This window comes from Martes martes, assembly GCF_963455335.1.
Source record: "Martes martes genome assembly, chromosome: X".
Taxonomy (NCBI): Eukaryota; Metazoa; Chordata; class Mammalia; order Carnivora; family Mustelidae; genus Martes; species Martes martes.
In genome coordinates, this window is record NC_137897.1 from 55,125,894 (window position 1) to 55,401,857 (window position 275,964).

Sequence of the window (275,964 nt, forward strand, 5' to 3'; positions counted from 1 at the left end):
ATACTGTCAGAGTCCATTACATATTGCTTGGCTTACTTCTGATTTAAAAACTGGTTTTCCCAGGGCACCTGGGTGGCTCAGTGGGTTAAAGCCTCTGCCTTCAGCTCAGGTCATGATCCCAGAGTCCTGGGATCGAGCCCCACATGGGGCTCTCTGCTCCGTGGGGAGCCTGCTTCCCTTCCTCTCTCTCTGCGTGCCTCTCTGCCTACTTGTGATCTCTCTCTGTCAAACAAATGAATAAAATCTTTGAAAAAAACTGGTTTTCCCATAGTAGGCTTTTGTAACACATTAAAGTACTTTCTGAAAGAACTCAAGTACAAAAACAGGATTAACAGTATATGATTTTTATCATATTTATTATGGACTTAAGCAACTTTTCAAAACCAATGACCTAATTAATCTTAAACAATTTAAATATTTCTTTTTTTAATAATTTTTTGATTATGTTATGTCACCATACAATATGTCATTAGTTTTTGATGTAGTGTTCCATGATTCAGTGTTTGCATATAACACCCAGTGCCCCATGCAATACATGCCCTCCTTAATACCCATCACCAGGCTCACCCATCCCCTCACCCTTCTCCCCTCTAAAACCCTCAGTTTGATTCCTGGAATCCACAGTCTCTCATGGTTCATCTCCCCTTCCAATTACCCCCCACCTTCATTTTTCCCTTCCTTCTCCTAATGTCCTCCATGCTATTCCTTATATTCCACAAATAAGTGAAACCATATGATAATTGTCTTTTTCTGTTTGACTTATTTCACTGAGCATAATCTCCTCCCATTCCATCCATGTTGATGAAAATGTTGGGTATTCATCCTTTCTGATAGCTGAGTAATATTCCATTCTATACATTCTATACACGAAAAAATGTTCATCATCATTAGTCATCAGGGAAATTCAAATCAAAACCACAGTGAGATACCTCCTTACACCAGTTAGAATGGCAAAAATTGACAAGACAAGAAACAACAAATGTTGGAGAGGATGTGGAGAAAGGGGAACCCTCTTACACTGTTGGTGGGAATGCAAGCTGGTCCAGCCACTTTGGAAAACAATGTGGAAGTTCCTCAAAAAGTTAAAAATAGAGCTACCCTATGACCCAGCAATTACACTACTGGGTATTTACCCCAAAGATACAAATGTAGTGAAAAGAAAGGCCATATGGACCCCAATGTTCATAGCAGCAATGTCCACAATAGCCAAACTGTGAAAAGAGCCAAGACGCTCTTCAACAGATGAATGGGTAAAGAAGATGTGGTCTATATATATAATTTAAATCTTTCAACTGCCTTGTACCCATTATGGAGAGTCTCTTGTAGCCTAACATCATCACTTCTCCTTCACATGGAAAGCTTTATAATGTCTGCATTTGACAATGCTTGCTACATAGTAAATCAATATTAGTAATTGTCAACTGTGTTTGAATATTCATCCAATAGACTTCTTGAGGACAGGGTAGGTGTCTGACTTATGTTCCCCCTGTCTAGCACATAATGGGTGATCAATAAATATTGTTGAATGAAGTGTATAAGTTAGTAAATATCTGAGGTGTCCAAGAAAACCTATCAGGGCTCTAATTTATCCAAGAAGATCCAGCCCCAGAGTAGGCAGGGATCAGCTTTCCAGAGAAGAAGATAGCAGAAAAACAGAAAGAGTCAACAACTGATTCAAAAGCAGTTTTGTTACTAGGACGTCTGGGTGTCTCAGTCGGTTGGCCATCTAACTCTTGATTTAGGCTTGGGTCCTGATGTTGGAGTTGTGATATGGGGGTCATGAGCTTGAGCCAAGCCTGTTCAGGCTTGGTTCTTGCTCAGCTTGAAGTCTGCTTCCCTCTCTCCCTCTGCCCCTCTCCCCTGTTCTCTCTCTCTCTCTCTCTCAAATAAATAAATTAAATCTTTTAAAAAGACAAAAGCAGTTTGTTACTGATTCTTCACATATTGGTAATTTTGGTAAACCAGAGATGGTTTCTACAACCTTCTATGAATCTTTAAACATTTTTGTCTTCAAATTTTGGGTTTTTTTTTTCATTTTTAATTTGTGAAGATATTGTCAAACCAGCAGAGCTGGCATAACTGTCTAAAAATGAATTAGAAATAAAACTCAAAAAGGTAGGAGGAAAAACCCCACATCTGAAAAATTCTGAATTACTTTTATCATTAAAGTTTTAAAAACTATTTTTTTTGTTCTTAGTTTTAAGTTTTTGTTTAAATTCCAGTTGCTTAACATATGGTGTAATAATTGTTTCAGGAGTAGAATTTAGGGATTCATCACTTATGAATTGTATGATTCATCATCATACAATTCATCAATTACATACAGGTTACAATGTTTATTTGAGATCTTTCTTGTTTCTTGAGGTAGGCCTATAGCATTATAAACTTCTGTCTTAGAACTGCTTTTGTGAGGCACCTTGGTGGCTCAGTTGGTTAAGCATCTGACTCTTGATTTCAGCTCACGTCATGATCTCAGTGTCTTGGGACCAAGCCCTGTGTCAAGCTCCATGCCTGCTTAAGATTCTTTCTCTCTCCCTCTGCCTCTCTCCAACCTTAAACTTGTGCTCTCTCTCTTTCTCTAATTTTCTTTTTTTCAAAAAGGAATTGCTTTTGCTGCATCCCCCAAATTTTATACCATTTTGTTTCCATTCTCATTTATCTCCAGGAAGTTTTAAATTTCCTCTGATTTCTTCATTGACCCATTGGTTGCGTAATTGCATGTTGTTTAGCCTCCATATGTTTGTGTTTTCTCAAGTTTTTTTCTTGTGGTTGATTTCTAATTTCATACCATTGTGTTTGGAAAGATGCCTGATATGATTTCAATCTCTTAAATTTTTAAATATTGTTTTGTGGCCTAATATGTGATCTATCCTGGATGATGTTCCACATGAGCTTGAAAAGAATGTATTTAACTAACTAGAATTTAAATTAAAATTTTTTAAAATTAAATTAAATTAAAATAAATTTTAAAAATTAAGAAAGAAAAGAGAATGTATATTCTGCTTTTTTTTTAAGATTTTATTTATTTAACAGAGAGAGAGAGAGATCACAAGTAGGCAGAGAGGCAGGCAGAGAGAGAGGGGGAAGCAGGCTCCCTGCTGAGTGGAGAGCCCGATGCGGGGCTTGATCCCAGGACCCTGAGATCATGACCTGAGCCGAAGGCAGAGGCTTAACCCACTGAGCCACCCAGGTGCCCCTCTGCTTTTTTTTTTTTAATGTAATATTCTGCATATATCTGTTAAGTCCATCTAGTTTACTTTGTCATTCAGAGCCACTGTTTCCTTATTGGTTTTCTTTCTGGATGATCTATCCATTGATGTAAGTGAAGTGTTATAGTCCCCTATTATTATATTATTGTTAATCTCTCCCTTTATGTCTGTTAATATTTACTTTATATATTTAGGTACTCCTATGTCGGATGCATAGGTATTTACAATTATTATATCCTCTTGTTGGACTTATCCTTTTATCTTTGTGTAATGCCCCTCTTTGTCTCTCATTACAATCTTTGTTTTAAAGTCTATTTTGTCTGATTTAAGTATTGCTATCCGAGTTTGTTTGTTCATTTGTTTTTTCATTTCCATTTGCATGGTATTTTCTTTCTATTCTTTCACTTTCAGTTTATATGTGTCTTTAGGTCTGAAGTGATTCTCTTGTAGGCAACATATAGTTGAGTCTTTTTTTTTTCATCCATTCAGTCTCCCTATGTCTATTGATTGAAGCATTTAGACCATTTACATCTAGTAATTATTGATAGGTATGCATTTTTTGCCTTTTGTTCATAGGTTTCTGGTTGTTTTGTAGTTCTCTGTTCCTTTCTTCTCTTGCTCTCTTACCTTCTGATTGATGTCTTTCTTTACTATTGTGCTTGGATTCCTTTCCCTTTGTTTTTTGCATATCTATTTTAATTTTAGTTTGTGATTACCATGAAGTTCATATATATCATTTTAAGTATATAACTTTTTATGTTAAATTGATGGTCACTTAGGTTTGAACACAGTCTCAAAGCACTATGTTTGTACTCTCCTCTTCCATGTTTTATGTATATGTTATCATAATTCCCATCTTTTTATTTTGTGAGTCCCTTAACTAATTTTTTATATAACTGATTTTACTACTCTTGTCTTTTAACCTTCATACTAGCTTCATAAGTGATCAGTTTACTACCTTTATTATAAGATTGCTTTTGCTTGTGAAATGTTTTCCTTTTATAAATTTCTTATTTCTAGTTATGACCTTTTTTTCTGCTTAAAGAGGTCCCTTTAACACTTCTTTTAAGGCTGGTTTAGTGGTGATGAACTCCTTTAATTTTTTTTGTCTGGGAAACTCTTTATCTCTCTTCTAATTCTGAATGATAACCTTGCCAGGTAGAGTATTCTTGGTTGTAGGTTTTTTTCTTTCAGCACTTTGAATGTATCATGCCACTTCTTTCTGACCTTCAAGGTTTCTGATGAAAAATAATCTGATAGCATTATGCAAGTTCCCTTGTATGTAACTAGCTGCTTTTCTTTTACTGCTTTAAGATTCTCTCAATTTTTTTAAAGATTTTTTTTATTGTCAGAGAAAGAGAGAGAGCAGAAGCAGGGGGAGCAGCAGGCAGAGGGAGAGGGAGAAGCAGGTTCCCCACTGACTGAGGAGCCCAACGCAGAACTCAATCCCAGAATCCTGTTATCATAACCTGAGCTGAGGGCAGATGCTTAACTGACTGAGCCACCCAGGCATCCCTATCTCTCCTTATTTTTAATCTTTGATATTTTAATTATTATATGCCTCAGTGTTGATGAACCTGATTGGGTTCATCTTGTTTGGGATTCTCTTTGTTTCCTGGACATGGATGTGTTTCTTTCTCCAGGTTAGCAGGCACAAGCTGGGAGTTCTGGGGCACTCTGCACTGGTACTATCCTTGTAGAACAGCTGGAGATGAAGTGGACACAGGTGGGAGGGGGTTTCCAGGATGCTCCATGTAGGGGCTGCCTTGGCAAGTTGGCTGCAGCTGAAGTGGGCAAAAGGCTGGAATGTCCTAGAGAGCTTTGTACCCATGCCACCTAGGTGAGATGGCTGGGGTTGTAGTGGACACATTCCAGGGGTGTCCGGGTATACACCACACTGAGGCAACCTTGGTGGGAAAACTGGAGCTCAGGCAGTCAAGAGTAGGGGAGGCCACCTTGGGAGAATGATTGGAGCTGGTGTGGACTAGGGTCCCTGGTCTCATCACGGCAGCAGCCCAGTTAAAATGCCCAGACACTATTCTACTCTGCAGCATCAAGGTGGAGGGGGGAAATAAACAATGGTGCTCACCAGCATCTCCAACCCTGGAGAGAGTTCCAGCAGTTCTCCTACTGTTTAGGGAATGTTCTAGCATTAGTTCACTTATAGTCTAGCTACCCTTTAAACTGAGGCTTTTTTTCTGTGCCTGAGGGCAGGCAAATCTATGCACAGTTTCCTCAGTGTTATCCTTCTCCACTGCAGTTTGCAGCATTGCTGTATCCCAATCTCTCCTGCCATTTTCTGTGTGGTCCCTCTATCCTTTGCTGTGCTGAAGTTGTTCAGTCAGCCCCCAGTTCTTCTTCAGGAAGAATTGCTCTATATGTAAGTGTAGATTTCCATGGGAGGAAGTGAGTTCAGGGTCTGCCTATGTCACTAGGTTGGACCCTCCCTTCTAATCCAACCCCTTAAAAACTTAATAATATGTATTACTGTCCCAGAATATGTGTTTTGGGAAACTGCAGGAGAGAAATGAATAAAGACAGAAACTCGTAAAAATCAAACTAGTTTATATTTTCAAAGAACCAGAGCAATGGCTACCTTCTGAAAGAAATCCAGCAAGATCAGAGTGTGTAAAGAGAAACATTTTATTCACATTGGAGATAGTTATTGGTGTAGTAAAGGGGATGAGGCTTACAATGAGCAGTAAGTTAAATATCAGTAAGAAGTAAATAAATTGAACAGGTGCCAGAATTATAATGCTCTGAGATGGCATTAGTTGATTTATCTCTTTAGTTTTTCCAACTACATCTGCTTTCTTCTTCCCATCAGTAGTTCCAAAAGCATGACTAGAGCCTTGAACTGTGGTACAAAATGTACAGTAATAGCCAGCTATCCCCAAAAAGGATTTTACCTTCTTATTTGTCTCAAAGAGTTCTCACATTTTAATAATTTACCCTTTGACTTAAGGAAAAATAATTTGTCTCCTTCCCACTTTGTGACCAAAATACATAAACTCTGGCAATCAAACATACACCAAGGCGCCCTCATAGACAGACTCACTCTTTGGTTGTACTCGAGTATTTTCATACTCCCTTTTGGTGACAAACCACAGCTCAGCTCATACAAGAAATATAATGTCTGTAGGTTATGGCAAGTAACTCATTCAGTGGGTGATTCTGAAATCGTTGGAAAGAGGTAAAGTCGTGTAGGAACTAAAAGGGAAGGAGGAGTGTAAATACAGGTAAACAGATCTTGATTACAAAAACTATTTGAGATTGGCCTCTTTAGTTAATGTCATTAGCTAATAGCTTTTGTATGTAAGCTGGCAAGGAATCAAGTATTTTTTAATTATCTTTCTGAGAGATGATCTTTCATGAATTCTCTTACACATTCACTGTTGCTTACTTCCTTGTTTTTCTTTTCTTTCCTTTCAAAGATTTTTTAAAAATAACTTTTATAAGGCCCTGTCTTTGAAACTCTCTTCTCCCTTGAGGCTATGCCAAATTTTCAATATCTTCCCTCCCAGTTCATCACTGTGGTCATCTCTCAATAATCAGTTTTTAGCCTTCTGCTGCTCACTCTCAAGGGTTCAGGGTTTGTTGTGATCTTAACTATCACTTCCAAGCAGCACCAAAACCAAATCTAGAATTCTGGTTCCTCATCCAACTACACTAAAGTTGAGAGCTATTGAAAAGGGGTTCCCACTCACAGGAATTGTAAATGATGTTTCTTCATCTATTACTCCATTGACACTTCACGACAACCCTGCTAAATGAGTATCACTATCCCAAGTTTGCCAACGAGGAAACTGAATCTCAGAGAGATTAACTTGTCTGAGATCATGCAACTAATGAGCAGCAGATTGAAGAAGCCAAGTCTGTCTAAATTTGCTTGTTCTCTCTACTACTTCTCATCACCTTCTTCACCAAAATGCTGGCTTTCATCACATCAGTGAAAGAGAGTAAAGTCCTAGGTGCACCCTGGGTGAAGCATTTGGCCTAACTGGGGATTATGGGATGAAGTAGTAGGATACATGAGGAAAGTGAAATCTCAAATGTGTCATCTTCTCCTCCTCTCCACATCCACATTGGCTTTAGGGTAGGCCAGCTAGTGAGTAACCAATGTAGTGGGATATGAGAGATGCTGAACAGGCCCACTTTCCTTCACAATGTCTTTTCAATGCCCTCCCTATCTCCACTGTTCCTAAAGTGCCCTTAGATCTTTAGGTTTCTTGGGGTTCCTGTGGCCTCTTAACATGGAACTATGCCCAGGAACAGAAACACTAAGTTGAATTATTGACATGTAATCATTCAGCAAATGTTTATTAGCATCATTTATTAAGCAAATGGGATGATAGAACAACAACTGTTTATATTTGGCTAACTCTCTAGATTTGCAAAGCCTTACCACAATTTGAAATACTTAAAGCTGGGATTATGATCTTCATTTTACGGGTGATGAAATTATAACACAAAGACTCACCCAAGTAACACACCTAAGCCCCTCTTTCATAATCAGGGCTCAACCTGGCTCGTCTGATTTTAATCCTATCCTCTTTTCTCCTATCACAGTAGCTCAAGGAGTTTACAGTAGGGAACTCAAAGCAAACATACATAAAGAGTTAAATAGCAATAATAATATAATTTCAAAAGACAATAAAAGTGCCGGGTGACTGATATAGACAATAATTACTGTAGGAGTGACCAGGAAGGTCACTGTGGGTAAGAGTCACCATACAAGGCCTCAACAAGGAAGTAAGGCTTAAGCCTGCCCTTGGAAACTAGGTAGGAAAAAGACAGTGGGAGAAGAAAGGGAAGGGATCTAGTGTGGGGAGAAGGAAGAATAAGGGTGCAGAGCTGAGAAAGTGCAAGTCTTATTTGAAGAAAGAATGAGAAGCTCAAATTAGCTGGAGAAGAAAGGCTTGTACTGGGGAGGAATGGAAAATAAGGCTGAAAATTCTCTCTTTCATTTCTGACTTAAGGATTTCAACTTGTCTTGTAGACAATGTGGAGCCATGAGAGAGTTTTAAGTAAGAGAGTGAAACTGTGAGAGCAGTGTTAGGGCTGACTAACCTGGTAGTATGCATTATATAGGATGCATTTGTGTGAGGAGAGACTGGATGCAAGAAAGACCCATTAGGAGGCTGTAACAGTCAGTCACGGATACGGTGACAATAGTCAGTATTAGAATTGTAGCATTGGGATCATAAAGGAAAGATGATTATAATCGACATGCTAACTAAAGAAAGGTCAGAATCTCCTGAAATAGAAGAATTGAAGTTACCTGAGTGTTTTGGGGAAAGAAGATGGCATGAAAAAAAAATGATCAAAACAGGTAGGGAAACTGGTTTAGTAAGTTTTGACATCTTGGGTTGGAAGTAACAATGAAAGATCCAAGTGAAACTGTCCAGTGGGCAACTGAAGATATAGAGGTGGAACTTGGGAGAAAGGCCAGGCTAGAACTGAGTGGGCATGGCGTAATGGAAGGAGGTCTTGGAGTCAGGGGACCTGGGGTCTAAGCCTAGTTCTTCCTTTCCTGTGAACTTACTAAGTAATGGGCAAGTCCTATCTCTTGGCCATTTTACTGCTCTGTGAAGTGAGGGAGTTTCTAGGCTCTGGGAGATTTCTGAGGTACTCTCAAGGACTCTAAGTCAACTGAATTGTATTTGTGTGCACATATGTTCTCTCCAGGAGAAAATCAGGGGTCAGATGGGGGGGGGAGTTGGGGAGTAGATTAAATAATCCCCAAATGCTATGACTATGACAGATCTTGGATCTCTGTTTTCTTAGGTAGTAAAAAAGGAGAAGCCAGCAGAGAGAAAGGAAATAATAAGATAAGTAAAAGCAGGAGGAGAGAAAGGAGGAGAGAAATTTAAAGCCAGAGGATAAAATTAAAGGAACCAAAGGAATGAAAATTAAAAGCAAAATTTATAATAAATGGAATAAATATGTATATCAAATACGACAAAGGGTTAACATGTATGTTAAACAAAGAATACATTTAGATATATAAGATCACCTATATATATAAGACTACTAATGCCAACTGGTAAAGAATATGACCAATTCACACAAGAGGAAATACAAACGGTAAACATACGGAAAAGTCTACTATCACATGAATAATCAAGGAAGTGAAGTTAAGGGGTGCCTGGGTGGCTCAGTGGGTTAAAGCCTCTGCCTTCGGCTCAGGTCATAATCCCAGGGTCCTGGGATCGGCTCAGGTCATAATCCCAGGGTCCTGGGATCGAGCCTGCTCAGCAGGGAACCTGCTTCCTCTTCTGTCTTTCTGCCTGCCTCTCTGCCTACTTGTGATCTCTGTCTGTCGAATAAATAAAATCTTAAAAAAAAAAGTGAAGTTAACAAATTAATGTGGTTTTTTTTTTGTTTTGGGTTTTTTAAAGATTTTATTTATTTATTTGACAGATAGAGAGAGAGAGCATGAGCACAAGCAGGGGGAGTAGCAGGCAGAGGGAGAAACAGACAGGAGAGGGAGAAGCAGGCTTTTCAATGAGCAAGGAGCCCGATATAAGGCTCCATCCCAGCACCCTGGGATCATGACCTGAGCTGAAGGCAGATGCTTAACCAACTGAGCCACCCAGGTGCTCCCACAAATTAATGTTTTAAGTCATCTAAACAGATTCCTTATAAAGTCCAATGCTAGAGCTGCAAAGAAGATGGAACACTTGCATGCCATTGTGGCCTTGAAAATTTGTACAGTCTTTTTGGAAATCAAGATCCATAAAAAATGTTTACATATTTTGACCTGGTAATCCCACTCCTGGGAACTTGTCCTAGGAACAGAATTGTAAAGAAGAAAAAAGTCATATGCATTAAGATGTTCAAAGCCCAGAAAAATTGGGAGTTGACTAAATGTCCAATAATAGAGGAATGGTCAAATAAAATATAATCTACTAATGGATATAATTTTATATGGCTATTGAAATGATAAATATGAAAAACTGTAGCACAAGGACAGTATTTACAATAAAAGTTTCTTAAAGCAAAATTCTAAAATATATGTACACTGTGATTGCACTTCCATAAAATATAAGTATTATGCAATATGAAAAATCATGGAACATAGATAAATGAAAACAATTGTCTGGGGTTTGGAAGTGCAGTTGAACATATTCTTTCAAAATCTCCTTTAATGTTGTCATAGTGGAATTTTTAAATTTTTTTTTCATTTAAAAAAATTTAAACAAGGTATGCAACAGGGTAACTTGATCTAGAGATAGTCAAAGAGGATGAGTATAGAGAAAATATCACTAAAATCTTGCTTTTGAAGTAATTTGTGTTCGTCCAGGTACAGAAGGAAACCAGGTTCAGAGAGTTAAGAGGTGACTTTACAGTGACAAAATGGGGTTATGGGGTTATGGTACTTTTTCTGGAAGTTTGACAGTGAAATGAATAAGATGACTAGAATGTTAGCTACAAGAGACAGCAGGGTCATGGTATCGGTGATACTGTCTTATTTTTGTTTGGTTGGGTTTTGTTGTGTGTGTTTTTAAAAAGATGGTATGAAATCAGTTATGGAAAGACTGAAAATAATGAAAAGGGATAAACAAATGAATAAGTAAGAAGGCCATCTCTTATTTTGGGTCTACAGGGAAGAAAGACAAGATGGATATAACAGTAGAGTGATCATGAATGAAGCAGAAAGAGGTTGAGGTATTAGATCTCAGTTTTACAGGAGGCAAGGTAACTCTTAGAAGGTCATAGGGTAGCTTGGAGTTGGAGTCTTGATAAGGTGGAAAAGACAGAAAACACTTGCTCTGGAATGTCCACTAGGAGCTGAGCAAGCTAATAAAAATTGAGGCTTAGATGAAGTTACAAGACAGGAAGTTTCAGTGGGTCAAAACAGCCTTGTGCTCTGGTTTCATCTACAATCCCCTTCGGTCTAAGAGAAAGGGAAAGATTGGCTAAAGGTGAGACTCAAGGTGTTTAGCCAAAGTTAGAGTGTGAGGGAAGACAGCCTTAAAGTAGCAGACCACAAAGTCTGGGCAGTGAGTCTTGATAATGGGTGAAATGAGTCTTGATATGGGTGAAATGAGTCTTGATATGGGTTAAATGGACTTGTGAAATAGAAGAGGCTGGGTCAGTTGTGATGGAGAAAGCAGCTTTACTTGGTGGGGCTGGTGGATAGGAGAGGTAGGTGATGGGCAAGGAGGCTGTGGTCATAGAAATTAAAGGGAGAGAGTACAGAGGAAAAACAGGATATGTAACAGTCTAGGAAGTGGCTATGGCACTGGGAAACTAGTAAAGAAAAGGCCTGTACATTTACTGCTAATGGAAGGAGTCCTAGGTAGCAAGCAGGGAGAGGGAGCACATGGAAGGATGCAAAGGGGGACATGGGAGCATCAGAGTCATTTTTTCCTGAAGACTAACCTCAGCCTTACTCTCCAGAGAGACCCCTTAGATGACAGTAGACAAGGAAGAGATCAGAGACAGGTCAGCAAGAGTGGGACAAAAGAAAAGGAAGGCTGGAGACTCAGGAGACCAGTGGCTAGAAGACAATTTCAGAGGGGGCTGCCTGAAAGGGTAAGCCCACCCTTCTGATGAACACCTGCCTAGACACTCTTACTTTCTAGGCTTGGGAGTTAGCTGCCCAAGTTCCATACCTATTCCTGACTCCTGTAAGCCCAGAAGTAGTAGGACGGTGCTGGGGAGGAGTGATTGGATGCAAGAATGTCGGGGGACCTGTCTTCGTCCCCATGCTCTGTCTGCCCTGGCGTTAAAGCCCTAAAGCGTGATCTGAAAGAGTTGGTGACAGATTTATTATTCACGTAGGTCAGGAGCCAGAGAAAGGGGAGAGACCGGGGAAGAGCCAGCTCTGGGCGTCAGTCCCTGTTACCACCCCAAACTCTGTACAAACCTGCTCTACCCTCCTCAGTGCTGGAACTTACGGCCACAAACATGAGAGCTCCCCCCTCTCTTTTTTTCCAAGCCTTCAGCTGTTCTTCTCATTTAGTACAGGAGAACTGTCAACTATGTTCCCAGCAAACATTATAAAGGAGGTCCTGTTCCAAAGGCCAACATGAGCTTGGACCCCGCCCCTGGAGGCAGGTTATCCGCCCCATAGTAAGATGCAGGGCTGTACACCAGTTCAACAGCGCCATGCGTCCGGCTGCTCGCGGGCACCCTGGCCTGCAGGCTGTCTGGGATTGAGCCATATTTAACACTTCAGTGCGCAAGACCATCCTGTCTGAGAGGAACCCAGGAAGGGGGTGTGGGCACTACGTATGTCCCAACCTTGGCATCTGTGCTATGCCGGTGCTCCCACTTCCCGATGCTGGCTATCGCCGTCAGATAAATCAGACCAATCCCGAGATCACCCCCCAGCTTCTCCACCTCTTCAGTCTATTGCGCGGGTCTGGCTGAAGGAATACAGGCTATACAAAGGTGCGTGGGGGAAAGAGGACTGCATGAGGATTTTAGGAAACTTTGTAGGATCAAGGGAGACAGGACTGATGGCCCCAGGAAGGAGACAGAGGCAAAGAGAAAGAAGAGTGGCTGTTACTGCCTTTGGCCAAAAAGGAGAGGGCAGCTGAAGGGGTTATGAGAGATGGGGTCACACATGATTTCCCTGGTTCCTCTTAATCCTCAGGGTGTGGGCCTTTCTCTGGAGTCTGGGAAAGAGGAAGGAGCAGCCATATTGGATGTAAATATCAAATTCCCTCACCTCTGCCCTGCACGCACCCTTTTTCCTCTTACTTCCTGGCTCCCAGGGCTACTATCTATCTGCCCCAGGGGCAGGGAAGCCACGGTCCCTCTGGGTGGATGTCCACCTGCAGCTGCTTTCCTCAGCCAGGGACACCAGTGCCAGGGTGGAGGCTGTGGTGGGGGGCTGAGGCTCCCCACACCTGCACAGCTGCCAGAGCTGACGACGATACTTGTCCCCCGTGAGCAGGTAGAGCACGGGATCCAGGCAGCTGTTGGCACTGGCCAGAGGCCGAGTCACTTTGTAGACCACATTGACAATGTTCAGCACCCGGCAGTCGGCTTCCAGCAGCCTTGACATGTAATAAATGGTGCGGGTGACATGGAAGGGCACGAAGCAGACAGCGAAGACAGTCAGCACTACAGCAATGGTGCGGAGAGAACGCAGACGCGAGGATGACTGGGCGGCCCCTGGCAAGGGCCGATACAGGCGCCGGGCCATGAGCCCATAGCAGACGAGAGTGACCAGGCAGGGCACACCAAACAGCAGCCCCATGATGGCTGAGCTGAAGTGCACGTAGTGGTCAAACTCCTCGGGCCGAGTGGTGTCGTGGCACAGGATGGTGTCCTTCTTGGGGCTTGTGGTGACGAAGAACAGGTTGGGCACGAGGCAGCCGGCCACGACCAACCAAACGGCCAGGCAGAGAAGGCCTGCGAAGCGTGGCCGGCCCCAGCGCAGGGCCCGAAGCGGGTGGCAGATCCCCAGGTAGCGGTGCACGCTGATGCAGGTGAGGAAGAGGACGCTGCAGTAGAGGTTCCAGTAGAAGAGGAAGCGGATGAACTTGCAGAGCCCTGTGCCAAAGGGCCAGTGGTTGCGGGCCGCATAATAGTAGATGAGGGTGGGCAGTGACAGCACATACAAAGTGTCTGACAAGGCCAAGTGGAACATGTAGGTGGCCGTGGCATCCCAGGGTCGGAGGCGAAAGAGGAAGAGCCAGAGGGTCAGGGTGTTGAGGCCCAGGCCCAACAGGAAAACGACTGTGTAGCTCACAGGCAGCAGGATGAACTTGAACTCTTCATTGAAACTGCAGTCCAGCTCTCCCTGGCTGTTGCCAGGATCTGGGCTGGGACCTAGGGTTGTAAGCAGAGAGGACTCTGCACCGGCCATGGTCCCCCTAGAGGTGGAAAGGGAAGAAGTGAGGACAGCTGGGTTTTCCTGGCTTCCCAACCCTGACCTGAAGCCAAACAGCCGAGAACGGGGAGGGCCGTGATCGAGGCACGAGGAGTAGCTGACAGGAGTATGTCCAGGAGCAACCCGGGCCAGGCTGGCCCCTGCCGGAGCCCTCTTGATCCAGCCTGTGGCAGTGGTAGTGCCCAGCAGGGCAGGCTGGGAGTTTGGGCTGTTCTCATCCTGCCACTGACTCTGTCCTTCAGATCTTGGCTAGCCGAAAAGGCGGGACCATCCAACAGGCGAAGATGGCCGGACCCAAATTGTCTCCTAGCCCATGACATTTCTCCACATGGTGACTTTACCTATCCCCTCACCCAGGTCCCAGTGTCTCCACACTACAGTTCCTTTTTTGATGCCTTCCCCCAGCCTGGTCCAGCCCAGGAGCCCCATCACCACCCTCACCAAAGAAACCTGGCATGTCTCCTACCTGGTCCCTTTGAAGCTGAGCCCAGCTGACTCTGTCACCTTTCCCTTTGGCAGCCAGAGGGCATATCCAAGAGGGCGGGTTTGGGGGTGGGGCCTATTCCCTCCTCCTGGCCTGGGAAATCATCAGAGCTAGAAAGGTCCATCGAGATTATCTAGTCCAACCCACTCACTCTATAGATTGAGAAACTGGGGCCCGGCGAGATTACTATTTAACAATTTCTAAATGACTGTAGGACGGAGTACACAAGGAAACATCCAAGTTTACAGATGGAGAACCAGGCCTCAGGAGACTAAAGCTACAGGGAGATCATACAAATTTGTGTAAGCGAGCAGAAACACGGGAAGTGAATGAGTGCTAACATGGCCAGAAATGCCAGATAACACACAGAAAGATTTTAGGAAAGCCATAGTACTGATATAAATCTTCAGTCTGTGTGCATGTAATTATAAAAATGCTTATGTATCACGTACTATGTGCAAGGCACTCTTCTAAGTGCTTTACACTTATTTACACTTTAAAAGCACAATTAATCTCCCTACTTTGCCGATGAGAAAACTAAGGCACAGAGAACTTATTCTGCTATTTAGTGGTAGAGTCAAGATTTGAATCAAGGCAGGCCTGCCTTTGATCCAGGCTCTAACATCCATGTTCTTATTTTTTTTTAAGATTTTATTTACTTATTTGACAAAGAGAAAGACAGCAAGAGAGGGAACACAAGCAGGGGGAGACGCAGAGGAGAAGCAGGCTCCCCCACCCCCACTGAGCAGGGAGCCCAACACGGGGCTCCATACCAGGACCTCGGGATCATAACCCAAGCCAAAGGCAGATGCTTAACCACTGACCCACCCAGGCGTCTCTCATCTGTGTACTTAATTGCTATGTGTAGTTGCCCCTCTGAAGCCACTGGCCATAATCCAGGAAAAAGATAAGCAAATGTTTACTGAGAGCCCGCTGTGTGCTTGGTCCTGTTCTAGGTACTGGTAGTTCACTAGGAATGAAGAAAAGAGAAAAACTCTCATTCTAATGGAGCTCACATACTAGTGGGAGGGAAAAGAAAAGAAAATTAACAAGTGAAATATATAGATTGTAATCACTGCTATGGAGAAAAAGGTGGAAAGGGGAATAGAGAAGAAGAGTCATGGGACTAGAGAGGGTTGCTTCTTTAAATATTAGGGTGGCTTCGGGTAAAGAGCAGGTGGTTGGGAGGAAGGGGAATTGTAGAGAGGGGGTCAGAGAGTTTGGCATGGACCAGATCACGAAGGTCCTTGGAAACCATCGTGAAGATTGCTTAGCTTTTACTTTCAAAGAATGGGAAGCCATTGAGGGCTTAGAAGGGACAAGTGTCAGGGTCTAATTTATATATTTTTAAAAGATTTTATTTATTTATTTTAGAGAGAGATGGAGAGAGAGAGTGGGAGCGCGGGTGGGGTGTGGCAGACACAGAGGGAAAGAGAAACTCGGATTCCCCGCTGAGCGCACAGCCGGTCCCAGGACTCGTTCCCATGACCCCCAAGATCACAACCCAAGTGGAAACCAAGAGTCCGACACGCCCAACCGACTGCGCTCCCCCCGCCAGGTGCCCCCTGATTTGTACTTTTAAAGGGTTACCGGCTAGCTCTATGTTGAGAATAGACTACAAGACTGGGGGAACAAGAGGAAGAAAAACTCAGGAGCTATTGCCAATGAATGATGGTGACTTGGACCAGGGTGGCAAAGGTGATGGGAAGTGGTCCGATTCTGGCTAGATTTTGAAACTAAAGGCAACACAATTTACTGACATGGGCTGTGCAAGAAAGAGAGGAGTCCGGAACGACTCCAAGATTTGTAGCCTGAGCAACTGGAGGAATTGGGTTACTGTTCACAGAGATGGGAAAAGCTGTGAGAGAAGCAGGTTTGAGGGAAAACTGGGGGTTTGTTTTTCAGTCTGTCAATTTCAAGAGGTCTGTTGCACTTGTGAGAGGAGGAGGAGAGGAGACAGTTCCCTCCTCCCCAAGGTTGCTAGCCGACAGACCTTCCTGAAAGGCTCCACCCCATCCTACACACCACCCCTCATCTCTCTCTACCACTCCAGGAGACTCCAGTCTGAATATAGCAGAGAAAGTACAGAAACCAAACCTAGATGTTTGAGAGCTAAGTGCCAGACAATGCCAACTTGTTGGGAGCTCTGGATCTGGGGCTCCTGGGGCTAACTAAGGTGCCAGGATTGTGGGACTCTTCGGCAGAGGGGGCAAACTTTGGGCCTGGAGGACTCTGGGGGTGAGGCAACTGGTGCTCTTGGGGAGGGAGGGGCAATCTGGGCCGAATCCACGCTTCAGGGAACTGGAAGCAATGGGGACTCTGAACCTGATCTTCAGGTTACCCAGCTGGATTCTGGGAGTGAGAGGAGGCGGCAGGTCTGCGAGGGAGGCTCTAGAATCTGGGATCTAGATCTTCTGGAGGCCCAGAAACCTGGATAGGGGAAACTTGGAGATACTTGCCGCATGGCAGGGTGGGGGTAGCTAAAACGGAGGCATGGAGGAAGCGGTCTGAGCCTGAGCCCTGAACAGCAGGCTGCTGGGATATTGGATAAGAGGCCCAGATGTTGGAGCCAGACAGACACGAATTCAAATCCTTGTTTTTCCAGGCATTAGTTGTGTGATGCTGGACACCTCTTTGTAACTGTGTTTTCTCCCCGGTGAAATGGACATAATAACACCAACCCTTCAGGGTTTCCTGAATATTGAATTGGTCAATAGGTGTGAACACACATCGTAAATCACAAGGTGTTTTGCGTTATTCCTTTGCACTTAGGGATGAAGCTGATCTCTTTGGAGGAGAACACGTGTGATTCGAGGTTTGGCATAAACCCAAGAGTTCACGCCAGCATCCTCCACACTAGAGAAGCTCCTACTTCCAGCTGGTTTAGCTTTGCTAGGTTTCTGCTAGTCCCTGCACGAAGCTCCAGCTGTCACTGCTGCCACCGCCGCCCAGTGGCTACTTCAGGAAAGGACCTCGCCCAGCACCACCTGGGCCAAAAGGATTTGTGCCTTAGGCAATGCTGCAGGCCAGACCTGCTGGCTTCTGTGACACTCTTCCTCACTTTTGTTTCTGTGATTTTGCATTACTGTGGTTCTCCTAGTCCTCTAGACGCCCCTTCTGACCTCTTCACCTGGCTCCTTTTTGTCCTCCTTCCTCCGAAGGTGACTTTCCCCAAGGCTTATCCCTAGAGCTTTTTCTCTTCTGTCCTCTCTTCCCCTCTTCCTCCTCCCCATCCTCTTCCTCACTTTATCATTTCTCTTTCCTGATCTCTCTCTTTCTCTCTCTCATGCTTAAAAAAAAGATTTCATTTATTTGACAGAGAGGAATATAGCAAGACAGGGAACACAAACAAGGGGAGTGGGAGAAGGAGAAGCAGGCTCCCCACTGAGCAGGGAGCCCGATGCTGGACTCATCCCAGGACCCTGGGATCATGACCTGAGCCAAAGGCAGCCATTTAACCCACCGACCCACCCAGGTGTCCCTACAAGTCTGTTCCTTACCTCCAGCAAGGCTGTTAAAAGCTTTAGAGTAGAGACTAGTACCGCTGTGTCCAGCACCTAGGACAGCACAGGAAGTCTCTTTTTCTACCATTTGATTCCTTGGTCTCCTTTCTATCCTTCCCCACTGAGCCAATGCCATTGTCCAGCTCCCACTTAAATCCACTGGTATGCTTTCAATTGTAATAATGGAAAATTCCAAGTCGGCTGACTTTAAAATGTGGAAATTTATTACCTTGCATCTAAGCCCAGGAGTGGGCCGCTTTGGAGTTGGCTAATTCAACAACTCAGCAATGTCACAAAAAATCCTGACTCCATCGTTCTGATCTGCAGCCCTCGGCATGTTGGTTTAGTAACTCTCATGGTCACAAGATGGCTGATGCCCTTCAGCCATCTTCCAACATTGCTTCCAAACATGACAACATTCAATGGTCGGAGAAGAAGGCCTCTCTTCCTGTAGGTTTACTATTATTACTCAGGAAACCTTTCCCAGAATCTCCCTAGCACACTTCCTTTCACATCTCAGTGGCTGGAATTTCATCATGCTTATACAACTGAACCAGTCATTGGCAAGAGGGATGAAACGGCCATGACCAGCTTAGGAAATGGAGATTCTGCCCATAAGAATGAAGGGGGAGGTGGCTGGTGAGTTGACAAACAATTCTGTCTGCTACAACCCTTTATTGAATAACCCATTCTTTCCTCACTTTGAGATCTGATCATCTCTTCCCATTGGGAAGGCCCAGGAAAAATCACTGAGATGTGCAAGTGAGGTGGGTAAAGACCTGAAAATACATCTCCCTTCAATATATCACAGAGGCCAGAAGCTCCATAATTAGAGATGCATTCCTTTGCCTCCTTACTCTTGATTTCTCAGAAAATGCAAACACCTTTTTTTCCCCAGTTTCTATCTAAATTCCTGTTAGTTAACACATAGTATAATATTAGTTTCAGGTATACAATTTAGTGATTCAACATTTCCATATAACACAGGGCACTCATCACTCTAAGTGCCCTCCTTAATCCCCATCATCTATTTAACCCATCCCCCCACCCACCTCCCCTCAGGTAACCATCAGTTTGTTCTCTACAGTTAAGAGTCTGTTTCTTGGCATGCCTCTCTTTTTCCTTCCTGTATTTGTTTGTTTTGTTTCTCAAATTCCACATATGAATGAAATCATATGGTATTTGTCTTTCTCTGGCTGACATATTCCACTTAGTGTAATACTCTCTAGCTCTATCCACATTGTTGCAAATAGCAGAATTTCATTCTTTTCTACGGCTGAGAAATATTCATTCATTTATATATATATATATATATATAATCTCACCACTTCTTTATCCAGTTATCAATTGATGGACATTTGTGTTCTTTCCATAATTTGGCTATTGTTGATAATGCTGCTTATAAATATGGGGGTGCATGTATCCCTTCAAATCAGTATTTTTGTATCCTTTGGGTAAATACCTAGCAGTTCAATTGCTGGATCATAGAGTAGTTCTATTTTTCACTTTCTTAGGAACTTCCATACTGTTATCCAGAGTGGCTGCATCAGTTTGCATTCCCACCAACAGTATAATTTTAGCCATTCTGACTGGTGTGAGGTAATAGCTCATGGTAGTTTTGATTTCCCTGATGAGTGAAGTTGAACATCTTTTCACGTGTCTGTTGGCCATGTGGATGTCTTCTTTGGAAAAACAGCTATTCATGTCTTCTGCCCATTTTTAAAATGGGTTTTAAAATTTGGTTTTGAGGTATTGAGTTTGATAAGTTCTTCATAGATTTTGGATACTACCCCTTATCAGATATGTCATTTACAAATATATTCTCCCATTCCTTAGGTTACCTTTTATTGCCTATTGTTTCCTTTGCTATGTAGAAGCTTTTTATTTTGATGAAGTCTTCATAGTTTATTTTTCCTTTTGTTCCCCTTGCCTCAGGAGACATATCTAGTAAGATGTTGCTACGACCGGTGTCAAAGAGGTTGCTGCTCTAGGATTTTCATGGTTTCAGGTCTCACATTTAGGTCATTCATCTATTTTGAACTTATTTTTGTGTATGGTATAAGAAAGTGATCCAGTTACATTATTTTACATGTTGCTGTTTGGTTTCCCCAACATCATTTGTTGAAGAGACTGTCTTTTGTCCATTGGACATTCTTTCCTGCTTTGTCGAGGATTAGCTGACCATTTAATTGTGGGTTCATTTCTGGGTTTTCTATTCTGCTGCATTGATCTATGTGTCCATTTTCATGCCAGTACCATACTGTCTTGATCACTGCAGCTTTGTAATATATCTTGAAGTCCAGAATTGTGATGCCTCCAGCTTTGTTTTTCTTTTTCGAGATTGCTTTGGCTCTTTGGGGTCTTTTGTGGTTCCATACAAATTTCAGGATTGTTCTAGTTCTATGAAAAGTGCTGGTGGTATTTTGATAAGGATTACTTTATATGTATAGATTTCCTTGAGCAATATGGATTTTTCACAATATTTGTTCTTCCGATCCATGAGCATGGAATGTTTTGCCATTTCTTTGTGTCATCTTCAACTTCTTTTATCAGGGTTTTATAGCTTTCAGAGTACAGGTCTTTTACTTCTTTAGTTAGGTTTATTCCTAGATACCCCATTGTTTTGGTTGCAACTGTATATTTGGGATTACTTCCTTCCCTTCTCTTTCTGTTGCTTCATCATTGGTATATAGAAATGCAACAGATTTCTGTATATTAATTTTATATCCTACAACTTTATTGAATTTGTGTATCAGTTCTAGCAATTTTTTGGTAGAGTGTCTTGGGTTTTCTATATAGAGTATCATGTCATCTGCAAATAGTGAAAGTTTGACATCTTCCTTGCCGATTTCGATGCCTTTTATTTTTTTTTGTTGTTGTTGTCTGATTGCTGTGGCTATGACTTCCAGTACTATATTAAATAACAGTGGTGAGAATGAATATCTCTGTCTTGTCCCTGACCATAGAGGAAAAGCTCTGTTTTTCCCCATTGAGGATGATCATTAGCTGGGGATTTTTCATATTTGGCCTTTATTATGTTGAGACACGTTCCTTCTAACCCTACTGTATTGAGGGTTTTTATCATGAATGGGTGTTGTGCTTTGTCAAATGTTTTCTTTGCATCTATTGAAAGAATCCTATGGTTCTTACCCTTTCTTTTATCGGTGTGGTGTATCACATTGATTCATTTGCAAATATTGAACCACTTTTGTAGTCCAGGAATAAATCACTAGAAAATGCAAATACTCTTGCTCAAAATTAAACTATGGTGATAATTCTCTTTGGGAACTACAAACTGGAAAGGGGTATGAGGGAATTGGGGGGAAAGATGGAAATGTTTTATATCTTGATCTAGGTAGTGGTTACATATGTGCACACACAGGGGTATTAGTTTCCTCTTCCTGCTGTAAAACAGTTACCACAGACTTGGTGACTTAAAACAGCAGACTTACTCTCTTACTGTTCTGGAGGTCAGAAGTCCAAAATCAGTTTCACTAAAATTAACGTGTCTGCCAGGCTGCACCTGAACTGCAACAGCCACCTTGTGATCATAAGAGACTATGGGTGGGTGGGAGGGGGAGGAATCCATGCACTTGTCCTTTCCAGCATCCAGAGCAGCATTCCTTGACTGTGGCCCCTTCCTTCATCTTCAATGCCAGTGACATAGCATCTTGCTTCAGTTCTCATATTGCTTTGCTTCTGTAGTCAAATCTCCTTCTATCCCCCTCTTTTTCCTCTTATTTATAAAGAGACTAGTGGTTATTTAGGGCCCATCCAGATGATTCAGAACAATCTCCCCATCTCAAGATCCTTAATTTAACCATTTCGGCAAAGTTTCTTTTGCCATATAAAGTAACATTCATAGGTTAGGGATTAGGACCCTATATGTTTGGAGTCCATTATTCAGTCTACTACATTAGATAAAAATTCATCAAGCTGTGCAATTAAAGGTTTGTGCATTTTGTTGTTGGTAAATTATACCTAAGCCAAGAAAGGCACATACTCCTGGGAGAGAGATAATGATTTAAGTTCAGTCATAGTAATGAATTAAAGACCTACCAGATCTATTTTCTTCCTGCCAAGAGGACCACAGATCTCAGCTGAAAGAGAGGATACACTTTAAGTGTGGGTCTGAAGACAAAAATGGGCTGAAGCCTAGTCCAAAAGTACATTGGTTCTGAAGTCTCACCTTCCCCACAGACACCAATCTTGGCAAGTGCAGAACTCTTTCCTGTATGTCTAGCATTAGTTTTAGTCCCACAATGGTCCCTGCAGAGTCCGGGCTTCCAGCTCTATCTGAAAATCCCTGAGAAGGGCAGAGTAATAGCAACTAAAAGACAAGCTCCTGCGGTGTGTATTGGCAAGGAATGGCAAAGGCTTACACAGTTAGCCGTACAAAAAGAATACAGGACAGCCGCCCAGCAGCCACAGTAGAGAGCAGGAGGTAGGGAACGCCCAGCCCTCTGAGCCATAGTCATGGCCATGCTCTGAAGAATGGACTTCCTGTTGTGGCAGGTGGAGGGTGGGCATCTATGTATAGATACTAAAGACCAGCCAGCTCTATGAGGGGTTGAAGGCAGGGTAGGGTCCTGTAGCCCCAGAGATTGGAGGTTCTGTCTCTACGTTCTCTATGTCCACAAAGCCTGGACCTGCACCCTGTGAGGACAGCCAAGAAAGGAAGATTATTTTTGTTGCTGCCATTGTGGGGGTCCTGGCAGCTGTAGGACAGAAATATCTCTAATTCCATGAGTGGTCATATGAGGCAAGGGAAGCTGCTTAGAGCCTCTAGCATGGACTTAGTTTCAGGGATTGGGGAGAGTCAAAAACTGGGTGGGAAGGTTTGCTCTAGGTGGGAGTGATACAGATGTCAATTGCCTATTCCCTCCACATGCAACGTCCTTCCAGGAGAACCGTCCCTGGGCCAAGAATCCTTTTGTTACCTTCCTCTCCATCAAGAAACATTCGGAGCTCACAGACATGTGCACACACAGCGCAACACAATCAGCCTCCCCTCCCCAGTCACCACTCCCACTTACAGTAGATTGACTCCTGCTGTGCACATAAGCTGGGATAATCAGGGTTTCTAAACAGTAGGCTTCAAGAGTCCCAAGTCCCACATGGTGGGGGACTGAGGAAGGGGTACTCTTTCCCATACTCTTAGCTTTTGTGTGGCCTGTAATACCTGATCAAGAGGCATAGAAACACTAGAGTGTGACACAAGGCTCTCCTTTCAGAATCACAAAGACCCATACTTTGAGCCCTCCTATTTCTATCCCTCACCACACTTTTCCTTTAATGTCCCTGACTCCCCTTTGATCCTAGTCCTCAGGTTCAAGGCCTCATGAGGCCAAAACCCTGTAGTTCCCTTTCTCAAGCTCCCCAGACTTTAACACCATCAGATTCAACCCTCTACCCCCACCCTGTCCCAGCAGCAAGAACCTGCTAATCCTTAGCCACTAATCTTTTAGCCTTTAATCTGCTTTCCAAACTCTTGGCACCTGAGCTATTTATAAAGCAGTGTTTTATGCCCCCCCCCAACTCCATTCTCCTTCCCTGACCCCCACCAGTCTAAACATTCAAAGGACCTTAACTATAAGAGGCTGGGGAGGCGAGCAAAGCAAACAGACCTGGAGACGGATGTGAGCTTCATCTCTCTCCCCAGGTAATAGTCCAAATTCCTCTATTTCTAGCCCATACTAGGTCCCATATCCTTTACCTTTAGCAACCCCATGAATATTTCAAGGAGCACTTGAGGGCACCTTTCTTGACACAATCAGCAGGCGCTTGGGCCAAGAGACCCTATGAGAGGCCTCTGGAAATTCCCCAAATCTTACCCCTCAGGCCAGACCTGATATGCATCAAAGAGAAACACTAGACAGACATCCCCCTCTTTCTAAGGGTCCCTACTCCAAGGCCTAGTACCTGGGGACATGGATGGGGTTAAGAATGGGAAAATTGGGGGAAGGTGAAGAGAGCGATGAGCAGATGCGAGGAAGGCTTTCGACCTCAATAGAGGTTTCTGCCACCAACAACCAAGAGCGTGAGGGCATAAAACCTTTCTCTTCCATGTTTTTCTTCCCTCTTAGCTGAGAGTTAAAGGCACTGTGAGGTGAACTCGGGCTCAGAATCCAAAGGAGGAGCAAAAGCAGGCAGAATCCATTTTTTCTTCATTCATTTATTCGTGTATCTAACAAACACATCTTGACACATACTACCGTGTGCCAGGTGATGTCCAGCCTCATCCAGTCCAATTTTCCTCCAATTGTCTGGATGGAGGCATCCCTCCAGCCCTGTTCCAGACAAGTTCCTGCTCTGTAAAGGTGCTCAAGAATGCCCCAGCTACTCCAGGAAGCCATGCCCTTCCTGGAGAATAGACAGTATGGTTACTTGACAATTTGTAAAAATAGTTTTTCCCCCCATGTCTGGGATGGGTGAGAGTATGACTGAATAAGAAATCTTGGCAAGAGGGATAATACAAAGTGCTTGATGGTGGCGAGGTGTCTATTTAAGGAGGAAAGATTACACCACACTGGGTGTGTCTGGATGGTATCCCAGAATGGGGCAAAGAGAATAGGAACCAAATGACTGAACGTTCCTCCTTCTTTCCCTCTTCTCAGAAAAGGCACAACGTCAACTCCATGGCCAACATCTCAAAGTAAGTAAGAACTCCTTCTAATTCTCTGAATCTGTGATTTGTCCCTTACCTGAACCCAAGTACTTGCCTTTGGGGTAGAGGAGTTTCCAACCTCTCCTCAACTTATAATTTGAACTCTAGTCCATTTCATGCTTCTTGGGCCTCTTCTCCTAATCCTAGGAATATTTCCTTTTCTCCCTCACTTCCCTTCCTTTCCCCTCCCTTATTTTCCTCTTCCCTTCTCTCCCAATGACCCTCCCTATTTACTTCCCGATTTTCTCTTTATAGGGTATATAAGAAGACCTGCTCCAATGGGAAGGTAAGAGAACCTGGCCTAGCCAGGCAAATGAGAGGGCAAAAGGGGTAGGTGGGTACCACCTTAAAGGTCTCAGAGAGTTTTTGTTGGGAGCTTCAGGGGAATCCGTTCAAAGATGATTATGAGAGTAACATGCCAGGTTCTTCCACAACAGCTTACTCTCTACCTGGGGAAACGGGACTTCGTGGACCATGTGGACATGGTGGATCCCATTGGTCAGTGAGTCCAAAAAGGGAAAGAGCCTGGGGAGAAGGGAATGGGAGCCAGGAACTAAGAGAAAACCAAGAAAGGAACATACAGAAGAGGAGGCTAATTAAAGGGGAAAATGGGAGGAACTATTTCAGGGATCCAATTCTGTTTCATAGTGTAAGGCTTTTTCCTGACTGCGGTGCCCTCTATCTCTCTCTACACAGATGGTGTGGTCCTGGTTGACCCTGATTACTTAAAAGATCGAAAGAGTAAGTAAAAATTCTCTTGGACTTTGTATGTGCCAGGGACCCCAAACTGAAATGTCACATATGCCGCAAGTAACCTGAATGAGTAGAGTGGATGAGTGGACCTGAGAGGTATAAGAAAACCCAAAAGCAGTGGGAATTGTGAATGCCTTGTCTGGTGGGGGCAAGCAACTGGGAATTTTAGCCCAGTGAGGCCAAATTTTCTGATTGTTGGAAAGGAACTGGAAATGAAGCGCAGAATAAGACCGTCAGAGGCCCAAATTCTTAAAAGATTATGGTGCCTCTTTCCCAAATAATATTCAACATAGATATATTTCTAAAACATAAATGAAATTTTATTTTTCAAAAGTACACAACATTTCCATGTGTGCTAGAATTAAAATAGTTTCCTTCTAAAATTTCTGGTTTTCCTTATTATTTTTGGTGGTCCCCTTGCTTTGTTGCTAAACTGAACATGGGCTTATTAGACTGGCTATAGAAAGATCCAGTATTCCAGAAATCCATATTTTCATGCAAATTTCCTGATCTTCAAATGTTGGCAGCTAACTAAAAGACTTTTCAAGGCCTGGATAGATTAAAAAATTTTTATTTTTACTTAGGCTGGATGTGACCTTCAGACTGCCATTTTGGGACCTCTGGGATATATCTTTCCACCTCTCCTTCTGTGTAGGGAAAAACCCCTATCTTTTTGGGGGGGGAGGGGAGCCCAAGTAAAGAAACAAAGAAAACAATAGCTCCAGCAAGTAACAACAAGAGATATTACTCTGGCCACAGTACCATAGATCAACATTACACTGAAATACTTTTGCAATGCTTCTTATTTATTTTTTTTAAGATTTTATTTATTTATTTGACAGACAGAGATCACAAGTAGTCAGAGAGGCAGGCAGGGAGAGAGAGGAGGAAGCAGGCTCTCTGCGGAGCAGAGAGCCCGACGTGGGGCTTGATCCCAGGACCCCGGGATTATGACCCAAGCTGAAGGCAGAGGCTTTAACCCACTGAGCCACCCAGGCGCCCCTTTGCACTTCTTTTAAAAAAAAATTTTTTTTTTTATTCTGTGATTCAGTAAGCCTGAAAATTTGGTTTGGCTTGAAAAAGGTTGAGAACAAATTGATGAATACTAGTTCAAATATAACCTTTAGATACTGTGAGATAAAATAACCTTAGTCTTTCTGATTAAACAGTGTGGATAAGCAGTCCAGCCAGTTCTAAATATCAGAAGAATTCTGGGGAATAACTGGTAAATTAACCAGCTTAAGACTCTCAATTACTCTGTATTCCATAAATAAATAAATAAAATAAAAAAATAAAAAACACCCTAAATCATTTTTCCACATTCCTACAAAATCTTCAGAATAACCTTCAGAATAACCTATAGAAAGAAATACTTAGTTTAGAAAATGCATGTTGATCCAGAAGGAGGATGTCTTTTCCATTTTGAGTCTTTCTTTATGTCCCTTAGTAGAATTTTTTATGACTATTCATTTAAGTTGGGTCTGTTTCTTCAGTTCATTCCTTGGCTCTTTTATATGTCTTATTCCTTTTATGAAGATGTTTTTATTTGTGAATTTTCTGATTTTTTTCCTCTCAAGTTTCATTTGTTGATGTAAAACAGGCTTATGCTATATTACTGAGTGATAAAGGCCAGTTGTAAGGCAGTATAGATGTATTGTTTAACAAAAATCTATCTGGGATCTCTCTGTATTATTTCTTACAACTGCATGTGAGTCTACAATGCTCTTAAAATAAACAATTCGCTTTCAAAAGGCAATGGCACAAATACCTACGGTAGTCTCGTGTTTAAATAGAGACATGAAGCAGGGAAGCAGGTGCAAGAGATGTTAACAGCAGTTATCTCTGCAGTACGTTGTATGACAGCAGAGCTCGGGTTTATTCTTTTTGTTTGTATTTTCTGGTTTTCACACAATTAAGAGGTACTGTTTGTCTAACAGACACAACCATAAGTTGATAACTTTAGAAGAGATGTTTGAATTTTTAAAAATGAAAACGATCTATTTTCTTTTTTTTTTTAAGATTTTTATTTATGGGACACCTGGGTGGCTCAGTCGTTAGGCATCTGCCTTCGGCTCAGGTCATGGTTTCAGGGTCCTGGGATCAAGTCCCACATCGGGCTCCCTGCTCAGTGGAGGGCCCGCTTCTCCCTCTCCCACTCCTCTTGCTTGTGTTCCCTCTCTTGCTGTCTCGCTCTCTGTCAAATAAATAAAATCTTTTTAAAAAATATTTATTTATTTATTCATGAGAGACAGAGGCAGAGGGAGAAGCAGGCTCCCTGCTGAACAGGGAGCCCAATGCAGGACTCGATCCCAGGACCCCGGGATCATGACCCCCAGCTGAAGGCAGCAACTTAACTGACTAAGCCACCCAGGCATCCCGAATTCACACATTTTTAAAAGTTTCTATTGCCAGACTGTCCTCCAAAATGATTGTACCAATTGACTCTCCCTCCTGCAGTATATAAGGCCACCCATTGCCCCAGTCCTTATAAATGCTACCATTATTATTACTTTCAGTCTTCATTGTATCTTTTGAATATAGATTCACTTTCTTTGTTCTTAATTTGAAAAGCAGATATCCTGGCTGTTCGATATTTTGATCTCATAAAAATACGAAATAAGTTGCTTTCTTCTAGTGTGTGGTTGTCGGTACTTTTTTTTTTCTTGTGGGTCAGAGCTCTTGCACCCCATCCCACATTCCGCTAGTTCACTGACACAGCTTTCTATTTGCCCCTCATCTTAGGTACCAGCTGCATAAGTATGAATTCAATTATAACTATCCAATTTCTGCCAGTATTCCTATAACTGTCGTCATCATTCACATCTATAATTACAGTTTCCAAAAGGATTTCTTATACATCAACTCCTCACAGGAACTCCTATGACCTGGGTTGGGCATAAGTGACCCGGGGCGGTCACTTAACAGATCTGAACTCATTCTCTCTACCTGTGAAATGGAGATAATGCTTCAGAAGAGGGGCACCTAGCTGGCTCAGTCCGTAGATCATGTGACTCTTGACCTCGGGGTCATGATTTCAAGCCTCACATTGGATGTAAAAGTTACTTAAGAAAATGAAATACTTAAAAAACAGTAATGATACTTCAGTGAAGTCTAAATAACATATGCAGAGCTCCTGTTATTGACAGGTGAATTAACTGAGACTCACAGAACTCGAGGGATTCGTACAAGTCATACTCAAGCCGAGGTAGTCTGACCCTAGAAAATTCCGTAATAAATACCTTGTACCCACCACCTGGCTTCCAAAAGAACTACAGAAACAAACTTGTCTCCCATGTGTCCTTCCCTAATCCCATTCCCCCTCCTCCTTTCCTCCTTCCCTCCTGGCCTCCATCCCAGAGAACTACTATCCCGCATTTGGTGTTTATTATTCCTATGATGTTACTATACTTCTACTCCATAGTTATGTATCTGTGAGCAACTCTGGTACTTCATATACACGGTATTGGATCATGGGCATCATTCTGAAGCTAGCTTTCTTTTGACTCAATAGTTTTTTTTGAGTTTTAACCATGTTGATACATGGAGCTCTAGTTCATTTAAACTCAGTTTAGCATTCTATTATATGAATATACCATAACTGTATTACCCATTCTTTCACTGATATTGAAATTATTTCTAATTTTATGCTACGACAAATATAATATTGATGCAATGGACATTCTCATATGTATCTCCACATAAACATGAGCAAGAGTTCCTCTAAATTCTTCTTACATCATAATATATAAGCAGATTCAGTTTTACTCACTTTGGAGTTTCTCCAGAGTGTTTGTCCTAATTTACCCTCCCACCAGCAGTGTGCAATGAACTCCTACTCTTCCACTCCTTCGCCAACACTTAGTATCGTCAGACTTTTAAATTTTTTGACAATCTGATGCATGTGACATGTTACCTCATCATTGTGGTTTTAATCTGTGCTTATCTGATAACTAATGAGACTGGACATCTTTTCATATCTTTTTTTAAGATTTATCATTTATTTATTTTAGAGAGTGCATGCAGCGGGGAGGGGCAGAGGGAAAGCCAAAGAGAATCTCGAGCAGACTCCACACCGAGTGCAGAACCCAATGCCAGGCTAGATCTGATGACCCTGAGTTCATGACCTGAGCCAAAACCCAGAGTCAGACGCTTAACCGACTGTGCCACCCAGGCACCCTGACATGTTTTCACATCTCACTGGCCTTTCTATGTCGTGCCTCTCCATACTCTTTGCACACTTTTATATTGGGATCTTTAAATGATTGATTTTCAGGAGTTCTTTATATCTCACAAATGTGAAGCTTTTTTATCGAAGTAGAGTTGACACACAACATTCGTTAGTTTCAGGTTAGGACTGCTAAACTTTGGTTTGCTATGCATGGTACAAATGTTTTCTCCTGGGCTTTTGCTTGTTTTGCTGTTCATAAAGACTCCTAATGTAAAGAGGATTTAAATTTTACTGTAGTCTAATGTATTAATCCTTTTCATCGTGGCCACATGGTTTCAGTCATATTCCCTTGTCTCTCCGTGTCTTCCTCTGGGCCATTTAAGAACTTCCTTTCTCCCTCGGGCATGACAAGTCACTCTCTTCCTCCTTTGCCTGCAGTGTTTGTCATGTTGACATGTGCCTTCCGCTATGGCCACGATGACTTGGATGTGATTGGTCTGACGTTCCGCAAAGATTTGTATGTGCAGGTGCAGCAGGTGTTCCCACCTGAGCCCACCAGCCCCCAAGGGCCCCTCACAGTCCTACAGGAGCGACTCCTGCAAAAGCTGGGGGACAATGCCTACCCCTTTACCCTGCAGGTACTAACCACGCCCCCCCACCCAGTCCTGGGCAAGGTTTCCAGGGGGAGATTAAGAGGGGAAGCTAAAGAGGGAAAACAGAGGAAGGGGTGCCCTATTTCTCCTGTTTGCTGACCTCTTTCTGATCCCCCAGATGGCTGTTAACCTTCCCTGTTCAGTGACGCTGCAGCCAGGGCCTGAAGATGCTGGAAAGGTGAGGTCCGGGTTCCGAGAAAGGGAGAGAAATAGTCAATACCAGGAAGAGGGACAGGTGGACAGGGGGACAAGACTGCAGAAACAGACCCCTAAGGGATGGGGTCAGGCATTTCCTTAGAGACCCAAGAGGAAAGGGTAGTCGGAAATAAGTTCTCTTTGCCCCTGCCCCCTTGCAGGCCTGTGGGATTGACTTTGAAGTGAAGAGTTTCTGTGCTGAAAACCTGGAGGAGAAAATCTCCAAGAGGTAGTCTTTAGTCCTCTCCAAAACCCCTGCCTCCAGACTGGGCTAAGAAACAGATCCTGATATCAGGACCGAAAGAGCCCTACTTGTAACCTCCATAGTACCATCACGGCCGACTCAGAGGTCCAGTTCTGATTCCCCTCTGGCTTCTCTTCCTTGCTCCAGGGCAGTCGGCCAGCTTCCCCTGAAAGGGCCAAAAACTAAATAATTCGGCTTTGCCAGCCCTATAGTTTCGGTTGCAACTACTCAACTCTGCCATTGTAGTGCGAAAGCAGGCAGAGACAGTATGTAAATGAATGAGCCGGGCTGTCTTCCAATACGACTTTATTTATAGACACTAAAATTAGAATTTTATATAATTTCCACATGTCATGAAATATTATCATTCTTTGAATTTTTTCAACCATTTAAAAATGCAACAACCATTCTCAGCTTGTGGGCCATCCAAAAACAGGCAGCAGGCCACATTTGGCCAGTGAGCCATTGTTCACCGACCCATGGTATGGATGCCTCCACTGAGGGTCTAGAGGAATTCTCTGGGGGAGGCTGTACGCCACCTCCACCCACCCACCCCCACTCCAAGCAAGGACGGGGCCATGCGGTTGGCATGGAAAAAAGTCTGTGAGCCCCCAGGGAGATGTGCTGGCTAACCTCTTGGCCTCTACTCAGAGACTCCGTGCGGCTGGTGGTTCGGAAAATACAGTTTGCACCCCCGGAACCAGGCCCTGGACCCTGTGCCCAGACAACCCGCCACTTCCTTCTGTCGGCTCAGCCCCTACAGCTGCAGGCCTCGATGGACAGGGAGGTTTGTGAACCCCACTTCCTGACCCCTTACCCTGAAACCCCTCCAAAACCCTGATCCTTCACCGATTTCCTTCTTGGGTAGCCAGAGACGGAAGCCAGGGTGGCAACACTGTTAAGGAAGCAGGAATTCTGGGTCTCAATCTAAGGGTTCTCCCTCCAGCCTCATGATAAACCTCTCCCCCTGCTTCAGGTTCACTACCACGGCAAACCCATCTCTGTCAATGTTTCTATCAACAACTGCACCAACAAGGTCATCAAAAAAATCAAGATTTCAGGTGAACTTCTATTCCTATTCCCCCTGCACCTGGTTCCTAATCCATGGGTCTTTTTCCAAAATGCTGCCTCACTTACCCAGTCTGCTTTCATCTAGACTTTCTCTCTAACGCAGGCTTACCAAAATGCCTATTTTTGTTTGCCCACAAGTGCATCTCAGTGCAACATGCATAGTGTACCCGTGTGTCGGGTCACATCTGAGGGCAGTGAGTTGGGGTTTTGAGGAAGACTGAATGACTATAGTCACGTGCTTTTCCCCTGGCTGTTCAGTTGACCAGATCACAGACGTTGTCCTGTATTCCTTAGACAAGTACACCAAGACCGTGTTCATCCAGGAGTTCACGTGAGCTGGCACCGGGGCCGGGGTCAAGAGAGCCAAGGGGTGGGTTGGTGGGAAAAGTGTCAAGGACTAGAGGCAAAGGAGGGGGTTGGGGAAAGAAGGAAGAGGGTAAGAACCCAGGACTGAGGAAAGTCAAGATGAGTGCTGATGGAGAGAATAGGAGGGATTCCCAGGAGAACTAGAGGGTGGATACCCACAAGAGGACCATCAAAACTCGGGGAGATCAGGGGCATAAGGATTTCCCACCAGAGCAAAGTGTTCCCACTCTCTGCAGTTGGACACGCCCACTCTCTTGGCTACTCCAGTAGGTTTGTGGAATTGTGCAAGATGGCCTTGGGACTGAAAGTATGCATAACTGGCAAAGCTTAGCCTAAGTTCTTCTCTTCTTTTAAAGGGAAACTATAGCTGCTAACTCCAGTTTCTCTAAGAGCTTCGAAGTAACTCCACTCCTGGCTCCCAACTGCCAGAAACAGGGCCTGGCGCTGGATGGCAAACTCAAGCACAGCGATACCAATCTAGCCTCCAGCACAATGTAAGCTCACACGTGGGGCTCAACCTCCATGTCCCATCCCCTTACCCATTCTTCATGCTGTGCATACAGTTCTGAGCTGTTACGTGTTAAGGAAGTCTACCCATTTTTTAAAAATGTCCCTAGGCCAGTGTTCAGAGACCGCTGCAGGCCTGAAGGCCATCAGGAAGCTAAATAATGCCCATGGGACCAATGCCCAGGCTTAGGTCACAGGGAGCAAGAAAGGAAGAAGCAGTGAGGAAAATTCCCTGTGTTGTATAATATTCCGCAGCTCACAAAGCTCATGCATGTCTAGGAGTGAAAGACTAGGAGATGAGAAATGGAGGAGGAGGATGACCAAAAAAAGGAGAACGACATAATAGGAATTGATAGAATTCTACCCAATCATTCATTTTGGTCCTATGTCTTTGGAGGCCCTAGTGCTAGATATGTCTCCTACCAAAAGCCATCTGCCACCATCTGATGAATGTTATTTGTCCCTTACCTTTCTCCATACCTTATCAATCTTGAGGCTACAGATTGTCACTGCTAGAAAGACCCTCAGAAATCATCCAAACAGTATGATTTTATAGATTAAAGGATCAGTATTCCAGAGTCATGAAGAGACTTTCCCAATATCCTACAGTTTTCTGTGTCTTATTTTCCAATCAGTGAGTTTTCAGGGAGCACCTGTTACATGCTCATTCCTATGCTAAGCAATGTGGGAGGATACAAAGACATTTTAGACAGCCTCTGCCTTCAGTCAATTTATGGCCTAGGTGGGGAACAAAGAGGAACACAAATGCAATCTAAAGGTTAAATGTTTGTACACGTGGTTCAGATTAGAAATTCAATAGAAGTTAAAAGAAGCCGGCAGAGCTGGAGAGAGCTTCCTGGAGGAGACTGAATGAGTTACATCTTTTTTTTTTTTTTAAGATTTTATTTATTTTACAGAGAGTGAGAGAGTGCATGAGAGGGGAGAGGGTCAGAGGGAGAAGCAGACTCCCCGCTGAGCTGGGAGTCTGCTGCAGGACTCCATCCTGGGACTCAATTCTGGGACTCCAGGATCATGACATGAGCCATAGGCAGTCACTCAACCAACTGAGCCACACAGGCACCCCTGAATGAGCTGGATCTTGAGGCACATGTAGGATCTGGATAGCAACAGAAACAGAGGAAGGAAAGGACATTCTAGATTGGGAGCACAGCATGGGCAAAGGCCGGAAGGTGGGAAACTGCATGACGTGTTCTGAGCATGGAGAGAGGATGGGTCCACTTAGGTTGTATCCCTGGTATTAGGGAATCAGGGCAGAAGAGGTTAGAGAGGCCAGGTGAGGCCCATTTGCTAAGGGTCATGAAAGCCACACCAAGTGGCTCTTCAGCAGAGGGTGACATAGTAAAACTGGACTTTAGGAACAGAAATGGGATTTCAGTGAGTAGTAGAGATGAGAGCATGGAAGGCCTGTGAGAAAAAGTGCACAGGAAGGGACTGAGGGAAAGAATGCTTTACTGCCCTCCCCCCAACAAACACACAACAATTAATACTACCACCTCCAGTCTTCAACCTGGAATGGACAAGGAGCTCCTGGGGATCCTGGTGTCCTACAAAGTGAGAGTCAACCTGATGGTGTCCGGTGGAGGGTGAGTCATGGTTCAGGGTCTGTCTGGGCAGGGGCCAGGGAGCCACACTTGTTTTCCCTCCCATTGGACTGACCCAGTCAAGCTGTTCCCCATCCCTTCTCCCAGACCAGTTTCCCAAACCTGTGTGCTCAGTGAGCAAGCCACTTTCCCTTCCAGAAACCTCTCCTGTGGCTGAGTTGGCCTTATGATCCCTTATCCCCCTGGAAAACTAGGTTGCTAATTTTACCATGTCATTCTACCCTCAGCATCCTCGGTGACCTCATAGCCAGGTAGGAGACTCTATGAGGAAGCTGTGTGTGGGGAGGGGGGGACGGAGCAAGAAGGGAAAGGTGAGGACATAAGGAGACCAAAAGAGGGCCAAAGGAGAGCCCAAGGACATCCCAGGACCAGAAAACCGAGGGGGAGAGGTTCCGGGAGTGGCCTCAAAGGGAGATCTGTGACTCTTCTTTGGAATCCTCGCAGCGATGTCGGTGTGGAGCTGCCCTTGATCTTGATGCATCCAAAGCCATCACATGGTGAGGGACCAGGTGGGACTGACAGGAACGGTGGGCCTGATTTGCGGGGACGAAGCCGTTCTAATCTCGGGAGTCCCGGACTGGCTGTGTGGGTAGAGAATGTAGAGCAGTGGGCAGGTCGGGTTCCTAGGTTTTCAGGGGGTGGGTGGGTGGGTGAGCGCGCGCGCGCGCGCTCGCACCTTGGGGAAGGGGAGGGAGGAGAGGGTTAAAAAGGGAGGGGGGAGCGAAACAAGACATTTCTCGGTGGAACTGAAGAGTCCCGTGTCAGCTTCTCCGTTTGTCCCTCCCTCTCCATGCTTTGCTACAGAGGCTGCCAGGTAAGAAACTGGCCCGGAAGCCCCATCCCCCTTTCCCCATTGCCACCCTCCCTTTTATGACGATGGCAATGTTAAAAAGCTTTCCTGGAGTGTTGTTTTCAATACTGTATGGTGGAAACCTATGGTTTAGCCTCGTGTCATAGTTCAGTGCTTTTCATACGCGCTCCACCCCCTGCTCTTCTCAGAATCCTCCTTCCCCCTCATCCCTTCCTTACCCACCGCGCCCCAACCCTCACCACCCCCACCCCCGCCTTCCGTCTTTCATTCTACCGATCCCTTCCCTCCTCCCCACCCTCCATTCTTATTTCCCCTCCAGCACTCTGGGTGGGTGGTGGCGGGGTTGGGGGGGGACTTTTGTTTTGGGGGAGGGAGCGAAGGGAGACAAGCTAGAGTGGTCGATCCATGGGTTGGGGGGGTGGGGGTCGCTACCCAGAGAGGGGTTCAGATCTGAGTCGGAAGCGGAGAAGAGGTCACTGTTCTGGAATCACAGGAAGGGAAGGAACGTGGACGATGCCCGGAGAGTTGTTCCTAACCCTGCGCTCCCCTCTGCTGCTTTGCAAGCTCTGAGGACATAGTCATCGAGGAGTTCACTCAGCAGGAGAACCGCGGGGAGGAGAGCCAGGAGGCTGTGGCGGTGGAGGGGGATGAGGGAAGCTGAACACCTCGCTCTGGTGCGTCTGGGCAGGAGCACCACTGTAACGCTCTAATAAATCAACTTGTCCAAGACGCGCCTGGCAATCTCTTTGGTATTTCCTTCTCCGGGAGGGTGATGGCACTACAGAGAACAGCACCCTCTGCCCCTGGCAGTGATGACTCCGAAGCATGTCCTTTTCCCCTAAGCAAGCCCGACTTCCTTCTGGCTAGGCCACCTGCCCTCTGTGGGTCCTTCAACTTACCCTCTGGACCCTGGCTATCCCCACCGCCACCCTACCTCCGCAGCCCCCCCCCCTTCCCCCTTCTTTTTTTTTTTTTTTTTAATTTTTTATTTATTTTCAGCGTAACAGTATTCATTGTTTTTTCACCACACCCAGTGCTCCATGCAATCTGTGCCCTCCCTAATACCCACCACCTGGTTCCCCCACCCTCCCACCCCGCCCCTTCAAAACCCTCAGGTTGTTTTTCAGAGTCCATAGTCTCTCATGGTTCACCTCCCCTTCCAATTGCCCTCAACTCCCTTCTCCTCTCCATCTACCCTTGTCCTCTATATTATTTGTCATGCTCCACCAATAAGTGAAACCATATGATACTTGACTTTCTCTGCTTGACTTATTTCACTCAACATAATCTCTTCCAGTCCTGTCCATGTTGCTACAAAAGTTGGGTATTCGTCCTTTCTGATGGAGGCATAATACTCCATAGTGTATATGGACCACATCTTCCTTATCCATTCATCCGTTGAAGGGCATCTTGGTTCTTTCCACAGTTTGGCGACCGTGGCCATTGCTGCTATAAACATTGGGGTACAGATGGCCCTTCTTTTCACTACATCTGTATCTTTGGGGTAAATACCCAGCAGTGCAATTGCAGGGTCATAGGGAAGATCTATTTTTAATTTCCTGAGGAATCTCCACACTGTTCTCCAAAGTGGCTGCACCAGTTTGCATTCCCACCAACAGTGTAAGAGGGTTCCCCTTTCTCCACATCCTCTCCAACACACGTTGTTTCCTGTCTTGCTAATTTTGGCCATTCTAACTGGTGTCAGGTGGTATCTCAATGTGGTTTTGATTTGAATCTCCTTGATGGCTAGTGATGATGAACATTTTTTCATGTGTCTGGTAGCCATTTGTATGTCTTCATTGGAGAAGTGTCTGTTCATATCTTCTGCCCATTTTTTGATATGATTATCTGCTTTGTGTGTGTTGAGTTTGAGGAGTTCTTTATAGATCCTGGATATCAACCTTTTATCTGTACTGTCATTTGCAAATATCTTCTCCCATTCCGTGGGTTGCCTCTTTGTTTTGATGACTGTTTCTTTTGCTGTGCAGAAGCTTTTTATCTTGATGAAGTCCCAGAAGTTCATCTTTGCCTTTATTTCCTTCGCCTTTGGAGACATATCTTGAAAGAAGTTGCTATGGCTGATATCAAAGAGGTTACTCCCTATGTTCTCCTCGAGGATTCTGATGGATTCCTGTCTCACGTTGAGGTCTTTTATCCATTTCGAGTTTATCTTTGTGTACGGTGTAAGAGAATGGTCAAGTTTCATTCTTCTACATATAGCTGTCCAGTTTTCCCAGCACCATTTATTGAAGAGACTGTCTTTTTTCCACTGGATATTTTTTCCTGTTTTGTCAAAGATTATTTGACCATAGAGTTGAGGGTCCATATCTGGGCTCTCTACTCTGTTCCACTGGTCCATGTGTCTGTTTTTATGCCAGTACCATGCTGTCTTGGTGATCACAGCTTTGTAGTAAAGCTTGAAATCAGGTAACGTGATGCCACCAGTTTTATTTTTGTTTTTCAACATTTCCTTAGCAATTCGGGGTCTCTTCTGATTCCATACAAATTTTAGTATTATTTGCCACACTAATCCAAAAGAAAAGAGAGAAAGCCCAAATTAATAAAATTATGAATGAAAAGGGAGAGATCACAACTAACACCAAGGAAGTAGAAACAATCATCAGAAGCTATTATCAACAGTTATATGCCAATAAGCTAAGCAACCTAGATGAAATGGATGCATTCCTGGAAAACTATAAACTCCCAAAATTGAACCAGGAAGAAATTGACAACCTGAATAGACCGATATCTAGTAACGAGATTGAAGCAGTGATCAAAAACCTCCCCTTCCCCCTTCATGTCACTGCCGAGATCTCCTGCGGATTACCCGCAGCTCCAGGCAGGGCCTGAGGGGGCATGGCCGTGCCCCCAACCCTAAGTCCGTGTGCAAGGTGATGAGCAGATGGACAGAGAGCACACCACCCACCTGCTGCCATGTACAGCCTCACACGCAGGGCCCATGGCAAACCAGAGGCTTCTGGAAACCACTGAGCCGACCCCTGCACAAGCCCAAACTCATGTGCCTGGGGGAGCAGAGCAAGGAGAAGGGGGGTATCTGGGTGGGGCTTTGGAGATAGGGAGGTGTGACTGGGATGGAAGAGTGTCAGGGGCGGGATCAATTTCCTCCTCCTCACTCGGGGTGATGGTTGGCCCACTTACCCACCTCACAGTGGGGAAGATACCGCTCCTCACCAGCTTCCTGTACTACACCTTCAACTGCGCCTGCCAGGTGAGCCCACCAGCAAGACATCACACAGGACATTTTGCCCCCTCCTCAGCCAACCCCCCCCCCAGGGATTTGTCTCAAAGTTATCTATTGTAAGCATTGAGAAGTTGAGCCAGGACAACTTTCTCAAGGGCCATTCCCCACTTCTGGTTCTAAGACTGCCTGGTATTGGAAGGAGAGGAGGGGTGAGGAGTACCCGACCCCGGTTTGCAGGCAGTCATTGGACTGGACTTCCTAAGATCATGTGCTTGGGAGGACCAGATGTTGAGTGTTCACTCTCATATCAGTAACTCTATACCTTGGCCACTTAGGCCTATTCATTAATGGTTATGATTATCTGTGGATAATCTTAGGCCTATTCATTAATGGTTATGATTATCTGTGGATAAAGCAGGGGGAAAAATATGGAACCTCCCCAAATGACCAAACCCTGCTTTGTTTCTCGTTTTCTCTGCCTCCGTCTGGTCTCCCCCTGTAACACAGAGTCCAACAGGCTTTGAATCCTTAAGTTGGCTGCTCCATGGGGTCTTCCTTAATCAAGACAGTATACTGTGATTGGATCTGTCCTAGGAAGGTAGGCCACTTGGTTTGTGGCCGTAGCAGCCACTTTTCAAGGACACAGTTTCCTTGATTCTTTTTGGTTCGCCTTTTAAGTTTTAACCTTAAGAAGGCACGTTTCTTTCCCTTCTGAGCATTTTTTTTAAAGTTTTTATTTACTTGTCAGAGCACAAGCAAGGGGAGCAGCAGACAGAGGGAGAAGCAGGCTCCCTGCCGAGCAAGGAGCCCAATGCGGGTCTCGATTCCATGACCCTGGGATCAAGACCTGAGTCGAACGCAGCCGCTTAACCAACCAAGCCACCTACGCATCCCTCTAAACATTTGCTTATGCAGGTTCAGCTGCAGCTATGGGACACAGCTGGCCAGGAGAGCTTTTGCAGCCTAAATTTCTAGCTACACACGATTCAACTACTGTAGTGGCTGGTCTAGGACACCACAAGTGTGTGTTACGCCATGTTTTATTTGAAAAAGGGACTGAGGAAAACAATAGGGAAGTTGGTAAGACTAGCAGAGAAGAAGGACAGGTACATTATTCTCTCTAAACCTCTACTAAGTGTTTCAACTCTCCGCAACACATTCTCTCACAGACATCGTTTTCAAGGAGTCACATAAGTGGGTAGATGTAGGAGCAGAAAGAGGTGATGATATCATCATCGTGTAAGTGGGTAACAACACTGATCTGAACAACAAAAGGTAAGGAAGAACTACGACTTCTGGCACACCTAGAGTTCAATTCCTATGGCGAGGGTCTACTGTGCTGTGTTTACATGGGAGAAGTTTACCAGTTTCGGGAACAGAAAGGTGATGGGTTCAAGGCTTCTATGGTTCATATCCTGGGGAGGCATCATTAGACTTCAGAAGGATCCGTCCCTATTCACTTTGAGTTACCATTTACCACTATCTGGTGCCTTGTATCATTTCTCATTTGTCCAAACAAGTCTCTGCAGATGACAGGGAAGAAATACCCAGAGACCTCAGTGTGATGTTTGAAACCAGTGCCCAAACTGGTTAGAATGTGAAATATGTAATGCCCATTTCCCTTTGTACTTCTGTTGTACTCTTGTCTCTAACTACCTCTCACTGCTTACTCTTTTGGATAACCTTGGCTTTTCCTATCTTGGGGTGGGTACAAGGTTCATTTCCCCATCATGCAGCACAAAGGCCCAGAATCTCTGAACCTGGCCTTTTGCACAAGTGCACGCACGCGTGCGCACACACAATTATTCCAGCACATGGCTTCCACTCTGCCATCCAGAATTCATTCCCACTGAAGAGGGTTATCTTTTCTCCCAGCTTTGCTGGGCTAGGGAGTGTAATGCAGAGAAGGCAGACTTCCTTTTGCTGATTTGATGGCCAGGGCTGACTGCTATTTTAGGGAAAATGGGACTAACCTCAGCCAACAACAGCTCCCTGGTCTTCCTTCAGGCAAAAGAGATAAGATCAGAATTCTTCAGTTTCCTAGAAGCTGCCCCCCTGGTAGCTGAGATTTAACCCCAGCTACATCCCTCTTACCTTAATACACACTACAGTGGTGGAAATTCAACTGGAGCCTTCCGTAGAGTCAGGCATCAAAAGACATTGTTCCTGTTGATAACTTAGTCTCTGTATAATCTGATGACTTTATTGCATTTGGGCTTCCCAGTAATCCATCTCCCCCACCCTCAGATTTAAGATTTAAATACTTGGCTACTGGGGCGCCTGGGTGGCTCAGTCGGTGAAGTGTCACAGCCTTCCACTCGGGTCATGGTCCTGGGGTCCTGGGATCGAGCCCTACATCAGGGTCTCTGCTCAGTGTGTGTGGGGGGGTGGGGTTCCTGCCTTTCCCTTGGCCTCTACTCCTCCTCCCTGCTTGTGTTCTCTCACTTTCAAATAAATAAATAATATTTAAAAATAAATACATACATACTTGGGTACTTACCAAGCTTTCATACAATTCCTGAGCTTAGGAGTTAAAATAGAACCCCCGAGGGGCACCCGGCTGGCTCAGTCAGTGGACCACGTGGCTCTTAACATCAGGGTCACTGAGTTCCAGCCCCACGATGGGTGTGGAGCATACTTAAAATAAAAATTTTTAGGGGCACCTGGGTAGCTCGGTTAAGTGTCTGCCTTCAGTTCAGGTCATGATCCCAGGGTCCTGGGATCAAGCCCTACATTGGGTTCCCTGCTCAGCGGGAAGCCTTCTTCTCCCTCTCCCACTCCCCCTGATTGTGTTCCCTCTCTCGCTGCGTCTGTCAAATGGATTAAAACTTTAAAAAAATTTTTTTTAAAACATAACCCCTGAAAATGCTATTGTTCTTTCTCAACTGCATCTCACAGCTGTGGGGGGTGGAAAGTTCTTGCAGGGCCCAGGAATCCCACCTTACCTTCTCTTGACTGTTTAAAAGCCATCTCTAGGGGATGCAGTCCTATGGCAGCTGGGATACCTCAAAGGCAGTTAGAGTTCATTACCCGTGGTTTCTTATCTACACCCGATAAACCACTGGTCCTTGGGCCTCAGCCTGTTATCGTTCGTCTTCTCCATGCTATGCCTGGACCGTTACAATGCAATTGCATCCTGCCCATTCCAGGTACCTCCAAGGGAGAACAAATTTAGCGCAGGAGGCTTTTTGCCTCTCAGGCCCATGGCACCTAGCTGGGACTTTTTACCATGTCTACCACAGTTCTTAGAAGAGTTGTTTTTAAACCTGTTAAGGCAGGCAGAGTACTTGACCTCGACATTCTGCCCACTCAGCCAACAGGCCTTTGGGCAAGTCTCAGCCTCCAGTTTTTCAGATGGCCACTAGGGGGCAGCACAGCAAGCAGGAGGAGGAGCCTAATTTCCCAAGGAATCGGAGACTGCCTCCAACTCCACTCCCAAGGACATTGCTACCTGCCAGTAGCGCGTAGTAAAGCTGAGATGGGATTTATAGACAGCCAGAACTGTTTAGCCATATACTGTTTAGAACGGCTTCCCACATTTGAAGACCTTTTTAAAAATTCAGATTGCCAGGTTCCACCCCAGAACAACAGAATCACTCTCCAGGGCCAGGGCGTGGAAATACACATTTAAGCTTCCTAGGATTCTTTCACGGCAAAGTGGGGACTTTCATCATGGGGGGACTTCACCCCATACCTTATTAGAAACCTTTCTGTTCTGAATGGGTATTTTAAAGATGCCAATGGAAATGGCATAAAGTGTGGCCTGGAATCGCTAACAATGAACTGGTAACGAAGACGGTGGCAGGTTATGTGGGTGTTGGAGTGGAGAAAAGGAGGGAAGTCAAAAGTACCACTCAGCCTACAAGCTGGAAATTGGGAACCAATTTCCTACTGCTGTCCCTGAAAGGAATGCCTCTAAGCCTCTCCCTTCGTTTGTGTTCCAGATCAAAGATCCTGGGGAAGAAGACAACTACCTTAATACCACGTCCCTGCAAAGAAAACCCCAAAGTTCATGAGGGAAGGGGCACTGTTTCTTCCAGTACTCACCTCACCCTATACCATTCCTCAGTTACACTGAAGGGAAGGTTCCTGCACCTTCCTGATGGACTGGCCAGATACAGTTGTGCTGGTACTTCCCACTGGCTCCTCTCCTTGGAAGAGCTTTTATTTTTGCCTCAATAGCATTTAAAACCCAGTCAGTATCATCCAAAAGTCACACCAACATTTCCTCAGCATTGCCTTTTACTTTGGAGGGCGGGAGGGCAGGGGAGAGAAGAGGATAGGAGGAGGGAGATGGGGAAAAACAATCCCAGGGAGTCTCTGGAGGGTCTGAGACAGGTAGTACAACAATGGGATGAGAAGGCAGGCCCCCAGGATTCTTTTTGCTACTGATTTCTAGACTCTGATGAAAATGAGAGGGCAAATGTGTAGTTGGTTAGCACGCAGTAGTCAATAAACATCAGTTGCCTCAAGATTCTTTCTTCTATTGATTTCTACACTCCAGTGAACACGGTATGACATGTGCAGTTGTCTAGCACGTGGTCCCCAATAAATGTCAGTTGCCTTTTCTAGCCGGGCTCTCCACAGGCTATATCTAGAGATCTCCATTCTTCCAGTTTCAGGGAATGAAGCCCACCTACAGAATGAGGGAACAAGAAGTACAGAAGAGTCTGGGTAATGCAGTTGGCTAGATGGCTTGGTGGCGGGGCCTCACCGTGTCCCCAGCCTCCCCACTCCGCTCTGCCAGGGTGGGGCTGAGAGTAGAGTTTCCCAAGAGGCTTCCCTGAGGCCTAACCAGCTTGTCCTAGAAGATTCCATGTGGAGGGCTATGGGCTGCAACTCTCTAGTGTACAGTCCTCTCTTTCTGACGATGATAATCTGGGGAAAAGGAGAAAAGAAAAGGAAGACAAGAACGGGTTACTTTCAGGCCTGCGCTCCCAGTTCCCTATCCCCAGCTTGGTGGCAGCAGGGGCTTTAGTAATCTGTATTTAAAGAGTTCCTACCCAGGGCCCTCCCAGGTAAACGAAAAAGCGAGTGGCACTTACTGTAGGGAAAGAAGCGGACACGCATGCTGATCTCACGGGCTGTCTTCAGGATCTCAACAGCCTGGAAGGAACACAGCAGCTTGTACAAACGAAGATACGATCCAGGACAGTACCATAACAAGAGGAAAATCATTTGCTACTCCAACCTTCCGGGTCACTACTAGCTGCTTCTTCCTAATGGACTTCCTCATTGGAGACTCCTTCTTATCAAGTTAGAGACTAGGCTAATCCTGTCCAACCTTTCCTACCAGGGATGACTTCTCACTTCACCAAAGCCCAGATGCTGTGCTCACCTTGCTGTGTTCAATGTCTTGGAAATCCACATCATTCACAGCTAGGACTTGGTCCCCTTCCTGAAGTCCTGCCCGATGTGCATCCGAGTCGGGAATAACCTGTTGGCAAGGAGAGAATACATGAGATTGAGGTGAGAGAATTTCATAAGGCTGTAAGTGAAATTAAGTGCTATTCAAACGTAAGGTGCTAGCGTGCATGTGTGTGAGACAATGTAAGGAAACAGATGGTTTGCCAGGTGAGAAGTTTTACATGGGAAAGGGTGTCCCCATGATGCCCCTTCTGTAGGTCTACTGTATCATTTTCTTCCAAGGCCTTTGACACTAGGGTTCTGCAATCTGGTAATTTAACAAAGGGAATGAGCAATCCATATTGCCTACCAGGCCCACATACCTTGGAGATAAAGATTCCTAGCTGGGAGGCCTTTCCTCCTCGGATATTAAATCCCAACTGTAAGACAAGAGCTCAGATCAATATAGGCCATGCACATAAGAACATCTAATAGCATCACTGTATGCCAGCCTGGCTTACGTGTTCCTCAGAGAGGAGTCAGAAATTATGGAAGTGGTATCTCAGATTTTCTGCCCATTAAAGTTTCCTTACCTTCCTACCTGCTTTCCCATCCATCCCCTCAACCACTGTCAACTTCTGGGCCTGGTACAGACAAAGCTAGCCTGGAATAAGACACAATTGTTCCAGGGCACCTGGGTGACTCAGTCGGTTAAGCATCTGCCTTTGGCTCAGGTCATGATCTCAGGGTCCTCAGCAGGGAGTCTGTTTCTCCCTCTCCCTCTGCACTCCCCCGACCTGTGCATGTGCTCTCTCTCTCTCTCTCAAATAAATAAATAAAATCTAAAAAAAAAAAAAAAAGACACAATTGTTCCATAGGCTCACCTGAGCTCCAGGGGGCTTCTTCAGTGTGACGATTCGGGGCAGAAACTGGGTCAACTCATTGTTGTAGTCTGGGTGATACACCCTCTGCAAGACACAGCAACCCCAGAAATCTGACTACCAGCCTTAGATTTTATACACACCTTCATCTGGACTAAAAATGTATCACCATGAAGTCAGGAAAAGGTGCGGCCATGAACTTAGTTATAAGCAGAACAGCTAACACTACCCAAATGGGGAGGTGGATAGCAGTGGGAAATGTAAGCAGCCCAGTAGCTCCCCCACCTCTTTATCTTGAGAGAATAGAAACTAGGGCTCTGAATTTCCAGAATTCTCTGTTGTGAATGGACTCTGGCAAGAGGATACCATCAGAAGCTCCCAATGGGCCCAGTTGTTCAGAATCCAACTTCTGGGTCCCCTGGCTACAACAAAGGCTAGAATTCACCCTCTACTGAGATTTCTAACCCTGCCATTCTACCTTTCATATACCATCTCATGCCCACAGGGATGAATCCCCTCCTCAAGCATTCCCACCTCATGAGGCGGAATCCATGCTGGGGGATTCTCATAGGCAGGCAGAAAAACCACGGGGTAGTCATCATAAGGAATTCGGCTGTCCATCTCCAGCAAGGCCCTGGAATGGAAGCAAGGGTGAATCAAAGCTGACAAAAAAACGGTTCAAAAGGGTCTGCAGTCCAGCAAGTTTCAAAAAACAACTCCACTCCACCCCAAGGGTGTCAGTCTATGGGCTCAGCCCACTTCCTGGTGACAGAGACTGAGAGAGAGAAAGAAGAAAAAAGACGGAAGAAAACAATTAACTTTGCTGAACATCTGGATGCCAAGCAACCTGTTAGTTACTCCATAGAGATGACCTCCTTTCTCACAACAATCCTGAAAAATAGATGTTACCGTATTCATTCCAGAGAAGGGGAAATCAGGAGCGTCTAATTTTCGAAGTCCAAAGGAGGGCTGCCTCCAACTATCCATAGGGACTCGGCACCGCCCCACATCCCGTAGTCGTAATCAGTAATGGTGGGGGTCCCCAAAACGACCCCTCCTCCACCGCCAGCCATCCTCCAGGTCCCCGCCCCGCATTCCGCTGGAGTCCCGCGCATAAGCCGCGGTACACGCCAGACCACCTCACCTACCCGCAAGCCTCAAGAACCCCAGGAGCCGCTCACCGCAGATCCAGTGTGGAAACCGGAAGCGGATGCTCCGGTGGGTCGGAAGGGGCGGGTTCAGGGTGCGGCGCGCAGGTCCTCCCCTTCCCAACGCGTCTTCCTGCGCGCGCCGACGTGCGTGCTCGTCCCGCAATCTGTCTGCGCTCCGATTGGCTGGCGCCTCAGAGACTGATTTGAAACTTGGCGGTTAAAGCTCCGGTCGGGACAGGGCGGCGGGAGACCAGGAAAGGGACGTTTAGTTTGGTGAGTTAAGGGGGCACACCTTAGCTCAGGATCTGCCTTTCCCGGTACGCTGGGGCTTAGGTTCTTTGTCGACATCTCCGCTGGGGGCTTTCCTTTTCATTTCAGACTTCACTTCTCTCTCTCCAGAGCGTGGGGCTGACGGGCTGTCCGGTCGTGGCCAAGTCTGAGGGTCAGTGACTCTCCGCAGGCAGCGATCCCGCTGGGGATGGGGAGGCTGCCACCGCTACTGCCGAGTTCCGTAACCCATCCCACCCTTCAAGGCGGGCGGGAACTCCCACCCCTCCCGACCCATCAAGATTCATCAGCAAGTATCTTTTCTTTTCCCCCCTGTGCAGAGACGGTGCTGCGGTAGGATCATGAAGGAAGAGGTGAAGGGAATTCCTGTAAGAGTGGCACTGCGATGTCGCCCTCTGGTCCCCAAAGAGATTAGTGAGGGCTGCCAGATGTGCCTTTCCTTCGTACCCGGGGAACCTCAGGTGCGTAGGAAGAGTCCTGGGCCTGCCTCTGAACAGCTGGGGCCAAATGGCAGTGAGGGGCGTGGTCTCGCCTTGCATTTTTCTTACTCCTTGTCCCTTGCCTTCTTTAGGTGGTGGTTGGTACTGACAAATCCTTTACCTACGATTTTGTGTTTGACCCGTCTACGGAACAGGAAGAAGTCTTCAATACAGCGGTAGCACCACTCATAAAAGGCATATTTAAAGGTGAGGCTATTTGATTCTTCCACCGGTTCTCGAGCATATTTTTGTGTCAGCCATGGTACATGAGTGCTGCAAATAGAGGAATGGATGAAACGTGAGTCCTGCCTTCAAAAAGCCCACAGCCTAGTAACCAACTCAGTATCATTTGTGAAAGTCTGTACCCTTGGTGCTAGTTTTCTACTGTATTTGCTTTCTGTGGTTCTGCCCATCTTTGACTTGTATATATATTTTTGTTTGTCCTGGAACTTCATTAGATTCTAAGCTCTTTCATGGGTGCTGAAGATGATCATTTGCCGACCTACTTAAGGCCCAGGTACTCTGAAGCCTGTTGAGGATTCAAAGAAAAATTATATAGCTTTCAGGCCCTGGAAGAGTTCAAAGTCCAAGAGTGGGAGTGGAAGTAGATGACTACATACGTAATTTTAAATACATAAAACATTTTAACCTTTTTGCACTTATCTTTAAGAAAAAATATTTTAAGAATTAAAAATACACAATAAAATCAGTGCTGCTGTAGAAGTAGCACTGCTTTCAAAGTGTTATGAAAACCAAAAGGATGGCACTAACTCTGTGTGGGAGATTAGGGGTGAATTTAACAGCACAGGGAATCTTTGAGAGAGATCTTGCATGATGAATGGAATTCTTTTAGGTGAAGAAGGCTGTTTCCTAAAGTGCCTGAGTCCTCTGACCAGTTAATAATCTTTATTGAAGAAACTAAGACTTTAGTGTTGTTGAAGACCACAGCATGAAAGCAGGGTTCTAAAGAAGGGAGCAGTGCCTGAGGGGTGTTTAATTACTATTATTCCAGTACAGAGGTTATTCAGGATTCAAAGCAGAGGTCTATGTAAAAGAAGTAAAACCACTTCACACCAGTCCCTTAAAGATGAAAGGCACATTTGTACATCATGTAGTCTTACTTTGTATCCAAAGAAAAATGCTTTCCAGAAATTTCTCTAAGTGAACTTCTAGTGTCCATTTAAATTTTATTTCTGATACAGAACTCACTGACTCACAAGGTGGTCCCATTGTTTGGATTTTGGACAACTCCAATTGCACTAGATTATATTGAGATGAAATTTGCTTCCCTATAATTTCGGCCCATGATGTTAGCTCATCCCTCTAGGCAAATTTACATATTTTTTCCACTTCTTTAAATGATGATGTGGCTCAGAGGACACTGAACACTTCGCTTCACATTTTTAAAATATTAAAGCAATAATGTCAAACTTAGAGAAATGTTGCAAGAACAGCATAAAGAACTTTTTTTTTCCTGAATCATTTGAGATGAAGTGTTGACCTGATGCCCCCTAAATACTTCAGTGTATATTTGCTACAATCAAGGGCTTCCTCCTACATAACTACAATGTAAGCATCAAAATGATGAAATTAGCATTGCTGCATTACTACCATCTAGTCCTCAGACTTCATTCAGGTTTCAGGTTTCACCAGTTGTCCCAATAATGTCCTTTAGAGTAAAAGGATCTCGTTCAAAAGCACTTGTATTTAGTTGTACTGTCTCTATCTAGTCTCTTTCATTCTAAAGTTTTTTCAGTCTCTCTCTCTTTATTTTTTTTCTAATTTTGTGGTCCTGATTCTTGAAGATCACAGGCCAGTTGTTTTGTAAACTGTTTACCATTTTTGGTCTGTCTGATGTTTATTAATGACTGAATTCAGGTTGTATGTCTCTAGCAGGAATATCACAGAAGTGGTGCTGTGTTCTTCCCATTGAATCCTGTCTGGTAGCACATGATGATTTGTTTCATTACTGCTGATGTTCATTTTTTTTTATGATGTTCATTTTGATTATTCGATTATGGTGTTATCTGCCAGGCTTCTCCATTATAAAGTTAATCTTTTTCCTATTTACACATTTAGAAGACAATTATGTGAAATAAGTCAATCGGAGAAAGACAGCTATCATATGATCTCCCTGATAGGAGGAAGTGGAGATGCAACGTGGGGGATTTTGGGGGTAGGAAAAGAATAAATGAAACAAGATTGGACTGGGAGGGAGACAAACCATAAGAGACTCTTAATCTCACAAATAAACTGAGGGTTGCCGGGGGAAGGGGGTAGGGAGAGGGTGGTGGGGTTATGGACATTGGGGAGGGTATGTGCTATGGTGAGTGCTGTGAAGTGTGTAAACGTGGAGATTCACAGACCTGTACCCCTGGGGCTAATAATACATTATATGTTTATTTAAAAAATAAAAAAAATTTTAAAAAGAAGACAATTATGTGATTCTGCTCAAGTTTCTTATAATAAACCACAGCTCTTTCCTTTAGCTGTTCTGGAAACAGTATGGTTTCCACACCCTTCATTATCTGGTCATCTTCCTCAGAATCTTGCTTCATAGCTCAATAAGAGCACTATAGTTCTATAATTTTATCTTAACTTGGGAATCTGTGAGAATTAAATTATAGTCTTTAGAGGCAATATAAAATAGATAGTGATGCCAATATATATGTTTGGTTAACATTGCTCTCAGTTGCAAATACGAAGCCAATATTTTTCAGTCAGCTCAACTTCATCATCCTGTACTCTGAATTCCCAATACCAGAGAGCCCTGAATATTTTGGGAAAAGTACTACAACTTGGTTTCCCCAGTTATTACTATATATACATATCTGTGGTATTGTAGAACATTGTAGAATGTTATTCTTTTGTCCCATGGTCATGCCAGGTGATACTAGCTATTTATTACAGTGAAAATCTTAATGGAACATCTTATGATCTTTCAGAATATCAAGGAAGGTCTTCATTTAGACAAACAAGTTCTTTTAAAAAGGAAAAAAAAAAGGCCAAGGAGCCTGATATATATGGTCCAGATGCAGTCTGAGAGTTTAGATAAGGAGTGGATGCTTTCATTGATTATAAAAATCAACTTTGGTGACTTTTAAGATGAAGACTGGTCATCAAAAACACATACATTGGAATCCCTTATATTTATGAACCTTCTAAGACTTTCATTTAGTTCCCATAATTTAACATGGCTAAAAGTAGAATTGGAAAGCTCTGAATGGCTTCTTGGCAGTGAGTCGGCCACCTTCATTATCTCAGTCATACCTTTCGACTTCTTAGCTTTTAAGGGCAATGAAGAGGGGCACACATTCTGGGGCTGGTATTTTTCTCCTTTGCTGGCTTGGAGTAATGCAAAATCCTGGCACGCATATAAGTTTTCTCTGTGTCTGCTATTCCGAAGAGACCCCTGTCTCAAGGGAGCAGTCTCAATTTTGTTGCAAGTAATTGCTGAAGGAAAGGGTATTTGTTGATTGGATGAAAATATTTGAGCATTACTATGCTTATGACTTCTATTTTGCCAGGATACAATGCAACCGTCCTGGCCTACGGGCAGACTGGCTCTGGAAAAACCTATTCAATGGGAGGTGCATATACTGCAGAGCAAGAGAATGAACCAACAGTTGGGGTCATCCCAAGGGTAATACAATTGCTCTTCAAAGAAATTGATAAAAGGAGTGACATCGAATTTACTCTGAAAGTGTCGTACTTGGAGGTAAATGATTTATCTTTAATTATACTCAATTCAAATATATCTTCGGGTAGAAAAAAATCCAAATCAAGTTTTTTCCTGGCATGACTAAAATTAGTAAATTGCATTTTTAGTAAAGTACATTTTAATAAATTGATAGAGAAAATTTACTGGCTCAGTTGGAGCTGGCTCCCGCCCAGTTCTTTTTTTGTCAGAATAGTCTGTTTAATCTGATTGTTAGAGGAATTGGCATTGCCGCATAAAAAGATGATAGGAGTTCTTTAATTCCAATTTGGCCTCTGCTGCTGATTCCCTATAGAGTCTGCAGAAAAAGATTTGATTTCCCTTTACTGTTTTGAGGCCTAAGTGATAATGCTTCTACTTCATGAAGAATGTTAGAGAAAATGGGTGAAGTATTGAGCTGTGTGATAGAATGTGTTTGTTCAACAGATGTTACTGAATACCTACTGTGTTACAGGGCCTGTTCTAGGTACTTGGGATGTATCTGTGAACAAAACATAAAAATCCCTACCCTTGTGGGGTTTTCATTCTAGTGAATATCACTATACAACTGGATTGGCCAGTTACATCTAACTTCGTGACCTCAGACACATGTTCAGGAAATTTATGGTTTTGGGGAAACTAGCTAGTTGGTTCCATAGCAGTGATATCTTTGACAAGCAATGATTAAACTTACATAATATAAGCATGAAATTATATATTGTATGTGAATACTTCATCCTGGAGTTGAATCTTAATACATTAATGGGTATTGGAGATGTAGAGTTGGAAGACTGGGAGTTAAACATCATTTAGATTTAGCCTTCTTGAATCTCTTGATTAACCCAGTTGTGGTCAGGTAATCAAATGTAAAAATTACTGAAGAACCTCGTATGTTAAATTGCAGCAACAACAATAATAGCAAACAAATGTGGTGCTTGCTATGTACTAAACACTGTTGTAAATGCTGAAAGTTCTGGTTGTTGAAATATTGGCCGCCACTTCTCCTGTGTGCTTCCCATTTCACCTTCCACTAAGGACCTGTTACTTAAACGTTGTAGCAAAATCAGGGAAGGTGATGATGTTATGGTACTGTCAAAGAACTGAATTTGGGCATTTGTGTAATTTTTCACTGTGTCTGCTGTTCCCAAGAAACTGTCTTGAGAGAGCAGTCTCAGTTTTGTTACGATGAATATGTGTATTCATTCTTGTATCAAAAAGTTACATGTGAGATTAAAGGCCTTTTCTTAACTATGAAAATAATATGTTGTAAAAATTTTTTAATACAGAAAGTCACAAAGAATTTTAAAAATCACCTATGATCCCACCACCCTCAGATTACCACTGTTAACATCTTGTTTTTACCACTTTATTTTTAACAATACCAGATTTACAACGAAGAAATCTTGGATCTTCTCTGCCCGTCTCGTGAGAAAGCCTCTCAAATAAATATACGAGAGGATCCCAAAGAAGGCATAAAGGTGTGTTTGTCCCTCATTTGTTGTTACTGAAAAATTTTGGCTACTGCTGAAGTTCACATCCCTTTTATTTGCCACTGTGGTTTTAAACAGCTGCTGACATCTCAGTCTTTGAGATTTTGTGTGATCCTGATTTCCTTTGTTAGTCTAGAATTCCTAGATGGGAGCTTTTGTGGGGAAGGAAGTTTTGTCATCTTCCTGTTACCAACTAAATATTAATTAATTATTTACACAGTTCCAAGCCTGGGCTATTCATTATAATAATCACTAGCCACAAATGGCTATTTTTTTTTTTTTTTTTTTTTTTTTTTTTTTTTTTTTTTTTAGATTTTATTTATTTATTTGTCAGAGAGAGTACACACAAGTAGGCAGAGAGGCAGGCAGAGGCAGCGAGAGAAGCAGGCTCCCCGCTGAGCAAGGAGCCCGATGTGGGACTCGATCCCAGGACCCTGGGATCATGACCCGAGCCGAAGGCAGCGGCTTAACCAACTGAGCCACCCAGGCGTCCCCACAAATGGCTATTTAAACTTAAGTGAACTAAGATATGATGAAATTTAAAATTCAGTCACTTTTTCACACCAGCCCAATATTGTCAAGTGCCCAATAGCTACACATGGCTACTATAGGACAGCACAAATACGGACCATCTCCATGGTCACAGAAAATTCTGTTGGGCCAGCACTATAACAGACATTATGCTAGGCTTTGGGATGATATTTAAAAGGAAGAAATTAAATAATATAAAACATTTTAAATCCATAAGTACCACAGGAAGAAGAGATCACTTACATGAGAGGCTTCTGTCATATGGTTTAGATGCAGGATGAGGAGCTATAGCTGAACAGAAAATTTGAGGGAAGTTTTGGAGTTTTGTATATGGGAGTGGACCAAATCCAGAAACCAGTAATGAAAACAGGCAGAGTTTGGGTCTAGCTCCAGCTCGAGTATTCAGGAAGAGAATCCAAAGCTGGAAGTGGATGGGAGTAGTTTATATAGTTGGGAAAACTTGGTCAAATAGTGTCTTATCTTATTCCCCTTCTGCCCTTCACTGCACAGAAAGATGAAGGTTTAGGGTACAGGTGCATGAGGAGCAGATGTGCTTCTGATTGGTTTTTTTTTTTCCTTCTGGGTTATTAAGACATTAGCCAGGTATTAAAAGCAAGACTTGAAGGATCAGACCTATTTTGAAAGCCTGATAGGGGCACCTGGGTGGCTCAGTTGGTTAGGTATCTGCCTTTGGCTCAGGTCTTGATCCCAGGGTCCTGGGTTCGAGCCCCATGTTGGGCTCTTTGCTCAGTGGTGAGTCTGCTTCTCCCTCCCTCTCTCTCAAGTATAAATAAAATCTTTTTTAAAAAAGCCTGATACACTTGGAATACAGGAAGATGATTTGGATAGTGGGGATAAGAAACCTGGACAAAGTGCATGCTATCACCTGAAAGAATGTTGGTACTGAGCCAGGTCTTGACCCAGTTCCAAGATCTTTTTTTTTTTAAGATTTTATTTATCTATTTGACAGAGAGAGATCACAAGTAGGCAGAGAGGCAGGCAGAGAGAGAGGGAGAAGCAGGCTCCCCGCCAAGCAGAGACCCCGATGCGGGGCTCGATCCCAAGACCCTGAGATCATGACCTGAGCCAAAGGCAGAGGCTTAACCCACTGAGCCACCCAGGCGCCCCCAAGATCTTTTATTATATGTCCCATGCCAAAACAGGAATTAAATCCCAAGCATTCTTTGGGGTACAATTTTCAGTACAAAGTGTGTGCTTTTGATTTAAATTGGGGTGGGTAAGGACAAGTTTGTCAACCACTCTTCAGGTGGGATAGATGGAATATAAGTAGAGAGAAAAGAAGTAAGGGTATTCTTGTAGTAAGGAGTAGCTTAAGCAGAAAAGCAGAAAATACACTCCTTAGGGTGGTAAGACTAGCCCAGTCTGTCTGGATTCGAGGCCCTGGGTTGAGAAGTAACAGGTGTGTTAGGACCAGATTATGTAGCCAGGCTAAAGCTTCATGTGTTTTCTGTAGACAGTATATAACTGAGACAGCTCTGGCTACTTTTACAAGTTTTTACCTTATGCGTATATCTCTCCAACTGTGTTAGCTCCTGGAGGTTAGGAGAGTCTTAAAATCTCCTCAGGTCCTCATTATCTAGCACAGAACTTAGTGATTTGGTGACATTTTCAGTGGCAGGATTTTAGGGAGACTAAACCGAAGTGGCTTGAAAAGAAGACAGACTAGGGTGAGGAAGGCCAGTTGGAGAAACTTTGCCTTATTCTTCAGGCATGAAATAAAAAGTAAGGCTTGAAGGACGAGGCAGGTAGATGTGCAAAGGAAAAGGAAGCAACGGACTCAAAAGAAAAATAGCTAAGAGTGGGAGATAGAGGAGGTCCGGAGAAATGGGAGGAGAGGAAGGTGTATCTGAGGTTTTGAGCATAGAGTAATAGAAGTGGAGAGAGTCGGTGCTGGTGGAAGGAAGATGAGTTTGGTTTATAATTCACTATTTTCCAAGTGTGAGTGGCAGGCAATTAGAAATGAATGACCAGAAATCAGGGCCACAGATGTAGATCTGGGAGCTAGGGAGTAATAAAACAATAGCATATTTGGGCTAGCAGGGGCTTTATTATCATCTAGTTCAATCTCCAGAGGCTCCAAGAGATTTTAACGTGTACAAATTCTCTCAGGTAGATACAGTACCAAGCCTAGGACCCTGTTTTCCCACTGTTTCCCCTAGTGAAAATGTCTAAAACCAGTCAGAGGTATAGGGAGGGGCATAGGGTCACGTGGATAAAGTAGCAAAGAGAAATACCGTATTTGCATTGCCTTTGCTGTTCTTGAGGCCAAAGCTTACCTTCACTTGGGGGTTCCCCAGAAGGCACCTATCCGTTGCTCTATCCTAAAATGTAGAGATCTCTTCTAGCTCCAGTGTTGTCTGGTACCCTTGTTTTGGAAATCCCGAGGGGAGATGAGAGACCATGGTTTACAGTCATCCCAGAGCTGCTGGTTAAAACAGTCCTCATCACCACAACTGTTCTGTTTGCTGAGGTTCTGTTGGAACATCAAAGCATTATTTTTTAATCTGCTGGTCCTTCTATCTCTGGTGAAGTATGTAAAGCAGAATCATAAGGGCATTTTTTTCTTTCTTTGAATTAGATTGTGGGACTCACTGAAAAGACTGTTGTAGTCGCTCTGGATACTGTTTCCTGTTTGGAACAGGGCAACAACTGTAGGACCGTGGCCTCCACAGCGATGAACTCCCAGTCATCCCGATCTCATGCCATCTTCACGATCTCCATAGAGCAAAGAAAGAAGAGTGACAAGTAAGTTGCTGTTCACGGTTTAAAGAGTCAAGACTGTTAACGGTAGTTCTACCAAGTTTGAATAGTAAGTTGTTTCTTAAGTGCATTTGACGAATCATCAGACATCAGTACCCTGAGCACTGGTAACCAGTGGAGCCATTTTGACTGGTTTGAAAGAAAACCAGAGCCAGCAGGTCAGCTTTGACCCTAACCATTCTCATTGGTGTCTTCTTGTCATCACAGGAGTAGCAGCTTTCGCTCCAAGCTGCATCTCGTAGACCTTGCTGGATCAGAAAGACAGAAGAAAACCAAGGCTGAAGGGGACCGTCTGAAAGAGGGTGAGAAAAATTAAGGCCACAGTTGTAGATGAAAACTTCCAGTACTCTTACTGTGTTGTTGGTGTCTTGACTGAAATATTTCGGGTTATTTTCTAACAGTAGCTACAATTCAAGTTCAAGGCTAATATCAGAAATAGTGAAAACCTCTTTCTTTCCCTTGCGCTCATTTTCTAATTTAGGTCTGAGATTTGGATCTGGCCCTTGGTTTGATTTCATCTGGTCCAGGCAAGTTTTAGTTTTTGTTTGGTTTGGTTTGGTTTTATCCCCAACTACTTATGGTTAAAATTGGTCTCCTGATTCTGTCATCTCAAGTATTCACTGTCCTTTTCAGATATTGTCACTTACAAACTTCATCAGCATGGTCTCCATATCTTCATTTAAGCTATTGGATATACATGATGAAGCTCCTAAGGCTAGAAGAACCCCACGGTGTATGCTGTTAGAGAACTTAGTCTAGCATATTGGGGCCTGGTGATCTGCATGCTTTGGGAATGATCTTTCAAGTGATTATTAATCTATCTAACAAAAATTAACAACCAGCCCCTATTTCTCGATTTTTTAAGGATCTTGTCAGAGATTTTGCCAAATGCCTTGCTAAAGTTCAGATATACAAAGTCTGCCATATTTCTCTTAGCTACCAGTTTAGAGACATGACAAAAAAGAAATAAGGATTAGACTAAATTGACTTCTTCTTAGTGACTTCAAGCTGGCTTCTAGTGCTTATTCTTCCATTTCTAGGTTCTTGCAAGCCATCCCTGTAATCATCCATCCCCTAATAGTCTAGAAGACTTATAGCAAACTTACCAGTCTGTAATTTATAGAATTAACTTCTACTTCTTCTTTCTTTTTTTTTGAAAATTGAAATTATATCTGCCTAGTCTTCTGGAACATCTTTCTCTGTGATTCCTCAAAGATCATTGACATAGCTTCAGCATTCTCATTTGAAAGTACACTCCACTTCCTTGGCTATAATTTGTCTGCTCTAAGATATTTGAACTCCTGTTAAAGGAGTCAAGTTCTCAGTTACTACCTTTTTACTCATATTGGGCTGCAGTTCCCTCTGGGGAACTGAGAATGCAGGAGCAAAAATAGTAATTGAGGAATTTTACCTCTGTCACATATCATTATTATACTGTTGGCACAGGGCAGAGACCTATTTCTTGCTCATTCAGCTTTTTGTTCTGAATGTATTTGAAAGTGCCCTTTTTGTTCTATGTTTGCACTGTGAGATTTAGCTTTCTTAATACTATTTTTAAAGGTTCTTGTGCCTCTGTCTTTTTTTAGGTTTACAGTTCTGAGTTTTTTTTAACATCTTTACTGAGATATAATTCACATACCATAAAATTCACCCATTTAAACTGTACACTTCCATGGATATATTCAGAGTTGTGCAACTGGCACCACAACCTAACTTTTGAACATGTTTATCACCCTCAAAAAGAAACTCACCCTCCATGCCATTTAGCAATCACTCCACATTGCCAGCTCCTAGGCAACCGTGACCTGTATTTCATGTAAGTATGATCGTACAATATGCAGTCTTTTGTGACTGGTTTGTTTCACTTAGTGTAAGGTTTTCAGGGATCATCCATGTTGTAGTGTGTAGCAACACTTCATTCCCTTTGACTGCTGAATCATATTCCATTGTGTGGACATATGTTTTGTTTGTCCATTCATCAGTTGTATCCAATTTGGCTCTTTCAAATATTGCTCTGTGAGCATCTGTGTATAAGTTTTTGTGTAGACAAATGTTCTAATTTCCCTTTAGGTGTACAGCTAACTGTATAATCACTGGCTGGGTCATATGCTAACTTTTAAGTGCCTTTTTTTAAAAATTAAAATATAACTAATATACATAAAATTCACGCTTTTAAAAAAAACTGTGTAATTCGGTAATTTTTAGTATATCCACAAAGTTGTGTAACCATCACCATGGTAAATTTTAGAACATATTCGTCACCCAAAAAGAAAACCCACACGCATTAGCAGTCATTCCCTATTTTTGCCCAACCTCCTCTCTGCCGCACCCCCAGCCCCACCTATCTATGACTAATGCTCTTTCTGTCTCTACAGATTTGCCTGTTCTAGACACTTACAACACATCTAGTCACACAATATATGGTCTTTTGTGACTGGCTTCTTTCACTCTAACAGTGTTTTCAAGGCTCATCCATGTTGTATAGCATGTGTCAGCGTTCATGCCTTTTTATCGCCAAACAATATTCTACTACATGAAAATATTAATATATTATTATTACACATTCATCAATATTTATTAATGTATATTTATTTATCCACTGATGGACATTTGGGTTGTTTCCACTTTGGGTTATTAGGAATACTGCTGCCATGAGCATTGACATACAAGTTTTCTGGTAGATGTCAGTTTTCATTTCTCTCAGGTACATACCTAGGAGTGGAATTGCTGGATCATATGGTAACTCTGTGTTTAACTTTGTGAGGAACTACCAGATTGTTTTTCACAGCAACTGCACCACTTTAACATTCTCAGGATCGCTTTCTTAGAATTCTAATTCTAAAATTAGTTTTCTAATTTTTCCATATTCTTACTTTCATTATGTCTTTATTTGGAGCCATCCTAGTGGGTGTGGAGTGATACCTCATTGTGGTTTTGGTTTGCGTTTCCCCAGTGGCTAATGATGTTGAGCATTGTTTTATGTGCTTATCAGCAATTTGTATATCTTTTTAGAAAAATGGTCATTCAGATTCTTTGCCCATTTTTTAATTGAGTTATTTATCTTTTTATGGTTGAGTTATGTATGTTCTTCATACATACTGGATACTAACCCCTTATCAGGTATATGCTTTGCAAATGTTTTCTCCCATTGTTTGAGCTGTGTTTTCACTTAGCGATGGTATCCTTTGAAGCACCCAATTGAAAAAATTTGGATGAAGTCCATTCATCCATTTTTTTCTCTTGTTGCTTATGGGTTTGGTGTCATGTCTATGGAAAATGCCCAGTCCAAGGTCAGAAAGATTTATGCTTCTGTTTTCTTCTAAGAGCTTTATGGTTTTAGATGCTGTATTTAAGTCTTTGCTCCATTTTGAGTTAATTTTTGTATATGGTGTGAACCGGCAGTCCAAAGTTCAGTCTTTCACATGTAGATAATCAGTTATCCCCACATTATTTGTTGAAAAGACTATTTTCTCCCCTGCTGAATTGTCTTGGCATCTTTGTTAAGAAGTAGTTGAACTCTCAGTTCTATTCCATTGATCTGTATGTCTATCCTTACACCAGTACTACACTCTCTTGATTACTGTAGCTTTGTAGTAAGTTGTGAAATCAGATTGTGTGAGTGCTCTGACTTTGTTCTTTTTCAAGATTGTTTTGGCTATTCTGGGTCCCTTGCATTTCCATATGAATGTTAGGATCAGCTTGTCATTTTCTGCAAAGAAGCCAGCTGGGATTTTCACAGGGGTTGTGTTGAATCTATAGATTCATTTAGGAATATTGCCATCTTGATATTAAGTCTTTCAATTCACAAAAATCAAATGTCTTTCCATTTATTTAGATCCTCTTGAATGTATTTGAATAATTTTTTAAATTTTCAGTGTCTAAGTTTTACACTTCTTTTGTTAGATTTATTCCTAAATATTTTATTCTTCTCAATGCTATTGTAAAAGGAGTTGTTTTCTTAATTTCATTTTCAAATTGTTTATTGAGCTTTGTATAGTGATCTTGTGTCTGCAACCTTGCTGAACCTGTTTGTCAGTTCTAATAGGTTTTTTAATGGATGTCATCTGTAACAGAGAAATTTTTCCTTCTTCCTTGCTGGTCTGGATGCCTTTATTTCCTTTTCTTGCCAAATTGTCCTGGCTAGAACCTCCAGGACAATGTTGAATAGACATGGTGAGAATGGATATTGTTGTCTTATTCCTGAGTTTAGGGGAAAAGCATTCAGTCTTTTACCATTAAGTATGACATTAGCTGTGGAGTTTTCGTAGATGCCCCTACCAGGATGAGGAATTTCTGTCTATACCTAGTTTGTTGAGTGTGTTTATCATGAGTTTTTCAAATGATTTTTCACCATCTATTGACATGATCGCATTATTTTTGTTCATTTTTCTGTTGGTATGGTTTATTGCATTAATTGATTTTTAGATGTTAAACCAATCTCATATTCCTAGAATAAACCTAACTTGTTTTTGTATGCTTAGTGACTTTCTCAAACTAATTCTATAATTCCCTGTAGTGTGCAGTCTCAGAAGTGTATGCTTAGCTACTTTCGTGGTTAACTACTGATTTGTCTCAGACTTCTTTAAATGCCTTGAACTGTAACTCTTCTACATTTGCCTAGGGCTCTGTGTTATGTGTGGGGGCTTATCTCTAACACTCAGGCTCTCTACAACTCTATCCTAATCTTCACTTCTTGAACAGGGCCACAGTGTCAGCCAGGGGTGCAAGATAAGGGCTTTTTAGGTCTTTCTTGAGCATGCACATGGCTTTCTAGATCTCCAGGAATATATCAGAGCTTTTTAAAGCCTCCTGTGGACTCTTCATTCCCCACGTCTTCCTTTTAAGTTTCCAAGCAGGTTCTTGTTTAACTGTGGCTATTAAGTTTGGTGTGCATCATTACTAGATATTTTTCTATACATAAATGTGCGTGTACATGTAGTAATATATTTGTCATATGCCTTTAAAATTTGATATTGTTAAATTAATTTACTCCCTTTGAATGACACAAGTAATACATGAATAAATTGCTAATATAAAACACAAGCAATGCAGATGAAGATAAACCATGCCTCCCACCCCCACTCCCTACCCCCGCCTTGATTTCCCTCCTAATCCTAATCTAGGGGTAACCACTTTCACCTGCCTGGTTTTTTTTGACCTGGTGTTTCCCTATTGTTTTTAAAGACAAATGCCATCATCTGCATACTATTTTTTAAACTTCTTTTGTCTCTTAATAATGTATCTTTGAGGGGTACCTGGGTGGCTCAGTTGGTTAAAGCATCTGCCTTTGGCTCAGGTCATGATGCCAGGGTCCTGGGTTTGAGCCCCGCATCGGGCTCTCTGCTCAGCGGGGAGCCTGCTTCTCCCTCTGCCTGCAGCTCTGCCTACTTGTACTTTCTCTCTCTGTGTCAAATAAATAAAATCTTTAACAAAATGTTTAAAAATAATATCTTCAAAATTTTTGTACCTCTATATAAATCTGCATCATTTTTATGACTGCTATATAGGATTCCACAGTGTACAAGTCTACCTTGTTTGTTTATTCCTGTTTTGAAAGACATTTAGATTGTCCAGTTTCTACCTATTGCAAAATGATGCCTCTGTCAATAGCCTTGTATGTGATATATACTTGAAAGTATTCTCTAGATTATATACTGGGAAGAGGAATTGTTAGGGTGAAGGGCATACACATTTGAGATTTTAAATATTGCTAAATATTGTTCTCTAAAATGTCTGTCCCAGTATACATGCCACCTACACTATATGAGAATATTTTCGTGTACGGTTGATAATATTAGATAATATTAGATATTATTGACCTTTCTTATTTCTATCTTAAGCATTGCGTGTTATTTTTAAAAATTTGTATTTCCCCCAATTACTTGTGAAACTGAGCATTTTTTCGTGTTATTGGCCATTTCTTTTTCCGTTTCTATGATCTGTCTGTTCATACCCTTTGCTTATTTTTTTCTTTCAGGTAGTATTTTTGGTTGACTTTAGAGGTTGTCTATATATCTTAAATATTAATACCTTGTTATGTATGTTACATATATTTTTCTCAGTCCCATTTTTTAACTTTGTAATCTTTTCATTTATATTTATGGGTGTGTTTTCCTATTTTTTCCTTGAGGTAAATTATATATGCGATAAAACTCACATATTTTAAATGTTCAGTTTGTTGAGTTTTGATAGTTGTATATGTACTTATCATCCAGTTTGGGTGTAACTATCACCTAAAACATGATATGAAGGAAACATTTCCATCTACTCCACAAAGTTCCCTTGTACCCCTTTCCAATCAATCCACCCTACTCATATTCCACCTTAAGCAACCACTTTCTTTCTGACTTCTGTCACTATAGATTAATTTTGCATGTTCTTAGACTTCTATTAATGGAATCATATAATTTTTATGTTCCTAGCTTCTTTTGTTTAGCATAATGTAGTTAGGGTTTTTTTTTTTTAGATTTGTCCATGTTCTTGCTTTGATTAATAATGTGTTCTTCTGTGTTGCTGAGTAGTATTCCATTATATGATTATACCACTGCTTGTTTTTCCATTCTCCTGTAGGTGGAAGTTTGGGTTGTTTCCAGAGTTTTGGCTATTAGGAATAAGGCTGCCTTGAACATTCACATACAGATCTTTTTGTTAATATGTTTTCATTTCTCTTGGGTAAATACATCAGAGTGGAGGAGGTAGATACATATTTTTAACTTTTTAAGAAAGTGCCTAATAGTTCTCTAATGTAGTTTATACCATTTCATATCCTAGCAATGTATGGGAGTTCCAGTTTATCATATCTTCGAAGATGTTGTCGGGATACCTGGGTGGTTCAGTCGGTTAAGCATCTGCCTTCGGCTCAGGTCATGATTTCTGAGTCCCAGGATCGAGTCCCATGCTGGGCTTCCTGCTAAGGGGAGAGTCTGCTTCTCCCTCTCCTTCTACCCCTCCATTTATTCTCTCTCTCTCTCAAATGAATAAATAAAATCTTTAAAAAGAAAAGTTGTCTTATGGGGCGCCTGGATGGCTTAGTTGTTAAGCGCCTGCCTTTGTCTCAGGTCATGATCCCAGAGTCCTGGAATCGAGCCCCGCATTGGGCTCCCTGCTCAGCAGGAAGCCTTTTTCTCTCTCTCCCACTCCACCTGCTTGTGTTCCCTCTCTTGCTCTCTCTCTCTCTCTCCTTCTGTCAAATAAATAAATAAAATCTTTTTTAAAAATTTAGAAACATAAAAAAGGATGTCTTAGAAACACTAGAGTGGGTGTCAAATGGCATCTCATCATGGTTTTCATTTGTATTTCAAAGATGACACTGTTGAGCCTCTTTTCATGTACTTACTATCTATTCATGCATCTTTTTTTTAAGATTTTATTTATTTATTTATTTGTCAGAGAGAGAGAGAGAGAGCGCGCGCGCGCACACAAGCAGGCAGAGGGGGAGAGAGAAGCAGGCTCCCTGCCGAGCAAGGAGCCCAATGTGGGACTTCATCCCAGGACCTGGGATCGTGACCTGAGCCGAAGGCAGTAGCTTAACTGACTGAGCCACCCAGGCATCCCTATTCCTATATCTTCTTTTTTGAAGTGTCCATTCAAGTCTTTTGCCCATTTTAACAAATTGAAGTATTTGTCTTTTTATTGATGATTTGTGGGAATTCTTTATATATTCTGGATTCAAGTGTCAGAGAATGTATGTTATAAATTTTTTTTACAGCCTATGGCTTGTCTGTCTTTTTAATGACGTCTTTTGATGAGCAGAAATTTTAATTTTTATGAAATCCAGTTTACCATTTCTTTTCATTAACGCTTGGAGCGCTTGGAGTCTTGTCCATGAAATCTTTGCTTACCTAAAGTCATAAAGATAATCTCTTATAAGTTTTCTGCTTGAAGCTTTATACCTGTAGCTTTTACATAGTTCTGTAACCTATCTTGAATTAGTTTTTGGTTATAAAGTGAGATAGGGGTTAAAGATCATTTCCCCGACTTCACATGCATATGCAGTTGTTCTAGCAACATTTACTAAAAAGAAGTTCCTTTGCCACTGACTTGAATTAGTATTGTGGTGTTTTGAGTTGATGATATGTGTGGATCTATTTCTAGACTCTAGTCTGCCCTATTAGTGTATCTGTTTATTCTTAAACCCTTTAGTAGATGTAGTTTATCGTATATTTTCATCTCTGGAAGAACAAGTTTCTCCTCACTTTTGTTTTATTGGAACCGTTTAGATTATTTTGTCTTCCAGATAAGTTTTAGAATCAGGTTGTCCAGTTCTATGAAAAATTCACAAATTGCATAAGTTCTGAATTCAATGTATAGATTAACTAGAGAATTGTGCCTACCCATCCAGGAACATGATCTCTCCACATTTACTCAAGTCTTTTATGTCTTTCAGTAAGCTTTTGCAGGTTTCTTGGTATAATTCTTTTTTTTTTAAGATTTTATTTATTTATTTGACAGACAGAGATTACAAGTAGGCAGAGAAGCAGGCAGAGAGAGAGGAGGAAGCAGGCCCCCCGTTGAGCAGAGAGCCCGATACGGGGCTCGATCCCAGGACCCTGGGATCATGACCTGAGCCGAAGGCAGAGGCTTTAACCCACTGAGCCACCCAGGAGCCCCCTTGGTATAATTCTTATACCACTTGTCTTGGTAGGCATATTCTAGAATATTATAGTTGGTGTTGCTATTTTGAATATCTTTTTCTATTTTATTTTCTTTTTTAAAAAATTTATTTATTTTCTTTTTTTTAAGAGAGATTGAGCTTGAGTGTGAGTAAGGGTGAGAGGAGAAGAAGGAGAGGGAGAGAGAGAATCTCAGGCAAGGTCCATGCCCAGCACAGAGCCTGATGCAGGGCTCAATATCACGACCCTGAAATCATGACCTGAGCCGAAACCAAGAGTCAGACACTCAACAGACTGAGCCACCAGGCACTGTGCTTTCTTAGTTTCTCATCATTTCTCAGTTGTGTTTCTTAGATTTTCTAGGTGGATAATCATATTATTTTCAAGTAGACACTTTGGCCTCTTCTAAACATTTATTATACCTTATTTCTTTTTTCAGTACAAGATTGAATAGTACCAGTGAGAGTAGCCATTCTCACTTTTTTCTGTTTTCACTCTAGCCAGAATGTTGCTAGTGTTTCACCTTTAATTATCACTACAGTTCTGGCAGATATCTTTTATCAAGTTAGGGAAGTGACCTTTTATTCCTAGTTTGCTAAGAAGTACATATTTTTAGGTTTTTTTTATTTTTAAAAAGATTTTGAAGAGAGAGAGAGCACGCATGAACATGCTTGAGCACAAGCAGGGGCAGAGGCAGGGGGAGAGGCAGACTCTCCACTGAGCAGGGAGTCTGATGCAGGGCTCAATCCAAGGACCCTGGGATCATGACTTGAGCCGAAGGCAGACACTTAACCAACTGAGCCACCCAGGTGCCCCAGAAGTACATATTTTTAAAATAAGAAATGAGTGTTGAGTTTTATCATTGATTGGGAATTAATGATCATGTAGTTTTTCTTCGTTTAACCTATTGTTAAAGTGAATTATAAAAATAACTTTTCTATCACTGAATCATCCCCTGTTGACCATGATCAATTATTCTTTCTGTACATTGCTGAGTTTCATGTACTAGTTTTCAATTTAGGACATTTACGTATATGTTCCTATGAGAGAGTCGCCTATAACTTTTTTTCTGTGTGTGCTCCCCTTGTCCAGTTTTGGTTTGAAGTTTTTGCCAACCGTATAAAATGAGTTGGGAAGCTTTTGATTTTTTTTCTATGCCCTAATACAGTTTATATAACATGGGAATTATCTTTGAAGTTTTCTTGGATATTAGATTTTCTATATCTGGAAACAATTTTGATAATTTATGTTTTCTTAAAGAATTATTCACTTTGCCTGGATTGCCAAATTTATTGGCACAATTTTGCGTATAGATTTATACTATATCTTTAATCTCCATATCTGTAATTATGTCTCTACTTTTAGTTCATTGATTATTATATATCTGCTCTATTTTTTCTACCACATTTGACAGATTTATTGATTAACTCTCCTTTTTCTATATTTTTTTTACTCTCTATTAATGACTTCCTCCTAAGTTGTTTTGTTATATTCATTGTATTGCTTCCTGAGTTGATAGCTTAGTTCTTCTTTTTTTTTTAAGCTTTCAAGAAGTCAGGATGGTCTAATGAACCTCCCATATACCTGTCATATAGTTTCAACAATGACAAATTTATGAGCAGTCTTGTTTCATCTGTATGCTAACCACTTTCTCCCTCCGATATTATTTTGAAGCAAATCCCAGATATATTTTATATATTTCAGTTTGTATTTGAAAAAAGTAAGAACTCTTGGAAGAATATAATCACCTAAAATTATTAATAATTCCTTAGCATCATAAAATATCTAGTCACTGTTCACCTTTCCAATAGTCTCATTGATTTTACTTATTTGGATCAGGATGTAAACAAAGTCCACACATTGCTATTACTTGATAGGTTCTTTTAAGTCACTTTTAATCTGTAGATAACTCCTCCATCTCTCCTTACCCCTCAACTTTCTTAATTTATTTATTGAAAAAACTGGGTTGTCTTATGGAATTTCTCATAGTCTGAATTTTGCTAATTGCATATCCCCATGTATTTTTTTTTAAAGATTTTATTTATTTATTTGACAGAGAGAGAGAGATCATAAGTAAGCAGAGAGGCAGGCAGAGGGAGGGGGGAAAGCAGGCTCCCTGCTGAGCAGAGAGCCTGATGCGGGCCTCGATCCCAGGATGCTGGGATCGTGCTCCCTTCAGCAGCACATATACCAGGACCCTGGGATCATGACCTGAGCTGAAGGCAGAAGCTTAACCCACTGAACAACCCAGGCACCCATCCCCATGTAGTTTTAACATGTTTCTTGTTCCTCTGTATTTCCTACAAATTGCTAACTGGATCTAGAGGCTAGGTTACATTCAGGATTGATTTTTGCTTTTATTTGAGTATGCCATTTGATTATTTTTCTTTTGATAGCATAGCTCATTTGTTTTTAATTGTTCTTCTCTAAAAAGATGCATTTAAAACTATTCATTTTCCTCTAAGTACCACTGGATATAATCTTATAATTTTGAGAACTAGTCCTCTATTAATTTCTAAATTAGATAATTCCTTTTTCATTTTTCTTTAACCTGAGTTATATAGAAGGTGTTTTTATGTATCCCATTGTTGTTTATTTCTGATTTGTTGCTTTATGATCGATGAATGTGTGATTTCTTCTTTTTGAAATTTGTCCTGATTCTTGTTTGGTCTTTGTTAATATTCCATGTATATTTGAAAAAAGTGTATTTTCTGTTGGGTATGTAGTTCTATATCTGCCTATTAGATAAACTCTTTAATTATATTATTTGGCTCTTTCATGTTCTTTCTTGTTATTTACTTAGTATGTTATTTTGTGACAATATGACCAAGGATTTGTCAATTTCTCCTTATATTTCTTCATTTATGCATTATATATATATATGCATATTTATGCATTATACATACACACTTTTTTTGCAGCTATTGTGTTTTTATTATTGAAGTATAGTTGGCATACAATGTTAGGTTCAGGTGTACCACACAGTGATTCAGCACTCCTGCACATTCCTCAGTGCTCACCATGATGAGTTTAGTCACCATCTGTCACTATACGATGTCATTACAGTCATATGTCTTGAAGCTATGTTGCTAGCTGCATGAAGTATCATGGCATATATCTTCTCAGAGGATTATATCTATTTTATCTGATTAATATTTTTTTAAAGACTTTATTTATTTGACAGACAGATCACAAGTAGGCAGAGAGGCAGGCAGAGAGAGAAGGGAGGAAGCAGGCTCCCCGCTGAGCAGAGAGCCCGATGCGGGGCTCAATCCCAGGACGCCGGGATCATGACCTGAGCCGAAGGCAGTGGCTTTAACCCACTGAGCCACCCAGGCGCCCCTCTGATTAATATTTTTTTACTTACTTTCTCTTTGTTAGCCACTGCCTGGTATGTCTTTTTACATCCCTTATTGAAGTCATATAGCTTTATTTCATTCATTCATTCATTCATTCATACCTAATCTGAAGTTCTCTTTTAACAAAGGGTTTTCTTCTACATATTTTCATGTTTGTGTTTGGACTTATTCCTGCCATGTCATTGGCTACCAAGCCAGTGGCCCACTCCTATTGTGGTACCACAACCAATTACCATAGACTCCTATCCCAAGGCTCCCTCCTGTTTGCTGAATCTGAATTCACTACCTTTAAGTCTGCACTACCCCTAGGGTTGGTACCACCTTTCACAGAAGTTCTCTCCTGTATGTTTTTTCCTTCTGTCAGTCTTATACATCTGCTTTCAATGTCTCAAGAATTTTGCAGTTTCCAGTCCACCAGTGATGGATTCACAGGTGGTTGGTGGCTTGTCACTTGGCACCATCTTCAAAGACTTTCAGGGGCTCTCAAAGGATTTTTCACTCATTTGCATTAAGAGTTTTGCATCCACATTCTGAGTTGCCCACTTTAGCTTTAAAACTTCAATTTCTTCATTTGTAAAATAGGACTTGAATATATACCCCCACAGAAATGTGAGGATTAGGTGAACTCATATATGTAAAATAAGCATTGTAATTCCCGGTATATAGTAGCCTTTTAATAAGTATCGATTCCATCTTCTGTGTTTTACTTGCTCTAGATGGTATTTAATAAGGAGGATAGGGGCCCTACTGATATTTATAGACAAGCCCAACTGAACTAAGAACCCTGGGAGCTGGCCAGGGTGCTTGTCAACATTTGAGGTAGATTTTGAGGGTGAAAGGGACTTACGGGTATGACTTGTCCCAGCAGGATTAAGTTTTCTTTAGTCAACATAATACCATTCCCAAAGTCAAGCTCCCCACTGTTAGAGGGAATCATTTTCTAACTACCGAGGGCTGAGAAATTTGCTAGCCCCTTTTGGATATTTTCAGAGGACAGATATGGCCCATCAGAATTTTGTTGCTTGTTGCCTTATTGGGGGTGGAGGAAGGTGGTGTACTCAAGTAGATTTGATTTGTGAGGCAGAAAACTTTGTGACAAAATCTTGGCCTTCGATCAAGTGGGAGATGCCATTGGCTGAAGGAAATTAGCAAGAAAGCAAGGCATCGATATATAGGGTGCGGACTGTAGAAAGTAAGTTTGATTTTGGACATGTCAGATCTGAAATGCATATTGGAAAAGTCTGAGAGAAATTGGGAAATTCAAAACTAGAGCTTAGAAGCAACATCTGGGGGATGCCTGCTGGCTCAGTCAGAAGAACATCTGACTCTTGATCTTGATGTCATGAGTTTAAACCCCACATTGGGCAGAGATTACATGAAAAAATAAAACCTTTTTAAAAAAGATTTTAATATTTATTTAAGAGAGAGAGAAAGGGAGAGCACAGAGGGAGTGGGCGACGCAGACTCCCTGCTGAGCAGAGAGCCTGATGTGGGGCTCGGTCCCAGGACGCTGAGATTATAACCTGAGCTGAAGGCAGACGCTTAACCCACTGAGCCATCCAGGTGCCCCAATAAATAAACCTTTTTTTTTTTTTTTAAAGGAGCAGCATCTGGACTGGAGATAAATGTTTGGAATGTATGGGTGAAGTTGCCCAGGGAGAGTTGTGTAGAGAAAGACTAGATAAGAAGATAGCCAACGCTAAATATTAGTCAGGAGTAAATGAGCCAATTAAAGAGGTTGAAGAAGCACAGGAGAATAGTAGTAGTTTAAAAACCAAGGTAAGAGTTTCTAGAAAAGAGGGACTGTCACCTTTGTCAGATGCCTCAGAGTGGTTACATAATATGAGGACTAAGAAGAGACAGATGAATTTGGCCATTGGTGTTTTCGGTAATCTTTGCCAGAGCCATGTCAGTCAAGTGGTAAGGTTGCATCAGACAGGTGGGGGAGTGACATTAACTACCATTCTGAATGTGGTGTTTATCTTATCCATTCATTTCCTTATTCTTGTATCCCTTAGCAATATGCAGTGGCTTTTTACTTATTTCTAAACTTTTCATAAGTTGTTTCATAATGTATGTGTTCTTTTGTCACTGATGTTTTATTTGTTTTTCATTTGTGGGGTTCATTCATCTTGATACATATAGCTCTGTTCTAAGTTTTTTTTTTAACTAGAGTGCTGTGTTTTCTTAGTATAAAATCATACTAGTAAGAAGAAAATTACCTCTTTGCCAGTATTTCTTCCTGTTATTAATTATCTTAGTTTTTGTTCATTAGCAAGGAGAAGGATGTTGAAGGATATGCTCTGGGCTTGTAAAGTTGCTTTCTTTAGGAGGATCTAGTTTCAGATTTTCATTGGAATGGTTTTAGTGTTTTAATATTCAGAATGATAATTGCTACTGGTTTTGGTAAATAGTATTTCATTCTTTTAGTTCCAAAAAGTCTTTTTGATGCTCTCCTTTAATCTCTGAGGGAGATCTTTTTCTTTTTAAAGATTTTATTTATTTATTTGACAGAGAGGCCGGTGGGGGGGAGATCACAAGTAGTCAGAGAGGCAGGCAGAGAGAGAGAGGGAAGCAGGCTCCCGGCTGAGCAGAGAGCCCTATGCGGGTTTCAATCCAAGGACCCTGGGATCATGACCTGAGCCGAAGAGGAAGGCTTAACCCACTGAGCCACCCAGGCGCCCCAGGGGGAGATCTTTTTTAAACTTGAATTGTCTGTTTCTTTCGGCAACTCTGTTTCATTTAAGTCCTATTCTAAGTGTTCCACTTGGCTTCTCTTTGGCTTCAGGGTCCCCTTTTGTGGATTGTATTTTCCTTTGTGTGTTCATTGGGGCTCAGGTGCCTTAAGTCCTAGCAGCTGTGTGAGTGGAAAAGGCCCAGTGGTTTCTGCCCATGAGCCAGCACTGCCACCGCAATCGTGTTGTCAGCAAGCTGTTCACACCCTTGGGAGGTGTCAAGAGAAAGCCTCTCTGTATCTTGTTCCTTGGTGCTGTCCTCATCTCAAGATGAAGAGGACCCAACCCAACTCTTCAGTCTCTTCTCAGCATTTTCAGATCCAGAGAAACCTGGCATACTCACACAGACTATATCAACTGTCCCCTAGGAATGCATAGAGTTCTGCAGGCCAAGCCTTCACCAGAAGGCTGTTCCCATCTTTGTACCTTGGCTCTAGTACTTCAGACCCAACGCCCTTGGCTCAGAGTTCTGGTTTCTTCCAGAGGTGAAAAACTCTGCATCACCCCTTACTATCCGGTCCCAGATCCATCCTGTGACTTCATTCTCTTGGCTGATTACAGCACACCTGCTTGGCTCAAGAACAGAGTGGACGGCTCAGATTTGGGACTAGAAGGGATTCTGGGATATCTTTAACCTACCATCTTTCCAAACTCCTTCTGAATTTTTAAAATATACTACCAAATTCCCATGAAGCCATGAGATTATTCATTTTTCTCAAGTTTTCTAACTTCTCTAAGTATTCTTATCAATTTGATAAGTGAAAAATGGCATCTCATTTTCCTTTCTATAGTTATTAGTGAAGTTGAACATACTTGTATATTTATAGACCATTTATATTCTGGATTAAATCACCCATTCAAAGTATTCTCTTCCTTTAGTCAGTGTGGGTGCTGAACATTTCTTAAGATTATCTCTATTTTTTGTTGTGACTTTGAATATAAAACATATTCAGATCATTGCCAGATAGATTATAAATAAGTTACAGATGGATGACATAGATTATTCAATTGAAGTATAATATACATGCAGGAAAATGCCCAAATCATAATTATACAGTTTGATGGATAAGTGGTGATCAAGAAACAATATTACAAGCATCCCAGAAGTACCATTTACGTATGCTTCCAGTCTCTAGCTTCCCCAAAGGGTAACCTTTGTGTCTGACTTCTTTCATTCAATGTAAGGTCACCAGAGAAAATATAAGATGGCCAGTTAAATTTGAATTTCAGCTAAACGATGAATCATTTTTTAATATAAGTATGTTCCATGCAAAATGATTCATCATTTATCTAAAATTCAAATTTAACTGGATGTCCTGTTTTTTTTTCTTTTGCTTAATCTAGTAACCCTGACTCAACATTATGCTTCTGAGATTAATCCATATTATTGCATGTAGTTGTAGTTCATTCATTTTCATCACTATGCATATTCTATTGGTGACTATACCACAATTTATTTATCCTTCCTACTGTGGATGAGCATTTGGGTATTTTCCAGTTTGGCGCTGTTATTAATAGTGCTGCTATGAATATTCTTGTATATGTATTTTGGTGAACATATGCACCCAAATTCCTTCATTCCTGAATCCTCCTGTAACTGCTACCCTGTCTCCCTCCCTTTAGAGCCAAGTCCTCAGAAAAGTTAACACTGCTTAGCAACACATGTGATTCACTCTTAGTTACATTTTTTGATGAGATAGAGCATACATACAGAAAATTGTATAGATCACGCATACAGTTTAATGAATAATGATAAAGTGCACAGTCATGTAAGTACCACGTAAGTTGAAGAACAAAAGGTTTCCAGCACCTCTGTATACCCCTCTCAGGTCATGACCTCCTCCCTTCCCTCTAGAGGTAACCACTCCAACTTTCATGAGGGAAATCCCCTGGCTTTCCTTGATGGTAATGCCACCTTTCTATAAATATCAAAGTAGCATAGTTTTGTTCTATTTTTAAACTTTATAGGGGCGCCTGGGTGGCTTAGTGGGTTAAGGCCTCTGCCTTCGGCTCAGGTCATGATCCCAGGGTCCTGGGATCGAGCCCCGCATCGGGCTCTCTGCTCACCCGCTTCCTGCTCTCTGCTCAGCCTGCTTCCCTCTCTCTCTCTGCCTGCTTGTGATCTCTGTCTGTCAAATAAATAAATAAATAATCTTTAAAAAAAGAGAGAGATAAATGGAATCATGCTGTATGTAATCACCTGTGTCTTACATCTTCCATTCAACACTTTGTGTGAGAGATTCATCTATGTTGCATATAGCTGTGGTTCCTTTTTTTCCATTTCAGTATACTATTCCATTATATGTCTATACCACTATTCTCTCTACTGCTGTTGGAGAGTTCATTTGTTTCCAGTTTGGCAGTATTATTAACAGTGTCCTTATGAACATATTAACAGTGTTCCTTATGAACATTTTATACCTTGATGCCTATGTGTAAGAACTTTCTGGGGTAAGAAAAAAAACTGATGAACATAGGGGAAGAAAAGGAAAAATAAAATAAGATAGAAACAGAGAAGGAGGGGTGCCTGGGAGGCTCAGTCTGTTAGGCATCTGCCTTTGGCTCAAGTCATGATCACAGGGTCCTGGAATTGAATCCTGTGTCGGGCTCCCTGCTCAGTGGGGAGCCTGCTTCTCCCTCTCTCTCTGCCTCCTGCTCCCCCTGCTTATGCTGTCTCTTTCTATGTCAAGTAAATAAATAAAATCTTTTAAAATAAATAAACAAACTGGGGCACCTGGGTCTCTCAGTGGGTTAAAACCTCTGCCTTCAGCTCAGGTCATGATCCCAGGGTCCTGGGATCGAGCCCCACATCGGGCTCTCTGCTCAACAGGGAGCCTGCTTCCCCCTCTCTCTCTGCCTGCTGCTCTGCCTACTTGCAATCTCTGTCAAATAAATAAATAAAATCTTTTTTTTAAGTAAAATAAAATAAATAAAGAGGGAGGCAAATCATGAGAGATTCTTAACGACAGGGAATAGACTGAGAGTTGCTGGAGGGAAGGTCGAGGGGTAGGGAGATGGGATAATTGGGTGATGGACATTAAGGAGGGCACTGGGTGTTAAAAGCAACTGAAGAATCACTAAATTCTACCCCTGAAATTAGTAATCCACTATATATTAACTAACTTGAATTTAAATAAAATCTTTTAAAAGAGGATTTTCTGGGGTATATACTGAGTAATAAAACTACTACATCATAGGGTACATACCCAACTGTCTTACAAAGTACCCCAAGGTATGAAAGTCCTTGTAGCTCCACATTCCCCAACACTGGTCAGAATTTAAAATTTTTGCCAATCTAGTGAGTGTGGAGTGATAAACCTCACAGTGGTTTTAATGTTCATTACTTCAGTGACTAAAAGGATTGATCGCCTTTTTCTGTGCTTTTTTGGCCATACATTTTCTTTCTTTCTTTTTTTTTTTTTTGTAGAGATTTTATTTATTTGAGAGAGAGGAGAGAGAGAGAGATCGATCAATCATGACTGGGGGAGGAACAGAAGGAGATGGAGAAACAGACTCCTTGAAGGGCAGGGAGCCCGATGCAGGGCTTGATCCCAAGACCCTGGGATCATGACCTGAGCCAAAGGCAGACACTTAACCAACGAAGCCATCCAGGCGCCCCGGCCACATACATTTTCTTTTCTGTAAAATACCTGTCCTAGTTTTGCCCATTTTTCTCTTGTGTCTTTTTGTTACTGATTTTAAAAAGCAGTTTTTCACATACTATAGATTCTAGTCACTGTTCAGTCATATTTATTACAAACTTCCCCATTCCCACATGTTTTGCAAATATCTTCTCCCTCATCTCTGGCTTGTCTTTTCACTCTTTTCTCATTTATGATTCCTTTATTTTGTGTCCTATTTAAGAAATACTTCAGTACTGCAAGGTCTTGAAGATATTCTTCTAGATTATATAATAGAAGCTTCACAGTTTTGCCTTTCACATTTAACTCTTTAATTCACCTAGAACTGTTTTCTGTACATTGTATGAAGTAGGGGTCCAATTTCACTTTTCCACATAAATACCCACTTGTCCCAGCCCTATTTAATAAAAAGTCTGTCCTTCCCCCACCGCCGAGCGGTGTCACTTCTATCGTATATTAAGGCCCAAATTTGCCTTGGTCTGTTTCTGGGCACTCTATTTCATTAAGTCAAATTAAGTCTTCCAAACCTATGTCCATAATATATCTCCCCATTTATTTAGGACTTCTTTAATATTTCTCAGTAATTTCCCCTGTAGAAGTCTTATACATCTTTTGTTCTATTCGTAGGTAATTTGTATTTTGACAGTATTAGAAGTGATATATTTTTAAATTTCTATTTTAATTCCAGTTAACATACAGTGATATACTATTACTTTCAGGTGTACAATATAGTGATTCAACAATTCCATACATCACCTGCTGCTTATCAAGACAAATACACTCCTTAATCCCCATCACCTATTTAACCCATCCTCCCTCCCACCCCTGGTAACCGTCAGTGTGTTCTCTATGATTAAGAGTGTGTTTCTTCGTTTGTCTCTCTCACTCTGTTTTTTTTTTCCCCCTTTGGCTCACTTGTTTTGTTTCTTAAATTCCTCCTATGAGTGAAATCATATGGTATTTGTCTTTCTCCGACTGACTTATTTTGCTTAGCATTATACTCTCTAGCTCTGTCCACATCCTTGCAAATGGCAAGAATTCATTTTTTATGGCTGAATAAAAATTCCATTTTATACACACACACACACACACACACACACACACACACATATATATATACACACCCCACTTCTTCTTTATCCATTCTTCAATTAATGGACCCTTAGGCTGCTTCCACAATTTGGCTAGTATAGATAATGCTGCTATAAACTTAGGGGTGCATGTATCTGTTCGAATTAGTGTTTTTGTATTCTTTAGGTAAATCCCCAGTACTATAACTGCTGGATCATAGGGTCTTTCTATTTCTAACTTCTTGAGAAACCTCTATACTGTTTTCCAGAGTGGCTGCACCAGTTCGCATTCCCACCAGCAGTGTAGGAGGGTTCCCTTTCTCCACATCCTTGCCAACATCTGTTGTTTCTTACACTGTTGATTTTAGCCATTTTGGCACGTATGAGGTGGTATCTCATTGTAGTTTTGGTTTGCATTCCCCTGATGATGAGTAATGTTGAGCATCTTTTCACGTGTCTGTTAGCCATCTGGATGTCCTCTTTGGAGAAATGTCTATTCATGTCTTCTGCCCATTTTTAATTGGATTATTTCTTTTGGGGGTGTTGAGTTTTATAAATTCTTTTTATATTTTGGATACTAAATTTATTGGATATGTCATTTGCAAATATCTTTTCCTTTTAGTTTTGTTGATTGTTTCTTTGGCTGTGCAGAAGCTTTTTATTTTGATGAAGTCCCACTAGTTTACTTTTGCTTTTGTTTCCCTTGCCTCTGGAGACATATCTAGAAAGAAGTTGCTAAGGCCAATGTCAAAGAGATTCCTGCCTGTGTTCTCTCACATTTTAAGTTTCAGATCTCACATTTAGGTTTTTAATCCATTTTGAATTTATTTTTGAGTATGGTATAAGAAAGTTGTCCAGTTTCATTCTCTGCATTTTGCTGGCCAGTCGTCCCAACACCATTTTTTGAAGAGACTGTCGTTTTCCCATTGGACATTCTTTCCTGCTACTTGAAGATTAATTGACCATATAGTTAATGGGTTTAGAAGTGATGTTTTAAAAACTTTTTTACTGAAGTGTAATTAAAACCAGGAAATTGGGGCATGTGAGTAGCTCAGTCGGTTAAGTGTCCAACTCTTGATTTCAGCTCAGATCATGATCTCAGGGTCGTGAGACTGGGGCCCGTGTTGGGCTCCACACTCAGCATGGAGTCTGCTTGTCCCTTTCCCTCTGCTCCTCCCACTGCTTGCCCCCAATAAATAAATAAATAAATAAATAAATAAAATCAATCTTTAAAACCAGGAAATTACATATAAGCAAATAGCTTGTTGAATTTTCACAAATTGAACAAACCCATGTAACTAGCCTAAGAAGAATATTTAAAAATTTTATGTTCTTTGGTTTTGGTATATGGAAATAAAATTTATTTTTTGATATTGAGTTTTGTCTACCTAGGAACCTGATTGACTCTCTTGGTAGTCTATCTTTATCCACCTTGCTAAAACCACTATGTAAAAGATTATCAGTGATATCTTAATTACCAAAACGAACTGGTTCTTTCCAGTGCCCATCTTACCTTACCTCTTGGTGGCATTGACATTAGAACATACCCTTCTTAAACCTTCTGCTTCATAAATTATCATTCTCTCAGTTCTCTCTCTAACTCAAACTATTCCTTTTCCTTCTCTTTGGATTTTTCTTCTTCCTAATCACTTATGCCAGTTATTGCACCCAGCATGATCTCCTCAATTAGGAATGAGTACCCACTACCTGCTGTTTGTTCTTCCTTAGCAATATTAAAGAGATGCACCCACTTCCAGTCTGTTCCTGCTCCCTCTGCAACGTCCCTGCCTTCGCCCCGCATACCTGGTGAAGAGCTCCTCATACTTCAGCTCCTAGGAGGCCTTCCATTCTAAATACCATACCTACATTAGCCTCCTTAAAATCCCACTCTGTACATGGTGCTTTCCCCGATTAGAAGCGAAGTGGCACATCACCACTTACAGGATGAAATCTGAAATCCATCGCCAGGCCTTCCAGACCCTTTGTACCCCAGTCCCAGCCTACCTCCTCAGCTGTCTTTCACAGCTCCCTCTGCCCACTCTCCACCCCAGCCATGCAGCCTTCGCAGCATGCCCTGCTAATTCTGGCTTCTGTGCACTTCCAGCACAACCATCTCTTCTCTCCCGGAATGCAGCCGTCCTCTCCTCCCCCATCAAACTGTCTGCAGTAGACCCATCTTCCCAGGTCCAACCAGAAGTCTTAGATTTTTGATGTGGTCCTGGTAACCATTTTGTCTTCTAATGTATTTTTTTTTCTCCTTGAGATTATATGGTATCAGGGGATTTCGTTGTCAGTTTCTGGCCCCTCTAGATTTCCAGCTTGATCTCCCACCACTTGCCTACAGACTACAAGGTTCCAACCACAGCAGTCTACTCATCATTTCCAAATAGCACTCTTATTTCAGATCTCTGTGCCGTTGTACTTGTATGTTCTCCGCTGGGTATTCCCCCTCTCCACTCACTGCCTTGCAAATGTGGTTCCATCAAGTGCCCCATTCCTCCTGTGCTTTTAAACCTCTCCTTGTCTACTGGCTTTCCCTCGCACCCCAGCGTAGAAGCGTTCTAATGTGTTTTTCCCATTTTAAGACAGAACAAAATCCTTCATCCTCCTCATACTACTGTTCTTTGCCTTTTACCTTTTACCTCTTACCCTGCCTTTTTGCCAGCCCTCCATCCTCATCCCATTGAAACTGTCCCTGCTGAGGTTACCTAGTGACCTGAAAAACTGGCGCAATTAGGCTCTTTTTCGTCCTCTTACGTGGTCTTTCTAAGTAAGTGGCCCCACAATGTCCAACACCCTGCCCTTTCATCTGGACAGTCTCCTTCCTCCCTTGGATCTGTGACACTGCTGTCTGCCGGGTGTGTTCTTTTCTGAGGACTCTCTCCTCTTCTTCCATCCAGCTATACCTGCAACAGCTCAGGTTCTGTTCTGTGATTTTTTTTCTTTCTCTTCCCACTGTTCAAGCCTATCACATGCCACCTTTGCACCACCTAAGGTGGTCTCACCCACTTAGATGCTTATAACTCCTGCCTACATGCTGCCCAGCCCAAACCTCTTATCTCCATCCCAAATCTCACATCTCCCTTTCAGCCTATAAATGTAGTTGCCTGTGGGACATTGCATGGATGTCCCACAGACAACTCCCATTCTATATACCTAAAACTAAACTCATCTCTCCCTGCCTCTGTTAAACCTGCCCTTCCATTCCCTTCAGTATATAACACCAACATCCCCTCAGTCACCCATGTCAGAAACCAGAGCATCAAGCCGTGCTCTTCCTTCACTCTGGCTCCTTCTCCCAATCCCATCAGTCGCCAAGCTCTTTCAGTCTTAACTTTCTCATCTTTCAAATCACTTTCTTTTCTCTGACCCTGCTACCACTACCTTAGCTCAGGCCTTCAGCATTTCTTAGCTTAGAGCAAGCTTTCCAACTGGTTTCCCTATCTTTTTCAGTCAGGCACCCTTCCACGCCATCTACCGATCAGCAGCCAAGATGTTTTCCTAAACTGGATATCCCTGCTTAAAGCTCTTTTCACAGCTCCTCACTTTGTATTACACTTGTTCTCTAGCCCTCCCTACCTGACTAGCTTCCCCTCTCCCCACCCCTTCCATGCAATCTGCTTAGCCGTTAGAAGTGTGCCAAGTTGTCTCTCCTCTATGCCTCTTTGTACATTCTGCTCCCTCTGCCGGAAATGCTTTCCTTCTGCCCTTACATGGCTAGTTTTGTTTTGCCCTTCAGTACTCAGCTCCAGTTTCATCTCCTTGAAACTCTCTTTGACCACCTTCAATCCCCCACCCCCATCCAGTGCTTACCTCTTTCCTGTGCTAACACTAATCCAACTCTGAAATCCCGTCATCTCCTAAAATGGCTGACTTGACAGCAAGCCAGGCAAAAAGGTGTTTTATTCATCTTCGAATCCTTAGGGCCCGGCACAGTGCCTGACTCGTAGTTGGTCCTGACTGAATGCCTGAATTCTTGCTCCCTTTTAGTCTGACAATTCTTACTAATATTTCAATTCATAATTCAGATGTTGTCCAACAATGAAACCTCTAATATGGGTCAGTCCATCAGCTGGTGTTCCATAGTGTTTTTTCCTAACATTTTATTAGGAAAATTTTTCAAAGATACAGCAAAGTGAGAAGATTTTACAGGAACAGCCCTATACTTAGCATCTGGATTCCACCGTTAACATTTACTATATTTTCTTTGTTACATATCTATCTATCCACTCATTAAACCATATTCTTTTTTTTTAGATGCATTTTAAAGCAAATTGCACACATTAGTATACTTCCTCCTAAATACTCAAGCTTACATGTTATTAACTGGGGTTTAACATTTGTTTATATTTTTTAATGTGGAATTTGTAATGAAAAGCACATATTTTAAGCATATGTTAGCTGGATTTTGACAAAGGTGTTTACCCAAAAGCCTACAAACTAAAACCTTATCACAATACAGAAGATTATTTCCCTTCCCAGTCAGTTGCCACCCTGCCAAATCTCACTACATCCTCCTTTTTCCTTGTAATTACTTGGTTTTTTTATTCCCATTAGACTTTGAGTTCCTTGAACACAAAGACCAGTTCTTATTTTCCTGCCGCCTGTGCCAAGCACTGTGCCTGGCACACAGTTGGTGCTCAGTAACTGTTGGCTGGCCAGATGAACATGTATCTGCCTTATTCCCAGAATGTGAGCACATCTTGTATTCATTCTTTCTCATCTCCCACTTTTTGAAAAGATTGCTTGGTCGTGTCATCTTTAGGTCTTAAATACCTTTGACTCCTTTCCCCTTATTCCTTTTCCCTTGTTCCAGTCCTTAGAGATCTCTCACTTCAACTATTAAAATAACCTGCTAAATGGTTTCTTAAACACCAGTTTGTGACTCCCAAATCTACCTTCCAACTGACGACCAAAGTGGTATTTATAAAATCCAAATTCCATCACGTATACCCTCTCTTTAAAACCTTTCAATTGTGGGGTGGCCTGGATGGCTCTCGGTTAAGCGTCCAGCTTTTGATTTCAGCTCAGGCCATGATCTTGGGGTTATGAGATGGAACCCTAGGTTGGGCTTTGCCCTGGGCATGGAACCTGCTTAACATTTTCTCTCTTCCTCTGCCCCTCTTCTCCCTCCCCCCAAAAAACACTTTCATTTGTTTCCACCATTTACAGCAGATGTTTTTATCTGCTTTCCCTTTAAAGCAAAAGACCTCTTTTTTAAATGAAATCTTACAACAAATTCTAACGGTTGAAATAAATCAGAGAACAGGTTTTATATTCACGTAAATTTATTTTGTAAGTTCAGATTTATAATGTTGTGTAAGTCCATCTTCAAACAATAAGAATATTATAGCTAGTTTATGATCACAATTTCTTTCTTTATAATAACTTGTATGTCATAAAATTTTCCATGTTAAAAAATGCAATACAACAAAGGACTTGTATCTAGAATATACGAAGAACTCTGAAAAATCAATAGTAAAAACAGTCCAACTACAAAGTGGGCAAAAGGCGCAAACAGATATTTCATCAAAGAGGACATACAGATGGCAAATAACCACATGAAAAGATGTTCGGTATCCTTAATCATTAAGGAATACAAATGAAAACCACAATGAGATATCGCTGCATACCTCTCATAATAGCTAAAAGAAAAAATAGTAACAATATCAAATGCTGGTATTGTGACAATACCAAAAGAATGTGGAGAAATTAGATCTCTCATACATTGCTGGCGGGAATGTAAGAAAGGTACAGTCACTCTGGAAAACAGTTTCTTCTAAAACTAAATATGTTCTTATCAAACAATATAACAATTGCACTATTGGACATTTATCCCGGAGAAAGTATATAATTCACACAAAAATCTGTACATGAATGTTCATAGCTGCTCTATTTGTAATGACTAAAAATGAAATGATCAAAATGTCCATTACCAGGCAAATGGTTAAAGAAAATACGGTGCATCCATGCCATGTAATTCTCCTCAGCAGTAGAAAGGAATTGATGCAGACAACAACTTGGATGGATTATTGTTAGGCTGAGTTGGAAAGAAAAGGGGGCCAGTCTCAAACGTATGTATACCATTTAAACATTCTTGAAATGGCAACGCCTGGGTGGCTCAGTCAGTTAGGCATCTGCCTTTGGCTCAGGTCATGATCCCAAGGTTCCTGGGACCAAGCCCTGCGTTGGGCTCCCTGCTCAGCAGGGAGCCTGCTTCTGCCTGTACCTCTGCTGCTCCCCCCAACTCGTGCTCTCTCTCGCTCATTCACTCTTGCTCTCTTTATCTCAAATAAATAAAATCTTTAAAAAAAAAAACAAACATTCTCGAAATAGCCAAATTATAGGGGAGAACAGATTAATGGTTGATAGGGATTGGGAATTGGGGGGTAAAAGAGCAGGTGTGCCTATGAAGGGTAGCATTAGAGAGCCATGTGGTGATAAGACTGTTCTGTATCTTGATTTTTGGTGATAGCTATATGAAGTTATACGTTTGATAAAATTGCACAGAATCACACATGTACGCACGCACACACACACGTAGAGTACATGCAAAAACTGCTGAAATCTGAATAAGCTCGGGATTGTGCCACTGTTAACTTTCCAATGTTAACTATAGCTATGCAATACACTACCATTGGAGAGGCTGGGTGAATGGGGCACAAGACCTTCCTATACATTTCTTTGCAACTTCCTGTGAATCTGAATAATTATTTTGAAATAAAAGCTTTTTATAAATGCAGTATAATGAAAAGTAATTTTTTTCTCTCGTCCCAAATCCCTAATCCACATTTCTTTTTTTTTAAGATTTTATTTATTTATTTGACAGAGAGTTTGGGAAAGAGCACAAGTAGGCAGAGAGGCAGGCCAAGTGAGAGGGAGAAGCAGCCTCTCTGCTGAGCAGGGAGCCGGATGTGGAGGACTCAATCCCAGGACCCCAGAATCATGACCTGAGCCAAAGGCAAACACTTAACCGACTGAGCTACCCAGGCGCCCCCTACTCCACATTTCTAGATATTTTCTCGTTCTGTACAGATGGAGGCATACAAGGTTGTCTATTCTAGTCTACCCTTTATTTTTTTCACTGAATGATATATGTTGGAGTTTGTTCCATGTTAACTTATACATTTCTACCACATTCTTTTTCATGTCTATATATTGTATAGATATACCATTGTATTTATTATACCATTCCCCTACTGATGAACATTTAGTTTGGCTCTAGACTTTTGCTATTATAAACTAAGCTCTAGCAAACATTCTTAATTCTTAGTGTATGACATGATGGGGATTCTGGATGACAGAATCTCAATTAAGATTTTGCTCTAATTTTTCCTATAATTTGTTCTGGTGACACATTATCAAGAACATCCTGATTTATACTGATACGTAGTTGTGAATTAGAAATACTTTTTAACAACCCATTTTACAACCTCAGGATTCTCTTCAATTATTAAACTGATCCAGGAGTTTCAAATGATAAGACATTTAAGTCCAAAGTTGTGTCACTAGCAATATCTTTCCTAGTTTATGTTATGTAATAACTATAAATGCCTAACAGGATACTTGGAAAGTTTACAAGAAGCACTGAAAGTTTTTTTTTGAGTGCCATTGGCTAAGTTCTTCATATGTACTATCTCATTTAATCTTTTCTTCCAGCTTTATTGAGATATTATTGACATATAACATATATAAGTTTAAGGTATACGATGTGATGATTTGATACATGTATATATTGTGAAATAATTACCACAATAAGTTTAGTTAATACCGCTATTCCTTCACATAATTACTGTGTGTGTGTGTGTGTGTGGTGATAACATTTAAGATATACTCTCTTGGGGCACCTGGGTGGCTCAGTGGATTAAAGCCGCTGCCTTCAGCTCAGGTCATGATCCCGGGGTCCTGGGATCGAGCCCCACATCGGGCTCTCTGCTCAGCGGGGAGCCTGCTTCCTCCTCTCTCTCTCTGCCTGTGTCTCTGCCTACTTGTGATCTCTGTCAAATAAATAAAATCTTAAAAAAAAGATTTACTCTCTTGACAACTATCAAGTATAGAATATAGTACTGTTAATTGTAGTCATCATGCTTTACATGAGAGCCCCAGAACTGATTCATCTAATAGCTGGAAGTTTATATTCTTTGACCAACATCTCCGCATTCTCCCACCCCTCAGCTGCTGGCAGCCACCATTCTACTCTCTTTCTATGTGTTCAGTTTTTTTAGATTCTATTTATAAGTGAGGACCTACAGCATTTGTCTTTCTCCATCTGACTTATTTCACTTAGCATAATGTTCTCAAAGTTCATCCATGTCACAAAAGGCAGGATTTCCTTCTTTTTCGTGGCTCTATAATATTCCATTGTGTGTGTACAACGAATTCTGTGCACTCATTCATCCACCAGTGGGCATGTGGATTGCGAACAGCCATTTGGTACCACGCAACTGACTATGACACAGTGAGGAGTGCGTGAATGGAGGAGCTGCCTCTGTCTGGTGTCTCAGGACAAACTCGTGTACAGTGGTATGATAACTTGCACAATTTTCCATGTGCGAGCATGTGGCCAGGAAAAGAGTCTGTGCAAAGCCACAACCTGAAAATACACGTTTGCAAAAAAGTCAAACATATGCACAAATGATACAGGTGCTTTCACAGACTGCAGAAAACTTCACTAACCTTGCCACACAAGGTGGTATGTTGGTAGACTCCAGTATCTTGAGATTTGAAATATAGCACATTGGAGTGAGCTGCTTAAAGGCAGTTTTTAAAATAGTTAAAATATTTGTAAATAGTGGTAATGGTTACACAACGGTGTGAATGTACTGAGTGCCACTGAACTGTATGTACACTTAAAAATGGTTAAAATGGTAACTTTCATATTATGCATATTTTACCTCAATTAAAAAGCTTAAAAAACAAAACCCAAATTACAGTTGCTGAAACTCGGAAGCATCTCTGCGGTTCCCTACAGAATCCCTAAGGTTCTAAGGAACACCATTTGAAAACCACTGACCTACGGGATAAATACACATACCTGAGACTGACTGATCTGTCGTGCACTTATGATCTCTCCCTAGCTGTCCTCTGACCTTTTTTGTCACTCTCCATCTCATTACCGTGCATTGTATTGGTAATGAACTACCCGTAGTTCCTCACAAATATGTGCTTTGACATAAGCTGCTTCCTCTGCTGGAATGCCCTCACGTTCTTCTTTATTATCCTTCTCTCTTCCACTGGCACTGTTATAGTCATCCTTCACATTTCAACTCAAATTTTTAAATCTTTTCCAAAGCCTTCGTTTACCTTCCTGGGTAAAGTTTACAGCTCCCTCTTAGGAGAACCCATTTTCACTATACATGTCTCTTCCTTTAATACTACCTGTTTGCAGTTATTTTTGTTTGTGTCCATCTCCCCCTTTAGATTATGAACTTCTTGAGAGCGGGGATTGTGACTTCGTCATCTTTGTATCTCTAATAACTAGCACAGTGCCTAGAACATTGTACCTATTCACTAAGCATTTGATGAAAAGGACTCAGGTGTGTGGGGTGAGATGAGGAAGAGTCCCAGGTTTGCCATTTGTTGCATGACTGGTTAGACGGTGAGAAAAATGAAAACGACAGTGCTGGAAGTGAAAAGGTTTGGTGCTGAAAGATGAATTCTGTTTTGTTTTGTATTTCTTGCAATGCCTTGTGGGCACAGCCCACTGGAGGTTATTTGGTACCCGGCCAAAATATAGCTTTGGGCCACAGGAGAGAGGTCTTGTTTGGAGATGCAGATTTGCAACTCATTCATTATAGTTTTTATTGGAACTCTAGGCTATATAAATTAACCTAAAGAGAGTTTGTATAGGGAGAAAAGACCTCAAGACAGTTTCAAGAGAAGATCTACATTTAATGGGTGGGTATTAGAAAAACAGTCCCATTAAGTAGACTGGAAATGATTGAGAATGCGGAGCACAGTAGTTGCATGGCTCTGGGGCAGAGACTGGAGAAAGTTCCAGAGTTCCTTATACACATTTTCTTTTTTTTTTTAAGATTTTATTTATTTATTTGACAGACAGAGATCTCAAGTAGGCAGAGAAGCAGGCAGAGAGAGGAGAAAGCAGGCTCCCCGCTGAGCAGAGAGCCCGATGCGGGGCTCGATCCCAGGACCCCGGGATCATGACCTGAGCTGAAGGCAGAGGCTTTAACCCACTGAGCCACCCAGGTGCCCCCTTATACACATTTTCTACCCATCCCCTCTTTTCAGACCCAAGTCTGTCCTCTTTCTGTCCTCTTTCTGATGTACCTGGTGCTGCCGCTAAGTGACCAAATCAGCTCATTTCCGTAGAGATTAGGACCATGGGCTTTGGAGCCAGACTGTGTATATTTGAATCCTGACCCTGCCGCTTATTAGCTGTGTGACCTTGGGCAACTTCCCTAACCTCTTTGTGCCTCGACTCTCATATATGTCAATATAATGACAATCATACTTTATAGGACTGTTGTGAGGATGAGTTCGTATGTATAAAGTACCTAGAATAGTGTCTGGCTTATGTCAACACTATATAAACTTAGCTGTTATTATCACTGTCACCATTATCGTCCCCCTGCAGACTCTTTAGATTGAGGCTTCTTCTATCTTGCTAAGTTAGTTACTACTTCTCTACCTATACTCTAAAAATATATTGAAACCTCCTGGTACTGATATTTCTTTCCTATGTTCTGTGATCTGGTGGGTGAGTACTTTTAAAATTCCGTTTACTGGTGTTTTAGGAGAGGGAGAGTAGAGAAGTGCTGGTGGTCAGTTTCCTGTGTCTGAACAGAACTTCCTATAATGTTCTGTGTTCTTTTTGTATATGAGTTTCTTTGCCATGTTGATTTCTATGAAGCTATGTCTATTTTTTTATTGGAATAATTTATGACTAGATAATTACAGTTTTGTGTTAGAAAGCCTTCTGTCCTTTTTTCCCTTTTAGACGTCCTGTTCCCAGAAAGTTAGCTGTCTTTTTTCCTGAATTTTGGAGATCTGTTTTCTTAACAGCTAGCATACTGGTGTATAACCATACCCCTTGGTCCCCAACCAACAGATTCCCATCATTTTACTTATATAATCAGTTCTTCCATGTGTGTCAGCTTGAAGCCCAAAACAGCCATTTTCTTATTCACTCACAGTATCTTCTGAGTGAGGAAATTGTCATCAGAGTATATTAGGAATTGATCAGATGCTCTGCTTTCAGCCTCACATATCTGAGTAGATATCCAAATCATCCAAGTTTGTCTACCCTATTCATAAAAACTTATGTGTAGGTAGGACTTTGTAGATCACATTTGATTTTTTATCATAGTCCCATGAGGTAAGATATGATGTACACCTATTATACAAATAAAGGAAAGTTTCAGTGGCTTGTCCAAGATCACACATATTGGTAGGTGGCAGAGGCAGAGTTTGAACTAAGATTCTGTCTCCTAATCAAATTCCCTGTAACTCTATCCCTTCTCAGGATTTACTCCTGAGTTTTGTGAGCCATTGCAATAACAGTTCTTTCCCTTTCTAACTAGGTAGACTGTATCAATACTTTAATACTCTTTCTGTTTTCCACCCTGTCTTACTCAGCTACCTGCCTTAAGTTCGCAGATGCTTTCTTCACCTATAGAGCAGAGTTTCTCAGCTGTGGCAAGATTGATATTTTAGATCAGATCATTTGAGAGGCTGTCCGGTGCCTTGGAGGATGTTTAGTGGCATCCTTGTCCTCTACCCACTAGATGCCAGTAGCAGTCACTGCCACCCACAAATTGTGACAACCGAAATGGCTCTAGATATTGCCAAGCATCCCTTCGAAAGCAAAATTAATCCCCATTTGAGAGCTGCTTCATATGGAGCTACTTCATTTCTCTCCTACCTGGCTCTCCTCCCTTGTTACTTCTATTCTAGCACTGAAACCTGTTGTAACATGCCTCCACGATACAAGTCATAGTTCCCTTTTAAGTTAAAATCTCTTTTCCTGATTTGTTGCCATAGTAAATAAATACCAAAAAATGTCGAGTAGTGTTCTTGATCCTCTCCTTGTTTGATCTGTTCTCAGTCTCAGAGAGAAAAAGTCCTGATTTTATAATGCTATCTGGCCATTTTTCTCCATAACCATCCTCGATCAGAAATTTAAATCTCTGCAAATGTGTGCTTCCCAATCTTTATGAAGTATACTCCATCCATGTCAAGTATTTGTCATTTTAAAATCTCTTAACAATAGGAAATCAAATCCTCTTTTGTGATGGTTTATTTCTAGAGATTCATTTCCCTTGCTCCTTTCTACTCCAAAACCCTGATTCTCATTTGAAGAAGAAAACAACGAGCCTCTTTATACCCAAGCATATGATTCTTGGTTAGATCCTAGTTGCCATAGATTCTCCTCAGGGTTCATCTAGATTTTTTTATTGTTGTTCTTGCATGAAACTATTGATGGAAGTTTTGCTCAGCAGGTTTGAAAAACCTCCCCATCTCTCCTTTACATCCCAGATGGAATATAAGCCAATAAGATGGCACAGTGTTCTGTTTGCCTCAAAGGGGATAGAAAAGAAAGGGGTAAACTAATACAAGAATTAGTACAGGTTTTGGCAAGCAGCTTTGGTAAATCTTGCTAGACTCTCCTTCACATCCTGGATAGGCTAAATGGCCCTGAAAAATGGTATCCCTTGCAGTTAGCAATAAAGGGAAAAGAAAGGAAAGGTTGCTTGAGGGGACTGTTTTTGTTTGAGATTGGAGTGATTTGAGCATGTATATAGACTGAAAAGGAATTCATGAAGGGAAAAAAGTTGAAGATCTGAGAGAGAGGGAGAAGATCAAAGGGTCCAGGGTTCCAGCGAAAATGGAGGGAACAGAAACAAACCAGCAGAGCTGAAGGGGAAATAAAGGTAGTTATTTACTCCTCTGAAACAAGGAGAGGGATGAAGGAATCAGTAACAGCAAAGAAAAGACTATGAGATGAGGAGAGGGAAAACCTTCCCTTGTAGAAAACTTTGATCTCCACAGTGTATTTGTTGAAGTCATCCACTAACAGAGTGAAGGGAGATTTACAGTTTTGAAAATGATGAATGGTTAGAATAGCTGCTGTGGTGAAGTAGGGATGAGGAAGAAAAGATTGTCAATTGACCAAAGGTTCAGCTAAAGTCAGATACCAATGTTTTATAATGAATGGATCGAGTCCATTTGGTTATGTGATTTTCTTCAGCATTGCAGCCTACAGAAACTTATACATATACACAGACACACACAGTCGATTTAACTTGTGACTGGGAATTAACTTGATGGAAGGCAGAAGGTCATGGGTCTAGTGAGTATTTGGGAAAGCCTAACTGAAATGATCAATCACAGGGTCCAGTTTAAGGCCCAGGAGAGAATGATCTACTGGGAGTATTAGAAAGTGGCAGGGTGGGGCACCTGGGTGGCTCAGTGGGTTAAGCCTCTGCCTTTGGCTCAGGTCATGATCTCAGGGTCCTGGGATCGAGCGCCACATCGGGCTCTCTGCTCAGCAGGGAGCCTGCTTCCCCCTGTCTCTCTGCCTGCCTCTCTGCCTACTTGTGGTCTCTCTCTCTGTCAAATAAATAAATAAAATCTAGAAAGAAAGAAAGAAAGAAAGAGAGGGAAAAAAGAGGCAGGGTGCACCTGGGTGGCTCAGTTGGTTAAGCATCTACCTTCGACTCAGGTCGTGATACCCGGGTCCTGGGATCAAGTCCCCCCTCAGGCTCCCTGCTCAGTGAGGGGTCTGCTTCTCCCTCTCCCTTTGCTTCTCCCCCCACTTGTGCTCTCTCTCATGCACTCTCTCTCTCAAATAAATAAATCTTAAAAAAAAATAAAGTGTCAGTAGGGGCTCCTGGGTGGCTAAGTCGGTTAAGTGTCCGACTCTTCATTTCATCAGATCTCAGGGTCATGAGATCAAGCCGCACATTAGGCTCTGCACTCAGAGGGGAGTGTGCTTGAGATTTCTCTCCTTCTCCCTCTCCTTTTACCCCTCCCCCAACTGGCACTTGCATGCGTGCCCACATGCTCTCTCTCTCTCTCAAATAAAATCTTTTTTAAAAAGTGTCCAAAAAAAATGTCAGGGGTACCTGGGTGACTCAGTCCATTGGGCATCTGCCTTCAACTCAGGTCATGATCCCAAGGTCCTGGGATCGAGCCCTGCGTCAGGCTCCCTGCTCAGTGGGGGGACCTGCTTCTCCCTGTCCCCCTGCCTACCTTTCCCCTTGCTTGTGCCTGTGTGCTCTCTCTGTCAAATAAATAAAATCTTTTTTTAAAAAAAGGTGTCAGTAAATTGATGGTCTCAATAAGGGTGAAGAACAGGATTCATGAAAGGATTGTAGGACACAGTCAGGAATTCTGGAGCTCAGGATCTTGTAGATCTGATTGTTTCTGGTTATAGGGGAGTCTAAAGTATGACCAAGTAAGTAAGAGATAGAGTAGCCTTAACAAAAATGATCCCATTTCTTTAGCATTTAACTCTGTACAAGTATCTTATTTCATTCCCCACTACAATCCAATGAGGTAGATAGATTTGCCTCATTTTAGAGCAGAACTTCACCCAAATCGTATAGGTAGTCAGTGGTAGAGCCAGGATTAGAACCTAGCTCTATGTGAAGCCAAAAGCCCATGCACTTAACCACTATACTATATAGACTTTACACAACAAATGTAATCATGAGAAAATCAGGGGCTTTGGAAGGACCTCAGAGATTATTACAAGATTTAAAAAGCGAACCTTGGAATTAAAGAAGTGGAAAAGAATCTTTGCCCTTTTTAAAAGCAACAAGAGAACATTTATTCCTGTATGGTGTCATAGAAAGAGCATAGGACTTAAGTGAGATCCTGAAATGGAATGTTAGGCCTACAACTCACCAGCTGTTTGACCTTAGACAAGTCAGGGAACCTCTGTGCTGGTTTCCTTATCTGTAAGGTGAGAATGATAGTAAAAATAGTTTAGCAAGATGACAATAAAAAATAGCTGTTCATCTAATTTCTCCATGTTAATTTAAGGATTAGATGTGATAATGGATGTAAAAAGTAAATATACAAATGCTGTTGTCATGGTGATAGTTATCTGTGTGTCTACTTTGTTTCCATGGGAAAGGGCAAGAAGTGCCAGCAAATTCAGTGTGCATATCCAACATTTAGACCTTTGTCCTCAGAAAAGTGAATAGGATCAAGAAGTTTCCTTAAGATTGATGATGTAAGATTTCTGTAGGGTTTTCATTTTAAGCAGGTATATATTTTATGCAAGTATATGTTCGATACTTGACCAAGCAATGTAAATTTCCTTTCCTGCTATTAGGTATTAATATTAACCGAGGCCTCCTGTGCTTGGGAAATGTAATCAGTGCTCTTGGAGATGACAAAAAGGGTGGCTTTGTGCCCTATAGAGATTCCAAGTTGACTCGACTGCTTCAAGGTAAGCCCAAAGTGTTTCTCAAAATAAGAGAGTGACTCAGAATAATAGTGCTGAGAAGGTGAAGACAGGACAGGTAAACAGATTTTTGGACTATCACATACAGAGCTGTCTAACTGATAAAGAGCTTTGAAATAGACCCAGGCTTCTATGATAATGGAAAGATGTCTTCATCTATGGCTTTGAGAGCCAAGAAATCTATAGAATGACAACTGTGCTTAGTCCTCTGTCCCTGAAAATGAATCTGATTACTGTTTATTAGTGCCTGTTAAGCAGAATTAAAACCTACCTAGAGGGGGCATCCTAAGAATGTTTAATTCTAATAGTGGCTCCTAACTTACTCGGGTCAGGCCCCAGTTATTTTAAATTGATTAAGTGCTGACATCACAATCTTAACAAGGGGGACACATGGAATAGGATTCTAAACTATATCATTTACACATCAAAAATTTTAGTATTTTTCTATCGACACAAATAGGAAATTTGCAGATTCTTAAGAATTTTTTTCTTAGAATTTAAGAACTCTGAGTTTGAAGCCACCAACCCAAATGGTCAGCTTTGCTTACATCCTACTTCTTGGATTTTATTTCCTCCTGTTCTTTTTCAGATTCTCTGGGAGGTAATAGCCATACTCTTATGATTGCCTGTGTGAGTCCTGCTGACTCCAATCTAGAAGAAACATTAAATACCCTTCGCTATGCTGACAGAGCAAGAAAAATCAAGAACAAACCTGTTGTTAATATTGATCCCCAGACAGCTGAACTTAATCATCTGAAGCAACAGGTACAAGAGCCTTAAAATTTGTTGGGAAAAATTATAAGTATGTGAGTGGAATGATGGATCTTCTGTTTCTCAGCTTCTCTACCAGAGGTTTAGAGATGATAGCTAAGCATTCTGTTAGTTTGGGAAGATCTTAAAGTAATTCCTATTGACATGTTTATTGTCATATGTAAGGTTTGAGGGTAGCATTAGAGATTTCGCTGACAAAGAAGTGAGAGATGAGGCAAGAGACGTGGGCAAGAATCAGATCCTGAAAGTCCTTATATGACCTCATAGAGGATTTGGAATTTAACCCGAAAGCTGTAGGGAGCCACTGGAAGATTTTAAGTAAGTGGGTGACGTGGTGAAATGTGTGTTTTAGGGAGATCACTCTAGCAAGCACAAAAAAAGTGGATTAGAAGTGGGTATGACTAGAAGTAAGAAAATAAATTACACCAGTACCCACCCCCTTATCCATGGTTTCACTTTCCACAGTTCCCGTTACCCATGTTTAACCATGGTCTGGATGCAGATGATTCTCCCTTCTCATAGATTGTCAGAAAGTTAATAGTAGCCTAATGCTACATCACAATGCCTGTGTCATTCACCCCACTTAGACACTCAACACATAGATATTTTATCATCTCATATCACAAAAAGTGTAAGGACAGTATCTCGATAAGACATTTGTGGGGGGGGTGTACCTGGGTGGCTCAGTGGGTTAAAGCCTCTGCCTTTGGCTCAGGTCATGATCCCAGGGTTCTGGGATCGAATCCCGCATTGGGCTCTCTGCTCAGCGGGGAGCCTGCTTCTCCCTCTCTCTCTCTCTCTGCCTGCCTCTCTGCCTACTTGTGATCTCTATCTGTCAAATAAATAAATAAAATTTAAAAAAAAAAGACGTTTGTGGGGGACCACAGACATAACTATTACTATAGTATATCATTATAATTGGTCTATTTTATTGTTATTATTGTCAATCTCTTACTTGCCTCATTTTGAAATTAAACTTTATCATAGGTATATAGGTATAGGAAAAAGCACTGTACATGTAGAGTTCGGTACTAGCCACCATTTCAGGCATCCACTCGGGGTCTGGGAACATATCCCCCACAGATCTGCTGTAGGCTATTATAATAACCCAGGTGAGAACTATGGCTTGAACTAAAGACAGTAGCCATAGAAATAAAGAGAAGGGTGCAAATTAGAAAGAAAAATTATTAGAGCTTGCTTAGTAACATTTGATATGGAAGGGAGAATCAAGGCTTTTCTCGGGTTTCTTGCTTGGACAACTGTTTAAACGGTAGTACCCATCATTGAGTCAGGGCATACAGGAGGAAAAACAAAGTCAGGTGGGAAAATGGGAACAATGAGATTCAGTTTGGGGCATTTTGAATTTGAAGAGCTTAGGGGACATCTGAGTACAGTTGTCCAAACATAGCTGGCCATTTGGGTTTAACGTTGAGAGGTCTGAGCAGATTTGAGAGTCATTAGCATTTAGATGGAATCTGAAATTATAGAGTGGACGAGATCGAAGAGTACATGGTGCATTCAGGGTACTCAGTAAATATTTGCTGAATGGGTGAATGGCCAAGAAGAGAAGAAGGCCAAAGACAAAACTCTGGGGAAACAACAGTATTTAAGGAATGGGGAAAAGAGGGAAGACAAAAAGAGAGTGAGAAGGAGCCAACAGGTTGGAAGAAAAGCAGTGATATCATGGGAGACAAAGGAAGAAAGTTTTGAGGACCATCAAAAGTACAAATTTATAAAATGTAAAGATAAGGACTGGAAAGTATTTGGTTGGTTGGTTGGTTGGTTGTTTAAGCAACAGGTGACCTCAGTGAGAAGAGGGTCAGGGGAATGATAGGAGGAGATTATTGTGGGCTAGTCAGTGAATGCTGGATAGGGAAGTGGAAGAAGCTGGTAGGCTCTTCTTTTGAGAAGGCAAGATGAAAGAAGACAGTAGCTAGGTAGTCAAGGGCCAAAGGTTATAGGTCTGTTTGTTTTTAAAAATATGCAAGAGACTTGAACAAGTGAAAGAACCAGTTGGAAGAGAGTGAAACTGAGAATAGGCACTAGTTGCTAAGGGATCATCTGTAAGTAGTTGAGATCCTGAGCACAAATGAAGAGGGATTGGCTTTAGACCAGCAACAGGATACCTGCCACCAAGACTAGAAGGAAAGGGGCGCCTGGGTGGCTCAGTGGGTTAAGCCACTGCCTTCAGCTCGGATCATGATCTCAGGGTCCTGGGATCGAGCCCCGCATCGGGCTCTCTGCTCAGCAAGGAGCCTGCTTCCTCCCTTCTCTCTCTGCCTGCCTCTATGCCTACTTGTGATCTGTCTGTCAAATAAATAAATAAAATCTTTAAAAAAAAAAAAAAAAAGACTAGAAGGAAAGAGGTTAGGATAGGAAGAATACAGTGATGGTAATTTAGAGGGAGAAAAGGGGAAGTTGAGGGGTTTTCAGCCTGACAACATTTACCTTCTCAGTGTCGGAGGCAAGGTCATCTTCTAAGAGAGAGCAACCAGATAGGGTAGAGGGATTGAAGAGGCCACAGAGGCTTGAAATCGTGGAAATGGAAGAGGTAGCAGACAAGGCATATGCATCTGTGGTGGTATCCATACAAATGGTTGTGTAACAGCTCAGTGGCTCTGGTAGAGGAGATGAAAAGGGAGGTAGTTAGTTGGACTGATCCAGGCTTGGGAGAGGGGTCAAGTTTTCTTGCCTTCCAGGGTATAGTACTCTTCCCACACTGTGCACTGCTTCCCAACTGTGTAGTGCTTACTCCGTCTCTGGCCTTCCTCCTTGGTGATAAGAACTACTATTTAGTTCGTCTAAAGCTTCCCCTTCCCTTCTCTTCCTCTAACTCCCTCCCTCCTAGGGGTCACTGTAGAAAACACAAGTAATTTACCTGTTAACAGTATCATCTCAATTATGAAATACCATACTCAGTTCTGTCCCTCCATTTTCTTTCATGTGTATTCTTATTGCCAAGAACACTCTTCTTCCTAGTCATTTATTTGTTCATTCGTTCCAACAATAAATCTATATTGAATGCTACTATGTGCCAGATACTGTGCTGGGATACGTGGCTGAACAAAGCAAACATGGTTTCTGCCTTCATGGAACTTAAGGCCTAAGTGGGAGAAGCAAATGCTAAACACATAAGCATACCAACATATCATTTTCTAAAATGAGATTGTGTGCTATTATTAGGGTAGTATGACATTATAGAACAGGGTCTTCTGTTATATATCAAAGCTGAGAAGTCTTCCCTGAGGTAGCAATGTTGGAGTTGAGATCTGAGGGACTGACTAGGACTTATCTATGCAGAAAAGAAGGAAGAGGCTTCCAGAGAAAAGAAAAAGCATTTGTGGCTAAGTGTAGTGGTTAAGAGCATTGCACGGCAGTCAGACTGCCCACATTCAGATGCTGGCTTTATAACTCACTGGCTATGTACCCTGGCCAAGTTCTCTGTGCCTCAGTTACCCTAACTATGAAATGGAAATAATTATGGCGCCTGGGTGGCTTTGTTTGTTAAGCGTCTGCCTTCGGCTCAGGTCAGACCCCAGGGTCCTGGGATCCAGCCCCACATCAGGCTCCCTGCTTCTCCTCCTCCCTCTGCCACTTCCCCCTGCTTGTGCTCTCTGTCTTTCTCTCTCTCTTTGTCTCTCTGTCAAATCAATAAATAAAATACTTGAAAAAAAATAAAATAGAAATAATTGTAGCTGCCTCGTAGGGTTTTTGTGAGGGTTAGATGAATTAATACACAGAAAACACTTAGAACAGTGCCAGGCATATACCAAGTCTGACAAGGTCCTGATTTAGGAAGGCATACAGTGCCTTTGAAGAACTGAAGGAATGCCGGTGTGGCTAGAGCAGAGGGAGCCAGGAAAGTGTATTCCAGTACGAGACTGGAGAAGAAGCAGAGACCTGATCGAGGCCTGGATGATGTTAAAAATGATGTTAAGCCGGGTGGTAACAGTGACAATTTCCATTTTGAAATGATGTTCTGGCTACTGTGTAGAAATGAATTATAGTGGAGCAAGAGTAGACTCATCGAGAAGATGTTAAGAAGTTACTCAGTGGTCCACGTGAGAGATAAATGGTGGCTTGGACTTAGGGTGGTGGTGGTGGTGATGGAAAGAATTGGCCAGTGGCTTAGATAAGAGGATGAGGATTTGGCACCCAGATTTCTGCATGTGAAACTGCACGTTCCCTGACCCGGAGTGCACTAGAAAAGGACCAGGTTTCAGGATAGCAGACAGCTAAGTGAGAATATGAAGTAGATGAACATAAAGCTCTAAATTCAGAAAGATTTGTGTTTGAGATAAATTTGGGAGTCACCACTTTATAGATGGTAACTGAAACCATTAGACAGACTTCAAGGAGAGAGTATAATATAAAGCAAGAAGATTGATACTGAACTTTGAGGATTTATCATCTAAAGGACAATTGGCACAAAGATTAACCAAGAAAGAGCCTTAGAAGATCAGCTGGAAGAGTAGAAGGAAAGGCAGGAAAGTATTGTGTCCGGTAAGCCACATGCTAGCAAACAGTGAAGTAAAATGAAGACCGAAAAATGCCCATAGGTTATAATGACATGCAGATCATTAGTGACCTTAGCAAGAGTTGTTTCAGTGGAATGCTATGGGCAGAAATCAGATTAGAGGATTCTGAGGAGCAAGTGCAAGGGGTGAACAAAAGGAAATGGCGGCAGTGAGACTATTCTCTCAAACTTTGTGAAGGGGAGAAGTAGGGCAAAAGAGGAAGTGGGATTGAGAAGGGTGCTTTTGCTTTAAGATGGGAGAGACTTGAACACTTTTAATCTCTTTTGTTTAGATTTTATTTATTTATTAGAGAGAGAGCATGTGTGCATGCATGAGCAGGGGGGAAGGACAGAGGGATAGGGAGAAGCAGACTCCCCCCACTGGGTAGGGAACCCGACACGGGGCTTGATCCCAGGACCCCAAGATCATGACCTGAGCCGAAGGCAGACGCTTAACCAACTGAGCCACCCAGGCGCCCCGAACATGTTTTAATCTTAATAGAAATGATCCTGTAGGGGCGCCTGGATGGCTCAGTGGGTTAAAGCCTCTGCCTTCGGTTCAGGTCGTGATCCCAGGGTCCTGGGATCGAGCCCCGCATCGGGCTCTCTGCTTGGCAGGGAGCCTGCTTCCCTCTCTCTCTCTGCCTGCCTCTCTGCCTACTTGTAATCTCTCTCTCTCTGTCAAATAAATAAAAATAAAAAAAATAGAAATGATCCTGTAGAAATGGAGAAGTCAAAGATATAGAAGAGAGAAGGGATAACAAAGTATGATTGATCAGAAGCCAAGAAGAGTTGGGATCCAAAGCATAAGCAGTGAAATTGGTCACAGGAGGCAGAACAGCTCCTCTATTCGTTATAGGAGGGAATGGGAGAGGATCATTGTTCGCACACTCTGGTTTAACATCCAACCCCAGGAAGCTTCTTTTTGACACTTGTGGAATTTCATTATCTTGCTTCTTCTCAGAACCCTAAAGTACTTAGCTATACCTCATGAACTGGCATCTTCTCTCCTGTATTGTTTCTTACCATTTCAAGCCGTAGGCTTATCATTGTAAACTTGAGAATAAAACATGAGAGTTTATTCTCACATCCCCCTCATGTTACCTAGGCTGGTGCTGAGTTTGGTTTTTTAAAAATAGATGCTCAATAAAAAGTCATTAAGATGCTCAGATAAAAGGGACAGCTCATCTTGTAAGTACTAGTCATTCATATAATGCTATTTGGACTTTTGTCACTGAATCATCAACCCTGATGCTTCCCATAATGCCTAAAATATGCCTTAGATTTCATAGGTATCAAGTAAAATTACACTACGGCTAATTGTAGTAATTTAGCAGATAAGGGATAAGTAGCTTTTGATCGGTGATTAGCTGACTATTTTTCTTTGCTTTTCCCAGGTACAACAGCTACAGGTTTTGTTGCTACAAGCCCATGGAGGCACCCTGCCTGGATCTATAAAGTAAGAGTCATAGATTAATTTTAAATGTACATTTTAGCAGAGGCCATTTCTCTTGATTGTTGTTTTCCCCTGATATACTCAAGTTTCTGGCAGCACTTAGTATCAAGGTAGGGATCTTGTCAAACTTGCTAGTTAGCTTTGAGGCCGCCTGATGTGATAGAAAGAACATGGGTTCTGGCCTCAGAAATTTATTAATTGAAATTCTACTGTGAAGAAGAGCTATTTCTTCTTATTTATTTATGTATTTATTTCCATATAGACACATGTGACACATTTTATTCTATGGGTTAACACCCAGTACTACCATTATTTGTCTTATTGCTCAAATTGTTCGTGCTTTGTCCAGTAGGAGCTCCTTCAGGGTGGTTCGTATTTCTTTAATATACCCTCTAGTAGTTTTTTGGTGTGTGTTTTTTTTAAGATTTGTTCATCCTTTCTAGAGAGAAAGAGTGTGTGCATGGTCGGGGACAGGGGCAGGTGGAGAGGGAGAGAGAATCCTCAAGCAGACTCCCTGCCAAACACGGAGGCCCATGTGGAGCTCTATTCCAGGACCCTGAGAACAAACCCAAACCGAAATCCAGAGTCTACAACTCAACCAACTGAGCCACCTAGGCTCCCCAACCCTCTAGTTTTTAAGCATTTCCAGGAGATGTCTACACCCATCTTGTATTTTCCTTGCCCCAGTTCTAGAATCAGCCATATCTCAAGAGAGCCCTGATTTTTTTTATTGGAAAATATTGTTTAGAAACCCACTCTGGGTGCTAGGTATGTTCATTGTTACTGGGTGTCACTGAGTCCCTCTCAGCGGGTAGAACTAGGAAATATCTGTATGCCTAGTAATGCACACATATGCTCACATGTATATTTTTATATCCTTCTGTATATACATTAAAAGCCATGATTTTATACCAATACCTGTGATAGCAGTCCAACACTACAGAGTTCATTTTAGCCTTCCTCCTCCCCTTATTTATAACTCCTTTTTGCACCAGTGAGAAACCAGCTGCAATCTCTTTACTTACTTATTCGGTTCTAGTATACACATAAAGTAGTTTCAGAATTGCTAGCCCATACCCCTGTGAGAAACACTTTTATGAACTAGATTACATTTATGTACAGTTCTTTTGTCTTTAGGCTTAATGTATCCAGGCAAGATACTGGTTCCCACAGTTACTGTTTGTATTCCATTTTAGGGTTCCCCCTACATCTTCATTGCTTTTAACTGTTTGTTTATATTCTGAGTATGTGAAGGATATATGAAATATTATGATGCTCTAAGAGTCAGAGTTATACAACAAGAAATACTCAACAGTGAAATGTGAATCAAAACCACAATGAAATATCACCATACACCCATGAGGATCACTAATATTAAAAAAACCTGAGGGGCACCTGGGTGGCTGAGTTGCTAAAATGTCTGACTTCAGATCAGGGTCCTGAGATTGAACCCCATGTCTGGCTCCCTGCTAAGTGGAGAGTCTGCTTCTCCCTCTGCCCCTCCCCCTGCTCATGCGCTCCCTCTCTCAAATAAAATAAAATCTTTTTAAAAAACAATAACAAATATTGGCAAAGATGTGGAAAAATAAGAAGCTTTGTACACTGCTGGAAGGATTGTAAAATGATATAACTGCTATGGAAAACAGTATGGAGGTTCCTCAGAAAGTTAAAAATAGAACTACCACATGATCCAGCAATCCCACTTCTGGTTATATATCCAAAATAATTGAAAGCAAGGTTTTAAAGAAATAGCTGTACACCCATGTTCATAGCAACAATATTCGCACTATTCTCAATAGGCAGGAAGTGGAAGCAACACAAATGTCTACCAGTGGATGAATGGATAAAGCAAATATGCAAATGTGTGGGGCGGGTGTGTGTGTAGTGGAATATTATTCAACCTTAAAAGAAGGAAATCCTAGTACATGTTATAGCATGAGTGAAACTTGAGGACATTATGCTAAGTGAAATAAATCAGTCACAAAAAAATACTGTTTCCATTCATATGAGATACTTAGAGAAATCAAATTCATAGAAACAGAAAGTAGACTGGTGATGATCCAGGGTGGGGGGAGAAGGGCAAAAAGGGAGTTGTTTAATGGGTATAGGGTTTCAGTTTCACAAGATAAAAGTTCTGGAGATCTGTTTTACGACAATGTAAATGTACTTTACTCAACTGTTCACTTAACAATGGATAAGACAGTAAGTTTTATATGTTGTTTTTAAAGATTCATTTATTGGGGCGCCTGGGTGGCTCAGTGGGTTAAAGCCTCTGCCTTCGGCTCAGGTCATGATCCCAGGGTCCTGGGATCGAGCCCCGCATCAGGCTCTCTGCTCAGCGGGGAGCCTGCTTCCCTTCCTCTCTCTCTGCCTGCCTCTCTGCTTACTTGTGATCTCTCTCTGTCAAATAAATAAATAAAATCTTTAAAATAAATAAATAAATAATATATATATATAAAGATTCATTTATTTATTTTAGAGAGAGACAGAGAGCATCCACCAGTTGGGGGAAGGGACAGAGGGAGAAGGAAGGAATCTCAAGCAGGCTCCCCGCTGAGCATGGAGCCTGAAGCAGAGCTAGATCTCACGACCCTAAGCTCATGACCAGAGCTGAAACAAGAGTCAGACGCTTAACCATTTGAGCCACCCAGGTGCCCCAGTTTTATATGTTTTCACACAATTTTAAAAAGAACCCACAAAAGAACTAGAGGAAAGCATAGGGCAAAGGCCTATGTTCATATAGGTGAACATAAAGAACAGTGTAGAAATAAAAGCAATGGCAGGGAGCACCTGGGTAGTTAGTCAGTTAAGTGTCTGCCTTTGGCTAGGGTTGTGACCCCAGGGCCCTGGGATCAAGCCCCATGTCAGGCTCTCTACTCAGTGGGGAAGAAGCCTGCTTCTCCTCCTCCCTCTGCCATTCCCCAGCTTGTGTTCTCTGAGACTATCAAATAAATAAATAATAAAATATTTTAAGAAAATACATAAAAGCAATGGCAGAAAACTGAAAGAATAGACTTGGGGACACTGGGAACAGGGAGTTGTGGAATGGATATAAGTTTCAGTTTTGCAAGATGAAAAATTTCTGGAGATCCAGTGTACAATAATGTGAATATACTTAAGACTACTGAACTGTATGTACGCTTAAGAAACGGTGAAGATGGTAAATTTTGTTACGTGTTTTTTTATTTATCCCAATTTCTTTTTAAATACTCAGGGAAATGTCATTTCCTCTTCATCCCTGCTATCCTATTCCCATCGCACCCTATTTCTACCACTTTTCTCCTTCCTTTGTATTTAACCAATCTCTTTAGTTTCTGGCATAACCTTCCTGTATTTCTCCTGTACAAATGAGCATATACTTATATATGTTTTTTCATATCCTCTCCTTATATGAATGGTAGTATACCACAGATAGTCTTTGTGGCTTTCCACTTCTCAGCATTTCCTGGAAATCACTTTTACCAGTTTGTAGACATCTTCCTCACTTTTTCACGGCTGCATGGTATTCTTCTTAGTGTACACATGCCAAACATATTAATTCAATGACTTTCCTATGTATGGATATTTAGGTTGTTTCCAGTATTTTGTAATTACAAACATTCTGCAGTGAATAACATTGTGTTATTCAGTTTTCATGTTATTAGTGGTTTATCTTCAGGGTAGATTTCTAGAAATGGGATTGCTGAGGCAAAACATAAGGGCATGTGTGATTTTGTTAGATATTGCCTTATTGCCATATCCCCTTCCAGAAGGGGTGCACCAGTTTGCATTCCCAACAACAGCATATGAGAGCACTTGTTTCCCAAGGCCTCACCAGAGGATTGTGCTGTCATGCTTTTTCTCTGCCAATCTCATAGGTGAGGCATACTATCTCAGTATCTTGTTTTTTCATTTCTTTAATTATGAGTGGATTTGAGCATTTTTTCATATGTTTCAGGGCCACTTTTATCTCTTTCCGATGAACTATCTGTTCACATGTCCCATTTTTTCTATCAGGGTTTTTGATCCTTTGGACCTTATTGAAAAAATTGTGATGAAATATGCATAAAATTAAATTCACCATTTTAACCATTTTCAAATATACATTTCAGTGGCACTAAGTATATTCACAATATTGTACAGCCATCACCACCATCTATCTATCATCTAAAACTTTTCATCCTGCAAAATTGAAAGTCTATACCTGTTAAATAATAACACCCCACTTCCCCCTCTCCCTTCAGTCCTGGCAATCACCATACTACTTTCATTTAATTATTTTAAGCACCTCATATGAATAAAATCATATAATATTTGTCCTTTCATGACTGTCTTGTTTCACTTAGCATAATATCCTCAAGTTTCATCCATGTCGTAGCATATGTCAGAATGCCCTTTCTTTTTTTTTTTAAGATTTTATTTATTTATTCGACAGACAGAGATCACAAGTAGGCAGAGAGGCAGGCAGAGAGAGAGAGGAGGAAGCAGGCTCCCTGCTGAGCAGAGAGCCCGATGCGGGGCTCGATCCCAGGACCTGGGATCATGACCCGAGCCGAAGGCAGAGGCTTTAACCCACTGAGCCACCCAGGCGCCCAGAATGCCCTTTCTTTTAAAGGCTGGATACTATTCCGTTGTACATATATACCACATGTTGTGTATCCATTCATCTGTCAGGGGACACGTTACTTCCACCTTTTCGCTACAGTGAATAATGCTGCCACGAATGATTTAAGACCCTGCTTTCAATTCTTTGGGTATAGACCCAAAGGTGGAATAGCTGGATCATATAGTAATTCTATTTTTAATTTTTTAATAAGATTGCCATACTATTTTACATAGTGGCTATTCCATTTTGCATTCCTACGAGCAGTGCCCAAGAGTTACAGTCTCTTCAAATCCTTACCAAACACTTGCTATTTTCTGTTTTTATTATTATTTTTTAAAGATTTTATTTATTTATCATTTGAGAGAGAGAAAGACAAAGATAGTGAGAGAGAGAGCACGAGTGGGGAGGAGAGAGCGTGAAGCAGGCTCCCTGCTGAGCAAGGAGCCTGATGCAGGGCTCAATCCCAGGACCCTGGGATCATGACCTGGGCTGAAGGCAGCAGCTTAACTGACTGAGCCACCCAGGTGCCCCTCCGCTTTTTAAAAAAAAAAATAATAGCCACCCTAATTCTGGCCCTTATTTTTAACAGTTCTTTATATATATATTTTAGCAGTTCTTTATATATTCGTGATGTTAGTCCTTTGGCTATAGTGTGTGTTGCAAATATTTTCTCCTAATTTGTTCTCTTTTTCTTTGTTTATGGTGCTTTTGTTACACAAAAATTTTTAATTTTTACGTAGTAGTCAATTTTTTTATTGCTTTCTGTTTTTTTTAGCAGCTTTATTGATCATGTAATTTACATACCATAAAAGTCACTTACTATAAGTGTATATATAATTCAGTGGTTTTCAATAAATTTACAGAGTGGTACAATTATCACCACAAAATCCAATTTTTCCCTTTTTTTTCTTTTTTTATTATATTCAGTTACCAATTTTAGAATATTTTTGTTACCCAGAAAAGATCCTTCATGCCCATTTGCTATTACTTCTATTCCCACTCCCAGCCCCAGGCAACCAATAATCTGCTTTCTATTTCCGTGGATTTGCCCATTATGGATATTTTATACATATGGAGTCATGCAGTATGTGGACTTTTTTGTCGGCTTCTTATACCTGTAATGTTTTTTTTTTTTCCTTCAGACTTTGTTTTTTAACTGAAGTACAGTTGATATACAATGTTATATTAGTTTCAAGTTTACAACATAGTAACTCAACAATTCTATAGATTACACACACGGTGCTCACCAGCATAAGTGTAGTCACCATCTGCCACCATACAAAGTTATTACAATATTATTGACTATATACCCTATTTCATCCCCATGACATTTATTTTGTAACTGGAAATTTGTGCCTCTTAATTTCCTTCACCTATTTCACTCATCCTCTCACCACCCCCCCTCCACTCTGGCAACCACCAGTTTGTTCTATGTATTTCTGGCTCTGTTTCTGCTTTCTGTTTGTTTTGTTGTTTTTTAGATTCCACATATAAGTGAAAGCAATGGTATTTGTCTTTGATTTATTTTACTTACCATTATGCCCTCTAGCTCCATCCACATCATTGCAAATGGCAAGATTTCATTCTTTTTTATGGCTGAGTAGTAATTCCATTGTATATATAGACTACATCTCTTATTTTTTTGAGGATAGCTGACACACAATATTATATTACTTTCAGGTACACAACATAATGATTTAACTTCTCTAAACATATGATACACTCATCTCTCACCTATAACATTTTTGAAATTCATCTATGTTTTAGCACGTATAATTAACTTCATATGATTTTTATTGCTGAGTAGTATTCCACTGTCTGGATTACCCATGTTTTGTCTATCCGTTGACTGGCTGATGGACTTCTGAGTTGTTTCAGCTTTTTGGCTATTATGAATTTTGCTGTTATGAACATTTACTTGTAAGTTTTTCTATGGTCATATCTTTTTTATTGGGCAGATATCTAGAAGTAGAATTGTTGGGTTGCATCTTAAATTTTTCAAGAAGTTGCCAAACTGTTTTCCAAAGTGGCTCTGGTGTTTACATCCTCCTCATGCTTCTGGATTTTGAATCATAATTGGACTATTTTTCCCTACACCAAGGCTAAAGAGGGATTTGCCCATGTTTCTTTCTAGAACTTATGTTGGTTTTATTTTTTACCTTTCATGTTTTCATCTGGAGTTTATTCTTAAGTATGTGTGAGCCTATTTTATTTTAATATACTCATTTTCAATAACAATCATTTTTTTCTCATTTTAAAGGGGTACATTGCTTCTTGTAGAACATTTAGAAAAGTATAAAGAATAAATCTTAAAATTGCCATAATTTTATCACCCAGATATGACCACTCTTCTCTTTGTAATTTTCCTTCTTTGGGTAATTTAATCTTGGTTTCCTGGTAATATTTTAAGAATGTTGGGTAAAGAAATTGAGGAAAGCTGGGGTCTCTTAAAGACCTAATCTAGTTTAAACAGTTCATTTTCTTAAGATTTTATTTACATATTGAGAGAGAGAGAGAGAACACGCGCGCACGTGCACACACACACAAGCAGAGGGTGGGCCAGAGGGAGAGAGAAAGAAGAATCTCCAGCCAACACCCCGCTGCGCGCAGAGCCCAATACGGGGCTCAATTTCACAACCCTGAGATCATGACCTGAGCTGAAATTAAGAGTCGGACACTTAAATGACTGAGCCACCCAGGTGCCCCTAGTTTAACCAGTTTAGAAGCAATTGACCCATCTTCCTTTCCTTTCAGTTTAGTACAGACCTGTTTTATGTAAGACAAGATAAATGAACACAAGACAAATGAAAACTATTCCAGACTTCCAACCACCAAGAATATACTACAGGATATAGTTTTCAGCTACAAAAGGAATAGATTCTAAGAAACAGTTGATGAATTGAACAGTGAACTCAGCTGTTTAGCGTTTTACAGAGAAATAAAGATGCTACTTCTTTTCTCAAAAATGTATAATTTAAGAGACATTTCAGGGCGACTGGGTGGCTCAGTCGGTTAAGCGTCTGCCTTTGTCTCAGGTCATGATCCCAGGGTCCTGAGATCAAGTCCCACATCGGGCTCCCTGCTCAGGGGGAGTCTGCTTCTCCTTCTCCCTCTGCCCCTCCCCACTGCTTGTGCTCTTTCTCTCTCTCAAATAAAAAAAAGAAACCTCTCATAAAGGCCTTTTACAAAATGTACAGTTCATATAAGTGGATTTTTTTCACTTTTTGTCCTAGGATTATATTCTTTTCTTTTTGAATGTGAGTCATGGAAGCTTTTGCATTGATTTTCTGTGAACATTTATCAATTTGCACATGCTCAGCTAACTTGAATTCCAAGCATTGACCATTAAATAGCCTGCAAAAGAGGAAACACTGGCTTTCCATTGTATTTCCCCCATTTAGAGAAACCTTGGAAGTTTTTAGAAGGAAAAAACTATTGAGTTTAAAGTATCATTACTTTGGAGCTTGTCAACTTTCATAAATGATGCATGGAAGTTTTCAGCTTAATAAGAAAATATCAAAGCAATCTAAAATAACACTAAATTTGCCAATAGTTTATCTTTATAATCCACATTTTAACTGAACATTCTTTCATAAGAGTCTTAAATTCTCAGGGCGCCTGGGTGGCTCAGTCAGTTGAGTGTTCAACTCTTGATTTTGGCTCAGGTCATGATCTTGGGGCAGTGGGACCAGCCCCGTGTATGCTCTGCACTTAGCCCCCTGCTTGTGCACTCATATGCATGCTCCCTCTCTCTCTCTAACATAAACAAAAATCTTTTAAAAAATTTTTTAATTAAAAATAATTTTTAAAAAGTCTTAGTAAATTCTCAGTAGTATAACATTAGACCTTATGGTATGGCCTTGCTATTAACTTTGTGATAAAGAGCATGTTAAGATTTTCTGTTAAAAATTCCTGGAGGTCTTAAGCTGGGTGAGAGGGCATCTATTCCTGAAATCCTTTTCCAGCCTTTATTGAGATTGGGAACAGCTGTTCCCTGTCCTTTTTTTCCTCTTTATTATAGCCTTGGCAACTATTCATTTTTCCCTTCAGTCTCCTTCAGATTCAAATTTTCATATTTCTTCTGATCTTTTTTCACCAGTCCTATTTTCCAGTCTTTTGAACAACGAATCCCGGTGGATTGCAAAAAAAAAAAAAAGCAAACTTGTTGGTCTTTTCCATTAGTCTGGAACTGATACCAAGTAATCTGCATAAGTTCCAAAGGTTCTTATCTATATGTATTCCTTCAAGCTATTTCTGTCCCTCCCTTCCACTCCTACTTGATACCAACACCATTGTTGCCACCACCCACACTAAGCAATTTAAAATTGATAGACAAATGAACAAGAGGTTTCAAGCAAGGCAGACATTTAGAAGGGAACATTTATGGAGAGTTGTGAAATGTGCTCTCGGTGGCCACTGGTCATTAAATCAACTTTCTGACTTCTTAAATGCTATTTCCCTAAACTTCAGTAAATAGGTAGCTGACATATTGATAAGGTTAAATTCCAGCCCGGAGCAGTGTCACTTCTACCTCCTCCTTACCTCTTCCTTCCTTGCTTCCTTAATCTTTAATGAGAGATTGAGAGGGAGTTTTAGCTACAGAAGGAGTGGGAAGAGGAGGGAGACAACAGGCATCTTAGCGACAGTTAGTCTTCACTTCTTTTGTTTTTATTTAAATTCAATTAACATATAGTGTATCATCCAGTGACCCCCCTTCCCCCCCAGCAACCCTCAGTTTGTTACCTATGATTAAGAGTCTCTTACAGTTTGTCTCCCTCTCGATTTTGTCTTGTTTTATTTTTTCCCTACCTTCCCCTGTGTTCATCTGTTCTGTTTCTTAAATTCCACATATGAATGAGATCATATGATAATTATCTTTCTCTGATTGACTTATTTTGCTTAGCCTTCACTTCTTTTTTTTTTTAGATTTTATTTATTTATTTGACAGACAGAGATCACAAGTAAGCAGAGAGGCAGGCAGAGAGAGAGGAGGGAGGAAGCAGGCTCCCTGCCGAGCAGAGAGCCCAATGCGGAGCTCGATCCCAGGACCCTGGGATCATGACCCGAGCCGAAGGCAGAGGCTTTAACCCACTGAGCCACCCAGGCACCCCAAGCCTTCACTTCTTAACCACATCGCACAAATAGATCTTAAACCAAGAGCCAAGGGTAGAGGTTAGTCATTTCTGTTGCAACCATGGCTGGCTCTGAATTATTACCTTCCCGCAAAGCATTAATTCAAAGTATTTCAGGCATATATTTCTTATTCATTCAATATATGACCTGACTGGAAGGATAGATTGGAATGGACCCACTTTTTCCCAGACTTTTGGGGGTTAATTTTAAACCAACCCCCCACACCTAAAAGGTCTGTGGATATAGGTGTTATTAACAGATCTGTTTCTAATACATTTCCTTCTTTGTTTTAGTGTGGAACCATCAGAAAGTCTACAGTCCCTGATGGAGAAGAATCAGTCCCTCGTAGAGGAGAATGAAAAATTAAGTCGTGGTCTGAGTGAAGCAGCTGGTCAGACAGCCCAGATGTTGGAGAGGATCATTTTGGTGAGGCCCCACAACTAAGCCACTAGCAATCTGGACGTTTACTAGCTTTGGTTTTGGAAATATTTAACAAGCTTCTCATTATGAGAGACGAGTTATGTGGAAAGAAATGGATTCATATTACCGTATCCTCCATGGAGCCCCTCTAGGGTAGACACATGGGCTTATAATCAAACATACAGAAAAGTTGAAAGAATCATATATATCCTATATATCCACCACAGAGAATCCACATGAATCTGATTTTAAAGTAGATTTGTTCTAAAATACCAGAGAGGAAAGAACCAGATCCTTCTTTTTTTTTTTTTTTAAAGATTTTATATATTTATTTGACAGAGATCACAAGTAGGCAGAGAGAGAGAGAGAGAGAGAGAGAGAGAGAGAAAGGGAAGCAGGCTCCCTGCTGAGCAGAGAGCCCGATGCGGGGCTCGATCCCAGGACCCTGGGATCATGACCTGAGCCGAAGGCAGAGGCTTTAACCCACTGAGCCACCCAGGCACCCCAGAACCAGATCCTTCTGTCACCTAAAGGCCTGCCTAATTGTTATCTGTAATAGCAAGTAAATGTCTCCTCAGTAAGATTTTAGGTCTTCTCTACCTCCCTTCCCCTAATGTCACATTTCGTACTCTGTCCTAACAGCTGCCATGGTGAGCTAGAACAGCTGGGAAATTAATGTTAATTCCTTTCACATACAGTTAATTTCCAAAGAGTGGATCCCTACATAACTGATTACTCCAGTTCCGTATCCTACTACCTGTCTGATAGTAACCTGAATCGGTGCGTGCTGGCTCTACCACTAACATTTTTCTACTATCCTGAATACAACTCAATTTTTAATAGCACAACTGTTGCCAAAAGCAAAAATGAGTTTCCACCAAAATGTGATTGAACATCTGTAATTTATACACTTTCATGCATCTGTGTGCTCTCTAGTCAGGGAGGCCTAAGCTGCTTAAAGATTCTTGAAAGAGGGCCAAATCCCATATCCATTGTCCATTGCTCCTGGAACGGTGAAAATGGGAACTGGAGGATTTTTATATACAGTTTTCTATCTCTAGTGCTGCATTCTATGCCTTTGAAGTAACTCCAGAAGCTGCGTCTCACACATGTGTGCGTATGGCCAATGTTAACAGACAGCACCTGTTACTCTAGCCACATACCCCTCTGAACTTGGCTATTGCTTGATGTCCTGTTAGAATGTCAATGACCACAACACTGTTGTCCTCTATAAACTGTCTTTCCCTAATCTGTTGCAGCATCTCGCATGTTACAGATACTGTGATTGAGATAAAATGGAAAATATCAATCACCCTTCCCAAAATGTATCTCCCTCTGCCATGTCTTCTCTGCCATATTCTTATGCCTCACCCTTTTTCTTGTTTTTTCATACTAAAACCAGCCTACCATATCAGATAGTGTAACTTGAAAAGAAAAAAGCTCAACTCATATGAGGCCCTTTTATGTTTTCAGTGCCCTTATGCTAGGGCTAGGGAACAGTAGAGCGTAGGAGGCAGTTTAAAGTAAGTGGGTTTTTTTGCAAACAGCAGGGAGTAGCGTGCCAGGAAGTATTGCTTTTCCCCCAGTTGCAAAGATCTGTATGGAATTAAGGCTTCACACTCTACACCATAGTCTGAGCTTCATGGCAAGCATAAGACCCAGCTGCTTGGATGCTATTTTCAGTAGCTCATGTTGACTGAAGGGCTAATTTCCATGACTGTTTAAAAAAAATGTCATTTCTCACTAAATCACCAAAGCCCACTGAATCCTCAATTACAGCAAAGGAGGCAACTTCTCTACCTAGGTTTTAATGCATAGGAGTAGGAGAGAGGGCACAATTAGGTGAGGCTGTCCAGCATCGCCACTGATGATCTCCTGGGTCTCTGTTGCAGACAGAACAAGCGAATGAAAAGATGAACGCCAAGCTGGAGGAACTCAAGCAGCATGCAGCGTAAGTTTCATACCAAATGTCTGTGAGTGACCTATAACCTTAGTATATAATCATCGATCCTCTGGTCTTTGCAGTATGATTAACCTTCGGGTTCCTCTGTTTAAATTGTCAGCCTCAAAGTGGATCTTCAGAAGTTAGTGGAAACTTTGGAAGACCAGGAATTAAAAGAAAATGTAGAGATAATTCGTAACCTACAGCACGTGATTACCCAGCTATCGGTAAGCCAAGGCAGGGCAGTGTAAATAGACATATTGCTTTTGTTTGTTTCACTTGTGGCCTATACACGTGTCCAACTCTGTGCCTATTGCCGAAAACAACTAGATTGTGAGCTGTTTGAGGACAGAGATCATGGATCACTGGATACGATCAGAATATTAAATTCGTTCAATCAAAACACTCATAGCTTACATATGCAATGGCACATTCAGATTTCAGTACTCTACTTGAACACTGGACACAGCAACAGAGCAGTTGCAAAATTGCCCTGTAGCATGGCGGCAGTCATTGACTTGTGTAGTGTAGGCTAACTTAACAAGAGGCCTTGTGCCACACCTCAATTCTAAACATGATGGGTTCTGACAGATAACTTAGAGCAACCAGGGAATACCATAGCTCTCCTTTCTAACCAGTAATAAGTTTAATGATTGTTCTGTAAATTCCCATTTTTATTTATTTTTAGAACTACAATGGTAGTGAGGGAGGGGGTAGGCAGCGGGTATTTCTTGTTTTTCCCAGAAGAAAAATTCCTACAATCCAACCATGCTAAAGACCTTTTATCTTGGGGCGCCTGGGTGGCTCAGTGGGTTAAAGCCTCTGCCTTCGGCTCAGGTCATGATCCCAGGGTCCTGGGATCGAGCCCTGCATCGGGCTCTCTGCTCAGTAGGGAGCCTACTTCCCTTCCTCTCTCTGCCTGCCTCTCTGTCTACTTGTAATCTCTGTCAAATAAATAAATAAAATCTTTAAAAAAAAAGACCTTTTATCTTTGGTGTTCCTTCTCTAGCTTAGCCCTTAGGCATATATACTTTTTTTTTTTTAAGTTGAAATCATATTATGTTAAGGGACCATGGTTGGTTAAGGGGTTATGGTTGGTTTTGTTCCATCTATAGCCTCTTATCATTCTGAACCCCTGACATGTTCATAAATGACTGGTGGTAATTTCTAGCTCTTGGGCAGAGGCTTTAACTCTACTAGAACAGTGATTTCTCCATTTCAGCTCTTGCCCAGTGTTTTCTAGACTTGTCAGAACGGTATCACAGAATCAGCTACACCTGTATTTTACTCTGAAAGAGTCAATTTTAAAAATACCATACATTCTTGTTGAAGGAAGGGTTAGGATGAGTTCCAATAAACTAAATGAGTAAAGTCCCCAAAAGAAAACAAGGCAGTGTTTTGGAACAAGTAGAACTGTACAGAGCTGTCCCGAGCACTCTGAGATGACAGCTCAGTTGTCCAACACACAGACCACAGCAGTTGAGAACCTGGGCTCCAGAGCCACAGAGACCCTGGTTAGAACCCAATTCTGCCACTCACTAGCTGTGTGACCTTGCTAACTACTGTATTAATATCAAGAGAAAATAGTTTAAGTGACTCCAAAAGAGGCTAAAGGCATCATTCAGCTGAGGTACTCAGGGAGCTCCTGAACTCCAGGTAACTCCCTGAGTCAAAGCAGGATTAGAGTTTTGTAAGGTGAGAAGCGAGGGGGTGGGGTGTCGTTGTGGTTTGGCTCAGGTAGCAGTTCTGTGGTTAATTGCCGCAAAACTTCTGGTTGGAGCCTGTTCCAGTTTTTGTGCCTCTTGCTTAAATTAAGAACAATGGTGCATCCCCATCCTGCTAACTGTCCAATTATTTTCAGGGTCATTCTTGCAAGCCTTGTAGTTTGTTCTTTGGTTAAGGTTCACAGGTGGGAGAGGTGGCAAAGAAGGGGGAAAGGAGGCAAGGAAAACTAAGAACCCTCTCTTTCTCTTTTAATCCTCTTACATCAGCAATATGAGCAAAGGGTAATTAACTGCCTGGAAAATTCAGGAAGTCAGTACAGGAGAAACTGGGCTCTAAAAAATGAATAGAAGTTTGTCACACAAAGAGGAAAAGACAGCCTATATAAAAAGGTATAATGCCAAAGCAAAAAGGGATGAAAGTTTAGAACATAATAAGGACTTCATTGTGGCTAAATTATAAAGTGTATGCCAGAGAATGGCTATCACAAGGTGAAATTTCACCATCGATAATTCCACTTAAATATAGCGGAAACATCTGATGTCTGAACACCTTGTGCAAGCTGCCTCAAAATTAAGATCATCTAGGTTGTGGGACCATACTGGAGCTGAAGCTTAAATGATCACAAAAGAGTGACCCAGGACACCATCATTCATGGCCACCACACCGATCTTAGAGGATTTCCCACCACCTCATTTCTGGGGCTTCGAGTCACATGGGGAGGATGAAGGAAACCCATGGAAACCAGTCGTTAACAGAAGAGAAGGCATTTCCGCAGTGAGGATCTGGTGATATGAATGGTGCCTGGCGTGCCTCTAGAGGGAAGTCGCTAGTGGTGGCTGACTCACAGGGACTCTGTAGAATTGCTGAATCTGCCACGAAAATTCACTTGGCGCCTGAAACAAGAAGGTACTAAAGATTGCCATAAGATGATAAAGCCCTTCCCTGGCTTCCCTCCACTATCATAGTTAGGCAGAGTAAACCCCTTTGCCCAGGGCTCCTACTGGACTCTTGAATCAGAGTTCTCCATGTCTATTGTTTGGGGACCCTCCCAGCTACATATTTTTTGGAAATACACAACAACGTATCCTGTGGCTTTTATTAAGACTCACTACAGTGAAAGCAAAATGTTTCAAATGTAAGTGCTTGTGCCCTTCGTTCTGGATTAAAACTATTTTTATTTTAAGTGACGGGTGAACACCCCCTTTTTAGTAAGGAAGGCAACCATTGTTCCCAAATCTTCCCCCTGGGGCTTTAAGCACTAAACTGTACCATTTCTTCCTTTAAAACACAATTCAAACAAACCTCCTTGCTGTAGTCACCTGTGAGGAAATTCATGCAGTCCTTTCACTTCCCACAAAATCGAATTTTATTGTTGCTGTTTTTACCCCCTCCTCTAAGACCGTTTCCATAAAAAGCATCTTGCATGCCCAGTAATGGTATGGCCTACTGCCTCCAAGTGTGAACTTCATATGGGAGGGTATTGCTGGTTAATATAATATAGCTCAGTGTACCCTAGCTTGTTTCCCTGACCATCGCCTTCAGCAAATCATGTATTTTTACCTTACAAGAGGTTCTCCATTGCAGCCTTAGAATGAGAGAAAGCCTGTTAGGTTGAAATAAATCCTATTGTCATGTATTTGTATTTAGGATTATGAAGGCAGAATCGTACCATGTTCATGTAGAACATGTCACCAAAGCTTAAACTTTCACATTACAAAATTTTATTGGGCCACAGACCAAAAGGTAAACCCACAGTAACATGTCTTCTTCAAAGATTAACCCATCTACTTTGATCCTGACCCTCTGGAAGGTACTAGAAAAAAGTCTCCAAAAGCCAATGTTACAGGCTTTGCTAATCTAGGATAGGTCTATAAGTAGGCCATTTACTGAAACTGAAAATCGGAGAGAAAAGAAGGGGTAACTGTTATTCTATAGTATATTGAAGTGCTATTGTTCCAGAAGAGTCTCATGTCTGGCCCTTTGAGGATCATGAGTATTGTGATGATGAGAAGGGATATGGGAACAGTGGAGATTCCTCTGAATTTTCTTTGAGTCTCATTGATTGGGAATTTCTGGGCAGGGAAGTGCTTTACAAATAGCACTTAACTAAGGGCCTCTTTGCTCCTCGCCTTGAAGGTACTGAGATTCAAGTTTCAAAAACTATGTAATGTTTCACTGGACTGATGCAGACATTCTGTGTGCTAACCCTGAATTCTTTCTTTGCTGTTGAGCCAATATCTTCTTCACCTATGACCTTTTTAATCATGTGACTTCCTGAAAAGAATCCTTTCTTCCCAGGGCTTGCAGAATCACTTAAACAGAAGTGGTAATCCATACGGCCCAATGCCAAATAAAGCCTAACTAAATTCCAGTGGGGGAAAACAGAGCTCACTCGTATGACAGTCTATGAACAAATTGGTCCTAATACATGGTTTTAGGTTCCCCTTTTAGATGGTGGTTGTTCCAGTGCCCAAAAGAGGAATAGCCCTTCTCTGGAAGGGAATCAGTGCTTACCCTTTCCCTTCAAGTAACCACTACCTGGAATAGCTGTTGTATGATTGATTGGTTCTTATGTATATGAGGGAGAAAAGCTGCAGGATCTTTGTCTGACTTCATGAGCACATCTTTCTGGGGTGTCTACCTGTGGAATGTATCTCCTAGTGTAGGCTCTTGCTACCTCGACTGACTATAAAAACAAACAAACAAACAAAAAAAAACACAAAATAACCTTTCATTCTATTCACTTTTCTACTGCATTACCTTTATTTCATATGTCTGTTTTTAGGGTGGTATGTCCATGAGAACTGGCTAGACCCATATATCATAGAGGTAGACTTGGTGGTAAAAACATAAAGAAAGAGTAGAGTCTATAAAATGGGTTAAACTTTGGCCTGTGAGAACGGCTAATGTTTCACTCTGGACCGTTGATCTCTGACAGAGCAGGAGAGGTGCAATAAATATGCCAATTGCCACATGACCTCCCCCCCCTTTTTTTTACAACAAGTACACAATTGACCTTATAACAAGGATAGACTTAAGAGGTGGGAACTGGAAATCTGTGGTTTGGGTGTATATATACCACAAAATGGGTCCAGCGCCTTAAACAGTCTCTACATACACTTGAAAAAAAAACTGAATAAGCAATATAAAATCCACTAGTAAGCTTCACTTCAGAGTCTCTTCCTAAACTGAAACATCATTTGTCATTGTAGGATGAAACTGTTGCTTGCATGGCTGCAGCCATTGATACTACAGTGGAACCAGAAGCTGTAAGTAATCGGCTTTGTGTAGAACTAGGAGCTTTAACTGTGCCATTTCCTGTAATGTATCACTCAGCTGAGGAAGAGCATCCCTGATTGCTACCATCGTCCATAGAATACCTTGGAAATCCAGAAATCTTTAGTGTAAATGTCAGCTTTGGAAAACCCCTAAATTGGATAGGCTCCATCTCTAATAGTATAAATTAGTGTAACCGGTGATGGATGGCAGGGCATCTCAAGGATGTCATTTTCCTTATTTGCAATCTGGCTTACAGATTCCTTGTTAGATGCTAGTATCCTGCATCTGCTGTCTAGCAAGTTAGAATGAGGAAAGGAACAAATCAGGAAATTTTGGCAGAGTCGAAAATGCATCAGAGAAGACGTGGAAGAGATTTTTTTTCTCATCATACTTTTTCTGTGGATGGGATGGTTAGGAGCTAAAAGAACCAAGGAGAATATCTGGAGTGTTCGAGTTGCAAGAATAGATAAAATGTACTAGATGTTGGCTAAAAGTTATAGAGTAAAGTCAGAATGGAAGACCAGACAATGGTTTGCTTGAGACATCTTTTCCCCCCTAAAATAAACATGTATCAGTATTTTTCATATTCTGAAAGAAGAAAGATAGATAAATCAGGTGCCAGAGGTGAGCTCTGTGAGAATAAATGAAGCCTCTTCTCCATTGCCACCATTCCTAAAGTGCCATTTCCAGAACTCTTTCTCCTGTAAAGACCCCTTAGAATGAGACAAAAGCTAAGAAATGTTAGCCTGATCAATAAAGGAAAGAGCAAGAAACTTAGTGTGCTCTAGAAGGGTCAGTTAAAGGATATAAGAAATAAGGTGCCGTGAGCACAGGGAAATAGCCTAGGCTCAATTCATCTTATATGTTTAATGCAAATCTACAAGAAGCCATATTTTTAAAAGAACGGTGGTACTAGTAATGGAGAGGTGGCTGTGAGACCTGATGAAGCAGGACCTAAGGAACTCCAATGGCTTCTTTCTCTTACAAATCATTATCCTGATCTTTTCTAGCAAGTGGAAACCAGTCCAGAGACCAGTAGATCTTCTGATGCTTTCACTACTCAGCATGCTCTACGTCAAGCTCAGATGTCTAAGGAGCTTGTTGAGTTGAATAAAGCCCTTGCACTGAAAGAGGCCCTCGCCAGAAAGATGACTCAGAATGACAGCCAACTACAGCCCATTCATTTCCAGTACCAGGTAAGATATTTACTAGAGCAGCATTTGTTCATGTCTACCATCTCTCTTTAATTGTTTGGAAAGAGAACAGGCACACTGTTGGTGCTATTTGTGATGATGATGAGACAACATAATGAGTGTTGTTTTTTTTTGTTTTGTTTTTTCAAAAAATGATACATTCAGGATAGGGAACCTGCCATTTTGTTTCATTTAATCTAATACCTTGCCTTATGCAATGGGTATTTAATAAATAGTTTGATAACATAATAATAAATGTAGTCCCTACTTGTAGAGAAATTTTGTTCTAGTAACTATGCTGAGAGTCTAAGAAAGATAGATCTCTTAGTAGATGGCCTTGGTTATAATGTGAATTAGGAGGAGACTTATAATGGGTATCATTTGGTTGGACAAATGGCTAGACTGTTTTTCCTAGTGGTAGTTCTAACTGGCCCCTGCTTATTAATAATCAGGTCTTTACTGAAAGACAAGTCTTTGGCTTTCAGGTTATTCCACAGAGTTACCCTTGCTCCAGACCTTGCTCCAGACCTGCTCCACTGTATCTCAGTGTTTCCCTTCCACCAAGTGATGTTACCAGTGCTGGTAAAGGAAAGGGTGGATTGTTTCCCTATCTAGTTATATCCTACCACCCTCAGGTCCTGTATGCTGGTATCAAGAAATCATTATCGTGTTCATGTGTTTCTACCACCAGCTCCCCTAAATTTCCAGAGTAAAAACAAGAAAAGTGTTTCTCCTAAATAATTTTCAACGCTTTTTTCCCTTGGGGTAGAGAATTCCCTTCGGGTATTCCAAAATAGTAACTGAGTTGCCATTAGAGGTTTTATTTCCTTTTTGTTATTACAGTCTTGTTTAACATTTTTTTAAACTTAATTTTTTGTTAATGTCAGATGCATATATATCATTTGTAAAAGCCAAACAGGGTGCCTGGGTGGCTCAGTGGGTTAAGCCTCTGCCTTCAGCTCAGGTCATGATCTCAGGGTCCTGGGATTGAGTCCTGCATCGGGCTCTCTGCTCGGCAGGGAGCCTGCTTCCTCCTCTCTCTCTCTCTCTCTCTCTCTCTCTCTCTGTGCCTCTCTGCCTACTTGTGATCTCTCTCTGTCAAATAAATAAAATCTTTAAAAAATAAAAAAAATACCCAGTAGTGCAATTGCAGGGTCATAGGGAAGCTCTATTTTTAATTTCTTGAGGAATCTCCACACTGTTCTCCAAAGTGGCTGCACCAACTTGCATTCCCACCAACAGTGTAAGAGGGTTCCCCTTTCTCCACATCCTCTCCAACACACGTTATTTCCTGTCTTGCTAATTTTGGCCATTCTAACTGGTGTAACATGGTGTGGTGTAACTGGTGTAACTCAATGTGGTTTTAATTTTAATCTCCCTGATGGCTAGTGATGATGAACATTTTTTCATGTGTCTGATAGCCATTTGTATGTCTTCATTGGAGAAGTGTCTGTTCATATCTTCTGCCCATTTTTTAATATGATTGTCTGTTTTGTGTGTGTTGAGTTTGAGAAGTTCTTTATAGATCCTGGATATCAATCTTTTGTCTGTACTGTCATTTGAAAATATCTTCTCCCATTTCGTGGGTTGCCTCTTTGTTTTGTTGACTGTTTCCTTTGCTGTGCAGAAGCTTTTGATCTTGATGAAGTCCCAAAAGTTCATTTTTGCTTTTGTTTCCTTCGCCTTTGGAGACATATCTTGAAAGAAGTTGCAGTGGCTGATATCAAAGAGGTTACTGCCTATGTTCTCCTCTAGGATTCTGATGGATTCCTGCCTCACGTTGAGGTCTTTCATCCATTGCGAGTTTATCTTTGTGAATGGTGTAAGAGAATGGTCGAGTTTCATTCATGGACGGGACTGGAAGAGATTATGCTAAGTGAAATAAGTCAAGCAGAGAGAGTCAAGTATCATATGGTTTCACTTATTTGTGGAGCATAACAAATAATATGGAGGACAAGGGTAGATGGAGAGGAGAAGGGAGTTGAGGGAAATTGGAAGGGGAGGTGAACCATGAGAGACTATGGACTCTGAAAAACAACCTGAGGGTTTTGAAGGGGCGGGGGGTGGGAGGTCGGAGGAACCAGGTGGTGGGTATTAGGGAGGGCACGGATTGCATGGAGCACTGGATGTGGTGAAAAAACAATGAATACTGTTACGCTGAAAAGAAATAAAAAATTAAAAAAATAAATAAATAAAAATAAAAATAAAAAAAATAAAAGCCAAACAGTACAATAATCAGAAAAATGAAATCAATCCGTGCCTTACTACTTTCTCCCCTATTCCCTAGGCTTATACTTTAAATTCTTTAAGCTGTTCCTTCTGACACTTACCTTATTTTTGTAGATGAGAGTTGGTAGTATAATACGTTAATTTAAAAATCTTAGATGTTATTGCAAATCAAAACCACAATGAGATATCACATCATACCTGTCAGAATGACTAAAGTCAAAAACACAAGAAACAACAAGTGTTGGTGAGGATGTGGAGAAAAAGGAAACCTCATGCACTGTTGATGGGAATGCAAACTGGTACAGCCACTGGGGGAAAAACGTATAAAATTGCTCAAAAGATTAAAAATAGAATTACTTTAGGGTCACCTTTGTGGCATAGTCGGTTAAGTACTGACTCTTGGTTTCGGCTCAGGTTGTGATCCCAGGGTCCTAGGATGGAGCCCCACACTGGGCTCCCTGCTCAGAGGGGAGCCTGCTTCTCCCTTTCCCTCTGCCTACCATTCCCCCTGCTTGTAGTGTCTCTCTCTCTTTCTCTGTAAAGTAAATAAATTTAAATCTTTTTTTTTAAAAAAAAAAAAGAGGAAACGGGCGCTTGGATGGCTCAGTGGGTTAAAGCCTCTGCCTTCAGCTCAGGTCATGGTCCCAGGGTCCTGGGATCAAACCCTGCATCGGGCTCTCTGCTCAGCAGGGAGCCTGCTTCCTCCTCTCTCTCTGCCTGCCTCTCTGCCTGCTTGTGATCTCTGTCAAATAAATAAATAAAATCTTTTAAAAATAATAAAATAAAATAAGAGGAAACAAATTCTTATTGTAAACAGTACCTTTTCATCACGTGTAAATCACTCTCTGAGAAATAAATGTAGTTTCTTGTTCTAAGTATTTTTTAAAAGATTTTATTTATTTATTTGAAAGAGAGAGAGACACAGCGAGAGAGGGAACACAAGCAGGGGGAGTGGAAGAGGGAGAAGCAGGCTCCCCACTGAGCAGAGCCCGATGCGGGGCCTGATCCCAGAACCCTGGGATCATTACCTGAGCTGAATGCAGACACTTAACGACTAAGCCATCCAGGTGCCCCCTAAGTATTTTTCTTTTTATCACTGAAGAATTGCTATAGAAAAACTTGAGGAGGTATAGGTTCTGATTAATGAAGATTGTCATGAGTTCTAGTAACCCAGGACTCAACTCCCTTTGTGGAGTCAGACAGTTTTGACTAAATGTGGCATATATTTAATGAAAAGATACTATTCCTCACCCATCCAATTGGTAAAAAATTTTGAAGTCTTGTAATATGAAATGTTGGTAAGGGTGTAGGGACACAAGTACTCCCCTACTTAGCTAGCAAGAGTATAAATTGGAATAGCCACTTTAGAGGAAAATTTAGCAGCAGTATCTATGAAAATTAAAGTGTATACCCCCGTGACTCTAATTCCACATGTTCTTACCCTAGAAAAACCTTGCACATGTGCACAGAAGGCATACACAAGAATATTTCATTATGGCAAAAACATGAGTTAGATCTATATGCAATGATAAAAATAAATCTCTAAGACTGGAAAAAAGCAAGTTACAGAATAATATATACATACAGTGTAATTCTACTTTGCACATTTCAATAGGTACGCACTCACAAATATGCACATGTATGCGTGTGTATGTATATATTATTTTTCTATCTACATAAATACTCTAGACATTTGCTACAATGTACTTATGTATTTATTAGCTATATATATATATATTAACATCTTTACGTGTATGTGTGAATATCTAGAAAAAATGTCTGAAAGATCTGGACTAGGCTGATAACCATGGTTAGTTCTGGATAGGGGACTGGAATTTTGGAAGAGTAGGGCAGCGGAGGGAACATGCCCTTTATATGTATTATTTGGATTATTTTTTTTACCACAGTGTTTTCATGTGTTACTTCCCTAAGTATACACACACAATATTGCCAGTTGAAATATGCAAGGTAACTATAAAGCAATGAGATTGATTTTCATTGGGTACTAGTGTGGCTCAGGAGATTTTGTGGAAAACAGCTCTTGCCTATTTAGAAAGCTTCTCTGATACAGCCTCACCCAACCTGCCTCTTTGTGTCATTTCAATACTGATCTAAGATCCGCACATAATCTTCTTGGCTAACAACCACTCATTCAGACAGTCTCCTCAAAGTTTTTGGTTATGAGAACAGGAAGGGATCTATTGGATTTTCCTAATCTTAGAAATGACTAAAATTCAGTTTCTGAAATTCATTTCCTAAATGCATGCAGAACTGCAGTTGGTATTAAATATATATGTTTAAAAGTTCTGAATATAAGGATGTTTGTGCAGCCCTTTTCTATTTACAAAATGTCATAACTTTTTTTATCTTACTTTATCTCCCCAACAACCCTGGAGGTAAGTAGTGTTGTTAATTGTTTACATAGATAGGGAAACTCTCTCGGGTCCCCAAGACCACCCCCAGGTTTGACAATTTGCCAGGATGACTCAAAGGACTTGGCCTATAGTCATACAGCTATGAGATATTACAGTGGAAGGATAAAAAACAGAATCAGCAAAGGGAATAGGCACATGGGGCAAAGTCTGAAAGAAACCAGATGCAAGCTTCTAAGAGTCTTCTCCCAGTGGAGTAACACAATATTTATTATATTATATATATAATATATATATAATATATATATATAAATATATATATATTATATTTATTATATTATATTATATTATTTAATTCCTCTAGCAATGGGTTGTGACAACATGTGTGAAATGTTGTCTATCAGGGAAGCTCCCTGGAGTCTAGGAGTCCAGGGATTTTTTTTAAGGTTTTGTTTTCATTCCAGTGAGTTAACATACAGTGTAATATTAGTTTCAGGTATACAATATGGTGATTCAAAAATTCCATACAACACCCAGTGCTCATCACAAGTGCCCTCCTTAATCCCCATCACCCATTTCACCCACCTCTCCTCTGGTAGCCATCAGTTTGTTCTCTATGGTTAAGGGTCTCTTGCTTGGCATAATGAGTCACTCTTATCAAAAAGGATGGAAACCCTATCAAAACCCAAGTTTGCACACCTGAGCCGAAGACCAACCTTGCAAGCAGCGCTTTTTTAAGAACAGCAATATCAGGCCTGCTATATTAACTCTTTTCTGCATAGAAACTAAGGCTAAAAGGAGATGAAATGACTTCCCTTAAGATATTTAGATATTAAATGCTAGACTCAAGGTTCAAACCCAGGCTTTTGGATTCCAAGTTTATACTTTTCCTACTATGTAACTTTAATCTCCTTAAATCAAGTACAGGTGTTTTTAGTGTGCGATTAAAGTGGTAAAATTGAATACATAATTCCTCAAGAGATGGAATGTTGAAGTGATTTTCTTTATTTTAAGTGAGTCTCTTCCCATGCTTTCTAATGCTTTCTCTCTGACCTATAACATTTCTAGGATAACATAAAAAATCTAGAAGTAGAAGTCATCAATCTGCAAAAGGAAAAAGAAGAATTGGTTCTTGAACTTCAGACAACAAAGAAGGATGTCAACCAAGCCAAGTAAGAATACATCCAATAAGTATTATGTCAAGTCCTTACTATGTGTGAGGAGTTATAAAGGAAATAGAGAAGAGAAGAGCCATTTTCTGCCCCCACAGGGTTTACACCTAGTTGTGGAGAGGAGATCTCAACAGAAGAAAAGTTAATTGAGATTTATAACAGTACCTCATGATGTCAGTAAAAGAATGCCATAGCAGCATGTGCTTAGTAGCTAGATAAATTTCCTAGGCAGTAATTGCTTCAAGAGTTCAGAGTCAGGAGATACCAGTTTAGCTCAGCATGATCAAGAAAGGCTTTATGAGAAGTTAGCATTTGAGCTGGATTCTGAAAGATTATCAGACCTACCTGACAGCTACAGTTTCTTTGTCCCTCCACTGATGGCCAATTAGCTTGTCAATAGAATTAATGTCCAGGCTAGTAAATGAAAGAACAATCTAGCCATCCTTTAGACAGTTAAGAATAAAATCAAGGGGCACCTGGGTGGCTCAGTTGGTTAAGTGACTGCCTTCGTCTCAGGTCATGATCCCAGGGTCCTGGGATTGAGCCCCACCTCTGGCTCCTTGTTCAGCGGGGAGCCTGCTTCTACCTGCTACTCCGCCTGCTCTTGCTCTCTCTCTTTCTCTGTATCAAATAAATAAATAAAAATTCTTTAAAAGGTGGGGAGATAAAATCAAGACAGAGGTGCCCAGGGTGGCTCAGTCGGTTAAATGTCAGACTCTTGATCTCAGCTTAAGTCTCGATCTCGAGGTCATGAGTTCAAGCCCCACTTTGGGCCCCACGCTGGGCATGGAAGCTACTTAAAAAAATAATAATAAAGAATAAAACCAGGACAGATAACCAGAATATCCTCCTCTTCCTCAGACCTCTTCCTCATTGGCTATTCTACCTTCTTTTTACTCAGTGACTCAATTATATCTCTGTTAAGTCTAATGTTCATGTTCTTAAATGTTATGCTGAATGTTTGCTTTCTATCTCAGACTAGTGTAATAATCATTAGAATTATTCCTTTACAGCTAAACTAAAGTGAAATATCCTCAAAGAACCATCCTTTTAGCATAGTCGGGGGAGTGATGTATTGAGTCAATTGCATTGTTATACACTCAAAAAATTTGTTGTTTTACTCTTTGTATTGAGCTTCCATTACTGAGACCGTTTGGGTGGTTATTCTTTATTTAAAGATGACTATGTGACCAGTCATCTCTTTTATATATATCAGGATTGTGAACCTGGGAGTCGAATACTATGTATTTTGAAGTCAGGCTTTGCTGCTCCTAGTCTTCATTCCCATGGCATCTGTTTTTAGGTTGAGTGAGCGCCGCCGTAAACGTCTCCAGGAGCTAGAGAGTCAAATGGCTGATCTGAAGAAGAAACTGAATGAACAGTCCAAACTCCTGAAGCTGAAAGAATCCACAGAGCATACCGTTTCCAAACTGAACCAGGAGATACGGGTAATAAACTCTCATCCTTGTGTTTATTTCGTTAAAACGTACAAACATAGGTGTTCCATTTAGAATCATACTACAGAGGTGTTGTCAGGTGAGAAAGTAGCAGGCAGGGCCATCATTTCAAATGTGTGACCCTCCACAAATGTCCCTTTTACAGGACATTGTCCTGGTAGTCACGGAGAATCTGAATGACAAAACCCTGCTTGAGCATTCAGGCGCTTAATGTGAGCATCTGGGAAACCAAAGGAGAAAGATACCTCGATATTTTGTGGTGATATCCTAACCACCTTCCATGATTATGTACAATTATTTTGTAAAGTAGTTGCAAAGTGAGGACACCTGGAAAATATTTTCAGCCATTGAATGTCCGACTTCTGACATCTGCGAGTTGGAGTCATAGGCTGCTTATACTGAAACCTTTAGAATCCACTGGTTGCTAGGTGGATTTGTCCTTGAGGCTTAGGAGATATTTCCTTGAAAATTCATTTATATACAAAGAATTTCGGGCTGGATTTAGCTGTTGGTACATTTTTTTTTTAATTTCTTCAGCATGTTCGTTCATGTAGTCTATACTTGGAAACCCCTTGCAAGCATAGCAAGGGGGTACTGCAAGCCTAATCAGAAAATCTGTTGGCAGCCTTCTCAGCTTAGCTCTGGGTTTTCTCTCTTCTTAATAGTTAGTCTATCCATCTGCACATCAGCCTAGAATAAGTGCAGATGACTAATACTTGTACTGGGTTTTGTTTTTACAGGTGATGAAAAGCCAGCGGGTACAGTTAATGCGTCAGATGAAAGAGGATGCTGAGAAGTTTAGACAGTGGAAACAACAAAAAGACAAAGAAGTAATCCAGTTAAAAGAACGAGTAAGTAACTACAACTTTTCAAAGGCCCACCTCATAAACCCTTCTCTGCGCTGATTAACATTAAAGCTTTTCTTCAAACAACTGGTTATCTCCAAAAAAATGTGACACATTCATAAAGTTAACAGGTATTTCTTAAACATCTACCATGTGCAAGGTACTACCCACTAGATACCATGGAAAATAGAAAAATGAGTAGTATATGAGCTCTGCCCTTGAAGAATGTCTTAATCTAAATGGGAAGGTGAGACATAGCATGGTTTTCTCTAACTGAAGGAATTAAGAGATCTGTGCTTTACGAAAGGCCTAAAACACCAAGGCAATTAAGAAAGGAAAGCATATTTCCAGTTAGAGTGAAAACATGACAGCTGAACAGGCCTTGAATAATAGGGAGGATTTTGATAGAGACAGGTACAGGCATTCCAGATAGATGGAACAGCAGGAGCAAAGACACAGAGATGACAGCTTTATAAGTATATTCAAGGAATGATGAATGGTCCTGGTGGGATGAAGGATAGTAGAAGAGTCCATCAGAAAGACAAAATGAAGCTGGATTGTTAAAGATCTAAGAAGTTTGAACTTTATATTGTTAGCAGCGTAAAGATTTTTAAGGTTTTTGAGAAACAAAGTTATATCAGCCAAGTACGGCTTTAGAAAGATACATCTGAGAGTAACATGTTTAACAAACTGAAGTATTGAGAAACTGGAGGCCAGAACACAAGTTAAGAACATATCACATCATCCAGAAAGATAGTAAGGGCCTGAATTAGAGTAGTAACAGTATTTTTGGAAAGGACATTGATATGGGCACATTTTTAGAATTGGCCAGAATGTGATACATTGGGTCAAGAAATAAGGAAAAGTTCTTTTTGAATGGTGGCAAGAGTAGCTTTGTGAACACTCTTCTCGGCAAAAAAGCATAACTAATGAAATGTATTTTTTTTTAAAAAGCCATTAGAAGTCTCTATATGTCCTGAAGGGCATATAGCAAAGAAAATGTCTTCAAGGAAATCTAGCAAACCTCAGTAAGAAGCAAGAGTCTGTGGCCCTTGAACCACAATCAGCTCACTCCCCTCACTCCTCAACTTCCAGTCTATGGCTATGGTTTCCTCTGTTTCATCCTCCCTACCCCCAGCTTCATGTTGCTGAGGTTCTATTTCAGGCAAGAGCAACCAAGATGGTCTGGGGATCCTTTCTCATACCAGCCCATGTGTGTAGGGCAGAAGCTCTACTCTTGCTACAGAAGGCCAGGAGTACTAGGGCCTGATTACCCCAACCCATATAATCATAGGATGGTAGGTTCCATGTCAGGAGAGGCAAGCCAAGAAAAACAGTGTATGGCCCCTGCCCAGCACCCCCTCATAGAACAGAGAAATCACTCAGGGAAGTGGACTACTATCCCCCACTCCCCAGTCCTGAGCAGTGGTACAGAGGTTCTGTCAAGGGGGAGGGCAGGCCACTGGAATAGCCATAGGAATGCAGCCCTCCCTGAGGGGCTCTCTTTATTTGGGGACAGAGTTTAGGGAAGTTAAAACCTAAAGGAGCTGTCAAAAATCATGGAAATTTTGGTGGTGACCAATTAAGAGTGGTAGCTCTGCAAGAACAATAAGTGAAACAACAGTAAAAATATTCGAAGATATAATGGCTAAAATTTTTCTAAATTTGCTGCAAAAAAAAAATCTACACATCCAGGAAGCTCAATGAACTCCAGAATAAATGCAAAGGTATCTACACCAAGGCACATTATGTCAAAATGCTGAAAGGCAAAGACAGAAAAAAATTGACAACAGCAAAAATTGACTCATCACATACAAGCAACCCCCAATAAAATTAACAGCCGAATTCTCATTAAAAACAGTGAAGGCCAGAAGACAGTGGGGCAACATATTCAAAGTGTTGAAGTCAAATACTACCAACCAAGGATTTTATAGACAACGAAGTTTTCTTCTAAAAATGAAGAGAAGGGGCACCTGGGTGGCTCATTCAGTTAAGCGTTTGCCTTCAACTCAGGTCGTGATCCCAGGGTTCTGGGATTGAGCCCAGCATCAGGCTCCCCGCCAAGCAGGGAGCTCCCCTACTTGGCGGGGTGCCTGCTTCTCCCTTTCCCTCTATCCCTCTGCCTGCTTATGCCCTCTCTCTCTTGCTCTCAAATGAATAAAACCCAACAGACGAATGGATAGAAAAGATATGGTCCATATATACAATGAAATATTATGCCTCCATCGAAAGGATATACCCAACTTTTGTATCAACATGGATGGGACTGGAGGAGATTGTGCTAAGTCAAGCAGAGAAAGTCAATTATCATATAGTTTCACTTACTTGTGGAGCATAAGGAATAACATGGAGGACATTAGGAGAAGGAGAAAAAAAGTGAATTGGGGGAAATCAGAAAGGAAGATGAACCATGAGAGACTGTGGACTCTGAGAAACAAACTGAGGGTTTTGGAGGGGAGGGGGATGGGAGGTTGGGTGAGCCTGGTGGTGGGTATTAAGGAGGGCACGTATTGCATGGGGCACTGGGTGTGATGCATAACCAATGAATCTTAGAACACTGAAAAAATTAAATTAAAAGAAAAGAAATAAAGACATTTCCAGATAAACAAAAGCTAAGTGATCTTATTTTGGCAGACCTACCTTACAAGAAATACTAAAAGAACTTTGGACTGAAAGCAAGTGATACTAGACAGTAATTTGAATCAACACATACACACACACACACACAGACACAGAAAACACAAAGAGTACCAGTAAAGGTATTATTGTGGGTAATTCTAAAAGTATAGTTGTGTATTTCTTCTCCCTTCTCTTAACTGATTTAAAAAGCAATTATATAAAATAGTGTTTATGTAATTGTATTGTTGGGCCTATAACATATAGAAATATATTTGACAAAGTAGGTGACTGGGAGCAAAGTTGTATTTGAGTAAAGAAATGACATTAGGTGGTAACATGAATCTAGAGTTAGTAACAAGGAGAGCCAGAAATGGTAAATAAGAACAAATTCTATAAATATATATTTGTTCTTCTTTCATCTCAGCTTATTCAAAGGATAAATTATATAAAGCAATATTAATAATAATGAATTATGTGGTTATATAGAGTTATACTTTACATAACAATCATAGCATAAAAAGGGAAGAGAACAGAGTATATAGGAACTACGTTTCTATATCTCGCTGAAATTAAGTTAATATAAATCTGAAGTAGATTCTTATAGAAAGTTTATTATAAGTACTAGGGCAATCATTAAGATAATAACTCAAGGAGCACCTGGGTTGCTCAGTTAAGCATCTGCCTTCAGCTTAGGTCGTGATCCCAGGGTCCTGGGATTGAGCCCTGCAATGGGCTCCCCACTCAGTGGGAGGCCTGCTTCTCCCTCTCCCTCTGCCTGCTGCTCCCCCTGCTTGTGTGTGCTCTCTCTGTCAAATAAATAAATAAAATCTTCAAAAAAAGAAAATAACTCAAAAATAGAGTGAAATAATCATTAAAGGAATCAATACGCTACCCTAAAAAATATTCACTTAATGTAAAAGAAAATAGTAAAGGAAGAATGGAAGAACAAAAAAGATATATTTTTAAAAAAGTAAACTTGAAAAGATGATTCCAAACATATCAATAATAACATAAGGTGAATAGATTAAACCGTCTACTCAAAAGGTAGAAATTGTCAGTCTGGATTTAAAAAATCCAAGATTTGGGGCACCTGGGTGGCTGAGTGGGTTAAAACCTCTGCCTTCGGCTTGGGTCGTGATCTCAGGGTCCTGGGATCGAGCCCCGCATCGGGCTATCTGCTTGGCAGGGAGCCTGCTTCCCTTTCTCTCTCTGCCTGCCTCTCTGCCTACTTGTGATCTGTCTGTCAAATAAATAAATAAAATCTTTTAAAAAAATAAATAAAAATAAAATAATAAAAATTCCAAGATTTATAACAAGATATGCTGTCTACAGAAGACACATAATGGATTCAAAGATACAAAGAAGCTGAAAGTAAAAGTTGGAAAAAGATCTACCATTGAAACACCAACTATAAAAAAGCTGATGTCAAAATACACTTTAAAACACAAAATATTACTGGAAATAGAAAGGAACATTTTATAATGATACAAGAGTCAGTCCATCGGGAGGATATAACAATTATAAAAAAAAAATATGCACCTAACAACAAAGCCTCAAAATATGTGAAGCAAACACCAACAGAAATGAAGGGAGAAAAAGACAAATCAATAATAATATTTGGATATTTCAGTACCTCACTTTCAAAATGGATAGAACAACTAGGCACAAGAACAGCAAAGATATCAAAGATTTAACAATACTATAAACTAACTAGACCTAATAGACATCTGTAGACTACTCCAACAATAGCAGGGTATACAGTCTTCTCAAGAACACATAGGATAGTCTGTATGTTAGGCCATAAAACATGCCTCGGTAAGTTTAAAAGGAAAGAAAAAAAAGCTTAAAAGGAATAAAATAATATAAAGTATACTTTCCAACCACAGTGGGATGAAATAAATAACAGAAGGGAATTTGGGAAATTTACCAACATGAGGAAATTAAACAACATAGTCCTAATTAAATAAAAGGTCAAAGAAGAAGTCACATGAAAATTTTTTGATGAATAAAAACAAAGACATAATATACCAAAATTTATGGGTTGCAGCTAGACCAGTGTTTAGGGAGAAATTTGTAGCTGTTAATGTCTATATTAAAAATGAATAAGCATCTCAAATCAATAACCTAGACTTCCACTTTAAGACACTGAAAAAAGAAAAATGAGCAAACTAAACCCAAAGCTAGCAGATGGACAGAAATGTTAAAGGTTAGAGTGGAAATTAATAAAATAGAGAATGGAAAAAAATAATAGAGAAAATCAGTGAAACCAAAAATTGGACCTTGGAAATGATCAACAAATACGGACAAATCTTTAGGTAGCCTTAAGAAAAAGAGAGAAATTTATTACTAAAATTAGGAATAAAGAGAGGACATCACTACTGGTTTTCAGAATGAAAGGATCGTAAGGGAATACTATGAACAACTGTATGCCAACAAATTAAATAGCCTAAATGAAATGGGAAAAATTTTTGAAAGATACAAATTACTGAAACTGACTCAAGAAGAAATAGAAAATCTTTACAGGCCCATAACAAGAGATTAGTTTATTAATTTAAGATTTCCCAGAGGGCGCCTGGGTGGCTCAGTGGATTAAGCCTCTGCCTTCAGCTCAGGTCATGGTCTCAGGGTCCTGGGATTGAGGCCCACATCGGGCTCTCTGCTCAGCGGGGAGCCTTCTTCCTCCTCTCTTTCTCCTTGCCTCTCTGCCTACTTGTGATCTCTCACTCTCTTTCAAATAAATAAGTAAAATCTTCAAAAAAAAAAAAAAAAAAACTTCCCAGAAAGGGGGCGCCTGGGTGGCTTAGTCGGTTAAGCTTCTGATTCCTGATTTTGGCTCAGGTCGTGATTTCAGTGTCCTGGGATCAAGCCCCGATTTGGATTCTGTGCTCAGCAGAGAGTCTGCATGAGGATTCTCTCTTCCTCTGCTCCTCCTTCTACCCCTCCCCCTGCACTCGTGTGTGCATTCACTCTCTTGAATGAATGAATGAATGAATGAATGAATGAATGACTTACCAGAAAGAAAAGCCCTGGCCTGGATGGCTTCACTGGTGAGTTCTATCAGACATTTAAAGAACAAATGATAACAAATTTTCAGAAACGATTCCAAAAAAACAGAAGCAGGGGAAATATTTCCCAGCTCATTCTATGAGGCCAAGTACTTCTTGATACCAAAACCAAAGATATCTCAAGAAAACTATAGACAAATATCTCTTATAAATATAGATGTGAAAGTCTTCAACATCATACTAACAAATTGAATCTAGCAACATACAAAAAGAATGATACACCATGACCAAGTAGGGTTCATATGAAAAAAAAAAAAGATGTAAGCCTTCCTTAACATCTGAAAATCAGTTGATATATTACACCATATCAGTAGAATAAAGGACAAGAACCACATGATTATCTCAGCAGACAAAAAACACATTTGACAAAATCTATCACCCTTTCATAATAAAAACACTCAGGAAACTAGGGAACTTCCTCAACCTGTTAAAGGGCATTTATGAAAAACCTTCAGCTGACATCATAATAGGGAAAAAAAGAATACTTTCCCCCTAAGATCAGGAAGAAGACAAGAATATCCTTTCTTGTCACTTTTATTCCACATTGTCCTGAAGGTTCTAGCCAGGGCACTTAGGCAAGAAAAATTTATAAAAGACATCCAGATTGGAAAGGAAGAAGCAAAACTCTGTTAGCAGGTAACATGATTGTGTATGTATAAAATGCTAGAGAATCTACTAAAAAACTAGGAAAACTAATATATGAATTCATCAAGGTTGGAGGATATAAGCTCAATGTACAAAAGTCAGTTGTGTTTCTATACACTAGAAATGAATTTGAAAACGAAGAAAACAATTCCATTTACAATAGCATCAGTAAGAATAAAATGGTTAGGAATAAACTTAACAAATATAAAACTTATACACTAAATTCTATAAAACATCATTGAAATAAATAAATAAGTGGAAGGATGGCCCATGTTCATGGCTGGGAAGACTTAATATTCTTAAGATGGAATATCTATCCCCACCCCCACCCCCAAAAAAAACCATGGAATACTCTCCAGATTGAGCTACAGATTTAGTACAATCTCAATCAAAATTCTTACTGGCTTATTTGCAGAAATTCACATGCTGGTCCTAAAATTCATATGGAAAGGAAAGTGATCCAGAATAGTCATAACAATCCTGAAAGAGAAGAGTAAGTTTGGAGATGTCACATTTCCTGTTGGTAATACATCCATCACCTCACATAGTTACTTGGTTTTTTTTTTTTTTCAGTGTGGAGAGAACACTTAAGTTCTACTCCTTAGCAGATTTCAAGCATACAATCCAGTATTACTAACTATAGTCACTATTATATATAGATCCCCAGAACTTACTCATTTTATCACTGAAAGTTTGTACCCTTTGACCAACTTTTCCCTGTTTTCCCCACCCCCAGTTTCTGGTAACCACTAATACTCTCTGGTTCTATGAGTTTGACTTTTTTAGATTACACATATAAGTGAGATCATACAGTATTTGTCTTTCGTAGTTTGGTTTATGTCAGTTAACCATTATGACCTTTGGGTTCATCCATGTTGTTGCAAATGGCAGGATTTCCTTTTTGTTTGTGGCTGAATAATATTCCGCCATATACATATACCTCATTTTCTTTATCCATTCATCTGTCGACACTTATGTTGTTTCCATATCTTGGTTACTATGCATAATGCTGCAATGAATATGAGAATGCAGATACCTCTTCAAGGTACTGATTTCATATTTCATTTCCTTTGAATATATACCTAGTAGTTGGATTGCTAGATTATATGGTAGTTCTATTGTTATTTTTTGAGGAACCTCCATAATGTTTTCCATAATGACTATTACATTGAAAGGCTCTTTAGTTATGTTATAAGGTTTTATGTTAGCTAGCTTAATTGCAATTAAAAGCCTGACTTTTTTCTTCTCAGGACCGTAAGAGGCAATATGAACTGCTCAAACTTGAAAGAAACTTCCAGAAACAGTCTAATGTGCTCAGACGTAAAACTGAGGAGGTAAGAAAAACCAATCTACTAAGTCAAAAAACTTCCAGAAAAATCTAATGTACTCAGACATAAAACCAAGGAGGTAAGAAAATCCAGTCTACTAGGTCACTTTCAGGCTTAGGTGCTGATAAAGTAGTATCCCTTGAACGAGCCAGTGTCCTGAGAAACCAGTGATACCAATCTTGGCCAGCAATTCCTAAGTGTTAATCCCTGTTTATATGTCATGAACTGTGAGCAGAAAAAATCTGAAGAAAATGGTACTATTCGAATAAGGATTTTTTTTTTCCAATTGGGCTTACTTCCTTCCAAAAAAAAAAAATGCAGGGTAATATTGAGAAGTGACATTGCCAGACACTTTCAGTCCACAGTACTTCTTTGAAATGTGTACCTCTCCTAGGCTCTCAAGCAGTAGCTGTTCACCAGTATTATGTACACGGAGACTTAAAAGTTGATTCCTATAGGAATTCAGACCCATAGAATTTTTTCGTTTTTCTTTACTAAGAAAGAAAAATGGAAATTAAAATTTTTTTCACTCTTCAATTCGACATTACCATGAGCCATTTTTATTTAGGCAGCAGCTGCCAACAAGCGTCTCAAGGATGCTCTCCAAAAACAGCGGGAGGTCGCAGATAAGCGGAAGGAGACTCAGAGCCGTGGAATGGAAGGCACAGCAGCTCGAGTGAAGGTATGGACAGCTTACGCTGCCATTTTTCTTACCTACATCGGGGATAGGGAAAACAAGGAAAATCGCTTTATTTTGGTTTAGAATTAAACACTTCAAAATCTGAAGTCATACCCAAAAGCCTGATTTCCTAATGATACCTTTGAATATCTTTGAACAGATGTTAAAGACCAAGAGTAGAGAACCCTTTCCATCCCTGCCTCTACTGAGGTTCAGTTAATTTTTTAACAGTTTTACTGAGGTACAATTGACCTACAATAAACTGTACATATTTAAAGTGTACAATTTAATAGACTTTGACACAGATGCACCCATGAAATCAGTACCACAATCAGGACAATGTCTATGTCCCTCATGACCAAAACTTACTATGTTACAACTTTGTAATCCCTTTCTCCCCTCCCCAGTCCGTCCCTCTCCTTCCCCATTTCCAGGCAACAATTAATCTGCTTTCTGTCACTATAGATTAGTTTTTATTTTCTAGAATTGTGTAAAAATTGAATCATACCTATTTTCTTTTTCTGACTTTCATTCAACATTATTATATCAAGATTCATCGCTGTGGTTGTATGTCTCAATACTTCTTTCCTTTTTGTTGCTGAATGGCAGCCTGCTGATGGCTGTCCCACAATTTATTTATCTATTCACCTGCTGATGGACATTTCGTGGTGTTTCCAATTTTTTTTAAGATTTTATTTATTCAAAAATAAAAAAAAAGGAGGTCAGAACTTGAAGGGACACCTGGGAATATGTTAATTTAATGGCTGTATTACTCTGCTTGGAAAATAGCTTTATTAATGTTTTCTAAATATAAATGTGTACTCAGTGCAAAATAATCTGGAAATGCAAGAAAAGCTTTAAATAATAAAATTAGAAAGTGCTGATAAAAAAAAGGATTTTATTTATTCATTTGACAGACAGAGATCACAAGAAGGCAGAGAGGCAGGCAGGTAGAGGGGGAAGCAGGCTCCCTGCTGAGCAGAGAGCCCGATGCAGGGCCCAGTCCCAGGACCCTGGGATCATGACCTGAGCCGAAGGCAGAGGCTTTAACCCACTGAGCCACCCAGGCACCCCTGTGTTTCCAGTTTTTATTACAAATATTGTACTGAACCTTTATATACAAATCTTTGTATGGATATAGGTTTTTATTGGGGGTAGATAACCTAGGAGTGGACTGGCTGGCTCTTGCATATGGTAGGTGTATGTTTTAACTTTTAAGTGACTGCCAAAATTGTTTTCCAAGGTGGTTCTACCTTCTTACTAGCAATTTATGAGTGTTCTTGTGGCTGTAAATTCTTATGGATACTGAGTATGGTCAGTCTTTTAAATCTTAGGTATGCTAGTGAATGGGTAGTGGTACCTAATTGTGATTTTCGTTTTCACTTCCCTTATTATGACTAATGATGTTGAACATCTTTTCCTGTGCTTATTTGCCATAGTGATGCTTAGTGAAATATCTGTTCAAATCTTCCCCATTCTTTGAAAAGATTTTATTATTATAAGAGAGAGAGAACAAGCGGAGGAGAGAGGCAGAGTGAGAGGGAGAAGCAGGCTCCCTGCTGAACAGGAAGCCCAACATGTGGCACCCCAAAATTACCACCTGAGCCAAAGACAGGTGCTTAACTGATTGAGCCACCCAGGCACCCCATCTTCCCCATTTTTTAATTGGGTTGTCTTTTTTTTTTATTACTTTCAGTTACAATTCTTTATATATTCTAGATATATCTAACAAAGGACTTTTATGTTTTGTAAATTTCTCCTGGGCTATAGCTTGCCTTTCCCCTTTTTAACAGTGTCTTTTGAAGAGCAAGCCTTTTTAATTTTGATGCCATCCTTTTCATTGACATTTTTTTCTTTTATGCTTAATGGGTTTTATGACCTGTTTAAAAAATTATTGCCAAACCCAAGGTCACTAAGGTTTCCCCCTTAATTTTCTTCTAAAATTTTTTAAAATTTGAATTTAATTCAATTTTATTTATTTTATTTTTATTTTTTCATTATGTTCGATTAGCCAACATATAGTACATCATTAGTTTTTGATTTAGTGTTCAACAATTCATTAGTTTTGTGTAATACCCAGTGCTCATCACCACACATGCCCTCCTTAATTCCCATCACCCCGTTACCCCATCCCCCCACCCATCTCTCTTTTGTAAACCTCAGTTTGGTTCCTGGTGTCCAGAGTCTATCATAGTTTGCCTCTCTCTCTGATTTCTTCCCATTCAGTTTTCCTTCCCTTCCCCTCTGCGGTCCTCGGTGCTATTCCTTGTGCTCCACATATGAGTGAAATCATATAATTGTCTTTCTCTGCTTGACTTATTTCACTTAGCATAATCCCCTCTAGTTCCATCCACGTCGATGCAAATGGTGGGTATTCATCCTTTCTGATGGCTGAGTAATATTCCATTGCATATATGAACCACATCTTCCTTATCCCATTCATCTGTTGAAGGGCATCTTGGCTCCTTCCACAATTTGGCTATTATGGACATTGCTGCTATGAACATTGGGGTGCATGTGCCCCTTCTTTTCACTATGTCTGTATCTTTGGAGTAAATACCTAGAAGTGTAATTGCTGGGTTGTAAGGTAGCTCTATTTTTAACGTCTTGAGGAACCTCCATACTGTTTTCCAGAGTGGCTGTACCAGCTTGCATTCCCACCAACAGCATAAGAGGGTTCCCCTTTCTTCACATCCCCGCCAACACTTGTTGTTTCCTGTATTATTAATTTTGGCTATTCTTTTTTTTTTCTAAAGATTTTTATTTATTTATTTGACAGACAGAGATCACAAGTAGGCAAAGAGGCAGGCAGAGAGAGAGATTGGAGGAAGCAGGCTCCCTGCTGAGCAGAGAGCCCGACACGGGGCTCGATCCCAGAACCCTGGGATCATGACCTGAGCCGAAGGCAGAGGCTTTAGCCCACTGAGCCACCCAGGCCCCAATTTTGGCTATTCTAACTGGTGTAAGATGGTATCTCATTGTGGTTTTGATTTGTATTTCCCTGATGGCTAGTGATGTTGAACATTTTTTCATGTGTCTGTTAGCCATTTGTATGTCCTTTGTAGCCATTTGGCTACAAATGTAGCCATTTGTTCATGTCTTCTGCCCATTTATTGACTGGATTATTTGTTTTTTGGGTGTTGAGTTTGAGAAGTTCTTTATAGATCTTGGATACCAGTCCTTTATCCGTAAGGTCATTTGCATATATCTTCTCCCATTCCGCGTGTTGCCTCTTAGTTTTGTTGACTGTTTCCTTTGCGGTGCAAAAGCTTTTTATCTTATACAGTTTTAAGCTTTACATTTAAGTTTATGATTCATTTTGACTTGACACCTTTGTCAAAATCAATTGTCCATAAGTCAATTTCTAGATTCTATCCCATTGATCTATATGTCTGTCTTTATGCTAATAACAACATGTTTAATCACACTAGCTTTATAATAAGTGCTGAAATCAGGTAGTATAAGCCTCCAAAGTTGTTATGCTCTTTCAAAGTTATCTTGGGAAAACTAGGTGCTGTGTGTTTTCATATAAATTTTAGAATCAGCTTGTTGATTTCCATAAAAACTCTACTGGGAGTTTAATTAGGATTACATAGAATCTGTAGGAGAATTTATATCTTAACAATATTGAGTCTTTTGATTCATGAACACAATACACCTCTCCATTTATTTAAATCTTTAATTTCAGTAGTGTCTTAGTTTTCAGTATACTGGTGTTACACATCTTTTGTCAAATATATTCTTAAATATTTCATATTTTTATGATAGTGGAAATTTTTTTAAGTTTTTTTTAATTTATTTGACAGACAGAGATCACAAGTAGGCAGAGAGGCAGGCACAGAGAGAGAGAGAAGGAAGCAGGCTCCCTGCTGAGCAGAGAGCCCAATGCGGGGCTCGATCCCAGGACCTGGGATCATGACCTGAGCCGAAGGCAGAGGCTTTAACCCACTGAGCCACCCAGGCGCCCTGATAGCAGAAATTTTTTTATTTCAATTTCCAATTGTCTGGACATATTCATTGGTTCTTATAGCTTTTTTATTTTTTTATAAAGATTTTATTTATTTGACAGAGAGAGACACAGCAAGAGAGGGAACACAAGCAGGGGGAGTGGGAGTGGGAGAAGCAGGTTTCCCACCAAGCAGGGAGCCTGATGTGGGGCTTAAACTAGGACCCTGGGATCATGACCTGAGCTGAAGGCAGATGCCCAATGGCTGAGCCAGCCAGGCACCCCTTCTTTTTATTTTTTTAAAGATCTTATTTATTTATTTGACAGAGAGAGAGCACAAGGAGGGGGCACGGCAGACAGAGGGAGAGGGAGTGGGAGAAACAAGCTCCCCACTGAGCAAGGAACCCAATAGGGGACCCAGTCCCAGGACCCTGGGATCATGACCTGAGCCGAAGGCAGATAATTAACCAACTGAGCCACCCAGGCTTTATAGCTTTTTTTTTAAAGATATTATTTATTTATTTGAAAGAGGATGAGAGGGGGAGGGTCAGAGGGAGAAGTAGACTCCCCACTGAGCAGGGAGCCTGATGTGGGACTCAATCGGGGGACTCCAGGATCGTGACCTGAGCCGAAGGCAGTCACTTAACCAACTGAGCCACCCAGGCACCGTGTTTTATAGCTCTTTTATAGAGGCTACCTAGATAATCATATCATCTTCAAATAGAGACCATTTTATTTACTTATCAGCTTTGTATGCCTCTTTTTTTAGCTTGATCTTGTCTTATTGCACTTGCTAGAACCACCAGTAAAATATTTAATTGAGTAGGTGAAAAGATACATCCTTGCTTTGTTTCCAATCTTAAGGAGAAAGCATTCAATCCTTCACCATTAAGTATGATACTTGATACAGGTTTTAGTGTATGTCCTTTATCAGTTTGAAGAAGTTCCTGTCTCTCCCTAGTTTGCTGTAAGTTGTTTTTTTTTTTTTTAAGATTTTATTTATTTATTTATTTGACAGAGAGAGAGATCACAAGTAAGCAGAGAGGCAGGTAGAGAGAGAGAGAGAGGAGGAAGCAGGCTCCCCACTGAGCAGAGAACCCGATGTGGGGCTCGATCCCAGGACCCTGAGATCATGACCTGAGCCGAAGGCAGAGGCTTTAACCCACTGAGCCACCCAGGCGCCCCTGCAAGTTTTTATCATGAACGGATGCTGGGGTTTTTTCCAAAGTTTTTTCTGAATCCTATTGAGATGATCTTATGGTTTGTTTTTACTCTGTTAGTATGGCAAATGACAGTGATTTTTTTCAACTTTATTAAGGCATATCTGACATACTGTAAGATTTACCTCTTGTAGTGTACAATTCTGAGAGTTTTGACAACATATACAGTTGTATAACCAGCATCACAAGCAAGGTGTAGGATAGTTTTATTGTCGTCACTAATTCCTCTCTACCTATGGTTAACTCCTCCCACAACCCTAGCCGTTAGCAAACACTCATTTGTATTCTGTCATGATTGTTTTCCCTTTGCATCAGTGTCATATAAATAGAAACATATAAAAAAAAATACAGCATGACTTCTTTCACTTAGCATAATGCTTCAGAGACTCATTTATGTTGTTGCATGGATCAGTAGTTTCTGCCTTTTTTTTTCTGAGTTGTATTCCATTGTATGGATGTCCCAAAGTTTATTCACCAATTAAAGGATATCTTGGAGGTTTTTTCCCAGTTTTTGGTGATTGTGAATAAAGCTGCTATAAAAGATTTCTGTGTAAACATAGGTAGACATTTCACTTGGGTAAATGCCTAGGAGTAGAATTCCTAGGTCATATGGTAAGTTTATGTTTAACTTTATAAAAAACTGCCAATTTGTTTATCCAGTTGTTCATTGCTGGTTTATAGAAATACAATTGATTTTTGTATATTAATTTCTATCTTTTGACTTTATTAGTCTAGCAACTGTTTTGTAGGTTCTTTGGGATTTTCTATAGACAGTCATGCCATCTGTAAATACAAATATATTTCTTCCTTTCTAATCTGTATGTCTTTTATTTCTCTTACTTGTCTATTACATCAGCCTTGGACCGTCAAGATAATGTTGAATAGGAGTGGTGACAGTAGACATCATTCTGTTTTTCGTGATCTTGGGCAAAGGATTCAGTCTTTCACCATGAAGTATGATATTAACTGTAGGGTTTTCATAGATATCCATTATCAGATTGAGGAAGTCCTTTTTTTTAAAGATCTTATTTGAGAGAGCACAATTCAGGGGATGGGGGAGGAGCAGAGTTGCTGAGCAACACAGAGCCCATTGCAGGGCTTGATCCCAGGACCCCAAGACCCAAGCCAAAATCAAGAGTCAGATCTTGACTACTATCAACTATCTGAGCCACCCAGGTGTCCCACAGATTGAGGAAGGTCTTATGTATTCTTAGTTTGTTGTAAGGTTTTATTCTGAGTGTTGTGATACTCAATTATGAAACCAGCCTTACATTCCTTGGATAAACTCCACTTGGTTGTAATATATCATCCTTTTTATGTATTGTCGAATGCAGCAGTATATAAAACTAAAATTTTTCTAAAATAAAAATTTCGTGTAAAATTTTTTCATCTCTGTTCATTTCTGTTGTTTTTTTTATAATGTCTTCATCCGTTTTTGGTATCAAAGTAATGTTGGCCTCTTTGAATGAGTTGGGAAATACTCCTTCTTTTTCAATTGTCTGGAAGAGTTTGTATAGAATTAATATTGTTTCTTCTTTAAAAGTTGGGTAAAATTTTCCAAGTTAAGTCATCTGGGCCTGAAGGGTTTTTTTTTTTTTGTTAGATTTGCTTTGGGGAGTAGGTGGAAATTAACTAAAATTCAGGGATTTTTTTTTTTAATAACTATAGGATTGTTCGGGTTATGTACTTCTTAAGTAAGCTTTGGTAATCTGTGTGTTTCAGTGAGCTTGTCTGCTTCATCTAAGTTGTCAAATAAAGTTATTCATACTATTCCCTTATTATCCTTCTAAAGTCTGTAAAAGCTATGGTAACATCATCTATCTCATTCCTGTTATTGGGTGTTTTGTGCCTTTTTCCTCTTTCATGATCAATTTGGCTAGAGATTTATCAGAGAACCAGCTCATTCTTACTAATGGTTAAAATGGTAAATTTTATGTCATGTATATTTTACCAAAATTTTTAAAATGTTCCCAAAACCCCAACTCATTAGTTTCTAGTATGATCTTTATTATTTCCTTACTTCTGGTTTGGATTTAATTGGCTTATATTTTTTAGTTTCTTAAAGTAGAAGCTGAGGTCATTTATTTCAATGGGTTTTTTGGGGGGTGGGGGGCAGAGGGAGTAGGAGGAAGAGAATCCCAAGCAGGCTCCATGCCCAGCACAGAGCCTGACAAGGGACTCAGTCTCACAACCCTGAGATCATGACCTGAGCTGAAATCAAGAGTTGGATGATTAACCAACTGAGCCACTCAGGTGCCCCTTCTTCTTTCCTACTATAGGCATTCAGTGCTATAAATTTCCCCTTAAGTAATCCTTCAATGACATCCCACAAATTTTGATACTTATGTTTTCATTTTCATTCAATTCAAAATGTATTCTAATTTCCCTGTTGATTTCTTCTTTGACCCATGGGTTATTTACAAGTGGGTTATTTAGTTTCCAAATATTGGAGTATTTTTCTAGATATCTTTGTGTTATGATTTCTAACTTAATTTCATTGTGGTTAGAGAACATTGTGTGACTTGAATCCTTTCAAATTTAATGAGGCTTATTATGGCTTAGAATATGGTCAGTCTTGGCAAATATTCTATGTGTACTTGAGAAGAATATGTATTCTGCTCTTGTTGGAGAAAGTGTTCTATAAATGTCAGTCTTTTCTATTTGATTGTGCTGTTCATTTCTACTGTATCCTTGCTGATTCTCTGCCTACTTATTCTGTCATTTATTGAGAGATGGGTATTCAAATCTCCAACTGGAATTATGGATTTGTCTTTTTCTCCTTGTGGTTCTATTTTTGCTTCATGTATTTTGAAGCTCTGTTATTAGTGATATAAATAATTAGGATTAATTGATCTTTTCATTATCACGAAATGAACTTTTTTATTCCTGGTAGTATTCTTTGTCCTGAAATCTACTTTTTCTGCTAATAATATAGTCCCTCCAGCTTTTTTTTTAACTAATGCTAGAATATATATATATATATATATATATATATATATATATATATATACACACACACACACATATATATATATATATACATACATACCTCTCCTGCTCCCCCTGCTTGTGAGAGAGAGGGAGAAGCAGAATCCCCACTGAGCAGAGAACCCAAGGCGTGGCTCAATCCCAGGACCCTGAGTTCATGACCTGAGCCGAAAGCAGACACAACCCAACTGACCCACCCAGGTGCCCAAAAAGATTATTTATCTATTTGAGAGATAGGGAGTCTGCACATGAGAGAGAGGGAGAGAGAGTGCATGCTTATGAGGGGAGGGGCAGAGGAGAGGGAGAAGCAGAATCCCCACTGAGCAGGGTGTCCAATCTTGGGCTTCATCCCAGTACCCTGGGATCATGACCTGAGCTGAAGGCAGACACTTAACCAACTGAGCCACGCAGGAGCCCCTAGAATGGTATGTATTTCTTAATCCCTTTGGTTTTAAGCTATTTGTGCCTTTGTTTTTAAAGTGTATTTCCGGGGTATCTGCTGGCTCAGTCAACAGAACATGCAACTTTTTTTTTTTCTTTTTAAAGATTCTCGTTTATCTATTTATTTGAGAGAGAGCACAAGTGGGAAGGAGGGGGAGAGGGAGAAAGAGATTCCCCACTGAGCAGAGAGCCCTATCCAGGGCTCAGTTCCAGGACCCCGAGATCATGACCCCTGAGCCAAAGGCAGATACTCAGCCGACTGAGCCACCCAGGTGCCCTGAAGAGCATGCAACTCTTAATCTCAGGGTCATGAGTTTGAGCCCCACATTGAGTGTAGAGATTATTTAATTTACATAAATGAACTTTAAAAAAATAAAGTTTGTTTCTTGTAGGCAGTATATAGTTGGGTCTAAATTTTATAATCTAATCTGATAATCTGCATTTTAATTGGAGTGTTTAGATCATTTGCTTTTAATATAATTATTGATATGGGTAGGCTTGTCTCTATTATCTTGCTATTTTCTATTTGTCCCATCTGTTCATCATTCCCTTTATTTTGTTTGTTTTCTGGCTTCTTTTGGATCAACTGAGTATTTTTATGATTTCATATTATCTCCTTTGTTGGCTCATGTATGGTTTTGATGCTTAAATTAGAAATATAAACATTAAGGATTAAGTTCCTTTGAATACTTGACTCCTTTACCGTTATGAAATAATCTTTTTTATCCTCAGTAATATTCTTTGATTTGAATTTTACATTATCTGACATTAATATATCCACTCACTCCACCCTTCTTTTGATTACTTTTAAGCATGGTATGCCTCCATCAAAAGTGAAAATGTTCTCAGAGATGGTTACTTTTATAAACTAAATTTAGTTAGTTTTGTTTGCTTAAAAAATTTCATTCGTCGACTTTAAAGATTAAGAATGCATATCTAATTATGTCTCCTAAGGCAAGAGAAACAAAAGCATAAACTGGTAGGTAGTACATCAAAATAAAAAGCTTTAGCACAGTGAAGGAAACCATCAACAAAGCAAGAAGGCAACCTACTGAATGGGAGAAGATATTTGCAAATTATATATCCAGTGAAGGGTTACTATCCAAGATATATAAAGAACTTGCACAACTCAACAACAGAAAAGCAATCAAATTTAAAAATGGGCAGAGGACCTAAACAGACATTTTCCCAAAGAAGACATACAAATGGCCAACAGACACATGAAAAAATGCTTAACATCACTACTCACCAGGGAAATGCAGATCAAACCACAATGAGATATCACCTTATACCTGTCAAAATGGCTAAAATCAGAAAGACAAAAATAACAAGTGTGGGCAAGGATGTGAAGAAAAAGGAACCCTCATGTCTTGTTGGTAGGAATGTAAATTGGTATACCCACTGTGGAAAACAGTATGGGGGCTCCTCAAAAAAATAAAACTAGAAATACCATATGATCCAGTAATTCTGCTACTGGGTATTTATCCAAAGAAAACAAAAACACTAATTTGAAGATATTTGCACCCCATGTGTATTGCAGCATTATTTACAGTAGCCAAGATAAGGAAGCAACCTAAGTGTCCATGGATAGATGAATGATAAAGATGTGATACACACACACACACACACACACCCCACAGTGGAATGTTACACAACCATAAAAAAAGGATGAGATCTTGCCATCTGTGACAACATGGATGGACCTAATACCTCTAGGGTATTATGCTAAGTGAAATAAATCAGTCTGAGAATGCCAAATAGTATATGATTTCACTCATACGTGGAATCTAAAAAACAAATGAATGAACAAACAAAAAGCAGTCAGACCTATAAATACAGAGAACAAACCAATGGTTGCCAGAGGGAAAGGAGGAGTAGAGGCATAGGCAAAATGGGTGGAGGGGAGTGGGAGGTATAGGCTTCCAGCTATGGAATGAAGTCAGAGGAATAAAAAGAATAGCATCAATATAGTCAATGATACTGTAATAGTGTTGTATGGTGACGGATGGTAGCTACACTTGTGAACAAAGCATAACATACAGAGATGTTGAATCACTATGTTGTACCCAGGACACTTGTGTAACATTATGTGTCAACTATACTCAAGCAAAAAAATTTTAAAAAGAATGGGTATCTGTGTAGTAAATAGAACAGATAATCAAAATGTATTTCAGGGGCACCTAGGTGGCTCAGTGGGTTGAGCCTCCGCCTTCGGCTCGGGTCGTGATCTCAGGGTCCTGGGATCAAGCCCCACATTGGGCTCTGCTCAGCAGGGAGCCTGCTTCCCCTCTCTCTGCCTGTATCTCTGCCTGCTTGTGATCTCTCTCTCTGTCAAATAAATAAATAAAATCTTAAAAAAATATTAAAAAATGTATTTCAATTCCTTATCATGACTAGTTAAGGACAAGTAAAGGAGAAAATGAAGAAGGCAAAGATGGTCTTTAGAAATGCTAGGATATGTAGAGAAAGATTTTCTGCAGAAAGCCTCTTTCTTATGACCTTTTGGGATATTGCTGTTAAAAGCTCTTGGAGAGGGGCTCCTGGGTGGCGCTCAGTGGGTTAAAGCTGCTGCCTTCGGCTCAGGTCATGATCCCAGCATCCTGGGATCGAGCCCCGCATCGGGCTCTCTGCTCACCAGGGAGCCTGCTTCCTCCCTTCTCTCTCTGCCCGCCTCTCTGCCTACTTGTGATCTGTTTGTCAAAATAAATAAATAAAATCTTTAAAAAAAAAAAAAAAAGCTCTTGGAGAGCTATTACAATTTTGGGTGAGTGTAGGCATGAATGGAAATCTCACTTCTACTTATGTGGGCTCTGTTCTGAGTGAAATTAAGTCTGGAGCTGAATCTAGCCCATGGGCCAGAGATCCCTTATCCCTAGCCCAACATCACCAATCTCTCTTCTAGAACTGGCTTGCAAATGAAATTGAGGTTATGGTCAGTACTGAGGAAGCCAAACGCCATCTGAATGACCTTCTTGAAGATAGAAAGATCCTGGCTCAGGATGTGGCTCAACTCAAAGAAAAAAAGGAATCTGGGGAGAATCCACCTCCTAAACTCCGGGTGAGTGCCCTTCTGTAAGGAGACACATTACCAATAACCAGACTCGGCCCTCCCCAGGAACCCTCGCAACTTTGGAAGATTACTTTCCTTTTAGCACCTCACCCTCATTCCCACTATTCTTTACAGAGGCGCACATTCTCACTTGCTGAACTACGTGGTCAAGTTTCTGAGTCAGGGGATTCCATTACAAAGCAGATAGAAAGCCTGGAAACTGAAATGGAGCTCAGGTAATGTGACTATCTCTAAAGCATTGTAATTTGTAAAAATTTAGGCCTGGAATCAAAATAGAACCTATCAATCCAGTGATTCAAATGCTTGTTTTTCAAAGGCTTTGTGATGATAGGGAAGTGAGAAAACATAGCAATTTTTTTGAACCATACAGTTCTCTAGACATGTTATATACATTTTCTAATTCAACTCCTCCCTGTGAAGTATTATTATACCTTATAAGGTAAGTATCATTCTTTTTTTTAAGATTTTATTTCTTTATTTGAGAGAGGGAGTGAGAGTGAGAGAGCACATGAGTTGGGGGTGGAGGGGAGAGGGAAAAACAGGCTCCCCACTTAATGGAGACTGGTGCGGGACTCGATCCCAGGACCCAGAGATCATGACCTGAGCCGAAGGCAGATGCTCAACTGACTGAGCCACCCAGGCATCCCCTAAGTATCATTCTTCTGACTTCAAAGTTCTAAACAGAAGTTCAGAAATCTTTTTTTTTTTCTAAATTTTTCTTAATTTTTATTTTTTGAGAGAGAAAGCATGCAGGGGAGTGGGGCAGTGGGAGACGGAGAGAGAGAATCCCAAGCAGACTCCCTGCTGAGCATAGCTCAATGCAGGGCTCAATCCCACAACCCCGAGATCATGACCTGAGCCAAAATCAAGGATTCCCAACTGACTGAGCCACCCAGGCACCCTAGAAGTTCAGAAATCTTAAGAAACGTGCTCAAGGTTATACAGAGCTGGGATTCAAAACCTGGTCTTTCTAATTCCAAAACCCATGCTTTTTGTGTTGCACCACATGTTAGTATCTCTGAAATGTAGAACTGGCTAAAAACAAAACTTTAGAGAAAATCAAGAACTGATGCCAGAAGAGCACCAGTCAGAAGGAAGCGAACTTTAGGGTTCATCAGCAAAGCAGATATAATAAGTGGAAGTAACGGTGTCCATGAGCATTAGATTAGTAAGGAAAGCACATAACCTAGTACTTGACATATCAAAAGTGCTCAGTGAACATTCTCCCTTTCTCTTTTTCTGGCTCTAAGACCAGAAATTATGGTGCTCTCATCACTATTACTGTCTTTTAAGTATCTAGGACATCTAGAAGGAATCGAACTTTCACAGAGGTTTTCTAGTGTTTAAGGATAATAGAACTGTATCACCCAGGAGACCTTAAAGATCATTTCAATTCATTTCTAGCAACACGTACTAGCTGTTTATCTTTGGCTACGTCTGTAAAGTTTCTGCTTTGTGCTGCACTGGATGCGTGCAGTTGGGATACAGAGAAAGTAGATGGCATCACCCCGGCTCTCAAGCGGAAATGATATAATGACACAGTGGCGTGTTGGAATCATTTGTTAAAATTGCAGGAATGTTGTAAACCCTTGAGAGCTTAGCACATTGATACCAGAGAAACTAGCAAAAGCTAAAAATCGGGTCTGGTTTTTTTAACTGCTGGTTGTGAAACTTTCACCTGCACACCACTGGGCGTAATTAAATGATTAAATGTTAGGCAGGTGCCAAGTAGAGAGCAATTAAACAGAGGTGAGTTTAGTCAAGGCTGATGAGACATAAACTAAATTTTAAAAAAATACCTAAGGGACATGAATTATCAGAGGAGACAGGAAAGGCCATGACAGACGACAGTCCTGAAGTATGCTAGCCCACCTCTTCCAAGAAGCCTTCCCTGACACTTCATCCCCCACTAATCCTCCTCTCTAAACCACTTCAGAACTTAACAGTAGCCAATCATATGTGTGGTACAGTGGGTGTATGTTCTCTTTATATTTATTAATTTTTTACATTTATTAGTCTTGTCAATATAAGCTTATTGAAGGAAAGGACTATATATTAGACCAGAGTTCTCGAGGCATGGTTTGCAACCCTTGGGGGTCTCTGAGCAATCAAAACAATTTTCATAATAATATTAAGATGTCATTTGCCATTTTTACTCCATTGACACTTACCACAATGGTGCAAAGCAACAGTGCTCATACCGTAGCTTGAATGAAGGCAGTGGGCATCAGTCTGAACTAGGGGTCACTGTATACTTCACCACCACACGCTCTGAGTTGGTTTTTTAAAATCAGTTTTACTTAAGAATGGCTTTGATAGGGGCGCTCGGCTGGCTCAGTTGGTAGAACATGCAAGTCTTGATTTCAGGGTCTTGAGTTCAAGCCCCACACTGGGCATAGCACCTACTTTAAAAAAATAAAAAAAAGAATAGCTTTGATAAAGCAGTACAAATTGTTAATTTTATTAAATTTCAAACCTTGAGTTCAAATCTATTTAGTATTCTGTGTGATGGAAAAGGAAGAACACGCAGACCACTTGTGCTGTTTTGCACAAGTCTCAGACTTGTGTAGAGGAAAAGCACTTGTGCGATTGTTGGAGGTGTGAGCTCAATAGGCCTCTTTTCCCCATGGAACATCCGTTGTATTCGAAAGAAGCACTGATGAACTATGGGTATTCAGGCTTGAGTACTTGGCAGGCATTTTCTCAAAAGTGAACAGAGTGAGCTTGTCACTTCAAGAAAAACAACTGGCAGTGTTTGTCACCGAAGATAGAATTGAGCTTTCAAGCAAAACTTAGAATTCTGGAGTTAAGTTAAAATAAGATAAAAGTTAACTTTTATCTGCCCCCAAGAGCTTGACAGTTTTTCTTAACTTTCCCAAGGAGACCAGTGGTGATTACTAAGAGTTGTTTATTATTTTTTTTACATTATATAATGAAACGTGTTAACATCTGGACACTTTGCAACATTCAGCATTGTCCAGATGATATGTTACAGAATCATGTGTGGGTAAATCCATTCAGATTGCAAGATAGACCAATGGATTTTAATATAAGAAAGTAAGATGGGGTGCTGGGGTGGCTCAGTGGGTTAAGCCTCTGCCTTCGGCTCAGGTCATGATCTCAGGGTCCTGGGATCGAGCCCCACATCAGGCTCTCTGCTCGGCAGGGAGCCTGCTTCCCCAACCCCCTCTGCCTGCCTCTCTGCCTACTTGTGATCTGTCAAATAGATAAATAAATCTTTAAAAAAAAAAGAAAGTAAGAAAAGTTTACTTAGCAGTGGTTTCAGAGTCCACACTTCAGCTAACTTTTTTTAAAGATTTTACTTATTTACTTGACAGACAGAGATCACAAGTAGACAGAGAGGCAGGCAGAGAGAGAGGAGGGGAAGCAGGCTCCCCGAGGAGCAGAGAGCCTGACGCAGGGCTCGATCCCAGGACCCTAGGATTATGACCTGAGCCGAAGGCAGAGGCTTTAACCCACTGAGCCACCCAGGTGCCCCACATTTCAGCTAATTTTTAAGGAACTACCACTCGTTGGGTTTTAGTGTGGTCTCAAAGAAGAATATCCACAGTTATCTGAATAGGCTATTAAAATGCTCCTCCTTCAAAAATTAAATTAAATTAAATTAAAAAATGCTCCTCCTTGCTCCAAGTACATATCCATATCACAAAAGACTGATTGCAGAGGGAGGTGTGAGAATCCAGTTGTCTTCAACTAAATCAGATACTACAGAGATTTGTACAAATGTAAGAGTCCCACTCTTCTCGCTAAATGATTTTGTTGTTTTAGAAAAGGTATTTTTCATAAACTACATTGTAATGGATTATTGTTATTTTAAGGGAATTAGTGAATGTTTCATTTTTTCTCAGTTTTACTTTTAGTATTGTAAATATCTTTAGGTACAATGTATATGAACACAGTTTCTCAGAGGTCCTCAATAATTTTTAAGAGTGTAGAGGGGACCTAAGACTCTAAGATTTGAGAACTGCTGTCTTAGATTATTTTGGTCCCCTTCTTCTTTTTTTTTAAAGATTTTATTTTATGTATTTGACAGATAGAGATCAGAAGCGGGCAGAGAGGGAGGAGGGGAAGCATGCTCCTTGCTGAGCAGAGAGCCCTGTGTGGGGCTCAATCCCAGGACCCTGAGACCATGACCTGGGCTGAAGGCAGAAGCTTTAACCCACTGAGCCACCCAGGCACCCCAATCTTCTTTTATAGTACTTTATGTAGCAGTCCATTTCTCATGTGCTGCTATACTACCTCTCACTGCACACATTGCAAATTTGCGAAGGAAGCTGTTAATGAAACTGAAACACCGTGTAAACCCTGGTCTCAGGTCAGACTTGATCAGAAAGCATGTGTAAGCTATAAGCAGGGTCAGGGTATCTCATCTTCTTAGAAACGTCTCTGTCCTGTGGCAGGCAATTCAAGATAACCTCTCACAGCCCGAGCCATCGGTCCCAATTTGGTATTTGGTTCCAGCAAAGAACATCTACCTGTTTGTCCTTTCTTAATTTTTTTTTTAAGATTTCAGTTTATTCATTTGAGAGAGAGAGAGAGAGAAAAAGCACAAGCAGCAGGGAGGGACAGAGGGAGAGGCAGATTCCCCACAGAGCAGGGAGCCCAACACGGGGCTCAATCCCAAGACCCCGAGATCATGACCTGAGCTGAAGGCAGCCGCTTAACTGACTGAGCCACCCAGGCACCCTACTGCTTGTACATTTGAGAAGTTTTTTTCCTTCAGGTCTCCAACCTGACTCTTCTCCTTGCACAATTAAACCACTATATCATACTCTGAACTTACATGGCCTCAAGACAAAGTCACATTGCAGTCAGCACACTGCAACAGAAACCCTACTAAAACAAATCTTTCCAAGTCCCACTATATGACCCATTTATTTTAACCAGTACTTAATAAAATAAAACCACTTGGATAGTCTCTCAGATTCCTTTTGCATCAGGATTTGAGATACTGTATAAAACCCTAACCAGATGACTCAGCCGTTATTTAAATGCTGTTTCACCAATACCTCCATCCATAAACCTATTGGAAGAGCCCCACAGAGCTCTCCTCCTTGGTGCTGAGGATGCTAGCAACAAGTCTCACTGTGACTTTCCTTGAAGGAGTGCTCAGATTGCTGACCTACAGCAGAAGCTGCTGGATGCAGAAAGTGAAGACAGGCCAAAACACCGCTGGGAGAATATTGCTACCATCCTGGAAGCCAAGTGTGCCCTGAAGTATTTAATTGGAGAGGTAAGCATCACTTTTCCTACCAGCAATTAGGGGTCTGGCTGGGTAGGTTGCAATGTTAGCCAGGAATATCATCGTAATGTCATTGCCACTTTCATGGTAGAAGCTGCAGTGACATTAGTATTAGAGAAATAGTCTTATGGGTAAAGGCTGGTGTGAGCAAGTACAGGCCAGTCACAAAGAAAAATATATGACTTGCAAGTTGATACTTGTTATGCCTAACATACAGCAAGTGCTCGCTAAATGTCTGCTATTAGTACTGGGAAAATAATCAGGAAGCCAGAGTAGGCCACTGGTTAAACGTAAACTATTATACTGTACTACTTTTAAAACACCTATGAAACATGTATTTGAAATTTTAAGGCACAATCTAGAAAAGAGGAAACCTAATCGTCTTTTGACCTACACTCATCTTTAAGGAAAGTGCATCCTCACTGAGTTTAAAATAATAAATCATCTTACATGGTCACAAGAGGAACTGAAGTTGATGGCCTCTGGTGACTGAGGCATTGTCCCTTCAAGACAAGCATACAAACTCTCAACTCTGAAGTTTTGAGCGGTGTTATCCTTTATACATTTTTGGATCGGGTTAGCAGATTCGTCCTACCGAATAGGAAATCCTGATTAGTCTCGTGAACACTGGTATTCATGTTCCGCATGCAGGCTAGTAGAGACTATAAAACCAGGCCAGCAGAGGATATCAATCTAGCCCGAAGAGCCAGATCTATAGCCCCAGCTAACGTGTCTGCTAGTTCCAACACGCGAACACAGATGTTCTGACATGGGGCATAATTGGTCATAAGGGTGTGTCCTATGGATTCCTCTTCAGAAGTCTTAAAATACCAGAATTTGGACTTGTCAGCTACTGTTTGTGTCCGGTTCAGTCCTGCCTGTAGACAGAGCAAGAGATCGAATGGCCTCAGTCATGGCTCCTAGCTCGAAGAGATCGATCTCAACAGAAATATGGACTCTTCTTGGCCTGGGTGGTGTTGTTCCTATTCACTGGTAGAATCCATAGAAAATTTCCATCCATAGAAAAAGAAGAATGGACTCTGGACCTGGAAGAACTTTTATCAGTCCGTTTCAGGAAAGCTGACATTTTCCTGCCTAATGAATGGGGAAAGGTGGCCATTCTCCAACTAAACTGATCTTCTTTTAAACATTATTTTTTTAAGATTTTATTTATTTATTTGACAGACAGAGATCACAAGTAGGCAGACAGGCAGGCAGAGAGAGAGAGGGGGAAGCAGGCTCCCCGCTGAGCAGAGAGCCTGATGCAGGGCTCAATCCCAGGACCCTGGGATCATGACCTGAGCCGAAGGCAGAGGCTTTAACTCACTGAGCCACCCGGGCACCCCTAAACTGATCTTCTTTTATCCCTTCCAGCTGGTCTCCTCCAAAATACAGGTCAGCAAGCTTGAAAGTAGCCTGAAACAGAACAAGGCCAGCTGTGCTGACATGCAGAAGATGCTGTTTGAGGAAAGAAATCATTTTTCTGAAATCGAGACAGAGTTACAGGCAGAGCTGGTCAAGGTAGAACAGCAACACCAAGAGAAGGTAAGCTCTGGCAAGCCCAGAAGCTATACTGAGAAACAAAGGGTCATGGCTTTTTGTTGTTAGTTTTGAAAAGAGAGGGAGGGTGGATATGAAGTTTCCTTCAGCAGCCCATGTGTCGTCTTCTCCAAAATTTGCAAGTGAGGAACCCGAAAGAGAGAAATGACTTATTGAAATTGACACACACGGTGGCTCTTAGCCTCCAACTTTGAAATCAAGATGAACCTCGTGGCTGTGCTTACGACTTTAAGCCATGAGAAGGAACAATGATAGTTACCTCTAAGCCAGAGGACTCATCTGGGTAAATGCTTGGACTAAGCCAAAATTCCTTTGTCCTCTCATTCCTTTGGTTCCATTGGGTCATGTCTTTCTTTCTCTAGGTGCTGTACCTTCTCAGCCAGCTGCAGCAAAGCCAAATGGCCGAGAAGCAGCTGGAGGAGTCAGTGAGTGAAAAGGAGCAACAGCTGCTGAGCACACTGAAGTGTCAGGTATAATAATGGGGTGAGGGTCTCCAGAGGTGGGATCCACAGGCTTGACTGCAAAGCCCATCTAATTTACACCATTGTACTTGCAGTGGAGAGTACAATGTACTGAAAAACACATTTATAATAGTAACCGCTGTGACCTTTGGGCCCTATCTGATCGATGTAGAGGTATTTAGAATGTACCATACATAGAATAACCTCCTTTTTGGTACGGAAATGTCATTATGTACTCCATGCCAGACTTTGAGGCCTCTTGGTTCCTTGCCTCAGCCTTGAGCTCCAAAAGGTTGAGAAAGTTCAGTTATCCCATAGAATCCTAGGGGCATTCAGCTTTCTCTTTCTGGGCCTGTTCTGAGCTGAGACCTGACATGTTTTTAAAGTGCCTGGGGTCTGAATATCTCCCAGAGCCTGGGAACACCACACCCCTTAGCAGCGTGTTGGAACACTATTTTGTCCAACTTAGAATCCTTTTTTTCTGAAGCACCAGTCTCTAGGGTTTCCTTGGCACCTCCCATCAAAGACCTAACCAAACTAGTTAAAGTTGTATGCACAAATTGTGAATCTGGTTGTCTTAAGTGCCAGGAAGTTTAATCGGGGTTATTAGAGTAGCAAATAAACTGCCTAGTCTGTGTTTAGAAAAGTAAACAAAAGCATCTGTAGACACGAAAGAAACAAAGCTAACTGTCCACGTGGGTCTCTTAATCAGCATCCTGATGTAAATGAATAAGGGACGTAAGTCTCAAGAATAGAAGAGAATAAGGAGAGCATTTAGGGCAGAGCACATGGTTCCTGGGAGCACGGTCAGGACTGCTTGGGAGCGTTGGAATAGAAGTGGCATTCAGGACACCGAGGCACTGGTGGGAATGAGGCATTTTTCTGGGTGCCCAGTCCTGCTGCTGTGCAAAAACCATCTGCTGCCAGCAACTTGGCAGCAGTGTGTTTTCATCGATGTGAGTTGTTTGGTAACCCACATGAAGTGCCGAAAATAACCCCACCTATCACTACACTATCTGGAAATAGGATGAAGAGCTTGAGAAGATGCGAGAAGTGTGTGAGCAAAATCAGCAGCTTCTCCGAGAGAATGAAGTCATCAAGCAGGTAATACTGCCTCCCACCCACTTTTAATAAGCCCTGGGAGTCCTGTTGCAATTGAGGTCAGCTCTTGGGAGCAGCCCCGAGTGTGATGAGCTGGCTCCATTTTGGAGGTCCCTATCGGCTTTCGGGATGATAGGGTCACGTGCGTTTCAAAACGGTAGAAACACACGTTTTTTAATCTGCTCTTCTCGGAATCTAATCCTGATCTCCTAAAGTGAGAGTCCTTCAACCTGCCTTACTTTACTACAGTTTCAATTTGGCTAGCTTAGGAATCTTTATGTTTCAGCCATTAACACTCCCAGAAGCCACTGTGCTCTATACACTGTATTTTCTTTCCAAACAGAAACTGACCCTCCTCCAAGTAGCCAGCAGACAGAAACCTCATCTTCCTAAGGATCCCCTTCTATCTCCAGACTCTTCTTTTGAATATATCCCACCTAAGGTAAACTGCTCGGTGCTGCTAATACCTTCATGTGGCCATGATTGGGGGTGAGTGTGCTAAATGCATCTTTTAGAAGAGGTTGAGGGTTAAAAATCCCAAATCCCGGGGCACCTGGCTGGCTCAGTCGATAGAGGATGCGACTCTTGATCTCAGGGTTGTGAGTTCGAGCCCCACATTGAGTGTAGAGCTTGCTTAAAAATAATTTTTTAAAAAATTCCCTAATTCCAGCATCTCCATTTGCCTTAGAGTCCCAAATAAGACTGCAGTGCCGTCTTGAGTAAAATAGGCATTCTCCCTCCCCAGAAGGCTGACTTTTGGCCATGTAGAGGCATTATGTAACAACTGAGGAGGAGCAGGAGAAAAGAGCAGTGTTTAGCTGTCCATCCAAAGATACTTATCAGATCATGAGTCCCTTTCCTCCCTCAGATTGCTCAGCCTCTACCCTTTCAGTTGCCATCCCTTCAAAGACTCTGCAAGGCCAGAGGCTACAGCCAAATTAATTCTGGCTTGGAAAGCCAAGAGGCTATATTTGAGAGAATCTGTAAACTCGACTCTGAGAATATAGCTGGCAACAGCTACTGGGAAGATTTGATCTATGTGTGTTTTTACAATTTTATTAATTATTCCAAACCTTTTTTCTTAGCCGAAACCTTCCCGTTTTAAAGAGAAGTTCCTGGAGCACAGCATGGACATCGAGGATCTAAAATATTCAGAGCATTCTGTGAATGAGCCTGAGGACAGTGCTGGTGATGACGATGATGATGGGGATGATGAGGAATGGAAGCCAACAAAATTGGTTAAGGTGTCCAAGAAGAACATCCAAGGGGTAGGAGGCAGCTGTCATCTCTGTCAGGGGTTCTAGTCCTTGGTCTTCACTGCTAGTGGGAAATTTGCCAGCCCCGTGCCCTGCACCTGAGCCCCTGGGTCCTGTTCAAAGGCATTGACTCCACTGAGGAGTCCTTGTTGGGCCAGCTCTATATGGAACCTGGAGCTAGCGGAGAAGCCTGCTTGAGTACACAAGATGGCTCTCTTCGTGTTTTTAGGTTCTTACTAGGTCCAAACGGGTCGTAGTATTCTGTACCAATTCATTGAGGCTGGTTCCAAAGTGTTCGTAATAATCCTTCATGTTTTTATAGCACTTTACAGTTTATCAACCATTCTTGTATAGGTTATCTCCCTTTTTTATCACAAAAAAAAATCCAGTGAGGTATTTATTGTTTGCATTTTACAAATGGATTTGAGACCCAAATGGAGGGAGGGGGGAATGACCTCGCTCAAGGTCATAAAACCAAGGACAGTCAGGACTCGAAACCAAATATTCTGACTCTAAGTCCAGTTTGTTTCTACCATATCATGGTCATATCAGTAAAAATTGTGGACCAGAAGCTAAGTGGGAACTTTATCTTCCTTGCCTCATAGAGTAATTTTGCTCCCTAGGCTAAGGGGCAATAGGAATTACAGAAAGGGCTAATAATAAGATCAAACACACCACATTAAGGTTAGTTAGGAACAATTTGACTTTGAGGCATGCTTTCTTTACTTCCACAATGATAGTCCTACATAATTACCAAACCTAAATGTTTTCTGGTGAAACATTAACTTCCCAGGCACTATAGTTCACTACTACCCCAACCGTGCCCTGTGGCCACATTCCACTGAAGGAGGACAGTTCACAAGGGACCCTAGCCAGCTTCCTCAAAGGTTAACTTGATTTCATTAGCTGCTTGAGCACCACATCAGGGACTGAGAAGGCCTCAACACCCAAGTGAAACAAGCCATGAGGAATAGCTAGTAGTAGTGGCATTAAGTCATTTGGAAAGAGTCATCGGGAATGCACATATCCCATGCTCTTAGTGGGACTAAGAGCTCATCCTCAGCCGCAGAGAGTTTATAATCTAGTGGGAAAATAAGGCAAAGAAATAGAAGCATACCAAAGAACCTCAGCATATTCATCTCAGGGAGATGGGCTCAGGGATTTTTAAGAGTGACTGTAAAGCCAAACCAAGTAGATACAGTTTAGGAAGATACTATAAAAGAGATGACTATTACTGCATCCTAAGACGGAAGGGGAAATTCAGTCTCGGAAGCAAGTGGGAGACAATGTCGGAAGCAAGTTGGCACAATGAATGACATACTGCAAAGACTTAGTTGTAGAGGGACAGGGGGCTGGGACACTTAAAGAAAATGGGGCAGAACATGTCTGACGTTCATTCACTTATTCAACAAACGTTTACAGACTCTACTCTGACCCAAGTGGAGAGTATGAGCTGAATGTAGATACAAGGGTCAGCTAAGTGATAGAAAGCAAGAGTTGAGAAGTACACACAGAAACAAATGGTAGAAGACCTAAAACCACTGGGAAGATGTATCCAAATGTGAAGCAAATATGTGTTGACTTGTGCTTGAAGCAAGCTTACTGTATGTATCATAGCAAAGTTTTTCCACGTGTAAAAGGGAAATAGAGAAATCTAGTAAAAATTGCAAGCAAGTATTCGCATCAGTGATAAAATCTCTTGTCTAAAACCCTGAGAGGTTATTCTTTTCTGGGCTTTTCCCCTGACTTAATAACTTGAGAAGAGACTATAACTGGGCATTAAGGGGAACAAAAGTGGCAAACCATCTAGTTTCTCCCTTTTAGCAAACTTGAAGTACATGGATGCTACGTATTATGCAGAGCAGAGAGCTATCTGCTGTCTGATCAGACTGCTCGTAGACACATTAGCTGTAGACCTTAATGCTTTGTATGAAGGCCATCCTATCTGTTGTTCCAACCCAGCTGAAATGGGGGGGGGCATTATCACTAGATTACTTAAAAGGAGGCTGCAGTAGTCACCAGACTAATGACTCGGCTAGAGCTAATGCTGAAAAAGTAGGCTTCCTCACTCAACCATGTTTCCTATACGTACTAAGGAGATGCTGAGGGACAAGCCATGTGCCGTAGTAAAAGCAATAGCTTCCATGCCAGGTAGGCATGGGTTCTAGTCTTGATTTGCCACTGACTAGTCAGATGACCTGATACAGGTCACTTAACCTCCCTAGGCTCCTAATTCCTTATCTGTGCAATGAAGGGATTAGATTAGAATCAATGATGTGTAAGGTCCCTTCCAGCACTAGTATCTTGAGTCAAAGTAACAGTCAAAGTTGTATAAATATGTTTCTTTTTAATTAAGGAGTTTTAATAATACTATTTTTCTACGGTGTTTTATGGTGGTCTGAGTAGTTAAAAGAAGGAATATATGCAAAAGCACTTTGTGAAGAATAAGATATCATGCAGGGATTGTCACTAAAGCACTGTAAGCATTTTACAAATATTCTCATTTGTCCCCTTTGGCAGAAAAGAGGAAGCAGGAATTCTTATCTCTTCGTTAGTGATGAAAGAGTGGAGATGAATTTGAATGAAGTGACTTGTCCAAAGTCATACCAAGTATTAAATATAGGACCAGAGCCTGAGTCTCCTGTCATAGCCTGGTTTTTTTGTTGGTTTTTTTTTCTTTTATTGGTGCAAAAAGGTGATTTTATTAAAGCATGGGGACAGGACCTGTGGGCAGAAAGAGCTGCACTAGGGTCATGAGGAGTGGCCCATTACATACTTTCAAGTTAGGAGGGGGTTAGGGATAGCATAAGTCTCTAAGGAATTTTGGGATCAAGGTTTCCAGGATTTTGAGGGGGCTAGCTACTGTGGGGAAAAAGGTCATTTATTACTGTCTAATAACACCTCAGTCATGAGACCCTTCAGATGTATATGGGTGGACCATGTGCTTGGGGGATGATTGCCAATATGTATCTTGGGGGGTTTAAAGATAAAGGAAATTTCTAAAGGAATTTTTATAAATTAAAGTAGACTTACAGGATCGGAGGGTGGGGGTCAGGCTAGGATTGCCTTTTGCCCTTAGCAAAATGTCAACATCAAGGTAGTTTAGTCCCTAGAGGAATGTCACTCTGCCTGTTTTGAGTACTTGTCAGTGAGCTGTAGGTGGTAAGGAAATTTAATAATTTTTCTTTTGCCTTTGTTTCCCACATTATCTCCCCCCCAAACAGTTTTGATCCTTAAATCTTTAAGGTTGTTGAGGGTGGAAGGTCTCATCTTCTGTAACTTCTTCCTGCTGAATAGGGGTGTAGAGATGCCCCTACCTATGGGTCAACATTGGTCAGTTGGGGCTTATATAGATCTAGGAGTTATGAAAGGTAGAGGCAGCTGAATCCAAGGGAGGCTGCATATGTGGATCTTCTGAAGTCTTAGTCTAGTATTCTTTTTTTTAAGATTTTTTAAAATTTATTTATTTGACAGAGATCACAAGTGGGCAGAGAGACAGGCAGAGAAAGAGGGGGAAGCAGGCTCTCCGCCAAGCAGAGAGCCCGATGTGGGGCTCGATCCCAGGACCCCGAGATCACGACCCGAGCTGAAGGCAGAGGCTTAACCCACAGAGCCACTCAGGCACAACTTAGTCTAATATTCTTTATGTTAAAGTTTTTACCAGATCTTATTCTGAGACACAGTGTAATTCTGAAATCAGTGCTAGAAGAATTATAGACTCAAAAGCAATAGTTCTCAACCCCGACTGCATATTAGAACCTCTAAGGGAGCTTTTCAACATAGGGAGCCTGGGACCCCACCCCCAGATATTCTGATTTAATTGGTCTGAGGTGGGATCTGGCCTTTTCGAAAAGCTCCCCAGAGATTTCTTATGTGTAGCCAGGGTTGAAAACCACTGGCTTAAAGGAACCCCAGAGATCTTTCAGCTCTACTTCCCACTCTATATAAAGAATCCCTCTATTATAGTGGTTCTCAGCTGTGGTGTTGGGCCATGCTGGTGGGTTGCCAGCTGTTGTGACACACATACATGTACACACATACATACACACACACATACCATGCACCACATAAATATATATTTGAGGTCATGCCTGTGGCAAGGTCATGGGTCTGGGGTCTTCTGATCTGGGTCCTGGGGGTGTGAAAGAGAACAAGATGAAGTTATAGCTAGTGAAATGGCATTCATGTGATGAATACGTCTGTCGTGTGTGTCATGACTGTTCCATAATACCACTACCATGTGTTTATCTCGCCTCTGCCTGCTTGAAAACTTCTAGTACTGGTAAGTTCCCAGTCTCATAGGGCAGTCCATTGTAGTCCACTAACTGTTAGGAGGTTGTCCCTTGTTGAGCTAAAATATACTATCCTATAAATCATCCCAACGGAGGATGACTATGGAGAAGTCTAATTGTTCTTCCTTATGACAGCCCTTCAGATACCACTCTCATTCTATTATCCCTTTAGATAAAATAGAGACACATTGACAGGATAGAATGTTGTGGAGGCATCTAGATGAATCTGTGAATGTCAGAAGACCATACCCAGGCTATAGCAGTCCATGGATCAATGTCATCTTGGTAAGGTGTCCTGGGACATGTCATAGAACTCTGTCTTTTGTCCTGTATTATTCAAAGAAGCAAGATTTCTTTATTATAATGCCCAGTATTGGCAAGGGTGACTAATGTGGACATTCCTGTCTATTACTATTAGGTATGTGAATTGGTGTACTTCTAGAGGGCAACTTGAAAATATGTATCAAAAATTTGGGGTGCCTGTCTAGCTCATTCGGTAAATTGTGTGACTCTTGATCTCATGGTTGTAAGTTCAAGCCCCACGTTGGGTGTAGAGATTACTTAAAAATAAAAATCTTTTTTTTTTAAAAGATGTATCAAAAGTCTTAAAAATGTTCCTGTCCTTTGGCTCAATAAGTATACACATAGGAATTTATACTAAGGAAATAGTCAGTAGTGCATAAAAAGATGTACTCATTCAACAGACCTTTTGTGAGCACCAAGCTGTATACCAAGCACTGTTTCTAGTTGCTGAGGATACAACAAACATGACAGGTAAGATCCTTGGCCTTATGAAACCAAACACATTCTTGTGGAGAGATACAACACAATGACCAGAAAAACAAACTAAATAACTTTATTTTTTAAGATTTTATTTATTTATTTGACAAAGAGAGCAAGAGAGGACAAACAGGGGGAGCAGCAGAGAAAGAGGGAGAACCAGGCTTCTAGCTGGGCGGGGAACCCAACGCTGGGCTCAATCCCAGGACACTGGGATCATAACCTGAACTGAAAACAGACGCCTAACTGACTGAGCCACCCAGGTGCCCCCAAATTAAAATAATGTTTAGATGATGGTAAGAGATAAACAGAAAATATAGTGACATCATAGAGAATTCTGGGGTAGGAAAAGAGTTCTTTAAAAGAGTGCTTAGGGGGCACCTGGGGGGCTCAGTGGGTTAAAGCCTCTGCCTTCCTCTCAGGTCATGATCCCAGGGTTCTGGGATCGAGCCCCGCATCGAGCTCTCTGCTCAGCAGGAAACCTGCTCCCTCCTCTCTCTCTCTCTGCCTGCCTCTTTGCGTACTTGTGATCTCTGTCAAAAAAAAAAAAAAAGAGTGCTTAGGATGAGGCCTCTCCGATGACAAGATACTTAGGCAGAGATCTCAGCAAAGTAAAGGAGCAAGTCAGGGAAAGAACTAGAGGGGAAACATTTCAGGAAAAGGAAACAGCAAATGCAAAGACCTGAGGCAAGAGTGGGTTTGGTTTATCAAGGAACAGCTGAAAAGGCCAAGGTAGCTGGAGAGTATTGAAAAATGGGAGAGAGTAGCCAAGGTCAAGCCAGAGGGATAGTTAATGGCCAGATCTTGGAGAGCCTTGTTGATGGCGGGAACATTTGGATTCTGTTTACGTAGCAAGAATCTATGGTAATATGATTGGTAATAGGAAGCAGTTTCTTTGAAAACATTCTTAATATCTAACATTAGGGGGCTGGTTAAATAAATTGCCATTTCTACATGATGAAACACTATATACAGCTATTAAACATTAAAAATCATGATTTCGATTTTCAGATTTTTAAAGCGATATGTATTAATCTCAGAATCAGGAAAAAAATACTATAATGGTTTCTTTTACCTTCACAACTAATAGAACAATGACAGTTGTTCTATGAGAGAGACATAAGGGTTTGTATTTAACTGTAAACTCAGTATGGATTCACAAAGATATGACAAAGGATAAAAAGCTATTGTGATTTTTAGGCCTCATGAACACTGGGTCCCTAATAGGGGCGTTGTGTTGTGTCAGCCTACCTCACAATGGCCAGCCACACCAACATTAGAAAGTGGAGCTTATTTTTGGATGTCACAATCAAGGATAAACTTGGACAAATTGGTGTATGGCCAAGGTGATGAGGATTCTTAGAAACCATGTCATATGGTAGATCGTTGAGGAAGGTAGGTATATTTAGCTTTGAGAGGTTCTGGACAGAGGGGGACTGAGTAGTGGAAATTATACTCCGGGTTTGAACAAGAATGCTGTGTAAGTGTGGTTAAACTAATTCCTTACCATTCCAGACAGCAGAACTGAGTCCTGTGGTCAGAAGTTTTACAGAAAATGGGGCGCCTGGGTGGCTCAGTGGGTTAAGCCTCTGCCTTCGGCTCGGGTCATGATCCCGGGGTCCTGGGATCGAGCCCCGCGTCGGGCTGTCTGCTCAGCAGGGGAGCCTGCTTCCTCCTCTCTCTCTGCCTGCCTCTCTGACTACTTGTGATCTCTCTCTGTCAAATAAGTAAATTAAAAAAAATTTAAAAAAAAAGAAGTTTTACAGAAACTATCCTCATCTCAGGATAAATAGAGCCTCAGATAATTAGGCTGGGGACATTAGAGAGGGGTTTCATACATCAAATCAGGCTCCAGACAGTCACTGAGGTCTCTTCTGACTCTAATCCATCATTCCGTGAACTCTGCCACTTATGTTTGTTCCAAGCCAAACTAACCCCCCTTCTTCCACCATTTCTCATGTAACATCACTTCCTATAACACTGGTCAGCTGCCTCTTTTTTTGTTTAATGGCCTCTTTATTAAACACATACACACCCTAAACTCCCAAATGTATGCACCAGGAAACATACTTACTGATTAAGTGGGTTTAATACATGGAAAGCACTTATAACAGTGCCATAGTAAGATACCACTTATATAAAGTTTCAGAACATGTAAGATCATTCCTTCTATTTTTAAACAAACTCATATGTGGTGAATGAATGAATGAATATAATTTTTTAAGAGACCTGCATGGGAATAATAAACACCTAATTCAAGAGACTTTGCCCCTGGGAGAGAGGGAGGTGAATGGGATCCGGAAAAGGTAGGTAGGAGGCTTCAGTTATATCTGTATTTTAGTTATTAAGGGAAGAGTGAGAACATGAGTGGGTTTTGTTGCTGTGGTCTGTGCTTTTATATACCCGAACAAAAGTATGATACTCTAAAATAGGGCATGTTCTATCAAGTGGGGTCAGACTGACCCAGAGTCTAGTCAAGCAGTTGCTCCCCATGATTTCCAAACAAGGGAATTGCATTGTGTCAGTATACCTCACAATGGCCACACCAGCATTAGAAAGTGATGCTCATTTCTGGATGTCACAATTATGGATGAACTGGGACAATTTCTGCCTGACTGATTTGCTTGTTGACAGCCATTTCACACTGCTGACTCATGGAACTTGCTAACACCTCATATCCTTAGGCCCTTTTTGCACCAACTACTTTTACGCCAGCTCACCCCCCATATTATATTTATACGGTTGATGCGGGGAGAACCCAGATGCCAGACTTCTGTTTATCCTCCTTATAACTTCTCCTTCAACAGGCAGCCCAGAATTTCAGCCTGTCAAAATATTTTTGAATTGTGATTCTGTTATCTTACTTATGAATCATCTTTCCCGTTTTGTGCCATTGTTACAGTTGATAAACAGAACTACCTTATAGACCATGAGAATCAAATGAGATTTGGCATTTTTATATATGAAAGGACTCTGAAAACTGTAAAGTGCTATACAAATGTAAATGATTTTATTTCATATCCTCCATGATTTATTAAAATGTTGAATGATTAAACGAAACTGCTGAGGACGTAGCCCAGGCTGACGCTGAACAAAATGCAGAAATGAAAGTTGGGTGAAGGTACCACTGGGTAGAGCTAAAGATACCAAGCCAGTATACTCAGCTCTTAAACACACCTATCCCTACCACCTCCAACTTGCAATTCGTCGCTTTGACTGCGAGATCATTGTGAGAGACTTTGCCAATTACCCTGCATTATTCTGGCATCCCTCCAATCAGTCTTTCAAGTGTACAATCCAAACCAGAAAACGGATTTGTCTTGCATGTGTGGTTAGCCAACCTCTCGTTGTTCTGGGGATCACTGTTTCCCTAAAGAAGAGGGACGGAGGAGAAAGAAGTTTGGTCAAGTTTCCGTTTCCATTTTCCACTTTCCATGTCTTCTAAAAAGGCTTACAAATGAAGGGGAGGCACGTTACGTTGGTCTTCTAGGCCTTGCAGTGACGTGTGTTTCTCCAAACCTGGTTTTGCAGTGTTCCTGCAAGGGCTGGTGTGGGAATAAGCAGTGCGGGTGCAGGAGGCAGAAGTCAGACTGTGGCGTGGACTGCAGCTGTGTCCCCACAAAGTGTAGGAACCGCCAGCAAGACAAGGTAGGACCAGCTCTGTTGGCCCTCGCCATCCCTTTGGGCCTCCCACCGGTTCCCACCACCCTAAAGCCTGGCTGTCTCCTACACAGCTCTCCCTACCCTTCTCATGCCTTCTGCGATCGGAGACATTTTCCTTCTCAGTCCTTCTTCCTCTCTGCTAGCATTGTCAACATAGCCCCTTCAGAAACCACAGCCCTTCATAGGAGACTGCCAGATATGCGGCTCCCCATGCCCAACGTGGCTGTGAAGTTTGGGTACAATTTCTGAGGCCAGAACAAGGAACAGGAAAGCAGGCAACTACAGGCACATAGACACGCAGGACCAAACTAGTCCAGAGGCTTAGCTGGAACTCTAAGGGCCACGTGGCAGCTTCCAGGGAGGAACTTAATCCCTCTGACATCTTGAGACATTAGTTGTTTAGACCTTGTCCATAGGAACCAACTACACCATGCCTCTAGGAAAAGACCCACAGGAGCTTGGTCTTTCAAATAGTCACTGTTGTGGCCCAAGTTAATTGTAGCTGCCCTCCTTACATTGCTCCCGGAAAGAGCAAACTCGGGGAAAAAAAGATTACCTTACACCTACCTGTGCCCATGGCAGAAGCTTGTTCCCCCAGCTCTCTAGGTGATCTACAATAACTCCAGCAAGCTTAGTATAATGATACTTCATCATGCATTTCTTGAACATCTGCATGTGAACCGTTCTGCCCTAGGGCTATTAAAATGACTTCCGCAGCAGACGGTCATTAGAGGACTAATGTGACAAGTTGGGTCAGCCTGAGAATCGTAGAAGTAGTAGGAGCCGTAAAGATTCTCTGTCCCCATGGTTCTTCCAGTTTGGGGTCTGGAGTCCTATGGTGGCCCCATGGACATGCTTCCTGAACAGAAGACCGTGGCCTGTCTCAGTTCGACCCCATGTTGATCAGAGAAACTTGCTCTTTACTTGTTTTTTCTATACTGGGCTTCCTCTGAAGATGTCAGTTGTCAAAGCGCTGATCTAGTCCCACACTCCCATTATATGGGGAAGGAAAGTGAGACCCAGAGATAAGCTTAAGTGACTCACCTAATATTACCCAGCTGGTCTTGACAGCTAAGATTAGACCTCGGGCTTCCTGACTCTCAATCCCGTTCTGTTGCCATGACAACAGGCTATAATTCTAATCCAAGCTCTACCTAAGAGTCACCCTGTTATCCAAGTAACTTTTCGCTCTTGGCCTTCGTTCCTTTCTCTGAAAGGAAGACTAATACAGAGAACACCTTGTGGACATGCTAAAAAGGGTAGTGCAGATTACAGAGGATAGAAGATGAATCAAGAAATGACCAAAGCTTGGCTTTGTTTTAAACACTGCTCATGATGTCCACTCTCCTACTCCCCTACCTTGTCCTTTGCTTTCAGAAGCTGCCTTTAAGCTTTATAACAGTGAGAAACCGCAAGCAGGGTCTCCCTAAGAGCTGTTTCAACTGGGACGCCTGGGTGGCTTAGTCGTTAAGCAGCTGCCTTTGGCTTGGGTCATGATCCCAGGGGCCTGGGATCAAGCCCCGCATGGGGCTCCCTGCTCAGCGGGAAGCCTGCTTCTCCCTCTCCCACTCCCCCTGCTTGCATTCCCTCTCTTGCTGTCTCTCTCTCTGGAAAATAAATAAATAAAATCTTAAAAAAAAAAAGGCTTGCCTCGACTGACCGATGAGGCCCTCAGAGCTGGTACCTCACTGGTTAGAGGGGAGCAGACTGATTTTGGAACTCTGGTAGCCAAACTTCTAATATGCCTATCTGGTTCTCAGGATGGCCTGGGCACTGTTGAGCGGACCCAGGATTCCGAAGGCTCTTTCAAATTGGAGGATCCCACAGAGGTTACCCCAGGATTGAGCTTCTTTAACCCTGTCTGTGCCACTCCCAACAGCAAGGTAGGTGGGCCAAAGGCCGGCATTTCCAGCTGTCTTAGGTCATCTCTGCATTGGCTGTGACAGTGCAGTGGGAGGAAAAAGGGGAGAGGTATAATCAGCTTGCTGGGAGGTGGGAAACGGGCATAGGCCAGAGTCTTTTTTTTTTTTTTTTTCAAGAGACCAATCTTGGGGGACACCGCCTACTACAGCGTGCTGAGCATTTGTAGCAGTGCGGCTGGGCAGAGCTTCTGCCCCGACCCAAGATCTTTTCAGACCTGTCTCTGCCCTTCCTAGATCCTGAAAGAGATGTGTGACGTGGAGCAGGTGCTGTTGAAGAAGACAGCCCCAGCTGCCTCCAACTCTGGCCTCCCAGAACTGAAACACGTAGCAATAGAATCCCAAGAAAATAAAGCTCCAGGGAAGAAAAAGAAGCGAGCGCTGGCCAGCAATACCAGCTTCTTCTCTGGCTGCTCCCCTATCGAAGAAGAAGCTCACTGAAGTCGGACTTGTCCTCTCGCGGCCCCTATCTGTCTTGGGAGATGCTTTCAGGTTGCAGCCAGAGGAGTTTCTTTAATGACTCCTCTGGATTTCAGGGTTCTTGCTGTTGAAAAAAAAAAGGTGGGGGGACAGCATGTTACCACATGGGAGGAAATCTTTGTTGGTTGCTGGCCCTTACTCTCCAGCCCCCTAGCCCCAGACTACTACTCTGTCTTCTCCAGAAAGGTGCCGAGCCACCTGCTGAAGAAAGAACCAACTGACCTTCTTGATGACTCATCAGGAGCCAATCCTCAGTATAATCTAGCTCTTTCTTTGTTGTGAGCAGGTAAGGCTGCGCCCCCACCTCCCCGATGGGGACAAGGCCGAGGCTGTCTTACCTCTAGGTTGTCTCAGCTTCATGGCAGAGCCTGGCCAAGGTTGGAGGCCTGGCCCCAATCCTTCATCCCCCATCAGGAATGGGGGTGATTGTGGGATATTTCCTGCCCTGAGCGTCTCTGGATTGGGTTTTAAACAGTGCCCTCAGTTGTCTTCCATATTGCTGAGGTCAGTGAAATCTTTTAAAGTGTTAATATTAAGTAAATAAATAAATCTTAGTCTAGCTACTGTTTGGAAAGACCCTCTGTGCCAGACGCAGAAAGAATCGCCTATGTTCCTCAGCCTCTGGGAAGGCCCTCGAGGAGAATGAGGGCAAGCACCCAACCCAGGTCTCGCTCACAGTGAAGCTTCTTGTGTGACTCTGGGGTGGTATTGGGAGCTGTTCTGAATGCACTGCAGCCCAGTTTCTTGGCACAGCCTGGCCGTGGGACCACACTGTTGCCCAGTCCCAGAACAGCACAGTCCTGGCTGCCTGCTGTCTCCTTTGAAAGGGGAGGGGGGGCGTTGTTTACTCCTTACTATGCATCAGGGTCCCCCAGCTCTGCTTAAAGCTAAAATGAGGCCAGCCCTGGCCTGCCAAACCAACTACTGACTGGCCTCAAAGCCTTCGGAGGAGTTCATGAGCCCTGGGCTCCCTGCGTTCTGATCCCAGTCCCCCCACCCAACCGAAGGCTCCCAGAGCACACCCCCCCCCCAGCCCAGCACTGGGCCCACGGAATCCAGGACTCCTCTAGAATCCACCAGACCCCAAGAGAAGGAAACTGAAGGACAACCTATCTAAAATGGAGTCCGCAGGAGGCCTAGGTGGCCAGGCCGCCCTCTCTGGCCTCCAGCCAGCAAGCTGCCCTGCTTCTCTTTGCATTTTAATGACAAGGGAGCAAGGGAGCCTCTTGCCATTGCCAACTAGAGCCCCTGGATACAATGGGAAGGCAGAGGGAGGGGGGCCCCCCTGCTCTTGGCAGAAGAGAGCCAGTCTTCCTTCTCACTGTTCCAAATTCAGTACGTGTCGGGGGAGGGGAAAGCGAGTTTTTTCCCAAAGAAGATGTTTTTTCCCACCAACGCTGTGCAAGCCTCCCAGGCTTTGAGCCACTGCATCAGCCAAAGAGTAGAGAGGGAAGGTCAGTCAAGCCAGCAACCATCCCCCAGCCCTCATCCCACCCAGAGAGAGCCCTGTGCTTAAGCACTGAGCTGACTGTAGCATACTAGCCAGCCTTCTCCTGCCAATGGTATGTATAGTAACAGCATCTTTTGCACGTGTTCATCTTCCAAAAAGCTTGTGACCCTAACACTACACTCTTCAGATGATTCCTAGAAAGAGACTCTAAATACCTTGGGGACAAGACAGCAGGAATGACACAAGGCTTGCTACATCCTGAATGATCCTCTCCTGTCTGGGGTGATGGGAAGGGGAGGGCTGCTAGTGTCACCTAGGGTTCACAAGGTCCATGGGGACCCCAGGTCCAGAAACAGGGCAACTTGCTGCCCAGAGTTCAGGAAGTAGCTTGCAACCCTGTATAGGTTTTTCCATGCATCTTACAGAAGTGGAAGTAGGATCCCAGGAGGGAAAGAAGGCTAATGAATCAAGGCCATCCTCCCAGGGAGCTTGAGGGAAATGCTAGACTCCCTCTCTCCCTTTCTCTCTCTCTCTCTCTCTCTCACACACACACACCCCTTCTTCCCAGGGGGTTGGCTGGGCCCCTTCTCCTCACTGCCAAGTCGCAGAGTTGTGTGGTCACCTCCCCCCAGCTTCCCGCCCACCAGTGCCCTCAGCCCTCGCCTCCCTGAGCCCCGGGACAAAGCCCCGGCAGTGACTGAGAGGGGAACAGGAGGAGGGACAAGAGGGATGGGGAGGGCTGCACAAAGGAAAAGGAATTCCTCACGCCAAGCCCCCCCCCCCCACCAGCAGGCCGCGAGTAAAGAAGCAGATCTGCTCTCCCCCCTCCCCAACACTGGCCATAGAGCAGCTCTCAAGCCCTTCGGACATAAGCCACGCAGCCTCCTGTAGGTGGCAACAGTGCCACCTGTTTGACCGGTGGGGCTGAGCCAAGGACTAGAAGAGGGAGGAGGCAGACAAACTCGGAGAGGAGCTGGGAAGCAGTGCAGAGCAGAGCAGAGCAGAGCGCAGAGCTGAGCAGAGCTGCCGCTGAGACAAGGTGTGAGGGCTGGGGAAGGCTGGGGGTGACAGGCGGGAATGGTGGGGTGGAGACTGGTTCCCACCAGCCGGTGGTGGGGCTGGGGTCCAGGGATGGAGCAGCACCCCTGCTCAGCTTCCCTGATTGGGGTTTTCAGGCTACTCAGATCCTGACCCCAGCCTACAGACAGCTCCTGGAGGGAGGTGGGACTCTGGAAGACCGTGCCTAGGGTACAAGGGCAGGACCTGAAGGGAGGCAGAAGTGTAGATGGAGCCCCAGGCAGGCTACTGGAAACCAGTCCCAGGATGGGAAGAAGCAGGGGACTCCCTTTAGGCTGTTTTTTTTTTCCCCCTGGGAAGGGTCTCAGAGAGGGGAGAGTTTTCCTTCCCCTAGCTACAGCCCCCTTACCCCTCCACTCTGTACCCTAATCCTCCTTGCCCAAGGCCCCGGTGGGGTAAGGAGGGCAGTTTCAAGAGCAGCCACACCCTCCTCCTTTCGGGGACCAGCCACTGTGTCCCCCTCTAAGACTCCACAGCTTTCGGGGGCCCAGATGACAAGGGCTTGTGTCCCTCAGATCACACACACTGGGTGTATCCAGGGGTTCCTCTACACACTCAAAGCCGTCTAGAAACCCATTAGTACCGACAGCCACTAGTGCGTTCACACATACCAAGGCTGACACAAATCGCACACCCTCTCAGGTAGAAGGACACACACCCAGCCTAGTTCGGGGATCAGTAAGCCAGCTAGGTCTCAGTGTGACCTGAAAGCACAAGGTCTAACAATCCCGGGGCCCCAACACAACCACGCCCCCCACCACCCTCAGGGGCGCGCGTGCATACACACACACACAAACACACACACACACACACACACACACACACACACACACACACCTTTGACCAGTATTTGTTGTACTTTCACCCAAGTGAGCTCAGAGGGTGGGGCCCCGAAAAGGGAGAAGGTGGAGACTGGGTTCCTGGCTGGGGTTGGGGGGGTGACCGGGCAGGATGACTGGGCAGGAAGGGACACGACTGGGGTGAAAGAGCTTGGATTTTCCAGGTGTGTGCGGACAGGAAAATGTTTCCTTTGGAAGGCTGGGAGGAGACCCAGGCAACCTGTGGCCCTCCAGTCTTCCTCTCACTGACAGTGCCCCTTGCCCCCTGGGAGGTGGAGACTGAGGATCTTTTCAGTCAGGGCTTTGTGGTGTATGCAATCTCTGTATCCATAGCAACTGGCCAACTAGCGGGGCCTTCCTTAGCCCCAGGTCAGAACTAGAACCTCCGCTTCTGGTTACTCTTGGTTCCTGGGGTGGAAGGCTCCCCACCATGGGGCTGCCTGAAGCTTGGCCAGATCAGCCTCAACTTGCCCGAAATGAATTTGCCCCACCCCAGGCAGTTTCTCCCAAGCCCCCACCCTTGGGCAAGCACGCAATCCCCAGAGCTGGATGGATGCTGTTAACCAGGGAGGAGTTAGGGCGGGTGGGTACGCATCCCTCCTGCAAAGAGGCTGGACCTCCTGGGTCTCCCACTGACTTTTCAGGTCTCCAGATTCAAGGGAAAGAGAGACCCCAGAGATTATCCCCCACCCTTGGCTCACGTCCTTGTCCAATCTGGCATTTAGGGCAGCCCCTGACCTCCCGTTGCTGAGCAGCGGCCCAGGCCTCTGCTCCTCCCCACCCCCAGCTCCTCAGATATGCTGGGAGGGAGGCTGGGCTCCGCCTTCTGCCAGGGTCCCTGATGGCTGAGTGTCCCTTCTCCCAGGCCCTCACCATGGCCGAGTCCCCCGGCTGCTGCTCCGTCTGGGCCCGCTGCCTCCACTGCCTGTATAGCTGCCACTGGAGGAAATGCCCCAAAGAGAGGATGCAAACCAGCAAGGTGGAGTAGGGATGGGGGGGGACCGGAAGTCCGAGGCAGAGGCCGCCTGGAGGGGATAAGGAAGCCCAGTGTGCCCAGAGGCAGCTGGGGGGAAGGGGCTTTCTCTCCCCAGGAAGAAAATCTCTCTCTGCCCGCAGAGCAGAGCAGAGCAGCCCAACGCCTGGCAGGAAGCCCCCTTGAGCTGCCATCCGTTGGGGACTCTGAGCTGGAAGTGGGGATCGGCTGTGAGCTTCTCTCCTGCCCCTTTACAGTGCGACTGTATCTGGTTTGGCCTGCTCTTCCTCACCTTTCTCCTCTCCCTGGGCTGGCTGTACATCGGGCTCATCCTTCTCAATGACCTGCACAACTTCAATGAGTGTGTCATGGACCCCCTCCTTCCTCAGCCTCCATGTTAATCTCTGCCCCACCCTGGGACCCCTGGGTGCTCAGTCCTCCCCAGCCCTGCCCAGCTGCCCTGCTGCCCCCCCCGTCAAGTCCTTGGGGCCCCTGGCCCCATGAAGGGCTTCCCCTCACTCCCTTCTGGTCATCCTTCTGGGCCCATCCACCTCAACTCCCCTTAGGCCACTATTAACACCCCTCCCCCCCACTCAGGCACTTTCCTCTCCCTTCCCACAGATTCCTGTTCCACCACTGGGGACACTGGATGGACTGGTCCCTGGCATTTCTGCTGGTCATCTCTCTACTTGTCACATATGCATCCCTGCTATTGGTGGGTCGGGGAGCGGCCCATCTAACCCCCCCCAACTCAGTCTTCCCTTCCTACTCAGCTTCTCCCCCTGGCCATGCAGGGGAGGGCATGGGGGAGGCATCAGCCTGGGAAGCCCATCTCAGGGACCCCTCTGGGTGCCTCATTACTCCCAACACCCTCTGCCTCCAGCTCCTGGCCCTGCTCCTGCGGCTCTGTGGCCAGCCTCTGCATCTGCACAGTGTCCACAAGGTAGAGTGGGGGATGGGAGTAAGCCGGAAGAGGGGGGCCCTGGGCCCGGCACTCGGCCAGTTCTTTGCCAAGCACCCCAGTATTCTACCCGTGGACTCAAGCTTAGGACCTGAAGCCCAGTAAATATGTGTTGAGTGAAAGAAGGAACGTGGATTAGTCAAGGGGAAAGAAATGGTCCTATTGTCATAGAGTGTGGGTGGGGGGCGGAGGAAGGGGTGCAACCTGGGAGCCATGAGCCCAGGTTGACAAAGAAGGACCCATTTACCCCCGGTCCCCCAGATGTTGCTGCTGCTCATTATGCTTCTTGTGGCCGCTGGCCTTGTGGGACTGGATATCCAATGGCAGCAGGAATGGCGTAGCTTACGTCTGTCACTGCAGGTGAGTGACTGATCCCCATTGCCTAGGTGGGGGCCTTGGCCTGCGTCCAACCCCCTGGTCCCCAGGGCTGCGAGTAGCTCTAGACTCAGGACCTGGGAGGGGCACTAGAGAGAAGAACTCTTGTCCACAGGCCACAGCCCCATTCCTTCATATCGGAGCAGTTGCTGGCATCACCCTCCTGGCCTGGCCTGTGGCTGACACCTTCTACCGTATCCATCGAAGAGGTGCCAACTCCACTCCCTGACATACCCCCACTGGCCATTGATGCTTCTGCCTCCTGCTGCCTGTTTTACTGCACCTGCACTCTGCTCTCTGCCCTGCACTCTGCTCTCTGCCCGCCCCCCACCCCACCTCAGCTCACCCACCACCCTCTCTCCATAGCCTATCCCCCACTCCCCACAGGTCCCAAGACTCTGCTCCTGTTCCTATTTTTTGGAGTTTCCCTGGCCGTCTACCTGGCCCCACTATGCATCTCCTCACCCTGTATCATGGAGCCCAGAGACTTACCCCCCAAGCCTGGTCTGGTGGGACACCGAGGCGCCCCCATGGTGAGCGCTGAGGGGGATGCTGGCAGGGTGGGGAGGGTCTGCTCCTCCAGGCTGCAGCATCAGGCCTGTGAGCTCCCAGGCTCCCACCCCTCTCTGCTACCTCCCTGTCAATTCCCTTGCCCAGCTGGCCCCCGAGAACACCCTGATGTCCCTGCGGAAGACTGCTGAATGTGGAGCCGCTGTGTTTGAGACCGATGTGATGGTCAGGTGAGAGAAGCTGGGGGGCAGAGGGATGCAGGAGGGGAGCTCGGGAATTGATGAGCAGTCTCAGAGCTCCGCCCTCTGACCACCCCCCTTGTGCCCTCAGCTCTGACGGGATTCCCTTTCTAATGCATGATGAGCACCTGAGCCGGACCACGGATGTGGCCTCTGTGTTCCCAGCCCGAACCTCCTCCCACAGCAGTGACTTCTCCTGTGCTGAACTGAAGAAGCTCAATGCCGGGACCTGGTTCCTAGAGGTGAAGACAGCCTCACAGAAGAGGCAATCACCTGTAGGGCCACTTGGGGGAAAGTTCATTCATCAATAATTATTTTCTGAGCCCTGTGCTGAGCCACAGGTATCCAGTCTCTGCCTGCAAGTCACTCCCTCCAGGAACAGGACAGAGCTGAGCCAACAGGCTATCAGAATAGGAAAGCTAGAGTGATCACAAGACCTTTACGAAATAGGGAGGAGAGAGGGGCACCTGGGTGGCTCTGACGGTTAAGTGTCTGCCTTGGGCTTAGGTCATGATCCCAGGGTCCTGGGATCGAGCCCCACATTGGACTCCCTGCTCAGCAGGGAGCCTGCTACTCCCTCTCCCCCTGGCCCTCCCCCTGCTTGTGCTCTCTCTCTCTCAAATGAATAAATAAAAGGTGAAAATAAATAAATAAGTAGGTAAGTAAATAGGAGAGAGAGCAAAGCTGCTGTTTGGCTCAGTGGGCATAGGAGAGGATCAGGAGTGGTTTCCCAAGAAAGAAGTCCTGAACAGCACATGAAATGACAATAGTTTTTAAGGTGGGGAAAGCAGGGACTACAACTCTAGTCAGAATGAAGAGCATATGCAAAGCGCAGAGGTATGAAGAAGTGTTTCCAGCAGACAAAATTGGCTCAGTGCAACCAAGAGATAAAATTCATGGGAGCAGTAGGAGGTGGGACTGGCAAGGGGAACAGGGGTTTGGTCTCAGAGGCCTCTGAATGCCAGCCCCAGTTCAGGCTCGGTCCTGTAGGTGAGAGAAAATATTCATTAAGGGTACTTTATTTCTTCAGTTTCTCTTTTCCTGATTATCAAAGTAATACACATTCCTCATAAAAAATTAAGCATCAGAAAAATAACCTAAATGATGAAAAGCCTCCCATAATCCAACTCCTGAGATACTCATTGCTACCAGTTGGGCACATGATTCCATGTGTCCATATACATGTATGTACACACACGTACTTTTCATTTTGCATGAGTAGGATCACTTCATATATTCTTTTGCAACTTGTCTGGTTTTTCATTTGAACTTTATGTAAGATGACGTGTCAGAGGGATCAAGATCGGGGCTGTCTGGGTTTGACTCCTGGCTTCACCACCTGCTAGCTAGTGTGAGCCTGGGCTCCATTCCTTAGTCTCTCTGGGCTTCATTTTCCTCATCTGTAACACAGGCATCATAACAGTACCTTGGGACGATCAAAGAAATTAATATACATAAAGTACTTCTAACACCACCTGGCACATAGTCAATGCTTAATAGGTATAAGATAGCTTTGCTTTGTCCGTGTCGGTGATTAGGAGGTAAGTTATTTGTTGATTACAAGGGGACGAGAGGAGAGTGGCAGAGGTTTGGAACAGCCACTAGGGATGGAAGAAGAAGCAAAACAAGAACAAGTAAAGATGGTTAAGTGGGGCACCTGGCTGGCTCTGTCATCAGAACATTCGACTTTCAAGATCATGAATGCGAGTCCTGCATAGAGCTTACTTAAAAAAAAAAAGGATGATGAAGTGGCACTAAGGGTGAAAAAGGACTAAAGTGACAGTCCACACAATGTGCTCTGCCCCCCAATTCTAGGTCTGGAGGAGGCAGACAATTATAGAGTTGAATCAGAGTTTGGGATTTTGGTGGGGAGGGGGCAGGCAGGGCAGGAACAGAGTGGAGGGTGCTGTGGAAAAGTCACTCAAGCTGTGGATGAACCAAGGGTAGGAGAGGATGTAGGTGTGGCAGAAAGGGGTTGATGGACCGGGAGGAAACCAAAGGGTCAAGACCCCAGAGGTCTATATGAGACCAAAGAGAAAATGTAGCAGGAAAGAGGAAATAAGGAAACTGGGAGGGTGGGAGGTTGGGAGGTGGGTGTCACAGAGTAAGGTGTTAGATGGTCTGGAAAGGGCCACAGTTGAGAGAAAGAAAGACCGTAGCTCAGAGGTGCACAGAAGTTGGGCGCCAAGTGGGGAAAATGAGTGAAAATGGAAATGGCCTAAAGGTTCCTTCTGGTCTTGAAATAATTTTCCTGTTCTTACAGAGGCAACCCTTCTGGGGGGCCAAACGGCTGTCAGGCCCTGATCGGAAGGAGGCTGAGAACCAGACAGTACCAACGTTGGAAGAGCTGCTGAAGGAAGCCGCAGTCCTTAACCTTTCCATCATGTTTGACTTGCGTCGCCCCCCACGAAATCACACATACCATGACACATTTGTGAACCAGACCTTGGAGACCGTGCTGAGCGCAAGGGTGCCCCAAGCCATGGTGATATTGCCAGGACCCCAAGTTGCTCCCTTTTGCCCCTCTCCCCAGCCACTGCCTTCCCGAGGCCCACCCCAACTCATATACCCCCTTCTGTGGTCAGACCTCTCTTCCCCCGCCCCCTGGTTCTGGAACCCCCAAACTCTCCCCAGTTTCACGCCCATCTTCCCTGAACCACAGGTCCTTTGGCTACCGGATGAAGATCGGGCCAACGTCCAACAGCGGGCCCCCAGGATGCGCCAGATATATGGACAGCAGCGAAGCAACAGAACTGAGAGGCCCCAGTTTCTCAACCTCCCCTACCAAGACCTGCCACTGTTGGATATCAAGTGAGTGCCAGGGGAAAGGAGCCGAGGGGACCCCAGGAAGCTCCATGGCAGGGTAGAGATGCCTCAGGGAGGACAGAAGCCATTCATTTATTCACGCATACAACAAATATTTATCAATATATCTAACACTCAATCTGTGTCAGGCACTCCCTGTGCAGGTTTTGGGCATACATACCAGTGAAAGAGACAGATCATAAACCAAACGAAGTACACACAGAGTGGATAGTGATAGGTGATAGGAAGATAGTGAGATGAGGAGATGAAGGAGAGCCCTCAGGTTTGGGAGTGAGGGCTCAAGAGGGGCCACACTGGGAAAAGTCCGTTAAAGACGTGCTGTCTGGGCTCAGACCTGATCAGTCACATGGAGATCCTGAATGATGACAAGAGCTGCAAGAGCAAGGACAGCAGCCAAAGGAAGGGGAAGCTGAGGCTGGGGAGGTAGGCAGGAGTCAAACTGGGTAGGCCCTTGGAGGCCACAAGAATGGTTTTAGCTTTCCTTCTTCACCAAAGAGGTAAGTGCAAGAGAGGATAGGTCCAGGCGAGAGATGAGAGAGTGCCAGATGTGAGCTGGGCCCCAGAAGCGGACTGAGCCAGTAAACAGGATAGACTGCAAATCATGCAGTTGCCAAGGTCTCTTCTAAGGTCCCTGCGGTCGGGGAGGGGGAAAAAAAACCCGTGGCCTGAATGATAGCCCAGTAATTGCAAGTATTTCAAGGACCTCTCCCAGAGCTGTCACTGTGGAGGGAGACATGACATTGGCTTTGGCCCTCCCTTAGTCTTGCCCTAGCCAACCTCAACTGTGGATCATGTTTCCAAAAGACATGAATTGGTAATGAATACACTGGTGATGAAATTGGGGCCCTGAAAGGCCTACGCGCTCTAAGACCGTGGACCAAATGTACCGAGAGGAAAACACAACAGGGATAGATGCAGAGACCCCAATCTGCAGTCCAACGGAAGTTTGGTTGCAACAAAGACAAGAGAGATCCTGGCATTCAGCAGGAACATGTGCGAGAGAGACCGGGGCTTTGATTGAATAGTGTGCATATTGAGTCATCGGTGGCATGTGACATTGCCAAAACCAACCCGACCCCAGGCTGCCTGAGCGCAGGCATCGTGCCCAGAAGCCAGGAGGGGTTTTGCTGTACTCAAAGCTAGGCCAGGCCCACTTGGGATATCACATTCAGAGGCAAGCCCCCACACTTGGAAAAGAACACTGAGAAACTGAAGCAAGGGCAGCTTAGGTGAGGTTTGGATGGCCAAGGGAAGGAGCAGGCAGGTCCCCCAGCCCTCGGGTTGAAGGAACTAGGGCTGCTGGGCCTGGGGACATGGTCACCTGTTCCTCAGACCTCCAAAGGACTGTCGTGGGACAAAGAGGAGACACACATTCGTGGGGCCCCAGATGGCAAAGCTAGGATCCGGAGGTGGGCCCCACCAGGAGGCAAAGTGCAGTCATGCAAAGAAAATCACCATTGGTCAGGGGCTGCTGTGTAAAGATCGAACTGATAGTTCCTTGGCAGCAAGGCTGTAGACTCAAGCGTAGATGGGGGCTGCCTTCTGTGCCTCGTGCCCCGTGACCCTTGATGTGCCCATTTCCCACCTCCACAGGGCACTACACCAGGATAATGTCTCGGTGAACCTGTTTGTGGTGAACAAGCCCTGGCTCTTTTCCCTGCTCTGGTGCGCAGGGGTGGATTCGGTCACCACCAACGACTGCCAGCTGCTCCAGCAGATGCGTTACCCTGTCTGGATTATCGTAAGGGCTCTGGGACTGTCCCCCCACTCCTTCCTCCCCTGTCCCCGCTTCTCCTTAACCCAGGCCCTCTCTTCCTTACGTAGTCTATGCCCTCCCCCCACATAATACCTTTGGCGCTCCGGCCACCAACAGGTGCCTCTTCCTCTTCCCATAGCCCCCTCAAACCTACCTAATGATGTGGGTCATCACCAACTGTGTGTCCACCCTGTTGCTTCTGTGGACCTTCCTCCTCCAAGGGTGAGTGCTTCACGCCTCGGCTTCCTGGGTCTTCACTCTCCCCACAGGGTCCCGGGGATGGGGGTGATTCAGACCCACATATGCTGCCGGGAGCACAGGGTTGGGGCTATGTGGTTCCTTTGAGGTTCTGAGACCCTTCCTTCTATGCCAAATTGGCTGGAACCCAGGAAAGGCAGTTTGGGGGAACCTGGGATCCAAAGGTCGTGCATGAAGCTGGCTGAACTTGTAATAGGAAGCTTTTCTCCCTTTAGGAGATGTAAGAAGGAGAGAGAGAAAACTGGTAAGGACGTTCTCCCCTCACCTCATTTTCCTCCTCCTCTAACCTGCCGTTTGGTCACTCCCTATATGTCCTCCCCTCTCCCCACCCCCTGCTCTAGGCTTAGAAACAGCAGTGCTGCTGACCAGGATCAACAATTTCATAATGGAGTGAACGCCCAACCCTGGACCCCCACCAACCAGAGCCTGAGGCGTGTCTGGACTAACAACAAGGAAGGGAGAGTGGCTGAGTGGGGATGGGGTGGGGTAAACTTGGCCAATGGAAGGTTTTGAACCGTGAGGGCCCTCTGCACAGATGGTGGGCATGCAGCAAGCTTCCATGGAGTCTGACTCCCCTCAGGGTTTTGACCTGAGGTCGTTGGGAAGACAGTCATGGGAGGTTTCTCCCCAAATGAAACTAGAACAGAGGAAGTGGGACGATAATGTTTCAGATCTGCCTGTACCTATTCTTGTGTAGAAGGCACAGGGTGTGTCATGGACAGACCAGCTTGGACCAGTGACTGGAGGAGATGACAGAATGGCCTTTCCTGAGAACTAAGACGATGGAAACACTAAACCCACTCCATTCACTGTCCCTCCTGACCTCTGCAATTTAACTGCTTTCCTGCTTAGATGCTGGGGGCTTAAGAGCCCATGTAGCTGTTTAATTCTGCACTTATAGGTGGCTTTTTGCTGTTCACAGACTTTTCTTCAAGACTGGTTGGCTCCTCCTACGTTGTTAAGCTGATACTTAATGAATTTAACTCCAGTTTGGTCGCGGTCTGATCTTTTCAGCGCGGGGGCTTGGGAGGGGGTGCACCTTCCATCCCGGCCTCATGTGACACGACACTAAGGGGTCATCACGGGGAGGTTCTTGGGCTGGAGGCGGGAGGACCACCCCCCACAACGAAGGGCTGCAAGAGAGGTAGCAGGAGAGCAACCCCCGCGGGGGACACTCTGGGGGGCCCGAGGCACGCTGTGCAGTGTTGCGTTGTAGCTCCACCTTGTGGTCACCTGCCGCAAGAAGAACGCCGCGTCAGCCGTCACCGTGACGTATGAATGCCACCTGTTTTCCGTGCGGGTTGGGGACCTGTGTCCTTGACTCTAGACCCTAAGGGTATAAGCCGATTTCCACAAATTTTCGCCTCTCTGAGCTGCTGCGCGCAGGGTCTGGTTCCCAGGCCCTCCTTCCCCTCGAGAACAAGTTCCCCAGTGTGTTTGCTGTTTGTGAGGTCCTGGGCTAAAACCAGTGAGGCGCTGACCTAGCGTGAGGAGTCCGGTAGAAGGGGGAGAGTGGGGGCCAAGGCAAAACCGGGGACCGGAGCAGGCTCTGTGGCCAACTCTTCAGTCCCTCGCCGCACCAACATTCACCCCCGTTCGCGTCTCCACACAAAAGGAAATTGAATTAAGACGCTGGCGAGGTCAGGAGTTTCGGTTCTCAATTCCTCTCCTCTCGCCAGACTGGGACCTGGGGGCGGCACTAGCCCCTCCGGACAAGACCCTACTCGATTCCAAGGCAGCCCCCTCTCACCCCAGCCCGGGGAACTACGATTCCCAAGATACCCCTGACCGCTTCCGGTCTCGGGATGGACGGAAGCGTGTTTGAATTTGTATTCCCGCCCCCTCCTCCGTCCGGGTCCCGCCCCTTCCCTTCTCACCGCCCCGCCCCCGCCATGGATACACATGCGCACACGTACATAGGCAGCGCTCCAAGCCAACATACCTGACCTGCAGCTGGCGCTGTGGGAGGGGGCGGCAGCGCTAAAGGGACCGGGAGGAGGTAGGCGCCTCAGGAGCCAACGCCACGGCTGCTGTCTGGTCCCAGTCTCCTCGGGTGTCCACGCCGCCTTGCAACGGCCAGGTCTCCCTCACACACTTTTCAAGCTGCATTTCCTTAGTTTTTCCCTGTTCCCGATCCGTCCCTCCATCTGACCGACCGCCGGCCTCACCTCCGGGGCGCGCAGCCCATCAGGTACTGCCAGGCTCTCACCTCTCAGCGCGCACCTCCGCCCCACCTCCGCCCCGCAGCCCTACTTTTCTGCCCCTTTCCAGGCGTCCAGCCTCGCAGCCCAGCAGCCTCTAACTCCCCTCCCCTTCCGACCCAATCCTGACAATCTCCAGGCTGTCCAGCCCCCGGGGCCTCAACTTCTCAGCTCCCAGGCTTTCCGCAGCAGTCGTGTAACCGCCAGAATGCCGGGACCTAGTCCCAGACCCTAAAGCCCCTAGCCCCTGAGTCATCGGCCCTGAGCCTGCCACCGCCTATCCTTACCGTCTTCCCGGGAGGACTGGGCGGCTATGGTTCACTTAACTTCTATGAGGCCTTCGGCTGGAGACTGGGACTGACAAAAACTTAAGGGTGGAGGGCCTCAGGGAGCTGTTCGTTGGGGTTGGGGTGCAGTTGCTCTCCGTTATTTTTAGCTGCTGACTCACAGCTCCTGGCATCCGGGTTTGGGGCTAGCAGGCTGGGCTAGGGGGCTATTAATAGAGCCGAGGCACAGCCCCGACCCAGTTCAGTTTGGAAGCACAGGGAGGAAGGAGCCTCCCTCTGTCACCATGCCCTGTTGGAGACGTTGTGGACTGAGGCAGTGGCTGAACCAGTACCTCTCTAGCTACCAGTACCTCAAGCCTGATATCTCTACCTTGAAACTCCGAAGAGAAGGCACACAAGACTCCTGGGCACAGCTCTCCCCTCAGTTTGCCATGGCTTGGGGTTCTGCCACAATGAACCTCTTGTTGTACTAGCTGCGAGTGAAGACACAAGCCCCAAGTAGAACAGTTATTGTGGCTACAGATTTGGCTTGCCTGGACCTACTCTTGGGCTCGAATACTGGGTTACCAGGAAGAAAAGCTGTGGCTTTCTGGTCCCCAAAAGCCCTTATAAGGATGGGGTACTTCAGCATGGTCCTAAAAGAGGGGGCAACAGAGCCGAGAATTTGCTAGCCCCATACTAGACACAACACTAAGAAACTGCTGAATTCTGTATTTACCACCTGCCTAGTCTTTTGCTTTCCCTCTTGTTGGGCTCCCTACTCACAGGGGTCAACAGACCTCAGGATGTCTCCCAACTCCATAGGGAAACCTAATTCAGGAAAGCCACTGAGAAACTTGGCTCCACCAAGATATAAATGATCCTTTATGTATCGTCGTTTCTATGGAGACTTTTTTTATTTCAATGGGCTAATGTAGGAATTCCTGGGGTTCCTGTGTGGCTCAGTCCATTAAGCGTCTGCCTTTGGCTCAGGTCCTGATCTCAGGGTCCAGCTCCTGGGATGGAGCCCTGCGTCTGGCTCTCTGCTCAGCAGGGAGTCTGCTTCTCCCTCTCCCTCTGCATGTCCCTCCTGCCCCCCTCATGCTCGCTGTCTCTCAAATAAATAAATAAATAAAATCTTCTTTAAAAAAATAAATTAGGAATTCCCTGATCCATACATTGGGAATGGTGGGGAAATCTTGATACTTTACTGGACTACTCACCAAAATTATTCCCACCCACACCCAATTTGCTAGAATTCCCATTCACCAAGGACGCACACCCACAGCAATGGCCCCTTCCTTGTAAACCAGAAACTTCTGCCTTCAAGCGACCCAGATCTCCAGCTCCCAGGGGAAACCAGAGGGCTCTGGGACAAGGCTGCTTGTTTCTCCGCATACAAAATCTGTCTACTTTGTATACAGGTCCACCTTCAAGAATGAGCCTAGATTATCATACAGCAGCAGGCCGCCCTATCCCAACCGGGTCATTTTGCTGAGGGCTCCAGAGACGGTGGATGGAATGAGAAATGGTCTCTCTCCTCCTCCAGGACCCCCTCGCCTACTACTCTCTGGTGGCATCAGTCTCTGCGCAGGCCCCTCGGTTGCCTAGCAACCACAGCCGCCTGCAGGGGCGCGGGGCCGCTTTGGACCTGTAGGGGGCGCCTGCCTCCCTGGGGCCTCAGGCTGAAGCTCTAGCAGTTGAGAGAGTGTGCCAAGTGTCAAAGCGTCTCAGGGTTGACCGCGTGCTCCCAGCCGAGCCAACCCAGTCCAGTCTGAGTCTCTCCGGAGTGAGTGGGGAGAAGTTCACTATAGTTCTAGAGGGATTTTACTCATATTCATTAAAAATGAAAAGATGAAAGAGAGAGGGAGGGAGGGAGAGAGCGCAAGCGGGCGGGAACCACTCAGTAGGGATGGGACGTGGGGAAGGCATGTTTGATCGCCTCCGTTCTCTCCAGGCCTACCAATGCTTATTCCTCAATCGGAGCCGTTCAGAGGATCCAGGCTACAGGGGGCTTTCTTCCCGAGCCACTTTTTGGATGTGGAAAAATGAGTCTAGCCCTCTTTTTGTCAATATTGTCAAACTGCTGAGCACATAAAAGACTTCAAGCTCCTGGGTTATCAGCCCAGCCTAGACTTCGTCAGAAAAAAAAAAAAAGATATTAATTCATTTGTTCAGTCAACAATAATAACTAGCCTTAACGTGTTGTGTACCAGGGAATGTGTGAAGTGTTTTACATTTAATCCTCACAAAAACCTTATGATTATTTCCATTTCACAAGCAAAGAGACTAAAGCTCAGAGCATTTTCAAGGTCACACGACTAGTGACGTGTTGGGTCTGTGAGCAACCGTTGTGTGCCAGGGTCTAAAATATAGAAAATAAGACACCACTCTCTTTTCACTACCTAATGAACACCTAATCACCCTTCAGGACCAAACTAAAAATGTGACCTCCTTGGTAAAACAATTCTGAAGTCCTCCCCCCACAAGGGGAGTTGGTAACTTGCTTTTCTATACAACCCTCTGAAACAGCACTTCTCATGGGAACTATAATGATCTGCACCTACATTTCCATTTCTCTAACTTGGAGCACCTCAGTGACAGGGCTGTTTACAGTGTTTACTGTTCATCTCTCCCTCTGGGTGTCTGATAGATATCTCAAACTCAACATGTCCCAATCCACACATCTGATCTCTCCCCTCGCACCGCCCACCCCGGCCCCAGAATGGCTACTCCTAAGGCTGTCCTCATCTCAGTCAATGGCAGTTTCACCTTTCCCGTGGCTCTGGCCAAAAAGCCTTGGAACCACACCTCATATCCATTCTGTCAGCAAATCCTAGTGACTTTCTCTTCAAAATGCGGGTTCCTCTGAAACCTTTCATAAGCTGAAATGGCAAAAAAGCAATTACCATTAATGTGCATGGAAAAATTTTTGAGCATTCCCAGACCCCAAAAATAACCTCTCTTAGGCTTTTCTGATACCTCAGGGCACATCTTGCTAACGAATGCACAAAATAAATGGAGATAAAGCACAGATGCTCACAGATACAGTTCAAAGCCGTTGTGACTGGATGCTGAGCTGCTGGGCGCAGTTCCCCAGGAAAGAGCTTGGCCAGGCTGCTCTATCTGCTTGCTCTTGGTATTTGCCGCCTCTATCACTGCTCGCTGCAAAGCAAATGCCGAATGCTATTTTCACTTTTTTACTCCTTTTTAAAAAATAAAAGCAAAAATCCTCTTTGGGTTCCTTTCAGTTGGTGAAAACAGCTAGTGATGCGGGTCTTTCTTTGGAGCAAAGTGGTGTAAGGCAAACTTTTGAAACATGGGGGATACTGCACATCCAGAATCTAGCCACTTCTCTCTCTTCCAGCGCAAACACTGTAGTCCAAATCACCATCATCTTTCACCTGAATCCCTGCAGAAGCATCCCAACCGGTCTCACTGCTTCCATCCTTGTCTGTGGCCTCTTCTCCACACAGAAGCTTTGCTGAACCCAAGTCAGATCGTGTTAGTTCTCTGCACAAAACCCTCCAATGGCTCCCCATGTCTCTCAGGGTAAGGCCCAAATTCTTATAATGGCCTACAGGCTCTATACAATCTTATTCCCTTCTCAATCTTTGATCTCATCTCCTGGTATTCTCCCCCTCCCTCATTCTGCTCTGGCCACTTGGTCCTCTTTGCTGTTCCTTGAACAAGCCAGGGGTACTCCTTCCCCAGGACCTTTGCACTGGCTGTTCCCTAACTAGGTATACCCTTCTGTATGGCTCACCTCCTCGCCTCCCTCAAGTCTTTGCTCAAATGTCACCTTCTCACTGAGGTCTACCCTGACCAACTATTTAAAATGGCCTCTATTCCAATTTCCAATTTCCAGTAAAAATAGCATATAAAGGAATGAAATAAATGACACCGTGAGGGGAAAAAAAGACAAATCCAGAAGGTAGGAGAGTCTGCAAAACAACTGACTTGTACGCCTCAGAACATCAATGTCATTAACTAAAAAAAAAAAAGTAACAGACTTCTAGTTCTGAACCCAGTGTGAGTAGATAAACTTCTCCCTATTCCTCCTGCTAACTACAGCTAAAATCCTGGACATTATATATAAAACAAATGTAAGAAGACTGAAAGAAGGAGGAAAGAGCTGACTTATTAGGTACCCCAGTGACCTGAACTCAAGGTATTGAGTTCCCTAGGTTTTCTCGTTGCTTCATATATCCCAGGCTGGTGCTGGAGAAGCCAGCCGCCTGGACCTGCCAATGGACACAGACCAAGGAAAGCCTCAATAAATCCCTGCTCTCTCTAGCCAGAAGACCAGGCAAAGAGAGAGGGGGAAGCAGGCTTCCCACCCAGCAGAGAGCCTGACACAGGGCTCGATCCCAGGACCCTGAGATCAGGACCATGAGCTGAAGACAGAGGCTTAACCCACTGAGCCACCCAGGTGCCCCCAGGTGGAAAACTCTTAAACAAGAACCACTCTACTGTAACCAAACATCACAGAAAAGAACCATAGCCCCACCCATACCAGTAGAGGCCAAGTAGAAATTCAGACCTCTACTCTTACTGGACTCCCCCAACACTCTCTGCGGTGGTGTCAGAAAAGGCTAAATAGGGAGCCTGGACTTCCATCCCCACAGGGTAACATGGCTTCCTCTCCCTGCCGAATGATATCAGAATGTCAGAGGAGACCTAGTGGAGACTCAGGACTTCTGCTGCTGCTCTCCCTCTCCTCCCCTCCCAGTCTACTGTTCTACCATCTTTGCCCCTACCTGTACCACCCACCCATAGTCAATGGAGGCCCCCTGGGGACCGGGAAAGAGACACTTCAACCCTTCCCAGCCAGAGAGGTGTCAGTGGAGGTCTAGTGGGGAGCTGGAACTCCCACCCCTGCCCAGCAGCAGGGAGGAGCCTCTACCTCAGGTATTGGCTGACACCACTGGGGGAACTTGAACTTCTGTCCCTACCTGACAGTAACCAGGCAGTGGCTCCTTCCACTGATGGCAACAGTGTCAGAAGAAGCCTACCAGAGATAAGATTTAAATAAGATCCAGAGTCTCATAACATAATATTCAAAAAGGTGTAGGATGTACTAAAAAAAAAAAAAATCATTCATCATACCAGGAACCAGGACACCCTCAACTTGAATGAGAAATAATCCACAGGTGCCAACACCAACATGACAGAGAGCTTTCAATGATCTGACAAGGATTCTAAAGCGGCCAACATAAAAAATGATTCAGGGCACCTGGGTGGCTCAGTTGTTCAGCGTCTGCCTTCAGCTCAGGTCATGATCCCAGGGTCCTGGGATCAAGCCCCGAATTGGGCTCTCTGCTCAGCGGGAAGCCTGCTTCTCCCTCTCCCACTCCCCCTGCTTGTGTTCCCTCTCTCGGTGTATCTCTGTTAAATAAATAAAAAAAAAATTTTTTTAATGCTTCAGTGAGCAATTATAAACAAGGTTGACACAAATTTTTTTAAAAAGTCTTGGCAAAGATGGGGCCCCTGGGTGGCTCCGTGGGTTAAAGCCTCTGCCTTCGGCTCAGGTCATGCTATCTGCTCAGCAGGGAGACTGCTTCCCTTCCTCTCTCTCTGCCTGCCTCTCTGCCTACTTGTGATCTCTGTCTGTCAAATAAATAAATAAAATCTTTTTTAAAAAAAAGTCTTGGCAAAGAAGTAGGAGATACAATCAAGTATCTAAAGAAATTTTAGAATCAAAGAATATAATAACCAAACTAAAAAAATCAGTGGATGGGCTTATCAACAGGATGGAGAGGACAGAGGAAAGAATCAGTGAGCTTGAAAATAGAACCTTAAAAATTACCCAATCTGGGGGTGGCTGGGTGGCTCAGTCAGTTAAGAGTCTGATTCTCGATTTCAACTCAAGTCATAATCTTGAGGTCAAGAGATTATGTCCCACGGTGGGCTCTGTGCTCAGTGGGGAGTCTGCTTGAGATTCTCTCTCTCTTCTTCTGACCCTCCCCCCAAGTTCTCATTTTCTTGCTCTCTCTCTCTATCTATCTCAGATAAATAAATAAAACTTTTTTAAAAAAATTACCCAATCTGGGGGCACCTGGGTGGCTCAGTGGGTTAAACCTTTGCCTTCGGCTCAGGTCATGATCCCAGCGTCCTGGGGATCAAGCCCCGCATCAGGCTCTCTGCTCAGCAGGGAGCCTGCTTCTCTCTCTCTCTCTCTGCCTACTTGTCATCTCTCTCTGTGTGTGTCAAATAAACAAGTAAAATCTTAAAAATTACCCAATGTGAACAACAAGAGGAGAACGGAATTTTTTAAAAAAAATGTACAGTGCCTCAGAGACATGTGGTGACTATCGCCTAAGACTTAACATTTGCATCATCAGAGTCCCAGAATGAGAAAAGAAAGGTGAGGCTGAAAAAGCCCTCAAGAAATAATGGCTGAAAATATCCCAAATTTGGCAAAAGATAAAACCTACTAATTCAAGAAGATGAACAAAACTCAAAGAAACCCATGCCAAGATACATCATAACCAAACTTTTGGAAGCAAGACAAAGAAAATCTTGAAAAAAGCAAGAAAGAAACAACAACTTACTTACAGAGGAAAAACAATTCAAATGTAGGTATATTTCTCATCAGAAACTATGAAGGCCAGAAGAAAGTGGCACGTCACATTTCAAGTGTTGAAAGAACTGCCAACCCCAAATGCTTTACCTAGTAAGAACACCTTTTGGAAATGAGGGGGAAGTCAAGACACTCTCAGAAAAAGGGAAGCTAAGAGACTACATCACCAGCAGACCCACCCTAAAATAATGGTTAAAGGCAGTTCCCAAAAACAGAATGAAAATGATAAAAGAAGAAATCTTGGGACATCAGGAAAGAAGAAAGAATTGAATAAGTAAAAATGAAAGTACGTATAATAGACTTTCCTTCTCTTAAGGTGTCTGAATTATGTTTGATACTTGAAGCAATAAATATAACATTGTCTGATGTGGCCTCAATATATATGGAGGAAATATTTAAGACAACCATACAATACTATACTGTAAATGGGACACGGTAAAGGTATTTAAAGGGAGGTGAGCCTTCTATACTTCCCTCAACCTGATAAAATGTTGAACAGGTAGAGCTCTGTGGTGACCAAATAATTCTGTATCTTTGTTGCAGCGGTTGTTACAGGAATCTCCACTTATGGTAAAATGGCACAGAATTATACCCACATCATGGGGTGCCTGGGTGGCTCAGTGGGTTAAGCCTCTGCATTCTGCTTGGGTCATGATCTCAGGGTACTGGGATCAAGCCCCACATCGGGCTCTCTGCTCAGCAGGGAGCCTGATTCCCCCCCTCTCTCTCTGCCTGCCTCTCTGCCTACTTGTGATCTCTGTCAAATAAATAAATAAATAAATCTTTTTAAAATTTATTTAAAAAAAAAAGAATTATACCCACATCGTACCGATGTCAGTTTCCTAGTTTTTATATTGTACTATAATTATGGAAGATGTAATCATTGAGGGAAACTTTGTGAGGGGTACATGGGCCCTCTCTGTACTGTGCAACTTCCTTGTAAATCTGTACTTATTTCAAAATGAAAAGTTGTTTTGTTTTGTTTTGTTTTGTTTTTTAAGATCGGGGCTATTCTAGATTAAAAGTGGTTAAAGACACAAAGGCAATGGGGAAGCCTTGATTAGATTCTGATGTTAAAACCATAAAAGGCAAATTTGGAGAAATTTGAATATGGATGAGACATTTGATGCTCTTGGATGATATGAAATTATTGTTAATTTTCTTAGATGTCAAAATAATATCATGGTCGTGTAGAAGAATACAAGACGTATGCTGAAGTATTAGGGGAGAAGTGTGATGAAATCTGTCACTTACACTTGAATGGTTCAGAAAACAATGAAGCTCCATAATAGATCAATAGAGCAAATATAACAAGACAATACCAGTTGCTGAGTCTATGAGAAAGATATATAAATGCTTATTGTACTAGTCTGTCAACATTTCTGTATGTTTGTGAATTTTCATTTTTAAGAAAAGCTGGAGAGAACACGTGGAGGAGAGATACAGGATAAAAGCAAGTGTAGCAAAATGTTAATGACCATCCAGGTGGCATTTGTTCCCTGTAACTTTTTTTCAATTATCCGTACACTTGAAAATTTTCGTATTAGAATGTAGAGGTAAAAAACTTGAAGAGAGATGATTGCAACGCGGTGTCCTCCCCCGGCGTTCCCAACACCCTCTTCTCTGATAGACTTTTCTTTCATTCCCCACAATGCCGTACAATACTATACTACAAATGGAAACCTGTGCAGATATTTAAAGGGAGGTGAGGTTTCTATACTTCCCTCAACCTGATATAACGTTGTTCTGTGTGTTGCTAGATCCCCAAATCCTAGAACAGTGTCTGCACATAGCAAGATGAATGTTTGTTGAGTTAGGAATGAATTTCTGTATCCCTAGGACCTAGGTCGAGATCTCACCTAGAGTAGGTGTGCAACGAATGTTTGTTGAATTGAACTGAGATCTACGTTCTACAGGAGAACTTGGAATAGACCTGTTGTACCAGGATGGTTTAGAGCATGGATGTTTGAATCAAATAGTCAGAGTCTGTGTCCTAATTTGGTCACTTCCAGCTGTATTAATATCTCTGAGCCTCAATTTCCTGATGGTAAAATTAAGATAAGCATAGTAGCATCTTGGTAGGGGTTTTGTTGGCAAGTAAAGCACTTAGGACTTTGTAAAGGCTCGATAATTGGTAGCTAAGGACAAAACAAGAACAGCAAAAAAGATAGTCTTCCTGCATGTCATCCTGCCTCCGGCCCCCAACAGGCTGAGAGGGGGAGGTTAAGGAGATGTCCTTGGACAAGTATTCCCAAGTTCTTCTCCAGGTCCCCTGGAATGCTTTCTGTCACTTCCGATCTCTTCTTACCTTTCCTTCCGCCCTGGACTCTCTTTCCTCTTGGCACCCTGAAACTCTTTCTCCCATCATAACCGTGAAGGAGTAGGGCGAAGGAGACAGGAGACTGTGGGCCAGGGATGAGAGCTTAGAGCTCTCCTTTCCTCCTGTTCTAGGGTTGAGTCCCTCACTAGTGATGGAAGCAGGTCAAGTGTGAGATTGCGGTCATTTCAGGCCTAGAGGTTGAGAGAACAATAGTCCCGAGGAGGAGGCACTGACAGGAGAGTAGCCACAAATGCCGCCCTCTTCCTCGGTCCCCTGTTAAGAAAGATCACCTTCCCCGCCCTGCTCCAACGTCCCTTCGGTCCGTTCTGCTGTTTCAAGTCTTTACTTCTGCTAGCCCCAGCTCAGAGCAAACCCAGGGACCCATTGAGCATCTCCCTGCAACTCCCTCTTGGAAGTGGGGTGGGGTGGAGTGGGCAGAGGACGGGCTGAAATCGGAAATGTGGAGGGCACTAAATCGGGGGCTGAGCTCACCCATAGCCCAAATCCCCCATCCCCGCTTTAGGGTCGGCGGTATCCCAGATATCTGGGGAGCTGAGGCTGAGCCTGGGGGCGCCACTGGCTCTGTTCCTTTAAGGAGCCGCTGTTTAGCATTCCTGCCGCTGCCGCTGCCGCTGCCTGACTCTGCACGCTGATTGGCTGGAATCGACTGAGAAGGGAGCTAGGGAGAGATGCTCTTGACTCCACTCAGATCCATCCTGGGGACCAGTGCAGGAGCGGTCCTCTCAGCTCCCAGCCTCTGCCCAGGCTCCCGCTTCTTCTTTGCCGCTGGGCCTCGGCCCAGGAGCCACGACGGGCGACACGGAGCCGCCAGTGCTGGAGGGGGAGCCGTGGGTGCGGGGCAGCGTGGGGGCAGAAGCCCCGGGACGCCCGCCCGGCCCCAGGCCCCGTTCCGCCCGAGCACCCCCACGGGTGCCCCCTCCTTCCTGGTCCGAGCAGTGTGAGTGTGCCCGGGAGCCCGGCGGCGGCGGCGGTGTGGAAACCGGCGTGGGCTGGGGGGTCCGGGCGGCGGGGGGCAGTGCCATGCACAAGCACCAGCACTGCTGTAAGTGCCCCGAGTGCTATGAGGTGACCCGCCTGGCTGCCCTGCGGCGCCTGGAGCCTCCTGGCTATGGGGATTGGCAGGTGCCCGACCCCTATGGGCCAGGTGGGGGCAACGGAGCCAGCGCGGGCTATGGGGGCTACAGCTCGCAGACCCTGCCCTCCCAGGCTGGGGCTACCCCCACCCCCCGCACTAAGGCCAAGCTCATCCCCACCGGCCGGGATGTGGGGCCAGTGCCCCCTAAGCCAGTCCCGGGCAAGAACACCCCCAAACTCAACGGCAGTGGCCCCAGCTGGTGGCCCGAGTGCACCTGTACCAACCGGGACTGGTATGAGCAGGTATGGACCAGCAGTGGTGGGTGGGTGGGGGGGGTTGTGGAGGGGCGGGGGGGGGAGATGGTGGGGCAACCCAGGGGGGCTGAAGAGTGGGGGCCTAGAGGCCTGGGGGGTGCAGCAGGGGTTCCTGGAGGCTTCAAGCTGGGGGAAACTGAGCCCTAGGGTTTCACCTGGACCAGGAGAGGCGGTTGGAAATGTATGCTTCTCTGTATGTGTCTGTTTGGGGGTCTCCATTTGGGGGGGATTGGGAGGAGCTGTGTGTGTCAGGAAGTGAAGGTATGGCGGAGGGGCACATTTTCCTGTGGAGGGGACTGGGTTTGTCTCCGTGTGGGGGTTTAGCAGCGTCTCTGTGTCTGGCAGGGGGCGGGAGGTTCTGCGGGGGCTGTGTGTGGTGTATGTCTCCACAGGAGGGGAGGAGGGGGCACGGTGCTTTGCGTAGGGGGGACATATGTGTGTATGTGTGTATGTATGTTAAGGTGTGTGGAGGGAGGCACTGGAGCTCCTGTGAATCTATGTCAAGGGGGCCCATGTGCCCGGCTGCCTGAGCTTCATCCCTCCATGCCATGAGTGCCTTTCCGTCCCAGGCCCTTTGTGTGCACATGGACATGTGGGAATGTCTCTCTGAACGTGGAGGTGTCTCTGTAGGCGAGGCTGCGGGGATAGCTGTGTTTGCCTGTGTGTGGGGCTGCGTGTATCTGTGTGAGAGCGTGTGGCTCAAGTGTGTGCATGTGTGTGCCTGTGCGTGTGCGTGCGTGTGTGTGTGTGTGTGTGTGGTGTCCCTGGTGAGAGGCGCTTGACAGGCAAGGGAGGGGAGGGGGAGGAGGCAAGAGACACGTCCCAAGCAAGGCTGAGAGGCTGCTGAGAAGGACGGACTCTTTTGTCCCAGCAGCTCTGAAGTGTGTGTGTGCTGGGGTTGGGGGGGGTGGGGGCAAATGTAAAGGGTGGGGGGACTGAAGCAAGCCTCTTTGCTCTAGAGCAGGCATGGTGCCTGGAGGCAAGCAAGGAAGGGGCAGGTGCCCTGGTGCAGGACTGGCCCCAGCGGGGCATGGCCCCCTTGAGTACCTACAGATGTGAGAGAACTTGGCCCCCGAGCCCTGACTTGGCACAGCTCAGGAACCCCTGGGTGCTGGGCACAACTCCGGCTTCCACTCCCAGTCTAAGCTGCCAGCTTAGAAAATGGAAGGAGCATCTGTGGGAGAAGCAGCAAAATGGAGGCTGGGCCGGCAGAGCCAGATCCTTGGCATGCAGAGCGGAGGGCCTGTCTGCTTATTTGGCTCTGCAGCCCCCAGGTTAGGGAGAGAGGAGAAAGAGGTTTCGCTGTCGAGGGCAGGTGCTGCCTGCCCCAAGCTGGTGACCGTTCTGGCCGCCTCTGTCCTCCTCTGGGGATAGAATGTGCTCTCACTCAGAAGCACAGGTGGGGACCTCCTAAGGGAGAGGAGTCCTCAGTTCTGGCCTCCTGTCTGTCCGCGCTCACTGCTTCTTGTGGCCCTTTCCTTGGCTCCTTGCCCTCTCCAGTGAGTCCCCCTCTTTCCTTTTCCCCTGTATCCTGGGGCCCTACCCTTGCAAACACTCACGCACGTTTATCCTGCTCAACTGGCAGACAGGTGCCAGTCCCAAGACTGGGCCAGTTGGCCAAGGTTTCTTTGCCAGGGCTGAGCCCCAGATGGCCCCCGGCCCTGGGAGCGGGGTCCCCAAGCAGGGCAGTGGGAGGCTGGAGCCTCTGATGCTCTCCAAAACTGGAGCTGGCCTTGAAGCATGGCTTATCACATGTGGGCACACATGGTACACCAGAGGCATATGAGCACTGCATGGGTGTCCTTTTGCCTGCATGTCTGTTGCATGTTACTTCAGGCAGCTGTTTTAGTTTTGGGGCTCTGAAAAGCTATCGGTTCTTCCCCCATGGGATCAGGGACCAGAGTGGGGCTGCAGCTGGGGTCCTCCCCAAAACTCCCAGGGCTTCGGGGCATAAAGCCCTGCAGTCAGGCCCTGAAAAGGTGGAGGCATGACTCGCAAGCCTGCCCACCCCCCACCCATGCCCCCCCAGCCACCTCCCCTCTCTGTTCTCCAAGGCAAAGCTACAATGGAAGGGGAAGCATGTGAAGGAGTCCCCATCTTAGGTTTGCAGCTCCCTTCAGAGGAGAACACCAGGGGTCGGGAAAGGGGCAATGCAGCCAGAGACAGATGGAGGAGGAGGTACTGGGATACCTGGGGAGAGAGGCAAGGGAGTCCCTCCATTCTCAGGGATGAGAGTGGGAGCCAGGGAGCAGGTACTATTCGTCTGCCCACAGTCACATTTTCACTTGACAATAGCCACAAGTATGTCTTGTCTGGGAGGCCAGTTCTGGGGGTTGGTCAGAACAAAGCTTGCTTCCATCCCCTTCCCTTGCCTCCCATCCCATGGCTGCTGTATACTGAAGGCCAGGGGCTCCACTGCTGGTCCCTCTGTGGGTTATCAGCTTCTCCCTCCTCTGGGGAACCTTGTCCACTCTGCTCCCATCCCACCCCCGGCTTTGCCTATGACTCCCACCCAGCTCCTACCCTGGCTTTTTCTGCCAGGAAGCACAAAGGGTTAGGTATCAAAGGCCCTTGGTGGAAAATGGATTCAGACTTTGACTCCTTCCGCCCATTTGAAGAATCAGGTTCCTGGGGACACAGAGGAGATATAGAATGAGGGTTCCTGGGGGTATTCAGAAGGGTGCTCCTTTCCTTTTCTCATGAGTCCTGCTGGGGAAGGGCGTGAGTGGCCAAAACATCAGTGGCCTTGGCTGCTTTATTTAATCAAAAGAGCACCTGGAGATCCAGGTTCTGACCCCGGCTCTGCCACTAAATGCCAGTGTGCTCTGAGGTACAACCTATGTCCTCTCTGGGCCCCGGTGTCACACCGTCTGTCACATGAGGGAGGTTGGACAAGATGGTGTCTGCTGCCCTACCGGTCCTGACATGGTGGGAGTCTGTGATCCCTGAGTCAGGAAGAGCTATGGATCAGAAGGGGAAGAGGTCCCCATCGAGGCCACTGGGTGTGCCCCCATGGATGCTAGGTGTGGCATGGTTTGCCCACCATGTTCCATTTTCACCAACCCCCTTAGGCCTGCGCTGCACCCCTCCTAAGTGAACTCCAAGGCCCTGGGGCCCAGCCTCTCAGTGAGTGCAACATTAGCTGGCTGGTCCCAGACAATTGATCTGGGCTAAATGGGTTCAGGCCGGATATGGCTGGAAGCGAGGGAGGGGTGTGGCCTCCTCAGGGTCAGCCTGTCCCCATCTGTGGCCAAGAGGCATCCTGGGGTCAATTCGGGATCCTACTCTTTGGGTGGTGGGGGAAGAGCAGATTGATCAGGAAGGCAGATGGGTGTGGGGGGGTGGTCGGGAAGCGCTCAGGGAACTGCCCGTGTCTCCCCCTAGGTGAACGGCAGCGATGGCATGTTCAAGTATGAGGAAATAGTACTTGAGCGGGTAAGTCTGCCAGCGGGTCAGGATGAAAGGGGAGGGGAGGGTTCAGATCAGGAAAGGGAAGCGCCCTGTGTGTACCTCAGTCTCAAGACTTGTTGGAGGGGGGCACCTGCATTGAGAGGACAGGAGGTGGGGGGAGGGAGGAAACAGTGGCCCTGGGAGGCCACATACTGCATCAATCAATCAACCAGCTCACAAATATTAATTGACCTTGCTCACTGAGGCCTGGGGAGTTGGGGAGGGGGTGGCTTGGCTGGGGCCTCTGGGCCAGAATGGTTGCCACAGGCTGGGAAGCTGTATGTTGGCCTGCCGGGGGTTGGGGGGGGGGCTTCTGAGGCCTGGAGAACCTGCTTCTGGGGGGTGAGGGGAAGCAGGGGAGATCCAGAACCATCCCTCTTGCCCTCTGGGTGAGCAGACCATGCCCCTCCATCCCCTTCTTCAGGGCAATTCCGGTCTGGGCTTCAGCATTGCAGGGGGCATTGACAACCCGCATGTCCCTGATGACCCCGGCATCTTTATCACCAAGATCATCCCTGGTGGAGCTGCAGCCATGGACGGGAGGCTGGGGTGAGGTGGCTCGAAAGCAGGGCTGGGGGTGGCAGGGTCAGGATGAAGATGAGGGGAAGAGGGCTGCCCGGCATGTGATGACCCTTTGGTTAGCTCTCAGAGGGGGCAGGGGAGGGGCGGCAGGGAAGGAAGGAAGGAAAGGTGGGAGAGGGGGTGGAGAGGCAGTGGTGGGGTGTCATGCTTCTCGGGCTTCCTCCTCAGGGTGAATGACTGTGTGCTGAGGGTGAATGAGGTGGACGTGTCGGAGGTGGTGCACAGCCGGGCCGTGGAGGCACTGAAGGAGGCCGGCCCCGTGGTGCGCTTGGTGGTGCGGAGGAGACAGCCCCCACCTGAGACCATCATGGAGGTCAACCTGCTCAAAGGGCCCAAAGGTGCAGCCCTCTACATACCTGTGCTCTGGCCAGAGACTCTGGGTGGCTCTGTAGGACACAGAAGGGGACAGCCTTACTCCTTGCTTGACCTCCCACCTCACTTTCCCTTACTGACCTCGGGATAGCAGCCTAGTGTCTGGGTTCCCCCAGGGCAGGGGGGGAAGGTACAGGGAGGGGAGCTCCCCCTGAACCAGTGGGTTGGCTCCGGTGGGGAGTGGGGTGGGGTCTGGCATTGACTGAGCACTCTAACGTCTCCTTGTGGTCCTCTCCCACTCCCTTCACTGCCCCTCCCCAGGCCTGGGTTTCAGCATTGCTGGGGGGATTGGCAACCAGCACATTCCAGGAGACAACAGCATCTATATCACCAAGATCATTGAGGGGGGTGCTGCTCAGAAGGACGGACGCCTACAGATCGGGGACCGGCTGCTGGCGGTGAGACAGCTTTTGGGGAGGCCCACATGGTAGGGTGGGGTGTGGAGGTGGGGTTCTAGTAGCCTCTCACTCCACCTGAACCTCATTCAGGGGCCAGCATTGTGGGGGAGGTTTCAAGAGCATCATCATCTGATGGTATGCCTGGGTGGCTCAGTCGGTTAGCTTCTGCCTTTGGTTCAGATCATGTCCTGGGTCTTGGGATTGAGGCCCATTTCGGGCTCCCTGCTCCAGTGGGAACCTGCTTCTCCCTCTGCCTCTGCCCCTCCCCCAGCTTTTGTTCCCTTTCGCTGTGTCTCTCTCTGTCAAATAAATAAATAAAATTGTTAATAATAAATAAATAGATTAAAAAGAGCATCATCGTCTGAGTTGCACACACTCAGATACCAAGGCCCTAGTTCTTTTCATGGCCGGGGCTCCCATACCAGCTCTACTGCTCTCTTAGTGCTTGTCCGCTTCTCACAGCACTGTACGGGGCCTCCGTTAGAGCACTGTTGAATTTCCCGGAAGCTCCCCGGAGAGGCCCTTCCTTCTCCCAAGTGCCAGCCCTAAGGCCTTTCATCTTTTAGGTGAACAACACCAATCTGCAGGATGTGAGGCACGAGGAAGCCGTGGCTTCGCTGAAGAACACGTCTGATATGGTCTACCTAAAGGTGGCCAAGCCAGGCAGCCTCCACCTCAACGACATGTATGCACCCCCTGACTACGCCAGCAGTACGTACCCATTCCCCCTTGTCCCCAGCCTGAAGCCCCAGCCCCCTGGTTTCTGGAGGGGAAGGAATTCAAATTCCCTGTTCAGAGAGGGAGAGAGAGAGAGACAGAGAGCGATAGTGCTCAGGAGAACTGAGTCCAGATCCTCGCTCTGTCCCTTGTAGCTGGGTGCCCTTGGACGAGTCCCTTTCCCCTGTCTTCAGTTTTCTCTTTGGCAAAAAGGAGCTAATGATATATGGGCTGCCTTCCTCATAGAACTGCTGCAAGGATCAAATGAGATCATGGACAAGAAAGCCCTTGGAAAACCGTATTAGGCTATAGAGATGTGAGGGATTATTATTAGTCACACCTCTAGTCATGCCTTTCTTTGTAGACTGCTTGACTTTTGCTCTTTCTAAGACTCACAGGAGTGAGCCCAGGATTCAGAAAGGGACTGTGGAGGAGGAACCCGGGGGTGGGGGTGAGGGGGTGGGGAGAGGGGAGGAGAGGCCTGAGGAATCAGCATCCCTCGGTGGCTTTTGCATCTCGGGTGGGGTGTGGGGCACGGTCCTTGATGGGGGTGAGGTAGGGACCTACATAGAGTGGTCTCTGAACTTGTCTCTCCTTTTCTTGATTCCAGCTTTTACTGCCTTGGCTGACAACCACATAAGCCATAATTCCAGCCTGGGTTACCTTGGGGCTGTGGAGAGTAAGGTCAGCTACCCTGCTCCTCCTCAGGTTCCCCCTGCCCGTTACTCTCCAATCCCTAGGCACATGCTGGCTGAGGAGGACTTCACCAGGTAACCCCCTCCCCGCCGCCACCCCTTTAGCCTACTTAGGGATGAAGAGGATAGGAATCCGTTTCTGGCTAGCCACGGGTCTCCTCATAGTATGGCCCAGAAGAGGAGAAAGCCCTCATCACTTCTCTTTGGGATACTCAGCCCTTGGGGCCCGAGAGAGGCACAGAAGGAACTGCAGGGACAAGTTCCACCATCAGGGGGCGTGCCAAGCGTGTGGCCCCGATCCGAAAGTACTGAGTTAAGGGGGAGAGGGGTGGAGCGCGTAGGGGGCTGAGGAGGTGGAAGCTGTGGGGGTTTCCTTCCCCGAGACAGTCGCTGCCCCCTCTGCGGCAGTCTTTCTAGAGAAAAGAGCCGTTGAGACGGTGGGGTTGGCGGGACGCTGGAAGGCTGGCGGGCCCCGTGGCCTCCCCGGGGACGGCCCCGCCCCACTCTGGCGGCGGCGGCGGCGGCGGTGGCGGTGGCGGGCCGTGGAACTGGTCCGGCCGGCCAGGGTTCCGGGGGACAGGTTTGCTGCGGGGTGGGGCCTGGGAGGCTGCAGTGGAGCCGGAAGGGTAGGCGGACGGGGTGGGGGACGGGCAGGGAGAGCTGGAGAAACCATGGAGAGGGCACGCAAGCTCTCAGGCTCCGGCTTGGCCCTGGGCTTGGGCCCGGCCTCGGCCTCGGCCTGGAGGAGGGCTTCGCAGAGGTGGGCCTGGCCGCTCCGCTCCCTGCGGCCTGGAGGGGATGCCAGGTAGGAGGAGAGCAGGGATTTGAGCGAGAGCATCCGAGGCTCAGGGAGGGAGCCTTGCACCCAACACTGGGAGCAACAAAGGAGGAGTCTTGGACCTGGGGCTCTTCTGATGAAAGATGCTTTCAAGTGAAGGCAGTGGGCCGGGAAAAGTGTGCTGAGGGTCGGGTTTTAAGGCTATTCAGGCACGAGCGGCTGTAGCTCTCGCTTGATGACACTGACCATTTCCAGAGGGATGCCTTAGACATAACATGGTTAGTGGCAGTTGGGAGTTTTCATGTGTTAACTCTCTTCTGTCGGGCTCCTCGGCTCCTTCTGGGGACCTGGGGTTTCTATACCTGTCTTCCACATCACTTGGCAAGGGCACATAGTACTAGTGGGTGACCAAATCTGTCCTTGGGGAAGGTAGGAGGACTCACAGTTGGCGGGTGGAATTTCGAGACCGTGGAGGAGCATGTGTAAAGCAAGTAGGTACATTTTGTGGATGATGAGTGCGATCAACCCCAGGCTGGTTTCCAGCGCCCCTAACTGGTTCCCCTTGTTGTGGCCCAGGTCCATCACGCCGGTGGTAGGATAGGAGAATCTGGGAAGAAAGAGGATGAGGGAATGGGCTCTGAGGTAATGTTCTCCAGACAGGGTAGGGTTGTGTTGAACCGAGAGAGTAGGGGACTGTCCACTGGGAAGCCAACTCCAAGCCCTCAGGAAGAAGGGAGGGAAGAGGAACTGAAACTTGGCACCTGGCAGAAAATAGCAGCCAAGCAGGTTTCGGGAGAGAAAGGAAGCAACAGGGTATCATACGTAAAGGAACCTACGTCATTCTACGGCAGTATGGGCCTTGTTCTAGGCTGGCCCTCACAGGGACAGCAGTTTACATCCACCTTGTCCTTATCCTTCTGCTTCTTTCCCACCAGAGAGCCCCGCAAGATCATCCTGCACAAGGGCTCCACAGGCCTGGGCTTCAACATCGTAGGAGGAGAGGATGGAGAAGGCATTTTTGTCTCCTTCATCCTGGCAGGAGGCCCAGCTGACCTGAGTGGGGAGCTGCGCAGGGGAGACCGGATCTTATCGGTGAGGAGAAAAAGGAGAGGTGGGAGGATGGGAGCCATGCCAATCTAAAAGGGAGGAGGGGAGATCTTGCTTTCTCCAAGAAATGCTTCTTGAGATGGGGGAAGGCTGAGCTGGAGAAAACTGATATTCTCTTTATAGATGACCTTAGGGCATGCCAGGGACTGAGCCCAGACTTATCCTTGAGGAGGAAATAAATGTTGTTGGATCTCAACCTTGGTTGGCATTTGAGCCCCACAAAGATAATTATTACACTAACGATGGCATATTCTTCACGGGCAAGGATAGGATATTGAGAAACGCATCTGAGTAGGCTTAGGGATGGGCTACCCATCTCCCTCTCCTAACTGCTATGACAGAGGACTGCCTTTCTTGTTGTGGGAATGGCTCATAGCTCCTCTCTTTGGACAGGTGAATGGCGTGAACCTGAGGAATGCAACTCACGAGCAGGCTGCGGCTGCTCTGAAACGGGCTGGCCAGTCCGTCACCATTGTGGCCCAGTACAGACCTGAAGGTAGGAGATGGAAGGTTGGACAAGGATTTGGGGAATTTAGTCCAAAGGGGCGGCTTTTTGCCATCATAGGTACCAAAGCTACTTGATCAGGTCTCTTCCACCCTAGCGCAGTAACCTCTTCCTGTCTTGTTTTCCTTCTGGACAAGGGTAGGTTTGGGGAGCTTTGGAGCATCTATCTGAGGCTGTGCTCAAAGCCTGCCTATCAGGGCTGCAACGCAGCAGAAGGCCAGTAGTGGGCAGCAACCTAGGGAAGGAAGCACAGAGATTGGGGCGACTGGAAAAAGGGGAGGGGGAAGAGAGGGGAGACACAGGGCTCCGAGGCGAAAAGACGCAAATGTGTGCGGTGGAACGGGAGGAGAATAACTCTCGGGTAGAAGGACCACAGGGAAGAACAATAGGATCTCTTATCTGGATCCAAACCCCTATGACCCCCACTTCCTTCCTTTCATCGGGGTGACTGAAAGAGCCATAAACGCACTGAAAAGGTGATGCTAGGCCGTCGGGACAGGCAGCGGGGAGTGGACCCCCTCCCCCTACGTGGGGCCTTCTTTGTGTTCTCTGGGAGCGGGCTCCTGGCTGGGGCGAAAGGGCGGGGCTGGGTATGCAAATGAAGGCGTTTGATTGGCTGGGGCCGGCCAAGGCCCAGGTGCCGAGGTGAGCTGCTGGATGGCGCGCCCCAGTCAGCCGGCCGGCGGGGTGGCCATTGGCGGGCCGAGCGCGGCCTCCAGCCGCACGCCCCGCCCCGTGACCCAGGCGGAGGGCGGCGGGCGCCCCTCCTTCCCCCCCCCTTGCGCGCCTCAGGCGTCTTCTCCTCCCTCCTCCCCTCCCCCTCCCTCCTCCCCTCCTCCCGCGCGCCCCGCTTTGTGTCCGTGGTCTCCCGCGCGGGACGGAGGGGCTGGCCGGCGCTGGCGCTTTCTCGGCACTAGACCTGGACTCCGACCCGGCGCCAGGTGAGGTGGGGCGGACGAGGGTCAGGCCCCCTCGCAGTCCCCCCTGGCCTCTCTATGGTTCTGTTCTCAAACTCTCTCTTTTCCAACACCGCGCCCCCAACTCCTCTGCGCTCTCCCCGGAATCCCTTCGCCTCACGCCCCCAGCCCCGTGCAGTGCGCTGCTTGGGAGCCCCTCCTGAGAGCCCCTCTCGACCCCAGGAGAGCGCCGCCCGGGGCTGAGCGCCGGCTCTCCCGCCACGGGAACCTGGGTGGCCTCCCCCTCTTTTCCATCACCTCTTCCCACTCACGAACCGGGCCCCTTTTCGCCCCAGGACCTCTGCCCTCCCCTCGGCCTCCCGCCCGCCGGCCCCTGTGTCCCCGCAGCTCCCTAATCCCTGTCCTCAGAGGAATTTTCTAACTGCCCCCCTCCCCCACACGCATTGGTCCGCCAAACCTGGCTACCTCGGGGAACCCCCGAGGCTGGCTTGGTAGTCTCGGGACACCAGCCCCATACCCGCTTTTGTTTGTGAGGGTTTTCAGACTGCTCCCGACTCGTGTGGCCTCCCCCTCCTCTTTGTAAGCCCGGCCTTTGTCCCTTGGGGCCGCAGTGCCTGTACTCCTTGGACACCTAGGCCCCGGGGCCGGTTACTAAGGTGGAGGAAGGGACCTGTACCCGGCAGGTGCTCTGGTTCCGTGATGAGAAGAGGAGAGGCGGGGAGCCCCTTCGCCGAGCTGTGAGGGATCTAAAGCGCCTACCTTTGTCCTTTCCACTCCCCCCCGCCCCCCCCCACTTGTTCAGTGCCTCTAGGGAGGGCCTGAAGGGGAAGAAGAGAGGGGCCTGCCACCTTCTGCTCTAGGGTTCTGTGATGGGGGCAGAAGTGTGGGAAGGTAACTAACAGGAGGACTTGTTGGTCCCAGGTCAAGGGAAAGAGGGATGCAAATGGACACTTTCAGTCCATTTTCTCTCCATGTTTTGGTGTTCAGTTAAGGACAAGAAAGACACCTTAGGGTTATTGGTTGGTTGGTTTTTTTTTTTTTTAATTTCTGCGTGTGCTCTTTGCTTCTCAGTGGAGAGCTATCCATCTGATTTTTATTAGCAACCAGTATTTATCATGTCATGCCCACGACTTAGACAACGGTAGGTTCTGCAAAGAAAATTATTTCTCTTGCATATTTGGGTGTGTGTGTGTGTGTGTGTGTGTGTCGGAGAAATTGATGTGTTTCTTTCGGTTTTGCTCTGTGATGTTGGGCACGTGGAAACAATACTGTGAATTTATTTGGTGGTAGGATGTTGGAAACTGGTGACTACATATTTCTATGAGTTTTATTGGGAGAATGTAACTGGTTCACCTAAAAGGCTACAAGTTGTCCAGGATAAAGGGATTCATTGCTGCCAACGTGTATTGCTCTCTGAGCATATTTCTGAGAGTTTATAATGTATGTTGAGGTGCTGTCTTATGTCAGGTCTCTCTACCACTGGCTGAACAAAGCCTCTCTTAGGATTTAGTTGAACCACTGTTGGTAAGGCTCTGCCACTCCAGTCTTTCTTCTTTCTTTGCTTTGGTAAATCCAGCAGGGACCCAACATGCAAAAAGCTTTTTTTGTTGTTGTTCCTTTCAAAAATGGCCCCTCAGAGACAGGTCTAGAGGGACTACCAATTATTTGGTATTGGGCTCTGAATTTTCTTTGATAAAGTTATGATAGCTTTTAAAAATAAGGACCCCATGTTGATCATTTTATGAATATATTAAATACTGTTCTTAGGAAAATTGTATTACATGGCCATTTACAAAATGAATAATCCAAATATATGTCTGCTGGCCAAAATGGCAGAGACTTTGCATGTTATGGACCACATAAGTGTTCATTATTTGTGTTATTTTCACATAGAATGTGGGATCTGGAAAGGTTTTCGTACTCCAACCGGTCTTTGTGCAAACCGGAACAGCGACAGGAGAGCAAGGGTGTGACTTGCCTAAGGCCATGAAGGGAAAGTTGCTCTGTGGGGGCAGGGAGGGGGCTGTCAGCAATTGGTTTAGGTCTGAGGTCCACCAGTTGGAAAAACCGTACTTGGGAATACCTGAGAGACCCAAGACCTACTTGGAGTGGAAGAACAACAACAGGAAAGGAACTGGGGAAATAAGAGAGACTAGGGAAAGAAAGATGTATGGGCAGGGGTAGATTAGTGGCCATAGTGGCCACTGAGCTCCATTGCCAAGCCAGTGCAGTCTTTGGCTAGATACCATTTAGCATGAGAGCTTAAAAAATAGCTCTGACTGGGGCACCTGGGTGGTTCAGTGGGTTAAAGCCTCTGCCTTCGGCTCAGGTCATGATCCCAGAGTCCTGGGATCAAGCCCCGCATCGGGCTCTCTGCTCAGCCGGGAGCCTGCTTCCCTTCCTCTCTCTGCCTGCCTCTCTGTCTACTTGTAATCTCTGTCTGTCAAATAAATAAATAAAATCTTTAAAAAAAAAAATAGCTCTGACTAATTAGAACGATCAGAGTAAGAATAATTTTTTTCTTTTTTTTAATGGCTTAATTGAGATATAATTCATTTACCATACAATGCGCCCGTTTAGGTGTACAATTCATTGATTTTTAGTGTATCCACAAAGTTGTATATCCAGGGTCACAGTCAGTTTTAGAACAGTTTCATTACCCCTCCCCTTTTAAAGATTTTATTTATTTATTTGACACCCTTTTAATACATAGAGAGGGGTTAAGCACTGGAAGTGTGTTAAGTGTAGGACAGTTGCTTCCTAGTGTATCTCCCCTGAGCACTTAGGGACTGGATGGCAGCTTGATGGGAATGCTTTAACCTTGGGATTCTTTCATATATCTGGTTTATTCAGTGTGGGTTAAACACATAATGAAGATTAAAAACCATGTCTGTCTATTTGAACTTTGTATTGTGCCTAGCACAAGTATTTTTACAATGAAGCTTTGGAAAATATTAAAATAGAAATACAAGTGCTAAATGGTAAGGTACCACAGTGAGAGATGCTATGCAATAGTTTCACTCTTGATTGCTCCAAACTGTTGTGGACACAGCAATCCTACCTATTAGCTAAAAATAGCATGATGTTCTTGAGCATGTATAATCCTGCTTAAAATTCAAATTGAAAATTTAAACAACTGGCTCTTGGCAAAGGCTCTCTCCCAGTCTATTCTAAAATGAAAAATATTTTTCTTTGATTTGTGAAATTGCTCCACCAAGGGAAGTATGGGCTTCATGTTATAACATTTTAATTTAGAAATTATCTCCTACATTTTCCCCCTAGTAACTTTGTTTCAACCTCTGTTTATAAGCTGAGCTAGTATTTTTCTGGAAAGCCCTTTTGTTTTTAGAGTAAAACCTGAGCCCCAAATCAGGAGGTAAGCCAGAAATTGGTCACTAAGGTAGCTAAACTGGGAATTGCTCATTTATGACCAGAAATTTTCACCTGGCATGTAAATCCAGACAGGCTGGGGGGAAGGGAATGAGAGAGAATCTGTTTTCCATACTTATTTTAAAGTGCTGAATAAGCACACTTTTCCCATGGAAATGCCTTTGGGTAAGACCTGAAAGAATTAAGGATCAGTGATGATAATAACTGGAAAGCATAAAAGTAACATCGTTCCCATAACATTTATTAACCGTCCCATCTCCTCTGTTGGAGACTTGAAGATGTAACCATAGCTGTTACCGTATCAGCATGATCTCTCTTGAGAGCACAGAGGTGAAGGTTAATCAAGGCAAAGAATTCAACTCCTGAAATTCCTTTTGCTATCCTAAAAGAAGACTCATATAAGGAAGGCAGAAACTGAAGTGCTGTTAACAGCATTTCTGCACTGAACAGTTTAAAGGCAGCTCGTTTTGTATTCATGCTTGTGTCCCCACCACGTAGACTAGAGCCTGTCCCATGGTTTGTTCTACTGAATTACTATCTCTATGTTCCAGATGGTTTTGTGAGCATCAATCTTCAGAATATCCCTGTGGGATAGGTGGTATCATCCCCATTTTACAGATGAGGAAGGTGAGGGTCAGAGAGGGTAAGTGACTTGCTCAAGGCCCCACAGCCAGTAAAGAGCAGAATCAAAGTTCAAAGTCAGATTTCCTGAGAGCTTCAGGTCCAGGGCTTTTGCCTCTAGGACACAACTACCTCCCATCACAGCAGAGAAGCTGTGAGGCCCCTCTTCCAATGCAGATACATCTAGACTCTGAGTGCCAGAAGCTGTTAACAAGTGGGGTAAAACTAGCTGCCAAATGTCAGTTTTTTAGTCTTGATGGCCCCAAACTCCTGTACCAAAGGAGGAAGTAGCCAGGGAGTAGAGGGGCTGCTGGAAGCCTGAGGGAGACCTACAGATTCCTACAAAAAGAAAGTGGGCTTTGGAAGACTACTATAGAATGATATTGTGGGGGAACTCAGGAAGAAGGAAAAGATGGGAGCTGCTTTGCTTTGACTATAATAGCAAATGTGTGCAGGCTTAAGAATATTAATTCAGTAAATAGGCATTTCTCATTTCTTCAAGTGAAATGAACTATTTATCATTCTTTTTTTTTTCTTTTTTAAAGATTTTATTTATTTATTTGACAGACAGATCACAAGTAGGCAAGAGAGGCAGGCAGGGAGAGAGAGGAAGGGAAGCAGGCTCCCCACTGAGCAGAGAGCCCGATGCGGGGCTCGTTCCCAGGACCCTGGGATCATGACCTGAGCCGAAGGCAGAGGCTTTAACCCACTGAGCCACCCAGGTGCCCCTATCATTCATTTTTTAATGACCTTATAGTTTGCTCATTTAAGGGTACAATTCAGTAGTGCTTAGAATGTTCACAGAGTTGTGCAGCCATCACCACAATCAATTTTAGAATATTTTCACCAGCCCAGAAAGAAACCTGTACCCTTTAGGTATAATCACCCCCCTGCCCAAGCTTCCCATCCCCCTGAGTACTAGGCAACCACTAATCTACTTCCTGTCTCTTATGGATTTGCCTATTCTGGACATTTCATATAACTGGATTCATATACTGTATGGTCTTCTGAGATTGGCTACTTGCACTTAACATAGTGTTTTCAAGGTTCCTGTGTGTTGTAGCATGTACCAGGCCTTCATTTATTTTTCTGACTGAATAATATTCTATTATATACATTCAACATATTTTGTTTATCCATTCAACAGTTGACGGATATTGGGTTGTTTCCACTTTGAGTCTATTGTGAATAATGCTCTATGAGCATCCATATGCAAATTTTTGCATGGACATGTGTTTACATTTCTTCTGGGTATGTATACTTACTGGATCAAATGGCAACTCTGTGTTTAACCTTTGGAGGAATGGCTAGGCTGTTTTCCATCGCACCTACACCATCCTCACATTCTCACCAGCAGTGAGGGTTCCACTTTCTCTACATCCTCACCAACCCTTATTAGTATCAGTCTTTTTGATTCTAGCCATCCTGGTGAGTCTGAAATATTTTGGGGTTTTCATTTGCATTCCCCCAGCAGCTAGTGACATTGAGCATCTTTTCTTGTGCTTATTGTTTACCATTCATTTTTTGTTTTTGTTGTTTACCATTCATTTTTGCTTTGCTCCAGCTCCTGATTCGATTCTCACCCTATTTCTTTTCTAAATTGACTGGAGACCAGAGCAGGCCAACTATGTTATTAATCAGGTGATAGAAGGGAACCGGAGGATAAGGGACTACCTTTCACTCTTATCGCTGAGTGCTGGAGGGGCTGAATGCTTCGGTGTAGATAATTTTAGTTAGGAATGCTGACCTGATAAAAGTGATAGGGCCCCCCCCAAAAAAAAACCAGAAAAAAAACACAGCTTATTCACATACCCAACAGTTCATTCATTTAAAGCATATAGTTCAGTGTGTTTTAGAATGTTCAGAGTGGTACAACTGACAATTAAGTTTAGAACATTTTCCTCAGCCTAAAAGGAGCCTGTCTCACTGGCAGTCACTCCCCATTTCCTCCAACTTCTCCCCTCCCCTAGTCCTAGGCAACCACTAATCTACTTTCTGTTTCTATAAAGTTACGTTTTTTGGCCGGTTCATATAAATGGAATCATACCATATTGTAGTCTTTTGTGTCTGCTGCCTTTCATTTAGCATAATGCTCTCTAAGTTCATCCATGTTGTAGCATGTATCAGTACTACATTCCTTTTATATGGGTGAATAATATTCCATCCTATGGCTTTATTACATTTTGTTTATGTACTCATCACTTTATGAACATTTGAGTTGTTTCTGCCTTTTGACTATTACAAATACTCCTGTGAACGTTCATAGACGAGTTTTTGTGTGGTCCTGTTTTCAACTTTCTTGGAGATACATACATACACACACATCCCTAGAAATGGAATTGCTGGGTCATAAGGTAACTTAACATTTAACATTTTGGAGGAACTGCCAAACTTTTTCCCAAAGTGACCCTTTTAGGCCAGCCCTAAAGTTTATAAACTTAGGAGAGAAACTTAGAAGAGAAAAATATATTAACTTTATTTCCAGTTTTGCCTACTGGGCTGAACTTTATATACAGATGTTTTATGCTCGGGTTTTCTGTCTTCCATGTAGCCCAGGGACATAGTAGCTACAGTTGGCAAAGCATTCTGCACCTAGCCAGGCAGGTGCTTTCTTTTCCTTGTTAGACGGTTTGAGACAAAATCTTATAAAACATCAGTTTACCTGATAGGATAGAATGACTATAATAATATATAGGAATGAGAATGAATTACTTATTTAGTTATAGCTCTTTGAGATTTCCTTTTAATTCAGTGTATTGCTTGTTGAAATCTTGACCCTGTTATTTACAGTTGATTTGTTTGAAGCTTTAGCCTTATATTCTATAATAGGGAAATTGTTTTATTCTTTTTTTTTATTTAAAGATTTTTTATTTATTTATTTGATGGACAGAAATCACAAGTAGGCAGAAGTAGGCAGAGAGGGAGGCAGAGAGAGAGGAGGAAGCAGGCTCCCCGCCGAGCAGAGAGCCCGATGCGGGACTCGATCCCAGGACCCTGGGATCATGACCTGGACTGAAGGCAGAGGCTTAACCCACTGAGCCACCCAGGCGCCCCTGTTTTATTCTTTTATTTTTTTATTTTTTTTTTTTTTTTTAAGATTTTATTTATTTATTTGACAGATCACAAGTAGGCAGAGAGGCAGGCAGAGAGAGAAGTGAGGAAGCAGGCTCCCTGCTGAGCAGAGAGCCCGATGCGGGGCTCGATCCCAGGACGCTGGGATCATGACCTGAGCCGAAGGCAGCGGCTTTAACCCACTGAGCCACCCAGGCGCCCCCTGTTTTATTCTTTTAAAGAGAAATAGGAGAAGTAGAATAATTTGGGCCTGTCATTGTCACTGAACAAGTACCGTTTTTGCTTACTTACATTAGGAATATATATATATAAATAATGTGTGTGTGTGTGTGTGTGTGTGTAATGTGCGTGTGTGTGTGTGTGTATAAATGTTAAGTCATTAATTATGGGAATCATCTTGGAGGAGGAGCCAAGGCCCTGGACTCTAATTCTTTATCTTTTGGGGGTGCAGAAGGGGGAAATCTTCCCTAAGCATGGAGCCTGATGTGGGGCTCGATCTCACAACCCTGAGATAATGACCTGAGCTGAAATTAAGAGCTGGGTGCTTAACCACCTGAGCCCACCCGGGTGTCCTAGTTCCCACTTTATCTTTAAGTTAGCTGAATGATCTTATACTAATCAATCTCTTTGGGCCTCAGTTTCTGATCTGTAAAATGAGGGGAGTGTGCAAAATGATCTCTAATGTTTCTTCTACCTCAAATTTTGTGTCAGATAAATGGAATTGAGTCGAAAATTCAATTTACAGTTCTATTTGTACCTAGACTATTATTGAATCACAAAGTCTTGAGCTAATAACTGTCTTGCTTTAATAAGGGTCTTGTGTTCCCCTCTTCTTTCCTGTGATAAGGCTTTCATTCTCTTGAAATGGACCTTTGTTTACTTTTCACTGAATCAAGATATCATTGGCTATCTTTAAAAAAAAAAACAAAGGCCCTAGAGATTTGGGGATTTTTCCACTTGATGAAATTAAGTGATAAAAATTTGAATAGACCCAAAGAAGAAAACTAATATATTTTGTATAAATGTATACATTAAGGGTCTGGTTTACATACATGCTCTTTCAATTTTCACAAAGGAGGAAGAATTTTGCAAACCTTGGCTTGAATTCCAGACTAGATTTATTTTTTAAAAGATTTATTTAGGGGCACCTGGGTGCCTCAGTTGGTTAAGCAACTGCCTTTGGCTCAGGTGTGATCCCTGTGTCCTGGGATCAGGATCAAGCCCTCCATTGGGCTCCCTGCTCCACGGGGAAGCCTGCTTCTCACTTTGCCTTTGGTCCACTCTTGGATAAAATGGTGAGGTGATAATAGTGATAATATGTCTAAGGGTATTTGTCTGCAACTGATTGAATGATCAATCCCAAAGGAAAACGATGAATGAGCCAGGAGCAGTGTGGAGCGGAGTTTGTAGTGGATGTGTATGTCTTGGCTTTGTCCTAGGGCCTGTCCTATTCAGTCTGCCTCCCCCCCTCTTCAAATTATATTTATTTTTGTATTACATTTAGATTTATAACAAATTGGAAAATACAGAGAAACACAAAGTAAAAAAAAAAAAATCAGATCTGTAAAACTACCTCCAGAAATAACCAGTTTATATCTGTATGTGTATGTATGTGTTGGGTGTTATTTCCCTCCAAACTTTTATATATCATATTATATGTATGTATCTCTTTCAAGACTAGAATCATTGATTTAAAGAGTTTTGTATCCTTTCTTTTAACTTGCTGTATCTCATGAATATCAAACTAAAATGGTTTCTAGTAGTTAAATAATATTTCATCATGTGTATGCTAAATTCATGTGACTGTTCCCTTTTTTGGTGGACGTTAGGTTGTTTCCAGTTTTTTATCTTATAAATAACACTGATGGATATCCTTGTATGAGGCTTTTTTTGTGAATCTGATATTGCTTCTTCAGAATGAATTCCTTGGTATGGAATTATTGGCCCAAAGGGTATGAACATATTTAAGACTTGATGTATTTTGCCAAATTGGTCTCCTCCTCCACAGTATAGAGGGTGTGTAGTTTGAGATCTTGCTAACATGGAGCATTGTTTTTTTTTAACCTCTATAAATTTGACAGGTAAAAAGTGTTATTTGACTCATATTTTAATTTTTATTTCTTTTTTTAATAACACTTGAACATGTGTGTATGTGTGCATGTATATGTTCACTGTCATTTTGTGCGTGTGTGAATTGCCTGTTCATACCTTTTCTCCATTTCCCTATTGAGGTATGTTCATAAGTTCTTATTGATGTGTAAAAGCTTAAAGGTAGTTAGAATATTAATTCTTTGTCATGTATATTACAAAGATTTTTCCCAGTTTATAGTTTGCTTTTTTACTTTATTTTGACGTACAGATATTTTATGTTTTTATGTAGTCAAGTCTATGAGTGTTCTCTTTTGCGCCTTTAACAAGTAAATGTTCACTTTTGTTTTATTCTAGTTATTTAATATTTTTTAAAAGATTTTATTCATTTATTTGACAGACAGAGATCACAAGTAGGCAGAGAGGCAGGCAGAGAGAAGAGAGGGGGAAGCAGGCTCCCCGCTGAGCAGAGAGCCTGATGTGGGGGTCGATCCCAGGACCCTGAGATCATGACCTGAGCCAAAGGCAGAGGCTTAACCCACTGAGCCACCCAGGCACCCCTAGTTATTTAATATTTTTGTTTTCACACTTGAAACTTTAACCTGCCTGGAATTCATTTTTTAAATTTTTTTAAAGAATTTATTTATTTATTTGACAGAGAGAGAGATCACAAGTAGGCAGAGAGGCAGACAGAGAGAGAGGAGGGAGCAGGCTCCCCGCTGAGCAGAGAGCCCGATGTGGGACTCGATCCCAGGACCCTGGGATCATGACCTGAGCCGAAGGCAGAGGCTTTAACCCACTGAGCCACCCAGGCGCCCCTTCCCTAGTGTTTTGAAGTGCCACCTTTATTACACACACACACACACACACACACACACACAATTTGGATTTTGTTAACTTATTCTGTTCTATATTTTACTCGGGGATTATCCGTTACTGAAAAATGACCACAGATGACCACAGTAACAGGAAGAATCTGTCTCTAGGTCCCATTTTCTGGGTTCCTCCCACAGAAACTTGACTCAAAAGATTCAGCTGATACCCCAGTAAAAATTGTCAGTGGATTTGTGATCCTGTCAGAGGGACTACTGTGAAGAACATTTTGCTCTAGACTCTCAATCGACCTGGTAAAAAGTAGAAATCAGTTACATTAACTCAAGTTAGCAAGCTTAGTTGTAAAATGTTGTATTTCAATCACTGTGTTGCAGCATCTCTGTTAAGTGGAAGAGATTGTTAGGAACAAGATTGCCCGCTGCCTTGAGAGCAGGGAAAGGTGTATTTTGTCTTCATTCTCATGTTTTCTGGATGAGCTGTTTTGTCTTGGGGTGCTTCTTGTATACAGTTTGGCTTATGGGTTGAAGGAGCTAAAGGCTCTGTTAATCCGTCATTTGTTTTTGTTTTGTTTTGTTTTTAAGATTTTATCTATTTACTTGACAGACAGATCACAAGCAGGCAGAGAGGCAGGCAGAGAGAGAGAGGAGGAAGCAGGCTCCCCGCCAAGCAGAGAGCCCGATGTGGGGCTCGATCCCAGGACCCCGAGATCAGGACCCGAGCCAAAGGCAGAGGCTCTAACCCACTGAGCCACCCAGGCACCCCTAATCCCGCATTTGAATGTGCTACATGAAGTTCCTTTGAAACAGAAAAGGTCCTAGTTGAGGCTTTTACCCTGATCTGCTGGATCATCTAGGATAGGTGAGAAGGACCAATGGCAAGGTCCCGTGAATAACTTTTTCTTTGCTTGATGTGAAATCAAAGCGTTTATCACTCTACGCATTTCAGACCAGGCGGCTGAATGTCATGAAACCTTTATATACTATAGCACTTTTGCTCAGTAGCTCTTCTTGCAACCTCAGTAAGCTCTTTTGGGGGACAGAAACATCCAGTCAATAGGGATAAACTGGAATCTTTTATGGCATGCTGATCTGGCATGTCTTGTTTTCTGTTTTATTTCCAGTGTCAGGGTGCTATCCAGAACCCTGGCTATGTGTGTGTGTATGGCTGAGGAAGCACATTGTGGCAACGCAGGGACCAGAACAATGACACTGAGGTTTCTGTTCTGGGTTAGTCATAGTTCTGGGCCCATTGTTCTAAAAGTAGAGCCGAAATTACTTTTCTTCAAGCAATATTTGCTCATATTGAGGCCTGTTTGCCACTTTTCTGCCCTCTCATATAGCCTTAAGAATTTTTTTTTTTTTTGCAATTTCTACCCATTGATTTGATATTATTTTTTGACCCAGAGAATTTAGGATTATTTGCAGATGTGAAGATTTCCCTCTTCTGGTTAATATTTAAAAATTAAAATTAGACTAGTCCTAGGTTTGATTCCTTGTGGGCCTCATTGATTTGGTCATAAAATCATAATTATGTCAAAATTAGAAGGGACCTGAGGAACTGTCTAGTTTTAGGGGTCTTAGATTCTTTAAATAGTAGGCCCCATAATTAAAAACTAATGCAAGTAATAAAGTTCATATTATTTTTCTAGAGACCAGTTTGTGATTCCTAGAAACATGCTGTTTGGCTATTCATATACTTACCTCCATACCCACAGAGATCTTTTTTTTTTAAAGATTATTTATTTATTTATTTGACAGAAAGAGAGATAGAGAGAGACAGTAAGAGAGGGAACACAAGCAAGGGGAATGGGAGAGGGATTTGAGAGCAAAGTCTTATTAGAGGGGAGATGGATTTGGAGGCTTGGATGTGTGTCCAGTTCATATTAATGAACATCATAGTTTCAGTCCTCGTTGATGCTTTATTAGGCTCTTAAGTAGATCATGAAACCTCTGACATGTCAGTGTTTTGCATAAATGGTTTGTGGTTTTGTTGGTCAGTTTTTAGTATTTTGGGGTGGATGGAAAGGGAAAGTTTTGTATTTTTTCTTAATTAGTTCCTGAGGAGCCAGAACTTGAGAATTAGAGTCCAGGTTTGTCCTGTCAGATCTTTATCATGAATTAACACATTCAATAAAAGTTTGTTGACTCAACAAGGTGCTGATTGCCAGACTTTGAGAAGGAAAAAAAAAAACCACATCAAGGAGCTTATAATTTTGTAAAGGAAATGATATCACCACGAATTCTGGGCACTAGATTTTAAAAGGGAGAAGTAGTACAGGGTCTGGAAACCATGTTAGGCGAAGAATACTTAAGAAAGTAACAATATTCAGCCTGGAGAAGGGATAGCTTATTTTGAGGACATGATGACTATTCTCTATTTTGGCTGATATTATCCCACTTTTTCCTGGTCTCTCAGAAAAAACTCATAAGTTGCTTTTGATCCCTTCATCCAATCAGATGTCAAATTTTATCTCTTCTGGTTCCAACATATTTCTTGATTCTTGTCCCTTTTTTTGTATTCTCAGTTGCCCCCCTGCTGTGTCAGGCCTTTCAAGTCATTGTCTCTACCAGTAGAAGAGTTTCTTGGTCTCTGTTATCTTTCTCTCTGTCCTCCATTCTATATTACATTCCCAGAACAATTTTCTCCTCAAACCTAGTTCTGATTGTATCACGTCCCTATTTAAACATTTAACAGTGTTTCCCCTAGCCTAACAAGAAAGGCTTATCTCAGACTCTTACAATCTGGTCCCTAACCTTCCATCACCGCTTCCTTCCCCTGTCCACACTCTACCTTCTATTCAGACTTATTCAGTATTCTTGGAACCTGCTCCAGACTTTCCCAGTTCTTTGACCTTCTTTAAACTGTTCCTTCATACTGTTATGAAGAAGAGATCCATCATGTTTTAAATGTTGTTTTAAACACCAAAATTAGGACCAGCTGGCAAAAGAGATGGCCCTTAAACCAAGAATTTTCTCTTGAATGGGGTTGTCTATTTATTAGACTTATATTAGACTAAATAATGAAGGAAGAGAGAGTTTCCCAACATTGGACATATTTGAGCAGAGGCTGAGGGGTGGCTGGTTTGACTGATGTAAAAGCGGGGGCTACTTATCCTATAGGCTGTAGGGGCTAGACAAAAAGAGAAAGCATGGTCCTCTGCTGCTAAACTTAAATCTACATGTGAGGCACCAACCACATTTTATCTCCCCTCAGTAGCCCACATGATACATACACACACACACACACACACACACACACACACACACCCCGGATCAAGTCATTCCTTTACTTAAAATCTTTCAGTAACTTCTTTCCATCACTCTGGATAGTCAAGAGAAAGTGAAGAGGCAAAAAATCAGTAAGGTAACAACAATGAAGTTAGAAAGAAAGTGGTGGATTGAGGAAGCAATTAGGAACAAATATCAGCAAAACTTGAGGAAACACTAGTTGTGTGCAGAGGAAAGGGGGTTTTGTTTATAGTAACAGGGAGGTCATCAAGTAGGGGGAGGCAGAGTGGTCAAGTCTAGAGGTAGATATTTCCAGAGTGTCTCTAGAGCATCATATAGGTGGTAGGACAAGTCCTTTGAACCAGCAACTCCACCCACAGGAGGCTAACCTTTTCTGTGATTATGCAGAGGGAATATTTGAGGTTCCTCTTTGTCTTTGTCTATTCCAGATTATAGTCTTGCCTTACTTTTGCAAAACCGAAAGGTTCATTGAAGTGTTTTTTCCCCAAACAAAAGATCAATCTGTCCTCAAAGGTAAATTCTGCCTCCACTTCTTCAGAAATGGAAAAGCTGCTGGAAGCTTTAGAATAGCAATTTGTCCTCAACCTCCAGTCATAAAGGTTTCAGAAGGTTGGGGTTCAATTTGGTAGTGCCAATCAAATGTTTTTGTGTGCATATAATTTGACCCTGCAGTTTTACTTTGGGAAATCTATTCTATAGAAGTGTTCATACAAATATGCAGTGCAGCATTGGTGGTAATGTTAAAAATTATAAACAATTTAAAAGTACATCAGTTGGGATATGGCTGAATAAATTATGGTCTGTCCATAGTATGAAATACTATGCAGCTATCAAAAAGAATGAGCTAGATCTCTATGTACTGACATGGATTTCCATGACCTATCAGAGGATGAAAAAAGTAGATTTATGTGACTCTGTGTGACTCGTGAGTATATGTTTATAAACAGTATATACATGGAAGTAAGTCTGGAAGGATACATGCTAGAAATATTAACTGGTTACCTTTGGGTAATGGGATGGGGGAAGTGATACATGAATATCTAAAGGAAAAAGTTAAAGATTTTTTAAAATCATATGCTACTTTCATTTAAAAAATGTGAATTCATCAGCTTTCTTTGCAGGCACGTTGGACAGAGGCCTCTGGCACTTTCCTTTCTTGCAGGCTTTGTAACTGTATTAGCAATTTTTTTTTCGAGAGTTTTCCAGCCCTCTGGCCCTATCTTCCTTTTGATACACGCGGCAGGATACTTTCTTTACCTTTTCCCTGAGCTAATAAAACAAAACTCAATTTTGTAAGTCAAGACCAGAAGTTTCTAAACCTTATTGGACATTAGAATCACCTTGATGCTTGATTAAAAATGCAGATTCCTGGACCTGCTCAATAGATTCTGAGTCAGTGTGTCTGGGGTTGGATCCAAAATCCTGCTCTCTCAGAGGCACCCCAGGTGGTCAGTGAGAAACCCTGTTTCAGAGAATGACATCTGATTGTGCCCCCACCCCCCTCATTTCTCTCTCCATGATTAGCAAAGGGAACCAGGGAGCAATGACTCACTGTGGATATCTTTGTGGGTCACAAATGGTTGGGTTCATCTGAATGGGAAAAAAATGAATAAAACATAGTTTAGTAGACTTGAGAGTTAGGTAATAAGTGTTGTTTCTTTAAAGTAGCCTATTTGAAGCACACCCTTTGGGTTAGAGGCTGGTCTGGTGGGCAGTGACTAGGCAGTGACCAGCCTTGGAGATACCTTCCAGCGATGGCTTCCTTAGTTATAAGTGGAAGGGGAGGAGGGCCATGAGGTCTTAGAATTCAGATGCTTTTTAAGTGAAGTTTCTGTCCTTGGAAAATGATGCTTCTAGTATTAAGATGAGGTACTGTCTATCTTAAGACTATTCTAAGTATTTTTTGTTAGATTTATTGTTTTTCTTTGTTATAAACAAAGTCTGTTAATCAGATGCCCATTGTGGATTATTAACATTCACAAAAGGGTGTTTAAAAATCGTATACCCCAATTAATCCTGACAGTTAGCTTTGGGAATAAAAGTAAATGGTAATACTACTCAGCTACCTTCCCAAGCCCTCAGTGAAGCTGGCAGCCATCAGTTAAATAAACCATTAGGTTTATTAGTTTGAGAACAGAACCATCAACTTGGGCACAGTTTTCTAATTTCCTCCTCATTTACCCAGCAGTCATTTATTCAGAGGCTGCTCTGTGCCTAGTGGATATTGGATAATTCTACAAATAAAAGCCAGAGACTGATGAGCAGCTGGCACTCTAAGGGGATCATCTGAATGGGAAAAAAATGAATAAAACACAGTTTAATAGACCCGAAAGCTTAGCAGCACATAGAAAGCAGAAAGTGGATTCCTTAAAGCAACAGCCTTGTTCTCTTTCTGTAGTCTATTTTAAGTGGGCCCTCTGGCCCAGCATTATCAACCTTGGATTAGGAGCTTTGAGGAAACAGTGGTTTGGTGGTTGTTTTTTAAAGGATTTTTTAAGAAACTTAGTTACTAAGCAACTGCCATGACCTGCTGCTAAGTTGGAGTTCAGCTGGCAATTCAATTCCAAAGAAGGGAATACATAAACAAGTTGCGAGAGGGGGGAAATGGCTTAGGGATAGATGTGGTATATTTTTTTTCTGGGTTCAGTGCATGTTTCTGCCTTCTACTTTATCTTCCCCAAGAAAGGGCTGCCTGGGGGTGCCTGGGTGGCTCAGTGGGTTAAAGCCTCTGCCTTCGGCTCAGGTCATGATCCCAGGGTTCTGGGATCGAGCCCTGCATCGGGCTCTCTGCTCGGCAGGGAGCCTGCTTCCTCCTTTCTCTCTGCCTACTTGTGATCTCTCTGTGTCAAATAAATAAATAAAATCTTAAAAAAAAAAGAAAGAAAGAAAGGGTTGCCTGGTCAGAAATCAACAAGAGGCTTGGGGTGGAGGGCTGAGCCCTGGAGTAGGGTCATTTCCCTGGGCAGGCAGAGAGGTAGGCAGCCGTGGTGCTGCACCCTTGGGCCGTCCAGGGCTTCTATGACAGACCGGTCACCACCCTCTACATTTAGATCGTGATGCCTCATTGATATTGATGTGTTGCCTTGTAAGCCTCAGAATGGGGACCCTGTCTGTCCAGCTGCTGTCGTTTTCCCCCAACACTTAATGGGTGAGTCAGTGACTTAACTGCTTCCTGCAGGATTTCAGGGCCGGGAGTAGGTAATGAGGACAAATCACCATAACAACACCAGTGTGTGATGAATGAAAGAACACACGAATTTAACCAGTTGGCTTCATTGGTACCAGAGTGAAGAAAAATAAACTTTATTGAGGATATTTTTGTGAGTTAAAACTCCATCCCCGCCTTAAGGCTTTTTAACATTTCCCTTTATACCCAGCTGAAGGTCGGGTTGCTTTGCTGAGGGAAGGGGAGTGTCAGGTGTTGGAACAGGTGTTTTGTTTTCTGCCTGTAGAGTCATACGGACTAGATGGGGATGCTTCTTGCCAGCCCTCTGTGGTGCATGAAAATGCTTTTGTGGAATTCTTTTTCACTGGAAATGTTTGTTTTTTTCAAAGCAGTTCCACAACCTTCAACCCCTACTATAAATTTTGTCTTCCTTTGAAATCTTGTCATAATGAGGTATGCCTGTTTTCTCCCATTTCCACAGCCTGTGCTTTAGATATATCCCATTTTATGCAGCAATTACAGACCTTAAAAATTGTTGCGGGGAGAATAAATGTGAGTTTTTAAATGTGCTAGGAGAATGTCACAGCAAAGCATCCTTACTTTTTTTTTTTAAAAAAAAAGCCTTTTATAATAATTGTGCAGCTAGGATTAATTTTCCTCTATCAGGTTTTCAGTTGGGTGTAAATGTGTAGTTGCCTTTCCAGAGTGATAAGGCTGTTTCAGGGCTGTTGTGATGGTGGTGGTAGTGCAGTATGAAGCTGGGCATATGGACTTAACAACCCCACGGACTAGATGATTTTGGAGGAGAAAGGTGACAGCAGAGTTCTCAGTTTGGGAGAATTTCTGTTTGTTACTGAAGCCAAAGGCCCTGTTTATTAACAGGGAAATAACCCGGGAGAGCTTTGTCATCTTCTCATCTGATTCTGAGGTTTGTTTGTTTTTACCTTTGTGTACTGGGTTCCAATCTCCCCCTCAAAAAAAAAAGTCATCTAGAAACAAATCGTCTTTGTTGCTTAACCATGATATAATGGCCTCAGATCCTTTCCAGCCCCTCTGCCCCGTGTCTCAGGGCCATCTGTTCTGTGCAATCCACTTTTTTGGGAAAGTCTCCTTCCCCATCTGCTCTCCTTGGGCCTTAGTGCCTGCTCTAAAGATTTATGAAGGCTGAGCTGGAACCTCTTTCCAGTTGTTTCTTTTAAGGATCAGTGAGATTTCAAGGCAGATAAAAAGCTTTTTTCCATTTGATATGTCCAAATGTTACTCCTTTTTCAGGTGTGTTTCTTCCTTCTCTTGGCCGGTGAGTGGAAAGACGTCTGTCTGTCTTTGCTTGGAGGAGGGACTCTGCTTATCAAAGCAAAGATTGACTGTGCTGCCTCTGGCTACTTTGAAGCCCAGTGTCCTTCTGGCTCTTCAGCCACTGGCACACAGGCTTGGTGCAGCTCCTTGGGTTCATTCTTCTCCTGTCTGTTCCCTTGTCTCCCTGACAGAGTACAGTCGCTTTGAATCGAAGATACATGACTTGCGAGAACAAATGATGAACAGCAGCATGAGCTCTGGGTCTGGGTCCCTCCGAACAAGTGAGAAGAGGTCTTTGTATGTCAGGTAAGTCACACTTCTGAGCAGCAGGCCTCAGGCCGCGTGAGGAGAGCTCTATGCCGACCCAGCTCTTCCTGTTGAACTAGAGGGTTAGGGAGTGTGCGCTCTGAGCACTGAATGCTCAGGTTGGGTACTTTATGGTCAGTGGCTCTCCTTTCTGCGAGTGAGCTGGCTTCTTCCTCTTTGCTCATGAATGACTCAGTACGAGAAAATTTCAGTTTGCTCTAATTGTAAAAGACTGCCGGGTGATTGTTGCTAGTCAGCATTCAAACAGCACTCAGATGTTCAGAGTACTTTGCCGGCAATCTGTGATTTGAGGAGAAAACTTGGCATTCCCCCCCCCTCCACATATGCATAGTAGACATCAGCATTTGTATCTGAGCTTATCAACTATCACTGCATTCTGGTACAGGGTCTCTTGGAAGAGACCAAAGAACTGACAGGTTGCTGCTTCTGGGATTTTTTTTAAAACGGTGTTTTTTTTCCTCGCTGCTGTGCAGGTCTGCTGTATCTGAATCATGGAACTTGGGATGGGATGGTGTATGGGCCCCAGGAAGGGTGGGTGGAGGGAACGGATATATAGCATTGACTGTCTTGCTGCTGAAAGCTATCTGAGATACTGAGCAAGATTGAGCTTTTGACCCCTGAAGCACATTTTAATACTTTGGCAGGTCAAAGTACAAACCTCTTGGGGAGTTGGACTGCTAAGTGAACACTCTGGCCTCCTTTTAGAAGTAGAGGTAGTTTTCTTCCTGCCCTAGCTTCTTGGCGAAACTCCAGTGTGGTGCACATACACTGTATCTCTCCAAGGTTAAAATTCTTAGAGTAAGAGGTGCTGGGATTACTCCCCTGAGCCAGAGATGTTAAACTCTTGGGTTGGACTTTCTCTAGTGGCCTCTGATACCTGCTGGGGTGTTAGGAGGGAAGACTACATTTGCTAACTGCCTGGCAGTGGGACAGCTGCTCTGTCTTGGTGGTTGGACTTGAGGATAGCCAGTGAGTATACATGCTAAGTGCAGCTGGGCTCCCAGTGCTTGATTTTCTTTTCCCTCAGTGGGTAGTCCCTGGCCCAACTACAGGGAGCCGAGCCCAGGAAGCCCACTAGAACCCTTCGTGGTTCTTTTTTTTAAAAAAAATGAACACTCAGCTTGACTCTTTGTTCAAAAGAGCTGTCTTTCTATTCTTTTTTTTTTAAGATTTTATTTATTTATTTGACAGACAGGGGTCACAAGTAGGCAGAGAGAGAGAGGGACAAGCAGGCTCCCCACTGAGCAGGAAGCCTGATGTGGGACTTGATCCCAGGACTCTGAGATCATGACCCGAGCTGAAGGCAAAGGCTCAAGCCACTGAGCCACCCAGGCACCCCTGATAGCAGCTTTCTTAACTTCTGCCCTGCTCATCTACTGCTATGAAGCGAGGAGAGCTGGAGGAAGGCTGTACTAGTCACTGTGATCTTTTCAGTTTCCTGTTTTCCATCACTATGGCCTTGCTCTGGCTCTGTAGCCTAGACACCAGGCCACTGATGGGGGAAGCAGAAATGTGCTATTGCCCCCAGCAAAAGGGTAATACTTAAGTGACTTGGTCAGGATTGTTCCGTTCCCATGCTGCCAGCCCCCGCAGATGTGGCACTCCAGGGTGCGTGGGAAGCTGCTCTTTAGGCAAGACAGTTTCTTTGGAGAGCTTTATTTTTAGATTTCCTCTCTCCACCTATCCTGTGCTAGAGCTCTCCCTGCCTGGGTAGGGGAAGTGGGGCATTAGCTCCTGACCTCGAAGACCTAGAAGACCTGGAACACCCTCTTCCTGGCCCTGGGGAAAGGGATACATTGCGTCTGACTCTGGGGAGGAGGGTGAACACTGTGCTCTGTTTCTAGTGAATCAGTTTATATGGTTTATATAATCTGCCCTTAACCTTATCTAGATAACTTCAGTGTCCTCTAAGGAAAATAAGTACGCTTTCAAATAATGAACATTTGTGATCACTAGACTTAGTCAAGGGAAGTGTTTTATGGGGCTAAAGCAGTGAGCTGAGGTCTTTTGCTAAGCTAACCCCCCTACCAGAGCCTGGCTTGCTCTGTTCCCTTTCGTGCCTATTTGGCGTTCTTTCATTCTGCACTCGGTTCCTTTTTGTTAGCATGTAAACATATTCAAGTTTCTTCCTTCTTAAGAGAGAAGAAACTTCCCTTGATACCAACAGTCCCTTAAACTATTGTCTCTCTTCTGTTCACCACATGTGCCAAATTATGTGCTAGGAAACCCTAGTTCCCTGAGATGTTAATGTATTGTGTGCAAAATCAGCAGTCAGTAAGTTAGGCAAATGCAGTATTAAACACAGGAGAAGAGAGCTCTTTACTGTGGTTCATATCCAGGACGGATTGTACTAGGCAGCATTTCACCAAAAGATAGGAGCCTGGGAGCCCTATTTGGAGAAGCTCATCTTAAATCCAGGTTGGGAAATGTGGAGTCATCTGTACTTGCTCCTGCTATGTCTTCAAATCACCTCTCTTTCGGTAGGAAAGGAAGTATGTGTCTGCTTTTCAGCATGGTGGTATGGTTCCAAGCAACTCCGGAAGGCTCTGGAGGAACAGAAGCCCAACTCTGTCAGGGACCCACGGTGACCTCTTAGTCATCAAATTCAATGACTGGTTCACTGATTCTCTGCCATTGGTCTGACCTCTTCACCACATTTGTTCCCATGAATTCCCTGCTTGCTTCCTTAAAGGCTCTCTTCCTACCTTGCTAACTATTCCTCGATATCTTTCATTAGCTCTGCCCCCCAAAATAGCAGTGTCATTTATTTTCACAGATGGCGATCCTGTTGTATAAATGACATCCCCTATCTCTTTAGTGAACCCCAGACCTGCATATCAACTACTTGCTGAACATGTGCATGAAGCTGCACTCCCAGTGCCTCAAAGAAGCAGTGTGTTCAAAATTGAACCCCCTCCACACCTGCTGCTCCTCAATTTCCTTATCGAAGTTAATTGCATCACCCTATCATGTGGAAAAGGGATTAGATTTATTCTGTCACCCAAGGCAGATCTGAGCTCCACAGAAGGAAAAAAAGAGCTGATGATTAAGACTGTCTGAAAATGGAATGGACTGCTTCCGGAGGTAGTAAATTTGATCTTCTGTTACTGGAGGTGTTTCAGAAGAGGCCGGGCACCCATTTTCCATTTGCCTCCTTGTTTTAAAAGGGGCTTGAAGCTAAAGCAGCAATCTGGACATAATCTAATCAGAAGTTTTCAGTAGTTCTGTGATGTCTTCAGGATAAAGGGAAACAAACAGGGAACATCTATGCATTAGGGGCTTTGTGACCCTCTTTAAATTGTGGTTAAAGTCCTTTATTTTTTATAGCCTTTTTTTTTAAAGATTTTATTTATTTATTTGACACAGAGAGATCACAAGTAGGCAGAGGCAGACAGAGAAAGAGGGGAAACAGGCTCCCCACTGAGCAGAGAGCCCGATGCGGGGCTCGATCCCAGGCCCCTGGGAATGCTGGCCTCAATCCCAGGACCCAGAGATCATGACCTGAGCCGAAGGCAGAGGCTTTAACCCACTGAGCCACCCAGGTGCCCCGGTTAAAGTCCTTTGAATAATGCTGCAAAGTAGACATTATTCTCATTTTACAGATGAGAAAACAGAGACTCCAGTTAGATAGCCAAGAAGTTCCAAAACTGGAATTTCAACCTGGTTGTTCTGACCATGGAGCATGGGTCTTTCAGCATTTCCCAAACTTGCTGATAGGAATCAGCCGGCATACTAGAAAAAATACAGATCCCCAGGATCCTCTTTTATCGCTTTGGAGTCAATGTATTCTTTTTTTTTTTTTTAAACAAGCATTCAGAACACTCAGGAATAACCAGGTGTTTGTCACAGTAGCTATTTATTTCTGTTTCCCTTGAACAACCTAACATGACACTTACGGTAGCTCCTACTATGTGGAAAGCGGGAAAGCACAGGGCGAAGACTTGGGGCATGGTGGTAGAGGTAGATTCAAGGAAGCAGCGGATGTGGGTCCTGCCCTTCGGCAGCTTGCCAGCTATACAGAAGACACCGTGCAGCAGGTGGTTTGAGTGAAAAGAGACCTTTTCGGTTGGGGTTTCACCTCTGATTCTTTTAGCTGTTGTTTCCCCTCTGATATGTTTCTTCTCCCAAGTGTCTATTATTCTCTGGTGCACATGGGTTGCCAAGCAAGCAGCACTCTCTGACAGTGTCATGGAGCCTATAGCAGTTGGAGCCCTAGGGAGCTGCAGCTGTACTAACAGGAGAGGGAAGATGGGGTTTGCAGAGCAGGGGAGCCAGGAACGGGAAAGAAGGAAAGATTGCAGTGTTTGGAGAATGTGACTTGGTTTTAAGATCACTAGTGACTTAATGGAAAGGCCTTCCCCAGCCTTCACCACAGTAGCCTCATCTCTTCAATGGTGTAGATCCTTCAATACGTAGGATGAGCAGAGCCCATCTTTCTGCCCACACTACGGCTTTTGCTCTGCTAGTGAATTTGCCCTCCACGCTGGAAAAGTTCACAGAAGTAGGCCTCTCTTGAGCCTCTTGCTCAGGATCAGGGTGGTTGGGGTGTTTAATTCAGGTCATTCTGATGTGAAGGGAGTACAAAAAGACACAGGGTAGGTGAGAGTTCCAGGGACCCTCCAAGTTCTAAACTTGGATGTTCTTTTTTTTTTGTCTGTTTCTTGAATGAATGAACGAATGACCTTGTTCTCCAAAGGCTGCCAAGAGGCCTGAGAGTATATTTGTAGAATGAACGTTTGCAAGTCTCTTCTGGTCAGGCTGGGTACATTCTTCACAGCCACAGGACAACATCAGGCAGACCTTTGGGGAGTCCCGGCCTCCGGCTGGCCAACTACCATCCTGGTCTGCTTCCCACTCGAGGAAGGAAATCATGTCAGGGCATCTGTAGTCTCCATTCCAGAAACCGTGTCAGAAATATTGGCTTGGGGGCACCTGGGTGACTCAGTTGGTTAGGGTCTGCCTTCAGGTCAGGTCAGGATCCGAGAGTCCTGGGATCAAGCCCTGCTTGGGGGCTCCCTGCTTAGCAGGGAGCCTATTTCTCCCTCTGCCACTCCGCCTCCTTGTATTCCCTCTCTTACTGTGTTTCTCTCTGTCAAAAAAATAAATAAAATCTTAATAAAAAAAAGATTGGCTTGATCATCAAAGAGGGCCAGAAAAGGCTCCGTCTCATCATTAAGCAGACATTAATTGTGCAAATGTCCTGTGCTTATAGCCCAGCATGGTGCTTAGGAGAGCCTGACTTTGTCTTGTTCATTAATGAGTTTCAGTAGTGGATTAAAATGCCAGTGAGGTGATTCTAGCAGGCTTCACTGTCTGACAGAATTTGGGGGTGATAATAATACACATCTTAAAAAGCAATAGCAATTTCTGTGTGTTCCGGGCTACCAGAGGGTGGGGCAGAGTTTTCCTATGTCAGTGGTTCTTGAACTGCCTGTTGCTAGAGCACATTCCCCAAAGAGCATTCCTGGACCTGTGCTTACAATCCCCTAAGCTGACCCAACAGGTGTTGTGACCCCAAATGTTCATATACTATGGGGCAGTTGGTCCTTGACTGCCCGTCTAACGTCATAACTAACCTTTAAGGCCTGAGACTTTGAAGTAGACTAAGGACAACAGTGCCCTTCCTTGTTCTCCATGTTCCCTTCTGTTCTCCATGTTCCCTTCTGCACAGAGCCACAAAGACCTGACTTGCTATCAGGGGCACTTGTGCCTCTTGAGATGACCCATCTTGTATCAACCTGAGTACTCAATTTTGGACTTTTAGGTTGCTTTGTGGAAGCTGCTAGCAATTTTAGCTCTCTCAGTAAGGTCAAGAGCTGATGAGCGACGGTTGCTTTATGACTCTCAGTGCATGCTTCACATGGACCAGCCAAGAGAGGGGCTGCTCAATTTTCAAATAATATGTACCTTTTATCTGGTACATTCTGAAGCTCAGGCTGCTGTAACAAAGTACCATAGACTGGGTGGCTTAAACAACAGATGTTTATTTCTCACAGTTTTGGACACTTGGAAGTCCAGTAGATTCAGGTTCTGGTGAGCAACACCCCTTGTGCAACTTTCGTGGCTTGTAGATGGCCACCTTCTTGCTTTGTCCTCACCTGACCTTTCCTGGGTGTATGCAAGGAGAGAGAGAGAGAGAGGGAGAGAGATTCTCCTTGTCTCTTCCTCTTCTCATAGGGGAACTATCTCCCTCAAGATGTTATGTGAACTGAATTACCTCCCAGTCCATCTCCAAATATCATCACCTGGGAGGTTAGGGCCTCGAGGTATGAGCTTTGGTGGAACACAAACATTCAGCCTGTAGCACTGTCCAGAGGAAGAAAGTAGTGTCTTATACCCCAGCTGGCATGGGAGGGAAAGGCACAGCACCTGGAGAGTAACTGGGAGGGTATTTTGTGCCCCACTCTCCTAGCCTGATCTCCTCCACCATTCGTGAGCATCAGACACCACCTTGGTCTGCAAAGGGATTCCCTTTGATGATATACTACGAAAAGAATTTAAAACTGCAAGAGTTAAATAACCTTAAATTGAAAGCATTAAGAAAGGCCATTGCTAAATACATAGTATGAATTTGGAAGAAAGAAATTTGGAGTGGGCAGGGTCACAGAGAAGGGTGGGACTCAGGGGAGCTGATGCAGGTGAGAGGGGACTGACAGAGCACCCCCCCCATACCTCCGCAGGCCATACAGAGCCACGGGCAGAGGGGTAGGTGAGCTACTAGGTGAGCACAGCAGGAGCAGCCACTGGTCTTTTTTTTTTTTTTTTTTAGATTTTTTATTTTTTATTTAACAGACAGAGATCACAAGTAGGCAGAGAGGAAGGCAGAGAGAGAGAAGGAAGCAGGCTCCCGGAGGAGCAGAGAGCCCGATGCGGGGCTTGATCCCAGGACCTTGGGATCATGACCTGAGCTGAAGGCAGAGGCTTTAACCCACTGAGCCACTCAGGCGCCCCCAGCCACTGGTCTTTGAGGCTGAAGTGCTCTTGTTTATTTTGCTCTGAGAAACCTGCCCGACCAGTTTCCTTGGTAGTAGCCATTTTCTTTGCATTCCTGTTCACCAGGATGCTGAGGTGGCTGTGCCAGGTGCTTCTGATTTCTCTGGATCTTTTAGACCCAAACTGCACAATTTAGGATCTGAACTGCAGAGACTTTGGCCTGTTAATCTGTTTACTTGGAGCTGATTATCATCCTGCATTCCGGTGGGGCAGTGAGGTCCCAGCTGAAGGAAGATTAGGCAAAGTCCCCCAGGGCACGTGTATTATGTGGGCAGGTGCACGCAGCTCTTAGGGGATACTGTTTGAAAGGTCACCACTTACACAACGTATCTTTCAAGACCTTTGGCAGTGCTTTTTCCTTAGGAAGATAGGCAGCGGCATTTAAAGCTGCCATGCTGAAGTCTAGCTCGGGAACCCCAACCTGCAGACCCTGGGAAGTGAGCATCTGCTTTTCCTGCTGGCGTGACTTGGCTCCGGAAGGCGGCTTCGTTGCCTACTTTCACTTTGTTTTTACATGCCACATTTCCTCTGGGCCAGTCTTTGTCCTGCTTTCAAGAGAGGTTGGTGTTTTTCTGGCCTGGCCGTAATGTTTAAGAAGTTGCAAGAAAACCCAAGATCTGGCTTTCCCTTGCTTCACAGAGGCACGTGGCCATAACCAAGGAGGAACATATTCAGGGTTGAAGAATAATCTTTTATGTAGACCACTTACTGTGATCTTAGGCTGTAGACGGTAATATTTCCATAGCTTTGTTCTCTCCAGACATAGTGTTTCCCTCTGAATTGACCAGTTGTCAACTCAGAGGCTTTCATGAAGTTCTTTTTTTTTTTTTTAAAGATTTTTATTTATTTATTTGACAGACAGAGATCACATGTAGGCAGAGGAGATAGGCAGAGAGAGAGGAGGAAGCAGGCTCCCTGTCGAGCAGAGAGCCCGATGTGGGGCTCGATCCCAAGACCCTGGGACCATGACCTGAGCCGAAGGCAGAGGCTTCAACCCACTGAGCCACCCAGGCGCCCCTCATGAAGTTCTTTTTATCTAGACGCAGAAAGAATAAGGGGTTTCTGAGGCTTCTAGTTTCCCAACACACCTTCTTGTCAATAAACTCACATACATGGGGTGGGACCAAGGTACCAGAGCGGTTAAATGTGGTTTCAGGTGTCTGGAGACAGGTATTGGCTTTCTTTTTTTCTGCTCACTTTTTTTTAAAAGATTTTATTTATTTATTTGACAGAGAGAGATCACAAGTAGGCAGAGAGGCAGGCAGAGAGAGGGAAGGAAGCAGGCTCCCTGCTGAGCAGAGAGCCCAATGCGGGACTTGATCCCAGGACCCTGAGATCATGACCTGAGCCGAAGGCAGAGGCTTAACCCACTCAGCCACCCAGGTGCCCCTCTGCTCACTTTTTTTTAAGTCAGAGGTTGAAAAGTTTTGTTACTGTATCATCTGTGCCTTCCATGTATAGGATTTCAGTTTCAGGACAGTGGTTTGGTCTGATTTAAAAGGGATTTAAAAGGGATGGTATGCCCACAATAGCCAAACTGTGGAAAGAGCCAAGATGCCCTTCAACAGATGAATGGACCATGTATACAATGGAATATTATGCCTCCATCAGAAAGGATGAATACCCAACTTTTGTATCAACATGGACTAGACTGGGGGAGATTATGCTGAGTGAAATAAGTCCAGCAGAGAAAGTCAATTTATCATATGGTTTCACTTACTTGTGGAGCATAACGAATAACATGGAGGACATTAGGGGAAGGAAAGGAAAAGTAAATTGGGGGAAATCGGAGGGGGAGACACTGTGGACTTTGAGAAACAAATTGAGGGTTTTAGAGGGGAGGGGGTGGGGGATGGGTGAGCCTGGTGGTGGATATTAAGGAGGGCACGGATTGCATGGAGCACTGGGTGTGGTGCATAAACAATGAATCTTGGAACACTGAAAAAATAAAATAAAAAAAAGGGGGGGTGGTGGTATGGTATCTGCCTTGATTTTCTCTAGTGCTTGCCCTAAGGATAAAAAAAGGTGGATAGGAGGATATATCCATGTTGTGGAGAAAGGTGCTCCTTCATCCTCTTACCAGTTCCTAAGAGAGATGGCCACAGTTTAGCATGCTTCTTAAAGATCTCACATAGGTGGTCGATACTTTTTCAAAGTTAAAGTTTTAAAAAAAAATTAAAGACTCATTTACTTATTTATTTGAGAGAGAGAGAGAGAGAAAACGGGGTGGTGAGAGGGGCAGAGGAAGAGAGAAACTGAAGCAGATTCCACACTGGGCACGGACCCCGATGTGGGGCTTGATCTCACGACCCTGAGATCATGACTTGAGCCGAAATCGAGAGTTGGACGCTTAACTAACTGCGCCACCCAGGTGCCCCTCAAATTCATTAAGGTCTAATTTACATACTTTTTTTGATTACATGAAATATACATCACTTGAAAGGTGGTTTCAGTTTACTATTCAGCTTGTTCTCTTTTAATTTCTTCCTTCCTTCTTCCTCCTTCCCTCTCTTTCACTCTCTCTCCCTCCCTCTCTCTCTCTCCCCCTTTCTTCCTTTCTTTCACCCTATGTCCAATGTGGGGCTTGAACTCACAACCCTGAGATGAAGAGTCATGTGCTCTACCAGCTGAGCCAGCCAAGCACCCCTTGTTCTCTTTTAATTGTACCTTCCACATGAAAGTTTAGGCTGGTAACGATAAAATAGACGAGGCTGTGAAGTCAGTCTCACAAGGCCTACCAAGCAAATGCCAAACTCCTTAGCTGGACTGCAGACTAAGCACCTTGCACTACAGCCAAATATGGGTGCTGCCGACCGCACTATACACCCTGGGTTGCTTGCCCCCAAGCCTTTGCTTACACTGTTCTTTCTAGCCAGAAGGGCGTCTCCCCATGATTCTCTTGAAATCCTGAACCTTCACTGAGGCCCAGTTCAAAAGTCAACCCCTCCCTCATAGCTTCCCCGAGTTAGGTGTGACCTATGTTCTCTCTGAATGCTTTTAGGCCTTGGCTTATCTCGGCTTCCTGCCTCACTACCACATACTTGGCCAGCACACTCCAAGGCCAAGATTTAACCTTGCTTCTGTGTCTCCCACCTATCAAACACAGTGCCCCACACGAAGTAGACAAAGTGAATGTTTAAATAATGGAAGAAGGGTATTTTTTAAGACATAGCCAAGTGGGAGTTAGCTTTCTAGGGGGAGGTTGTAATGTGACTGTGACTTAGACCTCTTGAAATTTTTGAGATTTAAGAGCCCCAGTGTGAGAGTCGCCCACCACACAACTCTAGATGGGGCCCTGTGCACCTCTGGGCCTGCTCTCTGTCATCTCTGAGGATGTTTTCTAGCTTGTAGTCAAATAAAATTTTGGCAGCCAAAGAGAGAAAATGGATTTAAAGAAAATCCACATTGTGGATTTGGAAAAGAAATCACCATCATGACACTGACAGGACTGGGGAGGGAATTGGGTATGTTTAACCTGGTAGAGAAGATCTAGGAAAGACTTGAACTTGTGAAATGCTAGAACTGGAAAGAAACTTAGAGACTTCTGAGGATCTGATGTCCTGTAAAGCTCTTTTTCCATTTGTAGTTCTGATTGATAGAAAAGGAAATTCTTGTTCATTCATTTTACATTCTCAACTGAGAACAACATTATGGTTCAAAATCTCAAATTCCTTTCTTTCATTTCAAATTCAAATGTGCGGCTATGTCTTTAACAAAATCATAGTTTAAAAACATGCTTTATTTGGTTGTTCAGTGTTCCTCATCCACACAAATCCATCAAACAAAATCCAGATAAACTTGGGGACCACTTTATATTGGGAAACAGCCCTTTTTTGGCCTTGTTTGCTGGGGAACTTAGAGCCAAACATGTTCCTTACCGGAAGTAAATGACTCAAGCCAGGTACTTCTTTCCTTTTTTGTCCCCCTTAAACACCCAGAAGAGTGCCTGAGCGTACTAGATATTCAAAAATACTTGTTTAATTAATGAATATCCTAAGGATATTGTATCATCTTTTAAGAATATTAATTTTGATGAGTAGTCAATGATATGGGAAATATTAATGATATAATTTCAAGTGACAACTAAGGTTGCCAAATTGTACATACACACCATGTCTCCATCTCAGTGAAATCTGTTTTCTGTGTACTTATTACACAATGTTATATAGGATCCCAACAATATGAAACCTGTTCTGAGTTATATTAAATGTGATTTTTCTGGTTTTAGACTTCACGTTTTTCAAATAATCTTTTTTTTTAAAGATTTTATTTATTTATTTGACAGACAGAGATCACAAGTAGGCAGAGAGGCAGGCAGAGAGAGAGGAAGGGAAGCAGGCTCCCCGCTGAGCAGAGAGCCCGATGCGGGGCTCGTTCCCAGGACCCTGGGATCATGACCTGAGCCGAAGGCAGAGGCTTTAACCCACTGAGCCACCCAGGCGCCCCCGTTTTTCAAATAATCTATAATGAGCTTATATTAATTTAATTTTTAATGAAATTTAATGCATAGGAATAGTATAAAATCTCAAATACTAGAGTAACATATATCAAAAAAATTAATCCTTTTCCTATTCTCCTCTTTTCTGGCTCTACAAAGGAAACTGCTTTCAAATATTTTGGCTGTAACAGAAAGAAACAGTGAATCTGGGGCGCCTGGGTGGCTCAGTCAGTTAAGCGTCTGCCTTTGTCTCGGGTCATGATCCCAGGGTCCTGGGATGGAGCCCTTCATTGGGCTCCCTGCTCGGCGGGAAGCTTCCTTCTCCCTCTCCCTCTCCCCTGGCTTGTGTTCCCTCTCTCACTGTGTCTCTCTGTCAAAGTTTTTTTAAAAAGAAAAAAGTAAATCTAAATAGACCTCTATGTTAGACAAACTACAAAATAATAGGGACATAGAAAAATAATCAGATAAAAAATAAAGTATTTCTGGCAGGAAAGAAGCCATAGAAAAACCTTATGGGAAAGGAAGGGTAGTCATCTGTGGACACTGTTTATATAATAATGTAAAATTAAATATCGTTTATACCCCCAAAATGTGATATAACTTAATTGGGAGGACAGGGGCAAAAGGATAGGTGAGTGCTATTGAAAACCAATATCTTGGAGGGCCTGGGTGGGTCAGTGGGTTAAGCATCTGCCTTTGGCTCAGGTCATGATCTTGGGGTCCTGGGATCAAGTCCCACATCGGGCTCCCTGCTCCGTGGGGAGTCTGTTTCCCCCTCTCCCTCTGTGATCTCTCTCACTCTCTCTCTCAGATAAATAAAGAAAAGAAAAAGAAATAAAGAAAACCAGTATCTAACGTCTAAAATGTGAAAATAGGGGCGCCTGGATGGCTCAGTGGGTTAAAGCCTCTGCCTTCGGTTCAGGTCATGATCCCAGGGTCCTGGGATCGAGCCCCGCATCGGGCTCTCTGCTCAGCGGGGAGCCTGCTTCCCCCTCTCTCTCTCTGCCGGCCTCTCTGCCTACTTGTAATCTCTCTCTCTCTCTGTCAAATAAATAAATAAAATCTTTTAAAAAAAAATAAAAATAAAATGTGAAAATAAAAAGTAATCAACAAATAGCAAGAAGAAGCAGTGATTTCAAAATGTGTTAGAAAAGAAAAAGAAACAGCACAAAAATTTGAAAGCAGTTTTTTTTTAAGATTTTATTTATTCACTTGACAGACAGAGATCACAAGTAGACAGAGAGGTAAGCAGAGAGAGGAAGGGAAGCAGGCTCCCCGCTGAGCAGAGAGCCCGATGCAGGGCTCGATCCCAGGACCCTGAGATCATGACCTGAGCCGAAGGCAGAGGCTTTAACCCACTGAGCCACCCAGGCGCCCCTGAAAGCAGTTTGTTTTTATGTTGACTTGTATTTTTGAAAGAAAAGTTGTAAAAGGCCCCTGTGCCTGTGGGTAAAGGCAAGGCAGATGGCGCCGCTGCCGGTGTGTGGTGTTCGCTGCCGACTTCCCGATGACTGCAATCCACACTCACCTAGTTGTTACTTAGCTCATGGCACATGTGTCTTAGTACAGTAAGGGATATGAAATTCCTCCTGGAAGTGACCTAGCATGTTAGTTTCATTTCAATCTCAGATGTTTAAAAAATGACCAATAATTGGCTTCCTGACATCCAGAAGACGTGTTTATATCAACTTGATCATGTGTGCTCCAGCTTCTTACTGCTGTTGGCAAAGGTCAGACATGGTTCTGCGGAGTGCTAGAATCTGTCCCTGGATTATCACCAGTAAGCTCTCCCTTCCAGTGTTTACAGCCTCATCCTAATCTCCTAATTCATTTTAACATCTTCCTTCTTCCCTCCCCAAACTAATTTGTTCTTAATCTAAGTTCTGTTCTTTTCCTTACTACATTTGTTTTAATCTTTGAAGCCCAGAATGACATTGTTTCTCATTGTCACTTAGAATAAGGTCTTCACCGTGCACGTCTTTGTAGGAACATTCTACAGAATGCCTTCCTTGCTTTAGGAAACTCCATTTCGAATGCGGGGCAAATGCATTCAGATGTGATCCTGTGACACGGAGCCAGGAAAAAACCTCTTGGGCAGAGTGTCTCCTTGATCTGCTGGCCCGGCCTCCCTCCTTACTCCTTCGAGTGTATAAATTGAGGGAGATAAAGAGCTTTATGTCAGAGTTTGAGTATTTGGATTTTCAAATAATTTGATACTGATTTCTTAAGACTCCTGTTTTAAGAAATTTGAAAAGTAGGTGGCAATTTCACTCTGCACACTTTTACTGCCTTCTGCATTTCATTTGGGCCTGCATGTGGGGAAATAGTGGGTTTTGCTCTGCAGCTTCCAGCCCAGCCACAGACCACTGAACTGCAGATAGAAGCCTAAATCTTGGAACTAGTTCTGGGAAATGCACTGAGCTGTGTGTACAAAGGTGTTAACAGAGAATGTAAAAAAGAGAGCCTCGATGGCGAGTAGAAAAACACAAACTTCTCCCTGAAATCACCCATTCGCAGTGACTCTGAGCAGACATCCGGCGGATGAGAACAGTAGACACTTTCATGCAGGTGAGTTTCTTCCCTGAAGCAGGGAGCTCTGGTGTGAAGGGCCAGCTTCACCAGAGCCAGAGTCAGCGATGGATCCTGAAGGATTTGAGCTTGTAGTTTTGCTTTAAATTTGCCTTCAAATCCACCCCACCCCACTCCACATGATCATCCCGTTGTATATGAGGGTGAATTAATGTTCCTAAGGCTCTTTTGATGTGTCACTTCCCTACTCTCAAATCTTTAGGGGCTACTGGATCAGGTATATTCAGGGCCTTCCAAAATTTGCCCCAGACCTTTATTTCCAACCTCCTTTCCTAGGACTCGCAGCTACAGCCAAGCTGGGCCCCTCCCTCCTTTTTCTCAAGCCTGTATGTTATAGTTCCCTTCCCGCCTTTTCCCACCTTCTTTATCACTCTACTCTGCATGGCTGGTCAGAGGACCTGGCCACTATCCTAGGTTAGGTAGGTGTGTGATCTGGGTCCCATTACTCTTCCTCCCTGAACCTCCCTCTCCCTCCATGTAAGATGAGAGATTAAACTCAGAGCCTTCTTTAAAGCATCCTTTCAACTTTATCATTGTGCAGGTGAATGTCAGCCTTAGCTTTTTCCTTCGTTGTCCCAGCACACAGGGTCCTTTTCTCTTTTGGGTCTCTGCAGCATTTACCATTCATTGTTTGAGACTGTAGTTCATATTTTTATGCCCTGCCTTTAACTACTTTTTGAAGATATGTTTGTAAACTGAGGAAGCCCTTTGGTAGAGCTAACTTGTTTCCCTGGGATGTGGGTGTCGGGGAGGACTGTTGAGTGTTCTACTTCAGATCTCTACCCTGTACCAAGATAGAAGCTTAGAGGCTTTGGGACTCATGAAAGATTTTCTCTTATTCCCCTTTTTGGGAAAGTGGGATGTTTCTTTGAGAAGAGGCACATATCTGTAACATCAAGACTAAAGGAAGAATCCAGTCTCCTAGAGAATTCCCTCTGGTCTGCTCTGAGGCTGCTGGGTCCATGCCGACTCTCTGGGTTGGCCTTCCTCTGCCATCCTTTCCAGAGTGCCAGGCTCCTGGCATTTAGGGTTAGGATGATGATTTCATCTTTCCCTGTGTGTTTCAGGGCCCTGTTTGATTATGATCGAACTCGGGACAGCTGCCTGCCAAGCCAGGGGCTCAGCTTCTCTTATGGTGACATTCTGCACGTCATTAATGCGTCTGATGATGAGTGGTGGCAGGCGAGACTGGTGACCCCGCATGGAGAGAGCGAGCAAATCGGTGTGATCCCCAGTAAGAAGAGGTGAGTGGTCATGATCTTGAGGCCTTCCTTGCCTTCTTCCTGGTATTGTTTTCTTCTGTATCTATTAGACTGTAAGTTGCTTGAGAGCAATGGATGTGCTCTATCATTCCTTTTCGGTGGAGTTGGTGCTGAAGACATAGTTATGACTCAGGGAGCCAAAAGGTGGCTGCTGAGACCATGCACTGGTGGTGAGTAACAGGACTCCTTTCTGACTCCAAAACAGGGTGGAAAAGAAAGAAAGAGCTCGATTGAAAACCGTGAAGTTCCATGCCAGGACGGGGATGATTGAGTCTAACAGGGTAAGTGGGGATCCCCAAGGAAGTCAGCCAATATGTGAAGAGGAGTAAGAAGCTTGGAGTCTGTCTGCTGGCTAAGAGAACTGGGGAGCACAACAGAATATCTCTTTTTCAGGGGGCTGACTCTGTCCTATCAGAACATTGACTGCTTTTCAGAAAGCAGAGAGGGCACTGAAACTCTGTGTCCAGTCTGTACTCCTTCCCCCTGGGTTACTGGCTCTTGAAGATGTGTTGGAGTTGGACTGTCTGGAAAGGCTGACTTGTTCTGGGTACATGAAGCCATCTGTGGGTATCTCCCTGGCCACAGACCCCGTCAGAGCTGTGGGGACCCTGAGCAGAACCTGGCCTTGTTACCCAGCAAGGAAGGCTGGCCTCAGAGCTCCTACCACCTCCCTTCAGACCAGTGAGGCATGAGGGCTCAGTCATTCACCCCTTTTCTTCTATGAGCTTTGCAGGCCAAAGAACTTCTGGAGCGCTAGAGGGAAGAGAAACACGGAGTAGATGACTCTGTGTGTATCAGTGGCACCTTAGGGCATGTGTCCAGGAGGCTCCAATGACCTTTGTCCTTTAGAAAGTGCCAGTGAGTGCTGTGAGTCTGGATTAGGTAGAAACCTCTAACATCCCTACAACATTTTCCTGTAAACATGATTTTCCTCTTACATCAACTTTCATTTAATCTCATAGATTCCATTTGTGAGAGATGGTCTTTTATTTAGCTCACCATTGTCTCCATTTTAGTTTTTCTTGCATGCTTTAAAATCCATTGTTCTGTTTTTTTTTTCTTCTGTCCTTCCCCTCCATCTTCATGTTCTTTCACAGTCGATCAAAACGAAACGTAAAAAGAGTTTCCGCCTCTCTCGAAAGTTTCCATTTTACAAGAGCAAAGAAAACATGGCCCAGGAGAGCAGCATACAGGAACGTAAGTAGCAGCAGGGTACAGAGAGCAGACTGTCCACAGCCCCGCCCTCTCTTCCTCAGTTGCACCTCCCCTTCTGAGAAGATGGGGAAAGTGTGTGTGTGTGTGTGTGTGTGTCTGTCTGTCTGTCTGTCCATGTGTGCGTGGGTGCATGTGTGTGTGCACGTGCATCCTTGTTTATTTACAGAGTCAGTGTAGAGATTGGTCTGCACAGGGAGACAGTGGGTCTCTCTTATCCAGCTGCTCACTCCGAAACAATGTTGGAGGCTCTAAGGACCAACTGGTTCCAAGGCTGGCTACCAGGGCATCCCTGGCACTGGCGTTGGGGGTGCCAGACCAAGCTCTGCTGGTGTCATCATCAGTTCTCAGCCCCAGTAGCAGTTTTAGAAGAATGGTTTTTCAAGAGAACCAGGTCTAGGGACTCAGTGTTGCTCTCCTGGCTTCTTCCTCCTGTGTTTTCTTTCCCTTAACTTTACTCATCTGTGTTAAGAGAAGAGCCTTTTCTTCCCTGGACACCTAGAGTCGGACCTGCTTCCTGAATTACATGCACGTGCATAGGCACCCAGGATGTCCTCCCGGCTCCAGCAGACTCACTGTCATCCCAGATACAGAGCCAGCCTTCAAAATAAAATCCTTTCTGCCTAAAGGAATTGACGTGGAAGGGGGATTACTCAACATTGTCTAAAGAAAGATTTATTGAAAAACAGCAAATGGTAGGAAAGGCCGTAAGCTGACTTTTCAGAACCAATGTTCTGAATCCCGAGAAATGTTCGTATTTTACCATACGCCTCAGAAATTAACTGCTCTGGCCCTCACCTTAAACACCAGGTCAAGCTGGTGCGACACTTCTCATTTATTAACCATCCTGCTGAATTGTAAGCCTTTCCTCTGCCACCTTGTAAGGAGAGGCCTTGGGGTCTTGGGCTGTTGGGACTGGCGGGGGACTGATTTTGTCTAGGCGAGCCTGATGTATGGTCATGGTCTACATAGGTCATCACTGTCTGGAGTGGTAGCTAGTCGATCCAAGGGTGCCTTCATGCAGATGAGGGTGATGGGTCATAATCCTGGGTAGCTCAGTAAGAAGCACCAGCTGCCGTGGGTTCTGCTTGTGAGCGGTGGGAGACGGTCTGAAGGGAGGTCACCGCAGTTCACTGGGTCAGCCTCCGAACCTCTGTGCTCTATCTAGCCTGGGGAGGGTTTGCCGTTGGGCGGCCCAGCTGAGGGACAGGGGCTGCCTGTTGGGTGAGAGTTGAAACCACCTAGTGCTTATTCTTCAGAAGGTGACCTCATCCCCTGTGGTCTGCACAACTCAGGCCAGCTTTGAAGGCCATACCTGACACTGCACGAAGCTTTCCCTGAAGGCTCTGGACAGAGTGAGTTACTATTAGGCAAAAGCTCCTTGGGATGATGATAATTCTGCCTGGTCTTTGGTGCACCCTCAGAGGGAAATGGCGATTACATGGGCAAAGCAGAGACCTGGGCTCTGTAAGTACAAATTCAGCCAAAGCAGGTACTCTGCACCTTGGACCAGATGGAACAGTCTACCTGTTCTGTCCTGTTGGGCTGTAGACTGTAGACCACCTCAGAAAGGTAGTCTGCTCTAAGGCCCTGTGGCAGCAAGTTTGGCAGTATGAAGTATCCATATCTTATCTGATCTGGGGTGTTCTTTCTATAGCAAAATTCTTAACCTCACTATAATTATAGGTCTTCATAGTATTTCATACTTCTGTCACTATGCTTACCTGGCTCTGTATTCTTCCTTCCCCTTGTCTTTTCTCTCTATTTCCTCTTTTGTCCCAATTCTTTTCCTCCCTCCCTCCCTCCCTCCCTCCCTCCCTCTTTCCCTCTCTCTTTGTCCTTGCTGTCTGTGAAATCAGGACTTCCCTGGGTTAAGTGACGATTATTATGGAGCAAAGAACCTGAGTAAGTCAAACTTACACACCACTAACTGTATTTCTGGCATGAGTGGACATGCTGGGGTTGGGGGTGTAGGGAACGTGGGTGAGGGCAAAGGGTGAGGGGAGGACAATGTTGTGAGGACTCTGACACCATAGCAGGAGAAGGAACAAGTGGCTCTGAATGTCACACTTTTGCTCTGGATCCCTGGTACCCTAATAAAAGCCTATCATTCACGTCTGTGTTTTCCTTTTGTACCTTGAAGGGGTGGGGAGCCATCTTGGCCTCCCACCTTAGAAATGAGGTGGGCAAGAAGTACTTCTCCAGGGGTGACCACTCAGCTCATCTCTAGCCTATTGTTGAGGTGAGGGGTACTGGCCGGTTGGCTGCTTCTCCTAGTGACACAGCACTAAAGAACTGGGCTTAAGAATGAGCTGTTTTGGTCTCTCTAACTAGGGACAAGAGTACTGTGAAGCCCTTTACCCATCATGCATCTGGGACATCCCAGCAGGCCCATGGGCCTCAGGAAACAGCCGTGGGCTGGCTTTCCATGGAGCATCTCTAAGGCGCCGAGCTGGTGGGGGGTCTCAGTGGCACCTATGGACTATATGTACATATATATCTAGTGCCTTAGCTCGGGCAAACTCTGACCTGTCCTCTCTAGAAAATAATTCTAGAGTGGAAAATGAAGGGACCAAGAGGACGGCACCTTAGCAGCCCCTCTGTGCATGGAGGGGCATGTACACGTGGCTGTGCTGGACAGGTTCTGTGAGCATATACTCTCCTTCAATAAATAATAAAGGCATGAAGGGAAAGGAGCTTCCTCAGGGGATTGTTCAGGAACTCGCCTGGGATGGCGACTCATCCAGTCCTTCCTATGGGGCCACAGCATATCACAGTCTGGAACAGTGTCATCTTGGCTGAAACAAGCAGTGTCTCTGTCCATTGTTTGTTGTGTTCATGTTTCATTTTCATTTGCCTGTCCTCTTGGGAGCACTGGCCTTTTTTGGGGCCATATTGCACCTTGTGTCACCTTTGAGCATGGTGGCCATGCCCACACTCAGATGCGGAGTGTCCCAGTGGTCTGAGACTGGACGGTTGTCTTGGCCTCCCAGCATTCCGTGTTTCTGGTCTCTGTGGTCTCTCTGTCTGATTGTGGATGAAGGCACATCCTCTCTCATCACTGAGGCCAAGCTAGGAAGGAGGAGGAGGAGGCTAGATGATAGTGGTGGCAGGAGGGCTGTTGGTCCCACCAAACGGTCAGAGCCTCAGTCCCCGGTGACAGCTCAGCCTCCCTGTGCTTAGCCTCTTAGTTTTGGAGTACCACACAACTCTGTCCTTCAGGGGCTCTGTCTGGGGGAGGGGACTTCTCTTTGCTGCTGTTGCTGCCTTTCCTTTCCTGTCATTAGCCTTGGGAGATGCATTTTGAGATAGGATTTGGAAACACTCCAGGTCAGTTCTTTTGATTCAGATGAAGAGGATGCTGCCGGAGAATGGAAGGCTTGTAGTGTATAGGGAGGGACTTGGCAGACAGAGAGGGCTCTGGGGACAAGTATGACGTGGCCAGGGGCTCAGGATTGGCTCTCTGCCTCCCAGTTGGTAGCCCGGATGTGGCAGGCCTCCTGTGGCCTGGCTTGCTTGGCAGTTCAGTGTCTTGCCTCCTGGAGGATTTGAGTTTTGTGCCGCGTGTGACCTCTCAGTGGTGTGTTCTGAATCGGAGTCTCTTTCTTGTTGGCTTGCAGAGGGAGTGACATCCAACACCAGTGACAGCGAAAGCAGTTCCAGTAAGTGTGTGTCATTCTCCCCCATGTTGTGTAGCTCCACCATGTGTCCCAGCCATCCTCATTCCAGCGTTGCATGGCTGCCATTTCTGTTCAGAGGCCAGTGCTTTGTTGAGCCATGTACACTTTGAGATCCTGGAAATGCTGTGGCCATTCTGTCCTGATGGGGTGGGATTTAGGCCATGAATTAAAGGAGAGTATAAGGCCTGCACTTCTGGCCAGGACCCGACTTAACGCCGTCCCGGGGGCCCTGGGAAGGGTGAGGTGCCAGTGAGTAAATCCCTGCCGTGGGGCCTCCTGGGCTATAAATGCTGCCAGTTTTACAGATTTGCTTAGAGACTAAAAGACAAATGGCTCCTGTGGGATGTTGTCCTGAATTGCCTTTGCAGGTCTCTAGGACCTCCCAGGTCGAGGCTCAGTGTCTTTGTCCTTTTGCTGGGTTAAGCAACCTGGTAACTGCCCAGTTTTCCTTCTGAGATCCCGTGACCAAGCCAGAGAAGTCACAGGTGGAACCCCACGAACTTTGGGACCAGTGGCCTCTCAGGAGCTGTGGCTAGAGGTCTTATACACTCTGCCCACGAGTCTTAGGCTCAGAGGAAGCCTGTGAATGAGCATCCTGGGGCTTGATGCAAATACTGCTGCCTTCCCTGGCACTGCCATCAGCCCCGTGGCACCCAGACACCCAGAACCAAGTGGCTTGGTGACTATTTTAGGAAAAGTTCATCATCACTAGGGTGTATGGAGGTCTACCATGAGGAGAAAGAGGGGCTTGGCATTGCTCTTCGAGGGGCCTTGGGACCTTAGCCCAGCCTTGAGCCACTGATCTGGGTATTTCCTCAGTGCAAGGGGGATAGACAGACCCTTAAAAGAGCAAAGTTAGCCTTCATTAGTGCCCTGACTCCCCTGCCTGCTGATTAGGGGACATGGGCAGTATTTATCAACCAGTTGAAGCCTCCCTGTGGTTCTTACCAGAGCAAGAGCATAATTGAGCACAGTTGACTACTGACTATAAGAACAGTTCCTGAGAAATGGGGGTGGTTTTCGGTGGAGGCTTCATGGCTTCTGGGTCACATCCCTTTGGTCAGCTATGTTTTGCTGAACGAGAGGACTCCTGACTCCCATCCCAGGGGTGATGAAGGGCTTCCTGTGCTTTCTTGCTGATGGGTAGCAGACAAGCCCACAAGGCAGGTGGCAGCAAGTACCACCTGACAAAGCTGTTTTCTGGCAGAGGTGGGGGTGAGGTGAATGCTGTAGGGTGTCCAGGACGCAGGGAAGCCGATTACAAAGTGCTAACGTGTCTCCCTTGTTTGTTGCAGAAGGACAAGAGGATGCGATTTTGTCCTATGAGCCAGTGACACGGCAAGAAAGTAAGCCCCCTTCTGAGAGTCTTGCCTTGGAGCTGGTTTCGTGGCCACAGGGCCCAGTGCAGTGGTGGGCTGTGTCAGCACAGGGAAGAGCACGTGGGAGCAGGAGGGCAGGGCTCGCCTCATGTGTGGACCCCGGCAGCTCCTTCTTGCCTGTGTCTTCCTTGTGTTATAGAAAAGGGGAAAGGAAACCCAGTGTGCACCCCTCACTATACCTTTGTTTCTTCCGGGGTGCCTTCCAGAGCAGAGGACAGGTTGACAAAGAGGGCAAGGGTCCATCTCAGTGGGTGTGACTGTTGCCAAAAGAAAGGTCCCAGTCCCTCCCTGTAGTGGGTTCTCAGGAAAAAAACCTTGCTTACCTGCTGGTGCCCGTATAGAGATTGCTCCTGAATCTGTTGGAAGGGGAGATGCTTCTGATTTCAGACTTGCCTTGGACTGAGATATTTTCAAATTAAAGGCTCTTTGATGTCTTTGTAGTTAAAAGCCAGGGACTAGCCGCGGACACTCTGCCCTGTCTGAGTGGCGGCTCCAGAGCCTCGGTGTTCCAGGCAGGCGTGGAGATGGAAGAGGCCGTCAGGTTGGAGGCCTCGCTCATGACCTCCATGCTCTCTTTCTTCAGTTCACTATGCAAGGCCTGTGATCATCCTGGGCCCGATGAAGGACAGAGTCAACGATGACCTGATCTCGGAGTTCCCGCATAAATTTGGCTCCTGTGTACCACGTAAGAGCCCAGGTTTTGGAAGGGAGGCGTGAGTGCGCTGGGAATGATTACTCAGATGTTTCATGGAAAGGCTCTGGGGCCAGGTGCTCGGGTTCTCTGGGAACAGGGTCTGCCCCTCTGGAAGATTTTCCCACAATACTGTTGGGGCTGGGAGGCCTAAGCCATGAGGCTGGCCTGCTTCCTCCCTTGGAGAGAAGTTTTGAGTAGTGATGGTCAGGAAGGATTGGGCGAATGGGGTGCCTGGTCCAAGTGGCATTGGCACGGCCCCATGGACAGCTTGTTACGTTCGCTGGCTCCCGTGCCTCATTTGGCATCTTCTGCCAGGTTTTGGCCCAGGAAACCCTACCTTTCTGGTTTAGTTTAAACTAAAGCAAATAGCTCCCTGTCTGTGAGCCCTGGTGGTTACAAGAGAAGTAGGCAAGACACGCTTCTTTCCAGCTACTCTCCCCCCCATCTGCCCACTCACTTGGAAAATATTGGAGTGGCCCTGAGGCCCAGGTGAGAGAGGAACAGGTCATCTCTTTTGGCCTGGGGCAGGTCATTGTCCTTGGGCCACAGAGCATTTCCTTTCTTCCTCCAGATACCACTCGGCCTCGGCGTGATAATGAGGTGGATGGACAAGACTACCACTTTGTGGTCTCCCGAGAACAGATGGAGAAGGATATTCAGGACAACAAGTTCATTGAAGCAGGCCAATTTAACGATAATCTCTATGGGACCAGCATCCAGTCAGTGCGGGCAGTTGCAGAGAGGGTAAGAAGAGAGGAGATGGCCTTGCTAAATATGACCCTCAAAGGAAAAACTGAAGTGTTCCCGCTCACATTCCGTTAGGGTTTGCCTCCTTCCCGCACAGGGCCCACAACCACGCAGCATGCTGGCTCTGCGTGTTCTCAGCCCCTGGATGGAGATAGCTGTGTCTCCTCCACGCAGCTCACCCCGGCATGTCACCGATGTGACTGGTGACCCCTCTGCAGATATGGCCTTTTCTGGCTAGGCGGAGCAAAATGTGGGGCCTGGGTGCCTCAGTTGTAGAATCTTCTAGGCCTCTCTGGGTGGCCCTGGGTCCCCCCGCCCCCCGCCAGGCAGATGTTTGTGTTGCCACTGGGTAAGTGCTTGGGGCTGGGTAGACAGGGACCTGGTGGGCTGATAACAAGTCTTTGCCTTTTCAGGGCAAGCACTGCATCTTAGATGTTTCCGGCAATGCTATCAAGAGGCTGCAGCAAGCACAACTTTACCCCATTGCCATTTTCATCAAGCCCAAGTCCATTGAAGCACTTATGTGAGTATTTGCAAGTCTCAGACACTCCCAGCTAGGAGAGGGCCCTGGAAAGGAACAAGAAAATAAACTGATGTGTTGGGCAGGGATAAGACCCCATGGAAGCTCTAAGGCAGGTCTGCATCCAAGCGGTCCCTGAGGGCTCCTTCTGATGTGAGTGCCCGAACCTGTATTCCGGTCGCGCTTTTAAACCTGCCAGGTTTGGGGAAGATGTTGAGCCGTGGGCCACTGCTGCTCTCAGAGGGCAGCTGAGCGGATTTTCAGGGAGCCTCGGAGCAATCCTTTATGGTAATCAAAACGTAGCATCCAGAGGCTGCCTGGGTGGCTCCGTCGGTTGAGCGTCCCACTCTTGGTTTCAGCTCAGGTTGTGGTCCCAGGGTCATGAGATCGAGCCCCACTTTGAGCCCTACTTCGAGTCCCACTTCGGGCTCCACGCTTAGCGGGGAGTCTGCTGGAGATTCTCTGTCTGGCCCTCCCCCTGCCTTTGTGCTCTCTAAAATAAATCAATAAATCTTTAGAACAAAAGATTCTCTCTCCCTCTTCCCCTGGCCCCTCCCACCCCCAGTTTGTGCACTGTCTCTCAAAAACAAAACAAAGGCACACATAGAATCCAATTTGATACCATTTTTCTTCTCTGTCTTCGTCAGGGAGATGAACCGACGGCAGACATACGAACAAGCAAATAAGATCTTTGACAAAGCCATGAAACTGGAGCAGGAGTTTGGAGAATACTTCACAGGTAAGAAGCCCTACTGCCTGGCTCCAGTAACACAGGACTACCCTGACACCTGTAAGTGTCTCCAAAAGGCTTAGGTACCTGGCACTGTCCAGAGTTTCTGGATGCTTTGCAGGTGAGGCCTTTGCAAAATACTCAAGTTCCTTCCATCCAGCTGGAGGAGTTTAGCCAGTGTGTAGTCTCGACCACACCACCAGCTGCTGCCGTGGATCATTTTGTTTATCTTGTCTTCATGTCCCTACCAGATCAGAGGCTCCCCATGTTACTTTGCTTCTCTCCCTCCCAACTCCTCCCCATAGTGTAGTCCTTGGTTTTACGTGTTTTAGGTGCCAAATCCATGGTGGTCGATGATGATGATTCTTTAGGGGGGTGTTCAAGTTATCTGTCAGTGTGTGTGTGTATGTGTGTATGGCCATCTGTTTGAGGTCAGTTCCTAAAAGGTTGTTAAGGTTTCTCTGTAATATTTGGTTACCTTTTTTTCTCTTCTTATTTTTTTAAAAGATTTTATTTATTTATTTGAGAGAGAGAGTGAGAAAGAGAGAGATTGCAAGAACGAGTTGGGGAGGGGCACAGGGAGAAGCAGACTCCCTGCAGAGCAGGGATCTGACACGGGACTCAATCCCAGGACCTTGTGATCATGACTGGAGCTGAAGGCAGATGCTTAACCGACTGAGCCACCCAGGCGCCCTGCAATATGTTGCTTGCCTTTACAATCACAGGGAGAGAGATGGGGGGTGGGGCTGGATGGGGGATGGGCATGAGGGGGGCACTTGTTGGGATGAGCACAAGTGTATGTAAGTGATGAATCACTCAGTTCTACTCCTGAAACCAATATCCCCTTACAGGTTAACTAACTAGAGTTTAAAGAAAAAAACTGAAAAAAAAGATAAAGCACAGTGACATTTCTGTGCCGGTTGGTGCTGAGTAAACCCCAGCTGGCGGCACCACCAGATGAAGCAGGGAGAGGGTGCATAGCCGTACTCTCAGACCTTGGGTTTTGGAGCTCCCTTTACTGTTGCGTCCCTGTCCTAGTTTTCCTGACCGACCTCTGACATAGAGTGCATGCGATGGCCCCAGGAGCACTGCCTCTCACTGGAAACTGTATCTTTCGGTTCTTTCTTTGGATAACTGGGATTTTCAAATCTTCTACTGAGCCTGTTTACAATGACCAGCTGTTGGCCTCATGACTGCCAAGAGCAACATGAGCCGTGAGGTCTGAAATCTAATGGGTGCTCAGTAAACATTTTCTGAACAATCCGTTTTCTCGTTCGTTGCCACTTAGTCTTACTGTCTCGGCAAGTTGACACTGAGCCCTGGGCTTACCTGCATCTTCCGTCGTTGCCCTAGGCTGTGCAGGGTCTCTGCCAGGTGGAGTTGGGGCTGGGGGCTGCCAGGGCAGGCTAGACTGCCAGGTTGACAGTGCTGTGGAGCACAGTAAGAATTCTCTTTTCCTCTTTACTTTAGCCATTGTACAGGGTGACTCACTGGAAGAGATTTATAACAAGATCAAACAAATCATCGAGGATCAGTCTGGGCACTACATTTGGGTCCCATCCCCTGAGAAACTCTGAAGAATCCCCACCAAGCACTCTCTTGTGAACAGAAGACATCAAGTCCCTCTTCCCTCCTCCCTCTTCATTCCTGTCCCCACCAGGAGAACAAATGACTACTGTTCTTGTCCCCTTTTTTAGATATGTCCCAAAAATTGAGTTTTCTAGTCCTGTTCTGTTTTTTTTAAATTTTCATTTGGTTTTAGTTTATTTTTTGGGATGATGCCATCTCACTCATCACGTGACTGTGCCCATTCCTGCATGGACCTTTCCCAAGCGCTAGCACAGGAGCAAATCCATCAGAGTCATTGTTTTCATAAAAACCAAGCAGAAGCGAAGAGACGAGAGGAGGACTGCTGGAAAGCCAGGCTGCGGACAGCTGCACGGCTTGTCAAGCAAGCTCCGTGTGCCGCGTGCCGAGAGGCTCCCGGGCATTTCTGCCTCTCCCGCTGCTTTCACGCAGCGCTGAATGGTGCAACGTATGGCGACAGAAAGTATCTTATTTATATATAGATATATATATGTAATTTATATAAAATATATAGAAATTATTATATATATATATTATACACTCTCATATAATATATATATATTCACACACATTTGGACTAGAAAATCTATGGAGACTTCATCAGTGGTACTGTGTTATTAGAGAAATGCTTTAATTTTCATGTTCCAATCAGATGGCATCTTCTATCCCAACTGGTTGGGGAGGGATTGAAAGTGGTAGTAATTACTGTACCAAGGGCACTTGTTTCTGGTCATTCTCTCGAAAGCTGAGGTTTTCTCTAGGATGGGGTCAGCGGGTGGGCCTCGGCTCTCGGGGGTGAGAAGGTGGGAGAAGGGACCCTGAGGCAGCTGCCGCCTGCCGCCCGGGAGGCACAGTCAGTCCAGGGGGACGGAAAGCGAGAGAATGGCCAACAGTGCTCCCGATGACATTGCCTATTGTTTCCTGCCACCTGATGTGTCTGCATGAGAGGTTTCCTTTTTGTTCATTTTTAAGCTGCTGTTATACCAAAACCATGTTGTGCTACCGTGTCAGCCTTTTCATTATTCCAGATTTTACTTTTACTATTTAAGTGAATGCGTAGACTCCAATATGCCAAGGGTTTGAAAGGCTCATGACATTGTGGAGGAGCCGGGCCTTGTGACCGTGGGTGCGCCTGGTGCCGCCAGTCTTTGCGGAGGGGAGGCAGGGGCCCTCACTCGCAGCTGGGGATGTGCCCGCTTCCCCTGAGGCCCCTCTGTGGGGCCCCACCAACGGGGACAGGGAGTCCCTTGCCAGCTCGGCGCTGGGACGGTGGGAGTGCCGTGGGCCTGGCCAGCCATGTGATGAGAAGTTGGATTTGGGTTTTTTCTGCAGCTGCTCCATACGCTGTCCCCCAGCGCCCGCACCAACAGCTGGTAGCTTACTGTGGCTTCGAGAAGGGAGTAGACTCAGGCTGTCCGCGTCACCTGCAGAGCTAAGAGTCCCTTGCTGGTGAGACCGTTGGTTTTTCTCTGACCACGAGCGTGGGGGAGGGTAGGTGTGGCTCAGGCCTCGCCCCGCCCCCACCAGGCTCTTTTGCAGCCCCCCCCCCACCGTGCCTCCCTTGCCCCAGGGTGGGCACGACACGGGAGAAGAGCGTGGATATGCCTGGCCCTGGGCTTGAGTCCGCGGTTTCCCAGCCCGCGGCGTTGTGACAGGTGTGAACGATGCCACGTCCAAGACGCTCAGAGTGCTACCAGCCAAACTTAGGAAATCTGTTAACAGTTCTCCTACTAGCACAATGAGGCTAACTGTACAGCGTGGGGCCCAGAATGAGGGGAAAGAAAGGGCAGCAGCTTTACCTGGGCAGTACACTGGATTGAAGGCAAAGAGGGATGATGTGATGGCCGATGGCGACTTTGGTGAGGAGGGGGGTGAGTGGGGAGTGTCATTTCTCTGATGTTAAGTGATGTACTCTGAGTGATGCTCAACCCTCTGCCCCTCCGAGGGAAGGAGATCGAGATTCAAAGTAAGCATGACACTAGTTGGTTTACCAGTGTTCCTTCCAAGGAGACATATATTTTTTAATAAACGATAGTTGCAATGAACTGTGTGTGGCTCAGAGACCTTCTTCATGCGGTCGAGAAGGGAGGGTGGGCGCAGAGCCGTGGGAAGGTCTCCAACCTTGGAGGTCCAAAAGACTCTGCTCAGGGTCGCCTGGGTGACTCAGTTGGTGAAGTATCCGACTGTTGATTTTGGCTCAGGTCATGATCTCACGGTTGTGAGGTCCGGCCCCACGTTGGGCTCCACGCTCAGCACAGTCTGCTTGTCCCTTTGCCCCTCTGCTTCTTCCCCCTCTCCTCACCCCTCCACTTGCCCTCACCCACGTGCTTTCTCAAAAATAAGTAAAATCTTTTTTTTTAAGATTTTATTTATTTATTTGACAGAGAGAGGTCACAAGTAGGCAGAGAGGCAGGCAGAGAGAGAGGGGGAAGCAGGCTCCCTGCTGAGCAGAGAGCCCGACGCGGGGCTCGATCCCTGAACCCCGGGATCATGACCTGAGCCGAAGGCATAGGCTTTAACCCACTGAGCCACCCAGGTGCCCCCAAAATAAGTAAAATCTTCATAAGACTCTACTTAGTGACCATTCACAGACTGAGTCAGGTGTTTTTTTTAAAGGTTTATTTTTTCTTTTTAAAGATTTTATTTATTTACTTGACAGAGATCACAAGTAGGCAGAGAGGCGGGCAGAGAGAGAGGAAGGGAAGCAGACTCCCTGCTGAGCAGAGAGCCCGATGCGGGGCTCGATCCCAGGATTCTGGGATCATGACCTGAGCTGAAAGCAGAGGCTTTAACCCACTGAGCCACCCAGGCGCCCCTGAGTCAGGTGTTCTGAATGCTTCCAGACCACTGTGGTTGTGCCGGGTCCTTTGTGAAAGCTATATGCTTGGGCTTCCACTGCAGCCCACAAACACTGCCTCACAGCACCAACCAGGTGTGAGGTGTGTCCATATTCTCTGTGGGAAAAATGCTGACATTTTCCCAAAAGGCACACAAGATGGGAGACACCTGCCACTGCAAAGATGTTTGTTGAGGAGAAAGGGGCCAAGCTAGCAGTGGGGCCCTGAGTGACAAATACAGCAAGAAAAAGCTGGCCTACTGGCTCCCAGCATTTCTAGAAACCATTGAGAGCTCAAGGGAAAACGAGGGTGGAGATGGGCCCAGGGTAGGACCCAGCTGGCAGAGCGGGTGGCAGGCCCCCTGAAGAGAGGAGCTCCAGAGTAGGCACTCGCGACCTGGCTGACGGCACCGCAACTTCTGCGGAACAGCCCGGTGAGCCACCTCTGTGACTACGGTCAAGAGTGACCATTCGTCAGAAGCCGTGATGTGTGCGGCCAAGCCACAGGAGGGAGGAGACTCCTCTCCAGTCTGTGGCGCTTTACAGTTCGCAGGGTGCTTCCTTTGACATGTTCTCTCATTTGCGAGAAGGCAGCCCGACAAAAAGGAGTCCCCAAAATGCTCCTTGAGGGCTTAAGGGACTCCAGCTGCCAAGTGCAGAGGGACCAAAGAGCCAGGCCTTTCACCCCACCCTGTTGAGGCTCAGTCTGTCGACAGCTGCTCTTCCTCCTAGGGGAGGCTCAGCTGAAGAAAATTCGGCCCCAGAGGGGAGACACTGAGCAGCTCAGAAACACCCAAGGTAGACAGCCGCCCCCTCCCCCAAGCTCTGCTGTGACCAGATGGCTAGAGGCCCGTCTCCCCCCGGGAGTCAGTGCTGGATTTCTCCCCGGTTCTGCTGCTGCTGACAACCCAGCAAACCCTGTCTGGCTTTCTCCATCTCTGACAAGCCTTACATGAAACCCTTCCTTGGGCAATACTCACGACGACAAAAAAGATTCGTCCAGGGGCGCCCGGGTGGCTCGGTCATTAATCATCTGCCTTCGGCTCAGGGCATGGTCCCGAGGTCCTGGGATTGAGCCCCACGTCGGGCTCCCTGCTCAGCGGGAGGCCTGCTTCTCTCTCTCCCATTCCCCCTGCTTGTGTTCCCTCTCTCACTGTGTCTCTCCCTGTCAAATAAATAAAATCTTAAAAAAAGATTCGTCCAGATACAAATGACCAACCTTCTCTTGAGGCAAAAGAGCCACTAGAAATGACCTAAATGAAGCCAAAAGCTTTTGTACAAAACATGCTCTGGGATGAAGCTGATAGGGATGCGGAGGGAAGGGGGGAGCTGGACAGCAGGACTGGGGAGAGCCCGGAGATCAGGGGTCAAGCAAGAAAGGATGGGACTGAAGGGACACCAGGTTCAAGCAGAAATGCCATGGAGCCCTTTCCACAGGGACAGCGCTTGCCTGGTGCCAACCGCTGAAAGCCCAAGGTGTGAGAAACCCTTGTAGAAACGAGATGAGTGGGTCCAAAACATGAGGGTCAAAGTTGGGGAGAAGCACACCAAGCTCTCTGGGACCTGGCAGGAGCCATCCAGTGTCAGCATTCACAAACTTTGCTGTTCAGGCCCATTCCCGCCCAGCATTTCATGGCCTCAGTTCCATTAATCCTTTGACCCGGTCATTGCCCTGGCCCCTCTAGGACATTCTGTGGCCGTACAGGTAACTTCCCGAAGGTCAAACTGCACACGTGGAAAAGCCTCTCCCCCATCACTTTACAAGGAAGAGCAGCACTGAGGCTCCTGCGCGCTCGGTTCCTCCCCAGCGAAGCCCCGACTATACCCTCCCTGTGGAGCTGAGCCCACGGTCACGGTGTGATACCCACGGCTGGTTTTCACGGGCGAACAAATGAACTCTCGGGTCCTGTCCCTGCCCCTCTGCGGGCACTCTGACCGGAAGTGTCCGGTGTCCTTTAAAGGACCGGGAAGTGGGTGGCCTGAGAACAAGGATTCGGACCCTCCTACTTGCTGTGAAGGGCAGGGGCCAGAGGATGTTGTCCTGACTGGCCTTGCCGTCCCCACAGTCGTCCTCCACGGAGCCCACAGAACCGGCCACTGATGCTCTCCACCTCGCATGGGGCCCTGCTACCCACAGGGAAAAGTCCAAGCCCCTTAGCGCGGCCCTTCTGCCGCCAGGCCTCAGCCCTTCTCCCCTGCCTCACGGTTCCCCACGTCCATCTGCTCCAGCCCCGAACACCACAGTCTCACAGTTCTTTTTCTGCCCATTGCTGCCTCCCTTTCTTGCTTGCCCAGAAGACTCCTCTTAATATTTTTAAGACTCAGTTCAAGAGTTCCCCTCCTAGGGCACCTGGGTGACTCAGTCAGTAAAGCGTCTGCCTTCTGCTCAGGTCGTGATCCCTGGGTCCTGGAGTCGAGTCCCACCTCTGCTCCCTGCTGGGCAGGAAGCCTGCTTCTCCCTCCTCCACTCCCCCTGCTTGTGTTCCCTCTCTCTCCGTCTTTCTCTCTCAAATAGAGATAGATAGATGATAGATAGAAAGATGATAGGGAGTTCCTCTCCTATGCTCTCTTTCGGGAAACATCTCCTTTTCCCTCCCACCCTTTAGGTCAACTTGACTGTCCCTTCCTTGGTGCTGGGAGACCCTGTACCAGACCTTTCGTCTTCGTAACAGCTGACTTTCATTTTGTACTTCCTTCACTTAGTGCCCCCAAAACTGCCCTATGATGCTGATGTTCTCTCCTCTTCCAGAAGAGGAAACAGAGGCCCAAGGAGGCCACACAGCTGGGAACCTGTAGGACTGAGTCAAGCACGGGCTGTCCGGCTACAGTAGCTGTGCCTCCTCGCACTCTGCCGCACTTGGAACATTTTACTGCACTTATCTCTTTTTGTCTTCCTGCCCTTAACTCCTCTGTGAAGTCACAAACTGTGACTTAGTCACGTGCATTCCCGCAGCTCACAACACAACACCCATCATGTAGTAGGTGCGCAGCGAAAGGCACAAGGAACGCGCCGGTCTTTGGCTCTGCCTCGGCGGGAAGAGACTTGACCAGGCCCAAACCTGTGGTGAGTATGAATTTTCTTTCTCCAACCTCTTACCAAAATGCGCTGATTCTTTACCGTATTCGTTCAGTTTGGTCCTTTGTTTTCATCACTACCCCTACTCTCTCAATAGCCAGAGACACAGCTTGGTAAGCACCTAGTGACAGGTGCCCTGCATGATGCTAAAAATACAATGGCAAGCCAAAGAAGATAGTCCCTGCTCTCAAGGACCTTTTAGTATAGTTGGGGGAGGACGACAAACAAGTCAGTGACTTAAGCATATTACACATTACACTAAATGTCACGAAAGACATACATGGGATGCAGCAACAGATGATGATGTAATGAGAGGACCCGCTTAAGAGAAGGTGCCCCAGGAAGGCTTCCTGGAGGAGGTGACGTTCAGGTTGAGACTTGTAAGATCAGTAGACTCAGAGTGGTGGAGGAGCAGGTGTGGGATGTGGTAGAAGGAAGGATTTACCGCCCTCCACTGGCCCTAATCTGCTCAGCCCGAAGTTTCTCTACCAACCAGCCTAGAATAGTAGCCTTTTTACCAGTGAGTTGGGCTTTTTGTCTGGAGTGTGTCCAGTCCCCACATCTATGAAATCCTTCAGGCTGCAGTTCAAATGCCATTTTCCACGAGGATGTCACTGGTCACTCCAGAAGGGCTTTCCCCTTGCTGTCTTTTGTGCCACTCTAGCAGGTTCTACGGAACTTGCCCTGTTCTTCCTTTCGTGGTAGCTAGCCGCCCATTATGTCTTCTCCAGCTAGACAAAAAGCTTCTGAAGGCTGGGGTTGCATCTGGTATCTTCATATTCTTCACTGCAGCTAATATGCGCCAGATGCTCAATAAATGATTGTGGCATGACTTCCTCTTTCTGGACCTCACTATCTTAATCTAAAACACGAGGAAGTTGTGCAGATGAGCTCTAGGGCCTCTCCTATCAGTGATGATAAAAGAGAATGCTAAAGGACGTGCACCATGAATCCACAAAAAGAAAGTTCGTGCTTTTTGCAAATTTTCGGTTCAAAAAACCTCACAGGGACAGTGATGCAGAGGCTGGAGGTCTGAATACAGCTGCCAAAGAGCATGGCACGTGAGCACATTAGGTTTTTGCACAACTGAACATCACACACAGACAGGAGCCGGATGCCGGCCATGAGACAGCAAAGGATCCAGAAGAGATGCATGGACTAGGACAGGGGAAATGTCTCTTTCCCAGCTGGGAAGAGGGGTAGGATTCCAGGACAGCTTTTTAAAAAATGGGGAATGCTGTCACAGAACAGGGTGCAGATTCTGATTACTTACAGCTGGACACAGAAACGGTGCTAGGGAAAGAGGAGCGTGGACATGCCAGACGGGCCACTCGGTGCCCTCGTGAGGAGGGTTCAGGTGCCCTAACAGTGGCAGATATCAGTACCTGGCAGGATTTCTAAGTGACAGTCACTTGAGAGGAGTGTGAGGGAGGTGTGGGGGACGGCTGTACATGAGAGCACGAGAACTCCAACTAAGACGTATGGACACTGTCCCAGTGACCTGCTGGCCAGGACCTACCATCTCTGTCTTGCAGTTGGAGCAGTTCAGGGGCTTTGTGCTCATTTCACTAAATGCAAGCTTTTCAACTTTCAACTTTTCTTGAGGAAGTAAAAAGGTTTGTGAACAACCTTGTTCTTCTGGCTTATCAGAGAGGTTGAGGAATTACTAGGCAGCTGGGGGTAGGGTGGGAAAGAGAAAGACAGATAGAAAGAAAGAAAGGGAGAGAGAAAGAAAGAGAAAGAGATAAAGAAAGAAAAGAAAGATCAGGAGGGAAAGTTCAAAGATCCTAATGGTCAACAACAGGGAAAACCTCCCTGCTGTTAAGTAGAGGAATGTCAAGGAAGGACACAATGGACTACTATGGTCCACCCCATGGGAAGTGAATTGGATGATTCTGGAGAAGAGATGACAAACAATAGGGAAGGTAGAGGGGAATAAAAACCATAGTCAAGACTAGGAAGAGTCGAAGAATGGAAAACAAAAGGAAGTTAAGAACCACCATCACTGGAGCTGCCCCAGAAGAGGCAGGAAACCTTTCTTTTGAAGCACACTCCTGGCTGAGCTGAGCAGGGAGCCCGGGGATGCGGGGCTTGATCCCAGGACCCTGAGATCATAACTTGAGCCGAAGGCAGACACTTAACCCACTGAGCCCCCCCAGAGCCCATGAAGGAAAGATTTCCAGGAGGTGGTAAGAACAGCTCTCCAAGAGCAGAAGAGGACGGCGAAAGGGAGTCAAGATTTAGAGGGTGCAGGGAAACAAAGAACCGTACCGGAGGGCAAGAGTCGAATAATTGCAAACATTCGAAAGGGCTGATTCCGCACCAGGCATCCCTCTAGGAGTTTTGCATGTTTATTTGCTCATCTACTCTTTACAACAGCTCAATGACTATTGTTAGAGGCATTTTACAGATGAAGAAACTGGCACATGGAGAGGGTAAGTGATTGGCCCAAGGTCGTACAGAGCTAGGAAAGGGAAGAGCAAGGATTTCAACCCAGGCCATTTGGTTCCAGGGTGCGCGCTGCCGAGCTACGCTGCCTCGCCTACAGGTACCAGCGCCCTTCTCGCTTTGTTTCCGCGGTCCGGCTTTGGCCCTCAGCACTCCGTGCGTGGAAACCGCGTTCTCAAAGGTTGGTCCGGCCGCCAAGCAGCCAGATTTCCTACCTTCACGGGCCGCATACTCATCAGCCCATCTGCCCTATTTGACACCTGTTAAAACAGTCTCCTGCCCAGAAGTGAAACCTGGGCATCATCTCGGATTGAGTCTCTAGTAGTCCTCACATTCACCATCACTGTTTTCACAGCTATGGTTCCACTTCAATTCTTCGTTCTTTTCTTTTCTTTTTTTTTTTTAAAGATTTTATTTATTTGACAGAGAGAGAGCGAGAGCACGAGCAGGGGGAGCAGCAGGCAGAGAGAGAAGCAGGCTCCCCCCCCCCCGAGCAGGGCCATTGTGGGCTCGATCCCAGGACCTTGGGATCATGACCTGAGCCAAAGGCAGATGCTTAACAACTGAGCCACCCAGGCACCCCAATTCTTCATTATTTTCATTCATTCAACAAACAATGCTCTGTGTCAGGCCCTGGGGATATAGTAGTGAACAAAACAGGCAAGTCTCTGGACTTGCCTGCTGTCTTTGACTGCTGACTGTCAAAAAGACAGACATTAAACAAATAATCACACAAATACCTAGATACTTATAAACTGATAAGTGCCATTAATGAAAATATGGGGCTTTACAAAACGCTGAAGTAGGGAAATGACAATGGCTTCCACATCAGCCTTCCTTCCTCTAGACTCTTCCCTCTCCAATCCAATGTGCCGACCGTTGCCTAAATTAATATTACCAGAGCCTGTCTCACCCTACCACTCCCCAGCTCAGATTCCTTCAGTGGCTTACAGAATAAAGTCCAAACCCCTTGCCCAGACATTTGAGATCCTCCCTAATCTGTCTCCCGCCTGGCTTGTTAAGCTTTCCCCCACGGGTTCCCCTTCAAGCACTCTACACTGCAAATGAACCATTCTACTGTTCCTTGGATGGAAATGCTGCGTGCAAATTTTGCCACGCTGTCATATATACACATATATTTGGCCAGGAATACCCTTCCCCTCGTTCAAATTTTACATATCTTTAAAGTCGAGTTCAGCCTTCTCCACTAAGCACTTTCTCATCCCCTCTTTTGGAATCTCAGCGCTCTCCCCTCACTTTCTAGCTTTAATATTGTAATCACTCTAATACAGTAAACGCAATCCTAACCTCTTCCTTTGTTGGACTATAAGCTCATCGAGGGCAAGATCTGGGTCTAGACCACAAGTACTCATTGGTTGGGTGGACAGATGAATGAATGGAAGACCGCCTGAATGAACGAACAAACAGACAAATGAATCGCTGGTGACTTCCCAACTGACACTATGGAGGGGCCAGAAGAATGCAGACATATCTGAATATTTTCTTTGATCGTGTATTCTCATTGCAGTGTAACAGAGAGCTGTGGGAAAGCAATCACATCAAACAAATGCTTCTGATTTCCACCTGCCTCTGTCTCTTATTTTAAAAATATTTTATTTTTAAGTAATCTCTACACCCAACACAAGGCTTGAACTCACAACCCCGACATCAAACGTTGCATGTTGTACCAACTGAGCCAGCCAGGCATCCCTCACCTTCCTTCATCTTTTAATCGAACAGGTGTCCCCCGTGTAGTGGTGAGGGAGTTCTCCCAAAGGAGACATGGAAACCATATCCAAGGACTATGAGGTTGTGTGCAGAAAATTCAAGGACGTGAGGGGCCATGTGTGATTTTTTCTTCTTACAAAAGGAAACCGGTACTTTGGAAAAGAAAAGAATATGTGGAAGATGAAATGGCTGCCTGTAGAGATGGAATTTTATTTTATTTTTTTAAAAGATTTTATTTATTTATTTGACAGAGATCACAAGCAGGCAGAGAGGCAGGCAGAGAGAGAGAGAGGAGGAAGCAGGCTCCCCGCTGAGCAGAGAGCCTGATGCGGGGCTCGATCCCAGGACCCTGGGATCACGACCTGAGCTGAAGGCAGAGGCTTAACCCCTGAGCCACCCAGGTGCCCTGAGATGGAATTTTAGAATAGGACTTGTCCAGACCATTGTTTAAAATACTAGAGTGCTGGGCTCTTGGCTACAAACGGAGTTCTCTACAATAACTGAACAAAAAATCTGTTTACCCAGGGCCTTGCTGATCTGATAAAGAGAACTTGAAATTGAAAATGGAGGGGAAAGCAGTAAAATGCCCTGATAATATTATAAAATCAATTACTATGGATGCTATCAGATATGACAAGAAGACTACTGTAAGAGGTGGCCATTCAGTCACAGAATAATGCATTTGCGAAAAGAACCATAAGTTGAACTTATGGCTTAAGGTGTTTCTGCATCAATGCATGGCACATACGTTGGGTTGAACCATATGAAATTGCCCATATTCTACCACCGTAGGCCTATACAAATGGCAACTTCATATGGTTCAACCTAACATTATGAAGTAAACCTGAAATTTTTAACTCATTAAGACTTGGAGGAATGAAACTTACAACTGGAATGTGGCATCAGGAAGAACACAGTCTCAGGAAGAAAGATGGCCTTGGGGTGCCTGGGTGGCTCAGTCAGGTGAGCGTCCGACTCTTGGTTTTGGCTCAAGTCGTGATCTCAGGTCATGGGATCAAGCCCTGCGTTGGGCTCCACGTCCAGCAGGGAGTTGGCTTGGGATTTTCTCTCCCTCCCCCTCCCCCTGCTCTCTCTCTCTCTCTCAAATAAATAAATCTTAAAAAAAAAAAAAGAAGGATGGCCTTGAGAATGGGAGGTCATGTAGACCTATCTGTAGAGAAATCCACAAGCATGAGGACAGAGCCCACTACCAAGATTCAGTGACGTCAACAGGAGAAAAGAACAGGTGGACTACAGTGTAAGTACATCCCACGCCCGCGTGCAGGATGAGGGAAGTGGATGACGTACTCTCGGTGCAGATCACAAAAAATGGCCCTGGGCAAGGTCTAGCAGCAATGACGACTCTGTCCAGAGTTGTCCTTAGCTTCATTTGCCTCATGGCAGAACATTTAGAAGTTGTTTGCTTGTCTTGCTGACAATATTACCCTTCAGAAAGTAAAGAACCCAACAAGAGGGATTGTTTGTTCTTCAGGTCCTAATTCAAACCAGTAATGGAAGGGCCGATTGGTGAAGTGGAAAATTTGTGAGAGCATAAGGCTGGACACAGTAAGGCATTTTGCCCTAGAACTCAGGAAGGCAGACTTCAGAAGGCTCAGAGAAAAGAAAGGTAGCATGAGGGCGAAGCAAAAGCAGGAGTCCAATAGATCTAGCTTTAAATCACGCTTCTGCCTTCTTCCAGCTGTGTGACCTTGCTTAAGTCACTTAAACTCTCTGGGCTTCAGTTTTCTACAGAGATGACAAGGGAGTGAGGGAGAAAGAGAGAAGAAAAGACAGGAGGAAGGCACCATGATAGAAAGCCCCTGCTGACTTCCTGGACTTGCTATGACAATTAGATGAGATAGCAAACATGAAGGGCTAAGCACTGAGTAGGTATGCATGACTACTTCATTTTCTGGTACTTTCTGTTTGGCCATCCTTCCAAAAGGGTGAAAGGCCCTTAGAAACTAAATTCTGACCATGTAACAGTGAGGTATTTTAATGAAGAAATAAAAGGAAAGGTATCTAAAGAAATTGATATAAACGCACAGAGAATCCTTTGATGATGAGACATGACAAAGGCAGAAAAGCAGGGCATCTGACCAGCGCTGAATATGAAACAGTAACACAGAACTGCCAAAATCCTCTCAGGAAGGCCTGACCCCAAATGAGCTAATTCTAGGAATAAGAAAAAGAGGCTGTTTTCACTTTTGTTTGCATTAGGAAGCAAAGGAAGGAGGCCTGGAAGTCTGCAAGTTGGGGCAGATAGTATGTTTTAACTAAAATTAGTTTTTAAAATTATAAGCACATGCAAAATAGAATTCCAATAGTGCCGCAGGGTATGAGCTTAAACATGAACTGGACAACAGACAACAAAGATAAAGATGACCTCTTGAACTCCTACTCCACTTTGGTCTGCCCGCCACACAAACTCTGCCCATTAGTCTGGAAAGGGTCAAGCAGACATTGCTAAAAGGAAACTCTCAGAGTAACTTCAGAAGTTCTAAGAAAACAGCAAGGTGCTTTAAATGATTTTGAGTCTCTTGGCCCCAGACAAATTATGTTTCAGGATGTTGAGAGGGATAACGTGTAAATGAGATCACTGCACTGGTGTTTGTAATCTTTGGGGAATAAGAAAAATGCTGGAAACCTAGAGAAGGACACATGCTCCTCTTTAAAGGGAAGATGGGGAAAAAATAAAAATAAAAAATAAACAAAGAGAAGGTGGGAGGTCGCACAAGCTTTAGACTGGTAGGTTTCATCTTAATCACGCAAATCAGGCAAATTTCTAGAATACGTTACGGGAAGGGATGGTTTGCATGACACCTAGAAGGGAGCTAGTGATCACAATGGCTTTAAAAAGCCCTTTACTTAAGAATAGCTCAAGACAGGGGATGCCTGGGTGGCTCAGTCGGTTAAGCATCTGCCTTTAGCTCAGGTCACCATCCCAGGCTCCCACGATCGAGCCCCATATTGGGCTCCCTGCTCAGCGGGGAGCCCGTTTCTCCCTCTGCCTGTGCTCTCTGACAAAAAAATAAATAAAATCTTCTTAAAGAAAGATATTAGATGGCATGCTGACCAAATATGCACATAAAGTAGGTCTGAGGGGAGTAACAACATAATACAGACAGACTCCACCCAAAAAGAACAACCGGCAAGAACAATTTCATAGAGACGAATGTACTCAGATGAGAAAACTTGGAAGTACAAGCTGAGACACTAACTAATGGCGGGAAGGTACAGGACAAAAGGAGTTTTCATTCATTCTTTCAACAACTATCTACTGAAAGTGCCAGGAACTGTGCTAGACACTGGGGACATACAATGGTGAGGAAAACCAGGGCACTGGCTGCCCTTCTGGAACTTAAAGACTATTGGAAGAGACAGCTAATAATCAATTTTGGTCCGCAAGCAAATATATATTGACAAACTGTGATGAATAAAATCGAGTGCCAGGAGAGCATATGACAAAGGAACCCAGCCCAGTCAGGGGAAGGTTTCTCAGAGGAAGTGACACTTGGGCTGACTTCTCAAAGCTCGGGACGAATAAGCTAAGGTGAAGGCTGGGGAGGGTAAACAGTAAGTCAAGTAAGCCAACACTATGCCTGCTTACATGCCAGCTGTGGTCCCTTGCCCTTCCCCTTGGCAGGGACTTAGCTGGGGACTCAAAATGCTTGCTAGCCAGGTGGGTGGGCTCAGCCGATGGGCAGTCAAAGGGGCAGCTCTCATGGTCAGGCTGGTGGGGTTAGGACTGAGGAGACAGCCGCATAGCTGGGAGAGCATTCTCGAACAGAGAGCTTGAGCAAATGAGTGGATATTTGAGGTTCATGGGAGCCAGGTTTCTCAGGGTTGGAGGAGATATGGAAGGGTTGCAGATATGGAAGGGGAAGAAGGCTAGAACAAATTCTCTGGTGTTGGATTGACAATGGATTTATCAGATGAACTCTTTTTAAGATTGATTTATTGATTTTAGAAAGAAAGAGAGAGAGCACGAGTGGGAGGGGCAGAGGGAGAGAGAATCTGAAGCAGGGCTCGATCCCATGACCCTGAGGTCATGACCTGAGCCAAAACCAAGAGTCGGCTCCTTACCTGAACACGCCACCCAGGTGCCCAGTACGAACTCTGTTTTATGTATGTACATAGATAGGCTTTTTATGATTTTTTTTTATTTCCTTAACTTTTTCTTTTCTCTAGCTCACTTTACTGTACGAATAGAGTATATAATAGACATACAAGATAAGTGTCAACCGACTGTTGTTGGTAAGCCTTCCAGTCAACAGTACGCTGTTAGTAGTGAAGTTGAGAAGTCAGAGAATTGTATGTGGGGCTTTGACTGGGTAGGGATTGTCACCCTCTGTCCAGGGTCAATTGTATCTATATCTGTATATCTATAGATATGCACCTGTATGTGTAGATGTATACACACAGACACACATTTATTTCCTAGCTCTGGGGGGTGCCTGACTGGCTCAGTCGGTAGAGTATGCAACTCTTGATCTCAAAGTCATGAGTTCCAGCCCCACACTGGGTGTACAGATCACTTAAAAAAAAAGAAAAAAGATCTCTGGATACTATTTCCTAGCTCTATCCACTGAGAGGACCTAGAAACAATGGTGCCCCAGTAATGAGTGCCCCACAACGTGGGCACTAGCTACCATGCTCAATGAAAAGGAACCAGGGATCCTTGGAGAAATTACTGATTTCAGTGCTGGGGAAGGGAAAATACAGCATGAGCCAGGCAGGAACATCTGACTGGGTGACAAAGTAAGGAAGTGTTCAGAAGATGGGAAGTGTCACAAGGACAGAGGAGTCAGCTTTGAGCAGCAAAATGATGATCTAGAAGTTCTGCACATGCGTGGCACCATCTCCTGTGGACACCCACGGGAGGTCATGCCTGATCTCTACCTCTACAGAGATCCTGAAGAGATTGAAAAGGAAGAGTGGGCCGCCACTGAAAAGGCTGTGACCCAGGAGGACTTTCAGGGTGAATTGGAAGAGTCCAGCTTCTGAGTTCACTGCTACTCAACGTGAAGTCACAGACATCCTCTCTGTGCCTAGTCAGTAGTTCCCTGCTGAGAACTGGTCCACAGCTCCCACTGCTCAGGCCACTGACTGGGTAGGAACCCATTCCACCGAGTGGTCTTAAGTTGCTCGTCCACAAAGGCAAATCAAATGGAAATAAAGTTGACAGAAAATAGTTTCTTTTTTTTTTTAAGATTTTATTTATTTATTTGAGAGACAGAGCACAAGTAGGGCAGAGGGAGAGGGAGAAGCAGACTCTCCTGCTAAGCAGGGAGACCAACGTAGGGCTTAATTTCAGGGCCCCGGGATCATGACCTGAGCCAAAGGCAGACGTGTAACTAAGCTACCCAGGTGTCCCCAGAAAGTAGTTTCTAAAAAAAAAAAAAAAAAAAAAAAAAGATATAGTGGATTATAACTCACTGAATAAAATAGAAATCCATCAGTCTGTGTTAAAACATTTAAAAAATATGAGTAAGTGGGGGAGAAGAAAATGTTCCACATAACAAACACCAACTCATAAATGAAGTGAGAATGATGGAAATTTAAAAATCGGGCACCTGGGTGGCTCAGTTGGTTACGCGTCTGCCTTCGGCTCAGGTCATGATCCCAGGGGCCTGGGATCGAGCCCCGCATGAGGCTCCCTGCTCTGCAGGAAGCCTGCTTCTCCTTCTCCCACTCCCCCGCTTGTGTTCCCTCTCTCGCTGTCTCTGACAAATAAATAAAATCTTAAAAAAAAAAGGAAATGTAAAAAATCAACATTTAGCAACCATTATGGTAAAAATGGATTCAGGCAAGACTCATCAATGGATGCTAAAACTAGGAAGTAGAAGTTTAATGAGGAACAGAAAATCCAATTATCTTCCATGATGTACTTCACAATTACTTATTAATTACTGGGTATCTGGGACATGCCGTCTTAACCTTAACCAGTAATGGGACAAATTGACATTGTGTGACTGTTGGTACAATGTACCAAGAAGAACATATCAATTTTGTTGCAGACCTTCCAAAAATGCTTACACTGAATCTAATCATTAGAAACATCGAACAGACTGGAGCTGAGGTTCATGCTACAAAGTAATTAGCCTGTACTCTTCAAAAATGTCAAGGTCACAAGAGAAAGGATGAGAAACTATTTCTGTTTGTAGGAGATGAAAGAGACATGACAACTAAATGCAACTTATGCTCCTGAACTTAGGAAGAGCTTTATTAGGACAATTAGGGAAATTTGAATGGGGTCCTGTGGGTTAGACAGTGGAATCACATCATTGTTGATTTCAGCTGGGGTCCTGTAGAAGAGTATCCTCGTTTTTAGGAAATACACACTGACGTATGAAGGGGTCATGGAGCAAGATGTCTACAAATTAATCTCAAATGGTTTAGAAAGAAACACAAAGAGAATGATAAAGCAATGTGGTAAAATGTCGACATACAGGGAAGTTGGGTGAAGGGTGGATGGCAGTTCTGTGTGCTTATCTGCATCTTTTCTGTAAGTATGAAAATGATTTCAAAATCAAAATTTAAACACTGTTAATAAAATCAACTTGGGGGAAAAGCCAATGTGATCCTGCACTTACTTGCACTAATCCAAGTCTAGCCAGAATGAGGCTGCTGAACTCTTGTGTGGGTCAGACCTCACTGGAACGTGGGATTTGGTTCCTGGAAGGTGAGGGGCCTGGATCAGATGAGGAACCGCGCTGAGGGGGTCTGGGAATGTTCGACCAGAAGAAAAAGCCAGGAGGATAGGGAGGTGCTTGACGTCTGTCTTCAGTTCTCCAAAGGGCATCTGGGACAGAGAAAGCAGACTGCTACAGGGAGACAAATTTCTGTTCAGTATGAGGAAGGGCTTTTTGCCAATTAGAGAGCAAAAAAGGGGGATTGAGCTATTTTGGGAGTTCTGGGTCATAGGATAGAGACGCTCTGATAGAGGCGGGACCACCCATTCTCATCGAGCGAATTTATGAGTCTGATCAATTCTGGGCCCAGTAATGACTAAGGTCCTTCTAATGCAGAGTCCATGGTTCTCTGTTATCTTCAGGTGGTGAGAATTTGAGCCCTTCAGGAATGAGATGCACCCTATGTCGGACTCGGATGAACATCTCCTTCTGTTCACATGGGGCATGACTCACCCTGCTCTCATGTGGGGCTATTTCAATACATAACATCCTTAGCACCTTGGAAAATTTATTTGTCCCCCAGAAATGAGCTGGTCACAGCAGTAAAAGTCAAAATGCTTTTATTTTAGAAAATGTCATCTAACAACATGAAAATAGGACCTGAGAAAACAGAAACAAACACTTAGCAGAAAGTTTGGCAGGAATTTAAATGCTCAACATCTCAGGACCAAACATCTTCAGGTTGCTGGCAGCCTGCCCACTCATATTCCTTGTCCCAGCACTTCTCACTCTTCATTAAAAAGTGAGCCCTTTTTTCGATCCAGTGCTTCCACAAGCTCACTATACAGAATATTCACCTGGGGAAGAGAACAGCAGGTAGATTTCCTGAGACACAGGGAGATGTGTCACAGCTTCGCAGACTCTTAAGGGAAAGCAGGACCCTATCGCATGAGGTCCGTTCACTTGGGACAATCAGCTGTTGTAAGGGAGAAGGTGCTTAAAACATAAAATATCCTTTGTTCTTACTTGGTAGCAAGACTTTTTTTCCCCCCACCAAGCCTCTCCTGGTTAACTAGTGGCCTAGAAGTCTGCAACCCAGACAACCCCCTGGCGAAAACACCTCCAGAAACCGTCAATGTTGGCCCAGTGGGCATCCTTCCCTACTTGCACTGGCACGGACAGTGATGCACCCTTCCAGAGTTCTACCTTGGCATTCTTCTTAGATTCCACTTGCTCTCCCTAGGCTCCCCACTGACACCAAGTTCACCATCCTCCCTGGTTTTCGCTCTAAGACGTTACTGTTTATAGTCCCCTCTCGCGATTCTATGGAACCACTGCAAGGAACAATGATCAGAATCCTTTCCCAGCCAAGGAAAGTAGGGCTGAGTCTTTACCAGGCGCCCAGATAGAACCTCTCTGCTCCCCAGGTCATTCTATCCACCCCTAGCCCTCTCCCTCCTCACCTGAGTTTCGTAGTTTCTCTTGAGGGAGCCAAGGTGGTCCAGAAAACGCAAGGCTAGGCCACACCATTTTTCTGCAGATACATACTTTCTCCTGCCATACATATATATGCCGGTGTTCCAGGACTTGATCATCAGCCAGAGAATCTCTGCTTCTGGGTAGCCTTCCTGAAATCAAAGAACAGGATCAGCACCATGCCCCATTATTATTAAACAAACAGTGGGTGCGCTGCTAACACCAAGGAAAGAGCCACAGCCTCCATGAACAATCCCAAGCTCCTTGGGAGTAGGAGGAGAGCATCTTGAAGGTTCGTCAGCTCTAGAATGCTCCACAGCAAGGCTTCATGAAGTGACATGTAAACTGAAAAAGCACCGAGGCCCACTTGGGCTGAGTCTTGGTCTCTCTGATGCAGGAGAAAAACCCTGTATCTTGTTGGGGGCTCCCCTTGGTGCTGTCCTCAGTCTATTATCTCCAATTCTCAGAGAAGCTTGTCAAGAAGCAGTTTTATTGAATCTGTTCATTTCCTTGACCTGAATCATCAGTGTGTATTTAGAACAGAAATTATATTCATCTTTAGGTTTTGCATATATAGAGAGATTTATTTTAAGAAACTGGCTCCCACAATTGTGGGGGCTGGCAAGTTGGAAGTCTGTAGGGTAGGCCAGCAGGCTGTATATTCAGGTAAGAGATGATGTTGCAATCTTGAGTCTGAGATCTGTAGGGCAAGCCAGTGGGCTGGAGACTTGGGCAGGATTTCACTGTTACAATCTTGAGACAAAATTCCTTCTTTGGACGATCTCAGTTTTTGCTTTATTTTGGAGGGTAATCTGTTTTATTTAAAGTCAACCAACTGTAATAAAAAATACTAATCCTTTGTGCTGATAACATGTACCTAGCTATGAACAAAAGGGGCCATTTCTAAGACGGTCCCTTCACTGAAGGGTAGTCTTTAATGCGGCTTATCGCGAGATTTTGCAATAATGAAAGGGATTAGTCTGAGGAGCTACTTTCCAAGTTCTTGTATAGGAGATGGACCCCAAAGGGAGCATTCAAGTGCTCAATTCAGGTTAAAGCCCTGCGTCCACACAACAGGCCCCTGAAGGGGGAAATGTGACAGAAGACTTGGGCCGCAGTTTCTTGGGAGTGTCCGTGATGTCTCAGCTGAAATTCTTTCACTCGTTTGGGTCTATAGAAAGCACCATGCATAAAACACTCTGAGAATGAGGGTGCTAAGAGGGATAAAACAAAGCTCTTATCCTAAAGGACACATAGTGCCTTTGGGGAGACAAGGCATCCATGTACAGAGAGGACTACACAAGGTATGCGAGTAAGGACTAGTCAGAGGAACACGGGCATTAGGTGCTCTGATTCAGTTAAAAAAAAAGAAAAACCAAACGAGCATTAGACTGGCACAGTCAGAGGAGGTCTCATCTCTGCTTGAAATGCCACCCTGTCCCTGTCCACTCAGTAAACGCCTCTTCTTTCTTCAAATTCACAAGCGGAGTCAAGTGCTCCTTTCTCTCTGCTTCCATAGCAAGCTTTACATCCCTCTAATACCTCTATCATCTTGCTTTGGTACCGTTTCTGTGTTCATCTCCTCCGCCAGACAGCTGAGTTCTGCGAGGTGTAGGGCAGTTTTCTTGCTCACCTTGGTGTCCTCAGAGTCGCACACCATGACTGGCACATCAGAGGGGCACGACAGATGTTTGACGGATGCATGCACGAACGAATGAGTCAACATCCAGTCCAAGGCTCCCTCCTCCATGAGCCACTGCCTGAGCCCCATGGCCCTCTATTCCCACGGCCCTCTGCGCGCAGCACTACAGCAGCGCTTTCTGACACCGTGTTGTCCATCTCCCCTATGACGCTGGGACTTCCTTGAAGGCAGCACAGAATCTACCTTCATAAAGTCACAGCCTGGTACGGTGTCTGACAGGGTTGCGACTGTAACTGAACAACCAAATGATGAACAAACAAACCTGGCCTTAGGGCAGAGGAAGAGGAGCTAGACATACAGAAATGATCTGAAAGCTCCACAACAGGCAAATGCACAGAAAGCACATGTGCGGCTGTCAGGGGCTGGGGTGGGGAAGAACGGGGAAGGGCGGCTGGTGGCTACAGGGGCTCTTCAGAGTGACGGAAATGTTACAGAATCAGACACTGATGGTGCTTGCACAATATATACCCAAACCCACTGAACTGGATACTTGAACACTGTGAGTTTTATAATATATGAGTTATGCCTCAATAAAAATTATAATGTAGACCTACAGAGAAAGAGAAGGGATTCCATGCGGGCAGAACAGAACAAATAAAGACCTGGACTTGCTTGAGGCTGTAGACGTCTCAGGGGGACTAACCCTTGTTTGGCCTAAGCGGACAATTTATGTAGGGAAATTAGTGGGAAACAGGACGAGAAATGTGGGCTAGGGCCACCTAAGTATGTCCTAAAAGCTTTTCCTCAGAACATTAGTGTCATGAAAAACAGAAGGTCAATAAAAACCATCACATTAGTTCATTATGCATTTTAGGAAGTTTTACAGAAAAGAAATCATGTGACTGTGCTTAATACAAGGTACGGAGACCATTTACTGACATCTTGTGGAATGTAGTTCGTGAAACACTGGCCTGGAACATAAAGGGTTTTGCATCAGCAGCCACAGATTTGGGAATTTATTCTGCCGGTAATGAGATAACAATGAAAGTTTCTGAGAAGGGAATGGATAATGATGAAATTAGAGACTAAGTAAGAGTGAAAGGCCAGTGGTGTTTAGAACGGATGTGAGTGTGAGAAAACAGCGAGACCTGTTCAAATGGAATTGTTAAAAGTCTACGGATGAAGTGGTGAGGGCAGGAACTAACACGGCGGCAGTGGAAGGATGTAAGAAACATTCTGGAGGAAGAATCCATAAAACCTGGGAACTGCTTTGATACGGGCGATGAAAGGTACATCAATTGAAAATGGCTCAAAAGTACACGGTTTAAGTGGCTGAGAGAATGCTGATACCATTGAAAGAAGAAACTGGAAGATGATTCTGGGGATAAAGGATTAAGATAATGATAAGTTCTCTTTTAATCATGTCGGGCCTGAGGTAGCTTTGGGAGACAGGTAGGCTGTTGCAGATATGGATTGGAACTTAGGTAATACTTGAAGTGCATCAATTCACTTGAAGGACAGAGTTACAGAATGCAGAGAGGAAAAGAGCAGAGAATCATGGAAATGTTCACAGTTGGGTGGAAGAGTGAAACGACAATGCAGAGGAGCAGTGTGAAAATAAAGGACAAAGGAAAAAATTCCAGTGAGGAGGCAGTGGCTAATAATGAAGGCCAGGGTAAAGATAGAGGCCACTAGATTTGTTAGCAGTTGGTAACTCGTGGTGCTGCTGAGTACAGCGTGGCTAACAGGGCAGAGAGTGAGGGAAAGAGTGGTTCAAGATGAGGACAGACAGGGAGCTGGGGCCTTATAGGCCACATTCAGAAGTTTGGTCCTTAAGAGCAGTGGGAAACTACAGAAAAAGATTAAGGAAGGTAAAAACATCATTCTGTTCACTTGATGGAAAAGAAAGCAAGAGATGCAAGGAGACCTGCTAAATGTTTCCTACAGTAGCTGAGGTAAAGATGATAACTTGACCAAGGTTGGTCATGTTAGAGGATGGGAAGACGTGAATGAGTCTGAGATATTTAGGAGGCAGAGCTGACAGGACTTGGTGATACGCTAGAAATGGGGTGTGATTCCTAGATGTCTGGCTGGGGCAACTAGAAGAACGACAGTACCATTCAATTAGTTAGGAAACAGCAGAGGAGTTTTATTTTCCTTTGTATTAGCTGCCCTCATATCCAGCATTGCTCAGGAGAATCTTACTCTTCAATAAAGTAATGCATCAGCGCAGCTACTCACCCCAAAGTGACATAGACTGGCCTAGGTGAAATACAAGTCAATGATGGCAAAAAGAGGTGTTTGCTCTTAGGACTTTCTGGGGCTCATAATCGAAGCCAGTTTTTTCTGTCCTCACCATCTTTTTTTTTTTTTTTAAAGATTTTATTTATTTACTTGACAGAGAGGTCACAAGTAGGCAGAGAGGCAGGCAGAGAGAGGAGGAAGCAGGCTCCCCACAGAGCAGAAAGCCCGATGCGGGGCTTGATCCCAGGACCCTGGGATCAGGACCCGAGCCGAAGGCAGAGGCCTAACCCACTGAGCCACCCAGGCGCCCCCTGTCCTCACCATCTTAATAAATACAGCAGTCATACATATCTCTAACAAAACAAGGTGTTCTGGAACGCGATGACTGTCTCTTTAGGTTCTCCCTCAGGGTTCCTGAAGTGATTATTGTGCACATTAGTTTTAATTGAGATATAACTCAAGTACCATATAATTTACCTATTTAAAGTATACAATTCAATGGCTTTTGGTATATTCACAGAGTTCTGCAATCATTGCCACAATTAGGAACATTTTTATCCCCTTTAAATGGAACCCTGTGCATGGTAGTCACCCCCCAATTCCCCCCAAACTCCCCCCACATCCCTTGGCAACCACTAATCTAATTCCTTGCTCTAACAGACTGGCCTACCCTGGACATTTCAGATAAATGGAGTCATACAGTATGTAGTCCTTGTAACTGGCATCTTTCACTTAGCATAATGCTTTGAAGATCCATCCATGTTGTAGTATGTGTCAGTAACTGATTTCTTTTTATGGCAAAGTCTGTTTCCTTCACATGTGAAGCTTCTTATGTTGCTTCTCAGGACACAGCCTCTGTTCTTAAAGACTGCCCTTACCCTGGGGCAAAATATCTCTAGGTCCCTGCTCCAGAGTTTGGGGGGGGGGGCAGTGGACCCTTTCTTCCAAGTGATACACCTGCTTTTAGAGTAGGGTACTGAGTAAGGTGGTAGTCTCAGTGTTCTTGGCTGGCTTCTTTGGGTGGGGAACCTCTGCCCTAAGAGTTAGCTGGAGCAAGGGTTCCAGTGGTGACTTGCCTGAAGTAGATCCTTTGCCCAATAAGTGGGGGCTGGGAAAAGGAAGGGAGGCCTCACTCTTTTGGCCATTCTTGCCAAAAATTTAGCCTCTGTAGCTTGGCACTGAAGGTGGGATAGTAAGTGCTGACACCCTGCGGTTCTTTGTGGGACATCACATCCTTTGATTGGGAGGCTGAGGGGAGTGGGAACATTTTCTCCTTGGCTACACTTTCCTGGAGTGGAGCTTCCATCATGCTAAGCTGGAGGTGGGGCAGGGAGTGAGTGGGTCATGGCTCAAGTAGCACAGGCACTTAAGGTTCTTACCAACATTTAGTAGATTTTCTTGAATAGATCGCTCTTTTGTTTTCTGTGTGTTCTTAATAATTTCTAAAGACTTCAGTTTTTTTTTCTTTTCCTTCTTTTAAAATATTTATTTTTAAAGATTTTATTTATTTATTTGAGGTGGGGGAGAGAGAGAGAGAGAGAGAGAAAGGAAGCACACAGGAGTGGGGGAGGGGCAGAGGGAAAAGCAGACTCCCCGCTGAGCAGGGAGCCTGATGTGGGGCTCTCTCCCAGGACATGGAAATCATGACCTGAGCGAAAGGCAGATGCTTAACCAACTGAGCCACCAGGCACCCACAGATTTATTTTTATTTGAGTAAGAGCACAAGAGTGTGCATGCTGGTGGGGGAAGGGACAGAGGGAAAGGATCCTCAAGCAGACTCCCTGCTGAGTGAGGAGCCTGATGCAGGGCTCAAGCTCACAACCCTGAGATCATGACCTGACCTGAAATCAAGAGTTGGACGCTTAACCAACTGAGCCACCCAGGTGCCCCCAGTTGTTTTTTCTATAACTTTCACCAGTATGGCTGCGGAACATGCCCAGTCAGATTCTCATACCGCCATTACAGAGGTGGAAGTCTCTAGAAACCTCCTTTTATTGATAAGGAAACTGAGGCCAAGAGATTCAGTGCCATCTGCTCAGGGCCACACAGTATGTTTGTGGCACAGATAAGAGTAGAAGCCAGGGGCACTCACCAGCCTTTGACTGGTTACCGTCTATATTTTTAGTATTTTCTCAAGCACACTCTCTAATTTAGTGGAAAATCTCTCCATTTTCACCTGATGTTAACAAAGAAATATATTTTTGTTTATATAGATTTCCTTGATTAATTCTGTGGTTGAACAGCTTCTGCATGTGTTTCTCAGCCAACTGCATGTCTTCTTTTGTAGCTTACTTACCTACAAAAAAAAAGCCATCGCTTTTGCTCATTTTTTTCTGGTGCTGGCAATTTTTTTCTTATTGATTTTTAATTTAAAAACGGACACATAGATGAATGGAGCAGAATAGAGACCTCAGAAATAAACCCACAATTATATAGTCAATTAATCTATGACAAAGGAGGTAAGAATATACAATAGGGGAAAAGACAGTATTTTCAATAAACAGTGCCAGGAAAACTGGAAAGCCACATGCAAAAGAATAAAGCTGGACCACTTTCTAACACCATATGCAAACACAAACTCAAAATGGATGAAAGACCTAAATGTGAGACCCAAAAACCATAAAAATCCTAGAAGAGAGCACAGGCAGTACATTCTCTGACACCAGCCATATAACATTTTTCTAGATATTTCCTAAGGCCAGGGAAACAAAAGCAAAAATAAACTATTGGGACTGCATTTAAATAAAAAGCTTTTGCACAGCAAAGGAAACCATCAACAAAATAAAAAGACAACCTGATAAATAGGAGAAGATACTTGCAAATGATCTATCTGGTAAGGTGTTACTATCCAAAATATAAAAATGTACACAACTCAACCCCCAAAAAACAATGATTAAAAAATGGACAGAGGACCTGAGTAAACGTTTTCCAAAGAAGACTTACAGATGGCCAACAGACACATGAAAAGATGTTCAACATCACTGATCATCAGGGAAATGCAAATCAAAACTCCAATGAGGTATCACCTTATACCAGGTAGAATGGCTAAAATCAAAATGACAAGAAATAACAACTGTTGGTGAGGATGTGGAGAAAAAAGGAACCCTCATGCATTGGTGGTAGGAATGCAAACTGGTGCAGCCACTGTGGAAAGAAAACAGTATGGAGGTCCCTCAGGAAATGAAAAATAGAAATACCATATGATTCAATAATTCCACAACTGGGTATTTACCCAAAGAAAACAAAAACACTAATTCAAAAAGATATATGTACCCCTATGTTTACTGCAACATTATAGCCAAGATATGGAAACAACCTATGTGTCCATTGACAGACAAATGGACACACACACACACACACATACACACACAGAGGAATATTACACAGCTATAAAAAAGGATGAGTTTGTGCCACTTGAGACAACATGAATGGATGGACCTGGAAGGTATTATACTAAGTGAAGTAAGTCAGACTGAGAAAGACAAATACCATATGATTATACTCATAAGTAGAACCTTTAAAAAAACCCAAACAAATGAATAAATAAACAAAAAGCAGAACCAGACTTATAAATACAGAGAACTAGGGGCGCCTGGGTGGCTCAGTGAGTTAAAGCCTCTGCCTTCAGCTCAGGTCGTGATCCCAGGGTCCTGGGATCAAGCCCTGCACTGGGCTCTCTGCTCGGCGGGGAGCCTGCTTCCTCCTCTCTCTCTCTCTGCCTGCCTCTCTGCCTACTTGTGATCTCTGTCTGTCAAATAAATAAAATAAATAAAAATCTTTAAAAATAAATAAATAAATAAATAAATACAGAGAGCTAACTGATGGTTGCCAAAGCAGAGAGAGGCAGGGTTGGGCAAAATGGATGGAGGGGAGAAAGTGATACAGGCTTCCAGTTATGGAATGGATCAGTCATGGGAATAAAAGGTGCAGCATAAGGATTACAGTCAGTGATACTGTAATAGTGATGTAATGGGACAGATGGTAGCTACACTTATGCTGAACACAGGATAATGTATAAAACTTGTCAAATCACTAAGTTGTACACCTGGAACTAATGTAACATTGTGTATAAACTTAAATTAAAAAATAAATTAAAATGATACAAATATTTTATCATTTAAGTCTATGGCATATTTTAAAGCTTTCTGTGGTATCTTGGGTCATTTATTAATTTATGTAACTGAGGGGCACCTGGGTGGCTCAGTTGGTTAAGTGTCTGCCTTCAGCTCAGATCATGATCCCAGGGTCTTAGGATTGAGTCCCACATCAGGTTCCCTGCTCAGCGGGGACCCTGCTTCTCCCTTTCCCTCTGTCACTCCCCCTGCTTGTGCTTGTGCTCTCTCTCTCTTTCAAATAAATAAATAAAATCTTTTAAAAAATTTAGGTAACTGAATCTACTTTTTTTTCCTGCACCAGCTTCTGGATCGGTCCTCTCCATCCCATAATTAAAAAATGATTTTCCTATATTTTCTCCTAATACCTTTCTTTTTTATTTATTTATTTGACAGACAGATCACAAGTAGGCAGAGAGGCAGGCAGAGAGAGAGGAGGAAGCAGGCTCCCCGCCGAGCAGAGAGCCCGATGCGGGGCTTGATCCCAGGACCCTGAGATCATGACCTGAGCTGAAGGCAGAGGCTTTAACCCACTGAGCCACCCAGGTGCCCCTCTCCTAATACCTTTCTATCTTTGATTTTGTTTAGCTCTTTAATTTTTTTAATTTTAATTTTTAAAGAATTATTTATTCATTTTAGAGAGAGAGAGAGTACGTGTGAATGGGGGCAAGGGCTGGGGAGAGGGAGAAAGAGAACATCCCAAGCAGATGTGGGGCTCTATCCTATGACCCTGAGGCCATGACCTGAGCCGAAATCAAGAGTCAGAGGACCAAGTGACTGAGCCACCCAGGTGCCCCACAGTTGTTTTTTTTTTTTTTTTAAGATTTATTTATTGATTTGAGAGGAAGGAAGAGAGAGAGAGAAAGCACGAGCCAGGGGAGGGGCAGAGAGCAAATCCTCAAGCAGACTCCCCACTGAGTGCAGAGCCAGACCTAGGGCTCAATCCTAGGACCCTGAGATCATGACCTGAGAGTCAAGAGTCAGCATCCTAACTAACAGAGACACCCAGGTGCCCCTCATGTTTAGTTTTTAATCCATCTGGATATTCCTTCTTTTGGTCTTCATTTTTGTGCACGGTATGAAGTAAAAAACAGTATGAATACTTACCACTTATACACTACTCATTATGTGCTAGACAGCTCTCTAAATATTTTACACATATTGATTATTTAGTATTACTAGTAATATTGTAAAACAGGCACTATTATTTTTATTTTGTAGATGAGGAGACATAGGCACAGAGAGTGAGGTGATATGACCAAGGTCATACAGCTAATAAAGGGCGTGGCCAGATTTTAAGCAGGCAGTCTGGCTCCTAAGTCTGTGTTCAACCACTGTGTTATAGTGCCTCTCAGTTTAAAGGTAAGGATTTGGCTTTACTTTTTAAATTGTCCTTAAGTCATTTTTTAAATAGACCATCTTTTTCTCTGATCTGATATACTTCCTTCATTGCATACCACATTCTCATATATATGTGGGTCTTTTTCTGGGCTTTATCCTCTTCTATTATTATTTGTGTTTTGTTTAATATCATGCTTTCAAAATTAATAATACATTATAGTTCTTATATTTTTTCAGACAAATCTCCCCTTTGCTTATTTTCTTTGGGGTAAGAATTTTAGCATCATCACATTTCATTCAAAAGATCCTATTAAGAGGGGCGCCTGGGTGGCTCAGTGGGTTAAAGCCTTTGCCTTCAGCTCAGGTCATGATCTCAGGGTCCTGGGATTGAGCCCCGCATCGGGCTGTCTGCTCAGCCGGGAGCCTGCTTCCCACCACTCCCCGCCCTTGCTTGCCTCTCTGCTTACTTGTGATGTCTGTCAAATAAATAAATAAAATCTTAAAAGAAAATCCTATTAAGAAATCCTATTGAGGGATGCCTGGGTGGCTCAGTGGGTTAAGCCTCTGGCTTTGGCTCAGGTCATGATCTCAGGGTCCTGGGATCGAGCCCTGTATGGGGCTCTCTGCTCAGCAGGGGGCCCGCTTTCCCCCCCACCCCCCGCCTGCTTCTCTGCCTATTTGTGATCTCTCCCTCTGTCAAATTAAAAACAAAAGTTCTATTGAGGGACACCTGGATGGCTCAGTCAGTTACGCGTCTGCCTTCAGCTCAGGTCATGATCCCGGGATCCTGAGACTGAGTCTCCTTGCTCAGCGGGGAGCCTGCTTCTCCCTCTGCCTGCCCCTCTCCCTGCTTTTGCTCACTCTCTCTCTGACAAATAAATATAAAATCCTTAAAAAAAAAAAAAGAAATACTATTGAGATTTTTATTTTGTTTGAATTTAGGGAAACTGAGTCCTATTAAGCCTTCTCAAGTCCTATTCCCATTCCAACGCCATGTCCAGGAATATGGTATATATTCCATTTGTTGGAGACCTATGACATTTTTAGAGCAGAAAGGGAAGATCTGCAGAAAGACCGAGATTGAAAATAATGGAGTACTTGTAAAGTGCTTCAGGAGGAATAGGAAGTTTAAACTCACATGTATAAGACCACAGGAATATCTCTTCTTTTGAGAAAAAGGTTAAGATGAGTAAATAAGTACAATGGCAGAATGTTATGGTTGACACATGGGCCAATGGGGGAACTCATACTTAATGTCCTTAACATGAATCCGTACTGGACAGTTCTGTGTTTTTTTTTTAGAATTTATTTTTGTTTTTTTCATAATTAACATATAATGTATTATTTGCCTCAGGGGTACAGGTCTGTGATTCATCAGTCTTACACAATACTCAGCTCTCTGTGCTTTTCTCTAGTGATTTTGCTGATTAATATCAGGAGAAGAACTGATGGCAGTGGGTCACAAGGTTAGGAAAAAAAACGAAACAGCAGGCATTACCAAAAAAAGTAAAAAGAAAAGAAAAGAAAAGGAAAAAAGAAGAGGAAAAAAGGAATGTAGTTAGAATGGACTATAAGAGTATGGGAAGAGCTGAGCTATTTGAAGTCCAAATGAGAGCAAAGAATGGGTGTGGGGAAGTAAGAGAGATGATAGTAACTAGAAAAAAACTTTTGAGATGACAATCTTGGAAATGGAGCTTATATGGGGGTACAGACAGTGGCTAAAGAAGAGCAAAGACCCGTGTGGTGAAAAAAACCAAAACCACCCCCCCGACCACCATGAAGTGGATGGATTGATAACATGGATGCCAAAGTCATTTAGGATAATAAACTTAAGTTACCAAGGAAGGAAAAATTGGGCTCAGAAAATGCTAGCTCATGACAACACTAATAATGAAGAGACAGAAGACACAGATTTTAAGTGACAAAAAGCAGCAGTAAGACAGTGTGTAAAAAGCACAAAGTGATAACAGGAAGCAAGGATTCAGGTAATTTAGTTCCTTCTTCTGCCGAGAAAAAGGCAGTGGAGAAGATGAGCCCTCCACAAAAATGATTAAAGAGGGACATGTTGTCTTGAGGGAAGATCCTGCTTTGTTCTAAGAGGAAGAAGGGAGAAGAGGTGAAGTATGATAATAAGGAGGATATTGCCTACAATTCTGTGGGGGGAAACACAATCTTTTTGGGGAGGTTGGATGAAGTTACAGATAACCCTGAGAGTGAGGGTAAGGATTTAGAAAATGCAGAGCTATTAGAGATTTTGGTTGAGGGGCAGAGGAGACTTGGGGAAAAAGGAGTGATGTAGCAAAGTCTGTGTTTTAGGGAGATATATTTAATAAGGATGAACAGGCAGAACTGGAGAAGAGAAGAAAGAGTTAGAGACCACTTAGGAAACTAACTACAGAAATCCAGAAGAGACACGCTATCTAAGCTTGGATCAAAGATATCTTTGCGTAACCTCAATTTCAGCTACAACAAGATGTGAAGCTTGGAAGAAGAAAAATTTGACGAAGGAAAAACCCCAGGACCACTGTGCTATGAAAAGTGCTCCAGGTTCAACTCTGAGCTCTGCTCTTACATAGCTGCATGAGCTCGTGTAAGATACTTAATCTTTCAAGGCCCCAGTTTACAAAATAATAAAATTGAAATAGGTTAACCTTAAAGATCATTCGTTTCAGTTCCAAATTCTATCAGTCAATGAATGAAGCTTTACATCCTTCATTTCCTTCAGATCCTAAGTCTTGTTTATAAACTGTTGTAAGATTGGCAGAAGTAGTAATTCTGTCAATACTAAACATGAAAGGAAAGATGATACCGACCAACGGGCAAGCAGTGTTTCTCAAATTTCACATGCATACAAGTCACTTAGGGATATTGTTAAAATGCAGATTCTGATTCATTTGGTCTGGGATGGGGCCTGAGATTCTACACTTCTCACAAGCTCCCAAGAGATGCTAATGCTACTGGTCTGTGGACTATACTCTGAGGGGCAAACTCCTAGAAAGTATAGCTCAGTAGTTTGAATCACCTTAGCTTCCTTTGTAAAAGAAATGAGGCTGCTTCCTTCTGGGCTTCCTGACAGTTATGCAACATGCCTTGGTGACTCTTTGTGATTCAGAAGTCATCTGTGAGATTTGGTTTGTCACTTTTATTTGAGTATAGGGATTTTCCCCTATTACCTATGCTTTTGTATGATCATAAAAATGAACCAGGGAACTTTCGCTTCTGTGAGATGGAGTAGATGTACTTATCCCTACTCCTTCTACGAAATACAACAAAAACCCTAGACATTACTCATAAAATATTCAGAAGACTCCAAAAAGACATTATTCATAAAACGAATATAAGAAGACTCCAAAAGGTAGAGAGATGAAGAAAGACTGGCTAGGAAACCTGGGGCCAAGGAATGATACACTGGTTGAGTTCCCTAGGTTTTCAATTGCTTCATATATCTGAGAGTTGGTGCAAGAGATGCCAACAGGCATAGACAAACAAAAGCTCCAAGAAAAGTCTGTTCTCTCTAGACAAAGTACCAGGAAAAGGGCGGCAATGCAAGACAGAAAACCTTTAGGTGTTAACTATTCCATCAGAGCTGAACATCACAGAAAAAACTGTGGTCCCAGCCCCACCCACCCCAGCAAAAGCCGAGTGGGGAGCCTAAATTTCTATCCCTGTGAGGGTGTAATGAGGCACCCCAACCACTGCCTGCAGGGTATCAGAGAATGACAGGGAGACAAGACTTTAATACCCAATGGCTGGAAATGAGGCATTCTCCTACCCCCTGAAGTATCAGTGGAACCTAGACTTCCACCCCCCAGAGAAGGTGGAACAAAGGAGGAACAAAGTCTGCAAACACTTGTGAAGAGGCAGGACTTTAACCATCACACAGTAGATAATGAGACCACCCCAACCACAGAGTTAGTGGAGGCCATGTGGGGCACCATCTCCACCCAGGAATAACAAGGAATCCTCCCCCTTGAGTATCAGTGGTGGCCAAGTGGGGAACCTGAGCGTCTATTTCCACCTGGAAATAGTAAGACCAAACTCTCTTCCCTGGCATAGCAGTGTCAGAGAAATGCACCTAAAATAGAAGGTTCAAATGAGATCCAGAGTCTCATAAACATAATATGGAAATGTCCAGGTTTCAGTAAGAAATTACTCCTCAAACCAAGAACTAGGAAGAACTCAGACTGAAAGAAAAAAAAAACAATCAACTGATGCCAACACCAAGATGATAGAAATATCACAATATCTGACAAAGATTTTAAAGTAACCATCAAAGCACAGTGAAGGAAAAAATCAACAAAATTAAAAGGCAACCTGTGGAATGGGAGAAGATATTTGCATATGACATATCCATAAATCCAACACCCAAAGCACAAATAATCCAATTAAAAAATGAGAAGACAGGAGGAGACATTTTCCCAAAGACATACAGATGGCCAAAAGACACATGGAAAGATGCTCAACATCACTCATCATCAGGAAAATACAAATCAAAACTACAATAATATACCACCTCACACCTGTCAGAATGGCTAAAATCAACAACACAAGAGACAACAGGTATTGGTGAGGATGTAGAGAAAAGGAACCCTTCTACAGTGTTGGTGGGAATGCAAAACTGGTGCAGCCACTATGGAAAACAGTATGGAGGTTCCTCAAAAAGTTAAAAAGAGAACTACCCGGGCGCCTGGGTGGCTCAGTGGGTTAAGCCGCTGCCTTCGGCTCAGGTCATGATCTCAGGGTCCTGGGATCGATTCCCGCATCGGGCTCTCTGCTCAGCAGGGAGCCTGCTTCCCTCTCTCTCTCTCTCTGCCTACTTGTGATCTCTCTCTGTCAAATAAATAAATAAAATCTTTAAAAAAAGAGAGAACTACCCTATGATCCAACAACTGCACTACTAAGTATTTACCCAAAGAGTACAAAATACTAATTTGAAGGGATATGCACACTGATGTCTATAGCTACATTATCTACATTATATATATATATATACATTATCTACATATATATACATTACATATATATACATATACATATATATGTATATGTGTGTGTGTGTGTGTGTGTGTGTGTGTATATATAGCTACATTATCTACAACAGCCAAATTATGGAAAAAGCCCAAATGTTGACTGAAGAATGGATAAAGAAGAGGTGGTATGTATGTATGTGTATACACAGGTATATATATATACATATATATGTAGATACATACAGACATATAGACATATATATATATATATATACTATACATACACAATAAAATATTACTAAGCCGTCAAAAAGAATGAAATCCTGCCATTTGCAATGATGGGGATGGAACTAGAGTGCATTACGCTAAGCGAAATAAGTCAGTCAGAAAAAGACAAATACCAAATGATTTCACTCATATATGGAATTTAAGAAACAAAACAGATGATCATAGGGGGGAAAAGAGAGAGGCAAACCAGGAAAGAGCCTCTTAACTACTGAGAACAAACTGCTGGTTAGCAGAGGAGAGGTGGGTAAGGGGCTGGAATTTGGTAAGTTTTCACACATAATACATAGGTAATGGGATTAAGGAGGGCACCTGTGATGAGCACCAGGTGTTGTACTGCCGTGCTGAATGACTAAACTACACACCTGAAATTAATATTACACCGTATGTTAACTAATGGGAATTTAAATAAAAACTTAAAAAAAAAACATCATAAAAATGCTTCCATAATGTATATACTTCATAAAAAAAATAGAAAGTCTCAGCAAAAACACAGAAGATATAAAGAAGAACATACAGAAATTTTAGAACTGAAAATATAAGAGCTGAAATAAAAACCTCCATGAGTATCAGGAAAGACGCTGGGTTTAAGGCTGGTGATGAGGAGAGTAACTACCGTGACTTTCAGTGCTTTAACGAAACCTCAGATGTGAGGCCTTCTGGCCAAGCTTCTGTGATTTCACACTGTCAGAGCATTTGCTGTATCCCTGGGGCTTGCAGCTTCCTGTAAGTTTGCTGTGGTGGAACCAAGAAAGAAGGCATATGCAGGTTTACTACAGAAATTATGATTCCATGAGAGATTTTGAGGAGATGAAGATGGGTGGTATCTTTCAGAGTGCATGCAAAGTGGTTTTGGAATGTAAAGAATTACTTTGGGTTGAGTTCCACTGAAGTTCATCACTGACCTGTGTTCGGGAACACTGTGAAACATGAATATTGGGTTATGGATTAGTTTCTCTTGATAAACAACTAACAAATCAAAAAAAGGAAAAAAAAAACCCTTCCATGAATCGATTCAACAGCAGAATGGGGGTGGCAGAGGAAAGATCAGTGAACTTAGAGAACAACAGATATTACCCAATCTGAACAACAGAGGGAAACAGACAAAAAATAAGAGAATAAAGCCACCAGGGACTCATGGGACAATGACAAAGATTTTAACCTTCCTATCATCTGAATCCTGGAAAGAGAAGACAAAGAGGTTGGAACTGAAAAAAGTACTTGAAGAAATTATGTGTGAAAACTTACCAAATTTGGCGAAAGACATAAACCTACAGATTCACAAAGCTGAGTAAATACCAAACTAACCAAAAGAAATCCACCCAAGAGACATCATAGCCCAACTTCTGAAAACTAAAGACAAAAACAAATATTGAAGGCAGCCAAAGAAAAACAACACTACTTACAGGGAGAAAACAAGTTAAACATTAGCAGATTTCTCACCAGAAGCCCTGCAGGCCAGAGAGGTGACACAATATTTTTGAAATACTGAAAGAAAAGGATCATGAACCTGGAATCCTATAACAAACAAAAACATCTTTTGGGAATGACAGAGAGATAGAGACATTATCAGATAAAGAGAAACTTTGAGAATTAATCGTCAACAGATCTCTAAAAAAAGGGCTAAAGACAGGGTGCCTGGCTGGATCAGTCAGTAGAGCATGTGACTCTCAATCTCACAGTCATGAGTTCAAGCCCATGTTGGGCATGGATCCTATGTAAAAGAATGGCTAAAGGAAGCTCTCCAAACAGAAAAAAAAATGGTAAGAAAGGAAACTTGCGGGGCGCCTGGGTGGCTCAGCAGGTTGAGCCTCTGCCTTCGGCTCAGGTCATGATCTCAGGGTCCTGGGATCGAGCCCTGCATTGGGCTCTCTGCTTGGCAGGGAGCCTGTTTCCCCCTCTCTCTCTGCCTGCTGCTCTGCCTACTTGTGATCTCTCTCTATGTCAAATAAATAAATAAAATCTTTAAAAAAAAAAGAAAGGAACCTTGCAACATCAAAAAGGAAAAAGAAAAGAGTAAACCTGCATTTTTATATAGGTAAATACAATAAGCTTTCCACC

General features: G+C 43.9%; 7 protein-coding genes and 1 long non-coding RNA gene across 11 annotated transcripts in view; 4 read left to right on the forward strand and 4 right to left on the reverse strand.

The window, feature by feature from the left end:
* Positions 1-12,942: 12,942 nt before the first annotated feature.
* Positions 12,943-14,037, reverse strand: P2RY4 (pyrimidinergic receptor P2Y4; the record flags this gene model as incomplete). Its single annotated transcript, XM_080795514.1, has 1 exon — positions 12,943-14,037. One exon carries the CDS (start codon positions 14,035-14,037, stop codon positions 12,943-12,945), a length of 1,095 nt encoding a protein of 364 aa, XP_080651640.1.
* Positions 14,036-35,766, forward strand: ARR3 (arrestin 3; the record flags this gene model as incomplete). The annotated part of the gene is made up of 16 exons (XM_080795515.1): positions 14,036-14,065; positions 24,666-24,703; positions 24,971-25,001; positions 25,153-25,213; positions 25,412-25,456; positions 30,075-30,274; positions 30,408-30,467; positions 30,646-30,713; positions 31,380-31,515; positions 31,705-31,789; positions 32,058-32,130; positions 32,522-32,659; positions 34,193-34,276; positions 34,522-34,545; positions 34,739-34,791; positions 35,660-35,766. The coding sequence occupies 16 exons, from the start codon at positions 14,036-14,038 to the stop codon at positions 35,764-35,766; spliced, it is 1,233 nt and encodes a 410-aa protein (XP_080651641.1).
* Positions 35,767-42,531: 6,765 nt separating this feature from the next.
* PDZD11 (PDZ domain containing 11) lies at positions 42,532-45,831 on the reverse strand. Of its 4 annotated transcripts, none has more exons than XM_080795065.1 (8): positions 45,716-45,810; positions 45,069-45,168; positions 44,538-44,621; positions 44,037-44,093; positions 43,646-43,744; positions 43,353-43,413; positions 43,103-43,185; positions 42,532-42,943 (listed from the first exon to the last, which is right to left on the reverse strand). In XM_080795065.1, the coding sequence occupies exons 2-7, from the start codon at positions 45,153-45,155 to the stop codon at positions 43,151-43,153; spliced, it is 423 nt and encodes a 140-aa protein (XP_080651191.1). In that variant the 5' UTR covers positions 45,156-45,168; positions 45,716-45,810; the 3' UTR covers positions 42,532-42,943; positions 43,103-43,150. The 4 variants fall into 4 exon arrangements, with proteins under 4 accessions (XP_080651191.1, XP_080651189.1, XP_080651192.1 ...); XM_080795063.1 differs by having other exon boundaries at positions 45,683-45,754; XM_080795066.1 differs by lacking the exon at positions 45,716-45,810 and adding an exon at positions 45,382-45,406.
* On the forward strand, positions 45,760-164,243 carry KIF4A (kinesin family member 4A). The gene is made up of 31 exons (XM_080795062.1): positions 45,760-45,958; positions 46,294-46,434; positions 46,545-46,659; positions 49,980-50,170; positions 51,535-51,627; positions 54,770-54,936; positions 55,159-55,253; positions 89,670-89,786; positions 90,391-90,566; positions 96,486-96,547; positions 106,556-106,688; positions 108,575-108,633; positions 108,746-108,851; positions 113,562-113,618; positions 114,639-114,824; positions 120,491-120,594; positions 121,898-122,042; positions 122,792-122,902; positions 130,476-130,559; positions 131,122-131,235; positions 142,730-142,885; positions 143,012-143,112; positions 148,022-148,151; positions 149,535-149,705; positions 150,083-150,190; positions 151,208-151,285; positions 151,626-151,724; positions 152,368-152,550; positions 161,142-161,258; positions 163,034-163,156; positions 163,430-164,243. Exons 2-31 carry the CDS (start codon positions 46,315-46,317, stop codon positions 163,631-163,633), a joined length of 3,705 nt encoding a protein of 1,234 aa, XP_080651188.1. The 5' UTR covers positions 45,760-45,958; positions 46,294-46,314; the 3' UTR covers positions 163,634-164,243.
* Positions 164,244-166,089: 1,846 nt separating this feature from the next.
* Positions 166,090-175,929, forward strand: GDPD2 (glycerophosphodiester phosphodiesterase domain containing 2). The gene is made up of 16 exons (XM_080795067.1): positions 166,090-166,161; positions 167,904-168,017; positions 168,269-168,372; positions 168,633-168,726; positions 168,895-168,954; positions 169,234-169,332; positions 169,463-169,556; positions 169,735-169,880; positions 170,005-170,087; positions 170,188-170,338; positions 172,360-172,581; positions 172,759-172,907; positions 174,516-174,663; positions 174,818-174,900; positions 175,152-175,180; positions 175,278-175,929. Exons 2-16 carry the CDS (start codon positions 167,913-167,915, stop codon positions 175,328-175,330), a joined length of 1,620 nt encoding a protein of 539 aa, XP_080651193.1. The 5' UTR covers positions 166,090-166,161; positions 167,904-167,912; the 3' UTR covers positions 175,331-175,929.
* On the reverse strand, positions 170,853-177,578 carry LOC308337070. The gene is made up of 3 exons (XR_013966290.1): positions 177,425-177,578; positions 174,833-175,145; positions 170,853-171,080 (listed from the first exon to the last, which is right to left on the reverse strand). It is a non-coding gene; the product is annotated as an uncharacterized lncRNA (long non-coding RNA).
* A 9,769-nt stretch (positions 177,579-187,347) lies between these two features.
* On the forward strand, positions 187,348-243,149 carry DLG3 (discs large MAGUK scaffold protein 3; the record flags this gene model as incomplete). The annotated part of the gene is given in 22 exon segments (XM_080795434.1): positions 187,348-187,704; positions 190,788-190,808; positions 190,810-190,842; positions 191,101-191,151; positions 191,591-191,715; positions 191,917-192,086; positions 192,382-192,518; positions 193,085-193,229; positions 193,846-194,005; positions 195,644-195,800; positions 196,209-196,311; positions 215,144-215,258; positions 230,367-230,543; positions 230,767-230,842; positions 231,659-231,758; positions 235,394-235,435; positions 236,749-236,799; positions 237,416-237,517; positions 238,098-238,270; positions 238,687-238,796; positions 239,441-239,532; positions 240,994-243,149. Coding segments are annotated over 22 exon segments (2,604 nt in total). The 3' UTR covers positions 241,101-243,149.
* A 15,288-nt stretch (positions 243,150-258,437) lies between these two features.
* Positions 258,438-275,964, reverse strand: part of TEX11 (testis expressed 11) — a gene marked incomplete at its 5' end in the record, with an annotated part of 270,791 nt that continues 253,264 nt past the window's right edge. The window contains 2 exons of the mRNA XM_080795516.1: positions 258,438-258,690; positions 259,297-259,461. Coding sequence (XP_080651642.1) covers positions 258,619-258,690; positions 259,297-259,461 — 237 coding nt within the window. The 3' untranslated portion in view covers positions 258,438-258,618. The remainder of the gene's footprint in view (positions 258,691-259,296; positions 259,462-275,964) is intronic.

Bases quoted from the DNA above. Each gene is read 5' to 3' on its own strand.
- PDZD11 (XM_080795064.1), bottom strand. From the start codon at position 45,155: ATGGACAGCCGAATTCCTTATGATGACTACCCCGTGGTTTTTCTGCCT. The intron at 43,414-43,645 runs GTGAGCACAGCA...TGTTCCTTCCAG, and splicing joins AAGACATTGAACACAGCAAG to GCTGTTGAGATCCTGAAGAC. The intron at 43,186-43,352 runs GTAAGTGCCACT...CCTTTTCCCCAG, and splicing joins TGTCCGCTTCTTTCCCTACA to ATTATCATCGTCAGAAAGAG.
- KIF4A (XM_080795062.1), top strand. From the start codon at position 46,315: ATGAAGGAAGAGGTGAAGGGAATTCCTGTAAGAGTGGCACTGCGATGT. The intron at 130,560-131,121 runs GTAAGAAAAACC...ATTTTTATTTAG, and splicing joins TCAGACGTAAAACTGAGGAG to GCAGCAGCTGCCAACAAGCG. The intron at 151,725-152,367 runs GTAAACTGCTCG...CTTTTTTCTTAG, and splicing joins TTGAATATATCCCACCTAAG to CCGAAACCTTCCCGTTTTAA.
- GDPD2 (XM_080795067.1), top strand. From the start codon at position 167,913: ATGGCCGAGTCCCCCGGCTGCTGCTCCGTCTGGGCCCGCTGCCTCCAC. The intron at 172,908-174,515 runs GTGAGTGCCAGG...CCACCTCCACAG, and splicing joins CTGCCACTGTTGGATATCAA to GGCACTACACCAGGATAATG. The intron at 175,181-175,277 runs GTAAGGACGTTC...CCCCTGCTCTAG, and splicing joins GAAGGAGAGAGAGAAAACTG to GCTTAGAAACAGCAGTGCTG.